The 276,434-nt window shown below is 34.7% G+C and overlaps 22 protein-coding genes, 4 long non-coding RNA genes and 1 pseudogene across 50 annotated transcripts; 14 read left to right on the top strand and 13 right to left on the bottom strand.

Annotated features, from left to right (window-relative positions):
• Window positions 1-2,994: 2,994 nt before the first annotated feature.
• Window positions 2,995-7,363, bottom strand: LOC147395493 (L10-interacting MYB domain-containing protein-like). The gene is made up of 3 exons (XM_086452614.1): window positions 6,739-7,363; window positions 3,723-4,070; window positions 2,995-3,642 (listed from the first exon to the last, which is right to left on the bottom strand). The coding sequence occupies exons 2-3, from the start codon at window positions 4,068-4,070 to the stop codon at window positions 2,995-2,997; spliced, it is 996 nt and encodes a 331-aa protein (XP_086308740.1). The 5' UTR covers window positions 6,739-7,363.
• Window positions 7,364-15,303: 7,940 nt separating this feature from the next.
• Window positions 15,304-17,096, top strand: LOC147395492 (uncharacterized). The gene is made up of 3 exons (XR_015180722.1): window positions 15,304-15,601; window positions 16,384-16,494; window positions 16,824-17,096. It is a non-coding gene; the product is annotated as an uncharacterized LOC147395492 (long non-coding RNA).
• Window positions 17,097-20,563: 3,467 nt separating this feature from the next.
• Window positions 20,564-23,841, top strand: LOC147395491 (uncharacterized). The gene is made up of 2 exons (XM_086452456.1): window positions 20,564-20,750; window positions 23,467-23,841. The coding sequence occupies exons 1-2, from the start codon at window positions 20,619-20,621 to the stop codon at window positions 23,617-23,619; spliced, it is 285 nt and encodes a 94-aa protein (XP_086308582.1). The 5' UTR covers window positions 20,564-20,618; the 3' UTR covers window positions 23,620-23,841.
• A 1,626-nt stretch (window positions 23,842-25,467) lies between these two features.
• Window positions 25,468-35,849, top strand: LOC147395490 (small ribosomal subunit protein eS25w-like). The gene is made up of 4 exons (XM_086452455.1): window positions 25,468-25,624; window positions 25,710-25,784; window positions 25,965-26,099; window positions 35,537-35,849. The coding sequence occupies exons 1-4, from the start codon at window positions 25,622-25,624 to the stop codon at window positions 35,648-35,650; spliced, it is 327 nt and encodes a 108-aa protein (XP_086308581.1). The 5' UTR covers window positions 25,468-25,621; the 3' UTR covers window positions 35,651-35,849.
• Window positions 35,850-36,955: 1,106 nt separating this feature from the next.
• Window positions 36,956-39,210, bottom strand: LOC147395489 (uncharacterized). The gene is made up of 3 exons (XR_015181143.1): window positions 39,008-39,210; window positions 38,807-38,862; window positions 36,956-37,273 (listed from the first exon to the last, which is right to left on the bottom strand). It is a non-coding gene; the product is annotated as an uncharacterized LOC147395489 (long non-coding RNA).
• A 1,660-nt stretch (window positions 39,211-40,870) lies between these two features.
• LOC147395488 (uncharacterized) lies at window positions 40,871-44,608 on the top strand. The gene is made up of 2 exons (XR_015180276.1): window positions 40,871-41,574; window positions 42,823-44,608. It is a non-coding gene; the product is annotated as an uncharacterized LOC147395488 (long non-coding RNA).
• A 1,135-nt stretch (window positions 44,609-45,743) lies between these two features.
• On the top strand, window positions 45,744-47,815 carry LOC147395487 (uncharacterized). Of its 5 annotated transcripts, XM_086449854.1 has the most exons (4): window positions 45,744-45,881; window positions 46,740-46,826; window positions 46,900-47,002; window positions 47,258-47,815. In XM_086449854.1, exons 2-4 carry the CDS (start codon window positions 46,821-46,823, stop codon window positions 47,644-47,646), a joined length of 498 nt encoding a protein of 165 aa, XP_086305980.1. In that variant the 5' UTR covers window positions 45,744-45,881; window positions 46,740-46,820; the 3' UTR covers window positions 47,647-47,815. The 5 variants fall into 5 exon arrangements, with proteins under 5 accessions (XP_086305980.1, XP_086305982.1, XP_086305983.1 ...); XM_086449856.1 differs by having other exon boundaries at window positions 45,748-45,881; window positions 46,740-47,002; window positions 47,278-47,815; XM_086449853.1 differs by lacking the exon at window positions 45,744-45,881 and having other exon boundaries at window positions 46,428-46,826.
• Window positions 47,816-53,233: 5,418 nt separating this feature from the next.
• LOC147395486 (Calcium-binding EF-hand family protein) lies at window positions 53,234-58,799 on the top strand. Its single transcript, XM_086449852.1, has 5 exons — window positions 53,234-53,911; window positions 54,779-54,825; window positions 55,967-56,142; window positions 56,235-56,253; window positions 58,530-58,799. The coding sequence occupies exons 1-5, from the start codon at window positions 53,512-53,514 to the stop codon at window positions 58,632-58,634; spliced, it is 747 nt and encodes a 248-aa protein (XP_086305978.1). The 5' UTR covers window positions 53,234-53,511; the 3' UTR covers window positions 58,635-58,799.
• A 1,382-nt stretch (window positions 58,800-60,181) lies between these two features.
• Window positions 60,182-70,018, top strand: LOC147395485 (Iron-sulfur cluster biosynthesis family protein). Its single transcript, XM_086450402.1, has 13 exons — window positions 60,182-60,701; window positions 61,689-61,796; window positions 61,899-61,999; window positions 62,198-62,281; window positions 64,568-64,640; window positions 64,718-64,783; window positions 66,239-66,328; window positions 67,300-67,365; window positions 67,542-67,684; window positions 67,776-67,862; window positions 67,949-68,012; window positions 68,913-69,056; window positions 69,638-70,018. Exons 1-13 carry the CDS (start codon window positions 60,309-60,311, stop codon window positions 69,779-69,781), a joined length of 1,563 nt encoding a protein of 520 aa, XP_086306528.1. The 5' UTR covers window positions 60,182-60,308; the 3' UTR covers window positions 69,782-70,018.
• Window positions 70,019-70,684: 666 nt separating this feature from the next.
• On the bottom strand, window positions 70,685-164,651 carry LOC147395479 (ferredoxin, root R-B2-like). 3 transcript variants are annotated; one of them, XM_086450411.1, is made up of 3 exons: window positions 164,641-164,651; window positions 73,380-73,417; window positions 70,685-71,317 (listed from the first exon to the last, which is right to left on the bottom strand). In XM_086450411.1, the coding sequence occupies exon 3, from the start codon at window positions 71,307-71,309 to the stop codon at window positions 70,857-70,859; it is 453 nt and encodes a 150-aa protein (XP_086306537.1). In that variant the 5' UTR covers window positions 71,310-71,317; window positions 73,380-73,417; window positions 164,641-164,651; the 3' UTR covers window positions 70,685-70,856. The 3 variants fall into 3 exon arrangements, with proteins under 3 accessions (XP_086306537.1, XP_086306538.1, XP_086306536.1); XM_086450412.1 differs by lacking the exon at window positions 164,641-164,651 and adding an exon at window positions 73,216-73,251 and having other exon boundaries at window positions 73,380-73,420; XM_086450410.1 differs by lacking the exons at window positions 73,380-73,417; window positions 164,641-164,651 and adding an exon at window positions 72,995-73,134.
• On the bottom strand, window positions 77,937-81,746 carry LOC147395484 (large ribosomal subunit protein uL1). Of its 2 annotated transcripts, none has more exons than XM_086449834.1 (6): window positions 81,632-81,746; window positions 81,339-81,380; window positions 79,904-80,123; window positions 79,442-79,607; window positions 78,665-78,870; window positions 77,937-78,161 (listed from the first exon to the last, which is right to left on the bottom strand). In XM_086449834.1, the coding sequence occupies exons 2-6, from the start codon at window positions 81,341-81,343 to the stop codon at window positions 78,108-78,110; spliced, it is 651 nt and encodes a 216-aa protein (XP_086305960.1). In that variant the 5' UTR covers window positions 81,344-81,380; window positions 81,632-81,746; the 3' UTR covers window positions 77,937-78,107. The 2 variants fall into 2 exon arrangements, with proteins under 2 accessions (XP_086305960.1, XP_086305959.1); XM_086449833.1 differs by having other exon boundaries at window positions 81,339-81,384; window positions 81,632-81,737.
• Window positions 98,457-103,331, bottom strand: LOC147395483 (transmembrane 9 superfamily member 4-like). 2 transcript variants are annotated; one of them, XM_086451460.1, is made up of 7 exons: window positions 103,097-103,331; window positions 101,946-101,986; window positions 101,262-101,850; window positions 101,024-101,158; window positions 99,633-99,792; window positions 99,068-99,552; window positions 98,457-98,965 (listed from the first exon to the last, which is right to left on the bottom strand). In XM_086451460.1, exons 1-7 carry the CDS (start codon window positions 103,249-103,251, stop codon window positions 98,749-98,751), a joined length of 1,782 nt encoding a protein of 593 aa, XP_086307586.1. In that variant the 5' UTR covers window positions 103,252-103,331; the 3' UTR covers window positions 98,457-98,748. The 2 variants fall into 2 exon arrangements, with proteins under 2 accessions (XP_086307586.1, XP_086307587.1); XM_086451461.1 differs by having other exon boundaries at window positions 103,120-103,306.
• LOC147395482 (iron-sulfur assembly protein IscA-like 1, mitochondrial) lies at window positions 105,871-115,215 on the top strand. Its single transcript, XM_086451160.1, has 3 exons — window positions 105,871-106,104; window positions 114,082-114,199; window positions 114,815-115,215. Exons 1-3 carry the CDS (start codon window positions 105,915-105,917, stop codon window positions 114,918-114,920), a joined length of 414 nt encoding a protein of 137 aa, XP_086307286.1. The 5' UTR covers window positions 105,871-105,914; the 3' UTR covers window positions 114,921-115,215.
• Window positions 121,143-128,830, top strand: LOC147395481 (transcription factor TGA9-like). 6 transcript variants are annotated; one of them, XM_086450756.1, is made up of 12 exons: window positions 121,154-121,299; window positions 121,994-122,085; window positions 122,424-122,500; window positions 123,096-123,320; window positions 124,040-124,084; window positions 124,203-124,262; window positions 124,428-124,505; window positions 124,655-124,703; window positions 125,937-126,208; window positions 126,468-126,710; window positions 128,284-128,426; window positions 128,628-128,830. In XM_086450756.1, the coding sequence occupies exons 3-12, from the start codon at window positions 122,459-122,461 to the stop codon at window positions 128,713-128,715; spliced, it is 1,245 nt and encodes a 414-aa protein (XP_086306882.1). In that variant the 5' UTR covers window positions 121,154-121,299; window positions 121,994-122,085; window positions 122,424-122,458; the 3' UTR covers window positions 128,716-128,830. The 6 variants fall into 6 exon arrangements, with proteins under 6 accessions (XP_086306884.1, XP_086306882.1, XP_086306881.1 ...); XM_086450755.1 differs by lacking the exon at window positions 121,154-121,299 and adding an exon at window positions 121,319-121,837 and having other exon boundaries at window positions 128,344-128,426; XM_086450754.1 differs by lacking the exon at window positions 121,154-121,299 and adding an exon at window positions 121,323-121,837.
• Window positions 145,846-151,337, bottom strand: LOC147395480 (uncharacterized). Of its 2 annotated transcripts, XR_015180856.1 has the most exons (3): window positions 151,021-151,294; window positions 150,203-150,892; window positions 145,846-146,268 (listed from the first exon to the last, which is right to left on the bottom strand). It is a non-coding gene; the product is annotated as an uncharacterized LOC147395480 (long non-coding RNA). The 2 variants fall into 2 exon arrangements; XR_015180855.1 differs by having other exon boundaries at window positions 150,203-151,337.
• LOC147395478 (diphosphomevalonate decarboxylase MVD2, peroxisomal-like) lies at window positions 156,288-169,215 on the top strand. The gene is made up of 10 exons (XM_086450404.1): window positions 156,288-156,967; window positions 157,103-157,301; window positions 159,143-159,206; window positions 159,625-159,688; window positions 159,810-159,890; window positions 162,141-162,227; window positions 167,729-167,886; window positions 168,041-168,089; window positions 168,442-168,566; window positions 168,739-169,215. Exons 1-10 carry the CDS (start codon window positions 156,752-156,754, stop codon window positions 168,959-168,961), a joined length of 1,266 nt encoding a protein of 421 aa, XP_086306530.1. The 5' UTR covers window positions 156,288-156,751; the 3' UTR covers window positions 168,962-169,215.
• Window positions 169,216-170,371: 1,156 nt separating this feature from the next.
• Window positions 170,372-173,193, bottom strand: LOC147395477 (uncharacterized). Of its 3 annotated transcripts, none has more exons than XM_086450407.1 (5): window positions 172,933-173,193; window positions 172,436-172,701; window positions 172,137-172,348; window positions 170,989-171,256; window positions 170,372-170,835 (listed from the first exon to the last, which is right to left on the bottom strand). In XM_086450407.1, exons 2-5 carry the CDS (start codon window positions 172,685-172,687, stop codon window positions 170,527-170,529), a joined length of 1,041 nt encoding a protein of 346 aa, XP_086306533.1. In that variant the 5' UTR covers window positions 172,688-172,701; window positions 172,933-173,193; the 3' UTR covers window positions 170,372-170,526. The 3 variants fall into 3 exon arrangements, with proteins under 3 accessions (XP_086306533.1, XP_086306532.1, XP_086306534.1); XM_086450406.1 differs by having other exon boundaries at window positions 172,436-172,689; window positions 172,933-173,186; XM_086450408.1 differs by lacking the exon at window positions 172,933-173,193 and having other exon boundaries at window positions 172,137-172,355; window positions 172,436-172,683.
• A 2,321-nt stretch (window positions 173,194-175,514) lies between these two features.
• Window positions 175,515-185,197, bottom strand: LOC147395476 (Sodium Bile acid symporter family). The gene is made up of 14 exons (XM_086450403.1): window positions 184,415-185,197; window positions 184,157-184,262; window positions 183,005-183,112; window positions 182,843-182,910; window positions 182,270-182,348; window positions 182,088-182,146; window positions 181,934-182,002; window positions 181,582-181,695; window positions 178,276-178,297; window positions 178,060-178,127; window positions 177,557-177,642; window positions 176,637-176,766; window positions 175,827-175,928; window positions 175,515-175,733 (listed from the first exon to the last, which is right to left on the bottom strand). Exons 1-14 carry the CDS (start codon window positions 184,610-184,612, stop codon window positions 175,659-175,661), a joined length of 1,284 nt encoding a protein of 427 aa, XP_086306529.1. The 5' UTR covers window positions 184,613-185,197; the 3' UTR covers window positions 175,515-175,658.
• A 6,417-nt stretch (window positions 185,198-191,614) lies between these two features.
• Window positions 191,615-192,821, bottom strand: LOC147395475 (uncharacterized). Its single transcript, XM_086450409.1, has one exon. It carries the CDS (start codon window positions 192,520-192,522, stop codon window positions 191,767-191,769), a length of 756 nt encoding a protein of 251 aa, XP_086306535.1. The 5' UTR covers window positions 192,523-192,821; the 3' UTR covers window positions 191,615-191,766.
• An 8,930-nt stretch (window positions 192,822-201,751) lies between these two features.
• Window positions 201,752-208,584, top strand: LOC147395474 (purple acid phosphatase 22-like). Its single transcript, XM_086450291.1, has 5 exons — window positions 201,752-202,105; window positions 203,743-204,034; window positions 206,512-207,080; window positions 207,168-207,256; window positions 208,198-208,584. The coding sequence occupies exons 1-5, from the start codon at window positions 201,836-201,838 to the stop codon at window positions 208,418-208,420; spliced, it is 1,443 nt and encodes a 480-aa protein (XP_086306417.1). The 5' UTR covers window positions 201,752-201,835; the 3' UTR covers window positions 208,421-208,584.
• Window positions 208,585-210,051: 1,467 nt separating this feature from the next.
• NFU4 (NFU domain protein 4) lies at window positions 210,052-215,245 on the top strand. Its single transcript, XM_086450292.1, has 7 exons — window positions 210,052-210,381; window positions 212,649-212,810; window positions 213,005-213,180; window positions 213,308-213,411; window positions 213,534-213,645; window positions 214,040-214,122; window positions 215,010-215,245. Exons 1-6 carry the CDS (start codon window positions 210,171-210,173, stop codon window positions 214,106-214,108), a joined length of 834 nt encoding a protein of 277 aa, XP_086306418.1. The 5' UTR covers window positions 210,052-210,170; the 3' UTR covers window positions 214,109-214,122; window positions 215,010-215,245.
• Window positions 215,246-219,913: 4,668 nt separating this feature from the next.
• On the bottom strand, window positions 219,914-221,522 carry LOC147395472 (zinc finger A20 and AN1 domain-containing stress-associated protein 4 pseudogene; annotated as a pseudogene). 2 transcript variants are annotated; one of them, XR_015180742.1, is made up of 3 exons: window positions 221,371-221,519; window positions 221,155-221,276; window positions 219,914-220,725 (listed from the first exon to the last, which is right to left on the bottom strand). The product of XR_015180742.1 is annotated as a zinc finger A20 and AN1 domain-containing stress-associated protein 4 pseudogene, transcript variant X1 (transcript). The 2 variants fall into 2 exon arrangements; XR_015180743.1 differs by lacking the exon at window positions 221,155-221,276 and having other exon boundaries at window positions 221,371-221,522.
• A 10,858-nt stretch (window positions 221,523-232,380) lies between these two features.
• LOC147395471 (RNA-binding (RRM/RBD/RNP motifs) family protein) lies at window positions 232,381-237,434 on the top strand. Its single transcript, XM_086451463.1, has 9 exons — window positions 232,381-232,854; window positions 232,940-233,037; window positions 234,206-234,446; window positions 234,537-234,634; window positions 234,721-234,786; window positions 235,640-235,711; window positions 236,519-236,587; window positions 236,687-236,793; window positions 237,029-237,434. Exons 1-9 carry the CDS (start codon window positions 232,478-232,480, stop codon window positions 237,113-237,115), a joined length of 1,215 nt encoding a protein of 404 aa, XP_086307589.1. The 5' UTR covers window positions 232,381-232,477; the 3' UTR covers window positions 237,116-237,434.
• Window positions 237,435-239,929: 2,495 nt separating this feature from the next.
• On the bottom strand, window positions 239,930-243,609 carry LOC147395470 (S-adenosyl-L-methionine-dependent methyltransferases superfamily protein). Its single transcript, XM_086452460.1, has 5 exons — window positions 243,320-243,609; window positions 243,109-243,215; window positions 241,723-242,218; window positions 240,612-240,730; window positions 239,930-240,394 (listed from the first exon to the last, which is right to left on the bottom strand). Exons 1-5 carry the CDS (start codon window positions 243,572-243,574, stop codon window positions 240,193-240,195), a joined length of 1,179 nt encoding a protein of 392 aa, XP_086308586.1. The 5' UTR covers window positions 243,575-243,609; the 3' UTR covers window positions 239,930-240,192.
• Window positions 243,610-244,666: 1,057 nt separating this feature from the next.
• Window positions 244,667-258,992, bottom strand: LOC147395469 (protein SUPPRESSOR OF K(+) TRANSPORT GROWTH DEFECT 1-like). Of its 3 annotated transcripts, none has more exons than XM_086450637.1 (9): window positions 258,746-258,992; window positions 258,036-258,664; window positions 255,498-255,603; window positions 253,808-254,006; window positions 246,193-246,261; window positions 246,008-246,082; window positions 245,780-245,878; window positions 245,506-245,661; window positions 244,667-245,041 (listed from the first exon to the last, which is right to left on the bottom strand). In XM_086450637.1, the coding sequence occupies exons 2-9, from the start codon at window positions 258,505-258,507 to the stop codon at window positions 244,916-244,918; spliced, it is 1,302 nt and encodes a 433-aa protein (XP_086306763.1). In that variant the 5' UTR covers window positions 258,508-258,664; window positions 258,746-258,992; the 3' UTR covers window positions 244,667-244,915. The 3 variants fall into 3 exon arrangements, with proteins under 3 accessions (XP_086306763.1, XP_086306764.1, XP_086306762.1); XM_086450638.1 differs by having other exon boundaries at window positions 258,036-258,507; XM_086450636.1 differs by having other exon boundaries at window positions 258,036-258,992.
• Window positions 258,993-259,129: 137 nt separating this feature from the next.
• On the top strand, window positions 259,130-267,310 carry TAF12 (TBP-associated factor 12). Of its 4 annotated transcripts, XR_015180539.1 has the most exons (10): window positions 259,130-259,715; window positions 259,865-260,029; window positions 260,786-261,334; window positions 262,133-262,207; window positions 263,837-263,915; window positions 264,007-264,071; window positions 264,237-264,272; window positions 265,474-265,670; window positions 266,064-266,237; window positions 266,357-267,310. XR_015180539.1 is itself a non-coding variant. In XM_086450632.1 (8 exons), the coding sequence occupies exons 1-8, from the start codon at window positions 259,176-259,178 to the stop codon at window positions 265,603-265,605; spliced, it is 1,641 nt and encodes a 546-aa protein (XP_086306758.1). In that variant the 5' UTR covers window positions 259,130-259,175; the 3' UTR covers window positions 265,606-265,726. The 4 variants fall into 4 exon arrangements, 1 of the variants encoding a protein (XP_086306758.1); XR_015180538.1 differs by lacking the exon at window positions 266,064-266,237; XR_015180537.1 differs by having other exon boundaries at window positions 266,064-267,310.
• Window positions 267,311-268,239: 929 nt separating this feature from the next.
• On the bottom strand, window positions 268,240-276,100 carry LOC147395467 (fatty acyl-CoA reductase 3-like). Of its 2 annotated transcripts, none has more exons than XM_086450635.1 (10): window positions 275,989-276,100; window positions 275,769-275,872; window positions 275,327-275,529; window positions 274,069-274,169; window positions 273,775-273,967; window positions 272,009-272,170; window positions 270,703-270,784; window positions 270,269-270,535; window positions 268,867-268,994; window positions 268,240-268,695 (listed from the first exon to the last, which is right to left on the bottom strand). In XM_086450635.1, exons 1-10 carry the CDS (start codon window positions 276,065-276,067, stop codon window positions 268,665-268,667), a joined length of 1,350 nt encoding a protein of 449 aa, XP_086306761.1. In that variant the 5' UTR covers window positions 276,068-276,100; the 3' UTR covers window positions 268,240-268,664. The 2 variants fall into 2 exon arrangements, with proteins under 2 accessions (XP_086306761.1, XP_086306760.1); XM_086450634.1 differs by having other exon boundaries at window positions 268,244-268,715.
• Between the last annotated feature and the right edge of the window lie 334 nt (window positions 276,101-276,434).

Genomic DNA, 276,434 nt, shown 5'->3' with positions numbered 1-276,434 from the left:
TCCAAATTATTTTTCCAAAAAACCTAGAAAATGTTCATATAAGGAAATTGTTGAGTTTAGTCTTACATCGGATATTTATTGCCTTGTCTCTCTCCTTATAAGTTTCTGATTCTCTCCACTCATTGCCAATTGATTTTGAGTTGGACCCTCCAAGTTTATCATGATATTAGAGTGGTTCTTTCTCTCCTCCACATCATTCAGTTCATATCTCCATGTGCTTTGGTCCAATCCGGCCCACACGTGTAGAGGCGTGTTGAATTTAGTCCCACATTGGACACTCATTGCCTTGTCTCTCTCATTATAAATTTCTGGGCCTCTTCACTCATTATCAATTGGTTTTAAGTTGGACTCCCAAATTTATCAGAAATTGACTATCCCAGAATAGTGTGCCAAAGTAGATTTTGCAAACATTTAAGCATAGAGAGAGCTCTTACAATCTGCTTAGACTGGCAAACTTTTATAAATCAGATACAATCTAAGCAATATACGTACTTGTGTGTGTGAGAGAGAGAGAGGCCAGTTGAAAATTTGGAAATTGCCAATTCCAACAAAGATGAAATTGTTATGTTAGAAAATCTTTGATAATGTTTGCTTGGTGTCTGAAGTTTGTATGAGAAGGAACTCCCCAGCGGCTTCTCAATGCTCCTTGGAATGAATTAGGCACTAAGGGTCTGTTCTTTACAGAAGCCAGCTTCAGCTCCAGAAGCTGGCTTCTGGAAGAAGCAGAAGCCCAGAGCCTGAAAAGCCATATTCGGCAGAAGCTTGTTCGTTATAGAAGCACAGAAACTAGAAAAGCCTATTCGTTTTATAGCTTTTTATTGCTGGATTATGGTAAAATGACCAGAATACCCTTAATATTGATAATGCACAAAATTTAACCAGAATACAATAAATATATAATTATACTAATATATATAATCAATTTATATTAAAAAATAATTAAAATAATTATTTTCAACTTAAATAAATGTATAAATTTTATGATTTTATCGAAATTTCGGCAGCACCTCCTCTTAAAAATGGACATATGAAATTTTCCTGATAAAGAAAATACCTGCATAATACACAATTTAATATCCACATAACATCCCATATATAATCTGACATTCACATAACATCCAATGTACAATCCGACATCCACATAACATCCCATGCACAATCCGACATCCACATAATATCCCATACACATTAACATTCAAACACATACATATTATACGAAAATCAAAAGTGTTGCAATGTCATACAAAGAGAGAATTATAATTTTCATTAATAACAAATTTAAAATAGATCAAAGTTCTTAAGCTCTATCATAAGCAGCATATAATGCATTAGTTATTCCACTCCTTGTCCTCTCCATGGTAACACGAGATCGACGATCTACAGGCTCATTATTATTATCATGTTCAGATGCACCCCCTTCATCTTCCACAATTTGTTCTTCCTCGTAACATAAAAATTCTTCATCTGCAATTGCATGCTTCCTGATGAAGTTATGGAGTGCCATACAAGCCAATGTAATATCTCGTTGTGTTTCAAATTTGTAACGTGGCATTTGCTTCAAAATTGTCCATTTGACTTTTAAAACTCCAAAACATCGCTCAATGACATTCCTAAGTGAAGAATGCATATAGTTAAATAATTCTTTATCTGTTCTTGGCATTGACTCTCTTCTAAAATCTTGTAAATGATATGTTGTACCCCGGTAAGGTGCGAGGTAGCCTTCCATCAACGGATATCCAGAGTCGACTAAATAATATTTGCCTTGAAAAAAAAAAGACAACCTATTAATAATGACATTTTCAATATTGTATTTTATCTTTATTTAAAAAAAACTAACCTGGAGGAGGATGTGGAAATTGTAATGATGGCTTCGTAATAGTATCGAAGAACACGCGAGAATCATTAGCTGATCCTTCCCATCCAGCTACGACATGTGTAAATGTCATATCAAAAGCACAAGTGGCCATAACATTTTGTGTTATGCCTTTGTGTCCTCGAAATCTATTTTGATGCATGAATGGGATATGTGCACTGATGTGAGTCCCATCGATCGCCCAAACACAGTCCTTATATTTACATAATTCAAATATAAATAATTATATTTGACGTTATTATAAATAATGATAAATGAAAGAAATCATTGAGAAAATACCTTAAAATATGGCCAATATCTTTCATTGGTTCGTATATGCATAGGGACTTCGTTGAGATTAGGAGGAACGATCAAAAATTTTGAAATTTCAATTAAGGCTTTAAGAACTACATGAAAATATTTGTTAATAGTATCCAATGAATGCTTAAAAGTAGCCCTCAGTACCCTATGCCTTTCATTGTGACCCACGGTATAGACAAACATTGCAACTTGTTCTTGGATCGAGATCATCTTTTCGTCTTTTATCAAACCCCTCCCTTCTAATATGTCACACAAATTTAGGAAAACATGTCGTTCCATCCTAAATAAATCATTGCATGTGTTATCAAGTCCATCAATGATGTCACGCACATAATCTGCTCCAGTATAACAAGAATTCCTATGTGGTTCTCTATAAATAAAGGTGTCAACATATTGATGTATCGCAACAGTGGCACATGTTACCAAAATATCTAATGACAAATCATCATCTACGACATTCACGTCATTAACTTCATCATTATTGGACATATCATCGTCGGTTGACGTATCATCATGGGTGGAAATATCATCATCGGAATCCATAAGTCTGTATAAGTACATAAACACAAATTATTCATTTAAAACTATAACATTCAAATAATATAGATAATAAAATAAGCATATTTAACATTTACTACATAATGGACATTGTCAATAGCATTCACCACCTAATGAACATATTACATAATCCAAAAAAAACATAAAAAAATAGACAACCATTGTCATACCACCATAGGGGTGGCATATAGTCATAACCACCAATGAAAGATGGCAATACAAAAAACATATTAAAACCACAAAAAACACATTAAAATCACACACTATCTAGAATGATGAACTCGAGCATCCTCTATTTCGCCATCCAACCACCCGACACGGAGTTCATTTGTTTTCAGCGTGCACCAAATTTGCCTGTACTCCTTCTTCATACTGAATAATTTTAGTGCAAACCGATAACGATCACTATTAGGAATGATTTCTGTTGTTGCATCCAACAAATCAATGCACTCCTTAATGCTACCAGATTGTGTAGGTGGTGGGGGTGTTGCACTACTCGCACTCGTCCTAGATGAAACTGCTTCAACCAAACGCTCAATTTGTCGTCCCAACATAACTGCATTCGTCATTTTCTGTCGTTTGGAATGTTGGAAATCTATGTTACTTTTAGATTTCATACGCGATGGTGCAATAAATGGAGGGATACCATCACTATCAACATCAGGAATAATATCGACAGGTGGTTGGGACTCTGGTGGTTGCATTTCTTGAGCAAATGCATCATCATCATCATCGTCATCATCCTGAAGCTCGTGCTCAACTGCTCTAGATGACTCAGTAGATGGACGCACACCAGGATTACAAGAGCTCGCAACATACTCTCCAGTAGCATAAGTCCCTCCAAATAGTATATCCAACTCTTCAACATGTTCTAGTCCATCATAACGCCATTGTGCATCAGTTTTATTTTTCTACAAAATAAATAAACTTGTTTTATAAAATTGAATTGGTAAACGTGATATTCCTATTTGATAATCTAATCGAAAATTACCTCCAACCAAGAGTTCCACCATTCATCGCTCGCCAATACCTTATTGTTAACAGCATCATAACCCACTCCAGAACATGCTTTTAATTTAATCCATCTAGCCCAAGTACCTTTTGTTTTATCCCAATGATTCTTATGTTGCTTCTTAGTGTAACTAAGCCCCGTCGTTGTTTGAAATTGCTTCATTAGAGATGAATACCCTGATACATTCAATGAAGTACCGGGTCTTTTTCCCTTCTTAACTAATTCCACACAGATATCAACCCAAATCTTATGAAGATAGGGTGTCCATCTTGCAGAATCAATTTTTGACTCTGTTTCTTTTGGTTCTGTTACTTTTTGTCTTGGCATCTGATAATTTGATTATTCATTTAAAAAAATGAAAAGTAATGGATAAGAATAAAGAATGAAAAACGTAATAAAATATGAGTAACAACAATAAGAATCATAAGCAAACAAATAATTATCATAAACAAATAATTAAGTTTGGTAATTTTACAAACACCTAACATACAATTTATCAAACCATTCACTCAATCCTAAATCAAAATCAACTTATAATTTAACAATCAAATAAAATATCAACCAATGTCACCAAAATTCAACTTACAAAATAAACTCAATCACAAATTTTAAAATTTGGCATAAGTTATTTGGAAATAATTTCCTAACAATGTCACCAAGGCAAATGATATATGGTTCTGTGATTGGGATGTGTGTGAACGTGTGGCATCAGAAAATCATTACACTTTACAAATTGTGTTGATAATATCCCTTCTTGAAAGAATAATGATGAATGCACACAGTCTTCCTACACGTCTTGACATGGTAAAGTTATAAACTGTTTTTGCCACAATAGATTTAAGTTTATGAATTGTGAGTATCCCACATGGCACACCCAATCGACTCTCTTGACGTGATAAATTCGACAGTCGCAGATCTGTATGCCTCGGCATACACAACTGCACCTCCCCATAAAAAAGTGTATCCTGAGGGAACCGTGGATCCAGAGGCATACAGATTTGCGGCTCTTGAACTTGTCACGTCAGTAGAGTTGATTGAGTATGCCACATGGGGTAGTCAGATTATCACTACTATTAGTTTATTTATATAGTTTCTTTATTCTCCCATCAAGTAAAAGAAAATTGCTCATGCGTAAGCCATAAGGTCTTTATATAAAAATCAGCAACAACAACAACAAAGAGATTGAGATTCATGGGTAATTGTAAATTATGGAAATCTTTCATCATGTTTTGGGTCTTAACAGACCTGTTGTTGGTGACTGGGGAGAACATCCCAACAACACTAGAAGGCCCATTTGTACCCAAGACTCAGTCGTTTCAATCCATCATTCGAGGTAGTGATGACTTACCTATAGATGATCCAAGGGTTACCAAGAAATCTACTTCCAATTTCCCTAAACAGATTTCTCTAGCCATCTCTTCCCCTAATTCCATGTGGGTCTCTTGGGTCACTGGTATATATATCCTACCATTATATTATATATCAACTCATTCATTTAGTTAAATTAGTAGATAAATTTGTTGAATTGGGTGTGAGTTGTTTGTGTAGGAGAAGCTCAGATTGGTCCCATGATCGCTCATTTTGATCCTTCTACTCATTATCGACTATTATTGGAACCTGTCTTAATGGGTTGATTACCTATTTCCTTAACTAAAGTTTTACTTTGACTTATAAATTTAATACATTTTAGTGACTATCGAAACATAAAAGAATGAATTGTGTTCTACTTTGTCTTCTTTTTCAATTATTTAATAAAACAAGATAGTGAAAACTTGTTAGGTCTGATATAATGCATCAAATTCGATGCACATTCATATAAAATTTAATATGTCCACAATACCCCAGAATTGAATCAAACCAAACTAAGAGTGATTTGGATTTGTTCGGTTCTAAGCTATATTCAGTTTGGTTTTGGTTCAAGACTTATAGTACCCATCAAGTTCGTTTCAGTTCTAATATATCCCCCAACCCGAACCGTGTGCACCCCTAATAACAGTGGTAGTTTTGTAACTGACAAGGATAGTTTTGTAAATTGGAGATATCATTCAATAAACCACGAATACAAGTGGGTTGTATTGTTATATTCCTTCAACGTGGTGTTCAATGGACTTGGGTGTATGCGATAGGCGGCATGTGCTAGAGATCTACAACCACTGTGACGATAAATTTTGTGAGCAAAACATCACTTAAAAGTCTGTGATAAATAACCAAAGAGTCTGCCACAATGTAATATTTGTATTTGGCATTACAAAATCATGTAATATATATATATATATATATATATATTTTGATGTATACACACATACAAAATCTTGATGAAAAGGACCACTCTTTCATATTAAACGAGACAGACGGCAAAATTTGGATTCTAGAGAGTGTTCAATGTCCAACACGGACACGTCAAATCAAATAGAATCTTACACAGACTAGGAATCCGTCAATGATTGGCCCTAGATTTCTTAATCTATAAATACCGCCTGTATCCCTAGATTTCTTTCCAATTCAAGAAACAAGAAATAAGAAATTTTCCCTCGAAGAGATCACAACAGTGTTTGTGAACCGTTAAACTACTCGAAAATTTCTAACAGATAAAATTGAATGGAGGAACAGATTCATGCAGCCAATCCCAAATAATGATGATGATGATATTTTATATGAGTTTGGGATCTTTAAGTAGTATTGATTACCTCACATTTTTATATGGTTTCCAAAATCAGAACTCATCCGAAATAAAAATAACTCATCAAGTCGATTTACAGTAAAATCAGAACTCATCCAAAATAAACAAATTAAACAAATTATCAAAAAAAAACAAATAAACAAATTAAAAAAAAAATAAATTAAGCATTGAATTAGGAGGAATCGGTAACAATCCGAAATAAAAAAACTCATCAAGTCGATTTACAGCAAAATCAGAACTCATCCGAAGTCAGCTCCATTGAACAAATTATCAAAAAATAAAAATAAATAAACAAATTAAAATTTGATACCTTACCTGGTCGTTAATGGCGGAAAGCAAAGGACTCGATTTGCCGTTACCGAAGAGGTGGTTAATCGCGGTCTGTAATGAGACGAGATTTGTGCTCTACTGTTAGGGCTTTCGTTTGTGAGGAAAAGATGAGAGAAAGAGGGAAGAGACCTCTGCGATAATGAAAGTTGAGGGAGTCGATCGTCGACAGTCGATCTTGCTGGAGAAGATGAGAAACGAAAAATGTTTCTCGATTCTTGTAGCGTGAGAGACAGATGAGATAAGGGAGAAGGATTGACAGTTGATCGGGTTGAAGAAGCGAGAGAAACGAGAAGGGTTACAGTCGGTGGGTTGAAGGAGACGAAAGTTGAGAGAGAATGGTTCGATTCTCTTTCGACTTTAGGTTAAAAATGGCTTGGAAATTTAACTAAAGATGAGGGCATTTCGGTAATTGCACATCTACCGTTTTTCGGTAACGAGCTTCGCGCAAAAGCCGAACGAAGAAGTCGGCACGGAGAGACTCTAAAAAAGAGCCATTTTTAAGCTTTTTTTTTAATTTATCGAAGCTACAAAAGCCGAAACGAACATACATCAATCGGCTTTTTAGGCTTAAAAGCTCAAAAAGCTGGCTTTGAAAGCCCAAACGAACAGGCCCTAATTGTTCTCTGAGTGTCACTTTGCTATCCCAATGTGGGCTGAAATTTTATTCTTATTGTTTGATTGCTCTCTCTCTCTCTCCACAAGGCATCATAATCTAAAGTCCTTATTACTCCATTGGAGTCGATGTGTAGGGCTATGATATCAAGCCGACATTCTTATTGAATCTATGCCTTGGGTTTCTATGTGGGTCATATGGATCATCAGAAACAAAACCATTTTTGAAAACTTTAAGCCTAACGATTGGGGGCGCACGATATTCAGTCTATTATGGAACAAATTTGATAGCATTAGAAATTATTACAAGATGAAGTGAAGTTCAATCAATTGCTTGGGCTCGGTCTAGGGATGGTTGAATTCAAATGTTCTAAAATTGGGAATCCTAATGGAATGGCAGGGGAGCATGGTTGCATAGAAATGAAAAAATGTGTTATTACTTGGGCTTGTAATTTGAATTTGATTCATTGCGTGGTGAATATATGTTTAATTGGATTAAATGCATTCTTGATACTCTAAAAGATACTATACTTGGATGATTCATTGAATTTGTAGGGAGGGAAACTTAGTTTCTGATGTTCTAGCCAAGCTTGTGTCTTGAATCCAAGCTGCGATTGTTATTTTTAGGAAAAATTACGAAAACGTGATCAACTTTTGATAAATTTACAATTCTGGCTCACTATTCATTCTAATTATCAAAATGTGAATAATAACCAATTTGCATGTTTAAAGTGATAATTTCCCAAGTTTCACAATTTTTAGTGAGATAGTCACGTTAAACTCGCGGAATAGTCATTTTAAAACCTCTGAATTTGTTACTATTCAGTTTTTGGTAATTAAAATAAACAGTTTGTCGGAATCATAAATTCATCAAAGTCAGCTCATGAAATGATAATTCACCCTACTTTTTTTCCCAAGAGATGCCTTTTGTGTGTAAAATATCCTTATTTTCGAGATTCGTTAGGTCTTGGGATCTGAATTTTATGTAAATTTAGGGGCATCCTCTTTTCCTATACAAAATCATTCTCATCCCATATAAATTCATATATATATATATGAATTTTGGCCAACATTTTAGCCAACCATTTTTATCCTACATGGGTTAAAAGTTTTGGAATGGGCTGATTTTTTGGTGATGATGATCTCCTCACCGTAGAGATCATCCTCACCAAAAATCAGCCCATTCTAAAACTTTTAATCCATGTTTTGAAAAATGTTTTGCCAAAATGTTTGGTGCTGAACATTTCCCTATATATATATATATATATATGGGTAGCGTTCAATGGCTAACTTTTTGGCAAAACATGAGTTAGAAGTTTTGGAATGGGCTGATTTTTAGTGAGGATGATCTTCTCACCGAGGAGATCATCCTCACCAAAAATCAGCCCATTCCAAAACCTCTAACTCATGTTTTGAAAAATATTTTACCAAAAAGTTAGCCATTGAACGGGACCCTATATATATATATATATGGGGGGCGTTCAATGGCCAACTTTTTAGCAAACTTTTTGGCAAAACATTTTTCAAAACATGAGTTAGAGGTTTTGGAATGGGCTGATTTTTGGTGAGGGTGATCTCTACGGTGAGGAGATCATCCTCACAAAAAATCAGCTCATTCCAAAACTTCTAACCCCATCAAAAACAGTTTACAAAAAATGGACGGTCCACGATTTTTCAACTTGTAAACATGGGTTAGAAGTTTTGGAATGGGATGATTTTTGGTGAGGATGATCTCCTCACTGTAGAGATCATCCTCACAAAAAATCAACCCATTCCAAAACCTCTAACCAATGTTTTGAAAAATGTTTTGCCAAAAAGTTTGCCCTTGAACACTACCCTCTATATATATATATATATATATATATATATATATGGGAGCGGTTCGGCGGCCCTAAACAAAAACAAGTTTTGTGCCAAGTTTTGGAGGCCCTTAGATATGGACACATCGGACGGACTGCAAACGTCTCCGGTTTAAAAGTAAAAACTGTAAGTAATTATATATTCCCCCCTGTTCAATTTTTTTATTCTTTAAAAAATCCCTCACAAAAACTCTCTTCTTACTTTCTCTCCCTCTCTCTCTCAACCAAGTTACAGAACCTGTAACTAAACTCTCTCTCTCTCTCTCTCAAGTTACAGACACTCTCTTCAAAACTTTCTCTCTCTCTCTCTCTCTCAAGTTAAGTTCGAACGACCCGACGCATCGCCGTCTCTCTCTCGTTACAGACGTCTGTTCGAACGGTTCTTGCCATTGTCATCTTCACAAATCCCGTCTTCTTCACGCGAACGACACTCGAGAGAGATCTTCCTATTTGTTTAATTCGAGCTCTGTCACCAAGCCAAGATCTCTTAGGTATTTCTTTCACTCTCGGTCTCTCTCTCTCTCTTTGAAATTAGTCATCTTCATCCATCCATTCTTACAGGTTTTTAACAAACCCTAATTTAATTTTAAAACATATATCTACAATAATGAGATTAGGGATCTCCTAATATGTAGTAAAATCAAAATTCCTACTTTTTAGGGTTTCAGCAACATCAATTTCACTATAAGTTTTAATTTTTCGTGTAAGATTAAGCATTCTTTTTGTTCTAAATTTAGATGTTTCGGCGTGGATCATATATAAGATTATACTCTTTGTGATTTTTAACTTAAACAAGTGCTTAAATTGATTTTGTTTTTTGTTTGATTATCTCAAGTATTTTGGGCCTCTTTGATGTTTGTTGGATCATTTGACATGAAAATTTGGTGTGTTTTTGGGAGTAAGTCATTGGATGAGAAGATGGAATGAACTTAGATGATGATGCCAAAAATTATATCACAGGTCGAAATGATGGTCTGTCATACTTATAAAAAATGATATGCTCATATGCATGCAAGTATTTATACAATGAAAGGACATGGATTATGTTAGGAGAAATGAAATTTGTTAAAGGTACATCACATGAAGTTGGTTGAGTAGTGGCTAATGTTGCATTACTGAGAAGCTTTATGTTTCAAGCACATGAGATTTTCTCTAAGTTTTTAGTAGCATGCCTCGGAAAATAGGTGAAGGTGGAAAAACTGAAGTTTTAGAAAAAATTCAGATATAACTATGGTTGTCAATTTATTTGGTAAAGATGTGATTTTTATTGGGAGAGGTGGAACTCCTGAAGACAATGAAACTTGGTAAGATTTTTGGATGACTGTGACTTCACCTCTTACAATTGCAAAGTGAAGCAATAAATGTAAATTTACATAGAAGAATTTGTGATGGGTTACTGTGATGTTATACTTGGAGACAAGCATGATAGATGATTGCTCATGCAAGAATCTTGTGTTATAATCACTAATGATTTATGCCATCATTTTAGATAGGTCCTTATGTTACTGGTTACAACTTGTTCGATGTACTTTATAATAGCCACCTTATAGTTTGTGAGTTCAGTGTTATCCGCTTGTAGTATGCTTAGTTTTTCTTTATACATTTTTCGTTTATGAAATGAAAATTGAAGTATGAATATGGGGAGTGATTGGAAATGATATTTTCTATTGATTATCTTACTCTTACCTAGTTACCTTGAATCCTAAAGGGTGATACGTTGGATTGTTATCTTGTTCTGGTGTTCTTTATCTTATTATATTTTGTGACCTACAAATGGAAAGTTCACCATCCCCCCTACTTGCACAATATGTCCTCAATGTGCAACTAACCTCTTCCTCTTAACTTCCACAACCGTTTCCCTATGATGGCCACATTCATAACTTTTGTGATTCATGATCCCCAACCAACCCCTTTTACAGGACCTCACACGACTTTCTCTTTTTTAATAAGTTGAACATGACTTGTGCTCTAGTTAACTTCTTTATTATTGTTCCATAAGATTTGAAATTGTTTTTAAATAAAAAAAAGGATGACAGATAAATCTAGACCTTTTAGATTGCTTTACTCATATTAGATTATTATCTTGGGTATGTTGGGAAAGAAACCACAAAAACAAGCAACATTGTTTTTTTCTTTGTTTTTGGAAAGTTTCAGTGTCAATTGAGGCATTAGCCTTATTGTAGAGTGCTGAGGATGTATCCTTGTTTCCCCCTCCTTGATGTGTACACCTTAATGACCTTGATTCTTACGTTATTAAAACTTTGTTGGAGGGGATAATTCTGAAGTATTGAATGGAGATTGCACGAGGAGTTCAAATTATGAAACGCACTCTAATATGCACACTTAACTAAGTGTTCCTGGTTCCCACTTATAAAATAGTTTTAAATCTACATTGTGAAGGTGAACGCCATTAGTATAGAGGAATTATTGGCCAGTGAAAAATGAAGTTTTTATGTGCATTCCTTATTTCTGAAGAGTAGTGATATAGTTCACTAGTACTTGTGTCTAGATTGTGATTGGATTTGCTCAATGTTATAATAACCGAATATCACATGTAATTGGAATTTCTATTTTCTATGCACAGGTGTGGCATGGATGGCACTTTCTCGACCCTTCACGTACTATGCAAACTTCATATCCTCTCCCGAAGGTTACTTCCACACTGTCATCTGCAACGCTCAGGAGTTCCGCAGCACCACTGTCAACAATGACCTGCATTTCATAATGTGGGATAACCCCCCGAAGTAGAGCATCCGCACCACCTCAACCTGAATGACATGTCAAAGATGGTCGACAGCAATGCTCCATTTGCGAGGAAGTTCCACAGAGATGATCTAGTACTCGACTAGAGTTTGATGGTATCCATTACGAGGTTCAGGCCACTGATCCCACTGATCTTGAAGTTCTTAGAGACTGCGCAAACTGAACATTTTCCATCATTGATTGAAGAAGAAAGTGGAAATGAAGTTTTGTTTCATGTGGCTGACATCATATTAAGATGTGGTCAAGTGTTGTTTCAACGTTCTAGTTTGCCTCCACTTGTTATTCTTTGTTCACTTTTCCTTTTTCTCTTTTACATTTTTCTGTTTGAAAAAGAGAAACTGTATACATTTAAATTGTTACTATCATCAAATTTAACATAGTTTCTCATCCTTTATGAGGGAGGTGTAAATCTCCTATAAAGTACTCGGATTTATCGCTTGAAATTGCATCAGAGTCTATTTTCTACATCTATAAGGTAAATAGCCCTTATGAAAATCTCAAGGAATCATTTTTTTTTTTCATTGACAGTGGTCTAATAACTTAATTGTGACTAAGAAAATGTTTTGTCAATTGGCTTGCTTTCTGACATGCAGTGTGTCAATTGTGGGACCCAAATCTTTGCCAATCAAATGGATAGATCATCTAGTCCTACAATACACCCATTAGATGATACTGACCAATGAAATGTCACTATCTCTTTGTCCCATTTGTAGTGCCAATAAGCTATTCATTATAGCTAGTTTTGGCCAAGGTGTTCGCTAGGCGAAGCCCAAAGAATATTAGATGTGTTCCATCCTTTTACGTGCGCCACATCGCAGTGTCTGGAACCCTCTATTCTTTAGCCTTAGTGATGGTTTTACTCCTTCAAAGTGGCAGCTTTTTAAGTTTTTGAAGTCTATGATTATGATATACAACCTGGCAATTTGTATTTAATTTGCACTCAAACACAGGTAAATTCAAGTTTTCCATGGCAAACTATTTTCCTTAAAGTTTAACAAATACTTGCTGTATATTGGGCATGGTATCTTTGCCTGCTATTTCAATTTCCGACAAATGTACAATTCTCTTTCAATATCTTCAATACTCTCTTCTTTCACAACTTTAACAAATACTTGCCGTATATTGGGCATTGTTTCTTTTGCATAGTAACCAACCACTGATATATTTACAAGAACAAGCCTCCATCCAAGAACCTCAAGACCTTCTTGTCTAAAAGTATTTACAACAACTGCAAAAATAAAAAACATTTGCTCTTAGAAATAGATTACACCGAAAAACAGAATGATGACAGGCATACTAGAACTTGCTGCAATAATTACAAAAAGCATAGAACCAAGCACAGAAATATGTGAAAGTTGGATGGTTAAAGTGAAGTCACTATAATTTCCACATTAAGAAAAGAAAAACAAACACAAAAATATTTTTCACCAATACATAAAAGAATCCTTTTACTGGGCAGACTCCAAACCCACAAACTATTTGCATATTCTCCCATAGTTGAGATAATTCTTAATAAACCATACTTCTTCAACTTCGTTAATTTCTCCCTTCACAAAACCATTTATTATTAGATAGAATGTTTCAAATAAATGACTAATCAAATAAATAAAATTAAAACTTAAATAAACAAAATCTAGCAAAATCCCTACACACATGATATAATAAAAGTGCTTCAAATGGAGCATAAATGATAATACCTATAATTTACTACACGATATGATTTGCTACATGATATTACCTAATAACAGGTGTGTATGTGGCTATGCTGTTGAAACCCACCACTGTTAACCTAGACAGAGTGAGTTTTTATGATAATACCTTTAATATACCAAGTTAAGAATAAAAACCCAAAATGGTTCTTGGGTTTTAAATTCACAATCAAAATGTTTAATATTTTAAGTCATCCACATTGCAAATAAGAATTTCAAAATTTCATCATATATATACAAGATCGTATATATATGATGAAACTTGAGAAGTTGGGTTTGCAAGAAAAAGAGTGTACCGTAGGCAACCATAAGGATAAATGTGAGCGATTAGGACAGATAGGTTGATGGGTTAAACTAAAGGAATCAATTTATTTGCTCGATTTCTAAGAAACAGAAGAATTTTATAGAAAAGAAATTAATCTCAATTTTTTTTTTCATTCTTCCATGAAATCTGACTCACTCACCTCTTCGATTACAATTCATCGAAGGGCCCTGAAAAGAAGTGGTTTCGACATTGATGGGCACAAATTAGCAGAGGAGTTGAAGGAATTGTGAGAACACACAGGAGACAGTGTATATTTGGGTCTCTAAATCTTCATAGTTAAGCACTTATTTAAGTCAAAAATCACAAAAAGTATAATATTATATATGATCCATGTCGAAACATCTAAATTTAGAACAAACAAATGCTTAATCTTACACGAAAAATTAAACTTATAGTGAAATTGATGTGGTTGAAACCCTAAAAAGTAGGAATTTTGATTTTGCTACATATTAGGAGATCCCTAATCTCATTATTGTAGATATATGTTTTAAAATTAAATTAGGGTTTGTTAAAAACCTATAAGAATGGATGGATGAAGATGACTACTATCAAAGAGAGAGAGAGAGACCGAGAGTGAAAGAAATACCTAAGAGATCTTGGCTTGGTGACAGAGCTTGAATCAAACAAATAGGAAGATCTCTTTCGAGTGTCGTTCGCATGAAAAAGACGAGATTTGTGAAGACGACAATGGCGAGAACCGTTCGAACAGACGTCTGTAACGAGAGAGAGACGACGATGACGTCGGGTCGTTCGAACTTAACTTGAGAGAGAGAGAGAGAGAGAGAGTTTCGAAGAGAGTATCTGTAACTTGAGAGAGAGAGAGAGAGTTTAGTCAGGTTCTGTAACTTGGTTTATAGAGAGAGAGGGAGAGAAAGTAAGAAGAGAGTTTTTGTGAGGGATTTTTTAAAGAATAAAAAAATTGAACAGGGGGGAATTTATAATTACTTACAGTTTTTACTTTTAAACCAGAAGATGTTTGCAGTCCGTCCGATGTGTCCATATCTAAGGGCCTCCAAAACTTGGCGCAAAACTTGTTTTTGTTTAGGGCTGCCGAACCGCTCCCTCTATATATATATAGGGAGCGGTTCGGCGGCCCTAAAGTCTAACAACTTTGTTGCCAAGTTTTTTTGGGCGTTAGATCGAGTGGCGTCCGACGGTTCGGATGGAAAACACGGTTTTAAAATTAAAAATTACGTTTTTACAAATTGCCCCCTATAAAAATATTTTATTCTATTTTAAGTCCCTAAGCTTCTCTCATTCTCTTCTTCGAATGTCTCTCCCTCACAAAACCCAACTGAAACCCATCTCTCTCTCTCTCGCTCGAAAACCCATCTCTCTCTCAAGTTTCACTTTGACGCCATCTCTCTCTCTCTCTCTCTCTCTTTCTCTCGCTCACTCGCTCTCTCTCTCTCAAAAGTTTCAGTTCGAACGACCCGAAGCCATCGCCAACGAATGTGACTCGATCTCTCTAGTTTCAGTTCGAACTTACTTGAGATCTCATCGTCTTCGGAGCTCTCTCAACCCTCTCTCGCCGTCGCCGTCGCCATCGCCGTCAATCTCTTTTTATTTCGATCGAACGGGTATTTATTTAACTCTTTATTTTTTAGGAAAATCGATTGGGTATTTAATTTTTTTTATTGTAGTTCTTGAATTTGAAAGATAATGTGGATGGGTTTTTTTTTTTTTTTTTTTACTTAGACAATTTTAAAGAAATCAGGTTTTTTTTTTTTTGGGTTGTAATTGTTACCCTTGTAAATTTTGTAATTTTTACCATATGAAGAAGAGGGTTCTTCTCGCTTTTTCTTCCTGTTTTTTTTTTTATCTTAAGAACAAGATATGATTTTTAAGAAGGTTAAATATGATGGGTTTTGAAGATGATGTTTTATCCCAAAAAAAAAAATTATGAAGTCTGATTTCGACTAATCTGAACTGAAACCCTACCAAATAATGGTCGAACCCGAACTTGTTTACCATTGTTCACTAAGAAATCTTTTAAAAGTAGGAAAATTTTTAAAAGACATGTGCACTTCTAATGCTAATTTTTCATAATTTACAAGTGCCTATATCGAGATCATTTCCCACGACAGCAATGAAGAATCTAGTGTACAGATCTGTTCAAAAAGCTCTTATTATAGTGCTGTTAGATTCAGCTTTGCTCTCATAAAACTTACACAGGTCCTTTAACTTTTCTTTGCTAATTATAGTTCTCACCTGGTACTGTAAACACCATGTTTCCATGTATTACTGTTCTAAAAAATTCACATATGTATTCTTGTGTACATACAAGGTGGTGCTTGCTTGGCTCCATTTTGGTCAGTCACTAATTTTTTCCCACCAAACAATGTTCTCCCAAACAATGCAGGTGCAGGGGGGCTGGTGTAACTCTCCTCAGCACCATTTTGATCTCTCTCAACCTGTCTTCCAATACATTGCTCAATACAGAGTTGGGAGTTGTACCTGTTGCGTACAGAAGGTATGTTATGTGCTATTGTGTTGTCCATCAGTCCATGTCTTATAACACCAATTTTTTTTACTTATAACACCAATCCTTTCTTCCCAAATCATATCAAATAGCAATCCCCTAACTTAATAAATGAATTGCTGCGAAATTAAAACTTTAGTTACATTCAATCAGGTTAAAACCCATCCTGATTTTATGCAATCAGTACCTGCATCAACCCTTCTCTTTTGAAGTTTCTGCAATGTGGGGAGCTTATAAATTTTGAACATGGTGGTCACTTGCTTATAACTTAATCTGCATATTCAATGTTCAAGCTTATAACTTTTGAATGATTTGTGCAGATGAGTTTATACGAGGACTTGGTAGCAACTCGGGTACCAGCAAAACATAAATGGTTGAAACTTCGATGTTTCCAAGTGGGGATGCTGATGGCTAATGCCATACCCTAATCATAATTGTAAACAACAATTGGAATTGATTGTACGAGTGTGTTTGTTATAATGCTTTGTAATGTTGAGATTATAATATGAGCCAAACCTTTGTAATGCTTGAAGAGTGTAATAATCTTTAATTGGGATGTGATAAAATTTTTTTTTTAACAAATTGGGGTATAAAAGTTGGGTTGCAAATAGAAGCTCTAATTAAAATAGTCCACAGCTTTAATCTGCTATTATTGATTTTTTTAGTTTTGAAATTTTAATAAGAAAGTTATTATTGCAGTTGGAATGTCAATAGAATTACCAAGTGGGGATGCTGATGGCTAATGCCAGACCCGTTATTACTCTTCTTTTTGTATTATGTTTGACAATGACCTTCACACATTGAGGGGTATATTACCCTTTATTCAAAGTAAACTATCTAAAAGATTGGCGCCATTGCTTTGCTTGGGTAGATCTATAATCATCTCAAAGATTTGTTACAGCAACCATCATTGGTCTAAATTTATCAGTTTTATTCTTCAATTTTTTTTTTTTTTTTTTGAACTAAGCTGACCGAAAGGTAAGAATAACAGAGCTAAGATGACACAACAGAGTCATCTGTCCTTGAAGTTGTGAATTTTGTGTCACCAACTCTTAAAGCTATGAACTTATTAGATGAAAATGAATCTAGCTCTAAGCAACAAAAAAAATTCAACAATGGATCTTTATTTGGAGTCTATGATTCTCTTTAAGATAGCAACTTTGGAAACCTCATCAGCTGTTGGTGTAATACTGTGACTTTTTTATGAATACATTTTGAAAAGGGTATATTCCCAAATAATTACCGAAGTTTTTCTGTATTTCCAACATGTGGTCTTGAGCTCATGTCCTCCACTCTCCCAAGCCCATCTCTTCGACCCTTTCATAATCTCTGTCCGCAAACATCATTTGATGCAACCTTCTCTCTGATGGGTGCCTCCCGGAGGTGAAACCATCATTTTTGGTGTCCTCCAATCATTGTTGCCTTTGAGGACATTGATTGCACCAGCAAGTGATGCCATTCCCTCGGTCCCAACATGCCAAAGACCTTTGATAGAAAACAATAAAGAGTCTGTTGTGATTGCACGTGTTGCTGCACTAGCAGCCTGAGACACTCATGTTGGAAGCTCAACGTCTTTCTTCTTCAAGCTATTTGTTGTACCAAGCTTCAATGGAATATGCTGGAAGAGACAATCTAATATTCTTGAATTGGCAAAGTCTTGTATACATTGAATCAGTCTCTACCTTGTTGGTGATGATGACAACAACAAAGCCCAGGTAATGAAGACATGAACCTAAAGATTAGAAAAAAAGAATATCACAATCAACAAACTCCCAACATGTGGAAAAAAATGGTTAGATGGTCCTCAAGATTTGTGTGGCATTCACAAGTGTTTTGGTTTATGAAAATTGGTCTTAGTATAAGAACTCAAATCATTGGTGGTGGTGTGTACAGGCCTCTGTAGGATTTGCTGATAAAAAATTATTGGTTCCTTGGAAAAAAAAATAGAAGAGGAAATTGCTTATGATATTTACAATTGTATGGACTCTGTAGGTTTTGCTTATGAAATATTATTTGGTTCCTTGGAAAAAAGAAAGAAAAGGCAATTGCTTCTGATAGTGAAGGCCATAGCTAAATTGCATGTTTGAGGGTTGAACCCTTCTCTACCACTCCAATCTTTTGTGATAGTGAAGGATTTTTTACCAAATTGAAAGTAAAACTCTTAATCTTAAACTTACAAGTTTTGAAGCATGCTTCTTGGTTGACATTCAGAATTGTTAACCAAATCGTAACTACCTAAATTCGACACCTATGGGACCATATATGAGTTGACCCATACATGTTGGTACCTATGTACCAACATGTGATAGCTTCATTTGGTGGACATGAAATCCTAACCCAACTGGCCATTTATTGCAACATAAACATATTGGGAACTATTTCTACATTTTTTCCGTAGACATTCATTTATAATTTTTTCAGCCCAACATAAACATACACCATTTCATAAATTCAGAGTACAATTCAAGAAGAAAAAAACTATAACAGTTCCATTTTGTTTTCCTAACATACACCATTTCATATACGAATCAATGTCAATTATAATATGAGTAATTCAACTAAAACTCAGTACCAGAACCTCTTGAGCAATGTCCACGCGACAGCAATGGCGAGAACTGTTGTTTGGGTGCCAAAATCCGATGGAGAACCATTGGGTTCTCTTGAGAGAGAGAGAGATAGAGAGAGAGAGAGAGAGGGATTTTAGAGGGTGAGAGAGTTTCAGTTCTGAGATGGAGTGAGAGTTTCAGTTGGCGTCGAAGTTCCCTTTTGGAGAGAGAGTTCGAAGAAGAAGAGGGTTTTTACAATCGGTTCTGTGTAAGAAGAGGGAGAGAGAGATAGTGCGAAGATGGAGTGAGAGTTACAGTTGGCGTCGAAGTTCCGGTGAGAGAGTTCGAAGAAGAAGAGGGTTTTGCCGAATCGGTTCTTATGTAAGAACAGGGAGAGAGTGCGAAGAGAGAGGTTCGTGTATGAAGAAGAGGAGGGATTTAATAAAGAATTAATTGATTGATTAGGGGGCAACTTGTAAAAACGTGGTTTTTAACTTTAAAGCCGTGATTTCTATCCGAACCGTTCGATGCCACTCGATCTAACGCCCAAAAAAACTTGGCAACAAAGTTGTTAGACTTTAGGGCCGCCGAACCGCTCCCATATATATATATATATATATATATATATAGCATATTCTAATGACATAGATTTGTCGTGTTTAATCTAATTCGATTCATTTTCAAGTCTATTCAATTGCATTTCCAATATAACTCAGGCTTGAACAAGTTCTAGTTTTGAATCAATCAAGTCAATTTGAATTCAATCGAGTTTCAATTCGATTCAACGAGCTTTAAAACATAGGTGCATATGCTAGTTAAACTTGAACTTTACATCTCGGTCTCATCCATTTGTTGAAGAGTCGTGATAATCTAACTCCCTCACATGGCATACTCAAAATACTTTTCTGATGTGGCATGTGCTAGAACCATAGACTTTATGCATTGGGATACACAACCGCACAGATTTGTGTGAATCTGTGCAGTTGTGCATCTCATGAAAGAAAATCTATGGTTATGGGACATCCCACGGCAGGTGAGTATTTTCAATATACCACATGAGGTGTCAGATTATCATTACTCTTTGTCGAACACTAAGAGTCCAACGTCATTGCACCGTAGAAAAATGCTTCATTTCACGGGCTTCAGGAGTTGGTTAAAAGTCCGTTTCCACGGACGGTTCGAGAACAAAGAAAGAAAGTCCTTATGCTTCCCTGTGAAATAGGGACCTATTAATCAAACCATATAAAGTAGACACGTGTTTCAAAACTGCCACGTGGAATTTACATATCTGAGAAATTTGTAGATGGGCGACGTGGCTCTCCCTCAACCGTTGAGTACCACTACATGAAAAACTACAGAGAAAACCCACTACAGAGGATCCGCTCCCTTTCAACCTCAACTCAACAACATTGAAATATTCCCAAACCATATACAACGGACACGTGTTCCCAAGCTGACACGTGGAATCCAAATATCTGAGCACCATTTCAACCTCAGCGATTGAAATATTATCCTTTTAGGGTTTGTAAATCCATCTCTCTCTCTCTGTTTCAACACAAAGCCAAAAGAATGGCAAGCCCAAAAGCAGTAGATCAGACATTTCCGGCTGTGAGCGTAGGCGAAGAATTACATCCCGGTACAAACACTACCTTTAAGGTGGATTCCGTATCGGCTGAAGTGGCCAAGTGCAAGGAACACAAGGTATCTCTCATTACTCTCGGATCCATATATAATTTAATGTTTCGTACCGTTTTGGAATGTTTTAATCGATAAAAAACAGAGCATGAAAGATTAATCCCGAAACATTCAATGTTTTCAAGAATGTCTTGTGTCGGGTTTTATTTTTTCAACAAGAACATTCTTTAGATTTTAAATCTTGCATCGATGTATCTAATTTTGTGTGTTTTAATGCCTTGTTATCAAATCATATATGCGTTATGATTGTGAACCGATTGGATAATTGAATTGCTCAAATCATGGTAGGATCCCAATTCAATTTGGTGAACTTTGTTTTAATTTTATTGGTCTTGTTAACGTGTGCCCCTAGGGCACAAGTTAAAGTGCAATAAATACACCTTTGGAATAAGCATCTACGATATTTTGGTAAAGAAGTATTTTTTTTAAGGGTATTTTCGTTACAAATTTCAATTTTCCAAGTGTATTTATTGCATTTTATTTTTATTTTTAAATTAAGAGGGGTTAGGTAGACCCCCAACTAGAAAACAGAAGGCCCTTGCATTCTTTGATAGACGTGCCCGCAGGCATCATTACATATGATGTTCTTGAGACTATTAGGGAGGCTTAGAGGATCCGACCTAACGCTACCAGGGGCAATAAGGTAATCAGCTAGGAAATCTGCAATTCGATTTGTCTCTCTAAAGCAGAAGGAGAAGTTAATCTTGTGGAACAATGAGGCTTTAGCTATGATGGTTTTGACCAACCTCTCTTCTTTCCAAGGGGTCTTGTTGAGGCCATTGATGCAGTCGATAGCTGTTTTTGAGTTCGCTCTAACATTTAGGGATCTAATGTGAAAGGTATCTGCCATGGCCAAATCTTTTAGGGTCGCTTGAAGCTCATGTAATAGAACTGATTCCCCATGGGTGGTTCCACCAAGGCTCCTATTGCACTTTAACGTGCCCTTAAGACACACGTTAATAAGACCCTTTATTTATTAAAAAGGGATCTAGTCTGGTGTCCTGTTCCTAACCAAGGTCAGGTGGCATTTTTTGGTGAACCTAGGTATTGAAAATTATAGTTTTTGATAACTTGTATCCACTAGATCTAATCTCTTGAAAATTATTTAAGTCCAACGATTAGAAATCATTCTTAAGACAATGTTATTATCAATGGATGCACATCACCAATCAACTAATTTTGTGTGTAAATTCACCAAAGGATGGACCACATATCCATACAGTTAGTGGGTCACCAAAAAGGCCACGTGGCATAAAATGGGATGCCACTTGACCTTGGTTAGGATCGTGGCACCTGACCGGATCCTACTCTATTTATTAATAGTTTAAATAAAGAGTAAATTACCATTTCATGAGCTGAATATGGGAAAATCCCCATTCCAGTACATTGTTCATTTTAATTCCCAAAACATTCTCATGCTTTTGAATTTTATTTGTTTTTCAATGAGATCGTCACTTTTAGAGCAAATACTAGTGATCTCGCCATTAAATATCAAACAATATTTGACTTTAAACTGCCTGATTTATTAAGTAATGATATTGCTACCTCGTGTTTTAGTGTTTTATCAGCAAGATCGTCACTTTTAGAATAAATACCTGTGATCTCACTACCTTATGTTCATGCATGTTTTGGGAATTAAAATGAATAATGTACTGAAATGGGAGTTTTAACAAAAGTTGTTCACGTTTTGGGAATTTTCTCCTAAATAAATCAGGTTGGACTTGACCAAACCACCTATTCAGACCAATTTTTAAAATACAGATTTAGAATAGTAACTATTTATAAAACATGATTGTAGGCCCCGCGGTTGCTACGATTTTAGGGGGGAGGGAGGGGGATAAACTTCCCATCCAATTATAGTTTTGTGCGGATAAATATCCCATCAAGCTGTAGTTTTAGTGGGATCCACTTTATTTTCTCTACTCTTCACCCCTTCAAATTTTACTGTTTTTATTCTTTTATCCTCTTTATTGTTTTTCATCTTTTACCCATTTGACCTAATTTGTTTTAATAATAATACCCTTCTAATTTTTTTTTCCGCTTTTACCCCCTTAACCCCCAAAGATGATGATATGGCACAGGCAAACTCTGGTCTTCATACAAGCTGTATCTTTTCTAATCTCGTAAAATATTTGTTCAAGCACATCATTCCATAAGATAAACCTAAAATAGTTTCAAAAACAAAGGAAATTTCATACAAAACTAGGCATGAAACAAGACAAAATTATTGCACCATATAGGTTTTAAAAATATTTAGAAGGTATGATAATGAATTTTTTATTTATTTATCAAATAAGGTTTATATTGAACTTGCATTTACTTTTATACCATTTTTGTCAACTTCAAAGCAAATACCCATACTAAGGGTATAGAAAGTAATTTGACTAAATGCAATTACAAGCACAATAGATACTTGCCAAAAATAATTACTAAATAGGGATACCCCACCTACATGCTAAATATATTTTTTGATGGGTAAGCCTTTTTTTATTGAGTTAAATAACTCTGCGTTGGTGGAAATTGAACCTAGGTCTCTAGTATCATAACCCAAAGACTTTACCATATCTAGAATAATAATAATATGACTTGTATTGTTGATCCCAAGCCCAAAAAACGAGGATTTTATCATGTTGATTCGATGTAAAATATTACCAATATCACATGGACACTTATATTTTTTTCTTCTATTGTTTCTAACTTTGTTGGAGTATTATGGTTGAAGGAGCAAGTTGAGGAAGAGAAAAAGGAAAAGGCAAAGGCAAAGGAAAGGAAAGATGCAACGGAATCTCTCAAATCTACCGTCATAATTTCTGGGGTGATTGTAGCTGTGATCGGAGCTATCTTTGCGATAACCAAGAAGTTTAGAGAGCCATAAACCTTAATCACCTTAAATTGGTGGACCCGTGAAATTTTATCTATTTTTCTATTTGTTTTCTTTAATTTGTTTTTTTTTTTCAAAAATCTAGTATCGATAAATATTTGGATGTGATATGATAAAGCTTTGAATTATCGATGAAAAATGAGAGGATGAAAATCCTAATGCAAAACCTTATCTTAAAATATTTGCCAAGTAATGAAAGAAGTACTTCATATCGAAGCGAAGGGACTTGAAGGTTTTGAGAGATTGTTAGTAAAATTTAGAGGAGATTTTGGCTTTCTTAACAAGTGAAGAAATTGATTCCTTTGCTCAAGGTTGTTTTTGAGGTTTGGATTATTATTATTATTTTTAGGGCTAAATGAGCAAAGGTGTTCTAATATAAGCAAAATAGTACAGTGGGGAATGCCCTAATGTTCAATCCTAATCTGGGATAATTCTAAGCTCTATCCCATAAAATAATTCTTTGTAATTAAAGAGAGGCTATGGTAGTCAGACAGCAGTGGAGAAGACGAACTTCTAATGGCAAAATTTTCCAAAGAGTTCGAGATGGAATTGCCTTCTCTTCAAGTATGTTGTAGCCTCTAAGTGATATTTGATATTTCCAAAGAGTTTCGAATTCTTTGTAACCAAATCTCAAGATTACATGGAATAACACCCCTTTGATGCCATTAATCAACAAGAGAGTCGAGTTCAATAATGATGTTTGCTGCCCCAAGTTGGAAAATTTCCCAAGTGTGCATTATAGCTCTGCATGCAGCCTCATTCACTTTACAAGCTCCATCCACGTTTAGGTTACTCTATCTAATTGGGGGATGAATCCAATAAATGCTCATTAGCCTTTCAGATTTGACTTCCTTAGGATTGAAGCTGAAAAACGCCAACTTGCCCTTATCTTCATTGTCCAATCGAATTTTATAGCAATGCACACTGTCCAAGTTGTGGAGCCATCTTAAGCATCTTTGAATTGTCTCTTTCAGAGTTCTCGAGATAACTTCGAAGATAATCTTGCTCTTTGCAAACCAAAAGCACCATATTATCATCCGAAGAGATCATACTTCTCAATGATTGTAAATTGGGAATCACTTGAATGATCCCAAACACAAGCTCTCCTAACATTGGGTTTTTACATCTATGATTCCGAATAGCAATGCTGAAAATTCCAAAATTTCTCAACCTCTCATAATTTGGATCACATTTTATGTGTCAAGTTCACCACTTTTTATTGAAAAGTTCAACATTTTTATTGTCAAGTTCATTATTTTATTGTTGAGTTCAACAATTTGTAAAAAAATACAGATTCAAGATATTGTGGTGGATATATCCATTGCTGTAGTATCTACGGCAATATCTTGAATTTAGATGTTTTTTTAAACTGTCGAACTCGACAATACAAAGTAATGAACTCAACAATAAAAATGTTGAACTTGACAATAAAAAGTGGTGAACTTGACATTGTAAATGTGGTCCATGTATATATTTCATTGTTTGAATGTAATCCTTAAGAATTTTAAAATCCCAAATTCTCAATTTTATTCTTCATTTTATTTATAAATCGTTAAAATAAATTACATCTAAATATTCAAAATTAGGTGTATATCATTCTCAAATTGTCATTCTTGATAAAAAAAATTGTTGAAAATGATCACAATTATTAGAATACGTAAATATGTGAAGAAGGCGAGAGAAATGATAATTTGAGTATTTTAAAAACAATACAAGGAGAGATGAGGTTGAGGGCAAGAAAAAGGTTTTAGGTGGAATACAGCCCAAAATTTAGGATTATAAAGGGAAAAAAACACGTCCCGCAGGGTCTATTACGTAATTTTTCCTACTGTATAACTAAAGGTGCACTGTCGTCCACGGTTCACGCTAGTCAGAGCACTATCCACTACAAAACCCTAGCAATTCTGCAGCTCTATTTCTTCCATTCTTCCCATTGAAAGATATCTCCTACTCGGCGGAATTTGGATCCGAAATCCTTTGAAAACGACTAAGCGATATGGTAATTTGACGTTTCCGCAACTTAAAATCCATTTTTTCTGCAAAATCACTGTTTTAATGGCGTTTCTTAACTAATTCCTTCACAGGCGCCGAAGAAGGATAAGGCTCCACCTCCATCCTCCAAACCCGCTAAATCTGGTGGAGGGAAGCAGAAGAAGAAGGTAAGAGTTAGGGTTCTGCTTCAGATCTTTGGTTGGTTTCGGATACTGAGAGGTGGTTTTTGTTGAAATTATAGGGATTTGTTTGCGGGATTGAGTTTTGATATGAATTAGGTTTCTTTAAATAGATGTGTTTGGGGGTTATTGGATAGTTTCTCTGAAGATTTAGGTTTTGATTTGCAGAAATGGAGCAAGGGAAAGCAAAAGGAGAAGGTGAACAACATGGTTTTGTTTGATCAGGCGAGCTACGACAAGCTTCTTTTGGAAGTTCCCAAGTACAAGCTCATTACGCCTTCGATATTGTCTGACAGATTGAGGGTATAATTTCTCTTTCAATTTCCGTTCATCGTCAACTATTTTTCTTGATTTTGTGAGAAATATGGTAATCTTTTGTGTTGATTCTCATGGATTCATTGTTGGTACAAAGAGAAGATGTGATTGGTTATGGTTACCTATTTTAATATGGACCTTGGGTTATGCACAAGTAGAAGCAATGTAATTGAATAGGGGATTAACATCTTGAATTCAGATTGCTATATCTTGTTTTGCGACTTTCTATGCAATTAGGGGCGGAGCTACATAGGGGTACCACTGAAATTTTGAAAAATAAAATAAAAATCAAACTAGGTCTATATCAACGGATATATCCTCCGCCACACCTTTGAAAGTTTCATGCCATCATTTTTTTCACACTTCTCATGAATGGAAATGCATCAAAGCACCTCTTTAAATTACAAGAACATATATAATACAAGATAAGATTTCCCCTTTAACCATCTTTTAGTAAAATAAAATTTATTATGAAACCATATTTTATTACAAATATTTTAATTAGTACAATAACTCTATCAATGTTAACATGTAGATATGGTCATGCACTCACGAGAAGCTCATTGAATCAACCGAGAATCACAAACTACAACTAAATACAACCATCATCCTATAATTTGATTTAGAAATAGCTCAACAACTTTTTTAAGGAAATAGTTCTAGAACATAAGCAAAACTTTAAAACTCTATTATAAGAAAGACTTGAGAGATTAATCTCTTCAAGATGTATACAAACTCTATGCGTTATCACATACAAGTATGTTAGTCTTAATCCTTTCTATCCTAGTTATGTTTGTTGATTGTTTAAATTAGTAATCCTTGTGTCAAAAAAGATTAATTGTATGAATTTCTTCTATCATCTTGTACCCCACACTTTTGATAATAACATAATCTTTGAAAAAAAAAAAAGAAGATATACATACACATTGCTCACGTGTTGTCTGACTTATATAAACGCCATGTCACATTACATAATAATCATAGTCCTCCTGCATATTGTGGTTTGCTAGATATAACTACAACCAATTTAAAGCAATCAAAAAGGGTAAATAAGTTAGAAATTATATAAAATAATGCCCTATATATAAAGTACTCTTAAAATAGACTTGAGAAATAGAAAGTATGTTTCAACATCAATAGGAGAAAAAAAAACTTTGCAAAAACTCAATTAATTTAACAAAAAAAATTAATTTTTACAAATGTCTCCATCTTACATACATGTGAATATTTTTTAAGATAGTTGGAGCCTCCCACCAATTCAAGTAGCAGAAAGAATTTAGATATGAAATCGAATTTCAATTGTAAACATGATTCAAACCAATTCAATTTTTATTGTTTTGATTGGTAGAGAAGGCTCATTAATTGAAACTAACTAAATTAACTCGAAGAGAGGGTTGAGAAAGCATCACAAATTGGATTTGAAGCATTGAAAATATATTTATATAATCAAGGCAAAAGGTACAATGCCTACATATGTATGAAAGGTTATTAATTTAATGTGTTCGAGGTCCGAAACAATAGTAGAAGCTTCTATTTATATTAAAAAGTAAGTAATCTCAATTTAGAATTTAGTAGCAAATCAAAAATCTAGGAAGGCTTTTCCCATCAAATTTGAGAGTTGCAAGGATGGCCAATTGATAGATACATTGACCAATGATATTCCTCAACATTTTCTTGGTGATAAAATTCACACCCCTAATTCGATGTCTTTTAATCATTAGGAGATTGCATTTTCTTGGGAAGGACATGAACTTTTTTTTATTTGAACTCAAACCAAACTTAGACTACGAAAAATAGTCTAACTTAAAAGAGGTTCAACAAAAAAGGGAAAGTATACTATATATTTATGGTTTGCAGTATAGCCCACGTTGAGTCCAAATTCAACATCAAGATCTCATACAACAATTTCCGTAGACTAATTTGAATGTGCATTAAATATGCTAAATCTAAAATGTGAAACGCTTCAATCATGAATGTAATCTTCAACTCTTGCTCTATAAGTTTAGCAAAGGGTCTATGAAATTTGAGCAAAAGCTTCAATAATAAGCTATTTATGATAAATAATCAAACTCATAAAAAGTAGGAATCATTGCATTTTGGAAACATATCTTTATGTGAAGGATCCATGTAATTATAAGTCATCATGTTCAAATTTAGCCTCCACTGAAAAAAATCCTGGCTTCGCCCTATGCAATTCGTAATAATCTGGGATCCATTATGTTGTTATATTGCACGAATGAGAAATTTTCCTAGTTTGAGGGAGCAAAGCTTTTTTTCATCACATCAAATGTGAAAGATGGAAAATCGATCTAGAGATGCAGTTATTGGATGTGATAATGGGGGTTCAAACAGTTTTGGGAGCCTTCGACTTTTGTCATTGCATACTTCATATGTTGTTTGTAGTTGATGAAGGCTTAAAGACTAAATTGGAGGGGTCATCGTCTTGTTTTTTTCCACGATGGTGTTTGTGTCAATGCTGGCATTGCTAGGCCTTTTTTATTGGTAGTGTTACGTTGGCTGAAGGATGAGATATGAGATCATCCCACTGGGCTGTGCCAAAAAATTGTAGGCATCAAAATTTCCCTCCAAACCTTAAGATTCGTGAAACACATTGGTGAATGATTTTATTTGAAGAAGGCCCATTGCGAATTAACCTTAGTGCTTCCAATCTAATCCCCAACTAAGCTTGTTCAATGGGACACATACCTCATCAGGTAAGGGAGAGGCTCATTTTATTGAATATTAAAGGGGAAGAAGGTCGAGGAGAATGTTTATTGATTGACATTTGATGGTCGAAGACAAGTCTTCTTGGCTAGTAGGTATAATGTTAGTGGTTCAAATTGCAGTTATATTTGTTCTCAAGAGCGTTCTACTGTAATTAATAGTCAAAACAATGGGAAAATGATAGATATTGGTCCAATGGACTATGGTTTATATTTATCCAAAAAAGGCAAGGGAAAAGTTAATTGATCACTTTATTGTCACAAGAATAGGGTAAATGATTCCTTATCTTTGGGTTTTGTGCTTAATTGATTGAGAAGGCGTGCAACTTTTCTTATAGAGAAAGTTTGTACAATTTATTCTTTAGAGGTTGGTGTGACTTTTCTTCTTTTTGTGCTTCATATTTTATTAATTGAGAATGAGGTTTTACTATTTTTAGAGAAGGGCTTGTAGTGCTTGATATTTTGTATGGTTTTATATGATTTTTTCTCTCCAAATTTCGCACTTGATCGTCTGAGAAGAATACTGGGAAATGCTTGCGAGCTTGATTTTCTTTAGAGATTGGAGTTTAAATCTTTATTTGAATACAACGATTCAAAACCTCTTAATGGCCTTTTGTTTTATATTTACATATTTAAAGGTAGGAGTGACTTTCCAATTATGCTTTTAACTTGATGGATTTTTGTTAATTGTTCCAAAGCTCAAATTGGTTCCATTCTAGTTTAGGTGATTTTAGAGATTGTTGTTGGGTCCTACCTTCTTCTTGGATGCAGGGTCTAAGATCATGTTATTTAGTTCTTGGGTCAATCTGTTTCAAATGATTTGTTGACCTAATCATTGGTCTATTCACTATTATTGAATTTTAGCCTTGAATACCATGTATTTACTTTATTGAGTATGGTCGCACATTGCATGGTATGGATCACTTGGACATATTTGGACCATGTGTCTTATTTGTAGAAATCAAAGCTATGATAGTCCCATCCCCAATCAGTGCGTGCAAGTTAGATGTGTAGAGGACTTTATGGCTTTTAAGACTTATGGTTTTTGAAGGATGTATGGACATTTTTATAATTTTAGTGTTTACAAATGCCCCCCTTAAGAATGTTGTCGGAAGCATAGTTGACAGTGGTACATCCTTAATTATGTTGACAGGTGCTTGGTTGAAGAGTTCAAAATAAGCTCTTTTAAAAAAAAATGAGGATATAGTGATAAATGAGAGGAAATACATTCTTGTAGAGTTGTTATGTGAATAAAAAGAGAATTGGTCCCCAAGTTTTAGTCTTGAAAAAGATAATTTCAATGCAAGACAAAAAAAAGGAATCATAGGATTGAATCAAGTGGAACTAATAGTGGCACAGGAAATTGTTACTTTTCAACCAAGTACTTGTTTTACCCATTAATATAGTGAAAGGCACATTATTGCTAGTTTTGTTTTCGACAAAAAATCTTTGAAAGAGGTATTTGTAGACATCAAAATTTCATGAAAGTTTCTCATCCCTAGAAAATCATAAGGATATTTCTAGAAGTAATAAACGAGTCTCCATCAATTGCAAATGGACCTCTTATAGTATGTGCTTGGGTTTTTGTGGATAAAATTTACAGTTTGAGTTTGTCCAAATGATCCATACTAGGCATTGGGCCTATTCATCCAATAAGGCAGATAGACCTCTGATCCAACCTAACAAAGTAAACAAGACCATGATTGGACCATCAAAATGAGTAGGCACAAGATAATAATCTAGTTGTCGACAACAGTCCCTAGGAAATGAGTGGGTCCAGTAAAGTCTCCATAATTGTGAAATTTGAAATGGTAACAATTTGACTTTTTGATCAATTAAAAAAAATCGATCAAGTCAATAGCATAATTGGAAAGTTACTTCTATTATAAGTCTATAAATAGTGAATTTAAGGTCCTTAGGAGGTATCTTGAATCACTTTTTACAAGAAGATTCAGACTTCAGCCTCTAGAGAAGATCAAGTTCACAAGTTTTTCTTGCAATATAGAATATCCTTCTCGGTTAACTAATTGCAAATTTTAAAAAATAAAAAAGAATCATGCGCCTTTATAAAAAATAAGCACTGCGAGCCGTTATTTAGAAAAATAAAGTCTTATTCTCAATCGATTAAGTGCGAAATGTAAAAAGAAGAAAAATCACATTAACTTCTAAAGAAATTTATGTCTTGTCTATAAATAAAGATAAATATCCTTATCAACCAATCAAGCATGAAGTTTGTAATGAATAAATCTCCCATAATGTTCTTATGTAGGTAAATGGATCTACTAACTTGACCCTCATCTTTTCTTGGATAATCGCCCACACTATCCATGCAATGAAAGATTCTATTGAATTAATTTGGCGGTGGAAGGATTTCTTCAATTGGACTCTGCCATTTTTCTCAAGATTTGATTATTAATTAGAGGAGAATACTCTTGAAAGCGAGTTTAATTGAGATTTGTATCATTGTTACTATTCACATTAAGTTAAACCATTTGTCATTTGTTTTAGGTTAAATTCCCAAATAATTACCCAAGTTTTCAAAAATACCGAAAGTGTTACATATGTTGACAAAGTCATCTTGTAATGTTGACAAAATGTTATGAAATTGTCAACATTATGTAATGATTTTGTCAACATTAGCAACATTTCGGAAATACCGAGAACTTTTGTAATGATTTGGGAATGTACCCTTTGTTTTATGTATTTCGAGGTTTGGATGTAAAATTTGCTGCCAACAGTTATGTTTAGAAGATATGGAGCACGAAGCCATCTTATTTCTTAGAAATTGGGAACTCCCACTAGTTTACGACAAACAATAGACTAGATAAGATGATACCAAGCCGATATAATTGTTTTCTAATTGGTGAAGTTCATTTTTAATTCGATTCATTGTTGTGTGGAACATGGATGAAGAATATGTTGATTGGTATAAGCGTTAAAATAAACTTCCTAAACTAGGGTGTCGAATGTGGCATTGTTAGGAAAGTGGCTTTGGAGGTTTGGTGCGGAAACATCAATGTTATGGAGAAAGATCATAAAGTTCAACTATGGGAAAAATGGTTTGGTTGGGAGAGTAAGAAGATCAGATCATCGTATGACTGTAGTATTTTGGAAAGGGATCTTAAAGGTTGGGGATGACTTACGAAAATGGATTTGGTTCAGGGTGGGTAAAGGGGACCAAGTGCGATTTTGGGAGGACTGGAGGTGTGGTGCTTTTGTCTTGTGCCATCAATTCCCAAGGCTTTATGAGCTCTCCATCAAAAAAGAAATGTTGTGTTCTACTTTTTTAAACTTTGAGGGACTCGAGCTAATGTGGGATCTTGGATTTAGGAGGGATTTCAATGATTGAGAATTTCAAGATCTGACAGACTTGACGACTTGTCTTGATCAGGCTCAATGGACTCTCACGGATGGCGACAAAGGGGAGTGGACTCACAATAGAAGCAATAGTCATTATTAAATCTTTTGCTTCTGTGTTGAGCACGACCAATTTTTTTCTTGATTAGTTTCCTTCAAAATGCATTTGGGGTTCGAAGGTCCCCACCAAGGTTCGTGTTTTTGCTTGGTTAGCCGTGCTCCATAAATTACCCCCTCTCGACTTCCTAATTCATAATAGTTTTTTGATTCCAAACTTTTGTTTCCTTTGTAACTCAAATGGTGAATTGGAGGATCACATTTTACTTCATTGTAAGGTTTCCTCTCTTATGTGGTCTCATTTCCTTAGTCTTTTCTAGACTTTTTGGGTAACTCCTAGCTCTACTTTATGTTCTAGAGTTTGGATTTGTCCTGTTCACGGAAGGGAAAATCCTTTGGAGACTTCTACCGTTATTACTTTCGGGTTATGGCTAGAGAGAAACAAGAGGATCTTCAAAGGCTTGGAACGACATTGGAGCTCATTCAAACATCTTAGGTCTCCTTTTCTTTTCGTGTTTTTTAAAAAGTTTGTTTTTAGATGGAACTCATTGTGCAATAGTTAGTACTTGCTTTCTATGTGGTTGGTTAGCTCGACCGCCTTCGCTTTCGTTTGTATTTCCCCTTTTTATTAATAAATTTATACTTATTAAAAAAATTATTAACTTTTAATTTAAAAATATAGATAAATTTTAATCTAGGTTTTTTTGTTCTTCATGGGCATTTTGGTGATTTTGGCCAATAAGTTGGATTTTGCTAAAAACTCAACTTTTGATTGAAAAGAGTTCTAATTTGAAGAAATTTGGGTGTTGTAGACGAAAACATTCCATTGACTTTCCTATTTGTCATAGAATTCTTGTGTAACTTAAGATACACAATCCTTCATCTTCAAAGAAGGGTGTACATGGTGGTCAATCATTGGAGAATACATGACCTTGGGAGTGACCAATTGTTAGGTTAGGCTGATACAAAATGGGGTGTATATGGATTAGGGCTTAGTGATCGGAATCCAATTTTAATGGAGTTGGTTACTTCAAGTATATCTGAATAAAAATATGGGTTGGTGTCCCTTGACCCAAGTCGAATATGGGTTGGATACTGTTCCATCAATATATCCGAATGATAGGGTTTAAAATGGGTTGAGTTTGGGCTGGATATGCGTATATCCATATCTAGAATTTTTTATTCAGGTCCAGATCCGAATCCGACTCGGATCTTACTAGCTCAAACCTTGTTTGAACCTTTTTTTTTTTGCTTTCATCAAATTCATATTTGGATCGGATCCGACCGAATTAATTGATTTGGGTCAGATAATTTCAAACAATTTCAAGGAAAATTGCTCAAGATGTGGTCAAAAGGTGATTTGAACTCAAGATCTCTTCTTTTTTTAAGAGGTCTTGATTACTACGTCCATCACTTGTTGATTGATGAAAGATAGTTTGAAAATATAAAAATATAACATACAAAGTAATATATTATGTGGATGTAGGCGGATATAGGGATGGATCAATATCTGATCTGGATCTAACTCGGGTCAAGGGACATCAATCCATATCCGACCCATATTTTAATTCGGATATACTTGAAGGAACCAAACTCGTTAAAATCGGATTTGGATCACTTAGATTTCAAATAAAATTCGACTTATTATAAGCCCCATCGAATGATATATTACTTTGTATGTTGTATTTTTTAAGTTATCTTTCATCAACCAACAAATGTTGGGTGTAGTGATGAAGGCCTCTCTTAAAAAAGGAAGAGGTCTAGAGTTCAAGTCACCTTTTAATCACATATTTACCAATTTTCCTTGAAATGATTTTAAATTATCCGACTTGAATCAATTAATTCGGTCGGATCCGGATATGGGTTTAATGAAGGCGAAAATATTCGGATATGATTTGTGCTTGTGGGATCCGAGTCAGATATGGATATATGCATATCCGGTCGGACCTGATCCGTTTTAAGCCCTAATATGGATGCTCCTCTTTGACAAAGGATTCATGCAGTCAAATGTCAAGTCAAGGTGGCGGGTCATTTGTTTGTTGATTGCCGGTTAAGTTGATCCATGAGAGTGCCTTTCTCTGAACCAAAAGGGTTCAGGTTCTAGTGAATATTCTTGTTGACATTGACAAAAAAAATGTGAAAATCAAATAAAATACTAAACTTCGACATTAGTATGTAATATCCTTGGGTCTCCAAAAGTCAATAATTGGACCATATTTTGAATGAAGGCTAAATAACTATTTAGTGAGGGGATACAAAACTTTGACTTTAGTATGGAATATCTTTGGGTCTCCAAGAGTCAAGGATTGGACCATATTTTGAATGAAGGCTAAATAGCTAAATAACTATCTAGTGAGGGGTGTTAGGGGATTGATTACCGTGAGTGGATTACAACTACTCGTGCTTTGCAATTGAGATGTTGAAGTTTGTTTGGACCAGTTTCCAAGGATTTGACTCATCCTAATAAGATCGGATTGACCAAGTCAATCTGGAATCCGAGGGTACTGGTCCGATAAGGAACTCCGGGTTTTAGAACCATGTCTCCCTCACCTCTCCTTAAATTATTAAAAGAGGGAGGAAGCTGGTCTTCTTCTGATCCTTGTGAAAATCGGGTTTTGGTGGGAGACAAGGTAGGTAGTTAATTCATTGACAGAACAATTTTGGTAGTTGAATTTGAGAGGTGAACAAAACCCATTTCAGAAGAAAGTTAATTTTAGAAATTGTACCCTTTCTAGAACAAGCAATTACTAAGTAGCCAAACATTTTTTTTCCAGTTAAACTCGGAAATCGAAACGGTGCATTTGACAATAAGCAAGTCAAATGTATTTTGTGTAGTTTTCTTCCTTTTGCGGTTTGTTGGAGTATTTAGAAATTGTTCTTTTGGTCCCAAGTTGTTTAAGAATTTCGGGCCATCTTTTTTGAGGATCTTGTTGCAAGGTGGGATAGGGGTTGTAAATTGTAATCTACTTTTGGAGTTTGTGGGTTGTTCCTTATGATAGGTTTTCTTTCCTGAACTCCTGTTGGTTGATTTGGGGGATCATCTATACTTCCAAATTCGTAACTGCGAAAAAGGAGATAAAATAATGAAACAGTCAAATAAATTGATCTGATTCAAATTCTCTGTTTTTTCTTTTATGTTTTCAAGCATTTGAAATCTGCATGCTCGATCATGGCTATGGAGTCTCTTTTTATAATTTTTATTTATTTATTTAGAAGGATTCCATTTTCTTGCTACCATATATGGTCACCAGGGTTTGGATATGGGTGATTGATGAACTTTTGTTTCAGATTAATGGATCGCTGGCACGTAAGGCTATCAAGGATTTGATGGCAAAAGGTTCAATCAGGATGATATCTGCTCACTCAAGCCAGCAGATTTTCACTAGAGCCACCAATACCTAGTAAAAGAATCCTTAAGAGCTTTTTAGTTTCTGTTTCTTACAATGGATTGAGTAAACTATCTACAATTTTCTTGATTCCCTATGAAGTTTGGCCTTTTCATCTTTGCAGACTGAATGATTTAGTTTGTTATATCTCAAGCCTTCTGGATAATGTACTTTCATTGATGCTGAAAATTTCGTGGCCTTTTGCATTGCTATCATCCATCCTATTTTCCAAATGCAGGATAAATTTTATGGAAATCATACTTATTTATCATTATTGAGAGCAATATGTATTATCGCAACTACTGCAATTGGAATTTCCTAACGTGTGTCATCTCTTTTTATTCCTCTATTTTTTTTTTACCATATGTCTGAAGTTTGGTTTTCTTTTTTGTTATTGAGGGTAAGTTCATATTTTCTTTTACGCTGTGTTTGGATTGAGGGAAGGGAAGGGAAAAGAAACTCATTAAGGGAAGGGAAGAGAAGACTAGTTTCTCTTCACCTTGTTTGGATTCAAAGAGAAGAGAAGAGAAAAAATTAATTTTTCCTGTTTGGTTATGATTCATAAAAGAAGAGAAGAGAAATTATTCCTGTCAAATGACTATTACACCCTTCATAGTCTAAAGAATAAAATTCTACTTGTACAATTATACAAAATATAAACAATTAAACTCATTTGACCTTCTTTGTTCTAAGGAATGTTATAAAAATCGAATCGATCGGGTTAAATTGTTCGGATCCAAAAATGTAATATTAAGTAGATATTTTTTATATTTTTCCAAAATAATGTAACTTCACTTCAAAAATGCCATTGGATATAATTTACAAGATTTTAATAAACTTAAAAAAAAAAATAAAAATAAATAAATCACTTGCAATGTTTTGAGGTCAATGTTTCATATCGCTTTTAATAAACTTAAAAAAAATACTTTTGGTGCTCCCTTGACATTTAAACCATGGTATCAATTATGAAGATACCTTTCTTATTGTTCATAAGATCATTGAAATTCAATCTCCCTATATTAGAACACCACGTGTCTAATCTTTCCATTGTCTGCTTCAATGGCAAATTTTGCAAACCCCTTTATTGTTTTCAAACTGATTATGTAACCCTTTGACTAGAGACTAACGATTTATTCAAAATCATTAAAAATACCATCAGCCTGATTATTTTTTTTTAATTGGTACCACACCAATTAATATAAATAAACCCAAAAAGGTGTTTTGTTATTTAAATCTATAATAAAAATCTCATACATGTTCTCCTTTAGTTCTTCGCTGCACTACTTGAAACTCCTCATCAAACACCCCCATTGATATTGTCGATAATTCACAAGGGACTTATCTTTTTCTCTACACACAATGGCTAAATCATTTTTTGGTTGTAACCAAAGCAACAACAACAATCTCAGAGTATAAATCAAAGCATTAAAGGTATAGATCTGTGGGTTATCGATTTGTACTTGCCAAACATATACATTCAAATGAAGAAAGAACGCTACATGGTTTTCTGTCCAATTTAAAATAGAAAAAAGCTTCATAATTTGGTCTGGTGCCCATCGGAATCTTCTTCAGACTAAAACACAAACAATAGAGATGCGTAGGTTCTGTTCTGACGGAAAGCATGACCAACCATGCAGCTCTGAAACATATGAACAGATGGTTAGGTGTACTTTTGCCAATGGTTAAATATATCTTTATGCAAGTAGTTTCCATAGAACAAGAGAGGTAATCTCATTATCGGTGAAAAAATAAGAACATGCTTAGCACATGCCAATTTACAAATATATGCCCATGCATACATTACCGGGAGCAGTTAAGTGAGAGTCTTACTATCAATGTGATGGTCAAAGCCAGAACTATTATATGCTTCGGCTCATTAGTTTCTCTAAATAATATCCATTAAATAAAAAATCATAAACTAAAAATATAAAAGAACACTGAATAACATAGTTAAAAGTTATAGATTACTCATCAAGGCAGCATACACTTTTTGATGTCTAACCAATACTAAGTGTTAGATACACCCCATCAAACCAAAATCACATTCATAAAGTTTACTCCATATTTTAGGAGTTGTATATTTTAAATATACAACATAGAAAGAATGCATTTAGTTAATGTTGAGAAAAACAGTTTTATCGAATTGGATGTGTTACAAAGAGACGTAAGCTCCTTTATATAAATGAAAAACTAGGTACAAAAGTAACTTGTAGGCAATGTGGGACTAAACCCACAACATATTAAACCTACCTTACTTAACATAAACAAATAACTAAACATGATTCTAACAATTATCTTCAACAGATTGGAGCTGAAATGACGATGATGTCTAACTTGCCCATAGTTGCTTGTAACAGCTTTTCATCCGACAGTCTTGTACATTCAACGCTTTTGTATACTTCAACACACTCAGTTGAAATTCACAAGGGTCACTTTATCTTGGTGAAAACAAATGGACTTGATGATCACAACTAAATATTCTTTTCAACAATTAGAGGAAACATAAGCCAACAAACACAACGTGCTACTCACATTAGAGATCAACCAGTCTTGTTACATGCAAATATATGTTCATCAACCAAACACTTAGCCAAGAGAATTGGGAACACATTGCACATGGTAATGATGGTAGATCTAAACACATCGCATAAAAGTGACCATACCACGAGACAATCACCCTAGATCAGACAAAGTGATTCACCAATTATGGTCCAACCATGAGGATCAAATACAATCTCAATATAGAGTAGAAAGGAAGCATGTATTCTTTCACCAAATAAACTCATGTTTCTATGTCAATAGTACCGTGTAAAGTATTGTGAATAACACCTAGAGGCAGTGCTTGAAGCAGAACCAATAATACTACCGATTGGCAGTTTTTGAAACAGAATTTCATTCATGACAAGTGGCAACGCTTTGTTCATGGGGCAAGTGAATGAAGGATCAAGCATACTATGGAAAGGACCAATGATGACAAGACAAATTAGCTGTGTAACATAGAAAATTCAATATGGGAACATATCCATACAGTTAACTCCATATATTGATAGTAAAATAGTTCAGTTCATCCAAAGCAAAATTAGATGTTTCAACTAAAAGGTTAGTCACAGAACCTGAAAAGAAAGGATAAGTAGTGACTGATGTGAAATATGATGAATTTTTAAAGACAAACCTTGGAGGAAAACAAGGAGCCACATAGTCATAAATATCACCAAGCTCTTCTCCAATCTAGATCTCAGCAAAAAAATTTTGCAATCATGAACAAATGCATAAAGCTCATTTATATAAAATAAGAAATTCAATTAAATTTTTCGGGTTAGCAAGCTAGAAATTCGAATTTTATAAACTTTGTTTTAGAGTGAATGAAATTTACAGTATCTGTAATTATTATCTTCGACACCATTATCGAACTCCATCAATCCACCGAACATAGAACTAGGGTTTCGAAGCCATGTTGAGGAGTTTCTGGTCTCCAGTTCTCCGCTTGCGTTTCCAAACAAATCGATGCATCTCGTCTGAATCTCAGCCATTTGATCCACCTCCCTTCATTCCTCAACGAAGAGCAGTCGTTACTGATTATTTTCTATTTTTGTTTGGTTGAAATCAGTCTAAATTTGTTTGTTTAGTTGTTGTGTAAGTAGCAATAGTTGGCCTGTCGATATTACTTATCTGTGGAAATTTTGAGAATGAGGAGGATAAAATTGGAATGAAAAGGTCCATCTCTTCTCTTCCCTCCTCGTCTCTCCATTTTTGGAGGGAACAAAATTTTTACTTTTTTCCCTTCCCTTCCCTCCATTTTTCTTCTCTTCCCTCCCCACTTAACAATCCAAACAGGAGAAAATGGCATATTTTCTCTTCCCTTCCCTTCCCTTCTCTCAATCCAAACACAGCGTTAATGTCTCCATCCAATTTCTTATTAGAATCAGTTTTACTCTTTAATTGGTGATGCCTACCCTCTTGACCCACCCACATGAATGGATTGAGTATCAAATACTCGGAGAAGTCGATGGATTGTGCCACATGTGAATTTCAATATGATAGCTCTGGGTTTGGATCAAAGGTTATGGTTCTGATAAAAACAATTGATAATTTATCTAATAATTAGAATTTTAATCAACCATGTGATGTGATAGCGTTTGAAAATATATCAAATAGAAATGTTAATATTATTAAGTTATTGAGATATGATGTGTGTAATATTTTATAAATACAATCCAAAATATTTTTTGCCTAATATTTTATAAATACAATGTCGTCTTAGCAACAAATCCCATCGGTAATCTCCCTCTTTATCTTTGGCCAATTATTAAGCTCTATCATATAGTTTAAGATTCGGGGAATGTAGGGGTGTGTTGTGCTTCTTACTTCAAATAATGTCTAATAAATTTTTTCTAAAAAAAATGTAGAAAATTAATTAAAAAGATTAAGTTAGTAAGTAAAATAATTATAACAGTTTAGTATATATTATTGTTGGTATTACAAAATTAAGTTGTTAAGGATATTATAAAAAGAATTTTATGTTTTAATTAAAATATTTGTGGTTGAGTATCATTGTTAAGAGAAGAGTGTTTTCCATTGATATTATTTTTATTACAAACAAATTTGTAAATTTGAATTTATTCTATTTTGAAAATTTCGAACGAAAAAAAGAAAAAAAAGTTACCTTTTAAGAGAGGCAAAAGAATTTTTTTCAGCTTTTTTTTCGTTTGGGTTTTCAAAATGTTGCATTGTTTGATGCGCAAGTTCTGTTCTTTTCTTTTCTTTAGTTATAAAATAATATATTAGAACTTCTCTTCTCTCTCTCTCTCTCTCTCTCTTTAAAATGATCTTCATTATTAAAGATTTTATTTAAATGTAAAATTCTATTATAAATTTTTATAATACCTTTAAAAACTTGGTTTTTTATTTATTAATCATGATGTATACAAAAGCAGTATAATTATTTTACCACTCATTTACCTTATTCATAAGTTCTCTATATCTTTTTATAAGAATTCTGTTAGGCGGAAAAAAAAAAAAGAGAAATAAATTCATTGAGCGCAATTTCGGAGACTCATAATTTTATTAATCCATAATCTCTCTACATCATCTCTCATGTTCGGCTTCTTTGTTCCAAAAATAAAATAAAATAACTATATGCTAATTAAGAAAAAATAAAAAACTTCTTAATTATTTCCATGGTTTAAAATGTGTTTTGATTCAATATTTCAATTTTTGAAAAAATCGAAACGATACCGAATCGTTCGAAATATTAAATTGTTGTTAAAAAAAAATTCTTTCATAGAAGACTGTGGTCAAGGAGAATATCATTAATTTGAAACATAGGGTTTCTCAAATATTTACAACGGTATAGGGTTTTTAATCTAAGGGGGGCGTTCGCTGGCTAACGGTTTGGCAAACTGTTTGTCAAACTTATGTGACCCGTTCGATATTACGCGAATAGACGGACGAGATTCAATCTCGCAGCGATATAACGTTTGTTATAAACTATGCAATATTTATAGCGCCATTCTTACACTTTCAATTATTTAGTTCTACCTCCTTGTCTCTTTAAACCAAAACAAAACAGAGAGTTCTGTTCTTTCGACAGAACTCTCTCTCCCTTTTCTCTATCGTTGAAACCGATCGAAAAACTCTCTCATTCGCCCTCACTCTCGCTCTCTCATTCTTTCTCGAAACATTCTGGTCTCTCATTCTCTCTCGAAACACTCTGGCGGAAACCTTTTCTCTCACTCTCGCTCTCGCTCTTGCCTGAAACAGTCTCGCTAAAACCCTCTCTCACTCTCTCATTCACTCTCGCCTGTTGCATTTCACTTTACATTTCAGATCGACTTGTTGCTCATACTAAAGCTGGAAGCTGTAATTTTTCTATTCAACCAAGATGGATCCATCAAGACAAAGGCTCGTTCTTCTTCTTTTCTTTGTCTTACTAGTTTATTTGTAAGTAATCAAACCTTTAATCCTTTTGATTTAGTACATACTTTGTACATAACCACAACCTTTTAAGAATATTATAACAATCTTCAGATTTCCTTATTAAATAAAAGTGCATAGACGTCTATGTTAACACATGGCCATTGGGCTCACATGGGGATGATTCAGTAACTGTTTTTTTTTTTTTTTGGGCGAGGATGATGTCCCCATAGCTTAAGTTTTTATTCTACCCTCCTGGTTCTCCAATATTTCTATTGATATATGAATCTGATTAGCCTTACTAAGTAAGGATTTCACCCTTACTAAGAGTCCTTCCTTGGGCTCACCTTGTGGCATCCAAGGTTGTTCATAAACAGTAAGGAAAGTGTCTCACGTTTTGCAAGGTTGTTCATAAACAGTAATTTCCAAAGCTCGGAGTTCATGGAAAGCTGATGCAGTTATCTTGTACTGTTTGGGCTTTAATGAGTCAATGTAACCAAATTTTCTAGAATCAACTGTGAGTGTTTAAGCAAAACGTTAAAACTAAGTGCGTAAATATATCACAGATTCATAGATCTATCATAGTTAAACATTTTGCATCTACTGCATTAACATATTTGTTGTACTAATCTCACTTATACATACAAAAAATTATAGTGGAAAATATTTTTTACCTAAGAACAACATCAAAATACACAATATAATGGGCATTTGATCTTGATTTTAATCTCTACAAGTTATTAATTACTGGATAACTCTTGATAAATTGATTGTTTTTCAGTAAACAACCTCCCAAAAGAAAAAAAAAATTGCGAAAATTTGGGGATAGAAAAGCTTTTGAACACCTTTAATCAATTTATTTACTGTAATAACTGTAAAACTTAGACTTATTAAAGGTAAACCTCGCTTTGCCATGTTAAGAACCGACAATAATTTGTTGAATTCAACAAAGTTCTTCAAATTTTAATACCAATAGATATACCACAGGCTAAGATGTGTGCAATTTCATTTCTGTTTTATAGAAATATCAATTGTTACACGCTCCTTTTTAGGTACATTTTGGTATGGAAAGACCGTTAAGAATGTGTACTTTTACATGTTCTATTCCCACCCCCTATCATCTTCATGGTGATTTATTTGCTTTAATTTCCCTAGCCATAACTTACTCTTGGACATAATTTCACTTTTGTTATGTTGTATGTGGTATCTTTTAAGTTTTTAGCTATAGTAACAAATAACTAGATGTGACATCCTTGTTTCTTTCCAGTATGACAGGTTTACAAAACTCTGATTTGATGAGGCAGAGAAGGGGAGAGATCGACGATTTTGTCCCTTTTCTTCGGAAAAGGGTCTCTTTTTGGTTGCAAGCAACTTCTTTGACCGGGTATTTGATTTTTTCGGAATCTGGAAAAGATTCAGGTTCAACCCATCCAGAATATTTATCCTGCAGAAAGGTAATATAACCTTTCAACAATGTGGCAAAAAAGTTCCAATTGTCCAATACTACAAAGATCTGAAAAATGCAAGCTGTAGAGGAGGAGAAAATTGAAAAAGGTTTTCTAGCTGGAGGATTCGCCTGGAGATCAACATCGTGGGACATTATAGGGGAGACTAAAGTGGTTTGAGTTTGGGATCCTTCTCATTTATGTTGTAACTAGGGGTGCAACTTAATTCGGTTCAAACCGAGAACCGAACAAATCCATGAGTTTTGGATTGGGTTGGTTCGGTTTTAAGTAAATACGGTTCGGTTTCGGATTAAAAAAAATAAAAACCGATGGGTTCGGTTTCGGTTTCGGTTCAGAATTTATAAATAACCGAACCGAACCGAAAACCGAATCAAGATATTTTATTTTAAAATAAAATGTTTTTTTTTTTCAAAACCCTCTCCTTCACTCTTTCTCTCTTTCTCGTCTCTCTCGTTGAGCTGCGGCTGCGACCCGCAACCTGCAGTCTCTCTCTCTTTGCAGCTGACCTGCGACCTTCAACCTCCGACTGTGACTGAGCCTGGAACCTCCGGCCCTTCGATTGCGCCTGTGACTTCCGACTGCCCCTGCAGCGTTCGAGTGCGACTGCGCCTGAGCCTGCAACCTCTGACTGCGCCTGCGCCTGCACCTGCAACCTCCGACCTGCGGCTGTAACCTGCGACAGGTTCGTTCATCTCCCTCTCTCTTTCTCTCTCTCTCTCTCTACTTGTGTCATGTGCTCCTCAAATGGTTAATCCATAAATTGGACGATTGGATTTCGATTGAAACAAGGGAAATTTTGCTCTTCGATCAGAAATGAGAAAATTTCTCAGCAACCCATGAAACCGAACCGAACCGAACCGAATTAAGGTCGGTTTGGATTGGTTTGGTTCTAAACTAATTCGGTTCGGTTCTGGTTCCCATATAATAGAACCGATCTTGATCGGTTCGGTTCTAATTTTACTCTAAACCGAACCAACCCGAACCGAGTTGCACCCCTAGTTGTAACCCTATCGATGTTTCTAGGATATATTACCGAGGATGTCCACTCTCAGATCCTCAATGATTGGTACCCGATCCTTCTCATTACGTGTTACAATGTGTTCGACTCGGTTGGTAAGTGTCTGACTGCACTCTATCTCCTTGAGAATTCAAAGATTGCTATTGGTGCAAGTGTCGTGAGGCTGTTGTTTTGTTCTCTCTTTTTGGGTTGCTTACATGGTCCCGAATTCTTTCGAACTGAGATCCTAGTTTCAATACTGACGGGTCTTCTCGGTCTTGCTAATGGCTATTTTACAAGTGTGTTGATGATTATGGCTCCAAAAATAGTCCGATACAACATACCGAAACAACAGGAATTGTGATTGTATTGTTCTTAGTTGTTGGCTTGGCAGCTGGTTCGTTTGTAGCTTGGTTTTGGGTCATCTAATAGTTAACCGCACTCTTCATCTCGTAGCAATTGTTTATATTCTCGAACTTTAATGTTAGTCTTTTCAATATGTAAGGCTTGTACACAACTGTTATTAATCGCGCTGTTGTAGCACATAATTGTTTTATTTTGTGAAAGACTGCAAAAGAGACGATGATGATTATGTAAACCTGACTTTCAAAAATATGTGTTAATCAATTATAAAATTCCTCTATTGCATCTTGATGCCCTTACTGATCAGGAAGGTCTTCAGTTTTAGGTCAAGCGTTCAGCCAAGCTAGAGGGGATGACTTCTTATCCCAAGGAAGCTGAGATGGGAAGGTACCTGCCACCTTGGAGTTCTTTTGGAGAAGATAGTGGAAATGGGATCAGGATCTGATGCTCTGATAAAATTAATCCTATTTCACCACTTAATTCTATCTTAAACTACTCTTTCGATTAATTTTAGGAATAATAATATACATTATTTTACCAGGTTTAGAAATTTGCAAATTATTCAAATATATATAAGACTTTTTTTTTTTTAATTCACATATAATGAAGAAATAATTAGCCACCTTACGAAGAAAATTATTGAACCAACCAGACCTAGTCAAATTATTTGCAGACTGATCGAAATCTTACTCTATCATATTTTACACTAAAGAAATATTTTCTCACAATCACCAATAACAAATGAATAAGTGACAACATTGGATTGGAAATATTTGTTGTGATAAACAATCTCCTTCACTGTCTTGATGTCCCACCAAATTCTTCCAAGAGCCGTTCGATGGTCTTCCTTGATGTGATAAGAGCAAGAGTTGATAACCATAAATTGGTTGTTCAACAACTAACCCAAACCAAGATGGACTATTGGTAAGCCCCCAAATTCCCCAATATGCATTCCCCATGGTGAACATGGAGGTGGCTTCTTCTTGTCCTAGTTGCCTAAAGCCAGATATCGATTCAGAAATGTCACACTCACGCTGGAAGAGCACTATATCTTGTGGGGCTGAATTCCCATGAGTGAGTAGTTGCCCGACTAAAATCCCGATAGAAATCATCCCGATATGTGAAACCACCAATCTAAAATATGTGTTAATGCCTTTACTGATGTCTCGCAAAGCAACTCACTATTATCTTGCATATATGGTTATTGAGTACCAGAACCTTTTTTGGCAAAGAGCTTGTCACCTTTAAACTGTCTGGGTAATTTTACCCAGACACGCACCATTCAAATGTATGTCCTTTAGTACAAATTATATGGGCCATTCAAAATTTGGAAAGTAAGAGAGAAGTGGGAGAAAACTTTCATCTTTGTAGCAGCTGCAGCCTTTTATTTCAGAAAAGAGGAGAAAAAAAAAAAAAACCTTGAAGAAGATTAAGTAGAAGACGAGTGGGGATTTGGTAATAAATCCGAGACGTAAGTGTTACTTCGACGAATCGGCCACTTCATCCAGGTTCCTCTCTCTTTCTCCTTATTCCTTCTTCTTCTTCTCTCCCCCTTTCCCTTTCTTCTCTGTTTTTCCAGAAAACCATCGAAACTATGATTGTTTTCGGTTTCCATCACGTTTCATCTCGGAATTTTAAAAACTTGAAATGTTTCGTACGAAACAAATCGAAATTTTGAACCATGGTTGCAGATGCTCTAATCCACCATATTTTGTTAAAAAATTATAATTTTTAATGTAAAATATCTAAGATTACGATCCCATTCGATAATTAGAAAGCCAATGTCTTCGTCCTATACTAATTAGAAGTTTCGTGATGGATTGATTTTTTGTGACCATAAAATTCATCCTCACAAAAAATTGAGAAACTTCTAACCCCATCAATAGTGATTTAGAATTGTGGACTATCGCTTTGATGGGGTTATAAGTTTCTGATTTTTTTTTTGTGAGGATCATCTCCTCACCATAATTTATCTCATGAGACGAGATGACTTGTCGAGACAACTCATTCTCTCGCTTGATGACTTGTCAAATCGAGATTTGGAAGCATGTCCCGTGCCTAAGGGTGTCAATGGATATCCGAAATTCGAATCCGAATTTGAAAAATCGGATATTATCCGAAAATTTCGGATATCGGATTCGGATTCGAATGTTATTTTAAAATTCGAATCAATTTTGGATACGAATTCGGATATTACGATATCCGATTCGATAATATCCGCTCCGATATACATATGTATTTTGTATTCATGTCTTACAACAAAACATTTATATATGTATACATATCCTGTGTATTCGTGTTTTACAACAAAATTTTTATTTCTTTTTATCTTCTCTCACCGACTCACCCTCAACCACACAAACCAGTCGAAACCCTCAACCACATGAACCAGTCGGAACGAGGGTGGGGACCGTGTGGGGTTGCGACTCCTTCTCCAGCCGGCGAGCATGCAGGTACGTACTCTCTCTCTCTCTTCCTCTTTCTCAGTAAAATCGACGGTGCGAACTTCATAACCATCGTCTTCAGCCCTCATCCCTCATCCCTCGTCGTTTTCCACGATCTCAACCCCTCGCGATCACTGTCGGAATCTTTCTCAACGGCTCACCTCGGCATCGGCGTCCATTGACAGGTAGAATCATTCGAAATCTCTCTCTCAAAACCCATTTGATTTTCTTTGGTTTTTTCAGATAAATTTCGGATAATTTTCGAATTGTAGATTTCGTATTCGAATCGGATTATATCGGATATCCGATAATTTATTCGGATACGAATTCAAATATTCGTTAGTGATATCCGATCGGATTCGAATTCGGATATAACACTATCCGATCGGATATGTATCCGTTGACAGCCCTACGCGTGCCCTAAAATGTCGTCTTCACAGTTCCCCCCTCACCCTTTCAGGCTTTGAGCTTCTTTTCTTCTTCAACCATAAAAATGGCGAGCGAAGAACAGCTGAAAGGAGAAGAGCAACAAGGGACGACGAAGCCACCACCAACAAATTGGAAAGAAAAGGTAGAAGACCAGTATCTGAAGATCAGAGAACACGCAGAGACGTATCCGTACGTATGGGCATCGTATATCGTAGTATACGGTGGTCTCGGCCTATGGACTGCCTACAGATGGAGAAAGCTCCGTAAAACTGAAGACAGGGTTCGAGCCCTTCAAGCAAGACTTCGAAAGCTTGTCGAGGCTGAGGAGTCTGCTTCTGCTTCTTCTAGCTCAACTGCAACATCAATCAATAAATCGCAGATCGATAAACCCAATAAATAGTAAGGTTTTTTAGTTTGATTTCTGGGTTTTTTTTGTTGTTGGAATTATTGCTTGTATTCTTGGAGGAGAATTTGGGTTTTTGTTGAAACAGATTTTTTATGTTTCGAGGGGATGAGGAAATGAAGGATTTTGGAATTTGAGAAGATTTAATGAAATGGGTAGGAATCAATTGCGGCTTTGGTTGAGATTTTTTGAAATTGTGAGTCTGATTAGGGTTTGTGAAGTTGCAAAATCTCGACATATAGGGAATGTGATAAATCTGGTAATTTGTAGATAAACGCAAATTTTTCTGGAGATTTGAAACTGTGTAATTGATTGAATTTGGTTGTATTGGCATTTTTCTCCCGATGATAACAAATCTGAATTTATTTTTGAAATTGTGAGTCTCATTTGGGTTCATGAAGTTGTGAAATCTTGATGTATGGTTAGTTTCTTTTGTAGTATGCGTCTTTTATAGGAAAGGTGACACATTTGGTAGTTCATCGTTAAATGCAAATTTTTGTGGAGCTTTGAAAGTGTGTACTTGATTAAATTTTTGTAATTTGTTAGACATGTTTTCTCTTGATAACTACAAATCTGAATTTGTTTATGTTGTTTTTATCTTTTTATAGTTGTTAAGATGGAATTATAAGAAATGTGAAGTAAAGATGCATTTGTACAAGATGTAGTTTAGGAAACCAAAACTTTTTACTTGAGGATATGCTGCAAATTGTTTCAATTGCTACAATATCTTTTCAACCATGGTTCTATGAGAGACTTTATGTTATTATGGCTATGATAAGGATCCATGATTCTTGTTGAGAAGAATCATATTACATAAAGGTACCTGCTTGGAAAGTTAGTTTGAGAGAAACCCACATTCACCTACTAACTACTAACCACAAACCCATTTAGAAAAGAAGAAAGAGCATCATTGTTGGCTTCCATTTGCAGTTTGTTTGAGGATCTAGAAAGAAAGAAACAGGAGTCTTCCAAGGAGAGAAAAAAAATGCCTCCATAAGGGTATGTTTGATTGCACATGGAAAATCAGAAAACCATTTTTCATGTGTTTGATTGCATTTTTACATGGAAAACAATTTTCCACCCACCTTGAAAAGTCCCACAAAACATGAATTTCATTTTCCCACCTATTCCCATGGGAAAATCAGGTGGAAAAATGAAATCTACCCCTATTTTCTATCCCCAAATCAAAACCCTGACTTCATCTCTTTTTCTTCCCCACCACCACCTCCATAGCCACTCACCCTCTTTGTTGCCAACTTGCCGTTGCCACTAACTCTATCGTCGGCCACCTCTCACCCTCTCCTCCTCTTCTTCTTCCTCAGTTTTAATTTTTCCCACATTCCATGCAATCAACATAACCTAAGTGATCTTGGAGATATTGGGGTTGTTATTTTATTGGTGTAAATTATGCAAAGATTTTGACGGGTTCTTCTTTGAGGACTTTTTCTTCAAGTGGGAGGAGTTATGCTTCTTGTAATTTTGTAAGGTTTTGTTTAGCCTTGTGGTAGGCTTCCCTTGTTTTGGTTCTTTTTTTATTCTTTCTTTCTTTTCCTCTGTAAGGGGCCATCTACTCCTCCTGTCTCTCTCATTTTTTGCTTTTAATAAAATTATACTTATAAAAAAAAGAAAAAAGAGCATCATTGTTGGATGTTAAATCCCTCTTGATTTGGTCAGTTTTTATCGGGGGAGATTTTTTTTTATTTTTATACTTCCTGTTGGCAATTCTGTTTTATTTTATTTGTTAGTAATTCCTAAATGAGGTGTTTGAAGAAATGAGATTCTAGACTGTGTATTGTCATGTCATTAGGGGGAAAAAAAAGGAATTGTGAAAGGAAAAGGAGAAATCTTTTTTTTTGTTTTTCGAATTTTTTGTGAATTATTTGCTGTCTCACATCTGAACTCTACTATAGAAAATTTTCTTCTAGGCTTGATGAATCCAAATGCATGATCGTGCAGGTGGAAACTATTTTGCTTTCGGTTTTTTGTGGCTTATAAAATGAAATACATATGCTAGTTTGATGCTTATCAAAACTACAATAGCCAATACAAATATGATTTTTGTGCCTTTAAACTGAGATTTAGATAAGCGAGGATAAGTCCCTTTGATGAGAGTAGTGGATTAGCTGGTAAATGATTTGGAATGTGTTGAACATCTTGTTGAAGGGAAAGATTGATTGAATAAGCCAAATTAGGATCCAAATCAATCATTCTTGAAGTGAGTCATGGGGTTAATATCGATGAGATGTTTGAATGTTATTAATAAGTATGTCTTGTGTAGGATGAGATACTTACATTTCATTCCATAGAAAACCCAGCAAGTTTTCTTATGGACGGACTCCCTAGCCCTGCTGAAGATTCTGGTGTTCCATGTTTCCATCTGATTGTGCTCATTGCAATCTGAAGATGAACATCCGGTGTTGCATGTTTCCTTGTTTTGAAATTTTGTCTCACATATCAATCTCTTGTACAAGCTGCCAACCTTCGATAGAGAGTGCCAATCCACAGATCACTCACTATGCTACCAGTTATCTTGAATATGCTTAAGTTGTTGTTTACTTTTGGATTATTTAGTTCTAGCAATTTCTTTTGCTCACCTAATTTTAATTTCTAAGGTTGTGTCCTATTAAGGGCAAGGTCTTGCATAGGTCACTTAATACTTGAATATGGATATGAACCCAGCGTACGGCTATTAGTTTAATACTGGACAGAGTGACAACAATGGGATTTTTTTGTGAAACATTTGGACTTTTCATATAGAATCCTACTTTAGTGTATCTTTTCTTGTTATTTTATGAATTCACCATTGATTTGGATATGGGTAAGCATGTATTTTTATTTTTTTGCTTCTGTTACGATTAATGGATGGCAATCAAGGATTTGATGGCAAGTGGTTCAATCAACACGATATCTGTTTGCATGATCCAACAGATTTACATCAGAGCCACCAATATCTATAAGATACCTTAAGTTAGTTTCTGTTCTTGGAATGAATTGATTAGGTTGCTACCATTTCATTATTCCCTTAGATATCTAGCCTTTTATCATTACTGATTGAATGACTTCAGTTTCTACTCAGCGTTATGGATAACTTGCATCTAATGATGATGAGAATTTTCACTCTCAACAACAGCAATAATAAAAGACTTGGATTTGGACAGATTCAAATGGAGGAACATGTTTTGTTTAGCTAACCCTAAATCTTTGGGATAAGGCTTTGTTGTTGATGATGATGATGAGAATTTTGTTTGCATGGAGTCGGAGTCTCTCGAATCTTCATATTTCTTTGAGTTTGAACTGATGTCAACATCTCAACAAAGTAGAAGGGTCTCTTTGCATAATATTTCATTATGCCATTATGCCATGCAGTGAAATCATTATTATCTATTTGGTCGGTTTCACTTTTAATTTTTGGAGATCACAGTATCAGCTATTTTACTGTTGGAAGAGGCGGAGTGATTATAGCTAAAGAATCTTACTCAGATCAGTGATTCCTTTAGCAAAAGACTAAAAGAGAGCTAGAGAGTTTGTGTTGGCTTTGGATGTGCAAACTGTCTTTTGGCGTGTTGTTCATTGCTCCACGGGAAACTTGATTTCTAGGTGAAATGTTATTTTCATACATCTTAAAAATGTCTTTTTTATGTGGTTGGTGACTTCGAATAAGCTGCCAACGATCCATTAGACGAAAGGGTCTCGCCTTGATTGATTTTTGTTGCTTGTGCAAGTTTAGTAGAGAGTCGGTGGATCATATTCTTATTTATTGTGAGGTGCCCCACGACATTTGGCCTTTTTTTCTCTTTTGAGGTTTCATTTTGTCATTTGAGTTTGGTTGTGCCTCTTCTTTTTAGTTGGAAAGTCTATTCTTTTTCTAGTAGGTGGAAGATTTTGTGGAAGATCATCTCCTTTGCAATTTATTGGGACTTGTGGAAAAAGAGGAATTTACGTACATTTGAGGGGAAGGAAAGTATCATGCAAAAATTTATTTTTAGTATTTTTGATTTGTTGTTCTAAGCAATGTAAGGAGTTTAGGCAATTTAAGGAGTTTAGGGTATCTTTTTTAAAGATTTTATGTTTAGGTGGTATAATATAATCAAGGAGATCGCTTTGTTTTTATTTTCCTCCCTTATGTTATTTTCTACTCGAGGATTTCTTGTCCTCTTTTTAATAAATTTAACTTATTAAAAAAGAAAATATATATTTTTTATCATTTGATAGAAAGTTAATTTTCTAGAAAATGTTGTTTGTGAAGGCATATCATTTTCTTATCTTTTGGGAAAATGATTGTTCGACTGCACTAGAAAAACTTTAGGTGGATCCTATTCCTACCCAACTTTTATCGTGCAATTAAGTCGAGGGTGTGCATGATGTATGGAAAAATGCTTTTTTTAGAAAGATTTATTTCTTGACAAAATTGCCGTATGAATTTGTTTTTCCTAAATAGAGGTGCCCAGTCCTCTTACAACATCTAACTAATCCTCGAGTCCCCTCTCCTCAGATGTAATTTCTAAGATAAATTCTGAGTGTGGCCTCTTAAGGGGAGATTCGAACTCAAGGAAATTTCTAAGAATGATTTTATATAAATAAATAATAATAAAAAAAATGTTTGCTTGTGTTTGATTGCAAGCAAAGAAAATGTCAAAGAATCTTTAATTTGTGGTGGGGTGATAATCCGAGATTTCCCCACCAAACAAAAAATCTGGGATTTTTTCTTGTTTTTTTTCTTTTCCGAAGAAAATGGTTTTTCTGCTTGTGCGACTTAATTTAGTTGGTTAAGTCTTTGTGTGATAATATCAGAGACCTAGATTCAAATCCTGCGAGCACCGAGTTACTGAATCCATTAATTAAAAACATGCTTACGAATAAAAAATATAAAAATGATTTTCTTAAAATGTGTCATCACCCGTGAATAATCTCATGCAATCATTCAATGTGTTGTACGGTTAATTATTTGGTTGGATTATATCACCATCTACTACATCAACATTCACTTATCAAAGGCCCCAGCGATCCTTGTAAAACTCGTAGGGTGATTACATACCCTTTCAAGAATTAAAAACCTCTCGTGAATATTTTGAGGGGAAGCAGCGATCCTTGTAAAACTTGTAGGGTGATTACATACCCTTTCAAAAATTAAAAACCTCTCGTGAATATTTTGAGGGGAAGCATTCAGATGCTATAAAAAGACTCCAATATTGTGTCAAACATTTTTTGATATATGGGTTATAAGTTTTAAAATGAGTTGATTTTTCTGATCCCATTAAAAGTGATTTATAAATAATTGACGGTCCACAATTTTTTCAATTTGTAAATATGGTTAGAAGTTCTAGAATTGATTATTTTTTTAGAGGATAATCTTCTCACCATGGAAATCATCCTAACAAAAAAATTAACCCATTCCGAAACTTCAAACTTATATATTGAAAATATTTGGCACAATGTTTGGCCCTAAAGAAGGCTCCCTTATTTGAAAATAGCGAAGTGTTCTTAAACTAAAGACGTTCTTCTGGATTTGTTAACAGTAAAGCTCGCGCGGGCGTCTGCCAAAGTGCGGCTATACGTAAGCCTTTTCAACGGATGAGATATGTTGACTTTCCAACACGTGTTGAACAATGGTCAACCTTTCGACGCTTAACATGGACAACTTTCGCTATCTCATTCTCACCTTCGAATTTCAAAAACCTCCGAAACTCAACAAAAATACAAACAGATAGATCGACCGACAAACAAATTCCACACAGCCCACAAGCCTAAACGATAACTACACAGTTCTAACGCTCAAAAACCCTAACCCTAGATTTCATTCCCCCTCTTTGATCTCCACATCTTCTTGTCTTAATTACTTTCTGTAACAAATCTTCACCATTAATGGCGTCTTTCAACAGTTACTCGTCTCAAAACTACGCTCCCTCTGCACCTTCCCTGCCTGAAAATTACGGGCAGAAGCCACCCTCTCCTACAAGGTACACCGAGCAGATACCCTCCTCTTCACATAGGCCCTACGGACAGCCTAATTACGGGCAGCCCAATTATGGGCAGTCTTCCTCTTATGGGCATCCTTCGGTTCCCAGTTATGGTGGATATTTTCCACCAGGGACGCATCCAGAGATCATTCGAAGCTTTCAGATGGTCGATAAAGATCGAAGTGGGTTTATAGATGAGAAGGAGTTACAGGAGGCTCTTTCTGTGGGTTATCAGAAGTTTAATATTCGAACGGTTCGATTGCTTATGTTCCTCTTCAAGAATCCGAATGATTCACTGAAGATTGGTGAGACAAAGATTGCCCATCTTTTTGTTTTTCTGAATTTCAATCTTGTCTAATTGGCTTTGAAATTCAAGATATTATAGTTAATTTGATGTGGGTTTTTTTATTTTTGAAACCAGTGAGATTTTCTTTTTTATTTTTCTTCTTTGGTACTTGTACCTGAATTTCTGTGTCTTTATTAAGTAATTGAATTTGGGTTTTCATCTAGAGCAAGTTTAAAAGGAACCCCATGTCAGCCTTTATGGAATTTCACGTGTTGTAGGATAATATATGGAGTTTCATTCTAGATCTTATCTGCGTTTTTTAATGTAATTTTATGGGCTCTATTCTGTTTTTGGTATTTCTTCTTGAATTTCTGTGTATTTTTTAAGTAATTTGGTTTGGGTTTTCATCTTGGAACAAATTTAGTAGGAACCCCATATCAACTAATGTAATTTTAGGCGTTTTGGGATGATATGGACTTGCCCTCTTGCAAATACCCATGATTTAGAACGTGTATTTTATGATCATTCAAATTCGATTTCATTTTTTTTTTTTTTTTTAAATTCTGTTGGAAATTTTTTTTTGGTGTTTTATATGATTTGATTTCTATTTTTACTGAAACCAGGGAGTTTTACTTTTTCTTCTTTGGGATTTCTGCTTATATTTTAAGTAATTGGATTTGGGTTTTCATCTTAGAAAAAATTTAGAAGGAACCCCATATCAACTTTAATGTAATTTTACATGTTTTGGGATGATATGGATTGCCCTCTTTAAAATACACATGATTCATAACTTACATTCGTTCAACTTCAATTTCATTTTCTTCATTCATTGGAAAAAAACTTCTAAGTTTTTTATTTTTTTATTTCTGTTCTTTTTCTGCAACAGGACCTAATGAGTTTTCTGCACTGTGGAATTGTCTTGGACAATGGCGTGTAAGTAAATTTTATTTGGTTTTCTTTTCTCCCTCTTTATGCTTTAGTCTCTTAAAGACCCTGCTTGGTGTGCCCCCTTCTTTATGCTTTATCTCTTACAGGCCCTGCTTGTATGCTGTCTATCCTTATGCTTTATCTCTTATAGGCCCTGCTTGTATGCTTTTTAAAGTTGGAAATTATTAGATCTATGTTTTAAATTCAAATTTTAGCACCTTCAAACTTTTCGATATTTTGCAGTACTTTTTGGGGATGAAAAAGTTTTGACCCATTTATTAAGGAATCATGAGATATTCTAACGTTAACGATAATTATCAGTTGTGGAGGGCAATCAAGCACCTCATCAGCACATATTTACGTTTCAAGCCAATTTACGTTGATTTGTGGTTGTACTAAACAGGTCCATAGATAGGAAACCAGAGTATATGGTCAATAGGAATTAATTATGATGAGCTTATAATTTTTCTATCAGTGTGATAATAACATTTAATTTCAATTTGAACATGTGTGGTCAAAATTTGTGTGGTCAAAATGGTTTATCTATTCGTATCAATGTATTAAGAAGCAAGCTTAGTTGGATATAATTTGTGTGGTCAAAATGGTTTATCTATTTGTATAACACATTACTTTCTTTTTTATGGGCCCAACGTAGGAGATCTCTTGGGCCAAAAATTGATATAGAATCATGATTAAAATTGTTAGGAGGGTATCTGTTGAATAGTCTACACTCTACATCAAACAATATAGAATGGATGTTTACTATTATTCGATTGGTCCAATCTTTTATGTAGGACTTGCCCTTGGTTGGATCAATCGATTAGTAGGCCCAAATGCTTATCTATGCATGCAAAAAGCAACATCAGTACTTCAACTTCATCCAAACACTAGCATTCATACTATATAATGGATGCTTGGTCGACTTATTAGGTATTTTACCTTTGCAAATAGGAAGGATTCCTCATTTCTTTAGAGAAATACCCTCATTTAAAATAAGTGTTTACGTCTAATGTATTGGCATCAATTGAGCAAACAAACTTCTCCCACATGCCCACCATACTCTGGTACCAAATTTGGGTTTTAAAATATAGCTTCAAAAGATGTGTGAGGGTTTATGAAATTAACTTTTTTTTACTTGTGTTTGTAGGCTATCTTTGACAGATTCGATAGAGACCGGAGTGGTAAAATTGACTCAATGGAATTAAGGGATGCTCTCTACAGTCTTGGGTATGCAGTCCCACCTTCAGTTCTTCAAGTTCTGATCTCCAGATATGATGATGGAAGTGGCAGGAGGGGTGAACTTAATTTTGACAGCTTTGTCGAGTAAGACTTTCCTTCTTAAGAACACCGTTAAATCTTTAGACATTTGGGGTGTAGCTTTATCTCTTATATGTCTTTTGGTTGGATATGTGCAGGTGTGGGATGATTGTGAAGGTGAGCCACATATATCTACTACTTATGAACTATTGAATGAATCTAAAAGTCGTTTAACGCATAGTTTGAAATACTTTATAGGGTTGGGATCCGTTGGCTCATCAAGAATTACTCATGGAAAAAACACATGGTCTCTTCCGTTTGAACACAAAATTCAATGGTTGAGATTTATACTCGGGATGAGTATACCCGAGATATGCGTTATCAAGATACACATAAATCTCAACTGTTGGATTTTGTATCTCAACAGTTGGCATCATGTGTTTTCTCATGAGTCACTGGAACTGAACCCTAATTCTTATTTAGTAATGATAACTATCATCGTATGATGTTTTTTCTTACCATGAGTGCTTGGTACTGATCAACTGCAATGCAAATTTTCAAACTAGTAACAGTTCTACATATTCTGAAGACAGAAAATGAAATTTGGAAGAAAAATATAAACCAGGTCAAATGGTCGGAACTGGCATAAATTACTTTGTAAAAAACATTTTGTAAGCACACCAAGTGGCCAACTATGACAATACACCTCCACGAAGTTTCAGATATGCTCCCCTTGAAACCCGATGCACTGCAATTTTGTATAGTTCATTCCATATGTCGAAAAATTATTTTAAAATACTTTAGTTCATATCATGCATGCAACATAGAAAGATTATATTTAAATATGCTGATATGCTTTAAAATTATATAACCAATTCAAGAACAATAAAATGTTTGAATAAATTAAGATTTGTTTGAAGAAGTGTGCGAACATGTACCCAACGTATTGATGTGACATGGTGTACGACGACAAATTCCTTGAAAATGGAGTGCCCTTGTCAGATAAGCACCCAGATATGTAGTTGCCTCCTACAACTCCTACAAGGATCAGTGTTTCTTGGGTAACGGGTGCAATATAGTTTCCCCAAATTTGGGGAAATGTTGGGAACACTAATTGAAACATCTGGGAAACATATAAACAATTGCAATGGAAATAACATTTGAATTAATCTAGGGTTCTATAAACACCTTCTTTTTGGTTTTTTTTAATTTATTTTTATATTTCTCTTTTTAGCGGTTTATTTTCTTTTTATGTATTGCAAACTCATGAAACATTGCATAAATGACCAAATATTAATAGTGTTTGTCGTTGGGCTGAATATGGTAGATATTTGTTTTTTTTTTTTTTTTGATCGATTAGGATTCTTCACCATCATTAGGTTGTGACATACTATCAAAAGTACCCTAATTTGGAAACAAATATATTGGCCTTGAGGGCCAAATGTTTTTTCCTTTTAGAAAGGAATGTATTGAAGGCTTAGTTACTTGGGGAAATGTAGGAGATTGATGATTCTTGTCAATTTAGACTGTTCAATCAGTCAACACATAAAGTATTTTCAAAACCAAATTAAGACTGCTCAGTCCAGTCATATCTTATGAATTTCCCACCCATTTTTTTTTCTTTTTCCTCATCCCATCCCATTTCTCCTAGCATTACTCGTTCATTCTCCATTTCCTGCACTCATTTCCATCTTTTGCAACTATGCCCAAAGACATTACTGAAATGGAAAGAAAATGTGATCATCTACTGGAAACTTATGTTGCCGACATATAAAGCATTTTTAAAAACAAATTAAGACCATCCATTTTGCATTTCCCACCCATCTCTCTTTCCGCATCCCATTACATTTCTCCTCGCATTGCTAGTTCATTCTCCATTCCCTGCACTTATCTCCATCTTTGGCAACTATGCCCATAGAATTTGCTGAAATGGAAGAAAATGGGATCATTTACTGGGCACCATCTTATGGTGTGATATTGATTTAAAGTCAACTAAAATATTGTATTACATTTAGCACATAATATATGTTCTTGAGAACATTGTAACAAAGTTTGGATTCGGTAATTATTTGGTGAGGGGATTCAAATTGGTTAATTCAGGAAAGTTTTGGAAAAAATGGGCAAAATTTCTGTGATTATACAAAATATGTTTTTTGGATTTCTTACCAAACCTCCTCATCATTGAAACCTCTCTAAAAGCACTATCTTCTTCTTGATATCTGAAGGTTTGAAAAAATAAAATTTTGAAAATGGGGTGGGGGGTAAAAATGTTACCATTTTCCATGATTGATCAAGGAATCGTTGGTTAATTCGTCAATTAGTTGATTTAATTGCCTAGCCCCTAATTCGGAGAATTTTAAGAATTTCTTGAAGAATAGGAGAATTTTGTGACTGCTTGAGAATGCCTCCTTAATTATGCATCCTCACTTCTCCCTCTCTTTTTTTCCTTGCAGGGTTTAACTGAAAAGTTCAAGGAAAAGGATCAACGATACACTGGATCAGCTACGCTCACTTATGAGGCATTCATGACAATGATCATTCCCTTCATCATATCATGAATCAGTCGTGACACTATCTTGATTTGTTGTGTATTTTCTTTTCCTTATATTTGGAACAACATGTGAGCCACTGTATTTTAGAATTGAGTATGTTTTCTTGTGTACAGTAATGAGAACAATTCTTTGTTGGAAGAAATGTAAATTTGATCAATCGTTTATGATTTATACATCTTACATTATGTTCCATGTTCTGAAGATGGTATGGTTCAGAAAATTTAGGCAGGTTTGCTTGTCACAATGCGAGCTCATCTTCTTTGGTTTGGTACCAACCCATATTGGTGTTGGCCAATCCTTGGTGCCCCTATGAACATTTTATTAAAGTCTCAAAATGCAAGAGAAGATCGATGTGGGCAGATCCCATGTTGAAGGTGGGGTGTTCAAGGGTGACTGCGTATCGTTAAAGTTGGTGAGCATGAATCTTGAGTTACGATAGTTAACGATGTATCGTGGTACATTTCTAATACTTGACGATGTGCTTAGGAGTAAATGGTTAGATCTCTTTGGATTAGAGATGGGACTCAAAGCCGATGTAGCCATGGTAGATGTGGCAAGACATTTTTCGGTTTACTTCTGGAAAAGGAAGCTTATATGTTTGGACCTTTTTGGTAAAATAATTTATTTTTTAAAATGCTTAATTTCCATTTTCAAAATTAAGATGACTGGTGCACTGATAAATTTTCAAATTTTTGTGCTCGTTTTGGTAAATTACCTTCAAAGTATCATTCTTAATGCCAATCATTAAGTCTCATACATTGCAACTTTCCATTATTGATCATTGAGAGTCCATGGGTTGTGTGTTCAATAACCAGAATGAGTAATGGCTCCTTGCCTTGCAACTTTCCATTATTGATGAGAGTCCATAGATTGTGTGTTTGATAACCAGTATGAGTAATGGCTCCTAGCAGGGGCGGAGCTAGTAAGGAGCGGGGGCAATTATCCTCATAGAACTTTGAGACAGTCTTGTATTTTCAACTAAATACATGCCTCATTTGCCTTCATTCACTCATCTCCCTCTTTATTTGCCCCCACCCAGTCACTTCTCTCTAATTTTTTCTCTCAGCCCCGTACAATTTTTGAAGATGAAATTGTCCTTGGTGTTTTCTCATAGATTAATTGGAAAAGACCTAAATAACCTTTTCTTCAACTTCCAATCAAATTTTTTTGAATTTCTCTCCAAAATTATTCATATCCAAGTTATTCAACTGTACCATTAATTATAGTTTGCCCCTTTTACAATAAAATCCTGGCTCCTCGAGGCCACCGGTGAGGGTGTACCCTAACTTACTTGGTGTGTGTGATGTACGGCGTTGCATGTGCCCAAGGAGGACTCATGTATGTAACTCAGCATTTTCGATCCAACTCGGAATCCTGACCCAAAACTGGTTATTAAATAAATATCTGTACCGACTCAACATTTCCTGATTCCTTATCCTTGAAATGGGTAAGAAATCGGTCAATTCACAAATCCAATAAGGGTAAATTGGTAAATTCATTTAATACAGCCTGATTCCCTACTACATGTAGATTTTTAAGTTTTAAGAAAGATTTTTGGGACAGAGACAGATAAAGATCTAAAACTGAAATTTTGAACCACTCAGAAAAATCTTTTAAAGATAAAAAAAAATCGACCATTTCTCTCTCATGGAGAAAACCTAGAAATTCTCCTCTTCGATCATGGCCTCCATCGCCACCTGTTTCGCTGTAACATCGAAGCCTCGCCATCATCTGTACGACTCTTTCTCCTTGAAACCCCCAACCTTCTGTGAATTTCCGTACTTTAATTGTTCGAATTTTCAACCTTCAATTCTCCGTCGAAATGCCCCAAAATTTCGATACAATCTTCCAGTTATTAGATCGGGTATCGATATTCCAGCAGGAATTAAGCCTGGAAATCGAATTGAAACAGATAAGTTGCCAACTGACGTTAGGAAACGAGCGATGGATGCTGTTGATTCGTGTGGAGGGAGAGTTACTATTGGGGATGTTGCCAGTAAAGCAGGATTGAAGTTGAATGAAGCTTCGAGAGCATTACAAGCGCTTGCTTCTGATACTGGTGGATTTTTGGAGGTAATTGTTGTGAACTTTGGTTTTTGAATCGATTTTTTGAGGTTTTGAAATAGAATTAGCTTTGAATTTGTTGTTTTGAATTTGAATGGTGAAAATTGTGGTTTTAAATTAAATTTATTTAAGTGATAAGCTGTCGTTTTGATTTACTGTTGAATTTTGCGTAGATTTTTTTTAAGAATAAAAATAAAATAATTGCAATTTATTGTTAATTTAAGGGTACCCTTAGTAGCATTGCGAACCAACAGTAATGTAAATTTTTGAAAAAATATTAAAATATTGGAGTAAAAAATGAAATAACAAATAATGAAAGCTTAGCCATTAGCCTAATGCCTTGACAACTTATGAATGAAGGCCACTGAATTTATTATAGAAGCTTGACTGGACCCTTTTTCGAATTAACATCCACAGCAAAGCCTATACTGAAAGTAAGAAGGAACTTTTCTATGAAAAATCAATAAATAGTCAGTGAAAGTGGGTGCCAGTTAGCCAGTGTTTTGAGGGAAGGGTGTGGATACTCCTTCTATGTCTTTTTCCATCCTCGCTTGTATTTTCTTCTGGCGTAAGGCTTTCCATGAGTTTAGGGGTGTGTTTTTCGATGATCTTGTTACTAGGTGGGATTGGATTTGTACCATCGGCATTCCTTAGTTGTGCTTTGTATCTTTAGTTGGTCATCTCAACCACATTTTTAATAAATTCTTGTTGCATATATAAAGAAAGGTGAAGGTGGGTTTTGGACCTAAGTCATGTATAAACACTCGCAAACTTTAACCAACTTAGCAAATTTACACCTTCTATCATTTACATTATTTTATGACACTTGAAAACTGAATCATTTGTATTTCATATGTTATCAATTCTTAGCCATGCAGAATTTGCAATAATAGACAAGAAGTAGTGCTTTAAGATATATATATATATATATATTTTGGTAGCTTCTCTGAAGTTCTTGATTTAATGAGGGCAATCTTTTCAAGATGGTGTTGACAGGTCTCGGATGAAGGCGATGTTCTTTATGTTTTTCCAAGGGATTACCGCTCAAAGCTTGCAGCCAAATCATTTAGATTGAAAATTGAGCCATTGTTTGAGAAGACGAAGGTATTAATACTTGCTTATATGTTTTCAAGCTTGTTTTCCACTTAGAAAATCAAATTTTACTCTTGAGCAAATAATGCATAGAGGCTAATCTGCCCTTTACAGTCTGCAGGTGAATATTTAATAAGGGTTTCATTTGGGACAGCACTTATTGCTTCAATCGTTATCGTTTACACTACAATTATTGCTCTTCTTTCAAGTAGAAGGTATTTTATTTCAACCTTGACTCTTCAATTCCTTGCCACATAAGCAGCTTATGTTGATCCTTCCTTTCCCATTGTTTGTCTTGTTTCTGTAGTTCGTGTTGTTTCCCTTTTACAAATGTTCTGCTATTTCAGTTCCAATTCTTTGTTACAGGAAAATAGCGACTATATGAAATTGCTTATATCTTTTTCTGGTAACAGTGACGAAGACAATCGTGGAAGACGTGGAGGCAGATCATATGATTCGGGCTTCACCTTTTTCTTTCGTCCAACTGATCTGTTTTGGTAATATTCTTCAGATCTGACAGACTCTTACCAGTAAAAAGAACAGAAGAATCTTGTTTTCTAATGTTTTCAACTGATAGTTGTCCTCAGCTTTAATGCTACCTTTTTTCCCTATAGAAAGGCAACCATAAAGTAGTGTTCTGTATATTTGTAGAAAATAATATATATTGACTCCCGTTTGCCATTTCCTGCAGTCCTGAAATGCTGTTCATTTCTGGTCCACTTTGTTTTCTAGAATGACCTTGTGCCAAAAAAAAGAAGTCCTCATTCTAACCTTTTAAAGCTCCGTCCTTAGATTGATGTATTGTTGTGTGTACTCAATTCTCTTCATTTCAATACTTTATTGCATGATGTTGTATCTTTTCTTTTGTTCTTTCTTTTTGTTGGCTTTGTGTGATGGTTAGCACTTTCTTGTTATGATATTTTTTATGATAAATCTTCTAATTCTCTTTTAATGTTTTTGAGAATTTTTTTTTATTATAAATATTTACGTCACTTCCTGGAGCATTTCCAAAAAGACAAAGAAAATGAATTACTTATCATTTTTTACTTTTTGATCACCAAGTTTCTAGTTATATATTCTACAGTCTACATAAGAAGGGAAAATAAGTAAAAAATGAGAGAATTTTCAAGCCTTCCTTATTTGATGCATGAGATCTTGAACATTGAACATGATGTCATCCTCCAAATGAGGTCTATGTACACTCTAAGCATATTCTAAAAGTTGTTTTAAAATCATGCCTCTTGGCTTCCCTTGAGGGAGGAGGTGGATAAAATGTCTTGTGTCATTAAAGAAGTGTAAAAGCTTGTGAGGTGTACAAGGCTTTGGAAAAGGTAAATTCCCTCCACTTTCTACACCTTTATAGTGTATCATGTCGAAGGTGTGCATTGTACATGCATATGTTGGTGGAGACTATTTAGGTTGTAGTAGCTCTAAAAGTGCAATTTTATGTATTCTTTTTTTGTTCAAGACTCATGCAATCATCTATGCCCTCTCCCCTATATTGGGTTAGGAATGAAAGAAGTTTGTTGGGAACAAAAATCTAGAGAGAAGTGGCTAAAAGAATGTGATAATAATACCAAATTCTTTCATCGTATTAAAAATAACAACATAAAGTCCAATCATATTTCCAAGTTGAAAGTTAAGGGGGATATTTTAAAAGGGGAGGAGTAGATCCAGGATGGAGTGGTGCAATTCTATAAGAAATTGTATGCACAGGCTTGTTTGAAAAATAACAAGATAAAATCCAATCATATTTCCAAGTTGAAAGTTAATGGGGATATTTTAAAAGGGGAGGAGTGGATCCAGGATGGAGTGGTGGAATTCTATAAAAATTGTATGCACAGGCTCATATATAGATCGAGCTGGTCTGGATAATTTGGGAATATCTTCAGATCATAAAACTTGGCTAGAAATGCCTATAGAAATACTTGCAATTCCCAATCTTAACATTTTAGCAGGGTCCTTTGGATGTTAAGTGGGATCCTTTCCATTATCCTACTTGGGTCTTCCTCTTGGTTCGTCATACAAAAGCAAAAGCATATGGAATCTAGTTATTGAAAGAATAGGGAAGAGGGGGAAATTGATTTTAGTCAAATGTACTCTCACAAGTATTCTGGTTTACTTCTCATCCCCATTCTTGGAGTGCTGAGGTGAGGCTTGAGAAGTTGATTAGAGAGAGCTTTTCTATGGAATGATGGGGAAGGAAAATAGAAGTTTCATCCTCTGAAATGAAAATCAATGTGTTCTGCAAAGAGTTAGTCCACCTAAATAAAATAATTGACTTATCTGCTGTGCGATATCCTCAGTTTCATTATGTACACACGACACAAGAAATGGACATGAAATTATGAAGTTCAATGGGTTCTGAAAGAGATGTCAATATTGGAGGCTGCGTGGCAGCGACAAGATTGTCATCTAGTTGGGACAAGACGATGAAGACCATGGGAATGGGAATCTGTTGTCTAACGAATTTCAAGGTTGAATATGCTTACATTTTTTGAAGGTTCTCATCTTATAACCTTATAAAATATTTCACATTTTTTGGAGACAATAATAACTTGACAAACAATGGTTGCTTTGATCATCTGAAAGGCCTTTTGGTCCTATTGATAAGTTGATTCCTAAACAAACAAGCTCGGGTTTCTATAACCATTTTGTTACACAAAATCCTCTTCTATTCTGTATCGCCTTACATCTTCTCTCACACTGTACAAACAACTTGGAATGTGTAAATGATTATAATTTTTGAAATTTTTTATATCTCACAGAAATGTATCTGGTAGGTATTGGGATCCATACTACTACAGAAGACGGCAGACGAAAACAGATGATGATGGGATGAACTTCATTGAATCTGTAATGTGGAAGGGTCGATTCATTTGTTACCTTTTTTAGCTTGTGTTTCCAACTTCTAAAATGACTATTATGTGCAGGTTTTCTCATTTGTATTTGGTGATGGGGATCCAAATCAAGGAATTGAAGAAGAGAGGTGGAAGTTGGTAATACTTGAGCACTGAGTTCACTGATCCATTGCTTTCAGTGTTGCATACTTTGGCCTATTGGTATACTGTTGTAAATGTTCTTTCCTTTTAGCTTCCATAGTATTTGAAGTACACGATTCTTATAATCATATTTACTTGCATAATGCTCAAAGGTTGGGGAGATGGTGGTAATCTATGCGTGTCTGACAAAGATATTCAGGGACATGATGCTTAGCATCTTAGACAGTGCAGACAAAACAACATAAATTAATTGTCTATTTTGTAGTGTCCTTCATTTGTAATGCATTTTTAAAATTATGTGCAAATATACTTGGTTAATGAAGAATGCAGTGTGTACAGTCTTTATCAACAGTGCCAAAACAAATATTGGTCTAGAGTGTTGGGAGATAAATTGATATTACATAAGAGAAACTAGTTGAATATGCTGTCACTGTTTCAAGGAGTGATGCCTAAGCATTCCATGAATATTGATGGGGCTTTTAGGGCAAGCTTGCTTCTAGTGAGTCTAGATTGTCAAATTTTATGACTGTCTTAGTTCATAGAGTTTAACATGAAACATCCACAGAGTTGAACTAACCAGCGTTAAAGATGTTCCACGCTTCAGGTTTCTAAATTAGTGATGCAAACAACTCACTTTCCCCGTTTATAAAGGCAAAACTTTTATCTACTTAAAAGCTGTTAGGAGGATCCTTATCCATGATTGCTATAATGATAGAAAACTGTTCTAACTTGATTCCAATGCTTTTCTTTATGAGATCTTGTGTTAAGTACATGTGAACACACCTAGTATGGATAATCCCAGTGGGCATGACAACTTCTATCGGTAAGAAGGTTAAGTTTGTCCCAATCTCCGTGTAATTTGAGTGATGGGGAGCTCTCTTTCATGTGGGAAAGATCAAATATTGATGGTAACACCTAGTAAGTTATAACAGATTTTGGTATTCGATGATCCAATCATACCTATTTTAATAAAGAAGTAAGAAACATAAAGAAACTGTTGAACACGTTCTAATCTTTTATTTTATTTTATTTTATTTTCTTTTTAATTTGATAAGTATATTTCTGTCTTTTCCATTTCTGTTTATATTTGCATGGATAAAAAAAAATCATGGCGAGTCAGAACTGAGACAAAGAATGGTATCACCTGGACTCTTGGAGTGCTGGTTAGAACTGGACCTTATACTCTCACAGAGCCTGGATGTTGGGATTTCTTTTTATTCTTCTTGATCCAGTCTCATCTTAGACCTAAAACCATGGTTGGCTACATTTGCCCATTTTATTTCATTGAAATATGCTTCTTGCCTAATTGATAGAATTCTTTTTTCATTTAGAGGTTGGTATCTTGATTCATTTTGCATCTTTTCTTTTTTAAGTAAATCATTTTGTGTCTTCTAATGATAAACATTTTAAAAAATAATAATATTAGTTATTTTCTTTCAAATTTGTTTGCAGATTGGACAATACATAGCTTCTAATGGGGGTGTTGTCACAGCAGAAGAACTTGCACCTTATCTTGATGTACCGCCAATGTCGGAAACTGTGGTATGTGGTCATGCTTAATGTTTTAAAACACTGTTTGATGTTTTACACCTTTTGAATTATCTTTCAAAATAATAACACACCATGTAAGATAAACAATGGGTATCATCAAGCTCCTCCCAAAACTGCTGACAAAGATCTTTACCTGTATGTACTGTTAAAACCCCAATATTCCAGTGTTTATTACTAATTCCAAGCTCTTTTGTTTCTCAAGTTTCACCATACATTGTATTCCTGCATTCTTGAGCCCTGGATATTTTAGTTTTTCTGAAGTCCCTCGATTAATTCTGTGTTATTTCTTTCCAGGTTTATTTTCTTGAACATTCAAATTGACTTTATATAGCTTCTTAAACGTGGTTTCATTTTCAATGTCTCCTTTGGTTGACTACTGATCTTCATACCTGCAACACACTATTGATCTGTAGGACTCTTCTATTGGCTACGTAACCTCTTTCTTGTAATTCAGTTTGTTGCCAATGTTTAATATCTGCCTCATTCTGTATTGACAAAGCAAGACATCTCGACCAAATGGAATGATATGGAACAATACATTGGAAAAAAAGTCTTGGTTTGTGACGATATGTAAACATATGAAGACTAGATAAACTAAACAATTTATAATACTTAATTTAAGCTATAAATATGTTGTTCATCATTTACAATTTATAAAAACATATATGATAAATTCAAGTTTTAATTACTTTAGTTATATTTTTTATGCAAGGCAGTATGGTACTTTGATTTGAAACATATTTGCTGCTTGTATTTGGGTTTTATCTTTTTAATTATTTCAGTTTATAAATTTAAGAAAGGTATACTTCATGAAACTATTCTCTGAGCTTGGTCTTCCATCATTAAAATTATTTAAAGCAATTAAATGTTTTTCCCATTTATGCTTGTATTGCCAAAGCATTTCATTTCATTAGATTATTGTCTTGCAACTTTTACATTATTTCATTTGTTGGTGGCTACAGAATGATGAATCATACATTTTACCTGTGCTGTTGCGATTTGAAGGTCAGCCAGAAGTAGATGAAGAGGTGTGTTTGAATAAATATTTATGTTCCAAAAATGTTGGTACTTCTTAGTTCATGTCTGTTTCCACTTCAACTATTAGGACCATGACTAGCTAATAATATTTCTGTTTTTTGGATCATGGTGCATGGCACTGTAGGAACAGTTCTCTTCTTAATTGCCTAAACTGCTTTTTGTGCAGGGTAATATTCTCTATCGGTTTCCGTCTCTACAGCGAACAGCTTCTTCTCAGAGGAGTGGAAGAAAGGAATATGTTGGGAAACGATGGGCTGATTGGGTTGGCGGGCTTGAGAAATTTTTCAAGGAGAAGAAATGGCAATTCAGGTTTGTTCGCTCATTAATTTATAACTTGATAAAAAAAAAAATTGAGCTAATTTTTGCCTTCCCTATAATTCGGTTCTTGATGAATTTGCAGTAAAGCAAAGAACTCAGAGAGGGCAATGGTTGTAGGTTTGGGAGGACTTAATCTTTTTGGGGTTATTATTCTTGGAACCATGTTAAAGTATGGTTCTTCTAACACGAAATTTTACTACCTGGTTCTTCTCTCTGTTACCATTCTAACATCTTCACTTTTGTTTCTATGTCAAGGAATACTTCAATTGCACCAAGTGGATTTATTTCATTTGTTGCTGATATATTTCCTGTACTTCAGGTGTGATCTAATGTTTCAATTTATAATTAAATAAGTTGTTTTATGATGGGTAATGATTTGTATGTTGAAAAGGGGATAACTTTGGAAAAGTTTTACAAATATTAGATAAGGAAAAAGAAACATGGAGAACCTCCCCAATTGAAATAAAGCCCAAGCTTTACGTCTCATCCCATTGAACTATCGCCATGTATACAAAAAACTTTCATAATTTATCCTATCACTTTTACTGTCTTATAATTCTATGGTTCTCGGTTTAAGTTTGTGTTTGTGCATCAGTTCTAGTAGTTGTTGATAGGGGAAACCTGGGTAGTTGGTCAAGACGCTATGACCTGTCTGATCATGACTACTGCACCATCAGTTCCAAAGATCAGAAAATGTTGGATTAGCAGCTGTCAAGGGGAAATCAGCGTTTTAGAAAATCTTATGTAAGCGGCATTAATGTAGTCAGATACCTTATCTTTGAGGTTCACTAGGCTAGAATATGGAGAGAAACTTCCTTTGCAGAATACTAGTAAAATATAAGAACAAGTGGAAACTCCTCTTTACCTTTTGAGTACTTCAGAGTTCAGACATTGTTATGGTTCTTATGAATGATCAATTACGCATGCTGATACCAAGTGTTTAAAACTCCCAATCGATGCATAGAATTTTTTTTAAATAGGCAATGGATGCATAGAAATTTGCTGATTAAATTGGTTTCACTAGGGACTGATTTTCTAGTACTCAAAGAAATCAACTAAATCTGTTGACCATTTTGTTTAGATTTTGGTTTCTTGAGTTTTATTTTGTACTCCTCACAAGGGTGAGGTGGAAGTCTCTAATTATGCTCTCTGCTTGTATTTGTAGCTTCTATCAATTTGTTTTCTTTCCCTTTAATTAATTAATAAAAAATTACTGCAGATTTATGCTGGCTCCTTCTTTGCAATTCCTCTATTCCGGTGGTTCTTCCTTCGCAAGACAAATGCTGATATAGAGAAAAGGAACCGGGCAAGAGAACAGCGAGCTCGGGTACTTGAATTGCCAGATCTATCTCTAAAACGAAAGGTAATGTTATACAAAGAAGGGTTCTTCTTTCTCTTTATAAGGCTCTATCATGTCTGCATTGTATTGCTAACAATCCAGCATTCCAGCTTTACCTGTTAAACGAATTTTTTGTGTTTTGTTTAAAAACTAGGTGGATTTTATTTACCTTTCTTCTTTTCTGCCTAAAAAGAACTATTAGTATTATGCTTTTGTTCTGTGGTCTCCTTTTGTTGGGGTGGGGTTCTATTATCGGTATCATTGTTTTCATGGTATTCATGTCCTCGTCTTAGGATGAAAACCACAATTCATGATAAGGATGATGTCAACTTCCTTGGGCATCCCTTGGAGATTGAGTTACTCCCTTGGAAGGATACATAAGATCCTTGTAAATCATAGGTTGTGACCTCATACTTACGAAGCACACCTTATCTTTCTTCTATTTATTTATTTTTTTTTTTCAATTGTATGCAGCCATCTTCTATTATAGTTTTTCACCATTTACTTTTGAAATCTTGGGTTTAATTTCTTTTGTTCGGATGTGAGTTTTAGTTTTCACAACTGAGCATGCAAATTGATATGCCACCCCTTATAATTCTTTTCAGCTTGTAAGTGCTCGGGACATGGCCCAACGAACTGTAATTGGGCAGGACCGTATCGTGTACAGTACTGACAAGGACTTGTATGAACAAGACTATGATGCCCGAGAATGGGATCAGAGATTTCGGGAGATTGAGAAGTCAGATTGAGTAGAAGTGAAAATGAAAAATACCCATTACATCTCACGGTTGCCTGATAGAGAGAAATAGTTTACATATGAAGGGACAATTAGGGTTTCACATCATTGGAATGTAATTTCTTCACAATAGGGTTTATTGTATTGCTACCATTCTTATTATGTCAGGGTTTCTATCACACTATTTCATCTTCATCTTTGGGTAACCAAATTTGTATTCAGCCAAATGAATCATGTTCCTTCAATTCAATTCTGTCTAAAAGCTGAGTGAAAGAAAGGATTTGGATTTTTGTTGGGAGATCAGTAAATTCTTACACAGGACATCAACCTCACATAATCTCCTTTTCTGGCTACGAACGACATTAGTGTAAATAAAAGCAGCATTAATAATTTTCAATCTCAAATTTAAAGAATGAAAAATAATCTTGAGAGGCTAGAGCATTACCAAATGAGTTTCAAGAACACTTTGTACAGAAAATAAAAGTTGGGGCCTCATTTTGAAGCCGGTGAAGAGAAAAATCAGAGAATTTCTCAGCTGACATGTGAGCATTATTATCAAAAAATATAATCTGAGATCAGTAGAAAGAAATAATGTCCTCCAATTCATATCATATTTTCTTTTGGTCTTTAGAAACTTCAACTTGTATAGAACAATGCTCAAATTTTCTCAATCATACTTTCAGATTTTGATGAATGCTTTCACTTCACATTTAATGTCTGCCCACTTATTCATCTTAAAATGCTCATCTCTATTACACTCTGCAAATTATTATGATCTTGAAGACTCCATCATCTGATATTATAACATGACCAATATCCATAGTAATTTGATGGGATAGCCCATACAGAAATTAGGGTTCCAATCTGGACCCTTAACTACATAACAAGCAATTGATGTCATGAGGAAGGCCGCATGAATGATAATAGAATTATTTTTAATCGCATACCAAATGAGAGAGTAGTAAATATTATAGGAAAAGACATACAAACTAAACTTGAGTCCAGATATAATCTGGGATAGATCTTCTCTACAGCAATATCTGTAAAACCAACCACCTAATCAAAACCATCTTCTACAGGAACATAACTCAGTAGAGATCACCTTCCTTGTGTGTGTGAATCACGCAGTCTGACATTGGATATGCGATGCATGTCAGCACATACCCTTGCTCCATCTGTTTCTCATCGAGGAACGATCCATCCGACTGGTCAACGGAACCCGATACTATCTGCCCTGCACAAGTAGAGCATGCACCAGCCCTGCACGAGTAGGGATGTTCCAACCCTGCATTCTCAGCTGCGTCTAGTATGTAGGTGTCATCGGGTGCATCAAACTCAGTCTCTTCACCCTCAGGTCCAATAAGCTTGACCTTGTACACTGCCATTGATGATACCCTGAAGGAGGAAGATTTCAAGCCAAATGCCTTTGAAACGCCCTTTATAGAACCCAATGAAGATGGAATGTTGATTAAGGCACCAACATTTCTTCTCTGAGTTCCACTTTTGATCATGCTAGCTGAGGGGAGTCTCAAGGTCAACATGGTTACACCTGGATCCAAACAGAAAGCTCGATTCATCACTGAATATGTTGCAGACATTTCCTAGAAGGGTGTTCTATATAGTAGGATAAAAAATTATGTAATTGGATACAATTTTAAAATATTTATGTATATCCATGTGTTAAAAAGAACGAATATTTTAAATAAAAATAGGTATAAAGGTAAATTCAGTACACACTTTTATTTTTTACATAAACATTTTAAAATCGGATCTGATTAAGTAATTTGACCCAAAGTTCTATCCATTTCCGTATTTTTACATTCTAAACAATCCAAAGTCCGCAAGAAAGCAATTGGTATGATCATACAATTGAAAAGAAAATTGGATGAAGCCATCCATTTCTCTCAATAAAAAACACAACATTTGATGTCTAGAACTCTATGAGAAGAATCAACTCCTCTAACTCCTTGCTCAAGGCTCCATCTTCTAAAAAATTGTTGGAAATGATGATCTTATGAAACCATATTTTTCCAGCTGAACATGTATATATAGTCCAGAATAACGCCATTAAACCCCACACGTAGGTCACCGTAACTTACCCTACCAACCAACTTTATCATCCTTCGTTTAGAGTTAGGCACAAAAAGCTACATGGGAAGATGAAAAGCTAAAATTGACTGATAAACAGGTAACATCTTTGGCAAGTTAATTAAAACAGAAAAAAATAAAAACTCAACAGGAAGAGATATAAATGGAAGTTCACAAACATTCTCTATCACACAATATTATTTACATCTCATGCCATAGATTTTTCAAAATATTCGGTGTCAACATCAGATTCTGATGTCCAAAGGCCCTTTCTTTTCTTTTTCTCCAAAGAATTTGAATGGACATTTTAAGATCCCCCCTGCCCTTCTTGGAGAAGGATTTCTAACTTTCTTTTATGTTACAAGTAACAACAGTATTCCAGTCCCACTCCCACCTAATCATAGAAGAGTATTTATATAGAGGAAAAACAATACAGTATAAATATGTATTCTAATTACTATGTCATACTACATAATTCAAACATAACTCTTTGTATCTGTTTTTTTTATTTTTTGTATCTTTCAATTAAGCTGGACTTGAACCCATGACCTCAAAGTTGCATTGCAATATATCAACCAACTGGCTGAGTCAAAACCCCAAAATTTTGGTGGTACCACCAGATAACCAACCCTCCATTCCCTGTTTTTGATGAGATCAACAACTTGGTTGAGGGCAGGTTTTGAACTACAAACTTTGTCAACTAAGCTAGTTGGTACCTTCCTCTGTTAGTGCTTAGATTAAACAAAATCTTATAGATTACATAAGTCGTAGAAGAAATTAATAATAAAGTAATTCGCCAGAAAATTTAGTCCCACTGCCCAAAGTCCCAAACCATTGTCAAGAAAAAGGTAAGAATTGCACTTACCAGTTACAACAAAAAATATATGATGAAAAAGCATCTAAAGAGAGCTTTACATGAACAAATTCAATTCTAGGATAAAGATATTTGGGAATTAATGCTGTCTCCTATTTTCTATTACATAAAGATAAAAGGACTGAAACAAGGAGAGAGAAACAATAATTCAACCATAATTGCCCTAGTAACATATCTTAATATATAAAAAAGGATTTTTAAATGCGCATGTTAGGGTTTAGGTTCTACAATTCACAACACAGGGGTTTAGTTCATACAAATTACCAAATGTTATAAAACATTTCGCACTCGTGATTGGCATTTTCGATGTCATCAATATAAAAAATAACTCATGAAGAAACATAAATACCATCAAACTGAAAACGAATCGCACAAAACCTCATAAAAAAAACCTAATTAAACACAATTTCTCGACCTAAAAGAGCTAATCGAACTCATCACAGAGCGATCAACCAAGAAATGAACATAAATGAAGGAATTTTCACCTTTCTTGAACTTTAAACAGATTCCAACCTACAAACCTAACAAAGACCAAACATCACAAACAATACTAATAAACACAAACGAAACAAGAAACTGAAACCTAACAACAGATCAAGATGAGAAGCTCGCATTAAAATGGATTCAATATCAGCGAAGAAGATCTTACCGATCGCAGAAATTTGGTTTTCTCTCTCTCTCTCTCTCAATCTCTATCAGATTATAGAATCGAGAGATTCAATTTGGTTGAAATATATAAAGAAAGTTAGAGATGCGTTTCAACGCCTCTTCAGAAATCATTGCTAAAACGACCCAATAAAAGAAATGCCTTTTCGTTATCATCGAAGATCGATTTGGCTACGTAAGGAAAACTATAGTATCTAACGTCGTTGGACACCGAGGGTCCAACTAATGGCTGAAATGGAAACAAATTCTCTAGGGATTCCCATGGGTTACTTACTAACCTTTTAATCTTCGTTTGATCTCTAGGAAAGAAAACCTATAGAAAAGACGTATCAAAGTTGGGTCCCGTTCGGCACCCTAAGTTTTACCACACACTTTAACAAATGCGTTTTGTCCTACATGGGTTAGAAGTTTCGGAATGAGTTGATTTTTGGTGAGGATGATCTCTATGGTGAGGAGATCATCCTCACCAAAAATCAGCTCATTCCAAAACTTCTAACCCCATTAAAAATGATTTACAAAAAATGGACGGTCCACGATTTTTCAACTTGTTAACATAGGGCTAAACATTTCGGAATGGGCTGATTTTTGGGGAGAATGATATTCTAATCATAGAGATCATCCTCACCAAAAATCAGCCCATTCCAAAACTTCTAACCCATGTAGGACAAAAAACGTTTGTTAAAGTGTGTGGTAAAACTTAGTGTGCTGAACATTTCCCATCAAAGTTAGGGTTGCCAATCCGATTAGGATTCAATCAGACCTGGAATTGATCCAATAAGTATGGATCGGATTCTTATCAAATTGAGTTTTTATCAGATTTTAATATTAAGATCCAAATCAATAATTGAATCGAGCAAAATCCAATTTGATTTAGAAAATTCAAATCAACTTCAAAATATAACATAATATATATACCTTCTATTTTAATATATTCTTGGATTGGGACATAGTTTATCTAGATCTGACCCAATCAAAATTATCGATCTAGACTTGAAGTAATCAGGTCGAATTTCAGGTCTAATTCATAACTTCCGATGTAGATCAAAGATGATTTGAGTTCCAATACTAGTCTAAACTCTGAAGGGAAAAAGGATTGGAGTGGAAAGCAATCAAATTGGTTTGGATCAACCATGGCCCAACTCGAGACCCAAATCGACACCATGATCCATTGAAAGCCCCATATAACATACATAAATCAACTATAGCGCTATGATGTGGATGAATCATTGTTTTTTTTAGTCGTGATAATCGACTCCCCCACATGGCATACTCACTTGACATGGGGTGTGCCAGAACCATAGACTTTATGCCTTATGATACAACCGCACTTCCCCATAAGTTTGTGCAGTTGTGTATTCCGATGAAAGAAAATTTATGATTTTGGCACACCCCCATGTCAGGTGAGTATTTTGAGTATATCACGTTGGGGTGTCAAATTATCATTACTCTTGTTTTTTTTTTTTTATGATCACACCCACCTTCCCTTTCTTTTTTTTCTTTGATAACCAAGTATCCCTGTAAACATTGAATTGTGCCAGTATTTGAGTTTTATCTAGTCCATAGACTATGGTCGTGTCCAAGGACCAGTCCCAGGGCAAATACAACGCCCGCATATCACACATACTAGGTAAGTGGGTGTGCCCTCGTGGGTGGCCCAGGAGGAATTAATGCTTATACTAGGTATCAAACTCATGACCTACAAACATTAATCACTTATCGGTCTAAAATTGGCATTGAGCCAAAGAAACTTTTTGAATTGGATTTCCGCTAAAGTGAGACAAGCTTTCAGGGAACTACAAATGGCAGTGGATTTGTCTAATTGTTGTGACAATTGTTGTCTTCTTCATCATTTTCCATTTCAATCTTTTATTTTAGAAACTCTTTTTGGTGTGTCTATATCATAATTAAGTGTATCATTATGTATAACCTCATTGATTAACATATATCAAAACAAAACAAAAAAAAGTTGATGTGGCAATATAATCTCGGGCTGAATTCCTTAACAATGAAGGTAATTGATGGAACATATCATAGTATATATCATACACATTCAATAAAGCTATTAATTAAGTCAAGCATATGTACATGCACAGTTGTATCCTCCAAAACTTCAATAAATGCATCATCATAGCACGTGAAAAGCATATATACAGTATTAATTGTACCATCACAACGTGATCAACATGTTTGTAGTTCCTTTGATTTTGGTTGGGGGTCTGCCTAACTAACCCCAACCCCCTAACCCCCTAATCTTCACGGTTTAGTTGTGTTTTGGGAAGGCAAGCGTGAAGTTGGGTCAAAAGAGTTGAACCTAAACTAGCTAAGTTGGCATAAAAAATTAAAAAACAAAAAAAAACTCCCATATTCTATTCTTTAGTATATAAGGAATTAACATTTGCATCACGAGTTATGACTGCTACTCTGTTCTATGGAACTTTTATTAATGTCCACACATAATTCTGGCCATGTTAATGTGAAATCCACATCATTCCAGCTGTGTAAATGCAAAATCCAACGGTCGGGATAAAAGATGTAATTTGAGATTTAGAATGAAAATCCATAGACTAATGAAAAAAAGAAATCATATATTCACATGACATCCCGACCGTGTAAATGTGAAATCCAACGATAAGTAAATGGTTTCGATGACAAGACCACAAGCCTTAAGAAGCAGAGGACTTAAGTATGAACCCCCACCTTAGGGGACCGCCTTCCTTCAAAGGTTTTATTTCAGAAATTATTTGGTGCGTGTTGTGAAGAGGATTGTATCTGTTCCGAGGATTAGTCAAATGCTCTAAAAGGTCTGATACCTCAATTCCTAAAAGAAAATTAGGGATTTTAAGAAATTGTATAAAGTGGTTTAGGTTTTTGGATTTTGAAGGTTTTAAAGACTGACTATATAGCATCCATCATCCAGTGTGTATTAAGGTACTAAGTGGAAATTTAACATTAAAAACAGAAGTTAGAACTTATGTTTAGATGTGCTAGAATTTATATACTGAAATTAAAATAGAAACAATATGTAATGAAAGTTTCTATTTGTATGTTTACTTCTACCAATCCGATTAATGCAATTATGCAATGTATGCCCAATGAGATTAAAAGACACCAAAATCTTCCAGGATTTGTTGGATTGCATTGCAAAATCAAATTCCTGAACTTAAACCGAGGTAATTTAGATATGCCCCCCACATTTTGTTAAATATTGGAGATACCCCTGTGTTTTGAAATTGGTGTCATCTCTTCCTTGACCTCAGTCCTCCAAGTATACTGACATGAAAAGACTCAGATGCCCTCATCTTCAAAATCTAGCCAATACATAGACCCTAGATTTTAAATCCATCTTTCTTTCTATTTCCCCAAAAACCCTATTTGTTTACCAGGCATCTTCATCCATCATTTTCTACCTTGGTATCTTGAATCTATTCAACCTCATCTTCATTTTCTACCTTGCCTTGCCTTGCCTCTTTACGTAGATTTTTCTACTAAAAATTTCATCATTTTATACTTCTTCCAAAATTATATATTGCATTGACATTTGAAGTAAAAAAAAAAATTTAGGATAGATGATGAGGGTAAAAAATTTTGTCCATAAGAGGTTGTTGATGACTGGTTTTGAGATGAAAAATCTGGATTTTTAATTATAGGCTGAAGACTTGAACATTTGAGCCTTTTTCCCATTAGTCTATTTAAAAGACTCAGGTCAAGGGATGAATATCATCTGTTTCAAAACACAAGGGATATTTTTAATATTCAATAAAATATGGGGGGCATGTTTAAATCACCCAAAAAATAACAAGAAAAAGTTGAGAGTGAGAGACCAATACTGGATTTCTTTCTCTCACGAGGTTGGGTGGAAAAATAAAATCCACCCAACACTAGTTCATAGATTAACGAAGGCAAAAATTCATTTTCATGGAAAATGAACAATCAAACCACCACGAAATCTATTATCAATTATATGAAAAATGCCTTTCCCTTCCGACTTCCATGCCTAATCAAACATATAAGAAACCCTGTAAAGAAAAAACAGGGAACAACAAGAGGTAGATAGAATTTTATCTCAAAAATCTTATTAGAATCCCAAGATATCCAACATCTTTACTCTTTAATATATCATTTTTTTTCTTTTCAAACCCAAAAGGTACTTGGTACAAATTCTAAATTCAAAAAAACCTTTCATAAATGAAACTTCCCAGAGGAGAAAAAATGGATTCGGTCTCTCTTGGAAGAAAAGAAATGAATTCAATGGTGTCTTACACATCCAGGCAACTCATTTAATTTTGAGTCGTGGTAACCTGACGGCCCCTCTCTGACATCCACCCCATAAATAAAAATAAATAAATAAATAAAAACAGTAGATCCTTTGCCTCGGGATACATAATAAAAAGATTTATAATTCTGTGTATCCCAAGGCAAATGATCTACGGCTCTGTGAGAAGGGCAGGAGGGGTTGTCAGAAAATCATTAGTCTTTAATTTCAGTCAAAGATCACTCATAGAATCCACTATGTTATAGTTTGGGAAATTAAAACCCGGTAGAATTAGAAACAACCACTTAAATTAAGTTCAATCAACATCACATTAAAACTAACAATTTATGATTGAAATATTCATAAACAATCAACTTAAAGGAAATTTTAAGCATTTCGACAAAACATTCACCAGTCTTTCTCACACTACCTCTTCTCATGACAAGTAAAACAAACTCCTCAGAAGATGCGAACAGGCTTTCCCATGGAACTCTTCAGGTACAAGCACCTCACCTGATTTCCAAGCACACCCAGAATCATCAAATCAATTATTGATAGATGTTTATTGAGACTTCTATAAATAAAATTATCAATTGAATCTGAATCTCTTGCAATAAGAAAATAATGCAAGGTGAAAATTGCCACACAAAAAAATACAAGAAAACAATGTCAAAAATTCAAATGTTATGTAAGAAAAACACAAATTATGATCCACATAAATATGCAAGCAGAGAGATTAGAGACTGAAAATGAGACACGTTCAGGTGCATAAGTCATTGAAACTGTCCAACTCTCAGTAAAATAATTAATCATTGAAACCGAGCAAACAAATCCGTGGGGATAGCGGATCAAGCATAAATACAAATGTTAAAGAAATGGGTACAAATAAAAATAATGGTATAGTCAGAGGAAATTAAGAAGAAGTTTAGTTTGTTTTCCTCCAAACGAAACACAAAATTCAAATTTCACGCAATTTCATTTCATGGCTGTGGCTTAAAGGAAAGGGTGAAACTCACATTTTGCCAATTCTTCTTGAGCAATGATACAAGAAAATTGACAGAGAGTTGCACATTCTGGAAGATCTGCTTATCCTCCATTCCACAGTTGCCAACAGCAACTCCCATGCAAAGAACCTTCTTCAGTTGAAACTTAACCATAGCCTTGGTTTCATTAACTTTTGACTCCAAGGACTCCTGGTGGGTGACAAGTGTTGGAAACTTTCCTGCATATAGGCAAAAAAAAATGCGTTAGTTGACTGCAATTTAAAAAAGCTTGAGTGCCATAATCATTCTCTAACAGAATCAAACCAACTGAATGATCCTAAGCATCCAATAAAAAGATAAATTGGCCACAAGCATTAATCCCATCCAGAACAATGACATTGATTGGGTGGTTATGATTACCCAAAGATCGGGACAGGATCAATCTTTCATTGGTCGGATCGATTTATCAATACCGCAAGTCAACCTTCAAGCACTTCATTTTCAACAATTTTCAATTATTTATACCCAAAAAAATTGGAAGATTAAAAGTATAATATACTAATTTTAATTAAATTTAAAAGATAAGTTATTAACACAAATAACCATAATGTAACATTGAAGATTGATACATTGCATATAGTTTACTCACCACCATAAAGAAAGCAATGAGCATTTAGTCAAGATGAACTGATTGAGACTTAGGGATTACTTTGAAGCTAATTATTGTTCATGAAAACCAAAGTACAAAGAACAATGAACATTGACTACTCTTATAATAACAATAGAACCTACGATCAATAAAGTACTTGCCTGCTTTGTTGAGACCAGGGCCAAGAAGACGAGGAATCTGCTTAATGACAGCTTCTGATGCCAGAAAAGCATGGTATTTCTTAGCAAGTTTCTTGACCAATTTCTTATTTTTATTAAGCTTCTTCAGCCCTTCCACGTCCATGTAGTCCAATCCTATCTTCTCTGCCTGTAATTAAAATTAACAAAACATTACTTCAAGATAACCACTGAGCAAAACATAGTTCCAATGTATAGAATTCCTGAATTGGACCTAAGTTATAGTACTATCCATTACAAAAGAAAGCTTCAAAGATGGAAAAGCCTACATACTAAGTTGAATAGAAAAATTAAAAAAAGTCAATATTTAGCATTGTATAATAAGAATTCAAGATTCAAACTATAAAAAAAGGTGTAATCACGCATATTGCATGACATGTCCAAAATTCTCTTGTCTCATGAGCTGTACAAGTCAAATAAAATTACCTCTTCCACATGTTGAGCATCACCGAGCATGCAAACTTTCATCTTTGGGCGAGGGATATGCGGAAGCTTCACGGAACCACTGAAACGCTTGTCCTTCTGAGGGTCATAGTTCTTCAACCCAATCTGGAGCTCAAGTGTCTCCACAAAGTTACGTTTTTTCTCACGGGCATCACCAGTGACCTGGGTGATGGCTTCTCTCAACACATCGCTCTGAAGCTTACTACAAAGGAAGAAAAAATGCAATGGAGTGAGTCGTGAATCAATAACTTGATTAGTAAGGAAATATAATAGATTTTGGGGAAAACAAAAATGTTTTAAATAAATATATATATTTGAGCAGTTCGGAGCCCCATCAAGGTGCATGAGCTGTAACCAAAAATCATGTAGAAAAGCCTACCAACTCATTAATCCCCAGAAGACCACTTCTTGGATGGGCATTCCACATACCTAACAACTATTGAGAAAACTTAACTTTTTTTGTAAGTATAAATTTCATTAAAACAAAACAGAAAGGCGGTTGAGGAAACCAGCCCAAGTACAAAGGACTGCAAAGAAGAATACAAAGGAATTAGATTACAAACCCAACCCAATATACATGAAAGTCCTCAAAGAAGAATCCTCTAAAAATTGGACAGAAAGAAAATTTGGGCAAGTGGCCCACGAAACAGATTACCCTTATCTGAACACTTATGATATTAGAGATACGCTCCCTCGTGACCCAATAACAGAGAGCTCTGATCATCATACTAACATATAAGGTTTAGGCAACACAATTTTTTTATAGCACAGGAACCCATTTCTAATTTCACATACAAAGTAGATAACAATATAGTTGCTGATAGCCGATAGTGCATAACAGGAACAAGGAGTGTCTCTCTCAATTTTCCTATTGAGTTCTCAATAAAATGCCATGACACTCATGGAGCAATTCAACTCAAGAATCCCCTTGATCTACAAAGGTTTTGAGCAAATGCGGATTCACCACTATGTCACTAAACAATAAACACAATTAAGGTTTTTTTCCTTCCCAATCTATGACAGTAAAGAAAACATAAGCGACTCCCCAACATTACTAAAACACTTATTTCCAATTACAAATAGATCAACCTTGATCTTCACCTCTTTGAGATTTAAATATAACTACCTTCAAACTTAACCAAATGATTCAATCCACTCATGATACAATCTTCGGTTTCCATATCAAATATAACCCAATTAGTCTAACTTAGAAATTTAAAACAAACATAAGCTACAGAATCACTTAAGAAAACCATTTCACACTACGCAAGAAAACACCCCAAAACCTTGGAACATGAAAAAAATTGTCTAGTTTTAAAACCATTGAGAACTTTAAAAAATGCATCTCAGACTAAAACATCACAGAGAACTAACATCAAGATAACGAATCAATATAAAAATTTGAAGGAATTAGTACCTCATCGTTACAAATTCTGCGGTTCCTCTACAGATCAATCTCCTGTCTCCGAAATCAAACAATCAAGAATCAGCAAACCTCAGATGAAGATAACAGAATGAGAAAAACCAGATTTTCTATCTGCGTGGAACTTATTCACAGAAATCGTTTCAAAACTTGCTTTGCTGCGAAATCCAGGCTTTCTATGATAAATTTTAATAGATCTGATGTTCCAGTTAAGAGATCTAAATCGAAAACCCTTGAAATTTCTAGGGTTTCTATGTTAAATGGACGACAAGAGAAGGGGAACTCACCAGAGAAAACGAAAAGAAAACCCTACACTAGGGTTTCTCAGTGCGGCCTCCTTTTCTCTCGTGGGAGTTTTTCATAAGCTTTAAATACCTGTATTCTATCCAGGGTTTTGAAACTCGGTATTGCGTCTCCTCTCGTCTCGGTTCGGACACCACCGATACCGAGTTAACTCGATTTACAGTTATTTAGTAATACTTATTTATAAATAAGTGATTATAATTTTTGATAAAATAAGGTGATAATCATCTATTATTTTCTCTCTTTTTTTAATTATATATTTTTAAATTTTACATAGATTTAAATTGATTTACACATTTTTGTGTCGTCCAAAAAGGGACAGGTCTTGAGTTCAAGTCCCCCTCATTGGCCACTAATGGGGATTTGTCCCGACTTATATTTTTTATTTTATTTTTTGCTTATTGTAAGTATCCTGACCTTTTGGATGAGACTAATCACACACAACACCCCCTTCAAAAATTCCTACATGCAACTGGTTGAGACAAGGGTCAACTGGATCTTGGAGAGTGGCCCCAAGGAATTCATTGATGGTTTCTAACACTTGACCTACCCTTCTTGAGGAGCTTATCAAGGTTATGCTTGCCACTAGGCCAATCATTTGGGGTTATTATTTCCAACTTACTTGGTATGTGTGATTTATGGGGGTATTGCATGAATCCGAGGGATTTGAGCGAGATATGATGTTCTAAAAGACAAGTTGTCTTACCCCTTGATTGGCAAATGGATCTGAAAATCCCCGTCATAAAAAAAAAAGAAGATAACTCAGGATGAGTAAACTCGATATACATGGAGACAGACAAAATGAGAAGGTACCTAGTTTTAAAATCATGATTATCATCTTGTTATATTGTTTTTGTTGATTGATAAAATATTCACTTGTAAAATTGTTTTGGTCAGGGATTGAAACTTGGATTCTAGTATTAAAAAACTACGTGAATTTGATGGTATCAACCTTAGTAACCAAAGCGTGGAGCCAAAATCGAACTATTAAATTAAAGTAAGGATCGGTGACCATCAACGGACCTTTCTAATCATATAAAACCCTTACTAAAATCAATAATTTGCACAGATCTGCTGAAAATAAGGCCTATATTCGCATTTGAATTGACCTAAACTTATGTGATGGCTTGAACCGAGCTTTCTACTAAATCAAAGAAGCAATAGAGAAGAACTAATGGACAGACTAGACCACATAATACTTTTTACTAGAATGAAAAGAAAGATAAGGGATTCACAGGCAGAGGATAAAAGATACTATTTAAAGAAGCGATTCGTTAAACAAGGGATGAGCGTTGCCCAAGCAGTTTAAACCGATTATTGTACAGTTGACCTCAAACCTATTCCGAATTGCAAAAGCAGAAGGGTGCACTAAGGCTTTGAATCTTCTGGTTTCTCCTCCGCTTGCAAGGATGTGGTTTGCTACCACCCCTTCTTGAATTCAACTTACAAAAAGAACAAACAAAACCCAAAAACTGAATTCAATGAGAATTTTGTATGATAAGATCCAGTGAAACGATTGTACGAATCGATAAAGTGGGTAAAAGTGGTTCTTAAACCCCTTTGGGGTGCACCCCAAACCGAGAAAAGAAATGACTATGCTAATCAGATGCAATTATCATTGACATCAAACATTTCTTTTAAATATATAAAGAATCCATTAATGTTTAAGACAAAAATAAACAAACATTTTTTTTACCGATAAAAATAAACAAACTTAATGCGGTCGATGGAGTAAACTTCCTCATGGAGAGTGGGTTTCTAACATTTCAAGAGAGAGTTATAATATTTTGGGATTGGAGATTGGAGAAGGATTCGCTTCCCAAAATTCAACTTTTTTTTAGTTTGTTACATATTGGGACTACTACATTTTCACAAAATGCATTTTTATGACTTTATCTTTTCTCTACTACACTCAATTTGCAATCATGTTATCCCTTGGCTCTCCAAAATTCTTCTCCTTAACGTATAGTTGGTACTACCATTTCTCCTAAACGAACTAAACATTTGGATTATTGATCCAAAATTGTACAAAATGGATGGCTACCAATAATTATTCTAGCATACATGTCAATTAACTCTATTTAAAGTCGTCAAATATGCCTTTTCTTTCATTTTTTTTCAGTGGTTTAGTTTTTCCCTTTTTTGAGTGTTAAACCAAGATGAAGTAGATATATAAATTGTGAAGGAAAAATCTCCCTCTAATACTTCGACAAGAAACCTCCAATTCCACTCTGATACTCAAGTCAAGGCAAAGTTCAATAGTGAAAAAGACTTAGGTTAGAGAAAATTGAGTGTCGACATTGAACTTAGTTTCATCATCAATTACTAATAAGAATTCCCTAAAAGAGGTCCATTTTTTTAAAATTATCTTTTTCCACATAGACATTGCTTCCCGCAATCCAACACTCAATAAATCTTCTTTCTTATGTTATAGGACTAGAATTTGCTCGGGCCTATGGCACTAACATCTTCTTTGGGGTTAAAGGGGAAAAAGAGAAAATATAGTAAAGTTAGAAGGTATAAAGTTAAAAGAATATTATTGAAAAAAATGAGGAGAAGAAAAACAATAAAGATGAAAGTGGGGAGGAGAGGCAATAAAGTATGGGTTGTACAGACTCCACTCATTTATCTCAAACTTCATACCCACAAAACTATAATTTAATGGAATCCACACATGTGTTTTATTATATAGATTGTGCATAGATAATTACACATTTTTACTCGCCGCTAATATCTGTTGCAATATCTCATTAATCTGAAGACTTTGAAAATTCTTGTGGAGGCAAGTGCCCCCCCCCCCCCTATAAATCCGCCCTTGATCAGAATATCAAGGAATTGAGACACTTTTTTTGACAATATCGATGCTGATTCACCTGATAGAAATTCATTTTGTCTGCTCATGCATTGCTAGGATTTCGTTGTCGTAAAAGTGGTCCAACATTCAAACCATACCCATTTAGGGGATCCTTAGAACGACATCCAACTTTCGTTATCAGGAATCAAGCATATTGATGATGATATGAATTTGTTTATACCCTTAACGCGTAACTTAAATTCCTATTTTATTATTTTGCAAATTTTGAATAGGATTTACATATTCTGAAAATGCAAGTAAAGGGAATCCTACCTACAACCAAGTGTTCCTAAACCCCAATACATCTCTCTCACAATGGGATCCAAATATTCTTGTTCAGGCAAATAATTTCAAAGAGTTCAGTCCCACATTGAGACTTGGAAGAATGTTTAAGATCTAATGTATGAACCGATTAAAAAAATAAACTAGAAGAAAAGAATGTGGGATTCAACTGGTTTGATTCTCACAAACCAAAACTGAACCATATCATGTTCTGGTACAAATCATGACCACCATATTGTTCAAGAGAGCGTTATTATAATTCGAACAAAACCATAATCCAGCCATCCCGGAAATTCGGATAAAGTATTTTCTTTCTTCCAAGAATGACAAAAAAAATATTCACTTATTATAAATGATCAAAATGAGATGTTTCCGTGACAATAAGAATTGTTGGTACCTTTGATATACCACCAAGAAGTCCAAGTTCCAAAATCTGGATCTCAGAGAGAAGAGAGTTGATTATTTTATTATTCAGATTGCCTTGTTCCCAATCCTGGAATATCCTCAAACCTCTTCTGCATTACAATAAAAGGAGAGATTCAGTCAAAAATAAAAAAGGAAAAAAAAAAGTGTGGCTTAAGAAACAACTTCTTTACTGTATTAGGTGTTTAGCAATCACATTCTGCTAAGGTAAACCTTCAGAAACTTGGGGTGATCACTTACCATCTAAAAATGTCACGATAAAACATATAAACCCAAAAGTGATTCGAGGACTCTCCATTGCTTTTATTTTCATCGAATAAGGCCTTTCCAATGGAGTATTATGAGCTATATATCCTCATCATGGGATTTCGGTTTGGAAAGAAGTCTGAATGATTGGGAGCCTCATTCAGCATCTCATCGACTATCAATGGGTCTCCCATTAATTCTCTTAACGAGGATAGAAGATTTTGGCTAGGAATAAGGATAGAAAATTTTCTCGGAAAGGTTCTATAATACACTAATCAATTATTTTGAGTCTGACTTCCCAGCCCCATAAGTGTGAGACTAGAATTCCATCCAAAATTGCTTTCTTCGTGTTGACTACTTCCTTAAATAATTTTTTTTTTTTTTTTGATAAGTTGAAATTTTATTTGAAAAGGGGACGAGTAGTCCCAGAAGTACAAAGCTAAACCAAAAGAAAAACAATAGAAAAAAACCACAAAAGAGAAAACTAATCTCCCAAATTACAAACAAAATCCCATCAAACAACAAAATCTTCATAGAAAATGCCAAAAGAAGAGTAACCCCAACACAATAAAATTAAGCTCTTCAAACGGTATCTCCTTTCCTTCAAAAGTCCAATATTTAATGTCTAAATATCTCATCAAATTGTAAGCAGGGTATCATTTATTCCTGTTCTACATGTAAATCTAGTGAGAAGACTGTGGACAAACTTTCACAATATTGCAATGTGGTGTTAGTCATTTAGCATACATTTATTTCTCGCTTTGCACTCAGCTGAATCATGACTAAAACTGCGTTAAGGACTCTATGTGAGGGAATTGGAAGGAAAGGAATCGTAGTGTTTCGATGATAAAGTGGATATTGTTTATATGGCCATGATGAATATTAAATCTCAAACATTTAGATGGTCTAAGATGTATCCATAATGTAGGGGATTTTTCTTTGAAGATTTTGTTTTTAGATGGGACATGGTGAATGAAAAAGGGTAAGGAATTTCTTTTGAGACATTGCCCTTTTTAGGAGCATTGGGTGGTCATCTGGACCTCTCTTTTTTTCTTTCTAATTCTCTTGCAGCCTTTTCTCCCTTCAATACAATTTATACACATGAAGCTCCCACTTTGATAAGGTGGCAAAGTCTATGTGAGGTAATACCACAGACCTAGGATCAAGAGTGGTGTTTATGGGTACCCAATTACCTGATGTATCCGAAACCAATCAGTCAGTAATTGGTATAACATCATGGACTTGATTAGTTTTTAGTTCGGTCTGGGTAGCCATCTTAGGGACCCGTTAAGAATTGGGTACTCGAAGGAGACTCGATAGTGGATTTGTTTTACTTGTAACTTATTTTGAACATTAAGAAGTTTAATTAAAATTTAATGATTGATATAATTAGAAGTAAATGTACTTTAGCTAAAATTATAATCTAAATAAATCATGGAGTCTTTTGTTTTCTTTTTTACTTTCTCTTAACTCAAATATCTGTTTATATTTCCTATTCCTCCTCAATCCAAACTACAAACAAATACTCCATATTCCATTTTTCTGAGGTTTATTTTCAGAAGTTCGATTGCTCGAAGAATTCATTGACAATATCAACTATCAAGTAAGAAAATACATGTTAGTTTTCTTTTTCTATTTTTTTCTTCTTTCATTAAAAAAAAAAAAAACCTATCTTATCGAGTACTCGTACCGAAGACTTCATACCCAGAACTAAAATTGATAAGAACCAGAACTGATGTTTTATTCAAGTTTCGGTCGTGGGCATATGTGGAATCAAACATAAATTGACCTGTAGAAACCTCTAATCAAAACACCGCCTTCATGCTTACACCAATAAAATACATTGTACTTACAAAAATAAACCTAGACAATGTCGTGGCATGCTCAATTATCACTAAATGTAGTTGTATTAGGCTCTTTAACCATTGTTGTACATCACTGTATGTATTCCGTGCCCCTTATCCATATCTGACTACTGACTATGGTACACAACTTTTGTTGTACACACCACATGTGGATCAAACACCCAAAAATTTCTATTAAATACAAGAGAATGCATGCAACATGTAGAAAACAATCTTAGTTATAGGCCTCATACCCCAACATTGTTATACTCCCACAACTTATGAACTCCATAATCCACAACCTGTGCCAAAGAAACCACTCCATCAGTTTCACCAAACAAACAATGAAAGAAAAAAAATCAAATTTTTCATCGCGAATCAACATGACAATTAGCATAAGAACATGGTGATTCAATGCAAGTCAAGTAGGATCATAATGATACTTAAACACTATATTAGAGTTCTGTCATTATATGAAAGACATGTGGGTCCAACCCACATGTGTAAATGAGAGACACCACTACCTATAACATGTATAGACATGTGTATGTGGGAGACATGTGGGCCTAGCCCACTACTTATATCCTATGTTTAGGTACGTATGTGGGAGACATGAGGACCTAGCCCACTACTTATATCTTATGTTTAAATGGGTTATAAATAAAACCTGATAGTAGGGGCTGATTAAACCAAGTCTTTAACCCTCTTTCTTTTCTCATCTTCTTCTTTTCTATTCTATGTGATTTTCTTTAATTAAACTTTTACTTTTTTTTTTTTTTTTAAAGAGATGGTCAGAGACTTGGTTAATCAGCCCCTTCTCTCAAGTTTTATTTATAGCCCATTTAAACATAAGATATAAGTAGTGGGCTAGGCCCACATGTCTCCCACATACATATCTAAACATAAGATATAAATGGTGGGTTAGTGTAACGGCCACATCATCTGTCACCTAGAGTTAGGTGTAAGCTCGCCCCGGAGCTACCCGGGAGCACTCATGTAACAGTATGTAAAGCTCGTTATGAAGCCATGTCAACCCCCGTACCAGGGCATATCTGTTAGCTTAGGGTACGTGTCAGCCCCGTGCCAGGGCACACTTGTTAGCTTAATGGCATTTTAGTAATAAAGGAGTATGACCGGCCTCTACTTTTGATGTTCCCTTCTGGAAATCTAATAAAGACTTAGCATACACTTTGTAGGAAGGGTGTCAGTGCTATCCCAATCCCCGGCCTACACCCACGTTGTTGAAGCCCAGCTCCGTGGAAGTCCCGCGTGTCATAGGATCATCATTTGCTTGTAACGCATCTATTGCTTTTATATTGCGTTACCCCATGTAATTACTATTATATCAACAAAGTTGCCTCCGGGCTTTACCTCGTGTTGCCTCGTTTACTTGTTTGCTAGATACGTGTGTGTGGTGTACGATCATTTTACAGGCTTGCAAGTGGATTTGACCCCTTGCGCCGCACGACCTCGCTTCGAAAGAATAGGGCCGTGACAGTTGGTATCAGAGCAGCAGTTGTTTGAGCACAGTTGGTATTCCCCCTAGCTATTCCCCCAAGATTCCATTTAGTTCACGCGAACGATGGTAAGAGGAACTACTAGTACCGCGGATCTACCCGCTCCAAACACACCAGCACCACGTACAAACAAGGAACGCATCGAGTTATTGGAGGAAAAGATAGGTATGCTATCCGGTATTGTTGATGGTATTGCACAAATAGATGATCGCCAGAGCACGCTGGAGGAAAGATCCGAGACATTCAGAGCTAGAGTGACAGCCCTCGAGGAAGATACCCGAGACAACCTAGCCGTCTTACAGGAACAGATTACGTAACTCACTACGAAAGTAGGTCTCCTGGTCCGCGCCGTCGGTAACGAACGGCCTACCAGTAGTGATGCTTCTCCCTCGCGCTTGCGAGTACCCGAGCCACGTACCTTCGATGGTGTTCGCGATGCGAAAGAGCTCGAGAATTTCCTGTTCGACATGTAGCAGTACTTCCGTGCAGCTCGTCCGGATTCCGAAGAGGTAAAAGTAACAACTGCTTCTATGTATCTTGCAGGTGACGCCAAGCTATGGTGGCGGATAAAGTACACCGAGATGGAAAGTGGCCAATGTTCCATCGATACATGGGAGGACCTCAAGAAAGAATTGAAGCACCAGTTCTTACCAGAGAACGTGGAGTTCATTGCCCGCAGAAAGTTGAGGCAACTCCAACATACAGGTACAGTTCACGAGTACGTCAAGCAGTTTTCCGCCTTGATGCTTGATATCCGTGACATGTCAGAGAAAGACAAGTTGTTCTCATTCCAAGAAGGACTCAAGCCTTGGGTTCAGACAGAACTCCAACGGCAACGTGTGGAAGATCTTGCGTCTGAAATTGCAGCAGCCGAGCGGTTGACTGATTATACTCCCGCGGGAAGGAGCCAACAGTATGTACATCCTCAATCGAAGGGTTACTACCAGCAACCTGAGTACACAAAGAAATCTTCGAATGGCAAGAATGGAAGGCATAGAAAGAGTTCCAGTCCGGGATCATCACGGAACTCCTCTCCTTCACAGAGCAGAAGTACCTCGCCAGTCAAGCGTCGTCACAAGCATGGATGTGTTTTGTGTGGTGGGCCTCACAAGACATTTAAGTGCCCACAGCGAACCAAACTGACTGCACTATTAGCTTCCCAGAGTGACCCTAGTCACGAGGGTACGAGTGGGCGAGATTATGAAGATTCTCCTCACATGGGAGCCTTGCATCTTTTGAATGCAATGAAGCAGACATCTGAGACTCAGAATAGCCAGAAACGGAAGGGTCTTATGTATGTCGATATTGAAGTTGGTGGGAAGACCACCCAGGCAATGGTTGATACAGGAGCTACTCACAGTTTCATTACCCCTACAGAGGCGAAGCGTCTCAATATCCGGCTCGATAAGGGTTCAAGCCGTATGAAAGCTGTAAACTCCCAAGCCACTCCTATCCAAGGTTCGGCCAAGTCAGTGTCCGTCAAGATAGGCACATGGAAGGGTAAGCTTGATTTACTCGCAGTTCCGCTCGATGAGTTCAAAGTTGTCATTGGGATGGATTTCATGCGACAGAACAGGGTTGTACCAATGCCATTTGCCAACACCTTGGGCATGCTAGGTGAATGTCCAAGCTTTGTTCCCGTCTCCACAAGCAAGGAAGAGGGAAATTTGATTTCAGCCATTCAAGTGAAGAAAGGGTTGAAGAAAGGTAAGCAACCGTACATTGCTTCCTTGAGAGTTGAAGCCGAAGAAAAGGACCATAGTTCAACTCCCACACAAGCCACACAGGTTTTAGCAGAAGTTGATGATGAGATAGCGAATTTGCTTCCGAAGACACTACAGCCACGTAGGTCGAATGATCATCAGAATGAATTGCTACCTGTTGCCACACCTCTTATAGAGAGGCCTTACAGGATGAATCATCCAAGACTAGCTGAGTTGAGCAAGCAGCAGTATGGGTCTTCGAGACGTTGTATCGATTATCGAGTAGTGAAGAAGATCACCATCAAGAACAAGTATCCTATCCAGCAGAGTGCCGACTTGTTTGATAAGCTTGGGACAGCCAAGTGTTTTTCAGAGTTAGGTCAGAGATCAGGTTACTGTAAGATTCAAGTTGCAGAAGAAGCCCCTCAGCCACTTGGTCAGAATGTCAGCAAGAATTGTGATGTACCTCAGAGTGTTGTCAGCGTCAGAGATTCAAGAGTCACAGGGAAGTTATGGAACGAACCATGCAGACTACTTAGATTCCAGCTTGATTTTCCGAGCAATGTACATCATCAATCAGTTTGGCCAACAGAGAGATTCAGTTCTGCGTTGGAGTATTTTAGGCATCTTGCTAATGCCGATCATCCGAATTGGGCGAATTTGTTCAATTCCACCACTCAGAAGAACTCTTCCTCCAACAAGAGTACTTTTGAACTTATATCAGGCCAACAGTGTTTAACTTCTCACACTATTGTTTCAGGCTACAGGAGACACAGTCCAAGGACGTACAGGTTTGCTAAACTCTGGTTACCGTACAGGTTACACAGCATCTACTCTGTCATCCATACAAGAAGTCTCAAGCCGTACCAAGCAGATCAAGGAGATCCCGCGCGCAGTATTCCAACACGTACCACTTCTCATTCAGCTTTTCAGCCAGAGCGTGTTGTCGACAAAGTTCTCGAAGACGTCATTTCAGCAGCAGTTCCATTCAGCAACAGCAGCAGCAGCAGCACGTGAAGTACTTCGTCACACAGGACATGCCAGAATTTAAAGCAACACAGGAGAGTGCAGAGAACCTACAACCTTTCAAGCAGCCGATTGAAGAGTTTGCCAGGTCAATGCGACGAGGACGTTTGCAGAATAAGTGGGGGAGACTGTAACGGCCACATCATCTGTCACCTAGAGTTAGGTGTAAGCTCGCCCCGGAGCTACCCGGGAGCACTCATGTAACAGTATGTAAAGCTCGTTATGAAGCCATGTCAGCCCCCGTACCAGGGCATATCTGTTAGCTTAGGGTACGTGTCAGCCCCGTGCCAGGGCACACTTGTTAGCTTAATGGCATTTTAGTAATAAAGGAGTATGACCGGCCTCTACTTTTGATGTTCCCTTCTGGAAATCTAATAAAGACTTAGCATACACTTTGTAGGAAGGGTGTCAGTGCTATCCCAATCCCCGGCCTACACCCACGTTGTTGAAACCCTTGAAGCCCAGCTCCGTGGAAGTCCCGCGTGTCATAGGATCATCATTTGCTTGTAACGCATCTATTGCTTTTATATTGCGTTACCCCGTGTAATTACTATTATATCAACAAAGTTGCCTCCGGACTTTACCTCGTGTTGCCTCGTTTACTTGTTTGCTAGATACGTGTGTGTGGTGTACGATCATTTTACAGGCTTGCAAGTGGATTTGACCCCCTTGCGCCGCACGACCTCGCTTCGAAAGAATAGGGCCGTGACAGTTAGGCCCACATGTCTCCCACATATATATGTCTATACATGATATATGTAGAGGTGTCTCTCACATACACATGTTTATACATGTTATAGGTAGTGGTGTCTCCCACCTACACATGTCTTTCATACAATAATAGAACTATAACACACTCTAAAGAGCAACCACAAGATCTAGAGATTGAAAGACGCTGGATTGTTTTATCAGAAATGGGTTTACCCCACAAATTGGATTTTTAATAAAAAGATAAAACTCTCTTTTGGTCCTACAATTATATTCTTTTGCAAATGGATGAGTTGTAATTATTTAAGACAATAATTGGGTATAAATAATAAAAAGCAATCTAATTATTACTTAGTGGGATGTGGTATCCCCAATTATGGAAGTGATATTGCCTTCTCCACTATCTTCTATGATGGGTTGAATAGTGGAGAAATTGACTATAAATGTAGTCGTCCCTTACCCATGTATAATAATCTCATCCCCATTTAAGAGAGTGCAAGAGGGTTTTGGGTAGAGCTATCTCTAATTGATTATTATTATTGAAGATCGGTGCTTCGATCTTTGAGGATTTCATTCTATAATACTCTTCGGGTTTTCTATCGGCAACTATCGGGATTGAAGAAGTGAATCTTCTAAGCATCATGACTATTATTGTCACTCTCTTCTACAGACGGGTAAGTGAATCAATGTTTATTTAGTTCATTAAAGAATATTAAGACATTTAAAAACTTACCTTTCAATAAATCTCTAGATCGTGTGGTTGCTTTTTAGAGTGTTTAAGGATCATTATGATCCTACAATTGGTATCAAGCCAAGATTGAGCTCTCGATTTCAATTGAAATCGATCGTTAAGATTTAATTACATAAGTTGCAAAGCTTTATTAGTGGGTTTTGATGAAACCCCCCCTCCCTTTGATCTTCACATTTGTTGTCGGTTTGACCACAAGGTCACAGGATTCAGAGTCATTGGCGTTCGGCCAAGCATCTTTGTCAATCGCCGCTAGCCAGTGCCTAATGTTTCAACCTCCCTGGTCATATATCCGATCTATTGTAAGAGTTTGTAAAACTCTCCAACTGACCGAACATTGGAGAAGATGCACTTGGTGAACTTTTGTTTATTGTTTAAAGTATATCACAACTCATTCATATGACCATGATGATTATTTGGACTTCCATTAGTGAGTCTTTACGATGAAGTATTGAGATTACAAGTACATCTAAGGAATTTCTTACAGTCATCAAGAAGCTATTTGTGGGTAATAAAATGGTTTAGCAATGAGATTATTTAGCTAATCTGATGACCCTTAAGTATGATGGAAATGATAGTATTCGATAACATCTTTTGAAGATGTCAAAATTGATAATTAATTTGTGAGAGAAAATGATTATCTTTAAAGATGAACATCTAGTTCATATGAGAATTATCTCCTGCGCACTAGGGGTTAGCTAAGATGGCAAGACTGACTGAGTTTGTTCCCCAGGTCATGACTTCGAATCTCTATATGCCCCTCCACCAAAAAGGTGACTATTTAACTGCTATGCATGTACCGAGTGGGATGGTACGTGCGACCTTTCAAAGCAAAAAATAAATAAATAAAATATGAGAATTCTCTCTTTACCAAATGATTTTGACACTTTCAAAGTGAATTACAATGCTTAAGAGATTGAATAGGGTCTCTATTAATAACAATGCACTTTGTGTGGTTGAGGAAACAAGTCTTAATGGCTTGATTGTTGGGTCAACGTACTTAATAGTTGACAACTAAAAGAAGTATTGATCCTCAAATTTTAAAGTGTCACATTTGCAATTTAAAATGGGATCATTTCAAGTATGGCAATTTAGGGTGATTACCAGCATTTGAACCCTAATTTTTTTTTGGACATGCCCTTTCTCGAGATAGTTTGTTGCTTATTCCATGACATTATAATGTCTTATTGATAAGATGGTATTTTCAAATATTTATAACCTCAACGGATCATCTTCTTTCTTATGTCTATTCATAGACACGTTTTATGGTTCCAAACATCATCCTTATTAAAGCAAAAGATCTTCTTATAGTTAGATCATATTCCTTAAAGATAAGATTCGAGAATCTTTAGAATTTATCCATTTGTGTTGAAGATATATGAGTAAATTTTAAGATTTATCAATCTTCAAACTTATTTGGATAAATCCATTTAGATAAGTGGTCATTTACGTCCCCTTTATAGTATCAAGTATTATTTCACGAATATCAAATTCAGTGGGAGTAACCTTGATTCCCTCTTTACGTGATTAACTAAAGATCAATAGAAAGTAATGAATCTTAATACTGATAGAAAGTCATGAGATAGGAATTGCGATCTATAGAATTGTCAAGCTCTTAAGCATTGTAATTCACTTTAAAAGTGTCAAATGAATTTGGTAAAGAAAGAATTCTCATATTTTATTTTTATTTTTTTTACTTTGACGGACCGCACGTACCATCCTACTCGGCATGTGTACAACAGTTAAATAACCACCTTTCCAGTGAAAGAGCATATAGAGATTCGAAGTCATGAACTAGGAAGCAAACCTAGCCAATCTTGCCATCTTAGCTAATCTCTAGTAGATAGGAGAAAATTCTCATATGAACTAGAAATTTATCTTCAAAGATAATCTTATTCTCTCACAAACCAATTACCAATTTCAATATCTTCTAAAGATATAGTCAAATACTACTATTTCCATCATACTTAAGTATCATCAGATTAACTAAATAACCGTATTGCTAAATCCTTTTAGTACTCACAAATCGCTTCTTAATGACCTCAAGAAATTCCTTAAATGTAATTGTAACCTCAATACCCCCTCGTAAAGACTCACTAATGGAACCTCGAATAATCATCATGTTTATACGATTTGACTTTTCTCATTTGATGTAATAAACTTTCACAGATTCCTTAGACTCTATAACAAGAATCTCAGGCAAATCATATTCCATATATCCTAAAGTTATATCAATATCCATCCGCCAATAGGAATAATTAGTTCCATTAAGTGACTTTATCCCTATTAACAACCTACAAAAAATCATTAATAACTGTTTTGACAAGGAAACATGACTGATGTCACAAACCTTAACTTCAGGAGTTTTATTGTTTCAATTCGTGCTAGGGGTTTAGCCGAATTGGTCAGGGTATATTTTACCATGTACTGAAACTTTTCACCCTGCGAGAATGGACAAGGTGCATCATCTAATATGACCTTTAGGCAAAAAAATTATATACTATATACCCCCCAAAATCACATTGGTTAAACGTGCATAGACCTAGACAGTATGACTCGGACAATTTGACTACCTTTTGGCAAGAGGGTTATCTTTATCTCCCTAAAGAGAGTTTTATTTTTTAATTAAAAATCCTATTTGTGGGGTTTTCCCACTTTTGATAAAACAATCCAACATCTCTCAATCTCTAGATCTTGTAGTTGATCTTTAGAGTGTGTTTCTATCATTATATGAAATCTCACATGTGTAGACCACTACCTATAACATGTAGACATGTGTACATGGGAGACACCACTACATATATCATGTATAGACATATATGTATGTGAGATACATGTGGGCTTAGTCCACTACTTATATCTTAGGTTTAAATGGGGGTATAAATAAAACTTGATCTTAAGTTTGATTAACTAAGCTCTAATATTTTATTAAGTGGTACGTGGCTGACGTGGCAAGAACCATAGATCTGTTTCTTCGGGATACACAAGAAAAGATCTGCGGTTCTGTGCCTTGCCACATCAGCCGCGTACCCAAAACCGCTTGCATTCATCATCATTCTATTTTATTTGGATAGAATCAAAATGTATTTCTTTTAATGATCTTCTTCATTCCAAATAACAAAAATTAGTATATATATAAAATAAAAAAAAGAATAGCATTTCGAAAATTTGTTAAGAAAATCGTGTTCAGATCGAGAAAAAGAGGATCGATTCGGACAGAATCTCGCAAATAGAGATTCAGGTTTTAATGGATCTTCTTCGTTCCAGATAACAAAATTTAGTGAAAACGATAGAATCTTGCAAATTTGGTCAAAAAATCATGTTTAAATGGAGAAAAAGATTAACCCATTCGGACATATTATCAGAAACAGAGATTTAGGTCAGGAAACAGAAATCGAAGAGCATGGATGGATCGAAAACCCTACCCGTTCTCCGGCGAAAGCGCCGGCTAAGACGAACGTAACGTAGACGGAGTTCCGGCGCATCAAGACTCTGTAGAGACCTTCGAGAAGACCTCCTCCACTTCTCCGAGCCGTCGAATCCATGGCTTTGTTCTTGGTTTGGTTGTTTCTTCTCTGTTCCTCCTTTGAAGCAGAGTCGAACGAGACTATGAGAGAAATTTTTTAAGAAGAAAAAAAAGAACCTTTTCAAGTAGGTATGTATGGCAAAAATGGATCGGATTTAATCCGAAATCCAAGTGATCCGAATTAGTTGGGTTTGGTTCCTTCGAGTATATCCGAATAAAAATGGGTCGGATATGGGTAGCCATTGATCCTAGTCTGGTCCAGGTGGAATACTGATCAATCCTTATATCCACCTAGATCTGAATGAAATATTACTTTAAAAATTATACTGTTATATTTTCTAAGAAATCTTTCTTGAATAAAGAGATTTTGAATTCAAACCTCCTTTCAGGCACCTTGGTATGCGTGGGAGGAGGGGAGTTGAACAGTTTGAAATTATTTGACTTGATCGACCGAAATCAATTAATTTGATTGGGTCGGATTTGGATATGGATTTAGTGGAAGTAAAATGATTCGAATATGATTTTAGCAAATATGAGTCGAGTAAGATTCAAATCTAGACCCAGATAAAAATATATGGATATACTCATATCCTACCTAAAACTTGACCCATTTTAAGTCCTACAGGTACGGCAATTCTTAAAATCAACTGCAAACATGACTTGAAAACGACATGAAAGTAACATAAAACCCAACCCTATATAAGCCCTTTAAATCTTGAAATATAAGTTAAACAATTTATAATCATGTTTACCTGCGTACAATCCAATCCAATCCTATTTAAAAATTTACAAATAAATTATAATAATGTGCTCATGGGTTATGAGTGCCAACTTGATCATGAAACAACCCAACTTATTTATTAAACGAATCACATAGCTCATGTTGTGTAGTTTATTTAGAAATTGAATATAATGGGTTTGAATCTAAGATTTTGACATAATTTTAAGTGGATTAGGTAAATTTTCCATCACTTTTAAAGTCAAGAGGCATGCCACCAACTTGAAAATATAGAAATGTCTCAAATATTCACCACAAACATGCCATAAATAGGAGGGTTCCTCTAAGATTTTGATCAATATATAAAAATGGAAAATACTAATACATCTTATTGATATGACCACTCAGTGTGATTGATCTACCACATCTTGCCTATTTGAGGGGACAAAACTTCCTTGTAGACTTCTCTTTGATATTTATTTTCATAACCTAAATTCCTAAACACCTTATTCATAATAGAGTCATGCTGGGATGACCTCAAGATTGTACCTCATATCGCACATCCTGACGTGAAAGTGTGTAAGAACCATAAATGTTTTTTTCCTCTTATATTGATGAAAAGCATCCATGGTTCGTTCCTAAACACTTTCACGTCAGGATGTGCAATATAAGGTACATTCTTGAGGTCACTTCAGCATTATTCTTTACAATTTGATAAGATAGGAAAGCAAAGGTATCCTAAGTCAATTCAACTAGAATCCTCACACAGTCAAATTGTTACTTGAATAATGATTTTCTGATGCCCCCACTTACATACACCCCCTTGATGTGGCATGTGCCAAAACCATAGATTCTTTTCATCGGGATACATAACTGCACATATTTATGGGGATGTACGGTTGTGTATCCCAAGAGTAAAAAATCTATGGTTCTAACCCATGCCATGTCAAGGGCGTGTGTTAGATGGGGTGTCAGAAAATCAGGACACCTGTTCTAATAGCACCTGTTTCTCATCCTGGAAATGGCACTTTTCATGTATAGGGTCACGAAAATGAAGTAACTTTCTTTTCATCTCGTTTAAATCCATGACATATAGTCAACTTTAAAACCACTCTAAGGAGTAAGGACGATACAAACAGACTGAAACTCTGCAGATTCCCATCTTTATGAAACTGTAAGATTTTTGTTTTGTTCTTGTCAAATAAGATTCAAACTGAATCAAGAATCATATATCACAGGGTTTTATTGATGTCTCATCTATATATGCATCTGTGTGGTTGCAAACAAGCTATTATGAATAAACCTGCACAAATTCGTAACATCCCCATGAAACATTTACAGAAATACAAAGACCAACTGTGTCATTGATGACCATGCCTTCCCTAATTCATCCAAATGAAAGAAAAAAAATTCAGGCACTATGAGCTTGGATGATTAGAAAATCTCGAAAATGGGTCAGCAGATGGAGCGTCACTCGGTGGAACGTATAAGCTCACAATAGAAGGATCACTCCAACTTGGCAGTTCGGTAAATGTGGCGAACAAATATCAAGGAAGAACAAAAACCAATGGTCCCTAGCATCAGAAAGAAAGCATAGCATATGCATGCATTATAGCCGATAAAGAATGATAGCTGCATGAATCCACTCATGTTTGATTTGGAGTAGAAGTAGATACAATAGGCAAACATGAAAATCGAAGTTGAGCCTCCACATAGTACAGATCTGCATCAAACAGTCAAAAGAAACAAGTAACCAAAATAGTAACATGGGAATGCAACATAAATGACTTTATGAACTAAGAAGGATGGCATCAAGGATTCATACCTCCACCACCATTTGTGGTCTTCTCCAGAAAGCTGAAGATAGGTCAACCCAATACTCAAGATTGCAGTGAGAATGATAAGAATGACAAAAACGATAAATATAACGCCACACACAGCATAGATCTTATAGCCCCACATGCTTCTACATACGTAGTGTAACTCGATCAAGATTATGCTGAACGGTAGAAGACCTCCTATAAACATCTGAGGAGGTGTCCTCCTGTACCAAGCTAACCGTGGAATCTCCAATGGTAATCTCCTGGTAGAGAAAGATGCTTGAAAATTGGACCTAAAAGCATGCCCAATTACGCCGCCTGCGATGAGCAATGGAATGATAACGAATATCGATATTAGTTGAATTACGACTACGAAACCAAATGGAACCGCAGCCGTGGCACCATAAGATGTGGCGACTGTATTCAGGATAGAGAATGTTAGGTACAATGGACCGGGGTAGAGAATGCCTGACAGTATAACACTTCTTATCTGCAAAAAACATGGGGCACATGATTTGATAAGGCGAAGAATTATAAAAGACACGCAAGGACAAAGTTAAGTCCACGTACTACGGATCCTGATCCTGCCAACTGAATGTGAAATGATGCAGCAGTATACCCAGCAACGATTGATGTAAGAGCATAAATCGCAAGAATAGTAGTAGACAGTGTACCACGATTGTAGGGATAAAGAACACCCAGAAATATCAGACCAAATACTAAGAAGAACCTGAAGACAGTGCACATCCGATGAAATGTTAGATCTTTTTGTAAAATCCGATCAAATCAGTTCATCAACATCTAATGTATCACAATCTTTTGAAAGGCTATTAGAAATATGCCCAAAGGTTTAGAGAGAAAAAAAAAGCTATACATTGAACAATTAAATTATGTATTGAGTCAATATTGGTCTTAATGGATCTCTTAGATTGGTCCATCAGAAGGTAGAGAAGATCGGTTTGTATGTATGCCAAGTACACCTTATACTGATTTTACTGACTATTGCACATCCCTTGACCAAATGTACCCCATAAAGTATCCTTTGAAATAAGGGGCTGGATGGTTAAAATGGGTGTGTGCTTTTGGAGTGCTATGTCACCGATACATCTCAATCAAATTAAAAGGAAAATTTCATAAGATAACAGTAAGACTGACTGTGCTTTGTGGAGCTGAATGTTGGGCAATCAAGACATGTCAGAGATGAGCATAGTCACCAAGTTGGCATACGGGTTTAAAACCACAGGGAAAAAATTCAAGCAAAAAAAAAAAAAAAAGAAGAAGAAGAAAGAGGCAACAAAAAAAAAAAACAGGAAAATTGATAAGTATAAAAAACAGAGACATTTATTCCCAGTTTCCAATACATTTTCTAAGCAAAATGACAGACTATTGAAAAATTAAAAAATCAAAACATCAAGACATTATCATCAAATCCCACACTAAACAACAATCATAGCCCTACAAAAAAATGGGTTATTATTTTTATTTTTATTTTAAAAAACATGGTTAAAACGTAAATAAAAAATGTGTTTAAAACATGCTTAAAATGTAAAAACGTTCTCTATTTTTTTTTTTGGAAAGAATTGAGTTTATCATTTTAATTGTTAGAGGTAAAAAAATGCATTTTAAATGAGAGTTTTCTAAAAGAATGAAGTTTTTTGTGACTGTGGAAACAAGCCTAGCAAATATGAGGATGTTGAGATGAATAAGTGGAAAAATTATATGAATGCATATGGGAAAATTTAGGATTAGCCTCATAGGTGATTAACCAAAGAAAAGAAAGATTGGGCTAGTCTAGTCAAGTGCAACAAACTGATAACAGCCCCAACATATATGCAAGATGAATTTAGATGATCTATGAACCCCATCATTTAAAATTAAGACCCAAATTTCTAGCATGCTAAAGTTATGCAATAAATAAGCATAAGCTTTGAGGAAGAAATTTTTTTTTGGGAATAGCTTACATGGCCAAAAGCTGAGTACCAATCCCTAGAATGGCAAATAATAAGGATGAGTAAGGAGGACATCTGAATACATCACCACGAAGACGCTTCCAACCAACCTCTTCCTTGTCTACTTCTTCATTTTCAGTACAATTCCTGCAGTAAAGGTTGGTAAACATTAAGCAGACAAAATAATACCAATAGCCTACTTCGTAGCCATGCTAACAAACAATTTGGCATAAAAAAGACGGCATAATACTTGCTGAGATCATTCTTGAGTGTTCTCATAAACAGTGTGCTTAGCAACCCTGCCAAGAAGATTACAATGACAATGGCATTAATGACTGAGAACAACTGAATTTGTAGGTGATCTGGCAGTGAAGAATGTCTTGAATACTTGTCCATTCTGTTCTCAAACTTAGTCGAGGTTGCATTCCAGAATACCGAATAAGCAAACTCAACATTAGTTTCAATATCTTCAGTAATATCCACGGCATAATTTGGGTTGCAAAAAGCACGTACTTCTATGATCTGGTTCTTGTTGTAAAGGACATCAAACCTAACATGTTTGAAGAGAGAATACCGAGGCCATGCCTCGTGAGGGGTAAATGTTTCCTTCTCTACTTTCCCAATAAACCCCCATAAGGTAAGATCATCATAGGTCATCTGGAAATAAAATTCATTCTTGATAGCATTTCTGAACTTCGCAACTTCCTCTCGAGTTAGAGTCTTCTTGCAAAGGTCTTCTACAATTTTTTCCTCCCTGAATTTCAACTTGTACAGAGTATTGGTCAAGCGATCACCATTTAAAACTTCCCTAAGGGATTCCTCCTTTTCAATCACCTGAACTGCAATCCAAGAAATGGAAAGTTCATACTTGATTTTTTTTTTCTTTAGTCTTTTATTTTATAGAAACATTGTCATAGTGAACTTAAAGGCTAACCTGGGCGGCAGAATGGCAAGTCGTAGTATTGGTATGTCTCACTGAAAGAGAATAACAATTAAGATATCGTAAAAAATAAAAGGAAATCAAATGACTCTACAACTAAAAAAGGAATGCAAAATATTTAAAATAAGCCCAAACCTTGGTTAGCAATCATTAAATCTGGACAAGCATTGTAGTTTTAGTTGCCATTACTTACAAATAACAACAATATGATACATGAAAATGAAAAATAAAGAATTAGATTATTCCTTTTCATGTTCCATAGCATGATTGCTAATGGCCTTATGGAAGAAAGTTATACTGGTCAATAACACTTCAGTGGTTTAATTCACTCGGAAACAGAGGAAAAAAGAAAAGGAGAACAACAAAAATCAACGCATATGCTTATATAAATGAATGACAATAACAAATAATTATCTGACTACTGATATATCACTAATGTCTTTTTGCTAGCCAAGCGAAATTAGTGGTCAGTAATTAGCAGGTGAAGGCGGGTTTTGAATCCAGACTTCAACCAACTTAGCAAACTGGCACCTTCATATCGTTAACTTTAAAATAAATAAATAAAAATATTATTAATAGTTCTATTTTATTTTTATTTTTTTTAAATCATCCTTTAAATCTTTCTATTTTAAACCACCTTTTATATTCTCATCCATAGACTTTGAAATCTTGTGTTGCAGAGTTGAGAAAGTATGGGGCTTTAAGAAATGCCACCTATCCAGATTACAAAACTTGATTTTTTTATCTTTTATTTTTATAACATAATACCCAGATAATCAACATCTTAATTGAAAAAAAAAATACTTACACAATTAGATTAAGAGAAAAAATTCATATAAGAGAATTAGTCAAGAAACCATAAGAAAGAACTGCACATTTCAGATCCAATTAGCTTTTAAAATTGAAATGGAAGACCACTGAATGGAAAAAAAGAAAAAAAGAAAATCAATGTGCAAGAATTCAAAATTTCAATAAACCCTAAAATTCTTGCTACGTTGAACTACACTAGCTAGCTCTACAAATGTTTCAGGAGCAACAGATTCAAAGATCTATCAAGAATTCAATTTTTAGTGGGGAATTTGAAGATAATTGAGATCAAGAAATGAGAAATTAGTCAAGATTCTAGGGCCGATTGAAGGGAGTACCTCGGATTATTTAAGGGACCAACCTTGTTGGCGAAGAGAGGTACATCATCTCCAATGGCGTAGATGTGATCGCCTGGAGGAGTTCTTGCAGATCGAACTGAGATCAAAAGAGAAAGTAATACGATAAAGAGACAACTTCGATTCCCTTCCGCCATGAATGTTGCAGAAGAGAGAACGAGAGAGTTGAAGATCTTGAAATGGAGGGAAATGGAGACTGGAGTGGACTCTCGAGAGAAAAAAGTAACGAGTGGAAATTTTATTTTAGTCTTTTTTTTATTTGGAAGATTTCGAAATAACCCCTCCATCTTTTGGTGAATACTTAAGATACCCTTGTGTTATCAAACCGATGTACACTCCTGACCTTGGTCATCTCTGAAAGTCTAATAGCAAATGACCTAAATATCCTTATTTTAAACCTCTAGCAGAAGAAGACTTCTTCTTTCTCTAAAAACCCAATATCTTGATCGTCCAGGATAATATTTCCTTTTTAACCTCATATTCTACCTTAATATTAATATCTTTTAACCGTCAAACTCAAATAGCAATATAGGATTATGGGGAAGTAGAAGATGGATTTTTGGATATAAAAAAAAATGGATTAAGGACGAGATTGAATTAGTTAAGAATAATTACCCGTGATGTTGAATAACTTGAAGAATACTGATTTTTGATAGAAAAATCAAGGATTTTTAATCCTTTTTTTTTATTAATTTTTTTGAATCACATGAGGTTAATGGGTATGTCAATTTAAAACGTCGAGGGGTAAGTCCAGATCATGGTTTTGATTACATATCGAACAAAAAATCTTCATTTTTTTAAAGTGGGTGTAGATAGTTTTTTGTTATAGTCAATTTGATTATGCTGCCATTTTTAATTTGACACTTTTAAGTGACGCTAGAGCACAAATGGTGAGTGCAAGTAGAAATGCCCCAAAATTGAAGTCCAAAACTCTAAAATCACCATTTTTGTATCCTCTTTGGGATTTTTATCTCGCATCTTAAGAGAATATGTTAGGGTAATTTATCATTTTGTGTGTCGAATTTGACGAAATTACAGTTCCAACTAATTGTGTATTTTAATTCTCAAAATGTGAACATGTGAAATCGCAGGTTTTTCAAATGACGAAAGCACAAGTTTAAAGTAACAAATTTGTTGGTTTTTTCCCCCCCAAAGTAACAATCTCGCTGGTTTGTATAGTGACGATCTTGCTAAAAGTAGTGAAACCTACTAGATAGTCACTTTAAACTTGCGAAATTGCCACTTTGAAACCTCTGATATTATTGTCGTTCATGTTTTGGTAATTAAAATGAACAATTAGATGGAATCGTAAATTCGTCAAAAGTTGGTAATGTTTATGTAAATATCTCATATGTTAAATTAGTTAAACACGCAATAATTATTTTGATTTATTTGCATCCACATTAGTGGCTGAAGACAACTTCATTGACATAAATACCCCAATTTTCCTTTATTAGATATGTATAAATAGAAAAAAAAAAAAAAAAAAAACCAATTAATATATCTTATGTTTGAACCATCAAGACTCGTAGAGACTTGAGATCGAAAACATGCACAAAATCTAGGGTTCCTATTTAAGTGAGCTCTTAGACATTAGGGCTAGAAATGGGTCAGGTTCGGATCGAATATGTGTCTACCCATATCCATAACCAAACTCAAATCCTACTAACTCAACCCATATCTAGATCTGATCTAATCGAGTTAATTGATTCAAGTCGGTCGGGTCGGATAATTCCAAACTATTACAAAATAATTTTATTAAAAAACGTGGTTTAAATGAAATTTAAACTCAAGACCTCTCCCCTTTTGAAAATAAACTTTGACCACTACACTTAATACTCATTTGCTGATGAATGATAGACTAAAAAAATATATAAAAATATAATATATAATATATAAAAATATAATATATAATATATAATATCATTCAGATATAGGCAGATATAGGGATGGGTCCATATTTGACTCGGGTCAACGAACATCAACCTATATCTGACCTATATTTTAATTCGGATATGCTTAAAGAAATCAAATCCGCTAAAAATCAAATTCAGTTCACTAGGATTTCGGATAAAATCCGACTCATTTTAAGACCTATTAGCATGCACTAGTCAAAGGGGGAGATACAAATATATCAAAATATTTTTTAGATATTTTACTAATTTTCTTATTAAGCTAAGGAGTTAAGTTTTTCTCTTTTTAAAACAAAAAAAAAAGTGTTTGGTATCTTTATGTGGTCCATTAGCTGCACATTACTTTCTATCAGATGCACCCCATCATTAAAAAAAAACACACTTGCACTCCACTAATACAATTGCACTCTAAAATAAAAAAGTTGCGCTACTTTACTTAATTCTTCTTCTTGAAAATTAGCGAGGAATCACGAAACCAAAGCGTTATTAATTCTAAATTCAGCTTTCGAGACTTCATTGATCGACAAGTAGGGTAATAATCTGCAGAAATTCCAATTAATGATAAGTAGTGTAAAATGTACAAGATCTCATTCTAATGATGAGTTTTATATCTTTAGTATCAATGTAAAATTCTGTCGTAGGCCCGTAACAAGTAGGGATAGGATGGGAATTAAAAAAAATGAACATTGTTAGTTTGGAGTGCAATCGGTACCAAGTGATGATGTGCAACTAGTATGTCCATATCATTAATGTTAGAAAATTTGGTGAGACCATGATGAGGTCACTGCTGACATAGAATTACGAAAACACCCCTACGAGTTACTATAAAAGTTGAAGTCGTGTGGCGGTTTCTGTTGTTGGTTGTGTCATATTTCCGGTGAAGAGGAATGGCTTCTTCGTTCCTCGCTGCAGTGGCAGAGAAGACAGGATCTGCTCTAAGAAAGCAAGCCTTGACCTTAACGGACGCGGCTGCTGCTAGAATACGCCATCTGTTACAGCAGCGCCAACGCCAGTTTCTTAGCCTCGGCGTTAAGTCTCGTGGCTGCAACGGCTTATCCTACACCCTTAATTACGCAGGTTCGAATCTTCATCACTTGGATTCTAGTTTTATTTTCCATCAGACATGTTTTGTTTATTGAGATTTAAATTGATAATCAACCACAATATTCGATCATCAAATCTGCAGAACATCGAAAAGGTGGGAGAAACCTAATTTAGTTTCTTGTTTGGGCGTTTTTTTGTTTCATTTTGAAATAAATGCCCTATTTTCTTAGATTTTATGTTATTTTTTTGTTTTTCTTTTTGAAATAAACTTAATACCACATGCCTGGATTTGAAATCAAAATGGGAATTATATATATATATATATATATATATATATATATATATATATATATATATATATATATATATATTTCGTTTGTCTAAATTTTGGATTATTGCTTGAAGATTGGTTTTTTCTGTGAAATATTGAAGTTTAAGTGATAAAGATTGTGAGGTGCATGTGATACCGCATGTAACAAGTTGAGAGATGAGAGGATTATATTATATTCGAGAAAGATTACATCCCTGATATATAAAACCGTAGGTTTCCCAATTCTCCCCCTCCCCTCCTAAATCAAATATTCCTATTAGAGTTTCTAGCTTGGGTATTTGATGAACAGTACCCATTAGGACAATTCAAGAATCAAGACATTTAACACAACAAAGCTATTGTAAGAGTAATTTCTATTCTTTGTCGTCAGTTTGTGTGCTAAAGATATTACTAAATAAAAAGAAACAAATACCCAGATTTTTGGGGATCAATCTTTCTAATTCTTTAATATTAGTTATTAAAGATATGAGAGCATTTCCAAGCTAGCAGGGTGGCCCACGAGGTGGGACTTTGTTATAAAGGTGGTCCACGAGGTGGGGCCTATTAAGGGGGAGGGCTTGATTGGGTACTTTGGGTTATGGGATAATGAAATGTATATCAGGCTCCTCATCACTCGTGGTGTTTGTGGAGTGTTAGTTAATTCTTGCGTCAATTTGGGATCATAGTAGGTCTCATGTTCGAGTCTTCTCAATGTGTGAGTAATGACATGGGAACATCTCCATGTTGGGCAGGTAGCCCATGAGGTGGGGCCTGTTGATGGGGTGGTCCATGAGATGGGATCAACTAAGGGAGAGGGCTAAACCTAGTAGTTTGGGTTATGGGATAAAGGTATTAATCTCCACTCCTCATCAATCACAGCTTTTGTGGAGTATTGGTTAATGTCTCTGTGTCAATTAGATGGTATTAGAGGATATTGGAAGTACAGAAACACATTGAACTGCATGAATTGTACACAACTATACCAAATGAAAGAAAACATAGGAATTGATATATGTTATCTTACTCAATTCCCATGTTGGTGTTCGAGGGTTACATTGTTGGGGGGGTGGCTCAGCCAACATGTTATATTACTATTGGAGAACCTTATTGGGGTTGATGAAAAAATAATATCGATGGTGCTCAAACTATCTGGTAAAAGTGGTAATCGAGGAACAATTATAGTTGTTGACTGGCTAGGTTTTATCATTTGGTGTGTGTGATCAAATACTTCTAATTCATTCTCTAAATATTCCACCATATGTTCAACTCAATGCTTATGTCCAGATCATCTACGCTTTTTCTCTATTATTCTTGTGTTGGTTTTGACGCCAACACATAGTAAGCAAGTGAAAAAGATATTACTTAAGCTTACACAAGTTTCAGAAAGTAAAAGTACGGAGTACTGGCTTTATAATGTTGTATGCATTAAAGGCGATGATTAAAGAGCTTTGGTGAAAAATGAAGAGGTTAAGCAAATATGGAGGATTTTTTAGTATCTATTTAATGAGTACTACATAGGGCTCTCATGACTAAGAAAAGATGCACAGAGGAATTAGGAATATACAATCTCATACAATTATGATATTAGATGTGAAAACAACTTTTTTGGTCTAGTTTTCATGTTCTTCATCGCTCCTGTTTTTTTATGTAACTATAGGAACATGAAATTTTTCGAATCCAAGAACTATAATAATCAATTAATCATCAAAAAAGTTGAAACCTATCACCCTAAATTAGGGAAGTGAAATCCACAACCCTCGAGCCAGGAAGGTGAATCTACGACCTTTAGAGGCAGAAAAGTGTAATCATGACCTTCCTAGGACTCTCTTGATAAGTTGTTGTGTCGAGATCCAAAGCTTAGAACGACTCGGTGCACATTCTATATACTTATTAAAGAATGATGAAACTAAGTAACACGTGGTCTGACAGTTAGATGAATTGTAACGCCATAGTCGAATACCAATATGTGGCCATTATGTATAAAAAATATTTTCATTAAGCTTTAAAGAGACCATATGGTATAGAATCTAAATATGTTATCAACAAGAAGTATAATGCAACCAAAAGTTTTCAACAACTTTATAAACATAACGGATTAAGGTAAATGTACGCAATTTTATTCGAAGTAACTCGGTTACTTCGCCAAAATTTTTATTGGCTTGATCGTTAAAGTGAAATTGCAAGGACAAAAGAGTTGAAACTTGATGATTTGAATCCATCTATGACTAACGACAAAAGGATTGAAATTAGAAAATATTTGGTTCTAGCAATTCTTGGTGTCGTTCATAGAAGAATTCTCTCAATTTTTTTTTTATTCTTCTTTTTCACCTTTATCCTCAACGTCTTTTGCAATGTGGGTGGATAGATCATAGGACTTCATATGACTTGTTTCTTAAGTGACCAGTAGCAAGGATTGATTGATCAGACTAAGATCTTCTAGGTTGAGATCATGCCAACCTTTTTCACTTATGAGATTTGTGGGTATTAGATATTTTCTAACTTCAGTCTTCTTATCTTCAATCCCTTGATTGACTCCTTCCACCTAGTCTCAATTTCGTTATACCTGCAATTACATTCTTACGATTAAATCAATAAAAATTTTGTAGAGTAACAAGATTATTTTAAGTAAAATTGCGTACATTTGCCTTTATCCATTTTGTTTATATAGTTTTTGAAAATCTATTGTTGTATCATATTTTTTCATTCATATATCATATTCAGATATTATAACATGTGGTCCCTTCGAAGCTTTGTGGAAATTTTTTTACACATGGTATCCATATGTCAGTATTCGGATAGGGCATCATAATTCATCTATCTGTTAGATTTTGTGTTGTTTAGTTTTATCTTTCTTTGCTTATTGCAAAGGATGTACTCCACTGTCATTCTTAGCTTTGGATCTTGACACAACTTATCGGGATAATCCAAAGAAGGTCATAATTATACTTTCTCGACTCTAGGTTTATTGATTCACTTTCCTAATTCTGGGATCATGGATTTTGATTTTTTTCCAATGTTTGAACTGGTTATTATGATTTTTAGATTCGAGAAATTTTCATGTTCTTATAGTTATGTTTCATGACACTAGTCATGACTATTACTGTGGAGGCAAAAACCTTCTTGGTGGGGGAAAAGATGGCAATAAGATATTTTGTTGTCTTTGAAGGAATAGTAAGGTTATAAGAAACTCTGCCTTTGTAGTGTTTCTTTTGCACCTTATTTCCAATCCTTAGCTTGTATAAAGGAGGAGGGCTTTGGCAGCCTAATTTTTTTTCCTTTTGTTAACATAAATTTGTATCATTCATTTCATTTAAGTCATATGGAGAAGTGAGGCTCTTGCATCGGTAAGTCTTGGTAAATGAAGAAAAGATTAAGGAAAGGCGGTTGGATTCTTTTTAAATAATTTTAGGAGATTACACATGGAGCTCAGGATTAGGAAGAGGCACTTGGGAGATCATGAGACCACTTAGGAATTAGGATTACATACTAAAGTAAAATTTGGGTCTTAGAAATATAAGAATCTCTAAAAAGTATAAAAACAGGTAGGTCCCAATTGTATTCCGATTGAAGTATAAAAATGTATGTGAAGCATTGGATTTCCCTGACTAACTATGTTGTTCAATTATATATTGAAGTCAAAGGCGTGGATTAAGGTATTGCGAGCATATATGACGACTATTGAATTGTCAAAAGACCTGGCTTTAAATAGGACCAAGTGGAAACATGATTCCTTTTAGGCAACCCTACTAGTTGGGATAAGAATCAATGATTCGATAATGATATTTTGTCACGCCCTAAAATCCTAACACGAATCCCAATGATTAAGTATTAGAATCTTAAGATGTTAGATATTTCGCATACAGTGATAAACACATATAACTCAACAATTTCAGACAATGATACCATATATTGCAATAAAAACATAACTAAATATGATACATAAATAAAGACATTAGTCCTATCTCACAAATCCCTTTATTTATATTTAACATAAAGAAATATTGGCATGTGTGCCGAGAATATACTAACCTACTCTCTCAACGTAAACCAATTACTTTATCTAATAACGCTCACAACACACAAACCTATTGATCTTGAAACTGTAATAATCCTACATCTGATCATCAATCACTAGAACTTCTTGAAATTGAGATGATTAATAGGGTGAGTAACAAGGGAGTTACCCAGTAGGAAACATATATTTCTAAATCATAATCCTAATATGCAAATTAATCACACATTCATTTGTAAAAAATGCAGGTTTATTAAAACATTATTTTGTCTAGAAGATCTTAATAACTATGAAATAAAACAAAATAAAATACTGCCATAAGCCTCAAATACCAAACATACAACATCCACCTATAAATACAACATTCAATGACAGAGTACTATAATAGAGTGTTGGGAGTCGCGACTAATGTGAGCATCTCAGTCAAGATATGATTGACCCAATATTTCACCTGTGTGGAATCCCATTATTAGTTCCCGATTCTATGATCAATTACTGTCATACTTGGGTGATTGATTTTTCGACTTAGGTTGGCCGTTGACCAAGGTCTTAAAAAACGACCAATTAAGTGGGTCATTGTTTCCTGCTAATGTGACGTGTCATCTTTGTCGATGCCAATGTGACGTGCATGCGATCCTTAGTAAAACTCTATCATTTATACAATTATTTTTACATCTTGTTCTGTATTAAAGATAGAAAAGGATTTTCCGGATTCCTGTTGTAATGTTAAGTTCTTATGCATCCCATATTACATAAGAAATCAGACATTGCAAATATTATCCTAGAATAATGTGTTGCTCTGGAAATGACTCAACATGTTGTTCTTTGTAGGCTTTCACAATCTCTTTAATAGATTACTAAAATAACATATAAGTAAAAATTTTCCTCTTTTTTTTTTTCTTCAAAACATGAAACTTTTTTCTAATAAAAAAACATGAAACTTTCTCTTTTTAAAAAACAATAAATTTTTTCTTTTTTTCAAAAACATGAAACGAAAAATAACAGTTATGTAAGTTGAATACCCAGTCTATCATTCAACACAGATACATTTTTTTTTCCCATTGTCTTACATGACAACCAGCCAAAGCATTTTCTCTCATTCCCTCTTCGTGTCTTACACGATCCTCAAATCGAAGTAACTCACATATCTCTCTTTCGTGACTTACATGGCATACGCCGAAGCATCTCACTACTGGGTATTCACTCCACATACACACTTAACTGAGAATCACGTTCTCGGTACAATTAAACAAGTGATCACATCTTGAGTGTGACTTTAATATCAAAGAGCTATAATCTCTTTTAAAATCATTTTTTCCCATCAATCCAAAACTTAAGTATACCTTTTCAAAATGAATGAAACTATTTTTGAGATCACAATGAAATACTTGAACATGAAATATCAATTTTTTCATAAGATAATTATCTTGCTCAGTTAATGGAAATCATAGAAGAACTTGTTTTAATTTTCAATATTTTTCATTCTAAAATTCTTCAAAAAATGCCTTCTTTTTTTTTCCACAATAATATTTCTACTTCTAAACAAAATGGTTTATCAAAATGGGTTTTTGATTAATCATAGACTATGCTTGATTTGCTCAAAACCATGTTCTATCATTTCAATTAGTTTAATAATAAGAAACATTATTGGTTTTACTTAAAATCATTTTAAATTAAAAACTTTTAGAATTAAAACATTTTAATGGATTTTTTTGGTCTCATCAACAAAATCTCCAATTACATAAATACAACGACGATATATAATAATTCTAATGTAACATGCATGAATTTTTTTGCCAAAATTTCTTTTCAATAAATTCATCTTTACTGATCAAATTTTTTTTTTTGCCAAAATACATTCATTGAACATAAATTTCAAAATGACTCATTTACTTTGAAACAAATTTTTAAACAAATCCATGACTACAATTAAGGAATTGGAAGTTCTCTACCTCATTGTATTTAATTCTTAGCTTCCAAACTCAACATCTTGAATCTTTATTCAACTAACTTGGCTTTTTATTCACTTTCTAATGAGGTCAAGGCCTAAATCAAAAGTCAATGAACGATAGTTTTTAGATTCGATTTCTCTCAATAGCTTTAACAAAAATGAATATGAATTAGCTCTTTATATACATATATATTCTTCTAAAATATCTTTTTGAGTCAACTAACTTAAACCATCAAATCAGGCTCATGCAAAATCATGTTTTTCGACAGTTCTAAATCTACTAACAATACCTGTTTGACTCAAAAACTCTTCCATCAGAACTTTGATTAATAAATCAACGAATGACTCAGAAACTCTCCCATCACAACTTCGATTAATAATCAACAAATTTCATAAAATTTATTCCTCGAGATAAGTAATGAAAATTTCAGGGCATTACATGTTTTTGATGGCTTCGAATCCAATCTAAGCTTCCATCTGTGATTTATTAATGTTCTGGATTTTCCATTTTTCTTTGATGGGAACCTTGGGAAATCACATTTGGGTAAGAGTTTTTGTGTGTGGGGAGGGGGATAGGAAACAATGTATTAAGCTCGAACCTGGCATTTTTTCTGTACTCATTTTCTCAATCATAAGGTTCTAGGCAAGGCTTTGAGAACCATAGGAAAAAGGGGGTTGCAGTGTTGTTGGACATGATCAGTTAATACTTAATAATTTTTAGAGTTTGTGTATTATTTTATCGGTTTTGAAATACATGAGGTTTGAGTGAGAGATCGATTAAGACTGAACTATCAAGTGAGCATAACTACTGATGTCTACGTTAATTACATTTTACTGGAGACATTTGGGCAACCAACAAGATAGCAAATTTGCCAAGTGTTTAGCGCCAATCTTCTGGAATTATGGGTAATAAATTCATTTAGTAATTCACATATATTTAAGGCATGATTATCTATTCCTTCTTTTTTTCTGACAATTAATCCTTTTTATTTCTTACTTGAAAATATACACGATTTGATAAAAGTAAGTGCATTTCATGAAGAAAATAGTAGGAAACAAAGATAAAATGAAAATTTTACCTGGTCTGTGGTCCTATAGAATTTATTAATACGATTAACTTTGTAGTTAGCTAATTTGTCGGCCTTTGGGTTCTCTTAATGGAGAATGTGGACGTAGTGTTGTTTAAGGCCAAGGCGCTTGTGTACAAATGGACCTCCATATTGGGTGAATTCAAGGGTGTTCGGTTTGATTGTTTTGTATTTTAGTTGGGAAGACCTTGTTCGAAGGGTGGTCCAAGCACCTACATTCCTTGTATCCTTTGTTTAGGTTCGTGTACACTAGGACCCTACATTTCATGGGCCTTAGTGAGTCCCTCTCTACTAGTCCCTCACTTGTTAATATCCTTCAGCCGTTTCTTGCCTCTTCAATAAATCTGTCATTTACCAATTAAAAAAAGAAAAACACATTCAAACATAATTTATTTGACTCCCAATCTATTTGTTTGGACCCTATTAATAGCAGATTGGCATCTGAACCAGAGCCATTATCAGCCGTATTTGATTTTTTCAAAAATGTCCTAATAATCGATCTGTATCTTTACGAATGACCAGCCACCATACCAAAGAGCAAGATTGAACCAGGATACAAATACAATAGCTTTGTGAACATTAGCATCTCATCACATTGGCATTTCAGTCTTAGCATCTTTAATGACACAATGCTTTAAAAATTTTGCAGATGAGAAAGGAAAATTTGACGAGTTGGTAGAGGATAAGGGTGTCAAGATACTGATTGATCCAAAGGCACTCATGCATGTTATAGGAACAAAGATGGATTTTGTGGATGACACGCTCAGGTAGGCAATCTCCTTCATGTGCTCTAATTTGGCCAGTTCAAATGTTAGGCCATCTTTGGATTGTCTAATGGTTGTAACTCTAATCTCTAGATGATCCCAATTGTCCAATTATATAGCGAGTTTATATTGATGCACCAACTTTTTTATAGCACACCAATTAATAAAACTATGTATGACACACCAAATGAGGATATAGACACAAAAATATTGTTATGAAACAAAAGGGAAAAAAATTTGGGTGAAGGGAGCAGCTGCGACAACAGTCAATGTTTGATTTCTTATTTCTACATCATCCCAAACACCGTGTTTACTTTTAATGTTTTGGTGTGCTTTAAAAAAGTTGGTGGGTGTGGTAATATAAGCTCTCCATATATCTGTCAAATGAACGTTAATGACCACATAAATGCCTGAATTTTGGAATCTGGAATATGAATTTCTGGGGTGTTAGCATTTCGGTGCTCTAATTTGATTTGTGCCCCATTTGTATGTATTCCACATGAATATATTTGTTTTTTTATTTTTCTCTTTCTGATTTTGGTCTAGATCCCTTGTTTCCCGAAACATTTCTTAAACCGTCACTTCTTAATTATCCTCTAATAACTACTTTACGTTCAGATCTGAGTTCGTCTTTATCAATCCAAACTCCAAAGGTCAGTGTGGTTGTGGAGAATCCTTTATGACAAGAAGCAGCGCTGGAGCTACTAAACCAAGTGGTAGTTAAACACGATAGCAAATTGAATAAAACTGAAATCGAGCTCTTGGGTATTCTATATTTGCCCAATCTAAACACTGCGAGCTTCCGACTAAAAGCTCAAACTCTGAGATTGACCAAGATTGAAGGGCGTGGCTCTACTCAGCGAGTCCACATTAACACATCTACTTTAGAATCAATTCTTTCTAGAAGTTGTTTTTAACATTACTTGTATAAACATTATATATATTTTAATGCTATTTGTTGTATTTGATCGCGATATTCATCCCAAATCTTTTTAATTGGAATTTTTTGCTGTCCACAATGGGAAGAATTGTTAATGAGAAATCTATTTCGCTAGGAATATATTTTTCAAAAAAAAAATCTTACAACTTAACAAATCACAACCGGTGATAAACACATATTACCACAGCAGATGTGCCAAAGTTGTAGATAAACCTGTGTATATTACTACCTTTGTATCTTTTATTTAGGTGGTTTTTCCCAGATTTCTGTCGCTTAGGGTGGGTTTGATTGTTGGTAAAACTGATTTTCTGTGAAAATTTGATTTGCTAGAGTTTGTTTCTATCATTTGGTGAGAATTTGGGTGTTTTTTTTTTAAATCATAGAAAAATCAATTTTGGAAAATGGTATTCCAACAAGAAAATTTAAGGCGGAGTCTTTCAAATTGATCCTCGTCCCATTTATGAATTAATGTTCTCATTCTGATTTCCAAAGTTTTGCTTAGAGGGCTGTCGATGGAATGGATCAGACCTGAATTCCAATCCAATTAGGTAAGTTTGTTCATATGGATTAAGGTTTTGGGACCCAACTTGATAAAACATGATCAATTATGTGTTAGAACTCTATAACGTGCGACCTATTGTCCTCACCGTTTTTGCTTGCTTAATTGCAATAGAATTCTATACATAAAAGATATTAATATTTAAGAAATCTCAATATCAGTAGAATTATAGATATTCTTTAAAGTTAATAAGAAACCTTGATGGATAGGAATCTTATTAAAATAATAATTCTAAACTCTCAATCTTAATTTATAAAAGGGATTGGCGACCCCATATTGAAATATACGAATAGAAAGAACTAAGTGTGAAAAACGTATAAAGTAGAGAGTTTTAAAATAATGATATCTATCAATTACTAAAACCCTAGCCGATCCACATAAAGAGAAGGGAGAAGGTGAGTCTAGAAGAAATGACCAATTTGATTGAGATTTTAAAAACTTCGAGGAACATGTGAATTGCAAGGTACATCTCTAATGATTTTGAATCAACGATTTTATGATGACACAAGGTAAATACCATCAAATCGTTTTAATAATTGAATGAATAATATACATGAGGTATGCAACATATTAGATCCTATTAGAAAATCATAGTTTATTAAAGTTTTATTTAAGATTTTGAATGTATTAAAATTTAACACTGTTCTAATCTGAGAGAAAAGAATCCTTCAATTAATATTAGAGAACTTCTATTAACACACTGAATTTTACTTATAACACGCCAATTCATTATGTAAGACATCAGTTTAATTTCATAAGGATTGGTTGGGGTGTGTGTGAGTGAGAGAGAGAGAGAGATGTAGGGGTGTCAATGGGTACCCATTTAAACGAAATCGAATCGGAATTGAAATTGAAAACCCTGGTTCCGATTCTCTTTCTATTGGAACCGATTAGAGTTGGGTCTAACATGGAATCAAATCCCATTAATTTGTATTTTCAATATAACAAATTATAACTAAATTAATAATTTTGTTGATAATATGTTAATTTTTCAAAAGGAAAAAAGATTTATAATGATTTAAAATACTTCTTTTCTCAATTGATTTTTGAGAATCGAAACCAATGGTTACCCATGATTTTTGGAGTTCTGATTCCGATTTCATTTATTTTGGAACCAGACCCAGAACCAACAAGAACTGAAACCGAAATAAATATAATGGTTATGATTCTAAGTTCCTTAGGAACCAAACCGGAATTGACCCATTGACACCCCTATGTGATGTACATCAATATTTTTTAGAGCTGATATTACCACACCAAGTGTGCAATTTGTCAATTATTTACATAGGAATTGGTGTGGCAATAGCATCTCTCGATTTTTTTTTTAAATCCTTTACATTTGAATTTGATCTGATCCAAACTTGATTTGGTGGTTCTAAGGGTGGGATACTAATCATACTTGGTTACAGAGTTACTAATCTTGAAATTGACTGGTCGAGATCGTTTGATCAAATTGAATTTTGGCTACTCTGGTGCATGTTAGCAATGTCCAAGCTTCTAAAGGTCAAGAACTGCTGCTAGTCTATTTTCCATGGCGTCTCGCACGTGCAACTCAGCTTGCAATGTCCAACTTTTACTATACTAGAAAATTAACCTCGATAAGTTTTGGGTCGGATCTTGACAGATCATTACTCACCAATAGGGCCGTCAATGGATCGGATAAGACCAGAAATCCTATCTGATCCAATCTGATAATTTCGGGTCTGGATTGATTATTTGGATTCTTATAAAGTTATGATCTAATAAATTATTGGATCTAGATCAACACTGTCTTGATAGGATAAATTGTTATAAAGTATATAAATCATATTGTATATTTGTTTAAATATATAAAATTCATTTAGATTTTTGTATATTAAATCCGGTTTGAATCCTAATATTGAGATCTGATAAGAGTCCGATCCTTATCAGATCAGTTCCGGATCAGATTTTATCCTTTATCAAATTGGTACCAAATCGACCACAATCCAATCCAGACCCAAACCATTGACAGCCCTACTCACCAAAAGCAAACATCACCTTTCTTGAACCGATCCATAAATCCAAAACCAAACATAAGTGGCCTGATCCGATCTATAAGTAAACCAATGATTCAAGCCCAACTAGCAAATATTTGGGAAAAAGGCTTTAATGATGATGGTAACGTGGTTAATAAACGGGCCGGATTTTAAGTTATGGTCAATTGTGATGTACTTTGGTATGGTCAAGATCCTGATTTGACCCGAAAGGCTCATCAGTCATGACTGATAGATTTGGTGGTGGGATCCACATGTCCGGAATCCAAACCCAAATTCAACATCAATTCTTTCAAACAACTTCCCATCAAAGTCGACTCAATGCTTCCCCTAAGAAACCCAAACTTATAGGAATCATAAATGGTGGAAACACATAACCGCTCGATTAGTTGCATTGGTGGATTTTGGTTATAGAAAATTCACATAGTTTTACAAAATAAATTTATAAAATTTGATGGTTTTGATCATCCAATGGGGTGGACCGATATCGAAGATGGAAAAAGTAAATTAAAAAAATGATTTTTTTTTTGTTTGTTTGGTAAAATACAATTTCACCGCACTGTTTGTTTGAATAATTTCGTGGAAGAATATAGTCTTATAGCCACAACTTTCTCGTCAAGGTGGGGAATTATTTGTCGAACCGATCATCTGAGAAAATGATTTTCTCCATAATTCGATTTCCTGCCGAATCATTTTCTTGAAAGTCATACACACCCCTAAGAGAAAAAAAAATATAGAATAAAATTAGTTTATTAAACAAATTCAATTATAGGTGTTTGACAATTAACTAATAGAGAACCCAAGGATAGGATGCATGAACCAAATTATGTAGAAGTTTTTTATTTATTTAAGGCTAAATGTCTACAAGACATTAAAATAGTCAATTTGAGCACACTATTAAAAATGTTTGTACCTACTTTCTTGTATGTAGATAGGAAGTCTATTATTAAGAGATTTGAGATCAATCAAACATTTTTACGGTACCCATTTTAAGATAGATTGAGTTGTTTTAAGATTTGAATCGTTTTAAGATTTATGTATTTAATTTACTAGCGTCGATGTCTTTCTTGTTGTCTGAGTCAAAGGGCAATCAATTTTCCTTGTCATTAGTGAAAGGTCAAGGGTAGGGATTCTCCATCTTCAATGACTTATATTTTTGTGCTCATAATTTAAAATCCTTTCTTAATGCATTGTCTTAAAACAAAATTGAGAATTAATCTTTCAGACCTTCATCTGGTTTCACCTAATCTTCATTGTGAGCACGAATAGGTCATATTTGAACAAATTTCCCAGCAGTCGTTGTATCCCTACCTTATTATCACTGAGCGGTCGTTTAAGGGCCTTAGCTAGTGATCCACGTCTCTCTCTCTCTCTCTTTCTCTTTTAATGAAGTTTATGTTCCATCATCTCATTGATCGACTATACTAGATCTAACCAATTGCCCATCCCATCTCTTCTACGTTCTTGACATTCCATCTTTCTTTTGATAGAATTTTTAGTGGCATGTTTAAATCAATTGACCATTTCAAGTACAAAATATTTTTTTATGGCAACCATTGAAATTGAGACATTCCAGCCAAAAGCATTCCAAGACGATATCAAATTTCAAATGATAATTAGAAAATCCCAATTTTTCGTTGGAGTTGGTCATGACTTTACAATTCCTAATGAAAACTATAATGAAAAGCAAATTGGTAAACTTTAACCAATATAATACATCTATGTTTCAATTCGTGCTTTTTCTAAACAGATCAACAATGGGTTAATCTAAGTTTAAGCATAAATAATACTAGATATGATCTTGACCAAAAGTAACTAGAGATTGAAGGAGTTGAAGATCCATGGATATTAGTATCTTTGAACCCTACCATATTTAGAAAAATATTCTAAAAATTATATTATGTACACAAGTAATTAGCAAAAATATAGGTCTACCTAATCCATAAACCATTCTATATGGGAACAAAAAAACCCTATTTTGGCCAATCATATAGACATCAAAAGGAATAATGGGTGGAAGGCATATAAACTAATAAGGTAGTAGATGAATACAAACCCCTATTTTGACCAATCATAAATGCCTACAAATTTTAAAAAAAAGAAAAAAAATACAATATAAAATATTAGAATCTACTTTTGAGAGAGACATCTTGGGTCCATGCCCTCTTCTCTCTCTCTCTCTAAAGTACAAGTGTCATCTTTTGATTAATTAGAAAGGGCTTTCTCCTAAAATAACATGGGTTGTATATCCACATCTCATACCCTATACTTGGTGAGGGAATAACTACCCAAGGCAAGGATATGGCTGTCCATGTTGTTATGGGCCTACACTAAACAAAATTCTATTTATAGCAAGGAATCTTGGTGTGCCATGTGTTTATTTTTTATTTTTTATTTTTAAATTTCTTTCTTTCTTTTTATTTCTTAGGGCTAAGAGATGTGGCATGGTTTTAGATTTTTAGGTATTGACAAGGAGTTGATGTTGACTCATTAATAAAAGGATAATACCAAACAAACCCATCTAAAGGGCAGGATTAAAAATGCAAGTGGGCTTACTTGTGGATGATTAGGATCAAATAATATATTTTTTAAAGACCTTGAATTGTTAAATTGAAAGTAAACTCACCTCCTCTCCCTCTCTCAAAATCCCTTTTTTCCTTCTTTCTTTGAGAGTTTATATTATCAAACCACCTTTGTTCTTTTAACGCTAATGATTTTCTGACTCGAAATTTTTTCCTAAGTCTGCACTCAGTTGATGTGGCAAGGGGCACATAGTTCTGTGGTTTTGTGCCCTTATCATGTATAGACCGAGTGAATATTTTTGAATAAAAAAATCACGACTTTTTTTAATAATACACCAAATAATAAAATTGTATACAACATATCAAATAAGGGGTACATGCATACCCCAAAAAAAAAAAAAGGGTTCTTAAACAAATGAAAAGAAGTACAAGAATAATGGAACAACTCACAATCCAACAACAATCAAGCAACTTTAATTTCTTCCTCAATCACTAACTCTCATAACTAATCCCTTAAGAGTTTGAAGTATTGTCATGAAATTTGACAATTTTTTCCGAAAATTCAGAATGTTTCGTCAAAGTGGATAGGTGTTGTTGATTCACCAATTAATCGGCGAATCATAGATTGTTTTGTTTTTCTTATTCAGAATCTAGTTCCCTAGTTCCAAATTTCTTTTGAATCTATCTGAAATGAGTAAAATTTGCTCCCATCAAATAATTTCCAAATGAAGAGCCTTATTATCATCTAAATAGAAACCTAAAATGAAAAAGCTTTATTAGAAGAATAAAATATGATCATTAAAAAAAAAAAAAAGAATGGTTACTATCACTACCCAAACTCTACATTTAATTTATTATTTATTGTGTTATAAAAAGGGTTGGTGTGGCATAATAAACCCTCTCAATTTTTTTTTTTCCAAATTGTCTCTATCTCCTCTTATTCAATGTTGAATTTATTTACATTTAATTTCTTCTCTTTGAGTACTTAAATTTCTGAAGAGATCATAGAAGAACCAATAAGAGAGCTCAGTCGGTTGAAGAGGGTGGAGAAGGAGTCAGTAATTCTAGTGGGTTCCTGCCAAAGACCTCACCTTTTTTTTAATTTTTAATTTTCTATATATATTTTTTAAAATCTTTTCAAACCCCACACCTTTGAGACATTTTCACAAGGACAAGATCTTCTGACCACTGTACAATATATGAGAAGATTCAAATCTCACAATGTTTACTAGAATCACCCTTTTTTTCTAGAGAAGAGAGAGGAAGAGAGGGACAATCTTTTGCTTCTCCGTGTCTCTCTTTCTGTTGGGTTTTAAAGCTTTTTCATTAAAGGAGGCCTTGTTCTTATTAGACTTCAAAAAAAAATATAAAAAAATTGGTCTCTGTTTCATTTTTAAATTTCTTTCTTCTATATCTGTATAAGAGATTTAGTAGAAAACCCAGAGAAAATTAGGAAAGAAATAAAGATGGTTTGAGGTGAAGTTCATGCATGGAGGGTCATAGAGTTGGAGAGACTAATCTTACAGATTCTGGTCCATCAAGCCAATATCTACCACCATATACTCTTCTACATGGTTTCAACACATCTCCTGTAACTGATTTCATGTACTTTTCTTCAATTCTCTTCATTGGGGTTTCTCTCTCTCTCTCTCTCTCTCTTCAAAATCAATACTTTTAGAATCAAATACTTCATGGGTTTTCTTCTTTTCCATGTTATTTATAGTTTTTTAGTAATGGTTTATGGTTTCTCTTAATGTTTAGAAATCAACATGGATCTGCTTTTGATTTTGGGGAGTTAGAAGAAGCAATTGTGCTTGAAGGAGTTAACATTAGAAATGAAGAAGCCAAGAAAAGTAAGCCCTCTCTATACTTTCTCCTTTGAAATTTATTGAGAGAGAGAGAGAGAGAGAGGTTTGAAATAGTCTACACAAGACTCAAGATGGGCTTGCCTTTTCCAACACAGTAATCATTCTCATACAGAGAAGCTTGAATGGTGTGAGGCATCAAACAAGGAAAGCTGACCTCTGAGGATCTCTCACAGCATTACTTACTGACTTGAGTCTTAACTGCAGAAAAGGGAATAAATTCCTTCTGTTAATATTTGAAAAAAAAATTTAAAAAAAAAATGAAAAATCTTGGAGTCTTTAATTTTTTCTGATTCTCTGAGATTTTTCTTTTGTGATTCTTGCAGCTTTTTTCAATAACAAGCCAGCTGCTACTCTGGAAATGTTCCCTTCATGGCCAATGAGATTCCAACCAACTCCAAGAGTAGTTTCTTCTCTCTTTGACCATATATTCTGACATGAGATTTTGCTTTGCAAAAACAAAGCATAAAAACTAGAAGAAAGCACTCTTACTTTCTTATTTCCAATGTGTTTTTTACATGCTTTGAGTTGATTCTTCAAAACCCATTTAAATTTCATATCTTGTTTTTTTATGAAGAATTATAAAAAGTAAGATTTTTTTAGTTTCTTTTATTCTTTGGAATGATTCTTCAATATCTCATACCCTTTTCTTGTTAACAAACAAGAAAAAAAGTTTTGAATTTTTTTAGGGGCTTTTGATGTTCTTTGGGGGTGATTCTTTAAAATCCCTTTTGAATTTTTTTTCTTTCTTTCAATATTGCTTTCTTCATAAGCAGACAAGTGAGATTTTAGCCATTTTTTTTTTTGTGATGATTCATGAATACCCATTTGAATATCTCATCCTTTTTTATTTTTTTGTAAACAAACAAGAAAAAAAGTTATTTTGGGGGGACTTTTGATGTACTTCGGGGTGATTCTTGAATCCAATTTGATTTTTATTTTTTTTTGATTATTCATGAAAACCCATTTTAGATTTTGGTGTGATTTTGTTTCTATAGGGAAGTTCACAGTCAGGAGGAGAGAGTACTGATTCAGGGTCTGCCCATAATACTCTCTCATTTAAAGCTGATTCTAAGTTGGACCCAGAATCTCCTATCAGCAAAAAGGCATTAAAACAGACTTTTGATCAGAAGCAACAGCAGCAACAACTAGTAGACATGGCTAGTGATAACTCAAGATCAGGCCCACTACAGAATCAACAACAGCCCAAAACACTAGATAAGGTTTCTCTATTCCTCTCTCAACAAATCCCAAAATCTCAGAAAAAAAAAGTTGGTTTGATGGTGTCTTATCTTTTGTAAACTTAAGTTATATATTTATTACTATTTTGAAGTTTGAACTCCAAATCTCTTCTTCAACTGAGAGATATAAAAAAGCTGAGTTTTTTCAGCTTTATTAATAAATTTCTGATCAAAATTCTGAGTGCTTCTGACATATTGGGAGATTTTTCAATCAAATCCCAATAAAAAGAGAGAATCTTTATAAAGTAATTATTATAACTAATAATTAAATAATTATCACAATTAGTCTCCTTCACTCAAGTCCCAAAACTTAAAAAAGAAGGCCTCATGTACAATTTTCTCTGTATTTAACCTCACATGATTTTTTTAGCTTTCTAATCATTAACAGTGATGAAAGTTATAGACTCTTAAATGGTTGCTTAACGACCCCTCAAAGCTCAAATCCCAAGACTCTAATTTTATTTTTAATTTTTAAATTTCTATTAACTCCCACTACTTTTTAATCCATTTTATCAGATTTTCAGACCCATCATCACCATGTCAAGCTTTAATTTCTGAAACTTTGAACCCAAAATCTAAAACAGTTTTTTAATGTAATTCTCTTTGTCAGTCAAATTTCAAAACATAGACCAAGACTCAACAAGAAGAGCTCTTTTGACTATCTCTCAATAAAACCATTTTTTTCTTCTTAAATGTTGCAGAGAAAGGGTGCTGGTTCAACTTCAGATAAACCACTTGATTCAAAGGTCTCTCTCTCTCTAATTATTTTATGTTGTTTCAAAGAACCCTTTTTTAAATTCAAAGTTCAGACTTTTAAGCCGAAAGACTCTTCTTTTGTTTGGATTTGAATTATTCTTGCTACAGACATTAAGAAGGTTAGCTCAGAACAGAGAGGCAGCAAAGAAAAGCCGACTGAGAAAAAAGGTGGGTCAGATTCTGACCACAATTTCTCGCCTGAAAATCTTATTTTCAAGCCAAATCTCAAATACCCATTTGTTTTCTTGGTTTGTATTTTTTTTAATATTTTATGTTTAATATATTTAATATTTAATTTAATTTAATTTTTTTTTTTTTTTTTTTGCTTTGCAGGCTTATGTTCAACAGCTAGAATCAAGTAGGATAAAGCTTACTCAGCTAGAACAAGATCTTCAAAGAGCAAGATCTCAGGTTCTAAAAATTTTACATTAAAAAACATTAAATAAAAATAAATAAATAATATATGATTTATATGTTTTTAAATTTATTTAGTGATTTTTTATTTTTCATAAATAAACATGAAAATAAATATTTTTAAATTTATTTGGTGTTTTTTTTAGGGACTATTCCTAACAGCAGGAGGTGGTGCAGGTGGAAATCTCAGTTCTGGTGAGTTTCTGTAGTTTTTGACTTTTTCTCCTTAATGAATTTACCATTATAACCTTTGTTTATGAATTCTCAGTTATTATGATCCTGTACTTCAGAGACTTGGATAACTATCCAACTCCAAGTATATCTTAAAAAATCAGCCTGATCAACGATTGGCATATTTAATACTATCTCTTCTAAGTTCTAAATGGTTATAAAACACCAATTAGGCTAATGTACTACATGGAGTATGGGTTTTTGGGTAGTTAACCAACTCCCTAGAGTACAGAATCCAGAAGCTTAGTTAATTGGTTCTGTTTCATATTTAATACTATCTGTACTGTAGACGACAAGAATCATCTATCAATATTAGTCAAACAATGGCCCACTTGGGAAACATACTGGACCATAATCAACTCTAGCCGTTGATTCCTCTTTGCATTCCTTTTCATCATAAAAACTGCCACAGTCAATAAGAGAAAATCAATTTAGTATGATTTTGATTGATATGGCTAGAAAGATATTTGTAGTGATGCCCATGATTCAAAGTATCGGAATTTATCAGTTGAGTATCTTTCGATCGATGCAATATGGATTATTCTCTTTATCGGACCATTTTATCGAGATGAGAGTTTTAAACCTTGATGATGCCTACCCTTATGTGGGGCTTGTCTATAAATGGTATATGGGTTTTATCCTGCACTGACCCAACACTAGGATCCACTTGATCCAGATCCAATCCATGCGAGTACCTTATCGAAAACCCACCATTGAGTCAATATAAATCTGTTAAATTTATGATTCAGTAGAGATGGGTAAGAAAATATTTGCAATGATGCCCACATGTATGTGGGGCTTTGCTATGCATGGGTTTATGGGTCGATCCAGATCCAATTCATGATCAACCCAAATACTATATTATATCTTATTGAAAACCCACCTTTTGAATTTGATGAGTAAATAAAAGGTTCCATTTGACCCAATGCCTTGATCCAGACCTGGTTTATTTTATCGAGTCGGTTTGTACAATTGGGTTGACCTGATCCAGTAGTAAACTTAATACATTGGTCTTGAAGTTCTTTTTGGGGACAATTGCACCAAAACCATCTTCATGGAAAAATGAGAAGCCAAAAGTGCTTTTCATCAGCATTGGTTTCTGGATTTTGCGGGAATCTTATAGTTCAGTGTTCACTATAAACATGCTTTTGACTTCTAAAAGTGCTTTTAAATTAATACTTCATTATTTTCTTACAGATGCCGCGATATTTGACTTGGAGTATTCAAGATGGCTAGAAGATGATCAGAGGCACATGTCGGAGCTTCGGACTGGGTTGCAAGCACATCTATCTGATGGCGATCTCAGGATAATATTGGACGGATACCTCGCACACTATGACGAGATATTCCGTCTTAAAGGAATCGCAGCTAAGTCCGACGTCTTTCACCTCATCACTGGAATGTGGATAACTCCAGCGGAACGCTGTTTCCTATGGATGGGTGGTTTTCGACCCTCGGAACTCCTCAAGGTTTGAAACATATTTTCTTTACACATAAGAGGGTACTTTAGTCATTAAAAAAAGTTATTGGACCTTGGAAACAATTGATAGCTAGAGTGATTGGTGAAATTTAATGACTAATAATCATCCCTAACTATTAAAAATGACAAAAATAACCTCAATATAGTCTTATTAGTAGTTTCTTCTATATATGTTAGTTAATTTGTTTGTAGTTCCAATTTTTTTTTCTTGTTTGATTGATTGCGTGAGTTGTGAGTTTGATATTCAGATATTACTGCCACAATTAGACCCATTAACAGAGCAGCAGTTGATGGGAATCTATAACCTGCAACAGTCCTCACAACAGGCAGAGGAGGCTCTATCTCAGGGTCTTGAACAGCTCCATCAATCTTTAGCTGACACCATTGCTAGTGGGTCCCTCAATGATGGGAACACCAACGTTGGAGATTACATGGGACAGATGGCCCATGCTTTGGGCAAGCTCTCCAATCTTGAAGGCTTTGTTCACCAGGTAAGCCCCTCACCACCACCACCCACATTATCTATTTCACTGGTTGATGGCATTATTGTAATTTCATGATCATGTTTTATTTTTTTATTTTTAAAGTAAAATAATTAAACACCTTAAATATGGTAATATTATTCTATCATTTAATTAAAAAAAAAAAAAAAAATTTATTACCATTGTGTAATAAATTTTGAGAAAATTGTCTTAGCACACCAACTTTTACTCATAACACACCAATCCTTCTGAAATTAAGCATGTGTACGTAATAGTTGGTGTGTCACTCAACTTTTGCTAACACCACCTCAAATGTGTACTAATTTTTAGGTGATTTACATATGAATTGAGGTGGCATTAGCAAAAGTTTGTGTGGCAATAGAATCTCTCTTAATTTATTGCCCTTTCAGTATAGAGCCCTTACTTTTTTGTTATTAAAATATAAAATAGAACCTTTTTTTAGTACCTAAAAAACTACAGAAAATCAGGGCTAGCGATGTCTTGATTTAGTTAGTCTGGCTGTTTATTTGGTGTGTAAGATACCCCAGAGTGCCACGTATTACTCTGGGTTTCTCTATGAAGCTGGGGCATTATAGTAATTTGCACTTGTTTCATGAAGCCTATCTTAGGGTTTGAGGTAAATTTTAATTAAAGTTCAAGAGATAAAAAATAAAAAATAAAAAAGATTTTAAAAGCTCAAAAGGGTTCCAATCAAAAGATGGTAAGAAAGTGACACAACTAACATCACATTGCCACCTTTTGAAATAAAAACTCTAGCTTGACCTATAAACAAAATAAAAAATTGAGAAAAATAAATGATTTTTTAATTAAATAATAAACAAAAACATGTCTATTTTTCTTGATCTATATATGATTGGAAGAATCCAAACCCATTTGTTTTATTTATTAATTCTGCTCATTTCTCCTTCCATTAAGGATCCATTCCAACATTTCTTTTGTCTTTGTGCCTCTAGGCCTCTTTTAAAATAATTACATTAGTTTAGGGCTCGTAATATTCATCTTTATTGATCGAGATTACTTATTCGAGTCATCTTGGTATCATTTGTGAATAAGACGAGATGTCAAAATCAAGATGTGTTTTCTTCTTCTTCTTCTTCTTCAGATTTTTTTCGAGATAATTTTGAGGTACTTTTCTAGATTTTGGTTAAAATTAGAGACACCTCCCTATGACGAGGACACTTCGAATTTTTTTTCCCCCAAAACTAGTTAACTTCAACATCTAAGACAATTCTTTTTAAAATAAACCCTAATCTTCAAACTTTAGGTTAAAATAATCCAAAATTTCTCCTCAATAACCTATCATCTTCAACGATAATTAACTTTCGGCAAAGGATGAAGACAAAGGGTATGTCATCAGTTTGAAAACACGGGTATATCAAATTTACGTAAAACCTACCCAATTAATAAAGATTTTTGTTATATAACAATTAAAAATAATAATTTTACTTACGATGTGGTATTATAATAGGATGATGATGAAGTATATTCATTAGAATTTAAGTTTGGGGTATAATATTTTCATGTAATTTCTCTTTTTTTTTTTTTTTTTCCCGAATTCTAGGCCGATAATATGAGACAGCAAACCCTTCATCAGATGTGTCGGATTTTGACTGTTCGACAGGCAGCACGATGTTTTTTAGCCATCGGGGAGTACTATAACCGACTACGAGCTCTTAGTTCTCTTTGGGCGTCTCGACCACGAGAGTAAGATCTATCATCATTCACGACATTAGTGTTTATATATATATTTTTTAATTTAAGTTTTAAAATTTTAATTTCTTCATTATTGGTATAAATATATTTTTTGATGTATTATGTCATGAGGTTGAATTGATATTTCAATTTAATTTATCTAAATATTAATAGATTAATGATAAATAATATTGAATTTGATATTCCTTGCAGGAACTTGATTAGTGATGAAAGCTCATGCCAGACAACCACAGAATTACAAATGGTTCAACCTCCTCAAAACCATTTTTCAAACTTCTGATCGAGATCGAATAATAGAGTTTTTGAGATAAAATACAATGTAATAAGGTGTATATATGTTTTTATTTTTATGAATATTATTATTAATGTATTGATATACATCTTATTACAATGCATCTTATCTCTAATACTCTATTACAACATGTTATAGTGCATGAAAGAGAATATATATTTTTGTAAATATGAGGATATTTCATGTGCTTTTAAGAAGTGTTTATTTAATTCCAAAAAGAAAAAAAAAATTACACTAATAAAGAAGTTTTCTTGGATTTCTTATGGAAATCACTTTCAGTAAAAATTCAAACAATTTATCGGATCCAAACATGATTACTTATGTTAGAGAATAAAGCTAAGTTTCATAACACTTCTGAAGTCTAAAGTTTGAAAACGCCTGTAAAAGTTTGGAAATTAGAAATCAAACTTTAGAAGTTTCATCCAGCAGTCCTTGTCGTTGGTTCAAAACTTTTGAATTTTAAAGGTGGATCAAAGGTATTGCAAGACTTAGTCATATTAAATTGGGTCAAAATCTCAACTAAGTCTTGTAGCAATATTTAATATTTTTTGTGAAGAATTTTGAAAGTAATTTTAAAAATCATTTATAAATCTAATATATATATATTTTTTTCTTGTTGGATTCTAATTTATTTAATAAGATAATTATTTAAGTCAAGTTGAGTTTTTGAATTTTAAAATTAGGATTAAAATATCAAATCTATTGTTTCGTTAGATTCTAAAGTATTCTATTGATATAAATGTAATTGGGTTCCACTTCCTTAACCTTTCTTATTTAACAAAATGGACTACACGTAATATATTTGGATTAACAATATGGCAAGAACTAGGTGGTTGGTGAAGGAGAATTCAGCTGTAATTAAGGGTCTGTTTGTTTGTTGAGAAAGTCATTTTCTTACCCACTACCGTTGGAGTTTTCCTACAACCATGAATTTTTTTATTTTTTATTTTTTATTTCAAAAGTATCCCTAAGAGACCACAACAAAAAAATAAAATAAAATAAAGATGCTATATCCCCATGGGGTTGGCTTCTTAGTAAAACTAAAGACAAAAGTTTGCTTCCTTACGTCGTGTGTTCAAAATTTGGTGATCTCCTAACTTATTCTGTTGCAAGTTGGGAAGTTTTCGGGTGGTTGGTACGTGCGACTATAAGGACTAATCCTATCTCCAAAGAGTGAGGGAACCTTACGATATATGGATTTTTTATGAAGAATTCAAGATTGGTCCTACCATCTAAAATTTAGGCATTGTCGGTGACTTTAGGCTTCTGCTCCCATGAAATGGTCTTTGTGCCCTTTGTTGATTTATTGAAATGCCACGAACGACGATCAAGATCTCCATTGACAAGTATAAAGAGATCATGAATATAAATAATAAGAAATAAAAAAATGAATCAAATCTTAATACAAAATGTTACATTCTACATAGGGTGAAGGCATGGTGGGATTTATATTAAGGGTGCAACTTGGTTCGGTTTGAGTTCAAATTGGAACTGAACCGACATATAGGTCGGTTCCACTAAATAAGAATCAGAACTGAACCAAATAAACCCGAACCAAACTAAAGTCAATTCGATTCTATGGGTTGCCAATATTCTATAAATTGTAAGTAACATTTTTTAATGAAAAAATAAATTTATAATAAACATAAAATTTCATACAATAAATCACTAATCTATCCATAAAAAATTATTAGTTTATCTATAAAATATCATTAATCTATATCCAAGCTCCTAAAATAATTCATAATAATTATTATATACATATATATTTATTTATTTTATTTGGGTTCAATTCTATACAAGCTTGATCCGATAATCGAACCAAATTGATCAGTTCTCCATTTTCGTAATTCAGAAATGAACCGCAATTTATTCTAAACTGAATCAAACCACCTCAAAACTATCGGCTTGGCTAGATTCTCGGTTTGAGCAGGACCAAGTTGCATCCGTAGTTTATATAGAAAATATTGTAATAAAATTTGGAGGTGACAAAGGTGTGGTATTTAAATCCAAAAGATTTGGATACTTGTAAGCATTCAATAGTGTTGGATACAAAAAGCATCCAACATCAATAAGCGTATGCCATCTGTCTCAGAATAAACCTTATCAAGTGATTTCCATTCAATGTATCTTTTACCCTTGCCCTCCAAGGAAAGGAATTGATCCCTGGAGTAACTGGAAATTATCTTACTTTCTGTCACATCGTCATTATCCTATTGGTGTTGGACGTTTTTAGTGTCCAAAGATTTTACAATCCCTCAAATCTTTCTCTCTTAATAGTATTTTTGTTTTAAGTTGTAATATACATTGAACCAAACTTGGACATTAATGGATTTTTTGGCATTTTAGTTACATTGAACAAAATTTGGGCATTAATAAATTTCCTTTTTTGCAATATTATCAAAATTGTGTCAAACATGAGGATTGAGGGACAATTAGTGAGCATATCCACCAATTTTAACCTTCACATAGTGATAATGTATTTCAAATACAAGAATGAGAGTGATTATGTTTTAAACTCATACTCTCGATTACATAACAAATGCATATTTTCCACGTGATATTTGCAGCACCATCTTTTACTTTATCCCAATGTTCATGACTGCTCTAGAAAATTAGCTTCGATTCTCATAGATTAGTCTCACCTCAACATTTATTTACGTAGGTTTATCAAGAAGTGAGCCTCTCGAGACTATTCTTACAAATATATATATAGAAAGTAATTCTTACGTGTTCAGGGGACATTTAAAATTGAGAACTATTTTTATATAATAACTCAGATGCTGTCCATTTTTCCAATGTTTTCTATAAAACAATCAGATGCCATTGGATCTTGTAAAATGGATGTCATTCGAGAGATGTAAAAATAATTGTCACTTGTAGATATCCCCCGAACGAAACCCAAAGTTCAAATACCCAATCTTATTGTCCTTATAAGATATCTTTTGCGAGACTATTACGAGTGCCATTGCAACTATATGTCCCACTTGAAAGATGAAGCACAATCCTCATTAAAAAATTAAATGTCGTTAACACTACAAGATAACATACAAAGGCATCATAGTGATGCACAAAGAAAAGAAAACTCATGAAAGTTCAGGATAAACTTGGTTCTTCTGCAAATCTGAAGATCTTGATTGGTAAAGAAATCAAAATAGGGTCCTCTTTTGAAGATCTTGATTGGTTCTTTTGGGTAAAAAAACCTAAAAAAGTGACACAGTTGCATAAATATTTCTTTTACAAGTTGGATAAATATATATTATCAATCAATTATATTTGGTGTAGTTAGTAATGGAGTTAAAGCTTCTCAACATATAGTAGTACCACGTACACCTTTATGTCCTACATATATATTAAACAAGACAAGAAGGAATATCTCCCATGATGGCTCCCAACTGCAACGCTTGGCATTTTCCCTCCAAACAAATGGTACATTCTTATTGATGCAGACTCTTGTTGTCTGGAAGTGGAAGGAAGGACTACTGTAAATGGTTCGGGTTGACCCGTTAAACTGTAGGATCATATTGACCCAAATGGGTCCTGATTGGACAAGCAGTGTGGGTATGCATTTTGGATCAGGTTGGTTCTTGTGGATATTTTAATAAAAGTCCATGGGGCGTTTTGTTAAGATGTGAAGCAAAGTTTTTTGTTTTATTAAAATACCCTTGTGGTTTATCTGGATCGGTTAATTTACTTAATAGTTATGAGGGTATAATTGGAATCCTAAATATGCAATATAAGAAAGGTTTCTAAATTCTAATTATGTGATGGGAAGAATCTTCTGACATCAAATTTTCCTATTAAACCATCCCACTCTCACGTACAAAGAAATATTTTAGAGTGACCTCAGTGGAGGACAACTTGATGTGATGGCGTGTGCATGTCTGTGGATGCATTTTACTCGTATCTTAAAAAAAATGCATCTAAGGGCATGTGTGCGCCACCATGTCAAGATGTCTCCCGTGTGTCTCCTACTAAGATCACTCGAGTATTAATCAACATTTTAGCTCTCATTGTAACAATCTATAGTCTTTCTCTACCTATTTGTCAAGAATAATGATATTCTGACTCACCCCTCTGACATACTCCCCCTCTACTTTCCCGACATGGCATGTGATAGAACCATGCTTTTTCCTCAGGATGCATAACTGCACATGTTTATGTGGATGTATAATTGTGCATCTTGAGAAAATAAAATCTACGATTCTATCACATGCCACGTCGGGAGTAGAAGGGGAGTCAGAAAATCACAACTCATTTGCCAACCTTGTGTTTCATACCTATATACTTTAAAGTTGATTTTCATTTTATTCGTGATGTATATTTTAACCAAAAGCATGCCAACTAATTAATTTGTGTATCTTCGGGACCATCTCAACATCCTTCCCCAATATTAAGTTTGAGGGGACATGTAAAATATATTGTATTTTTGAGTAGGGTTTCTTTTTTGTTTTTTGCTTCTTATCGATTGTGGACAAAGAGTCTATAATCTTTATCGTTAATAGTGGATTTTTTCTCCCTCTCCTCCGTAGACATAGGTAATCTATTGAACCAAGTAAATCTTGTATATTTGTTTGTTATTTTTTCTTTACTCTTATTATATTTCCGCACAACACTTTTCTTTTTTTTCCCTTTCCTTCCAAATTCTCCAACACATTGAAAATCGAAGGAGGCTACAAAGTTTTTTTTTTTTTTTTTTTGTTGCAATGTAAAGACATCTTAATTCCAACTTGGGGACATAGGGTACACGAAGGAAGAAAATAGACTAGTTCAAATTGAAGCACATGAGGATTGAGAAATTGTAAAAAACGAATTTAGAGAAACTACGACGAATGAGAGTTTGGTCAATATATTTGTCGTTGGCTTTGTTAAGATGGGTGATTGCAATTGGTGTGAAGTAGATTCAAGTGAAATTGAATCTAGGTTTCTGCTTTCGTCGAATTCCTAATCGTATTTTGTTGGTATACTGAAATGTCAGGAACAACAATCTAGATTTTCATTGACAAGTATATATAAATCATGTGTGTTACGTGCTACAATTGGCGAGGGGGGTTGGGCCGGGTTTATATATAAAAAAAAATTGTCATTAAATTTTGTGGCAACAAAGATATGGTAATTAACTCCATTAGATTTTGACACTTGTAGTGTCCAATAGGGTTGGACGTAAAAAAGCATCCAACACCAGTAAGTTTATGCCACGTGTATTTAAGTAAGACCTATAAACCTATTCAACTGGTTTCCATTCATTCTTTTCCAGAAAAATCCCAAGGCAATTGATACTTCTCTTCCCTTGTGTCTCCTTATCGTATTGGTGATGGATGTTTTGTGTCCAACAAGTAGTGACTTTAGAGAAGTTCAAAAGATTTACAAACTATCAAATCTTTTGCTTTTAATAACTCTCTTATTTTCTAATTAACATGCATTGTACCTAGGCGTGTCAATGGATAGCCGAAATTCGAATTCGAAAAATCGGATATTATCCGAAATTTTTGGATATCAAATTCGGATTCGGATAGTTTTCAATATTCGATAGCGTTTCGGATACGAATTTGGATATAGGTGAATTCGAATCCGATAATATCCGATTCGAAAATAAGAATTTATTTGATTTTTTTTTTTAAGTATAAAACAATTACGAGTTAAAACTTCGGTTATGTCAAAGTCGAATAGAACTCAACCCTCTGCCCTCTGCCCTCATCCTCACCTCATCGTCTTCAACCCTCATCGACAGCCCTCATGTCGTCTTCAACCCTCATCGTGCTCAACCCTCAACAAGACATCATCGTCTTCAACCCTCAACGAGACATCGACAGCCCTCATCATCATCAACGGTTCAACCCTCATCGTCTTCAGTCGAAAACACTTGTCACCTTTCTCAACGGCTCACCTTCGGTATCGACGTCCATTGATAGGCTGAATCGACGTCGAAGTCTCTCTGTCTCTGTCTCTCCCTCCCTCTCTCTCAAAAGCTTTTTACAGATCTCATCGTCTTCCACAATCTCAACCCCTCGCGGTCACCGTCGGAATCTCTCTCGGCGGCTCACCTGGGGCATCGGCGTCCATGGATAAGCCGATCGGAATCTCTCTCTCGTCAGGTTAGGGTTTTTTTTTCCAATAAATTTCGGATAATAAATAATTTTGGATAATTTCGAATAATTTTCGGATAGTAAATTTCGGATTCAAATCGGATATCCGATAATTTATTCGGATACGAATTCGAATATTCGTTAGTGGTATCCGATCGGATTCGAATTCGAATACACCACTATCCGATCGGATATCTATTCGTTGACAGGCCTAATTGTACCAGACATGAACGTTAATAAATTACCTTTCCTAGTATTTTTATGAATTTTGTTAACGTGTGCCCTTAGGACGCACATTAAAGTGTATTAAATACACATTGGGATCTAATTTTTGTACCCAAATTACCCTCAATTTTTTTATTTTTTTGATGAGAAATACACACAACTGCTTGTTCCCAAAGTCTATTTTTATTAAGAAAAAGAGTCAGTGATACTCTGACACCCCACGTGGTACACTCATTCGAGTCTCGTGACGTGACAAGTTTGGGAATTTTAGATATGTATGTCTCAGGATACACTTTTTTCTGAGGAAGTGCAATTTTGTATCCGGAGACGTGCATATCTACAATTCCTGAACTTGTCAGATCAGGAGAGTCGATTGAGTGTGCCACGTGGGGTAGTCACATTATCATGATTCTTAAGGAAAATGTTGGATTAACTTCGTTTGACACTGCAAGTCAGTGCATAAAGAACCAAAGATTTTTTTCCTTGTATCTCGAGGAAAGAGGTGTATGGTTCTCTATGAACTGCCATGTCTGTAATGTTGAATGAAGTCAGTGTAACAGATCTCTTTTATTGACATTGATCCAAACCCACCACAATAAAGTCAGATTAGTAAGATATATGGTTTCTTTTCCTTCTGTGGCCCATACAGATTTCTTGTTGAACTATCCCAATTCCCACCACAATAAATTCTACATATTCTAACAAAAATAGTATGTTATTATAAAACACACCCCCACAAATTAATAAGGGCATCTAATCCCGTCAAAACTTATTTTTTAAAAAAATGGACAATTTACATGTCTTGAACTTGTTTTAATGGCGTTAGAAATTTCAACTCATTCTGAAACTTTTAACTCATACAAGACAAAACAATTGGCTATGGTGTGGATTGTCCTTATTAATTCGTGGATGCTTTTAAAATTACCCAAATAATATTTCATTCTAACAATTTTTAAAAAAAAATTTATAATCAAGTATCCTTGTAGATAGCAAACCAGTATCGTATCTGCGCTTTGTCCAGTCCATAAACCATGGTCTTCTCCAAGGACAAGTCCTGAGGCACGCGCAACGTTTGCACATCACATGCACCAGGTAAGTGAGTGTGCGCCTTCGCGGGTGGCCCGTGAGGAATTAATGCTCATATTGAGTATCGAACTCACAACCTACATGCATTAACAACTTATTAGTCAAGAATTATTATTGAGCCAATCCCTTGATATTCATTCTAACATTCTTAACCAAATGAAAAATTGATACGAAGTTTAATACTCTTGATTGTTCATTTATTCTATGCACATTAAGACTCATTTTTCAACTAACTTTGAGCAATTAGTTAGTAGGGTTAGAAGTTTTAAAATGACTTCATTTTGGTGATATCATCCACACCACACACAACACGTGGTGGGTGCACATATGAGCGCATGTACTCATGTTTATGATACGAGTTGCGATTTTTTGACACTCCCTGTAGATGTGGCATGAGCTAGAATCATATATTTTTTCCACAAGATACACAACTTGACATCTCCATAAATATGCGCAGTTGTGTATGCCCAGGGAAGAAATCTATGATTCTAGCACATGCCACGTCAAGGGGAGCGGATCCTCTATAGTGCGTCTTCCCTGTAGTGCCTTTTAATTAGTAGATATTGAAATCTTGGTGTAGATCACATTTGAACATTTTTTTTTTTGTGAAAAAAATATAGAATTCTTTGGGTTCGATGAAGGCTTTGAAGATTGACGGTCCATGACCTCCAATTTTTTAACGAAACAGATTTTGTGGCTATGTGACATGGTTGTCCTTCAATCATCTAATACCACTATGGGGTAACCTCACTCAGAAGATTTGCTCCCCACGCCAGGGAGAGTATGTCAGAGGGGGGCGTCAGAAAATCATTATTCTTATGCTATCATCTCACCCATGCCCACACCCATGACCCTGGAAGCTAGTTCTAACTCTAATTAGGGCTACTCATGATCGAAAAAATCCTGACACATGTGATAACATAAGGTTCTAGAAATCCACAATGAGGGGTGTCTTCTCCAAAATTTGTCAATGAGGGTCCTTTGGTCCGAGCATATGATGCGGGTGGATTTCCTTTTTCTTTTTTTTTCTCCCTATATCTCTTACTCATTTTATTTTTTCAATATTAAGCCCAGTCTTCCTTGGTATCCAAGCCTTAATGTAGCATATGGCCTTGTAACAACAATATAGCTATGATTCCCGGTTGTTGATGTCTAAAGAAATGCTTATCACAAAACTTGACAGTCATGCATCAATTTTTAATGGGTATTTTACAAGGATGGACAAAAGTTCTTTGAAACTAAAGGTGTATAAAGGTAAATTCATTGTAAAACTTTTTACATAGATGCATAATTTTATATGCGTGGGTATATAAATATTTTAAAATTTATATGATGGAGCCATGGCCTATCCAAAAGTGAGAGAGAAAGAGAGAAGAAATCCCTGCATTAGTGCATGCGTTTCTATGAAGTAAGTAAATTTTGATCCATTAAGAGTAACTCCAAGGGGGATATCCAAAATGACTAGTCATTCCATTATAGGAAGTCATTTTGAACATTTAAGGGGTATGCACACCAACCGTGCTATACAAATGATTATCCATAAATTTTTAGATTGATAAGGAGATGGCTAGTGTGTTAGATAACCCTAAAATCCAAAATAACTCTCCACAATAACAGTTGAGGGGATGGAGAGTCTAAACTTGCTGGTGAAAATGGATAGTGAAAATCTTAACTTCCATTTTGGGGACACATTTTGGATTTGATTCTCTAAAATGACAGTTGAAAGGGGATGGCAAGTGTGATGAAGAGTGTGTTGGAATTGCTCTAATGATCATTGAGTAGGCATTGCATATAAATCCTCAAATCAACCCAATCCATTTTTCTAAGAGCAACTCCATCGCACTCGCCATCCCATCTCAGTTGGCGTTTCGGATAATCATCAAATCCAAAATGTGTCTCTAATGCACTATCTATTCCATTCTTCAAAATAGAGAGTGAGATTTTCACTATCCATTTCGACTAGCAAGTTTGGACTCTCCATCTCTCCAACTACTATTGTGGAACGTCATTTTGGATTTTAGGGATTTCAACGCACTAGCCATCCCATATCAATTAAAAAATATTAAAATATTTATGGATAGTCATTTGGATAGCACCGTTGGAGTGCATAATCCTTGAATATCCAAAATGGCTATCCATGATCGAACGGGTAGTCATTTTAGATATTCTCCTTGGACTTGCTCTAAGAAGCGAAATCATTCTAGAAATTTGAATAGTAGGTTCCATTCAATTAATCCGATCATATAATTTAGACATATATATGTTCACCTTGTTACCTTTCCATGCTGATTATTGCACTAAGTAAATTGATTTTTTGGAAAGCCAAAATCGACAAGTCAAAATTAAACCCATTCAGAAACTCACCACCATGGATTTATCAAAATGAAAAAGCTCCTCTGACAATACAAATCATCCTCGTCGAAGCTTATATCTGTTTCAAATAGAACGAACGACTGACTACTCTATACAATGGCAATTTTCAAAGAGTAGCCCTATCAAAATACCCAAATTGATCTCCAATCCACTCTCGAAGGAAGCAACAGTACCACTTAGATATCTACTAATTTTTTCAAAACCCTTTTTTCAGTCTTGCCATTGGAGTTCGAGGATTGAAATAAATGTCGATTTTAAATCACTCAACTTCCTAACTTTTGTTTCAGACGAGGTTTTAGAAAATGTCCATAAAACATAAAAGAGATCTTATTTTATTTTTAAGTTATAAAAGTCAGAATTTTATTGTCATTGTAAAGTGGTATTTTCTTTATAGATATAAAGTTTTGTTATAGAAGTGGGAACAAAAATGATAATTGCAGTTGAGAAAACCTACCTATAATATAGTTCATAATAAATAAAGAGAGCTGCTATTGGAACCCTGACTTTTACTTATAACACACTAATTTCTTAAATTATTTATCCCCCCCCCCCCCCCCCCCCCCAATTAAAGATGAAAACACACTATACAAACGTTACAAAGGTTTGGCTCAAATTATTATCTCAACATTACAAAACAATATAGCACTTTCAGAAGTTGTTTACAATTAATAAATTGTGCCAAACATGAACAATATACTTATGGGTCAAGATCGGGGGACAATTAGTAAACGTGTCTACTGATTTAAACTTCACATAATGATAATGTATTTCAAATACAAGAATGAAAGTGGTTATATTTTAAACTCATATTCTTGAATCTTGATTACGTAACAAATGCATATTTTCCAAGTGTGATATTTGTAATACATTCATTTTATCCCAATTTTCTTGATTGCTCTACGAAATTAACTTTCATTCTTATGGATAGGTCTCATTTCAAAATTTATTTAGGTAGGTCTATCAAGAAGTGAGACTCTAAAGAGTATTCTTACAACTATATATAGAGTACCTCTCATTAAAAGTTAAAGGGACGTGTTCGGGCAGTGGCGGAGCTAGGATTTTCTTGTAGTGGGGGTAAACTATGGTTAGTTGTATAGTTGAAGAACTTGAATGATGGGAAAATTATTTGTGCTGGAAAATACGATTGGAGGGTGTGGGGGTAAAAATTAGGGCAAATGGGGCATGTAATTAGTTGAAAATATAATGGATGTCTCAAAGTTCTGTGGGGGCACCAACTCCTTACTCGCTTCGACCCTATGTTCGAGTGACATATAAAACTGACGATTGTTTTTACACAATTACCCGGATGTCGTTCATTTTTTCAATGTTTTCTACAACACTGCTAGATGTTATTGAGTTATGTCTTCTAGACTTCGAATTGTTGTGGACAAACACGGGTGTCAAGCTACCCAGTCAGCTTGCGGGGGTGCAGGGGATAGCGTCCCACGTTGGGTGTGTGGGGGGAACGCCCTCAAGTAAAAAATATAATAGGTAGTTTTCTATTAGAGGTTGTTGCCAATTTTACCCCTAGGAGACATATATATATATATATATATATATATATATATATATATCGTGAACCGTCCATTTTTTGTAAACCATTTTTGATGGGGTTAGAAGTTTTGGAATGGGCTGATTTTTGATGATGATGATCTCCTCACCGTATATATATATATCGTGAACCGTCCATTTTTTGTAAACCATTTTTGATGGGGTTAGAAGTTTTGGAATGGGCTGATTTTTGATGATGATGATCTCCTCACCGTATATATATATATATCTTGAACCGTCCATTTTTTGTAAACCAATTTTGATGGGGTTAGAAGTTTTGGAATGGGCTGATTTTTGGTGATGATGATCTCCTCACCGTAGAGATCATCCTCACCAAAAATCAGCCCATTCCAAAACCTCTAACCCATGTTTTGAAAAATGTTTTGCCAATGTTCAGCACCCTACTATTTGCCCTACGTTTTGCTCAACGTGTTTTGTCCTACATGGGTTATAAGTTTTGGAATGGGCTGATTTTTGGTGAGCATGATCTCTAATGTTGGAAGATCCTCCTCACAAAAAATCAGTCAATTCTAAAATTTCTAACCCCCCATATGTACAAGTTGAAAAATTGTGGACCATCCATTTTTTGTAAACCATTTTTGATGGGGTTAGAAGTGTTGGAATTAACTGATTTTTGGTGATGATGATCTCCTCACCATAGGGATCATCCTCACCAAAAATTAGCCTATTCCAAAACTTTTAACCCATGTAGGACAAAACATGTTAGGCAAAATGTAGGGTAAATGGTAGGGTGCTGAACAAGACCCTATATATATATATACTTTTTCCTGTTGTCATTTCACCCTAGAGAAAGAGAGAGTAACTGCAACGTTGGAGAGATATAGGAGGCAAAGGAAGATTGTAACTTTGTTCTTCGATAGCTTAATATAGTCAAACTATCGCTTTCACCCGTGGATATAGGTCAATTCTGATCAAACCACTTACATCTTATGTCTTGTATGATTGCTTTATGAGATCTTGTTGGTTTTATATTTCAATCTATAGTTTTGCTCTTGCAGATGCCATTGGATCTTGTAAAATGGATGACATCCGCAGCATTAAAAATAATTGACACTTGTAGATGTCCCCTCAACGTGACCCAAAGTTAAAACACCCAATCTTGTTGTCCTTACAAGAAATATATCTTTTTGTAAGATTATTAAGAGTGCTATTGCAACTTTACTTCCCAATCGAAAGATGAGGTACAATTCTCATTAAAAAATTAAATCTCATTAACACTACAAGATAACACACAAAGGCATCTTAGTGAGTGATGCACAAAGAAAAGAAAACTCATGAAAAGTGCATGATACACCACCAATCACTCAATAACCTTTTTTCCTATAAACTTGGTTCTTTTGCAATTCTGACTTTTTTTGGAGTCTTTTCAGGAGAATGATTGTTCTTCCTTTTTCCAACTGTGTGAGGTAAACCATTAACCTGTAGTATCATATTGGCCCAAATGGGCCTGAGTTTTGCATTTTGGATCAGATCGGTCCAGTTAGATATTTTAATAAATGAAAACCTAAATACCATCTAGGAACGTTTCCAAGTATTTGAGATTATGATTTCCTAGAAGAGGGAGTTGATATTCATTACTTCATCTCCTATAGTTTTTATGATGGGTAGAATCTTAGGAGATCAAAACTTTAAAGTAAGCCAACCCCCTCTATGGTTTTAAAACTCCTTTCGACATCTTGTCTTGTCCATGAACGAGTCCTAGTCATATCAGACGAGGTATCCAATTTATCTGAGTCGTCTTAGACAAATTTTTTTTAAAAAAAAATCCTTATAATTAGAACAACCCATGCCTTTGAGACAACTTGTCAACTCGTCTCGTTGGTACTGGACGATATCGAGACAACTTGGATAAGTCGTCTCGCTCTCGGATGAGATTTAAGACCATGTCCCCTTTCATGTACCTAGAAATATTTAGGCTCCCATTGTGACAATCTATAGTCTTTCTCTACATATTTTCCAACTTAGATATGGTAAGTGATTTGATCTAATCCATTCCCTTAATCAAATCATCTAAGAAAGGAAAGTCTCACACTCCCATTTTAGGGGTTGTATATTTTGTAATTTTTGTACAATAACACCTCAACTAAAATACAAGAGTGGGACAACTTATTATATCAAAGTCGCAACAATGACGTATTCGACGTCAAGTTCTTTTCCTCTGAAGACTTCTTTTTCCCTATCCTTCCAACTTCTCCAACATATTGCAAATCGAATGAGATCACGAAGTTTTTTTCTTTTTTCTTCAATTTGAAGACATCGTAGCCCCAACTTTGGAACGTAGGGTAGACGACAGAAGGAAATAGACCGGTCAAAGAACGTGAGATGTAAGAAATTGAAATAAATGGATTTCGATAAATTACAACAAATAAAAGTCCAGCCGACATATTTGTTGTTGGGTTTGCTAAGATCATAGAAAATTTTACAACATTAAAACCCTAAACACAAATAGAAATTCGCGATTCAAATATCAATATATTTCCCAATTAAAGAAAGTCATCTTTGATGGGAATCCCAACAACAATCAAGATCTTCATCGACAGGTACAAATATATAAATAAAAAATGAAATATAAAATATGGAAAAAAACAATAGAGCTCATATCACACAATGTTCCATGATACAATGGGATATGGGTTAGGCTCGGTTTATATAGAAAAATTTGCCATAAAGTTTGGTGGCAACATGGATATGGTACTTAACTCCATTAGATTTTGACACTTTTAGTGTCCAGTAGCGTTGGACTTAAAAACATCCAACACCAGTAAGCTTATGCCATGTGTATCTAAATAAGTCCTAGAGACCTATAAAGCTATAAAGAAATCCTGAGGCAAGTCATACTTCTCTTCCCTTGTGGCTCCTTGTCATACTGGTGTTGGATGCTTTATGTCCAACAAGTACTGACCTTAGAAAAGTTCAAAAGATTTGGGTAAGATTTACAGACTAAAAAATCTTTTGCTTTTAATAACTCTTTTATTTTCTATATAACATGCATTGGACCAGACATTAACATTGATAAGTAGTTATCTTTTTTAGCAATTTTTAGGGACAATGCCGACAAAGACCATATTTTTGAGATTATGTACCAAAAAGTCCCATTTAAAATAAAAAAAAACAAATCTTAATAAATGCACGCGGTGTGTACACGGTCGATGTGACAAGGACACATAACCATAGATCTTTTTCTTCGGGATACCCAAGGAAAAAGATTTGTAATTCTATGCCCTTGCCACATTAGCCGAATACAAACCGCCACATGAACATTAATAAATTACCACATTAGCTTTGAAGAAACGTGGCATGAATAACCATTGAATCAACTCGAAAAATCGTGTGTCAATTAAAATTATATTATTTTAATGAATATTTTAAAATAATAAAATATTTAATTTTGTTCTCCATAAATATCATATACAACCTAAGTCGATGCGTTTTTTAGTTAGAGTTAGCACGAGCAAGTTGGTTATAGGGCCGCTGTGCTCAATCTGATTGATGGGCGAGATTGGGTCGAGTTATGTGAAAGATGAGTTGAACCTGGGTTAGAATATCTCAATCCAATTTCAATTCGGGTTGAGAGTACGAGCAAGCCGACTCAACCTGAATTTGATGCTATATTAGTATATATATAAATATTTTTATATTAATTATAGATTTTTTTTTATTTAATTTTTTTTATTCCATCTTATTATTACAACTTGAGGACAATTAGTTAATATTAGTGTGAACTGTGATTTAGTATGGTTTGTCTAAATATTCTCTCAAGGATTGGATGATTGTATATGATTTTTTTTTAAAATTTTTTTATGTATTATATCTTTCTTTTTTTAAATATAAAATTATTTGCTATCAAAATGAAATTAGGGTTATTCTACGAACCCAACCCGACCAAACTGCCCAAAATTACCTAACTTGAGCTAACCCAAACCCATTTTAGAAGATCAAGCTCGTTTTGCTACTAGGGTTGAGCCTAGGTTTAGCCTCCAACCCGCCCAAGTTGTAGTCCTAATTGATTCATCAAGTTTGGGGCCAAATCACCACAAAATCCAATCCAAATGATTGCAATGCAAAAAAAAATTAATTTTTTGAGTTAACTTAATTGGATTTGAAGATGACTTAGCCCAAACTCTGTGGAACAAACTTCTTGAGTCAACTTGGCTAAGTAAGATAAAAAAAAAATACACTGAGTTAGGCCAAAATTTTGAGCCAGTTATTCGGTCATTATTATTTATATGGAAAAAAAATATTTCTTTTATTTATTTATTAAAAAACTAAGTTTGAAATATTCCTAAATTTAATATAATTGTATTTGATTCATTTAAGTCGATCTGCAAGTTTATGAGTTGATTTGATTCACCGGCCATTCAACTTGAGTTTTAAAATCATATTTTAAATATCTTATTATTATATATTTTAATAATTTTTTTATTTATATATGCACATCAAATTTAATTGATGATTATGACCATCATCATCATTGTCGTAGTCATTGTAAGTGTATTGAAGATGTATGATTTTAGGAGGAGAAAACAAGGGTTTTTTATTTTTATTTTTATTTATAACGAAGGGTATCCAGGCCAGCTTGCGCGCACCAAACTAGTCCCTACGCCCCGCACTCAGGCTATACCCCATTACGTGGAGCAGTGCGTAGCCACCAAGGTTTTTTATGGGTAGTGGGATTTGAACTTGAGACCATAGAAAGAGCAGATTCCTTGGCCCCAAGTTGCTACAATGTGGAGGGGTAAGCTCTCAAACAAACACGTTTTTTAAAATCTCATTAAAAAGGTAATTCCGGTATTTTAACTTCTGAAGTCTTTGGGTAGCCTAACATTTCACAAATTAAGTATTTAAGAGTCCCTATTTTTAAGGGGACTTTTTGATACATAATTTCAAAAATCTGGTCTTTGCCATCATTGTCATTATTTTTAATTAGGAAAATGCTCAAAGGACTATGGTTTTATGGGCACCTCCACGTCGGCACAGTGTCTAATGCAGTGTTCTGTGTGGTCATTCCACCTGACTCTTTTTTATTGACACTGTAAGGCCCATACGGATTTCTTAGTGATCCATCCCATTATAATGAATCATACACATTGTAACAAAAATAACATACATTCTAACATCCTTAACCTATTAAAAAGTTGGCCGAAAAAACAAAGGCTAGGGCCTTCATATCTAACCCGCAAAGGTAGGGCTGAGCTTAATAAATTTTAGCACATTAAGTTCGGGTTGCGCTAAGGTCTTATAATGCCCAACCTGGCCCAACCCACTACTTAATCTTATAGAAATATTTATAATATATTTAAAATTATGAAAAATATTTTTCTAATAAGAGTGAAATATATTGTCGGGTTACCATAAACTCTCATTTTTAACCTTTATACGTTACTAAGATATTAATTTCAACTTCGATTGGATAGTCTTCAAACATGCACACAAAAATTTATTTCAAAAATACATTTTTTTCATAAAAAATAATAATTTTATTTGGCCCAAACCTAGCCCGAGCTCATTATGGCCACAGCTTAGTCAACTTAGGCCCGATACTAGTATAGGGCTAGTCTATGTAAAATCTGCCTCTTTAGGGCGGGGATTAGGGCTCAACCAAGCCCGTCCAAACCCGTCCGTTGGCACCCCAACCTGGATGGTACCTAAAAAGTACCCAATAAATAAAGCAAGAAAAGGAGAGAACTAAACACCATGTTGTGTGCAATGGTTTTAGTTGTCAACTTTATAATTGCACAGGAATTTCAGTCCTAATATATCAAACCTACCCGCGGCGGAAACAAGTGGGATTAGGACCCATAATCCATTACATTATATTAAGCATACACATTAACATAGTTGAATGTGAGAACTAGAAAAAAACAATAGAGATCCGAAAATTAGTGAAGATACCTGATCAAGTAACGTTGAAATTTTGATCATTGTGTCATAAGATAATGTTACCTTCCTTTGTTTTTCGACCATTTTGAACGCGAGCTTTCAGAAGAATTTGACCGAATAACAGAACTCACATCCACCCCTTCATTCTTTTTGGAAGATAGACGATTTTTTGACCATTCTTCCAAGTTCTTGCGATGGAGAGAATTCATTCGAATACAAGGCCGCCGTTCTCGAATTATATTCTCGGCATCTTTCCAGTCTTTGGCTAAATCCAGTGCGACTAAGAGAGCACACGTCACTGAAACACTTCTTCCATGACCTACATGACAATGTGGCTCAACCCATTAGCCCACCCGATGAGATGAAATGTGAGAATTTGGCACACTATAACATTATACACGAACAAAACAAGCACACACAAACACGCACAATTGTCTCGGGCTCCCAAAGCTATAAAAGAAATGACAACTGCATGCATTAACTAGTCAATAACGGCACAGCCAAGAATGTGTGCAAAGATCCATCTCTTCCATGTCTCCTCAAACTTACTCTAGAGTAAATAGTAAAGAAACATCTAAGAAATATGGCTATACGTCTTACATAGACTTTTGTTGAGTTTAGTCTCACATCGGATACTTATTGCCTTGTCTCTCTCCTTATAAGCTCATGGGCCTCTCCACTCACTCATAGCCAATTGGTTTTGAGTTGGACCCCCAAATTATCATGGTATCAGAGCGGGACTTTCTCTCCTCCACATCACCTAGTTCATATCTCCACGTGTTTCATCCTATTCCGGCCCACACATGTGGGAGCGTGTTGAGTTTAGTCCCACATCAGACACTCATTGCCAATTGGTTATGAGTGGGACCCCAAAATTTATCAACTTTAATCAAACGAAAAAAAAAGGGGGGGGGGGGTCCACACCCCATTGACAAGCCTAAACACTCCTTAGCAATCAGAATCACAAAAATCGAAGTGTGGTAATGAGCCCAGTGAGATCCAACACATTTAACCCTTTGAACCCACCTTCACCTCTGCAAACCACTAACACTTGCTTACTTGCCCAGAAAAATAATAGTAATAATACTTTGGCAATTATCTTATACACTATATAAAGCATACAACCTACATAAAGCATAAGACAACATAAATGTGATATTGAAACCTTAATTGAACCAAACCCTAGAATGGAACATATTAGGTACCTCCACAAGCCCTCTCTGAGTATCCTGAAAATTCTAGAAGAATGTCCAAAACAACCTTGTGGGACAGGGCTATGATAGAGGAGACTCTAGGATTAATTGTGGTGAATAAGAAGGATATTGGGTCGAATAAAAAAGGTCTAGGATGCTGGATTTTAAAGTTCAATGGGCTGGAAAAGAAGGTTTCAGGTTAGGGAATATGTTGGGGTGATTTTTAATAAGGTAGAGACTCGAAGGTTAAAAATTGAAGTTATGGGGTGGTTTTGGGAGGCTGAAAGTATTTGTAGAATTAGATGTAGTCTTTGAGGCTGCAACAAAGGCCAATTACAAATCAGTTACAAGGAATATGCAAGTTGAAGGTTATAAAAGAGAGAAAGGAAGCACAAAATAAAAGGTGACTTGAGGTAGTGAGGGTGGATATGAACACCCATTGGATTCACAGAATTGAATGGAGAAACAAGTGATTCATAAAGCCAAACTCCAACTTTTTGGGATAAGGCTTTGATGATTAACTAGCAAAAGCCAAGCATTTAATCCGTCATTGAATAATTCCTTAAAAAAAGACGGGTAGGAAGATCAGAAGATGGGACATCTCCAATTGTTCTCCTCAACTTTCTAATGAAAATACAAAAACAAAATCCTAAATTCTAGAATCTAATTAATCATATATTTACTCTCTTTAAGACAGAAACCAACTCTAATAGGACTCTAAAATACAAATTATATGATGAAATATGGACCCACAAAGCGAGGTTAACCTAGCTCTTAACTCCTTTTAAGGCTGTAATGGAAACCACTTTAGAGCTGTCGACTGGTATAAAAATAACCTTCCCTTAAGCGTCTCCAGCCCAAAAAGATCTAACTTTCAGATTTGAATGGACCCATTAATGAGTTTTTCAAACGGTACAAAAACCCTCTAATTCTAGAATTTGGCAAGCACAAATAAGCATCGTCCCCCTTAAGAGTAACGCTTAACTGGACCGGATCAGACCCCAAAATCCTATTTGGTAAGGATCTGATCTAATATCTTATTGGATCGGTTCTGGATCAATCATGTTCCTATCCAATAAGAACTTGATCTGATAATATATGAGAAACCATATAAAATATATTATGTATTTTATTTAAAAACATTGTGTACATAAATTGTTTATTAATCGGGTTTTGATTGGACCTAGACGTGATCCAACTGTTATTGGATCGCATTTGGACCCAAATGTTGATATATGTTAAGGACCTGATCCAACTCTTATGGATCTTAGATCGATCATGCTCCTGTTTGAATCTGGCCCATTGACAGTGTACTCATGAATCTACCACATCAGAGTGAACAGCATATGATATAAGCAAATTCTTAGATAATGAAGTGTCCTTGTTATATATGCTCGTCATAACAAAGAAGACAACCTAACAAACTGAGCAAAGATTAATCCACAAATGAAATCCTAAAGGGTGTTTGGATGGTTATGATATGAAGCTGTAGAGTCTATAAGAGTGCAATTGGAGGCCAGTTTCACGCCATTAAACCTTTGATGTGTGTGCAAACGGAAGCTAGACTAGGCAACACAACACGCCCTGGACAACACTAGGTTGAACACATGATTGTGTCAATCCATTGAGCAGCACTAAAGATATGGACTTTGTCGGGAAATAAAAAGTAGACCATAAATTTAATAAAGGGAAACGTAATGAAATTCTAACATGCAAAACATTAAACAGAGTTGCTAGGCAGAGAGATGACCTATGAAACCGTAGATCACATAATGAACAAAACAGAATTAAATCTTATACTGTAAATAATTCAAAGCAAACCCATGAACACAACAACAAACAAATAGTTTTTATGTCAAAAGGGACATTAGGGCATCAACCAACTTAAATCTCCCAGGTGCACAACACACTACATCCTCATTAATCTTTAGTAAACAGGGATCACAATGCCCCTTTAAACATAAGGAAAGTGGAAGTGGAACCACAATAGCTTAGAATAACACCAAAAAAAGAAAACAAAAAATGTTGAGTTGAATTTGGAAATGTTGGAACTTGGTCATACTCATAGTCACAAAATTCAGTGATTTTTTCTCCAAAAATTAGGAAAAATGATCGAAACAAGAGATCAGTTAATTAAATTGGTAAATTGCCAATTAATGCCCCCCTCCCCCCTCCCCCCTCCCCAACCAGGTCTTCTCAATCTCAACATTCTATCTTTTTCAACCTTCAAAATCTCAAGAACAAGATAAGCATTTTAGGGAGATTGCAGTTCATGGATTTTTTGGAAGAAATCAAAAAACATCCTTTGTATAATCCCTAGATTTTTACTGGGTTTTTTTTTTCTTTTTTTTCTTTCTGAAACTTCCCCAAATTTATCCGAATTAAACAAAACTGAATTGCCATCCACCCATAGCAATTAATTGTCGAATCTCAACTTGGTCACTATGGTCATATGCAAAAAAATTTAGATAAAACAGAATTTTTTTTCTTCTTTGCTAGTATGTTTTTTAAGTAGTTAGTAATTACTAGGTGAACGTGGGTTTCGAGCCTAGGTCGTGGTATCAGCACTCGAGACTTTAACCAACTTATTAAGCTGGCACATTGGGGAGAAACAAATATATAATCTCCACAGAGCTTAATCAATAATAGTATTTGCTTTAAGTCAAGCTTAGCATTCAACCATTTGTAATATTTGCTAAATATAGCCGGAAAAAAAAAAATCAGAAGCTAAATAGTGTACATGTGTCTAAAGATTAACCATTTAAAGCTGTCCAATAACAAAGGCACAAAAATTTCCAACGATCAACTTAGAAAACAAGGAGACTTGTAATTCATAAAAAATATAAAAATAAATAAAAAAATAAAGAAGAGGGATTCAAACTTCAGAGCTTTCGAAAACTATCAGACATTACCTACAAAGGATTTTGAGTAATTCACACAAGATTAACCATCTAAAGCCGTCCTATAACAAAGGCACAAAAGTTTCTAACGATCACATTAGAAAACAATTAGACTTGTAATTCATGAAATAAATAGATGAATGCAAACTACAGAACTTACCGAAAGCACAATGAATGAAAACTGGCCTTTTCTGAGCTCTTTTTCTACAAGCCCAACGAACCGCAGATTCAATTTCCGCCGGCTGAGGTGCCCTTGTATCCCATGTTTGAACACATAAATAAGCATTCTTCGCGGTGGCCGAAGTTCTAGGAAGTTCACAAGTGCAATCAATAATAGCGGGGTCACCGGGAGGCAATTTATCTAACGAAGAAGGCCATCCTCCGACATAAATACCCTCACAAACTTCACTATAAGGTGGTTCTCTACTATTCAATCTTCGCAATGTCGCAAATAATTGAACAAAATACAAGAATGGGCCAAACAGAATTCTCGACCAAAGTGGGAAACTACCGTCGGAATTCTTACCCAATAGCATTGGAAGATTGATTAATGGATGAGAGGCAATGGAGACCAAGCAATTGACTAAAGAAGTGTATAAGAAGGGAATTGAGGCCAAGGGCAAGCCCAAAGCTCTGAGGAAATTAAATGTCAAGAACAGAATGGCTGACTTCAATCCAATTAGAATTGAAATTCCCATTTTCTTGGGGTGATGTTTGTGTTCTTGATTGAATTGGGTTTTTGATTTAAGTAATACTTGCCTTCCTATTTTGTACTAAGGATTCCAAGTAAGTGTAATATAGAAGAAATATCTTTAAAAAAAAAAATTTCAGAAATCTCTTCTCTGGGTTTCTGTTACATAGAAATCAGAAGATAAGACCAGAAAATTGTATCAGCTTTATCATAAGAAACCCACCAAAATGTTTAGAAAAAACAAATTTTAAGACAAACAAAACCCAGTTGACTAAATTGATTAATACCTCAGAATCACCAACTTTGCAGTAAAATCTCCACTAGATTCTGAATTGGGTCTTTGAAGATTTATTCTCTTCTCCCCAACAAGATAATATAAGTGAAAATTTGACAAATCCAACTGAAATCTCAGACACCCATTGCAAAGTAAATCATCAATTCAGGATGTGTGATGCAAAGAGTGGAACCATAGAAGGTCTATGTCAACAAAATTGTGGATATGGCCTTTTAAAACCCTAGGACCTATTCTTTTTTGGTTAAATGGCCATGTTCTACAGTGCTACGGATGGTTTAGAGTTTGGGAAAATTACTTAAAGGACACAAGAAAAAGGGTTTCTTTATAAATAATCCCTAAATTTTGGGCAGGATCTTAATAATCCATTTAGTATACTTTTTCTTTCCTAGTGGTCTCTCGACCTCACTCCTTCTTTTTCACTCCATTTAAATTCCAAAAGTGCCCCACTCTCGAACTGGCTGCCAACTCGCCATCTTGGAGGGCAGCGAGTTCGGATTCCGACAACTTAGAAAAGTTTTCGATCATCTATTGCACCGAGGAAGATGAAGGAAGAATGAAAAATCCGATTTTCAACAATATCAGTTTTATTATTGAGATCTTTAATAATTATTAACGAACTCAACAATAATTTATTTTTATAATCAATATTATCGAGTTCGACAATATTAATGTTCTGAGCTCAACATTAATCACTGATGAACTCGACAACATTGATTTATAAAATAAGCCAAGTTTAATTACTATCAAGTTCTATAATATTTTTATAAACTCGACACTACTAAACCTTATAAGAATAGCCCATGTTTAGTTCTCTCAACATTGTCACATCATCGTCATGTTAAAGGAAGTCAATTTAGAACTACTCAAAAGTAAGATACATTATAATGGTACATGCCTTAATAGAATACATAGTTCAACAAAAATTGAAAAAGGAATCATGATGACAACCCCAATAATTGAGAAAATATATATACGACGATGATGATAACGATACAAGGTAAAATAAGTGAGATTGTATAAAATCATACATATAAATATATAATCATATCAAATGAATGTTTTCTTATTTTATTTAGATTTTAGTAGTTAATCATAATCAAAGAATTATTTGCATGATTAAATCAATTAATTGTTGACTCTTTTTTTTTTTTGGCTTGGGTAGTCAACTAACACAACATAGATCTAATTAAGTCCTATGTGAGATTTGGCCTAAGTAAATGACAATTAAATTGGCTTCACTTTTTATATAAGATTTTCAATCAACATACATAGAGAGAGAACAATCTCAATAGAAACTAAAATTAAGTCAATTTTTTTTTTTTTTGTTTATCGTGGGTATCCTCACCTTTTGATGAGACTAATCCCACGGTCACATGCCGCCTCCTTAAAAAGTCTTACGTGCAACTGATTGAGTCGAGAGTCAACTGAACCTTATAGGGTGGCCCAAGGAATTCATTGCTTTGTGGGGGAAAATTAAGTCAATTTAGATGGCAGTCAAATGTATAATAAAGTCAATGAGAATGATCACCTTAATGCAAATTGCACTCTATATAATAAAAAATGTATGACGACACATGTTTTGTCGAAAAATATAACTCTAGATAGAGTTTGAATGATTAAAAAAATTCATTTTGTATACTTCAAAATTTGAGAAAAATATGGTGATAATCTATGTTAAATAGGTGAGAAACTGCACAAAATATTACATAATTGGATTTTGTTAACGTCCGTAAGGACACATGTTAAGATGCATTTAAAACACCTTGAAAGTAAGTATTTGAGGATGTTTTTGATAGAAATATGTATATGTGGGGATAGATAATGGGACATATGTAAAAACAATGTAATAATAATAATTTTATTATTAACATATTGTTTGCCCTTGTCAACAGTCCTACTTTATAAAAAAATTGGTCAAGATGATTGACTCAAAAGCTAATTAATACCAATAGTTCGTCATTACTTCAAGTAAATGATGACAATGACAATGGAGAAAATAGTGACCAAACAACAAAATAGAAGAAAAATTGAGGTGGTGAGAGTGGAAAATTGAAGTTTGAATTGAAAAAAATAAAAAAAATTCTCATATATTATTTATATTCTATAATGGAGTGTTGACTAAATTATTCACTAAAATAACTTAATTCAGTCAAACCAACCAAATGTAATTGAAAGGGTTTTATTATTTTGGTGTGTGAATAGTGATGACACAACAAGTTAATCAAAATGCAATCAATAATTACCAAGTTGAAAATATAGGCCAATGGGCATATATCATTGGTCGAAATACTACGATACCTTAAATATTCACCAAAATGTGGAAAAGTATTTGATAGTGTACAAAAAGGCTGATGGCCCTACCAGATTAAGTTCGATCGACGTTGTAATGTTTTTGAAATGCCCAAACTATCCTTTATTATCATTTTCTTGCATAGTTAGGTCTTTCAATAGTGATTGTAATCATGTCTGGCGATTTTTTTTTTATAGTGAATGAGGCATGGAGAATGATATACTCTTATTTTTGAATATTTAGATGTATATTTTTATTTTTTTAGTAATTTATTAAAAAAAATGAATAACAAAGTTGAGACTATAATTTTTTTTATGATTACGTCGTAACTTTTGATTTGAGTGTTATTTCGCAATGATGATATACACAAATTTGACAATTTTGATGAGATTTACTTAGTATCGAAGTTGAAAAAAATGGAAAAAATAATAATAATAAATTTAGATCATATATGCAGTGTCGAGTTTATCACTTTTTATTGTCTACTTCAACTTTTTATTGTCGAGTTTGACGAATTTTTTTTAATGAAAATATTGTTGAATTCAACGGTAATTAAACATGACTTAAAAGCGTCGAGTTCATCGATAATATAACTACTATCGTCGAGTTTGATAATATTAATATTTTGAGTTATATGGTAATTATTAATGAACTTGACGCTTTTAACTCAAGTTTGATTACTATCAAATTCATCAAATTTTCATAAAAAATCGTTGAACTCGACAATAAAAAATGGTGAAATTGACACTAAGTGGTTAGTTTGGCAATAAAAACGTTGAACCAGACAATAGGAAGTGGTGAACTCGAAACTCTAAATGTAATCCAATTTTATTTTTTTTCAAATTTTTATGACTTCGATACTAAGCAAATCTTCTTGAAATACCCAAAAAGCATATAAGATAACAAAAGTTACAACATAATCATCAAAATGCTTAAAATCTCAACTTCATTCTTTTTTATAAACTGTTGAAAAATAAATAAACAAATTTATCTAAATTTTCAAAATAAAGAGTATATCATTTTCCATTGAATCGTGCGATGAATGCACATGGATTTTGGTACATGGCAAGAGCACAGAACCATAGATCTTTTTCTTCGGGATACATAGGAAACATATCTACGGTTCTGTACCTTTACCACATCAGCTACGTACCAACTACGTACAAAAAACCACATGCATTCATCATTATTCTTTTCCATTAGTCATTCACGATAAAATGTCGTCGGGAATGATTGTAACTCCATTGAAAAATCTAACTATACGGAAAAAAAAAATTTGAAAAAAATGATAATTTGGATATTTCAAAAACAATACAACAAGAGTTGAAGCTCAAGGTTTGTTAAGAAAAGAAAATTTTAGTGAACTAACTCTCTTATCATGCATCTAACACCTAAGTGGTCTCCCCCTTCCCTTAAAAAAGAAAAAAAAAAAAAAAAAAAGTCAAATATATAAACCTCACAAAGACTGTACTCTCATTAAGTTGCTGTGCCAATTGGCAGATCACAACAACCACAGGGATCCCACCATGGCCCACACTTCATATTACCATTATTTTATTTTATTTAAGTTATTTTAATAAACAAAATTGGGTCAAAATTAAACAACTCCCACCAACCACCTTTATAATATATTTTGTTTTTTAATGAAACACCATACCTACCACCAAGTATGTTTCACATGTCACTTTTTAATATATCAAACTAAAGGTTAGAAAAAAGTATCACGTGTTTTTCGTACTATCTTATGTAATTTATTAAAAAAGCAACGTACACGATCTATCTCCCAATCAATTCGTTGGAGTGTGGGCCACCGAAGATTTGATAAATAATTTGTCCAGTTGTTGTAAAGGAGAGGGATAATATTCATTATTATTTGTATGAGGTTACATCTTAGAAAAACTATGTGAAGAATATGCTGCAGTGGGATATGTGTCCAACATCTGCGTCACTTTCTAGTTATGGTCCCAGTGGTAAGTTAGCTAATTCTACCACGGCTCAAGCTATCATCCACGTGACAGGGTTGTCAATGGATCGGATCAGACCCGAAATCCAATCCATTGTGATCAGATAACTTTGGATTTGGACCGTGGTTTGAGTTCCGATAAGGATCCTTTCAGATGAACCATGTCATGATCTGATAAATCCCCCATAAAATGGACGAAAATATGTAAATTATATTATTATATATATTTTGTTTAAGCATATGACATAGATTTATACATCAAATCGAATTTGATTTGTTCAGATCTGATCCAATTATCATCTTATTTGGATTTGGATCTTGAGATTGACATTCAATAGAAATCTCAATGCCACAAAGATCCAATCATATTGATTTTAGATCAATTCTTATCAGATCAATCCAAGACTAACTCTCATTTGATTCAAACTTAATCCATTGATTCAGAGATGGTTAAAATCACCTCAGGAAGTGAAGTTCTTAAGTTCGAATTCTCCCTTACAAGTCAAGTCACCCTCAGGAATTTGTTTAAAAAATTACCTAGAGTATGCGAGTGAGGGGGGCGGGGGGGGAAGGGATTGCACGAGCCTTAAGGACCAGTCCAGTGTTCTAAGAGGTGAGGATACTTTATTTTCGAAAAAAAAATCATTATTTTAAAATCGACTAGATTACGATCAGGTGATGTTTTTATTAACTTACTATCAACTCGAAGAATCGTGCCCTTCTCTCATGACATTCATTTAAAGGTAAAAAATAAATAAATAGGATAGTTGGTATGATCATCAGGTTTGTTTCTATAGGTGGGACCCTCCCAATGGTAGGTTTAAATACAATATAGATGGCCTTACTTTATCATCAAATTTGATGTGTGGCTTACGCAGCTTATTATTTCCTTTAACACATAAATCTCCAAATGGGCCAACCCAAACCCATTTAGAAAAGAGGTACCTTTTAAACCAAAAGTATCCCCTCGCCTTCAAACGTGGAGGACGTTCTTCTGAGGCGGACGACAACACTTACTATATAAACCTGTTGAAGGCGAAAGCTGTTCGAAGGACTTATCTGCTCGCCGAGTTCGATCGAAATCGAAATCTAGATTTGATGTATTTCTGCAACTTCATCTCAAAATCCGATTAGTTCAAGAAATCAGTAATCGTGGTCGATTTCTTTTCCTTTTTTCTCTGCATCTGGTCGAAGTTCTTCAAAATTTTCTATCCAATTCGAAACCTTCAAATCAGTTAAAAAAAAAAAAAAAAAAAAATTCAAAACTTTCCGTGTTAGATAGTCTCAGATCGAAGGCGGATCAAAACCGATCTTCTATTTTTAGATTCGCTGAACTTATCGCCAGAAAATCTAAAAATTTCAGCTTTAATCGGTGTTCTTTGCAGTAAATTTGTCTTGTTACACCATTTGGAAGCAAATCAGATCAAAGTTTCATTTTTTTAGGGTTAACGTTTGTTGCACACTCTGAAAATGGCTGGAGAATCAAAGAACTGGGTTCTAATGGCGACCGCGCAGACTCCAACGAACATTGCTGTCATCAAGTACTGGGGGAAGAGAGATGAAACCTTAATTCTCCCTATTAACGACAGTATCAGTGTCACGCTAGATCCAGAACATCTCTGCACGACGACGACTGTGGCTGTTAGTCCCAGCTTTGAGAAGGATCGAATGTGGCTTAATGGAAAGGTAAATTTCATGTATATTTTCGATTTTTGGTTCCATGTTTCCTAATTGATTCCAGCAGAGTAGATCAAAATTGGGAAAAAAGAAAGAAAGAAGAATTAATGCTGTAGTTTGTTATCCGTTTTTGTTTTAGTATAGGAGATTTCTCTATCTGGAGGTAGATACCAAAGATGCTTGAAGGAGATCCGTAGCCGTGGGAACGATATCGTGGATGAGGAGAAGGGAATTTGCATCCAGAAGAAAGATTGGGAAAATTTTCATGTGCACATTGCGTCATATAACAACTTCCCAACTGCTGCGGGGTTGGCTTCTTCTGCAGCTGGTTTTGCTTGTCTTGGTAAAGACTGGGTTCTCTCTATTTACTGATTTTTTTTTTTTAGATGATTTAATTGTATGCATCTGTTGATCTTTTGCCAGATAAGTAGGAGTTAATAAGTTTAGTGTAAAGTACTAGAAAATTTATGCTAACTTGAGTAGTTTTGTGTTTTTTTAAAAGGAATTTAAGTGACGAGCAGTGTCGATGAGGTTGGGTTTTCTCATGTGTGGTAATAGCTTCTTAGTTTATTATGATTTAGGAAATCTGGGGTTGGTGTGTGTTTGTTAGGTATAGCTGGCTGGATTTGTTAGTTTTTTACAGTTAAAATCTTGGGTAAAGATGTAGTCCAATAGAAGTTGGTTGTGTAGTGGGTGTCTAGAGCTTACCCATTGTAACCATAGTGACAAAGTCGGGATTCAGTAAAATTTGGCAAGGAAAAAATTCAGAAAAAAACCTGGCAAAATTGAGAAAAAAAATAAAAATACAGGGTTATTTAGCATAATATGAAACAAAATTCTAAAATTTCATATTAAAATATAATATAAAATGTCTTTTTCTAAATTTGATGAATAAATCGGGATTAAATAACCAATTGAAAGAACTGTGAATTAATTGTGACTTTTTAAAAATCAGTGAATTTTGTCACTATGATTGTAACAAGAGGATCTCCCTGAGATAAACCATTGATTCTACTAGAAAATTCTACCTCTGTGGTTCTTTATAGTTTCTAAATGAGCTACCTATAACTTCGCTTGATAGTATTGTATTTGTCTATCATCATGGCTAATTAATCTTTTCAACATGCTTTAGGAGACCCATGGTTTTTCCATTATTTATTGTCCCCATCAAGTTGTGTTGCTCTCAATCTACCATTGATCAAGAAAAATCGGCAAAATTGGGAAAAAAAATGGGGAAAAAATAAAAATACAGGGTTATTTAGATAATATAAAACAAAATTCCAAAATTTCATATTAAAATATAATATAAAATGTATTTTTCAACATTTGGTGAATAAATTGGGATTAAATCACCGATTGAAAGAACCATGAATTAATTGCGACTTTTTAAAAATCGGAGAATTTTGTCACTATGATTGTAACAAGAGGATCTCCCTTAGATAAACCATTGATTCTATTAGAAAATTCTACCTCTGCAGTTCTTTATAGTTTCTAAACGAGCTGCCTTTAACTTTGCTTGATAGTATTGTATTTGTCTGTCATCATGGCTAATTAATCTTTGCGATATACTTTAGGAGACCCATGGTTTTTCCATTATTTATTGTCTCCATCAAGTCGTGTTGCTCTCAATCTAAGTGATGCTATTATACCTATCTACTTGTATTATGCCCACACGTCTATGTAGATATTGTTTGATACCAATTCGAGTTTTGGCTCGTATAAAAAAACTTCTTTGACTTTTGCCAACCTCTGTTTTCACGTTTTCGGAATTTGCAAAGCTTGGATATTTATTTAGGCATATGGACAACATTGAGTCATAATTCAGTGCCAGTTTTCTGGTTATGGTCACATGTTTATCAGATATTTTTGTCTTGCTATGTGCTGCTTTGTTCTAATGATAATTTTCTTTCCCTGACATTAAATCATTAACTTTTGCCAGACCCTGTTTTCATGTTTTCAGAATTTGCAAACCCTGCATCTTTTTTTGGGTATATTTGTGGAGGAAAAAAAATATGGTCAACATTTAGTCATATTTCGGTACTAGTTTTCTGAGTATGGTCACATGTTATCAGTTTTTTTTTCTTGCTCTGTGCAGTTTGGTTCTTGTGATAGTTTTCTTTCCCCGAATATCAAATCAAATACTATTCTATGTAACTATAACTTGCCACAACCTTATATTTGCAGTTTTTGCCCTTGCAAAATTAATGAACGTGAAAGAGGATCATGGAAGTCTTTCGGCAATTGCAAGGTGAATCTCTCATGTATTCTTATTTTAATTGAAGTTCATCCCATCTATTTTTCAGTCTGCGTGGCAATGTGTCTATGCTTGCATGTTTCCCACATTAACTATTCCTATGCATGCTTATTTGTTTATGAACAGCCATGTATTCTTATGCAAGATGCCCGTCTGCATATCAGTCTGTCTGCATGGGTGTATGTACACTTGAATGTGTCTCACAACTTAAAAATGCGTACTTATTCATGGATCATACATATTGCTATATGCTTTTATAAATTGTATTTGTCAGACAAGAATCAATTATAAGCCTTTCAATAAGTTTCTCTTATTGTTGAGCTGTCAATAGAGTTATTTCGCTCTGTATCAGGACGTGTACAAGTAAACATTAGCAGTAATACTTAATAAACTCCTGTTTATACATATACAGGCAGGGATCAGGAAGTGCTTGCCGTAGTCTCTATGGTGGATTTGTCAAGTGGGTCATGGGAAATGTAAGGTTGATTTCTGAGGTTTCTCTTTGGTACCTCATATTAACAATGGATAACTGATTTGTTTTTTAAGCCTTTCACTCATTTCAGTCCAATTCTAATGTTTATATTTAAATTTGTCAAGGACGCAAGTGGAAATGACAGCATGGCAGTTCAACTTGCAAATGAAACACATTGGGATGATCTTGTTATCATTGTTGCAGTGGTACGTGTTTATTCTTTGATGTGGGCCCTCTTTTTATTTAGATATGTTAATGGTTGTTATTTTGCAGTATACTATTATTTGAGTCTTAGAAATGCTATACCGGATGTGTTTAGAATACCTTTTTTTTATTATCATTCTTTGTCCCATCTTCTTCAATTCTCATGTGGTAAATCAATTGGATCTAGGGACACTAGGATCATGGATATCTAAGCTATTTTAATCCATGAAAAATATTTTTGTTATTTTAAATGTTGACTTTTTTGTTGACCTTGATGATTAGTTTTCACACCCATTTGTTTCCTATTTAACACCGATACTTGACTCTCTGAAATATTGTTGTGATTGACACCCATATCTGACACATTCAGATGCACATCTCAGCAAAATCTTAATTTATGTATCTTGTTTTCAGTCATCGCTTTTATGCTGTTTCTTTATCTAATATCATCTTACCTAAAAACAATTTCTTTTAAGTATTAAAAACATTTTACTTCTACCATGTATGCATATCAACTAAAATTGTTCAAATATATATCTTAATGTTTGCATTGACCGTTTTTGTGTGTGGGCATGCGGTTTATTTGTGCAGCATTTATATTATTTTCTTTGAGACTAAGACCTAATACCATGGTTTAAAATCTCGTTTCGGTCCAATGTTTTAGTTTCTTCAAAAACCAAAACATTCCGAAACGTTCACTGCAAATAAAAAAATTATTTTTTTCACAAATAAATGTATATAATGATATTCGAAGTGCTAAAATTATAATTTAAAATTAAAAATAATTTTTTTTTTCAAATTTACACTTTCAAAACATTCTAAAATGAATTTATATATATCTTAAAACATTTCATTTTTACATAATTATTAGTAATATTATTTTCCATGCAAATCTGTCTTTTTTACATGAAAGTTGCATTTTTTTATTTTTTATTTAGGTTCTCAGGTTTGTAAAGGTTTGTATCGGACGAAACATACCGATACAAATGATACATATCGAAACATTGACTGATCTATATATTCTTACATGTTTCGTCTATAGGTAATCTGAAATTCCAAAATATTTATTACGAAACGATACGAAATTTTAAATCAGGCCTAATACTATTACCAAAGTCCAATGTTCTTAGATGAATTTTTTTTAGTAAAAATAAATTTAAAGATGCTCTCATCTTCACGTTGAATTTGGCTGTCACTATTCAATGGGTACTCATCATCCTCCTCCAAGCCTCATCCCAAAAATCTGGGGCCAGCGAAACAACTCTTGTTCCTCCACCCCACTCTGTTCAAAACCATTTATGTTGCTATTGAAATAGTGTTCATATTTGCTTTCACCATCTCCGTCCATTCTTTAGGGTCTTCCTCTTACTTTTTAATAACCTTCTATTTGAATATTTCTTGTAACTAGGGCTGTAATCGCCCTTTGTTGAACATGCTCAAACCATCTCAGTTGACATTCTCTTAACTTATCCCCTATTGGAGCTACTACTTTTCCCGAATGAGTTCATTTTTAATTTTATCGATTGGTACTATGAATGTTTAGACCTGACTTTGGACAGTGGAATGATTTTAACTATAACCTGATTATTCATTTGGGAACTTGTCATTTAATTCATCTTTTGACCTTTTCTTCTCTCACTTCTAAAATCTTCTCTCTTCACTCTATTTGGTATTTAATATTTATATTAGGTTATGATTGTTAACCAACCAACTACTCCAAAAGACCGATCTATCGGAGCGGGGGAGAACTATGAATATAAGAGGGTCACGGGACTTAACTGGGGTTTGACACACCCGAGAGTGGAGGGAAATATACCTCAACACTCCCCCTCACCCATAAGGGTGTAAAGAATTGAACCCGTGACCTATACGAACCTAGCTCTCTGATACCATGTTAACCAACCAACTACTCCAAAAGACAGTCCTATTGAAGAGGGGGAGAACTATGAATATAAGCCGGTCATGGGGTTTAACTGGGGTATGACACACCCGAGAATGGAGGAAAATATACACTCAACAATGATTATTTATTTATTTATTTATTATAAGTATAAACAATTTCTGTATTGTTTTAAGCTCATTAGATCTCATGGGCTTTATTGTTGTAGCATTAATAACAAGAACAACTATTTAGTCTTCTTAGAGAATGCTTTCATGTATTGTGGCCTTGGATATGCATTTCTTATGTTATGATTCATATTGTTGCCAGTTCATTGCTTTGTATATCCACACCTCATTTTTGTCAATTCCAGGTAAGCTCACGACAGAAGGAAACAAGTAGCACTACAGGAATGCGTGATAGTGTTGAGACGAGCCCTCTTTTACTTCATAGGGCAAAGGTATTTTCTCAACCACTATATTTCAAATACTTGTATAATTTTCTCATTCAAATAGAAATACTATAGATCTGTCTTCCTATATCATTTGAGAGTCCTTTCAATAGTCTGAGGGTTCTGTTTATACTGCTCTGAAAATTTCCATGGCCTGTTTTCTTTGTTTGGGTTGCCTTTACAATATGATCTTTATTGAACTTGTGCCTGGTTTAAGTTTAAATAATTTAGTTTGTAACTATAATACGAATTTATTCTTATTTTGGACCGATATTGTTAGAATCCTAAATTTCGAATCTTAATCCAATCGATTTGATCTTATGCTTGAATCCTTCTAGATAAAAATCTTGCATTTTCTTTATGAATCTTACGATTTGAGTATAATTTCAAGATTCAAATCCTACAATCAAGGACAGACGGTTTCACTATGGAGTTTTTCAAGTCTTTAAATCAGTTCTTTTCTCTATGAGTGGGGACAAGGCCCCGGGGCCAGACAGTTTCACTATGGAGTTTTTCAAACATTGCTGAGATGTCGTTGCTAAAGACTTCATGAAAGTGATCAAAGAATTACAAGACAAGAATTGCATGGATTACAATCTTAATAGTACCTTCGTGGCCTTGATTCCCAAGAAAGTCGGTTCGGATAAGTTGAGTGATTTCAGACCTATTAGTTTGGTGGGCTCGGTGTATAAGATTATATCTAAAGTGTTAGCCTCGAGGTTGAAAATAGTCCTCCCCAACATTATCGAGGATGAATAAGGGGCCTTCATAAGGGGAAGACAAATCTTGGATGGAGTTTTGATGGCTAACGAATGTCTTGACTCGAGGATCAAGGAAAAGAAAGAGGGGATGATTGGAAAAATAGATTTACAAAAGGCATACGATCATGTGAGTTGGGACTTTTTGGAATATATGATGGGGAGAATGGGGTTTGGGGCAAAATGGATTAGTTGGATTATGAAATGTGTTACTACGGTGTCCTATTCGATTCTTGTCAATGGGAGCCCAGCTGGTTTTTTTAGGGGATCGAGAGGTTTGAGGCAAGGAGACCCGCTGTTTCCGTTCTTGTTCCTTATTGTTGCAGAAGCTCTGGGTAGATTGTTTAGGAGAGCAGTGGAACTAGGAAGGCTTTCGGGGTTTAGGGTGAACGATGGACCGTTGATTTCTCACTTACAATTTGCGGACGATACCTTGGTTTTCCTGAATCATTCGAGAGATCAGGTGAGGGTATTACGGGTCCTCTTGTGCTGCTTCGAGGCCATTTCTGGTTTACATATCAATTTGCATAAGAGCAAGCTCTTTGGAGTGGGAAACGTGAATGATATGCATTTGATGGCTGCAACCTTAGGCTGTGGGCATGATGTTTTACCTACGTCTTATCTGGGATTACCGCTGGGAGCACCCTACAATAGCATCAAAATTTGGGAAGGGGTGTTGGAGAGAATGGAGAAAAGATTGAGTACATGGAAGGCCAAGTACCTATCCAAAGGAGGGAAAGTTACCTTGATTAAAAGCACATTGACGAGTATCCCGGTTTACTTCCTATCCCTGTTCACGCTCCCTAAGTCGGTTGAAATCAGATTGGAAAGGCTTATGAGGAACTTTTAATGGAATGACAAGAGTGGTAAGAGGAAGTATCACCTAGTTAGATGGAAGGTTATTTGTAAGCCCAAGAAGGATGGGGGGTTAGGGATTAGAGCTCTTAGACTTGCTAATAGAGCACTTCTAGGGAAATGGCTTTGGAGGTTTGGGGAGGAAAGGGGTAGATTGTGGAGGAGGGTCATTGTAGCAAAGTACGGGGAAAAGAGGTTGGGTTGGTATAGCGGTGAGTAGGGGTGTCAATGGATAGTCGAAATCCGAATCCGAATTCGAATTCGAATTCGAAAAATCGGATATTATCCGAAATTTTCGGATATCGAATTCGGATTCGGATGTTATTATAACATTCGAATGAGTTTCGGATACGAATTCGGATGTTACGAAATCCGATTTGATAATATCCGCTCCGATTTATATACGTACGTTATATATTCATGTTATATAACAAAACTCATCTCTATATATATATATATATATATATATATATATATATAGTCTTATGTATTCGTGTTATACAACGAAGTTTTACTTTTCACCCTTATCTTCTCTAAACTTAAACGCAAGAACCAGACCTCCGTTCTGGTTTTCGTGGTTTTGACCGGATGATCTCCATCACCATTGTCTTCTCCGGCCGGTTAGCACGTACAGGTGATAGTTCCTCTCTCTCTCTCTCTCTCTTACAGCCAAACCCATTTTTTTTTCACTATCCGAACTCCATGACCACCATCTTCTCCGGCCGATGAACTCCATGACCACCATCTTCTCCGTCTACCGAGCGTCTATGATTCCAGGTACATACTTCATCTCCCTCTCTCTCTCTCTCTCTCTCTCTCTCTCAATAAGGGTTTGTATGCGACTCGACGATGTTTTGGATTTCAAAAAGGGTTTTTTTTACAGACTGAAGAGATTGGTAGAGACTGAATCTAAATTTCGCAGGATTTTTATCGGATATTCGAATATTCGATATGCTTTTCGAATTCGAATTCGAATATTGGTCAGTGATATCCGATCGGATTCGAATTCGAATTCGGATATCATTAAATATTTTCGGATTCGAATTCGGATATGGCATTATCCGATCGGATACCTATCCGTTGACAGCCCTAGCGGTGAGGCTAAAGGCTCGTACGGGTGTAGTGTTTGGAAGGGTATTTTGAAAATGAGCGAGGAATTTGAAAAAGGGATTAGATTCAAAGCGGGTACGGGGAATAAGATCAGATTTTGGGAGGACAGTTGGTGCGGCACATCGCCTCTAGCAGTTCAATTCCCGTCCTTGTATGCCTGTTCTACAAAAAAGAACTGCTCGATTCAGCAGTGTTTGATTCGCAACGATAGCAACTCCACTTGGGATTTGGGGTTTAGGGTTTAGGAGAAGCTTTAATGATTGGGAGCTAACAGATGTGATATCTTTCCTTAACCTTTTGCACTCGTGTCCTCTCAATGATAGTGAACAAGATAGATGGGAGTGGATGAAGGTTAAAGACTTGAGATTTTCTGTTAGCTCGTTTTTTAAGTGCCTCAACCCTTTTGCCGAGCAATCCCCCTTGAGATCTATCATTTGGTCAAAATTCGTTCCAACTAAAATATCCTTTTTTGTTTGGTTGGCTTCCCTTGGGAAGATTCTTACATTGGACAATTTGATTGCTCGAGGGTGGATCACTCCAAATTGTTGTCTTCTTTGCATGAGAGATGGGGAGTCTGTCGACCATCTTTTAATTCATTGCACATTCTCTTACTAAATTTGGTCAATATTCCTTGGTCTTTTCTGTATTCATTGGGTCCTTCCTTGTAAGTATTCCCTGTTGTTAGAAGGGTGGGCCAGTAATGTCTTCTCTTCCAGGAAAAGATTTCTGTGGGCTATTCTTCCCTCGGCTATAGCTTGGGGGGTGTGGAACGAGAGAAATAACAGGGTGTTTAACAATAGAATGAGAAGCTCTCACGGCATATTCTTGGAGATCTTGGGCTTATTATATCTTTGGGCGAAACAGAACATCGATTTCAAGGGGATCACTTTTGATGATTTCGTTTTTAGATGGAATTCTTTATGTAGTCTTTGATGCTTTGTTCTCTTTTTAGCTTGTTGCTCTCTTAGAGGCTTCCTCGGCCTCTTTGTACTTTTTTCCTTCATTTAATATATTACACTTATAAAAAAAAAACAATCAAGGACAGAGCTAGAGGATTCAAGGGAATCACCCATACCCCTCCAGTGGATATTTGAGATACACCCATGTTTTCAAACTGATGACATGCCCCCTCCCCACAAGTGACCTGAGTTTTCTCTAGTAGAAAATGACCCAAATTCCCTCACCTTTAAACAATATCCAAAAACCCTTGATTTATCTTCCCCAAGACCAGTCATCTTCAATCTCTATGGTATATTATTTTTAGTCTATTCAACCTTATCTTCAATTCATTGCTTACAACATAGACTAGCGTTAACCTTGGTAGAACACCCTAGATTTCTCTACCCCAAAGGTTTATCATCGTTTACTTTCCAACATCCTTCCATCTTTTTATCTTTTCCCCAAAAATCCCATCTTGCCTTGAGGTTTGAAGGTTGGGTTAAATAGAATACTAAGATCGAGGGTGAGGCAATTTTTGGTTTTTTCGTTTTATAGGAGGTTGAAGATGACTGGTTTTGAGAAGAAAAATCAAGGGTTTTAGTTGGAGATTGAAGACGACATATGGGTCCTTGTTAATCTATTAAAGAAGACTATAGTCAAGGAGGGCATGTCATCAGCTTGAAAACAAAGGGTATCTCACGTAGTTATCAAAAGTCAAAACGTGGAGGGGGTCATCTAAATCACCTCACCTTTTTGAGAACCTGTATTGGCATCCCAACTTTTACTTATTGCACCCCATTAAAAAGAAAAAAAAAAGGTGTTTTAGACATACCCCTCCACATCTTGGATAATTTTTTAGATACCCCCAATGTTTTGAAAATGTTGACATACTTCCCTTGAACTATGTCTTCGTAGACTGATGTCAAGTGATCTGATTGCCCTTGTCTTCAACATGACTAAAATCCCTTATACCAGTCATCTCCAGTCCTTGATTTTTGTTATTCAAAGTCACTCATCAACGTTAGGATACTGTTTACTTCAGCCTTCACACCTCAAAGGAAGGTAGGATTTTAGGGAGGTAGAAAATGATAGATTATTGAGTAGAAAATTATGGTTTTCTTCAAAGGATTAAGGCAAAGTTGAAAATAATAAAATGGAGATGAGCTTAAATAGATTAAAAGGAATTTACCATAGAGGTTAAAGAGCTTGAAGATGACGGATTTGGGAAGAAAAATCAAGGGTTTATTGGCTAAAGGTTTAAGATGAGGTCATTTAGAATTAGTTTATAGGAAAAGTCCAAGGTCGGGGCGGGGGGGAGGGGATGGATTTAATCAAAATCATGAGACACATTTTTAGGTGCAAACATTGATTCCTACACATTTGTTTTTTTTTGTTCTTCCTAAGCCTTAAAAGAAAAATAGGGGGTGATTTTACTAGTTACCTGAAATCACCAAATGTGAACGACTGACTAGTTAACTAGTTTTAGATTTCCATCCCCGTTGAGAATTAAGAGTATTGATGAGAAATTGAAGATAGTTTAATTTGATGATGATGCAATGCAGTAGAGGGTGACGATCGTCGTAGTTTTCTTCTTTCTCCTTCCTAAATTGCTCAAGTGATGAATAATACATATATTTTGCTTGTGAAAATATGAGTTTAGAACAATATCTTCTTGGGGATTACTAGTTAGATATCTTGTTATTATTTATAATTATGACATCTTTTTAATACAAAGAAGTTCTTTATGAATCTCACAAACCAACGGTTTGAATCCCGACTAGAATAGGATTCTACTTATGATTTTACATTCTGATTCCATTCTGACAACATTGTTTTGGATTATGATAGGAGGTGGTACCAAAACGCATATTGCAAATGGAAGAAGCCATTAGGACTCGTGATTTTGCATCATTTTCAAAGTTAGCTTGTGCTGACAGTAATCAGTTTCACGCGACTTGCTTGGATACATCCCCCCCAATATTCTACATGAATGACACATCCCACAGGCAAGTCTTGTTATCTGCTGGCCTTCCTCATTCTGCAATGTGATGAACATCATTCCTTTTGCTTGCATATAGATAGTCAGTAATTGCTGTTAGGAATGGTTAGATTTTGTTTGTATTTGAGATTTCTAATCTTAATAAATCAACGATATTTCAGGATAATCAGCTACATGGAAAAGTGGAATAAATTTGAAGGAACGCCACAGGTATGACTTTTATGAATCTTATTCAAGAATGGTTCCGCATGTTTATTTTTTGAGTCGTGATAATCTGGCACCCCTCTGACATATGCCCCCATCACCGAACCATAGATCATTTACCTCGGGATACACAAGAAAAAGATTTATGATTATATGTATCCCGAGGCAAATGATCTATGGTTCTATGATGGGGGTGTATGTCAGAGGGGGGTGTCAGAAAATCATTATTCTTTTTTTTTTTTTACCCTTATAAGTCACGGCCAAACATGAAACAAGAACTCCTAGCTGCAATAATTGAAAATGTTCTGCCTTATGAACAGTCAAAATTAAAATTCTAACCTTGGATGATCATTTACAGGTGGCATACACTTTTGATGCGGGGCCGAATGCAGTTCTAATTGCACCTAATAGAAAAGTTGCTACCCTTCTGATTCAGAAACTGTTGTTCTACTTTCCTCCAGCTTCAGATGCTGACTTGACTAGGTATGTCACGGTCAGATTTCAGGCTTATTTCTGTAGATATTACTAGATAATGTTCCTTTTCCTTCTTTACTTCTAAGCTGCCAAGTAACTTTACTAAAAAAAGATAGTGCTACAACACTTGGTAAGAGAGTTTCCGTCACCGTAAAACATTCTGTTTTTTAATTTTTTGCAGTTATGTTATTGGAGACAAATCCATACTTAAAGATGCTGGAATTCATTCAATAAAAGATTTGGAGAATTTGCCGACGCCTTTGGAAGTCAAAGATAGCGTCGCACCCCCAAAACAAAAGGGCGATGTCAGTTATTTCATCTGCACTAAACCTGGAAAAGGTCCAGTTTTGCTTGCTGATGAAAGTCAAGCTCTTCTCCATCCTGAGACCGGGCTGCCGAAGTAAAGTTATGTCGGGAGATTTATTCTGTTTGGAGAATTCGCTTCATGAGCCCAAACTAGTCCAATCAGGTGTTCTTGTTATGATCCAGAGAACCTATCTTTTCAGATTTGCAGTTAGTGTCATTTTGTACTCGTATTGTCTGTAATATTAGCTTTGTTTATTGTTTCCTTGTTTCTCTTATTTGGGTTTATGTACTCGTTCTCTTGAACATGAGCAGTCGGGGTAATAAAAGTTTTTCTCTTGAACTATTAATTTCATTTTGAAGATTTGAGTATCTCTGTCCATTTCTTTTTTAATACACGTTGGCCAATCAGTGTGTGAACAACATATAGCTAAGTTTAGCATGTTTGTTGATCTCTTCATATTTCAGAGAATTAGGAAATATGATCTCCTAACCTTCTTTTCTCTGTGACCTTGCCAGACCCAAGCCCAAATAAAGGAGGGTTACTCAGGTTCGTGTAAAAGGTTTAAAGAATTTAGGGGAATTTTCTTTGAAGACTGACTTGCGAGATGGGAGAAGATTTGTAATATAGAAATGGGGTCAATCAATTTTTTGTGGTTTTTTTTTTTTTTTGGGAGGGTTCAGCGTTTTGGCTAGCCCTTTTGATAGGTTTGTATTTTCTTTCCGTCCGTTGGTCCCCTTGACCTCTAAAACTAGGGTTTTAGGGTTTGGGATTATGGTGTAATTTCTTTCTAAAAAATAATGAATCACTCTCATCTCATCCATAAATGTAGACACGGTCGGACCATCCTTATCTTTAAAACAGATCATATGCAATGAAAATGATTACTATAGGGTGTATTTAACTGACCATCAATTTTACAGTAGCTTTCATACCCTCAAATCTCTGTCTTTTTAATTATTCCCAAGTCTTTCAGGCTCCAAAACAGATTTCCTGGTGAAGTAACAGGAGAACCATCTAGGGACACATCTTTGAAGGAAAAAAAATCATAGGACCATCGAGGGACACATCTTTGACGGAAAGAGTGAACAATTCTTAGACGACTATTATTCGTAACCCACCCACCCACATACTTGCAAAGCGCACCCCACTTAAAAAATAAAAAAATACCAAATATGTCCATTTAGTGACCTCTTAATCGACCCATTCATAACAAATCAACAATTTGTTACTGATTATTACAAGTGGGTTTTGATAAGAGGTCAGTATTTTCGACCTTTTTAAAAAAAAAGAGGTTTTTAGAGGGTGTGGGCAAACAGGTGTCACTCTTACAAGCAAGGGTTAGTGGCCAACAGAAGCGAATGGTTATTGTTTATGAAAAAAAAAATTGAGGAATTATCAATGGCTGTTGTTCAAAAATAAAAAATTTCAATAGAAACCAAAGATATAAACCAAGAACTTCCCTTGAGGAGTCTCCAAGTACCTAGTAATCAAACACGCAAAAGCAATGTTTAGTGATCAAAATTCCATTTATAACAAACTTGGTAATCAAACATGCAAAAGCAATGTTTGCTGTTTAGCTATCAAAATTCCATTTGTAACAAACTTAGGATTATAGAACATCGTCGTGCACAAATACAAGTTTATACCAAATACAAACATGGATTATATCACAGAAGGAACTTCTCCAAGCAAAAGTTCCTTTAAGATGGCATCGGCGTAAAGAGTATCGTGGACGAACAAATGCCCACCATTGGGAACCTCATGATACTGAATCCATGGTAGCCTTTCTGAAAGATGGTGTTGTAGGAGAACTGGGACCAACTTATCTTCACAACCTTGCCAGATATGAACACGACTCTCGTTTTGAGGGAATGGATTTTTCAGATCCATAGGATCAAATTCCCATTTTCCAAAACCGATCATTAAGTCTCGATGCAAACATTCGTAAGCACCCTGTTGTCGCGTCTTTTCCTGAAAATTAAGAAAATTGAATTTGAATGGACACATGGTGGACATTTTTTAGCATTTATAGACCCCAAGACATTAGGTTCATGTCAAGGTCTAATATACATTGAGATTAAGAAAATTTAATTAAGTTGTGGTACATGAGAAAAAAAAAATAACCTGAACAGGTTGTGGGGTTCCTTGCATTTTAGTTATGAGCTCCTTGTCATGGTTGCTGAAAATTGCTAGGTTACCCTCCAAGGCAGAGAGCGAAGGGAACCATTTCTGAGTTAACCACCAGTATAGCATTTGAGGGGCGTAGTGTGCAATCCTAAATGCCCATTGATCTTGCAAAAGTTGCCTCTTAAAGGCCAAGTCGGATAGATTGGAAGGAAAAGATGGCCACCAGTAGTTGACAACAGGAGCTACAAGCGTCACACCTGCTAACCTGCAATTATAAAATTGGAGGTGAAAACAAGATTAAAAAATGGGCTAGAAATCATGAAACTCAGGGCGTTTGGTTCAGATTGTTAGATTATGATTTTGGATTGTCGGAATATGGAACCAGAATCCAAATCTAGAATCACATACTCCCTTTGCTTAACCTTATTTCTATAATTGTGTAACAAAATATTATACATGTAAGGGCAAAAATGTCACTTTCTCGAATTTTTAGCATTCTCTTATTTATCACCTATGTCTACTATTTTAGCTCCCCCGGTGCACACTTGTAGGATATTGTTCGTTTTGGGCCAAAGCACCGCATGGCTTTAAAATATGTTATATAGGATAGGGTCAAGTTTTCCCTTATAGCCTAGGCTCTGAACGTGTACCCTGCCGATGTGGGACTAAACTCCCCCTACCATTCCATCCAGTGCATAGGATGGCTCCACTTCAACCCCTCGGTTTTAACAGTCTTTTACCTGTCCTAGATAGGTGCACCGGTAGGATCCTGACAACTATTTAAGTAGAATACCGTCGCCTATTGTGACTAAGAAATTAAAATAAACCTCAGAAACGGAAGAAATGAGGGAAAGTGAGGAAAATAAATAGCTATAGAAATAGAAACAAGTTCCAAAACGAAGGGGACTAAACAAGAACAAGAAGGATCCACCGAAAAAGACCCTAAAGCAGAAGCACAAGAAAACAGATTTTCAAAAATTCAAGAAACGGGTCCTCTTGCCTCATTTTTTAATTCTAGTCCTGAAAGAGTCATCTTTATATTTCAAACAAAACGTAACATCTGATTCTAGAATCAGATTATGGGTAAGAATCGGATTCTAGACTCTGAACCAAACACCCCAAAGAATTCAAAGTTGGTATCATGCCTATGTGGTAGGTATTTGATGCAACCCCAAACAGGGAAACCTCCCATTGAGACACCAATTATGTAAAATTTTGATCCAAGTTCCAACTGATCAGCGAGTTCTTGAATGTCGAATGCTTCACTCTTCACTGAACGCTTTGGGTTCGGATCACTCTCTCCATACCCAGCTCTATCATAAAACACGAAATATATCCCCAACTCCTCTACAAGTTCCTGCATACTATAGCACAATTATAATTTATTTTTTTTTATAAATAAAATAAAATTAACATGAACACAAGATTTCTCTGATTTGTTTACTTGAGATGCTGGTAGATTGAAGTCTTTGGAGCTGTCAAAGCCATGAACGACGATGATCTTATACTTGGCTTTCTCCTTTGGAACACCTCCCTCTTTGTAAGCCAAATGCCTTCCATCACTTAATCTAATTCTAGGTGAAGTAATAGGAGGACCATTTGAAGACCCACATAGCTTTGGCGGGGGAGGCTTTATAGCCTTATATGCCCATCCAAGAATTCCCACTAGAAACGCCACTCCTATCTTTCCAAACATTCCTGTAAATTACTCTATATCAAGATCACATCTTTAACAGGACATCAAAAATATATATATAAATAAAAAACATGCCTGAGTATAATAATTAATTAAGTTTCAAGAACAATATGGGGAGTAGAAAAGAAAAAAAAAACAGAAAAATAAGATTAAAAAGAGAAAAATATAGAAATCATGCTTGAGTATAATAATTAAATAAGTTTCAACAACAATGGGGAGAAAGAAAAGAGAATGAGGAAGCTTACTTGAAGGATCTCCTTGGAAGAATTAAGCTTTTCACACTCTGTTTTTGGTAAAGTGGGAAGGACTTTGGTTGATGGTGATGGGTTTAATGGTTGTCTTGTTTGATCTTAAGGTAGATGTGGGGTTTCACCTTTGTGTGACTGTCATTATCTACTTGTTCCAGACATGAGGTAGAAACCCAACGAGGCTTAAAAATATCAGATGCACTGTACTTGTGCTTAGAAAAAATTTGGGTTGTTCTATTTGGACCCACCTTTTACACTCAGTGCACCCATTTGAACAAATTTTTAGGGTAAGTGGGTGTCATATTTTCAAGATAGTTTTTCCACCAAAAAGTCCTATAGTTTTCCGCATCAAACAATAGAGAATGATTTTTTGTTGAAAATTTTCTAGACATGATGAATGTTTCCATTGGGTACAGAGACAATCAACTTTGAATATCTATAGCTTTTTTTTTTTACTCATATTTGATTGAGAAGTGAGATCTGTGATAGATATTTTTAGAGAAAATTACTTAATAGACCGTGCGGTAGAGCCATTTTTTTAAATGAACCTTGAGATCAACTATTCAATTCGTCGAGATCAAGATCATGATTTAAATTTTCGAGATCAATGATTTGAGTGGTTGATCTCAATGATTCATAGCGATTTACAATTATTGATCTCGACAGCTGTAAAAATACGATCTAGACGGATTGAATAAAAGGTTGATTTTAATGAATTGAAGTATCAATCATGACTTGACCATTTGGATCTTCAAGAGGTATTGGCATTAAGAAAGAAAAAGTTTACTAAATGGACCATTAAGTTATCGTGGAAATGAGGCTCAGTTGGTTTGACACTTTGCAAAGTAATTTTGAGGTCGTACATTTAAATCCAGTTCACCCATAAAATAAAATAAAATGAATAATGTTGAAGTGACCTCAAGATTAGACCTCACATCCCACACCCTTGATGTTTTCCTTGACATACAAGATGTGAAAGTAAGGGAACCATAGATGTTTTCCTTGACATACAAGTGAAAAAACATCTATGATTCTTATCCGATTTCACCATTAAAGTGTGTGATATGAGATCCAATCGTGAGGTCACACTATAAAAAATAAATAAATAAATAAATAAATAAAAATCTGAAGTTACCCTAGAAAAATTGGGGTTTTCTACAACATGCCTATTAAAGAAGGAAGTCGACCTCTCACCAACCCAATCTGTGGTTGGAAAGGGTGAGAGAGTTGTAAGCGTTAAGACCGCCCGACTGTCTAAACATTCACCCAATAATGGTATTCTATGCGTGATATTTTTGGAGGAATTAGTGAATCCCAGATCCTTTTAAGGGTGATTTAAACATGCCCCCCTACATTTTGTTGAATATTAGAAATACCCTTATGTTTTGAAACAGATGACATGCATCCCTTGACCTCCTCCTTCAAAATAGACAATTAAGGGAAGAAGACTCAAAAGACCTTATCTTCAACCTCTAGCCCAAAACCAAGATTTTTCTCCTCAACCATTCATCTCCAACATAAAAACTTTTACTCTCATCATCTCTCTTAAGATTTTAACTACTCCAAGTATTCAATCTTCAAATCTTAAGGCAACATTCAATTTTTGAGAAAATATCAAATGATAAAATTTTAGGCAGAAAAATCTAAAATTTTCTACAAATGAGGCAAGATAGAAAATGATGGCTGAAAATAAGGTTGAATGAATTAAAATTACTCTAGAGGTTGAAGAGTTTGAAGACGCACAAGATTTTTGACGAAATTTAAAAATGATGGAATTTAAATAGAAAAATCTAGGGTTTTATGTAAATGGTTAATTTTAGATTGAAAACAATGAATTGAAGATAAAGTCAAGTAACCTATTAAAAAAGAAGATAAAGTTGAGTAATTATACCATGGAAGTTGGAGTCAAGACCTTCCTATCAGTTTTAGTGGGTTTTTGTTCTTCACAAATGTAGGTGACTTTTTTAAGTAATTAAATGTTTATGATTGATGTAAAATGAGACCATATGATTGTGGGCTGTGGCATCTATTAATTCACTATAAAACACAAACAACAATTAGTTTTGTATTTTTTTTTTATGGGTTGAAAAATATCTTTTATTTATCTGTTAAATCGGTTTGGAAGGGTTTGGTTAACCAAAGATTTGCAACCAGAGCCACTTAAGACTTTCATCTCCTCTCCTGTTAGTCTCTTTCAGATCCTTCACCTCGGAAACTCATTGTATTAAACAGCTTCTCATGTCGCATTTATTTTGAAGTTCCACAGTGTTGTATGTGGATCTCTAACAAAGGAACCTTAACTATGTCATTGGATCGATTCAACTCGAGGCCAAGAACGGGCCAAACTGTCATTCCATGATTTGCAGTCCAATATTCTGTTGTGAAAATGTGTTCGTATCTTCTTTCACCATCTCATGATCATAGATTGCTCTGTCAGCATTTATAAAGTACCCAACTGATGAGATCATAATCAAACGTGCCCTACCGTTTCAATGGTCTAGATCAAGTTAGGTATATGGTGTGGCAGTAAAACTCAGGCCCATCATTTGCTTTTCTATTGGAAATGTCAACCTGCTATATGCATTCAAAAGAAAATAACAGGTGATGATATATGAGAAGAACCTTATGTAATCAACCAAATGTTGATGTTCCAACAACATTGAAGACGACGAGGAGCTGTTTCGCCAATCATCAAATTATCTTTAACATACTTTTATCATTCTTCATGCTTCCTTGATACTGTTGAATGACCGATCCTTCTTAAGCCAGAAGTTCACCAGAAACGAATCGAAAATGATCTACACCACCAACTCAATGTAAGCTAATATAGTCAATTTGCAGTTTTAAGTTGAAACAAGTTAATGAGGAAATTTACAAATACTATAACAAACCTGGTTAATATGTGCAGCTACGCAAGGAAGAACTAGCAACCCGGATTCACCCAAAGCACCATGGAGCTGTTCTACAACTGCTGCCATTACAGGCAGCGTTTTCTACAAAGGGATGATCATATATCAAGATTTAAAGTCAGTTGTGTGGAAAGAATAGTGAGGCCCACCAAATAGATCTAAGAAAAAAAATGATAAAATTGGATGACTATGACCATACAATTAATACGATTTTTTTTGGCCTACTAGTGGATGTTTGTAAGACTGATTTCTAATTTTAGACGCACTCAGAGATGGAACCCAACCTCCTAATTTGCATCAAATATCCTGATATAAGGTTTATGCTTTATATTATGAGATCTGCAATTGGCACCCCAACTTTTACTTATTACGCCCCAATTAAAAATAAAGAAAATAAGTGGAAGGTTGAGAATAATTAAAAATTGGGGTGCCAATAGAAGCTCTTGTTTGTTTTGCTAGATTTCTAGTTTTTTTGGCTTAGGTTTTTATATGAGGCTAATCATAATTGTAAACAACTACTGACATTGTTTGAACAAGTGTTATAACGCTTTGTAATGTTGAAATAATAACTTGAACCAAATTTTTGTAATGTATTAATGGTGCGTTTTAACCTTTAATCGGGTGTGATAAATAATTTAAGAATTTGGGATGTGAAGTAAAATTTGGGGTGCCAATAGCAGCTCTCTATATAGTCTATAGTCTATATTATAATTGGACTAGATTTAACCAGATGCGCTTATTTTGTTAGCAAGGGTACTGAAACTATGGACGATATCAAATGTATGCACGGACCTGGCTGGCAACAATTACTAGAGCACGGAAATTCTCTTTCTCGGCAAAAGCAGATTTCCTACCACCAGAGACGACTGAGAGGCTTTGTGCTGCAAGTATGTTAAAAGCTAATAGGATGATATGCAGGAGTCTGCAACAGCATAATCATTTGTTGTCAGTTTACAAGATTCCTATGTAAGTCCAGAAAAATTATGCGTGCAAAAACTGTTTTTGACAGAAGGGACAATAAAAAATGGTGGTGCTGGAAGCAAGAGTTGTGGGTGTCGGTTCCCTCACCAAACACTCTTATCTGTGCATAATTATGGAGTGTTTTGGAAATCTATTGTTTGATATCTTAACCTCCAGTTTAAAAGAATGTAGAGTTAAATTTGGAGAAAGATAGCCAACAGCTGAGAGGAAATATTATAATAAATTGGGCAGGTAAAATAACTTGATTTGTATGTTTTTTGAAGCTACAACTCACTCTTTAAGCTTCCAAGTGAAGCACAAGTGTGTGCACATCCTCTTGAGTATGCGTGCAAGTGCCAAAGTGAGTTGAGACTTGGGAGTATAGAACACACTGGGGTAAGATTGACTAGTGCTAGGTCGCAAGGATTAGCTTGAGTGCTGCAGGGGCACAACATGACAAGGGTTAGGTCCGTAACATACAAGCTCGGGTTGAGTTGAGGGTTTTGTTACTTGGGTTGAGGCTGGGTTTGCCCTTCAACCCGCCCAGGTTTCAGCCCTAAGGTTGGAAAGATGAAGTATTTAGGAATAAGTAAATGCCAGTGATGATGATCCCTTAAAAAAAAACGTTAAACTTGCTAAGCCACATAAGTTAGAAGAACCTATGTTTAAAATAATTCCCAACATAAAACAACAATATTCAGAAATAATAAGAGCAGAGTTATAGTCAAGTAACTGCAAATGAATGAACATACATTCCCATCCCAATAGCCGCAAGGAATACTACTGGCTTCACCATCAACAGCAGAGACCTTGATCTGCTCACTTGCATCCACGGAACCTGAAATATCAGAACCAAAACGATTTAGAATGGACTAAAAAGAATGATCCCTAAACCAAATACAAATGTTATCCCCAGATTAAAGACTAAAATCGCTGACAATAGTTTAATAGTTTATAATTCAAATTAATAATAAAGAAAACAATAAGTGAGATTTATCAAGGTAAGGCAAAACTCTGCACACTCAAGCTTTATAGTGGACTACAAGCTTGCAATTTTAAGGTGCTTCTCAAATACCAACATAAGATCAGAAAGGTTTCCATCTTATAGTTCATGCAAACATAACCAATGCTGGGTGTTTTTCTTAAACATATATTAAAAGTAACAACTTTTATATCATACTTTGAATGCAGTGCCTCTGATTCGTATTATCAAATAACCTGAAACTGAAAAGAGGGGACCAGGTTCAACTCTTACAAGACTAAGGAGAATTGCACTACTCATTGATAAAAACTCGCCATTCCGATCAACATACTCTCTAATGCCTACATTGCAGGAATAATCAGATCAATAATCAGTAGTGTATGCAAAGACATGTAGTATCCATCAACTTATGCATTTGTAGTTCTTCTTTATGCCACAATGAGAACCAAGAAGCTACGAGAAGAAAATTGGCAAGAACGAAAAACTCACCATTGAAGCATTCTCGAAAGACCTGTACATAAGAGAGGAGGTAAGTCCTGCAAACTGTGCAATATAAGTGTTTTTTTTTTCAACTTACAATATATGAGTTTTTCATATGTAAACAGATGAAAGAGGTGTCTTTATCCCAGGTTTGTGGTATTACCACTCACCAGACAATAAATATCAACAAAACACGTAAATCTCATAGAATATTTATATACTAGTGGAAAGCCATGCACTGGGTTGGACATCACAATCAGAAAAGCCTCTCTACAAAAAACACATTTAATTTTTGACCAAAAAAAACAAACAAACTTTGAGTTTGTGCATATACTAATAACTATTTAAACTTGTATATCAAAACAATAAATCTTACTACCCATCGTTTGGATCACGCATAACTGTTGGAGCTATCAAGAACACATGCTTAGAATAATTATGCTCATATTTCATAGGTGAGAGAGCTGTGGGAAAAGTCTTGGTTGCATTAATTTTATTATGTGGGGTTGCTTTTCCTCTAGGTTTATGGGCTGGATAATATACGCCATGTGGCATACTCTTTTGGGCCTACTAAACTATTGATGTTTCACCCAGAGATTGATGGACATCCATACCCAAAGGCAACCTGATTGTTGATTCCTAATCGTCGAATTTGATTATGTTTTTTGTAGGTATAGATCCATTGGAATCAAGTGTTTTTTGTCGTGCTCTTATTCAATGGCTATAAATCACTAACCAAGTTGACTTTAGGACTGTAAAACCATCAAAGCTCAAGCCAAACATTCATGACTCAGTGGCTGATAAGAGTGTGCCACATGGCATGTTCACGAAAAAATGACTCGCAAAAAAATCTAGAGTAGGAGCATTTTTTTATAAGGAAAATTTTTATTACAAAGAGGACAGGATGTCCTCAAGAGAACAGAACAAGCGAACGAACAAACAAAGGTCTGGTACTTCCCAGATATGTGCATTGATAGGAGTTTATGGAAGGAGCGGAATTAGAGTAGGAGCATTGATATGTGCTTCTCAGACTTAGCTAGCTTTCAAAAGGTCTGCTACTTCACTTTTTTTCTCTTCTTTTTTCATATTTTTAAGATCTTTAAGAAGGAGAGAGAAAAGAAACAATAATTCATGATATCTAATCTTATTAAGAATTGCAAATGGTATACTTTATCCTTTTAGTGTATTATCATACACATGGTAATATACACTGATATACGCATACCCAGAGATGCATGAATGGTTATGCACCCAAGCACACATGTTAGTATTTTATTTGATGTTTTCAGCGCTGAAGCATGAGGCAAGGCACTCAACTGAACAGCACCTCAAGGCGTAAAAATCACATGTATGATAGTTTTTAATAAATAACTTAACTTATGAAATAATTAATATTAAAAAATTAGGATAGCCACCTCGTATTCCCAAATTTCAAATCCACATAATCTTATACTAACTTTAAATCCATCATGATAAATAATAATATAAAATATTTATATTTTATATTTAACAAAAAAATATTCTATGTTTAAATAGTAAGTAACAAAAATATAAGTAAATATTATTTTTTCAATAACTTCCTCAATATAACACTAAGTAGTAATACTACTAAAAATTATTTATAAATTAAATCAACTAAACGATTTCGTTGAAGAAATTTATAAAATCTTACTTGGTAAAACAAAGAAGAAGATATGAAAAATATATTATTTAAATAAATAAAAAAACTAACGTGAGGTGTAAACCTCAGTCAAAAGGCATATGCCTCAGTCACACCTCACACCAGGCATATGCCTTTTGTGAGCCTCTTCGTCTGAGGCATAAGCCTTACTGCTTTTAGGTTTCAACCTAACGCCTCACAACATTTTTAATGAGCCTCACTCTGAGGTGTGCCTCGAGGCATAAGCCTCACATGCCTCTAAAAACAATACCTCCTTAGATGCTCTACACATTAGGGTTCACACAGGGTTTTGATCCCAGGTCTGTTGTATTACCACACAAACTTTACCACCTCGTTGAGGTGACACAATCAAGATTTCGGATTAATACTCCTAAGTACACATGAGCACTAGTTATTCAAATTCCTCTCAAGGCTTTAATATTTTTTGAACTTGGTTAAGAAATTTGGTATACTATCATGGAAAAATGATTAGTTTGGCTGTTTTAAGAATTCAATTTTCACATGGAACCTATGTGCTCCCACCATAGTTTGCATCATATAACCAACCTTAAAACTACTAGCTACAAGTGCTTTGAAATTTCCCTTGAGTGTCTGAAAACTATGTCAGGAATCAAGATAAGCTTTTATATCCAAACTATATGGCAAAACATCACATAACCTTCCCCGCCGACAATATTTCCCAACTTAAAGAGCATCCAAATGCAAGGCTCTCATGACCAAGATCCAAATATCCCAAAGATTTGGAGTTGGCTAAACGAATAATGTTCCTCCATTCCACTTTGCCCAAAGCCAAGTCTTTTATTTTTGAGAGTGAGTCCATCCACGTTATTTTGGGTCTTCTTCTCGCTATTTTAGGACCTTTAACTTCTTCTAGTTGGGACTGTAATTAGCATTCGTTGAATATGCCCAAACCATCTTAGTTTATCAACTATTGGAGCTACTACTACATTTTCCCGAATGCATTCATTTCTAATTGTATCATTCGAAGTCTTTTCACTCATCCATCTTAGCATCATCATCTCTTTTATGCTCAATTTATTAACATGATGTTTCTCAACTGCCCAACATTCAGCTCTATAAAGCATAGCTGGTCTTACCAGAGTTTTATAAAAAAATTCTTTTGGTATGATAGGTATGCATCTATCACATAGCACTCTAGAAGCGCACCTCCACTTTAACCACCCAACTCTGATTCTATGGGCAACATCTTCCTCAATATCTCCACCCTCGGTCTTAGATGACTCTTAACATCTCTCTTCATAATTTAGTTTTGTGCCGATTCCCATTTTAGTCTTATCAACAAATACTAAATCATCCGCAAATAACATAGACAAAGGTACATGCTCTTGAATATGAGCACTTACTTCATATGTATAATTAGAACAAACAAATATGGACTCAAAGCCAATCCCTAATGCAGACCACCTGTATTTGAGAACTCATTTTTCACCTCTCTATTCGCAAAAATAACTTTCAATGTATGAAATGAGAGTTTTCAATCAAAGAGTAACATCTATAAAACAGAAAACTACTTTTATTCAAATGATTGTCAGCATAACAAGTTTTCGGAAAATCTAAAAACATTGATATTAGTTTTGTTGATAAATGAAGAAGATGAGAATTAGTAAGAATACCTTCCCCAAAATCAACGGGACCAAAAGTGTGATAACAAGGCTTCTAAACAGTTTCCCAGTTGGGACAGATACACCAACTCCATCCGCTATGAACTTCGAGACAGAGAAAGGCACCTAAAATGTAACATCTTTAGCATACTTTTTCTTTATGCGACTCCACAGGAAAGCAACTTGGAAATTGTAAAGACAAACGTAAATATACTTCATCAATGCCTTATCCCAAATATTATGGCCAGCAACACAAATCCTAACACTCTTAACATGCTTCTAATCAAAATTTGATTGAGTTTTCAAGGAAAAAGAAAACAGAATTTTTCTACGAAATCCGAACAAAGTGTTTCTAGACACTTACAATCAAAATGCCTAACAGATTAGATATCACTGTCATTGCTAGCGCCAGAGCAGTGTTTCCCCCAACAAGCTGCAATTGTGCAATATGTACCATTTGTTACACTCACAACAAATAAATGAACTAGATTAGAAAGAATATAGTATGATCAGCATACCTGCGTCAAAGCAATTCCACTTGACAATGTTGTTGGCATGCAGCTAAAAATAGCTAATCCTGCATGAGGTAGGAGAAGCTACTAAACCACTTGTAAACAATCCAGTACAAGTAAACTCAAGAAAGATTTCATCTCTCACTGAAGCTACATAATGCTATAGCATTAAAGTTTAGTCAGCATGCCTGTGACTAATTCTTGGGGTGCTAGCTGAAGTTGCAAAATAAGCCTTGAAAAGAATGGACTCAAAAACAGAATAGAAACCTGCAAAGAAAGGCCAGCAAATGCTTAGAAGTCTAGACACTAGCAGCGATAGAATATAGAAAAAAAGAACAAAACTGAATTACTCCTATTTAGGGTTAGTGGTTAGCAAATAAAGTTGGTTTCAAGGGGGTTTGAACCTAAGACATGGGAACAACACTCCACACCTCCGGCCACTTAGCTAAGTTGGCACTTCAATAGACAAGATACCAATTAACAATAAGAAGTGTAGCATAATTTTTCAGTAATTCCATTTATGTCATAACTCCCAATTCAAATGACTAAAATATCCTTATCCTTTCACCCCAAAAACCATTTTTCTACCAAATCGAAGTAATTAAACTACTACATGCAGAATGAAATAAGTATTTCACTCTTTACACAAAAATTTTGAAGTTAAAAGAGTTTCAATGGTAAAAATGTAGATATGAACAACGTAAAAGATTGGGAGAAAAAACCTTTAAAATACAGAAGGCATATAAGAATTGAGATCATACTAGCCCAAACATTCCCACATGCCATGATTTCGTAGCAGCTCCAATTTCCTCACTCCGCAACTTTAGCCCTATATCAAGAGAAGAGGAAAGCATTACAAAAAGTAAGCCTAAAAAAGAATAGGACAAATAAAGCATGAATCAATTTAGAAAAAAAAATCTTACCCGAGATAAGAAATATTCCAAAAGTGCTAAATTTTGACACAGAATATCTATGGGCAAGACAACCAAGACTAGGATTTGCAAGTCCTAGTGCTACTCCACTAACAAGAGCTGCAAAATATTTTTTGACAAAAGAGCAACTATTAAGGAAACTAAAAAGAAAGATTTAAAATTATAAACACATATCAAATCAAATTTAACTGGTTCCTATAGAAAAATGTTCTTAGAGAAAATAATTGGACCAATCTTGATCTATCATGCTTTAGGACACAATAACCAAAAAAGCAGAAATACAAAAATTATATGATGTTCAGGTAAGTGATCAAATTAATGTAACAACAACACTTAACATCAACATCATCATCTATGTAATATCTTTGGCAAGGTAAATGTCTTCCGATTTTTTTTTTCTTATAACATTATTCCATGTTATTTTTTCTTTTCGCTCAGCTTTTATAGCCTTCAACTTGCACTGAAGCATTCTTTATTCTCTACTCTTTATCATCCGGATTCAGTGTACATGCCCAATGCATCATATGACAGATGAGAATGTTGAGATGAACGAATGGAAAACTAAGAAATAAAATGCACATATGAAGGCAAATTTCTAGTGCTGTCAATTCCTCGAGATTTACCCCTAACAAACATCTTTTTTTTTTCTTGATGCACTCATACGATCAAACTAGACAAAAAAAAACTCACAAAGAAAAGAGAAAAAGTGAGAGAAGACAGTAAAAATGATACATTCAAGGTGATATCGCAATTTCACAACAAATGTGAAATTGAAGCTTTAACAAATCCATCCCACATTTTTTGATAAATCATAAAATTAAAATTCTAACTGCACAATAGATAGCCATGGTTTTAAAACTCATTTTGACGTCTCGTCTTGTCCATGAACGAGACCAAGTCGTCTCGGACAAGTTTTCCAAGACATTTGAGTTGTTTTGTTCAACAATGAGAAAAATGAACAAGGGTTTTAAATCTCATCCGATACGTTTGACTTGTCTATCTGTCCCGTTGGTGGATGATACCAACATGTATTGTACGAGTCGTCTCGGTCTCGGACGAGAGTTAAAACCATGTAGATAGCAGAAGCCAATAGGAATTCTCGAAAGTAACGATGGATTAATCCCAGCAGAAGAGCAATGTTACCTAATGGAAGGAAATTAATGACTGCGAAATTCAATAAGGGTTTTGCCCAAGTTATCACTTTTGCTGAATCTGAAATCCTAATGTGCTGATTTTCATCGCCACCAACCTGAGATTCAACCAATGCGTAAACTATAAATCAAAAGTATATATATATTATATGTATACTAAATAACGATTTTAACCATTAAAATAACAAAAAATGAAAAAAATACACAAAATTAAAAACGTTGGATTGATGGATAAATTACGAAGCCAAACCTGATTGTATCCTTCGGTGGCTCTGATAGTTCGTGAAATCGAGCGGAATTTTCGGGGCAGCAATAAATTAGGGCTAGAAACAATGGAACGGTGAGAGAACTGGAGATGATTCACCCAAAAAAATGGTTTCCGTCGCGAGAAAGCTTCATGGCGAGACAATGGAGGTCTAAAATTGAGGGTTTGAAGGCTTCCCGCCATTTTCAATCGCGATGAAGCAGAAGACTAGCTTAGCTGGCTAACAGTCGAGGAGAAACATGGCCTATAGAGGAACTTAGCCGTTTGGGGCACCTTATATATCTTAAAGGTCTGATTGGATGCAGATTTTCATTTTGCCATGACCAGTATAAATCTGGTACAAGGTCAGTGTTACATCCTGTTTTTTTTTTTTTTTCAAAACTCGGATTGATCCTATTATTAATGAGTCCGGCTAGCGTTACAAAGGATTTTACCCTTACTAGGTCCTTGGACTCACCTTGTGGCATCTAAAAGCATGATTTGATGCTTCAAGACGGATCAAAGGTCATATGTAAAAACAATGTAACATTAATAAATTTTCAAAATATGAGTTAGAAATTTCAGATTGAGTTGATTTTTTGTGAGGATGATCTCTATAATGAGAAGATCATTCAAAAAAAAAAAAAATCAGTCCAATCTGAAACTTCTAACCCCATTAAAAGTGATTTAGAATGTGGACCGTCGATTTTTGTCAAATTTTACTAATAATTAAAAATCACTTTTGATGAATTTAGAAGTTTCAGATTGAACTGATTTTTTGTGAGGATGATCTTCTCATCATAGTAACTATCCTCGCAAAAAAATCAACTCAATCCAAAACCTCTAACCCATAATTTGAAAAACCATTGTTTTTACATATGACCCATGATCTGCCCCCATACATATATATATATATATATTATTTTCACAATTGAATTTTAAATTTGGGAGTTAGGTTGATAGCCATCCATTTTCAAAATATTGGATTAAAGTCGAGAAAAAAAAAATGGATTTAGATTTTTCAATGAAACTTGGAGGGCTGTGGTGTAGGATTGCTGATGTAGTAATCCACTTGTGCAAAACGACCCTTATTAAGGCTTAAAATATTACCATATTAGTAAGGAAAGTGTAACCCTGGATTTTCAAAAATGATGAGCAATACTTGACTTTAGTGTTCCATGTGAGATAGATGAAAAATGATCAAAATTATCTGGATCATTCAACCTATGGCAAAAACAATTGTTTTCTTCCCCCAAAAATTTGTTATAGATGATGCAAAATAAATCATTATATTTACATGTTGTAGGATAGATCATGAGTAGGGTAGCGAAAGTCGACTCAACATAAATGGACAAAGGGAGTGTAGGTTTGGAGTCCATTGCACTTTTGATGCCTTTTTATCTAAGAATTTATCACATTATGGTCCTTGGATGAGAAATTGGGCACTTTCATGCCCAAGAGAGAAATTGGGCTCACTTTGAAATTTTAAAATGACTTAAAAGCGATCTAGGGCCAGGATTTCTATTCATTTCTTTTCATTCTTGGAAAGAGAATACTTATCATTTTTCTCTTCTCTTCTCACTTAACAATCCAAACAAGAGAAATGGAGAGAAAGTCGTTTCTCTCAATCCAAACATGCAAGGCAAAAGAGCAAGTGGAGCTTATTCCAAACCTAGTCCTTGATTCCCTTGTATATTCTCGACCATCTCCTCTTACTCCCTAAAAATTACCCTTATCTAATTAATTTGAATTGAGCAGTTTTGAGAAATTTTTGGATTAGAGAACTACAAATCATCTATGATCAAGTCATTTGTTGGGATTAGGCAGACTAAACTAAAGGCCAAAATGTGATTTTATGGTTATAACATCTATTAATCAAGTCTTTGATTAAATATATATATATATATATATATATCATTTATTACAATTAAAATCAATATCAATACACATCAAATGGGTTTGGGAGTGATTGGGTCGACCTTAACAGAAAGACCCAATGTGCAAGCAGATCAATTTTCAAATTCTTCTGAGTCCATTTTGAACATTAAAAAACAAAATCTTTAAATTAATGACGAAAATGTAAGATTTTCTTCGAACACACCCACAAATCCTAAAAGCACTTCTAGACCCTTAAAAACACTTCCCAAGACCTAAGTAACCATAACGCAAGGCGCATAGAAGCACAAAAGTGAGAACAAAGGAGCATCATATTCAAAAATATTATAAGGTTGATTGGTTTCGCAGTGTTATAATCATATTTCTGTTGGCCCCAATAAAACTATGCAGAAAATGGAATTGACACCAGAATGCAACAGAAGAAGCTAGACCACAAGAAAAAAGTAACTATTAGAAGTAGAGATGGGATGGAAACCCATATATGCAGAAAAGTTTCTGAGGAAGAAATCCAAAAACTCCCATGTGCAGTGAAAACACAATGTTATAAGATATGAATCTCTAACATGATGCTTACAATAGGGTGGTTTATTCCTGAAACCTGTAATATTACCTCCAACAATAATACAAGCTAAATACGGAGAGTAAATGAGAGTTTCTTTGCCATGCCAACTTTTACTAATGCCACCCCAAGATGTGTGTCAAGTCTCCAGTGGGATGGCATTAGCAAAAGTTTGTGTGGCAATAGAATCTCTCTAGTAAAAACCACAAACAAAAAATCTGTAAAAAATAACGAGAGAAACGCAAACCCCTACTTTCAGCTCCGCTCTCCTTCAGCCTCTGCCCAAAGAACACATGCACCTTCCAATTGAGCACACACAAAAAAAATATATATATATAGACAATTAAAGGGACCATATTTACCCCTCTACCTAAAGAACATATGCAATTATGCATCTTTTGGTCCGAAGAACAATTTAATTGCAGGACAAGCTAACCACATTCGAGAACACAAAACCAGGTCTGTCTCCAACTCTACGTAACATGGTACCTTCTTATTTCAAGAACCAAAACAAAACCTCATCCTCCCCAAGACTGTAGTTAACTTAGAAGCTGGAACAGAGCAAGAGCATGGAAAACAGACCACCGAGAAGAAGTTTCATATCAATGTACATTCAAATGCACACAAATAAACAATTACTTGGAATATTTCTACTACAAGTCTTTTTAAATATCATGCCATAATAAATTGATTAAAGAATTGAACAATCAAAGACCTCTTTTTCCCCTCCTTTAATAGGTAAGGGGCTGAAGGACTGGTTTTGATCCCAGTTCAGTGGTATTCTCATGGTTCAAAATTTTGTTTCAAAGAGAATGTTCTGATCGAGGAAAAAACAAAACATTCCCTGAGATGGAACGAAACATTCAGGATGTTTAAGTTTCAATAAGCTATCTAACGGTTACACGCAAATTGTACAAAGAAATTGGAAAAAACTTATCAGTTGTATGAGCCAAGATTCAAATGTTTGTCAAGGTAGTGTTTCTATCAAGGAAGACTTGGGCATAGCCTGGTCAACCTAATACAACCCGAGCTAGGATTGGGTATGGCTTGGTCGGCCTAGTCTCTTGCTGGGCTAGCCTAAACATGAACTTGGCTGGATCGGTCCCATCTCTATTGGTTTATTAGGTTTGTCATGAAAGGCTATGATGGAAATCATCTATATTCAACGGTTAGAAATTGCATATCACCATGAACCGAAACAATTCAAAACATTCCTTTGAATCATTCATTCCATGAATATTTCTTTTCGGAATATTCTGGTTCCAGATAAGACAAGAAGTCCCTTGCCAGACATATCTTCCTCAAGAATTCTAGATTTCCCAAAAAGAAAAGAAACCCATTGCTAGAGATGTCGTCTTTGAGAAAGACAACAAATCCATTACCTTTGACAAATAATCGATATGTCAAATTTATCATAACAATTGATTCGTACACGTAAATAATGTTGAAAGATGATAATTTTTTTCCAATGGACAAATGTATATGATGCAAAATGCATAGGTCTACGTGCATTCCACACAACACATACATAGGCATATCCACACATGTATTTTACACCATCTCCCACTTACCGTTTTAGGAAAAACATTGTTCATATAGATATAAATCAAATGGTATGATAATTTTGACATCCATTATCCCAAAAGAAGACATAGCGGGAGAAATAACACCAGTATAAAACTAAACCTTCCTCTACATTTGATAAAGACATTGGACAATAATGGCAATGATCTTCACCACATGGATCCCAACTTCACTCTCCATCCAAAATATTAATAGCCTAGGGTATTTGGAGATTACACCCCTTCACCAATATCTTTGTTACTCTTTGATCAAAAAACTTTTAGAGTGTTGACATCGACTGCAGCTAGTAACACAAGGATATCTCCCATTGCCTCACAAATAGTTGGTTCCCATAACAACAACAAAGCCTTATCCCAAATATTTGGCGTCGATTAAACAAATAATGTTTCTCCATTCTATTCTGTCCAGAGTCAAATCTTCTTTACTTCATATTTGCTTTCACTATCTCCATCTGCGTTCTTTTAGGCCTTCTTCATACTTTTTTAGGACCTGCTTGAATCTTTCTTCTAATTGGGACTGTAAATTGGCCTTATTTGATCACGTCAAAACCATCTCAGTCGACTCTCTTAGTTTTTTTTTTTTTTGGGTGGGGGGGCAAGTGACTTTCTCTTAGTTTATTGCCTATTGGAGCTACTTTTACATTTTCCTGAATACATTCATTTCTAATGTTATCTTTCCTATGGTTGGTTCCCATAGTGCCATGTTAAACCTCTTAATATGATCCAAGTAGGAAACCAAACCAAAGTGATGATGAGTTGTTTGCTACCTAACACCATGCCATGGAGACTGTATCTTAATGAATCCTAATGTATCCTAAACTGTAGTAGTGGAAGTCAAAGTCATTTTTAGACACAAATACCCTCCACTAATGGTTTACACAAAATTGCTACCAGTTCCTCACTTCTCCAACTCCTTCAACTCACTTACAAAGGTCTTCCATCCTTGTGTATCGACAACTCCCTTGATATCATCAGGGTCTACTCCAACCCCCCTTGGTATATTCAAAGATACTCAAGTACCTCCCCTTCCCACTATGACAATTTTCGGCCACTTTGGCCTTCCCAGAGATCTCTTATCGCTCCATACATGTTTGTCTTGCTCCGTACATGTTTGTTTTACTGGCCTCTAATAGTGTTTCATTGCTTATAAAAAAATATAGTGTTTTCACACCCCATGAACTCTTTTTGGGAAGGACTAAGCAAACTATAGAACCAGTACATTTATTTCCAGAATCAATCTGACTCGTATGACTTGAAATCAAAATTGATCTTCATTTTCCTCTTGTCTAGAACCATTATCTTCAACGAGCAATCCAACAAATTAGAGGGATCTCTCTGAATACCTAAACTTCAACTCTCGATTTCCACGATCAGATTTCTCAAATATGGGTCCAAAGAAGTAAAAGGACTTGAGAAATCCAACTTTGACAGAAAATCTAGACTCTAGTGGGATTCAAGGGATCTCTCTGAATACCACAAGTGCAGATGTGCACTCTCGACCTCCACTGCCAATTTCTCGAATTTGGCTCTAAGGAAGTACAACTTGGAAGGGAATTGAGATACTTGATTACTACCAAACAAATAGGAGTGTAAATTATTATTTTTTTTTTTTTTATCGATAAAGATAACTTTATTAAGGAAAAAGAAGCAAGGGGGGTCGAGCGGACCAACCCAAAACAAAGATAAGGAAACAAGAAAAGAAAAGTAAATAACTATGAAAAGGAAAATAAAAGACAGTCACGACAATGAACAAACCCTTTCCCATCTCACAACAAAATCTTCAAAGAAAAACCCCTTAAATTCCTCATAAAGTTTACTCCAAGAAAACAAGATCTCCAAAATAGAGAGAACTAATCCTTCCATCGAGGTTTCTTTCCCTCAAAAATGCGACGATTGCGATGTTTCCAAATTCCCCAACAAACTGCGAAATAAACCAAGAACCAAAGAATCCGTTTAGAAGACGAGAACGATTCTCCCCACGACATCCAAGAATCCATTTGGCAGCTAATATTCAGGAATTTTTCTCTATTGGTCTTGGAAATTGTTTCTCTAGGCGGAATTGCTTTTAATGAAGATTTTCCCAAGGGGCATTTTGTTTAGCTAATTCTTTTAATTATAAGTTATTAGGTTCAACAAGAGGTACAGTCAAAGCCTTGGGTCGTTCATTTATTAATGAAAGCTCCAAAGAAAGGCATTTAGGCAATGGACAACATTATTGGACCAGCAACTACAGATCAGACAGCCCAATGGACCAAAGTCCCTAGCATACATGAAAGAAAAGTTAGAAGGAAAAATAAATAAAAATTGGCCTACTCAACCTTTCTACTGTCCAGTGGGTATACGATGAAGACATGGTTCCTTTTGTATAGAAGAGATCATCAAATGGGAAATATAGAAAACATTAAGATCACAGGAGCTACACACAACCACAGGTGTGGTAATAGGATCAAATTGGTTTGCGAAAAAAACAAAACCAAGCAATCAATCAAGCTAGCTAGCTTAATATACAAGTTAAATATCTTTACTTATACCAAGTTCAAGCAGTTGAACTTTACATCATTCTCTATGCTGGCTAAATCACAACCTTCTGCAGGCTTTTTCAGCTTGTACAACCACTAGAAGACGCAAAGACACACTAAAGAGAAACACAAGCTCCACATACACAGTTTTCAATATGTTTGCATGGAACCTAAAATAGATTTTCATTGTAGGAAATAACTAAAAAAACAAATAAGAAATCACTTACAATTAACATCCATCTCTACCTTGGTGACAAAAATCGCCGATTATTTTTAAAATATCTGATTTTTCAAAAAAATACGAGTAATCTTGATTTAAGTCTTCTTTTTTTAAATCACAAATTACTTTTATTTTTAACATTTTTAAGCGTTATTTTATCATTTAATATATGAAATACATTTTTTTTTTATACATTTTTATAATTAAAAAATATTTTTATCTTTAAATTATCCGATGTTTTTCCAACTTTATTGACTTTTTCCGAAGCTTTCACTTGCCGAATTATTCCCAAACCCCAATTTTGTCACTATGATCTCTATTAGTTACCAAACATTGCATTGTGTGGTCACCTCCCAAACATCCAATGCATGAACTTGGCAATAAAAACATTCAAACAAGCATTAAATCTTTAAGATTATGGAAAGAACATTGGTAGTAACAATCCATTTCATTTAATAAAACATAAATCCAAATACAACAACAGATATAATTAAACAATTTCTAAGCCACCCAAAAATATAATGAAAACAAGTTGCATTTCCATGTAATGAACTGAATTTTAATCCGAAACAGAGCAGTAATCAAAATATAACTAAGAGAGAAAACAACACGTAAATCAAAAAGCACGCGTACGCTATCAACCCACGATGCTCATCCCCACAAGAAGCAAGCTCAACCAGAAGACGAGTACAAACCCTTGTTGACCAAAGCACGAAAACTCCCGCCAACACAAAAACAACCACCCCGCCTTGCGGAATGAACAACGAAACCGCCGAAAGGATCACCATGGGCAGCATACAATATCCAAGAAGACTCAAACAACGATAAAGATCCAAATTTCCATTACGACCAGCCAACATATTAAACACAGTGTAGAGGAAAAGTGCACAAACTGTGACCCAACCCAGTATGATTCCGAAATGAAGCTTTCCAGCAAGTAATTGAAACAAACCAAAAGCCATTAAGAAGAGAAACGGACCTGATAGATCTGCATCTTCATGGAGATTAGGGTTTACTCTGAAAGGGTTCAAGATCGAGATGGTTTTTCTCCAGATTTGGCGAGTATTAATTCCAAGTTCTTCGAGTAAAGGAAGTTCGTCTTCAAATCCAACACCACTACCAACACCAATTCCCATATTGTTTGAGCCAAATACTGGAGCAGAGAAGGATGTCGATGGAGCTGCAGATCCAACATCGAAAGACATAAATGGAAGATTAGGGTTTGCAGGTCGTGGTGGTTGAAATGGCGCTGCAGGTTGTCGTCTTTGTTGGGGAGCACCGATTGGGTTTCCTCCAGAAGGGAAAATCACAGGCCGAACATTGAATTCTTTTGCCATGGATGAAATTAGCTCTGCTTCGAATCGATCGGACAATTAGGGTTTCGAGACTTGAGATCGAGCACTCAACGACAAAATCTTCAATCGTGGATTGGAGGGAAAATTAGGGTTCGGAGATTGGGTTTAGAATCGATTTTTTGCAGAGATGGCCGGTTTTAATTGATCTCGAAAGTCGAAATTGTGCGCTTTAGGGGTGCGTTCGTTTTAAAATCGAGCGAGTCTGATCCAACTCGGGAAATCCAATACCGACTCGGAGGGCCCAGTATGAGCTTTAATTCCCCGTAGGCCACCAGCGAGAGTGCACCCTCACTTACCTTGTGCGGGTGTTGCTCGTGGTCCATGGATAAGACCATGGTCCATGGACTGGGCAAAGTTCAGTTCCAGCCTTGGTTCTCTGTCCATAGGGATACCTAGTTATTAATAAAAAACTTTGTTGAAGTCTATTGCTGGGAGTAAGAGCATAGATTCAAGTCATGATAATGTAACGCTCCCCTCTGGCCTACACCCCCTACTCCCCCATCACAGAATCGTAGATCATTTGTCTTGGGATGTACAAGAAAAAGATTTGATTGTACATATCCCTAGGCAAATGATATATGATTTTGTGATAAGCGTGTAGGGGGCATGTGTCAGAGGGGGTGTTAGAAAATCATTACACCATAGATTATTATTTGTCAGAAACATATTCTACCCACATATATCAATGGGTACCCATTTAACGAACTGAAATAGTAGTGGGATCTAAAAAGAACTTAACTTCCAGGGATCGAAAATCAATTTGATTTTATCAAACGGGTACTTGCAAAACCACGTGTTTGTATAAATGCAAGATTGTTGTCTTCTCCTTGTGGGATCCATGTTTAGGTGAAAATTAAACTCATGTAGGCATTAGCCTAATGAGTCAACCAATTCCTTTATTCGCTCCCCGCATGGTCTTTCACCTCTGAAAGCGTCATTCATTCTCAATGCCCAGGCATCCATCCAATGCATGATTTTCGATACATTAAGATACACTAACACACCAACCCAATCTTGATGAAGAAGAGAAAACCCAAAACAACAACATCAACAACCTCTATTCCTAGTATGAATAGACGTTTTCTTGGATCTAAAAAGAAGGGGGGGGGGGGTCAACAACATCCTTAGATCATAAACTAAACTAAATCCCAAACCTACAATAATAAGAGAAAGAATGAGGCTTAGGTTTCGATTGTCTAAAGTCTCATTGTGAGTGCAATAAACAATTGGTCACTCTAAACATAAATCCCAAACCTAACTGGGCTTTAAAACTAGCTTCTCAAGATTGGATGCCATAGTTTAACCCAAGTATGCCACAAATAATTGTAAAATTATCATAATTTGCCGTCATCGAAGTTCACAATGACAATTATTTATAAGGTTGGGAAACTTAAATACAAAAAAGGGAAAAGTTGAGTCATACGAGAGAAATTGCAAATTAAAGCAAGAAGGGTTTTTAGTTTATGTTCCATTGAAGAATAGAAGCTTTAGTTGGAACTTAAGTCTTATTTGATAGTATTTCTAACAATGCAAATTGTAGAGGCAGAATCATGTTTTACCTTGATCAACCCTGCCCTACTAATCCGAAGTAGCTCCTCAGTCCTTCATGTAAGTACTGATGTGGTATCTACCAATGATCCTCTGACGCCCAAGTTAAAGTTACAAAGAAAACAATATTCTAGAATGACAATAGTTTCAGTCATTTATCTCTTAACAAAAAAAATCCCTTCGTCTCTGTTAATTCTTCTATTTATAGGTTCTTCTCTCAAATCAAGGTTTCCTCCTTAATTAAGATGTGATCACGGTGAATCCCCTGATTGCAAAGATCTTAAACAAAATTGAAATCTTTAAGATTGAGTCTAGGATTCCTGGAATATCTCAGGTTCGATACGTGCAATCCAAAATCACACAGATATCCGGACTAGGCCTGCCCTGCCAAGCAGACCTAATCTCGCCTAACGATGTCCTGCCTCATTAGTTAGACCAAGCGTTATTAACTTTGTCTGCCCTGCTGCTTAGCATGATTAACTCACTCTAAGTACCACTTAATCTGTTAGGACACGTGTGCAATCTAAATAACATACCAATGTTATCCTCTACACAAATCAAGTCAGTAGATATGATCGCTTTCATTACATTATACATATATCGACAATTCACTTTGTAATTAATCATGAAGCGACTAGGTTTGCTCCTCAAGTTGTGACTTCGAATCTCTATATACCCTTTCACATAAATGTGGCTACTTAAATTTCGTAACATGTGACAAAGTGTTAGATGGTGCGTGCTGCCCCATGTAGATTAATCTCACCAAAGGTGGGAATACTTCCTACGATAAATAATAAAAAAATACCTAGAAACTATCAAGAGAGAGAGGTGTGTGCAAAGTACATAATGTCACGCAAAGCATTAGATTGGCCACTCATAAGTGCATACATATGTTTTGTGATAATCAAGGCAAAGTTATAGATTTGAAATTGCAAGTACTCATGATTCTTGTGGACTCTAATTTCACTTATTTAAGAACTAGAATCAAAATTGAAAAAAATATGATGGTTTATGGATCTAGATACAGTAGAAACTAACCCGTTGGCACCCTTACTTCTAGTTGATGGATTTTACTAAAATGACCAAAGGGATCATATATACAACATAAAGCATAATTTGAGTTTCTTTTTTTCTTTTTTCCCCTAAGGTAAATACTATATTTTGAGTATTTATATGGGTTCCATTAATAATATGATGTTAAAAGTATAGTTTTATTTTAAAACTAGAGTTTGTCCATCCCTACGGGACAATATCCTTTATGGGTATAACGATGAAAAAGAGGAAATTAAGACAATAAAGTTTGGGGTATTATCCTTTCTTGGGAAGGAAAATAGTAAAGTTAAAAGTTGTCCTTAGGATTCGTAGCAAGACTAAATCCCTACCCTTTTTTATGTGAGGGATGAAGGGAGTAGGGTTCACTGTTGTGTTTTATTATATAGATTAAGAAAAATGTAATGAAAAATTTATCTTAATATAAAATTAATTAGAATAACTATAAGTAAGTATGATAAATAAAAATTAGTGTAGCTAATCTTAAACTCCATATGATTAAAGTTGAAGATCCTAATGCTCCAAGTCTTTGAAGTTGGTACGTCGAATAATTATTTAAGAATGCTCTTTATTTATTCCCAACCAAGTCTTAGCATGCCTCCTAAAGCAAGAAAATAAGCATTCTTAGGTTACAAACTAAAAAGTAATTGTAAAAGAAAGTAATTTTGAGAGAAAATAATTATTAGAAAATAAAAAGTAGTTTTCTTTTGCTGTTTAAAAGGTTAAGGTTTTTTACTTTACTATTTGAAAGTAGTTTTTTGAAACTAATCCAAACAATTTTTTTTAACTTTTTAACTTGAAAAAATAAAAATAAAAAATATATTTTTTTAAATGTATCCAAACGGGCTCTTAGTCAGGCCTCGATATTTTGCCAACGATCTTTTAACTTTCAACGAGAATGCCAACTTGACAATAAAAGAAACTAAATAACAATGATATGTAACATTTCAATGGGGATACAATAAAAATGAATAAATTCACAAATGAATCAAGAACGAGGCATTAAACAACATAATTTATTGGCAAATTTCTCAAGTAGGAATGGTAAAACAAAGATAAAGAATTTATTTGCAAACAAAGTATTAAATAATTGGAGTGCAATGTTTTTTTTTTTTCACAACTTCGAAGAAATAATTGAAACCCATTCCAATTTGTAAGCATCGAGAGGTATACATAAACATAAACATAAACCATAGTTTTGTAGTTGTATAACCCCTCAAAATGAAAAAAAAAAATCTTGTATTTATAAAAAAGAATTTTAGTCATTGTTCTTTGTCATCGTTCTTTGCTCTAATTTTCCTCCTCCAAATGAAAAAAAAAAAAAAATCTTGTATTTTTAAAAAAGAATTTTAGTCATCGTTCTTTTCTCTAATTTTCCTGAGCATGGATGTCAACGACAATATTTAGCCTAAACAGTAAGTCAAAGCAAATGAATACTGCCTCAGAACATTGTTGATGATAATCAAACAATCAAAACTGGATATTAATTTTGTTTTAGTAATATGTTTCGTCAATTTCACTGATAAGAAAGCAAAATTAGTATCACCGTATATGTAAAAATAAGAATTAGTGTGTCTGGTAACACTCTAAAGTCTGAATGGAAGTGGCCCATCTTTACAATTCAAACTTCAGAAGTTTTATTTCGTTTCAAATTTCAAATATTAGAATCGAATTTCAGAAGTTTTAAACTAACGATGGGGGTATGTTCGATGAAACTTTTGAAGTCTGATTTATAATTTTTAGATTTTAGAAGTGTTATCAAACATAACCTTAGTATCACTCCCCCTCCCCCTTCATAATTGAAAATCATAACCTTTATTTTCTTATGTTTTTTAGTGTAGTAACTCAACAGAAGTTTTCACAATGGCATACATAACGATAGATTGATAGTTTTTAAGCTCAATTTCAGATTATTACTTCAAGATAGCAATAAATAACTTTTAACGGTTGAAATGCGAAAAAGAATAGTCAAATAAAAATCACATTTCCTGAAATAGGTGCAATGGTACTTTAGTTATTTCTTATTTCAATCTTCAAAAGGCACTTTCGGCAATTTATTAAATAAAGGATTTTGTTAACGTGTGCCCTAAGAGCACACGTTAAAGTGCAATAAATACACTTTAGAAATTGGATTTTATACCAAAATTCCCCTTAAAAATTTATTTTTTACCAAAACATCCTCATGTTCCAATTTCCAAAGTGTACTTATTGCTTTTTAACATGTGCCCTTAGGGCACACGTTAAGACCCTTAAATAAAGGATCAAACTCGCCATTACCTTGTAATTTCCTATACTCAATTTACATGTCCATGTGGTTTAGAACGGCATCTATAGATCAACCCTATTTGTTCCCAAGACGAATTCGATCGGATTCATTTTCTTAATAAATAAATAAAGAGTCTTGTTAAGGTGCGTCGTAAGGGCAAGCATTAAAGTGCAATAAATACACTTTGAAAATTGGATTTTGTACCAAAAATATCTGTAAACAAATTGATTTTTACCAAAATACCATCAGATTCCAATCTCCAAAGTCTAGTTATTGCCCTTTAACGTAACAAAACCCATAAACAGAAAAATCTTTGTGAAGTTGAAAGAAAATATAAAAAAATTCATAGAGCACAAAAGTGGACCATTTTTGTACGTAATGTCATGTTGGGATAGATAGAGTTTGATACGATTGTATTGGGCACATTCCCTCGAATATGCTTAGATTTCTATTAGTTTCGTATTAAAATAGCTAGTTTACATTGAAGGAGAAAGAAAATTAAACTAAACTTGCTAAGTTCAAGACCATTAAAGGCACGACAGTGAAATATTTATTATCTGAAATAGTCTTAATGACCTTTGAAGTAGCAATTCTCTTAACTAAAATATTAAACTAAAAGTTAGACTAAGTATTAATTTAGATTAATCTAATAACCATGGTTTACAAAGTGCTAATATACATTCAAATGTTAATTATTTTATAGGATGTGCGTTCTTCGTATCAACTTTACGGGTCAACAAATCATGAGCATATTCATAAAATTCTTGGCATCTTTTCAAAAATCTGTAAAATTCTTTGAATAAGGGATTAACAGATAAAATCGTTGATATATCAATTAATAGTAGAATATGGTGACTTTCATGTATCTATATACAAACATTCAACTTTAACAATGATTTAATAATTTTCCAGGATTGATTTTTAGTCGCTTATATAATTAAATAAAATAATTTTTCTTTTGTTTATAACTCTAAAACGTGGTTACATGAATATTAAAGGATTATTGGATTTGATTGATTCTTCCACAATACGTATTTAGAGGGTTTGTGTCATTTTTTCAAACATGACTAGCAAATTATGTTTTATATGTTCGAAACCCCACAAAATAATGAATTCCTTGGGGCCACCCCCTCAACATAACTAATTGCACGTCAGACTTTTTGAGGGGGCGTTTTGTGTGACCTTGGGATTACGAACGTTGAGCATACCCAAAAATTTATGTTACATATAATGAAATTTTTATAGGTATGTAGTGATGCAACAAACTCTTTACATTTGATGAAAATGAGGGAGTATTTTGTAAAAATTATTGAACCGAACATATTTTTTAAAATATTTAAGAAAATGGTCATAAAAGCGGCTTTGTAATTATTCTTTTCACCGAAACAATGATATATTGGTTTTGGATCCGTGGACACATGAAAAGTGAACACATATGTTCACACACAATCCCAATTATGTATGTGTGAAATCCAACGATTCAGATAAAAGAAGTATCCCGAGAATATTTTTTAAATTTCTAAGATAAATCTTAACCATTGGATCTCGCACATACACGGTTAGGATTGTGTGTGAACATATGAGTTCGCCTTCATGAGTCTACAGATCCCAACCCATATGTATTATCCTTAAAAATGTATAAATTAAAATTTATAATTATTTTCTATTATCAAAATATATATATATATATATATATATATATATATATATATATATATATATATATATATATATATATATATATACTATAGCTTAGGATGGGGCTTTAACTGAACTCAATAAAGTTGGTTCGAACGAGTTTTAGTATCGAGTTGACTCAACAGTTTGTGCTTGAGTTGGTTCGAACAAGTTTTAGTATCAAGTTTTTGTACTTTGGTTGTTTGAAGAAATGAAATCAATTTTAGCAACAAAACTTGTATGATTGAGTTATGTTTTAGTGTTTTAAAATGAATATATTTTTCTATTTTTCTCCACCAAACATATTAATCAGAGTCGACATATATCAATAGTTTCGTGAAAATACAACTCCTAAAGAAACACGCACACTCCTATGGTTTAAACACGAAATCCAACATTGGGACAAAGGATTCATATTTGCATGTTTCGTGTTCAAATCATCAAGAGTGCATGTTTCTTTGCGAGTTATGTATCCTTACAATACATTTTTGTCCCTATGGCCCCTACCATTTTAATTTTGTGTTTAACACAACTCAGTGATTTTTTTGTTTGATTCGATTATTTTGTTTGGTTGACATTAAGTTTCGATAATCAGTCATCACAAATTTTAAAGGAGACAAATTGACTCAGTTGAGTTGATTCAACTGAGTTTCAAATTGACTTGATGAGTTTTAAACAATGATGTCATGTGTGTCACCCTCTCCATCACAAGTCAAACTTATGAACTCAGAGTTACGGTCAACCTATTATTATTGCTTCGTTAAATCTAAACTCAAAAGTTTTCCAACCGGAAAGCCGTATCCCACTCTCCATTCTCCAAGCCAAACCTTGAGAACTTTTATTGCCACACCAATGTTTATCTATAATACATCAATTATTTTAAAATTATATAATTTGTACCACTAGTACGATTAGTACCCATTTTTGGTCTTCCTATTCTCTCTCTCAATTGTTCTAATCAAAATGAGGTCAAACCATTTCTTATCCTCAAAATGTTTTTTTTAATACAAGTCGAAAGCGTTTTCTTACAAATAGGGTTTTTTTTTAATTAAAATCTCAAATTTCTTATAGGAATTTTGAAATTAAATTCATTATACTTCTCTTCCTCTCTTTTTCTCCCACCAAATAGTTATTACCCTTTCTTTTGTTCCCTTTCGATACAAATACTGAAGTGTTAGTGGCGTTGAAAGTTAAACTCATATTTCTCTAGGATTGTAATGTAGAACAACAATCCGCAGTCCATGACAACACTCTGTCATGACTTTCACTCTAATAACCTTTTCTTCGAGTCCTCATGTTATTTTTGATACCGGTTTTGTGGTGACTTTCACTCTAGTTAGTACCCTTCTTTTAGGCCCTTAATTTGTCCCTTCCACTAATTTTCATGGTGCCTACTTATTTTGTGGCGACTTTCACTTTGGTACCATTAATATTTTGGACTCTCGAATAATTATTTTCTTGGATCACTCCTTCTATTAATATTCTTGGTTCCCACTTTGTGACGGCTTTCACTTTGATTCTATTATTTTTGAACCCCTGGATAGTCTTTTTTCCAAGTCTCTCTTTCCGAGATTTAAAGTTGAGAGATGGTCTTCGACACCAAATAATACAAACCCTATATGTATTAGTGGTGCAGAAATTTTACACTTCCATCTCTATTAATGATTTCTTCTCTTAAAACTTCTCTGAAAAAAAAAAAAAAAGAGTCACGAATTGGCAAGGCAGAGTTAATAAGGAGTTGGTGGGGGCAATTGCCCGCACAGAACATTAAGACTCCCTTATATTTTTAACTAATTACATGCCCCATTTGTCCCCACTCCCTCACCTCTCTCCTCATTTTCCCCCACACCCTCACCTCCCTCCCCCTCCTCCTCCTCTTTCAATCTTTTGTTGATGACATTGCCACTTGACCAGGCCTTCTCATATACTAATTGGAAATAACCTAAGTATCCTTTTCTTCAACCTTCAATTAAAAATCTCGAAATTTCTCCTTAAAACCATTCATCTTCAAGTTACTCAACTATACAACTAAGCATAGTTTGCCCTCACTACAAGAAAATCCTAGCTTTTCTCCTGCAATACCATAGAGAATAACTTGTTAGCACTATACAACAATAACCCATAAATTAAAAAAAGAAGTCGACATCAACGATGATCATCTACTCTGACTTGTTGATCTCGTGTTCTTCACTCTTCGATATCTCTCCATCAAAGCGAAGAAAATGTTCTCATCCTATTATTATTATTTATTTATTTTTTAAATTTAGTTATGGTGTAATATGTAAAAATTGGGGTGCCAATAGAGTGTCACAAATAAAAGTTAGTGGGTGAATAAAAACTCCTTTAATCTTTCAACAATCATTAAAATATAACTAAATACTCTATAATAAAAAAAAAAATCCAAAAAACTGATCTAAGCAGTACGGAATACTGATCCGAGTTTAACGGAAGCTCCCCCAATCCCACCATTGTCACGTGAAACAAGCGATAAACCAACACATCATTAATAAGATTAAATTTGCCGTTTTCTCTGAACACACATATTCGTTGATGTCCACTTCTGAAAACGCCGTGTGAGGTATTTAATTGTGCCCCCTAACTGACACCCTTAGTACATGAACTCGTCAAAGCTTAGCCTGTTCGCCAAGCTAAAGCTGAGCTGACTAATAATGGGTAGAAATTTTTGGAGTTGGAGTTGCTGAAAGCATCTCCAATATTCTTTCTTGACGCCATTGATTTCTTTCTATTATATTCATGCCAACAGTAAGGATTTCTTTTTATAAGCTCCATATATGCATCCTCAACTTTATAATTAATGCACCCCAACCCTCTTCTTCTTCTTCTTCTTCTTCCTCATCTTTCTCAACAAAGATGAAGATTCAGTCGTCACATGTACTACTTACCTTCTTATTTCTCTACTTATCTCAACATATTGTAAGTTCGGAGGAGAATGAATATGCTCGACCACCTCCTCGAAAGATTATATCAACCAACCATGATCTCCACGAATCTCATCCACAACAGGTCCTCTCTCTCTCTCTCTTTCAAATTAAACCATGATTTAATAACTCATCCAAATTATCTTGGTCTCGAAGGTTTTTGGACGAGATACTCAATGTGAATCATCCATCACGTTAATTAGCTCTTCTATGATCCAGGATAACTCGTCTGATAAACCCCGGAGGAGTGATTTCCCAAAATAAAAAACAAGATAACTTGTCGGATATTTTGAAAGGATAATTATAAAAGCACCTCACGAATTAATAAGGACAACTTACACCATAGCTGAATTGTTTTGTCTTATATGAATTAAAAGTTTCAGAATAAGCTGATGATTTTTTGTGAGGATCATTCCGAAACTTCTAACCCCATTAAAATAAGTTTAAGAATCGTAAATCGTCCAAAAATTTTTTTGTAAAGCTATTTTGATGGGGGGAAGTGGACATCAATGAATATGTGTTCAAAGAAACCAGCAACTAATGAGTATAACTATTTTTTTTAACATTAGTTATACTTATCATCAACAAATGTAAAAATCAAATAAAACCTAAACCAAGTGATTTTATAGAATTACTTCTCTTCGAATCTTTTCTATAAGAATTTTGATTGTTTAGTCACTAGTGGCAAACTTACAATATTCAAAATCTACTTTTTAGGATCTAAAAGTGCTTTTAGAAATTTTGTGATTCTTGTGAAAAACAACTTCCATTGATATTTTAGTTACTAGCGAGCTTAATAACTCTAGAAAATATTTGAGAGTTTTTATTATTAAGTTAAATATTATGGATTATTTTCTTCTAAGATTCATCTTTTAGTCTTGATAAAGTCTAAATCTAATAGCTGGCCCAAGATTAGTTGGGCTAGAAATAGTTTTGAAGTTGTGTGTGTTTGCGTGTGTGTTTCTGTTATTTTATTTTTTTGGGTATGTCTAACCATAGTCACAAAGTCGGAGTACAGGTTTTAAATGACAAGGGAAAACTTTAGAAAAAACGTTGAAAATGAGAAAAAAATCTGTCTATATATATATATATATAAAATAAAAATTCATAAAATCAAGTTATTATCATCAAATCCCATATTTTTTACATTTATGAGTCAACAAATTTTATTATATATCAAATTCCACATTGAAAAAATAAGAAATTGTTTAATTTTTTTTATCTTATGAAAAAAAACCCGAAAAAATGGGATTAAAATGATGTTCTTTTATCACAAATGAAAAAATCATGTTTTTTAATCATCAAAGATGCAAGACATTTTTTTTAACCAAAAAAAAAAAAAAGCCTTTTTTTTATATACCATGCGTCTAACTAGCTTAATTGGTAAAGTCGTGATGATACCATAGACCAGGGTTCAATTCCCACCAACACCAAGCTGAGTTACTAATCCTATTAAGAGCAGACTTAACGATCTAAAAAAAAAAAAATTATGGGATTTTCGTAGATTTAAAAAAAAAAACCTTTTGGGATATTTGGTCACGCAGAAAAGTCGACATGTTTTTTTTCACGATAACTTCGACTTCTAACCCACTTTTGGATTCTGGCCTTGGGGAATTTGGAAGTTAACAATTCCAATTGTTCCTTCAAAAAAACATTTTTTGGGGACTACAAAATAAAATACCCATGTGAAGTTACTAACCGTACTCCTCTTCGTCTTTTTAGGTTCACATTTCATTAGTAGGAAAAGATTATATGAGAATTTCATGGATTACAAATGATAAAAGAGTGCCATCAATGGTTGAATATGGTAAAATACCATCAAATTACGATGCATCGGCGGTCGGAGAACATACATCATACCAGTACTTCTTGTATAGCTCAGACAAGATCCATCACGTTAAGATCGGACCGTTGGATCCTGATACAACATATTACTATCGATGTGGTGGTGTCGGGGATGAATTCAGCTTCAAGACACCTCCATCCAAGTTGCCCATTGAATTTGCCGTAGCAGGTGTATATCTTACACCCCATGTGCACTCTGACATACACCCCCTTACGCTCCCTGATGTGGCATGTACTAAAATCATAGATTTCTTCGGGATACACAACTGTACTTTCTCTTAAATATGTGGAGTTGTGTATCCCGAGAAAAAATCTTTATTTCTAACATGTGCCACATCAAGGTTCATATGTCAGAGGGTCTAGGTCTAATCTATTTATTATTGAATCAGTACTAATTTTATATCAATCCGACCTAAATTCGATCCATTAATGACCTTGAGTGGACCTACACAAATTATATTTCATGATTGATGATTTTCATCCACTAAATTTGAAAAATTATTCCTCGAAGTATGCATGGTATTGGATAGTTCCTCCAAGTATAGGATCATAATCCTTTAGCCTATAGTCATGCTGAGTGATCTCAATAGTGTACCTCACATGGTACTTCCTGACTTAAAAGCATGGTTTTAAAATTAGTTCGAAACCGAGATGTGTTGCCCAAGTTAACTTGGTATCAAAATTGAATTAGACCATTTCATAAGTCACTTTTTTTTATCGAGATTTAATACCCACGTTCAATTTTTTTATTTTTTAAACAAGACATCTTAAACGTATTGGGAAACTCATTCGAGATGACTCGGTATTAAGCTTGGACAAGACAAGGTGCGAAACCAAGTTTTAAAACCATGCTAAAAGTGTATAGGAACTAGGTGTGTCAATGGGTACCCATTTAACTGAAACGAAATCAGATCTGGAACCAAAAACCCTGATTCTGGATTCATTTTTATTGGAACCAATTAGAACTGAGTCTAAAATGGAATCAAACCTATAAGAACCAGAATCGTTAGGTTCTATCCAACCCGAAATCAATTTATTTTGTCATATCTTTTTATACTATAGATGATTTAAGGTATTTTTTATTTCAAGATGATTGCATCTTATATAAAATTCTTCAATTTTTCATATAAATTGTCTCGATTGGATCTTAAAATGAGTTATTCTTCTATTTTTTTTTTTTAAATTTTAACAAAGATAAAATTTTATTTTTGAAAAAATCATTAATTTGTATCTTTAATATGACAAATTATAACTTTTTTTTTTTTTTTTAAATTCTATTGATAATATGCTAACTTTTTTAAAGGATTTTTTTATTATAATGATTTGAAATACTTTTTTTCTCATTCGATTTTAGAGAATCAAAATCGATGGATACCAGTGATTTTTGATTACTTGATTTCATGTATATTAGAATCGAACCCAAAATCGACAAGATCCCAAATTGAACTAAATATCATGATTATAGTTATAAGTTCCTTAGTAAGAGACGCTTTTCAACGAATCTATCTTTAGCTCACTTCAGCATCATTTATGGCGTAATTTCCACGCCTACTTTTCTTGTTACAAAAGTGAAAACTTTCTTGCGACGGCTATGATATTTGAACTCTTTTTATGAGAGATTGTTGCGAGGGTATTTTTGGTATTCACCTGTTCCACATTTCACATTTTCGGTTCAACCAAATTATAATGTTAAATATATTGATCATTGATATGTTTCCTCGAGATACATAACTGCAAATTCTCATAAAAGATGTGAAATTATGTATCCCAAGAAAATATATATATGATTCCGTGTTCATATCTTGTTAACCGAGTATTAATCCAGTGAAGACTTTCTAATTCGAATATCATTACTCCCAAAAGATAATCTAACTATCCCACGTGGCACACTCAATCGACTCCTCTCCTAACGTGACAAATTCAAGAAAGGATATATATGTTTTGGGATACAAAACTGCACTTTCTCATAAAAATGTGTATCCTGATGGAATTATGTATCTCTAGACATATAGATTCATAGTTCTCAAACTTGTCACATCAGGAGAGTTGAATGAGTGTGCCACATGGGATAATCAAATTATCATGACTATAAAAAATAAAAAATAAAAACACTGAATAAACGATTACAAAATCCCAAAATTATATATATGAAAATTCAGTTTGAAAGCACTTTATATTTATAAAGTTTTAAAAATATATCAAGACGGTTGGACTTATAAAATCTTGGTCAAGACTAGGTTCACGATTTTGGGTTATCGAATAATTATTAGTCAGATTTTGGTTTGGTTCGGTTGGATTCGATTTTAGGCACTGTAACCCAAGACCAAATCAATGCTCATTGGTTTGGTGTCGATTCAGGTAAGTTATCAGTTCTGATCGAGTTTTCGAGTAAAAAAATTGATTTGATCTAGTCGGATTTTCTAGTTCAGGATTTTTTGAACACCCCTAGATAAAACCCAATTTGTTAAGGATCCTATCCGACTCTTCTAGGATCGATTCCACGTCTGATCCAATTGAATCTAGGTATGCCCTACCCACCATTGATTAAAGTCCATATCTATGACCTCAAGGAAAAATCTTAACCGTTAGATCTCATCCCAAGTAGGACCAATACTTTGTGTGACTCAGATGTAATCTTTATTACAGGTGATCTAGGGCAGACCGAGTGGACGGCATCAACACTGCTGCACATTAACAAAACCAACTACGATGTACTTTTGCTACCTGGTGACCTATCCTATGCGGATAGCCATCAACCTCTATGGGACACGTTTGGACGGTTAGTCGAGCCATATGCGAGCCGCCGACCATGGATGGTGACTCAAGGCAACCATGAAGTCGAAGGCTTCCCCATCATCCACTCTCACCCATTCGTAGCTTACAACTCGAGGTGGCCAATGCCGTTTGATGAGAGTGGGTCCCACTCCAATCTTTATTACTCGTTCGATGTTGCTGGTGTCCACATCATCATGTTAGGATCTTATGCTGATTATGATGTTGGCTCGGCTCAGTACAAATGGCTTGAAGCTGACTTAGCTAAGATTGATAGAAATAAGACGCCATGGCTACTCGCGCTGATTCATGCGCCATGGTACAATACCAATACTGCCCATCAAGGGGAAGGAGAGAGTATGAGAAAAGCAATGGAGGACTTGTTGTATAAGGCACGCGTTGATGTGGTTTTTGCCGGACATGTTCATGCTTACGAACGCTTTGTAAGTCATTTTTTCTGTTTCTCATGGGTACTTTCGTCATTTTATGTCATTTATATGGTGTACTAACAAGGGCTTTTCCGTGTGCAGACTAGGGTGTACAACAAGGAGGCTGACACATGCGGCCCAATACACGTGACAATAGGAGACGGAGGAAATAGAGAAGGGCTTGCCATGGCGTAAGTACTTCAAACTTAGTTTGTTTGGAAACATTTCTGAAGTTTTATTTTCGTTTGTTTCGTTTCAGATTTTAGATTTTAGAATCGAAATTTAAAAATTTTAAACTAATGAAAGAAGAGGGGGGGGGGGGGGGGGGCGGAAGAAATTTATGAAGTTTGATTTCTAATTTCCAAACTTTAAACATCAGAAGTGTTATCAAAAATAACCTTAAAGTTATGTTTTAAAACTCGACTAGGTATCCAAGTCAAATCAATTAGAGACGCACTGAGTTGACTCAGTCAAGTAATTAATCATATATTAAATCATTAATATTTATAATATATATATAAATTGAAGTTTTAAATTTTATATTTTGAGAAAAAACGATTAGTAAGGCTGTTGACTAAATTGTGCTTCAAAGCTCAAAGAAAAAGCTGCCAATGGGCCGGGATGGGTATTAAATGACCCGAAGCTAACTCGCCTGCTGTCTATGACCTAGCTCCAAGTCTGAGCCCACCTCTAAACTTGAATTTGACCTAGCCTGGCCCAATAACTAAATCGGCATAGTAACACTACCCAGATTGGGTTTGTGTTAGTAGACAGGCCCTCCAAGCCCAATTAATTAGGGCAGTGCTTGGGCTTAAGAGGTAGGCCATTCAGGCGGCCCCACTCGATAGGGTCCAACCCAACCTGTGAATTAGCTTGAATACTTGCAGGCTAGACCAAGCCTGGAGATAGTTGTTTGCAATTGTCTTTGATCTGGCCTGGCCATTACACCGTTCATCTTGGGGCTTGGACTTTTAGGCCCAATTGAAGTTGTCCATTTATGGCCCGACCCAGTTTCAGCCTTAACTAATAAACCATGTTCAAGGTCCAAAATCAAAGCCCCTAACTAATGAACCCTTGTGACAAAACCATTAAATGTTAATTAACATTGTTTCGTGGTCTCATATGGTTGAAGGTTTAAGACCCCTACTTCACCACTCTCATTGTTCCGGGAAGCAAGTTTTGGACATGGTCGATTGAGGATACAAAACCAAACTCACGCCCACTGGTCTTGGCACCGCAACGATGATTCCGATTCAACAGTGCGTGACAGTGTGTGGCTTAAAACCTTAAGCGCGTCTTCAGCATGCAGTGTTCAAGGTCAAGAACAATATCTACCTCATCATGAAGAACTTTAAATTAAACGTTAGGGAATCAAATAATAATCCCTATGGTTTGTACTTAGTATGTTGTACTTAAAGCTCTTCAAACCCATATGTTGCACTCGTAATTACTGACTTTTCCTTATGTAGAGCGCTTCCTAGTGGTTTTATGGTTTGATAGAGGGGGAAACTTGGACCAAGAGTTTTGTTTTGTGTGTGAGTGTGTGTGTGTGTGGATGCATATGTTGTCGAGTTTTTGACTGAGTGGAATGGAGGAATATGATTCGTTTAGCCAACCTCGAATCTTTGGGTCCGATAAACTTAACTTGGTCCTCCATTCTAGTGTCCCGAGACACATCTTTTGTTAATGAAAGAGTTTATATTCTCTTACCTTATGACTTTTAGGGTGGCGATAATTGTGCTATTTTTGAAGGACGACATGTATCCATGTTTTTCTCTTCTCCGAAGACGCCCTTTGAGTTGGACTTTTTTACTATCCAAATGTGATTGAGAGAGTGATCACGACACAACAACTCTTCTCCAAACCCGAGCTGCTCAATAATTGTGTTCCAAGTCTTTAGACTTGAATCCAACCCGTTTATTAAGCAGGTAACACCACATGACCGGTGTAACCCATTTAATAAACATGTTGAATTGTGTCCTATTCATGTTGGCATACATAACCCATGAACAAGACACAATTACAACCTAGAAACGACCATGGTTTCATTCCAATACATGAACTCAGACACGTTTAACATGATTATAAACCATGCCAACCAACCTACCTTCAACTAATAAATTAAGTGTCATGAAACATAAATCAAATTCTACAACAAAAATAAAGTTCTAAAACAAATTAATTAAGGGTTTTGTTAAGATGTGTCCTAAGGGCACACATTAAACTGCATTAAAAACACCTTGTAAGTGAGCATGAGTTAGGATCCAAAACGGTGTCCAATTCCTACAAGAGTCATGCTGGAGTGAACTCAAGATTGGACTTCATATTGCACATCTTGACGTGAAAGTAGATAAGAACCATAGATGCTTTTTCACTTGTATCTTGAGGAAAAAGCATCTATGATTCCCATACACTTTCACGTCAACGTGTGCAATGTGAGGTCAAATCTTGAGGTCACTTCAGCATTGTTCTTCCTATAATAAAGGTATGGAGTTCAAAATACCTATGGCCCTTAATCAAGTCTTGCACGGAGCATGATGTGTTTGAACTCCAATAATAAAATACCATGTAGACACCGTATGTTGTTGTAGGAAGGGGATATTGTTTTGGATGGTGCCTCAATAACCATTCAAAAGTTTTTTTTTTTTTTTGATAAATTTAGTTTTTGAGGGCATTTTTAGCAGAATTAAATTTTCATGGTGTATTCAATGGACTTTAACGTGTGCCCTAAGGACACAGGTTAACAAAAGGCCAATCTATATACACTCAAAATATTTACTCAGTGCACCCACTTCCTTCTATAAATCTCAGCCAAAATAGGTTTTAGGTGGGTGCAAATGCAAATAGCCCGACCCTAATAAAACGGATTAAATGGGTTGATCTCACCAATCCGAACACGACTCGTTTGATCGGTTAGTTGGGTTGCCCTTGACACGATTATGGATCCAACTTTATTTGGGTCAATCCATATTCCATATCGACCATCTTCGTGTTCTGTAGTTTTCCAGTCGCTTAATCGCTTTAGGAATTGCAGAGAAAGAGAGATCTCTCCGTTCGTTTCTGTAATTCGCAAAAACATTTAGAAGGAAAAAAAAAAAAACGTTGATGAGGAGGTTTGTAAGATTGGTTACGCGGGTTCTTCCTCGAAGAAGACTTGAACCTTACAGGGAAGAAAAATCTCTGCTTCACCCGATTCGTCTATTTAGTTCTTCTTCTTTAACAACAAAAACCACATCAGCATCAGCAGGAACAAGAACCATCTTTTCTCTGCAAAATCAGTGCATCTTTAATTCAACGATATGGAGTGGTTTGGGAGGTTAGTTTGCTTTCTTTTTCTTTTTCTTTTTTTGGTTTTGGATTCTGGGTTCACTCAATTTTGATTGTTATTGTTGTTTATGTGATTGGGTTTTATTGGTTTGGACATTTTTCAAGAGTTTTTCTTTGTGGGTTTCTTCTTATATAGTTCAAATTTTGTTTTGGGGTTCTTCGATTCCATCAAAATCGTGGATTTCTGCAGTGATTGATGTGTGGGTTCTGTTTTTTTGGTTGCTTTTGAAGGTTCTGTAATTGTAAATTTACTTCTACTTGTTACTGATTATGAAAAGTTTCGTGCTTTACAAAAATTTGGGCAATTTCTAAAATTTTATTGATTATGGAGTTGCAAATGCTTTGTGAAAAAGCTTGGAAATTTTGGTTGGATTTAGAGACGTACAAAGAAAGTGAGATAAATAGAAAAACTTTTATCTGCTTCAAACAATTGCCTGAAATGAAGAAAAAGAATATCTATTTGATAATTTGATCACACACTACATTGGGTTGGGTTAATTTGAACAACAATATTGTAATTTAATAAATGGGGCATGTACAAAAGTTGAATACTTCATCACAACTTGGTGTCTCCATTGAAGTACTGAGTGTAACCACCTTGGCATCCTTTGAGTCAACACTCGGGATGTACAGCTTGAAAGTCTTGTGTAATATCCGACAAAGAGATTTTCTAGCTCCTTGGCAACACTGGCACCTCCATATGAAATTGATTTAAGGGTACTGGTACCCAACCATGTTGTTCCTCTTGACCCTCACCCATGGCTCCCACAGCCCGTATTAGGATGGCCGTCCTTGGTAAGGTCTTCAATTTGGGCTTGGAGGGCCTTGAATTTGGTTATAGGGGCAAGATTTTCAAAAATTTCAAAGGTTTTTATTTTAGGACTCCGTTGTCCCGTGGGATAGCATTTGTACCATTTCAGTTTCCTAAGTAGTTGTTTTTTCCTTTTTCTTATTTTCTTTTCTTTCTTGGGTGGGTCATCTCGACTTTGCCCGATTGTTGTTACTGTTTTTTCTTTCCTTATCAATCAAAAATAAAAATCTGGCTATAGTATCTTCTGTGAGGGTCTTGTGACTGTCTTCAAGCAATTTGATTCACTCATCCTGTAGTATCATATTCACAACCATACTATCGAACTGATCCACTCTAGTCTCAAGGTTATCTAGGCATTCTTTTTCTGCTCACCTGCTTTGGTCTACTTTGGCCGCCACATCTAGTATATGGAATTGAGTATTTTCTTTACTGGTTTGACCCCTATCCCAAAATCATTATTGTGGAGGTCATTTTTGTGATTGACCTCAAGATTTAATCTTTGACAAGATCATTCACCAATAAATCATAGAAATAATAATATAAAAAAATAAAGAAAAAGAGAAAGAACACAAAAGGTTTTTTACGTGGTTCGGCAAACGTGCCTACTCCACGGGCTCGGAGAGCCATTTCACTATAGATCTCCAGTTATATAGCCTCCTCTCTCTTTTTCTCCCTTCCCTCTTTTTTCCCCCTTTCATCTTTTTTTCTCCTCTTTACAATAGCCTCTCACCCTTTAAATAGAGAAACCCTAATTAGAGTCTTAACCCTAATTAATTACAATTTACCACCTTGTCCCTTATCTAAAATATCAATTCATAAAAAGGAGAATAATCCTTTTAAATATGGAATATTCCCTAATAAGATAGAATTCTCTTTATATGATGCCACGTGTCCACCCCGAGATGCGCATTGATGGTGCGAATAGACGATCCGAATATAAGACGATTTTAGCCCTCCACAATTATCATTAACAATGACTTATCTCAACCCCCCCCCCCCCCCCCCCCCCCCTCAACACACACACACACACACAAAATTTTACAATATCTAGCTATTATCTCAATCCATAAGTATTGTTGTTGTTTGACTTGTTTCCTTGTAAAAATTCCCTTTAGTTTGACCACTGAACCTGAAATAGGAAAAATTCAACAAATCTGCCATCCTCTTCATGGTTTACTAATTCAACAATCGGAGATAAAATGGAAAACATGTAGTTTTTATTAGAGAACTAGTGATGTCATTTAGTCTCCCCCCCCCCCCCCCCCTCTTTTTTTTTTCCTTTGTAAAGTCATCTACTTAGTATTAATGACATTTGTCTTCGATTGGTAGGTAATGTGGATTTTTTTTCATGGAATTGAATCATGTCTTATAAAGTTAAAACGTTTTGATTTTACTTAAAGAAGTGTACTTAATGGCAATTCTCAAATTGATGCTAATTTGGCCAGGACAAAGGAGGAACATGTTTATCCAAACCCAGTCAACACCCAACCCTTCTTCTCTCATGTTCTACCCAGGAAAGCCGGTAATGGATGTTGGGAGTGCAGACTTTCCGAATGCTCGTTCGGCCATGAATTCACCATTAGCAAAAGCCCTTTATGGCATTGATGGTATTCTTGCCTTATTTTTACTTATTCTTTTTCTGTCTCTATAAACTAGCACAAAACTGTTATGTTTTTGTTTTTATTTTTATATCATGCTTTCGTAAGTGAAACTTTGGTTTTGCTTCCTTTTTTTCATTAGAGATGGTAAGAGAAATGGGTTAATAAATTTGGACTAACCACATTTCATACTGTGAATACAGGAATTACTCGAGTGTTCTTTGGATCAGATTTTGTAACTGTTACCAAGTCAGAAGAAGCTTCTTGGGACTTTCTAAAACCCGAAATTTTCGCAGCAATCATGGATTTCTATACTTCTGGGCAGCCACTGTTTTTGGACTCCAATGTTGCATCTTCTATGGACACAGCTATCCATGAGGTATGCTTTTAAAATTCTTTCGAACTTTAGTTAAATGGTTGCATTGAACTAGGGCTTCTATTTCTCATAATATGTAACTTCATATGTTATGCACAGCAAGAATCGTAACTTACCCTAGCTTGTTCAGGATGATTCAGAAACTGTTGCAATGATCAAAGAATTGCTGGAGACTCGTATTCGACCTGCAGTACAAGATGATGGTGGGGACATCGAGTACCGAGGATTTGATCCGTGGGTTTCTTCTCTATCTTAATGTTTTTGTTGAATGTTGAGGTCTGAGATTATAGTTGAATTGGTTTTTGAAATAGTATCCCATCTGACCCTTAATGTCTTTGCTTTTTGCTTTTTCTCAGAGAATCGGGAATAGTAAAGCTGAAGATGCAAGGAGCCTGTAGTGGCTGCCCTAGCTCATCTGTCACTCTGAAATCTGGCATTGAAAACATGCTCATGCATTATGTACCTGAGGTAACAACTATTGTGTTAGATTTACAAACTCACATATCAATCATCATAATCTGAAACACCTATGTCATAAAGATTAATCTTAGTTCCTGACGAAGAGAAATAAGGAAATCTAAAGAAAAATTTAAGGCATTTTTCATGTACACTGCTCCTGAAACATTTGATCTGCTATGTACACATCTTACTCTTGTTGTCTCGGGAATATATTTGTGTCCAAACAGCTCTTTAGACTTGTGGTACCTTTACTTGGTTGAGTTGTCACCCTGATCAAATTGATTCGTTTAGGAATCCAACATAATATATGTGAACTCAAATGTGATATTTTGAAGAATCCACCCACTGTCTTCTTGTCCCTTTTTTTATTCTATCTCATCTTCTGGAAACCTTACATTTGCAGGTAAAAAGTGTAGAACAAGAGCTCGATGATGAAGAAGAGGATGCAACCTTAAGCGGCCAAATGGATTGACACTCATGAAAGGGGTATTTTTCTATTTCAGCTTTCTCCATCTAGCATCAGTGCATAATGTCACAAATGTTCAACAAAAGTAGAATCACTGGATTTGTAACGATTTGGTCAAGTTCAATTTAAGCTTATATGCACAAGTTAGGTTTCCCACTTGACGTTCTATTATTCTTTTGTATCGATGCATGCATCTTCGATGAAGAATGTTATTTTGTTTTAAGTTTATATTTGATTAAAAAAAAGCAAAGAGCAAGAAGGAGGCCAAGATGGCCCCGAAAACAGAAATACAAAGCAACAAAAAGAAAACAAGCCAAAACCCTAAAGAACTACGCTTCACATAATGCATCCCATCAAAAAACAAAATCCTCAAACGAAACCCCAGCGAAATCTCCATTTAACATTCTTTGTTGAATAATATGTTATTGACATTCATTTTCTTATTTCAAATGATTGCTTATGGTAGTTTGATCATTTGTCGTTGTGTTTTCACATCTGTTTTTAGAGAGCTGCTTTTGGCACCCCAACTTTTACGTATTACACTCCTATTTCTTAAATTATTTATCACCCCAATTAAAGATTAAAACACTTTCTTCAAAGATTACTACCAAGGTTTGGCTCAATTTATAATCTCAACATTACAAAACATTATGTCACTTGTTCAAGCAATTTCAGTAGTTGTTTACAATTATGATTAGGCTTATAGAAAATCCTAAACTCAAAAAAATAGAAATCTCGCAAAATTATATGTATTTTAACAATTATCAAAATATTTTCATTTCCAGACTCATGTCACCCTATATACTATAGGTTGGGGTTTCTTATATGTGCTGGTCGAGGTGGCAAACATAGGGCTTGTTTGTTTATTTGTTTTCGCATTTTTTTTAATAATGGTTTAAATTGCCAGTTGTAGGGGAAGAAGCTCAATACTTGGTATGACATGGCAACATGAACAAGGGCATTGCCACATGGCAAATGCAGAGATTGGGTTTGTTTGCATTAGCCACGTCAACCCTCCTCCAAGTGGCTAGAAAAACAACCCCTCCTACAATTTTGTTGTTCTAAACATTTGATGTTAAGCTGTTTATCTAATAAGTGACAACTGGTGTAATTAGTGGAGGAAGAGAGATGTTTATTTATGTCTTTTTCTTTTTTTTCTTTTTAAATTTGCTTGACAGCCTGAGAGAGAAGTTATGTTTTAATTTAAAACAATATCCAAATTATCTCCAAATTCAGATTATGAGAGAAAATTTTAAAGAGATGGGTGGATTCAATGAGTGGTTTCAAAAGTTGAGCAATAAAAAATGTTTCCAAGGTTCTAAGAGAGGGAGGGAGGGTAGGTGCTTTGCCACTCTTCTCTTATATATCTTCTTTCATGAAAATGGAGTTTTCTTCTTCTAGGGTTTTCATTTCATCTACCTCTCTCTTTTCTTTTACATTTCTTTGTTTCTTTTGGTAGAGTTCTCTTATCCTAGAGATTAAAGTGTGTGTTTATCCCTCCATGGTCTTACATATTTAATTTTATTAGTTGGGGTGTTGTCAGAAAAAGTTGGTAAGACAGTAGAATTTCTCTATGGGAAATGTTCGACACCCTAAGCTTTACCCTACACTTTAACAAACGTGTTTTGTCCTACATGTGTTAGAAGTTTTGGAATGAGCTGATTTTTTGTGAGGATGATCTCTATGATTAGAAGATCATCCTCACCAAAAATCAGCCCATTCCGAAATTTTTAGCCCCATGTTTACAAGTTGAAAAATCGTGGACCGTCCATTTTTTGTAAACCATTTTTGATGGGGTTAGAAGTTTTGGAATGACCTGATTTTTGATGAGGATGATCGTCTCACCATAAAGATCATCCTCACCAAAAATCAGCCTATTCCAAAACTTCTAACCCATGTAGGACAAAACACGTTTGTTAAAGTGTAGGGTAAAGCTTAGGGTGGGGAACGGGACCCTTTCTCTATAAGGGTGTATTTGATTGGACATGAAAATTGGGTGGGAAATTGTTTGATTTCCCATTAGCCACCCTTACCCAAAAATTTGCTATAGGCTGGATTTCATTTTCTCACCCCAATATCATTGGAAAATGAAATCCATCTCTCTCTCTTCTCTTCTAGTAATCCAGTTGAGGAATCTTTTTACCATGGTGACCGATTCCGCACTTCAAAATTTCAAGGATTTTGATTTTCCATGTAATTGAAGAAATTTCATTCTCATTTTTGTCTTTAGAGAAATAAACAGGCTAGTTGATTTTCTTACAAAACTCCTCTCTTCTGAGTAGAGCTCTACTTTATATCCCATGAATTTTCCTCCTCAAACATAATTGTAAAGTCGTGATAAAGGGACATGTTGAAGCGTACACGATATATACACGACTGACGTGGTAAGGGCACAGAATCATAGATCTTTTTCTTCAGGATACATAAGGAAATAGATCTATAATTTTGTGCCCTTGCCACTTCTGCCGCATATGTGTTAGTGTGTCGTTTTATCATTTGGCTTAATTGTATTGTTAAAGTGAATGCAAAGGGACAAACCCTTTATCGAAGGTGCCACTTAACTAAGTGGTAAAGGTTTGAGGAAAGTTGAACTCATGACTTAGGTTCAAATCCTGTTGAACCCATCTTCAGATTCATTATCCACTAATCCCTTGCTTGCTTAGCAACAAAATAGACAATTACAGGACAATCCTCTATGAGGTTGTAATTCTTTTTTCACGATTGAGAATCCACTTAATTCCCCCAATTACTTTCTAAAAAGAAAACCCTAAGATAAATGTGAATTGTGTTTTATTTAGAAATAGGTGAATTTATTATCTAAATTGTTCGATTGATACATCTCTTGTAAGCCAAGGTGCTTCAAGTGTAATGGTAAAGTTATTATCAAATGATATTAGAATTAACATCACTTGTCGGATTTAACTCCTGAAAACGATGACTCGGGGAATAATTTAGCACTCGAGAAAGTAATCTTCTTTTCAAATTGATCTTTCGAGACATCTTGATAGCTCATGACCGATATTGGGATAAATCATTCGAGTCATCTCGGTCGATCTCGATCAAGTTTCTAAACCATGATTAAAATTGAAAACCAGATTTTCATTTCTATGGATCAAACCAAACCTAACATCCATGTGAAATGGTAATGAGTTTGAAACCTCTCTTCATTGTCCATTATCATTTCTCTCCAAATCTTTTGCTTTTGCCGTAACTTTTTCATCATTTAAATGAAAAGTCATAAAAGATACCGAGTCACCATCACATAAAATAAATGTCAAAAATGGCTCCACGCAAGGTTAAAAAGAAAAGACTAACAGATGGACAACACATATGTCATAGGGAAAGTAAATCGCCATTTACGAAGACTACATGCTTCTATCACTTAAAAGTTACTTTTTTTGTCGGTGAATTCTAGAAAGGAAAAAAAAAAAAAGTATTTATCATACCCACTCATTATTCTTCTTTCTTTTTTTTTATTATTATTTATTATAAATTATTATTTAATTTAAGTTATTGGACATACCCCCTCCATGTTTTGGTCAAATTTTAAAGAGACACTTTCTGAATTTCCATGCCCTCTTCAGTCTTGACATATAAGTGCTCTTTTATATATTATTAAGAGAGCTACTATTAGCACCCCAACTTTTACTTATTACACCCCTAATTGAAATTGAGTCGCTAACCTACGTTGGGTTCTTTTCTTTAGAATAGTACGCTTTGAAATTCTAAAGGGAAATTTTTTTTACCCACATCTCCAACCTTGAATTCAGTCCCTTGAACTTCAAATCTTCACGTAGAAGTAAGAGTTTTTGGTTGGTTTAAATCTATCAAAGTGTAATTTCTTTCAAAGAATTTTGTCACCCCTTCGAGCATGAACCACATGCGTGCACGATTCGATTGCAAACCTAATCACACCTACTAGAAAACAAAAAAGTGAGAATAGTCAATCATATTAGAATTAAACTTTGTTTTTTTCCCTAGTCTCTTGAATGGCAATTTTTAATCCTATGAGAGCAACTCCAACAAATCTCTAAATCTTTAAATTTTGAGAGAGAATAGTCAATCATATTAGAATTACACTTCTTTTTTCCTAACTCTCTCTAATGGCAATTTTTAATCCTCGATAGCAACTCCAACAAGTCTCTAAATCTTTATATTGAGAGAGAGAGAGAGAGAGAGAGAGACTTTCCAACCTAGCTCCAACCAGTCTCTAAATCTCTGACAATCCCTCTAATCACTATCCATAACTCTAAATCTAGAGATATCAATAAATTTTAAAATTTATCTCTAAATCACTATTCATTATTTTAAATACCCATTTTATTCTCACTTTTTTACATAAAAGTCATTTTTTCATTTATGTTTTTTATAAAATATAATTTTTACTCATTATTTATTTTTATTTAATCTCTAATTTAAAGAATGAATAGTGATTTAGAAGGATGATCGATTAGAGTACAAATTGGTTCAGAGGAGAATATCTTCTCTAAATTCAAAGAAAATGCCAATTTAGAGCCTAGGGTTGGAGTTGCTCTGAGGCCATATGATATGCTAAAAGGTCTCAATGTACACATTCATACCCATTTCAAATTCAATTATTCCAAACTGATGTAACCCTTCAACCATACCACCACAACCAACTCTAGTTGGATCATATTCATTCGCATAACGAATTATTTAATTCAAATCACCACATCATTTCCAAACAGAATCACTAGAGATGCAGGAATGGACGAACGAAATGAAATGTGCAAATCACTACAAACAAAGTAATGCATCCCACCCATTCCAATTACTGGCAATCAACAATTAATAGAAAAAATGCTCAAGTCATACTGCCCATGTGGATGTGTACAGAACCATAGATGCTGATCATCAAGATACAAATGAGAAGCATCTATGATTCCATGCACACCACATGTAAAACGATGTCAATTTCAATACAAACCCAACACGACTCTAATTAATAAATCATCCATTAATGTGACAGGTGACCATAAAAATGTCACTCACTTCCTTGAACCAATGTCGTTGTGCAAAGTGCGCCTCAAATGCGTCCAAACACATAAAAGTGTAGCCAAACAACATACGCTCCCCACACCACAACGGTGACTTTACCACTACTTAACATATTTCTAATCTAATCATCTCTCTTAAAGAACCAAAAATATAAAATAAAACAAGTTCGTTCAATAGATCTTTTTAATAATTTTAAAAAATAAAAATAAAAAATTTACTCCTAAAGAAATCAAAATAAAAGGTGTGAACAATTTCTTTTCAAAAGCAAAAAAAACAAAACCAGCCCATCATTGATTATTTGAAAAGGAGATGATCATGACTATGGCCTGAAGACAAGTACAAGAGTATCTGGAAAATTGGGTGTATCTCTAATTTCAAAAAATTCCGGAGCGGTACCTTAAAGATTTTATTATTATTTATTACCCCAAGAGCCAAAAAGAAATGGACATAAAAAGAATATCAAAGTTATCGACGACAGCTGTCGCACCGCACCAACCCCCAATTACGTACGGACCAAAACCACGCCGACGTAGTTACGCCCCCACCACGCCAGCCATATTTTATTTTATTTTATTTTATTTGACAAATTAAAAAATATTTATCAATTTAAAAAAAGAGTTGCTATTAACACACCAACTTTTACTTACGTAAACAACTACTAAATGTTGGTGTGGCAATAGAATTTCTCTTTAAAAAAATAAAGAAAATTAGTGGAATATTAGGCAAGATAATTAAAAATAATGGAAACTAAAACGAAATTTCACACACACGAGAAAGTTTCCACAAGCCACATAAAAATAAATAAAAATAAAAATTAAAAAAGAGAAATTAAAAATAAGATAAAAAAGAGAGTTTTACAAGCACAACCAGGACACGTCAGCCACCGACGGCGTTTATAACCACCGCCAGCCGGCTATAATGACAGATCACAGATCCTTATCCAGTATTGAAATTACCAATCTAACCTTCTGATAGATCAAATCAACGGTCAAGATTGGATTGGATTGGATCAGATCAGATCAGATCTTGTCGAGCTTCTCAGCTATAACGACTGGATTAGCCTTGGCGATCGCTTCTCTCCCAACCGCCTTAAAATCATACTCGCATCCATGCTTTTCTGGGTACCGATGAGACGCGCAGAAAGTGATTCCGCAACGGCACCGGAATCCGGTAAGTCCGACACGTTTCCGACAAGTAGAGCACCGATTCGGCTGGGATGATGCTGGTGGAGGGAGATCAGACGGAGATGAGTCTCCGATAAGAGTTGCCGGAGTCCGGTTATCTTCGGCAGATCCGGGGAGAGTTATGGCGGGAGGAGATAGAGGAGTGATGGATGGTGAAGGTAAGGGTGAGGAAGATGAGGGGGCAGAGAGAGATTTCTCGACTGCGTATTTTGCAGAGGAAGCTTGTTCTTCTTTGAGACAGTGATCTCTGTAACATTTGGAGCAAAGATTTAGGGTTGCAGGACTTCCGAAGAATCCACAGTTGTTGGCGCAAAGACGATGGCCTTCAGGAGGAGCTTGGCATCTCTGTTCTTCCGCCATTTTCTTGATTGATCTTCTTCAATTCTTCCTTCGCGGTTGATCTATAATAATAAAGAAAATCTGCACACACAAAAAAATGATTAAAAATGATTTTTTTCTTTAAATTGGAGGTTTTGTTTAAGAAAATCAGTTATTTTAAAGAAAAAAAAAATGAATATCTAAGATATTAATAGAACAGAAACATAAAAAAGAAAAAAAACATTATTTGAAGATCGAGATTGGAACATGAAGAAACCAGAAGATTCAAAGATTTGCACCTGAGATCTCGAGGAATCCTTTAATATTAGGGTTAGTAAAAAAATTACAAAGAAAAAATAAAAATTATGGAAAACTGGTTCGGAGAACACATCTACCTATCACGAGATCGGATTTAAAATCAAATAAAAACAATCACAAATTTCTTGGTTTCTAAAACATCGACCAAACGAAGAAAATCTGGAAGAATAGACAATAAACTCAAACAATATCAGATCGAAGAAGAGATTTTACCTTTTTAAAAGCTTTGAAAATCTCACCGATTCGAACGACGAAACGAAATGGAAGAAAAAAAAAAAACTCGGTTCTGTTGTTCTTGGTTTCTCTGTTCCTTGTATATATTTTCTACAACCAATCTAATAAAATAAAAATAAAAAGTTAAAAAATAATAATTTAGAGAGAAAGAAAAAAAGGAAATTTGATGAGGCGGACAAGCTTAGGGAGGCGAACCTCTCAAGTCCCTATCTTTTCCTCTAAGCAAAACCACCGATTTCCCTACCAATAACACAACGAGCGGTTTTTTAATTCTTGGTTTCCACTAGATTCCATCTTCTCGCGAAAGTTTAAAACATCCACCTTTTTCTAAATTACCCTTATTTTTCGAATTATTTTCAACTCCACCATCTATCCTTTGGAGCGTTGTTAATTAAAGCTAAAAAGAAAATCACGGATCATGTTAACATGTGCCCTAAGGGCACACGTTGAGATGCATTAAATACACCGTACAACAAATTTTACTACCTCAAATAACTTTTTTTACCAAAATACCCCCAAATGCTTATTTTCAATGTGTATTTAATGCATCTTAGGGCACACGTTAACAAAACTTATAAAACACGACGGTATTCTTTTTAATGTTTATCGTTGATGTCATATGGTTGGGATTTAATTTTCCTCTACATAATAATTTTAACTTCATTCTTTTTTGAATTATGATGATCAGATGCTCTTTTTTGTACGATTTTTGACCTAGTAATTTAGGGAATCATAAATCTTTGTCCTTGTATATCCCAATGCAAAGGATTTATGATCTTGTGAAGGGAGTGTTCAAAAAGAGCGTTGGAGTATCACTTGTTCTTCCTTTTTCTCTTATCCTCTCTCGTCCTTTTTCAGTAAAACTATTTCATTTTTATTGTCTTTTCTCTTCTACTATTTTCTAATAATACCCCTTCAACTTTATTTTCTTTCTTTTTCTGTCATTCTTTAATTATACTCCTACCACATTATTGTCTTTTTCTTTTTTTACCTCCTTAATCCTAAAGAGGATCATCATGTTGTAAGCACATCAAACTCTAGTATATATATAATAAAACACAACGGCTCGTTTTCTAATATTTATGTTTTACATACGCAAGGGTTGGAATTTAATTTCCCCATGAATCTTGAGAAATAGTTTTATTGTTTATTTTCTCTTCTCTCTTTCAATAAAACTAATGATAAAACGACACGATGACACATACGTGATTTGTATGTGACTAACGTGGCAAGGGTGTTCACAAAATCGTAGATCTTTGCATTTTATATCTCGAAGAAAAAGATTTATGGATCTTTACTTTTGCCACCTTAGTTGTGTACAGATCACGTGTGTTTATCACAATTATTTCAATAATACATTTTTAACTCTATTGTCTTTTTTCTTTTACCCAATTTTCAATAATACCCCTTCAATCTATTTTTTTTCTAACCTCTTTCCAATAATAAGCCTCCACTTTTATCACCTTACCTTTACAACTTTGTCGTTTTTCCTCTTTTAACCTAATAACCCTAAAGAGGATGACCATGTCATGGGAACGAGCAAAGTCTAGTACATACATATAATAAAATACAAAGGTTATCATCCCATTGTTTATCCCTTACATAAGTAAGTGTTGAGATTTAATCCCATCACGAATATCGATAAATAATTTCAATTTTATTCACTTTTCTTTGCACCATTCTCAGGAATATCTCTTCCAATTTTTTGCATTTACCTTCCTACCCCATTTTAAAAATACCCCTACAAGTTTATTATCTTTCTTTTTTTTCTATTTTTCAATAAAACCCTTCTAACTTTATTTTTTTTACTCTTCTAACATCGTCGTTTCACCCTTCTATCCCTTCCCCAATAATACCCTTACAACTTTGTTTTTTCTTGTTTTACTCCATTCACCCTAAAGAGGATAATCGTGAGTTTGTGACATAGGCATGGATAAACTCTAGTATTATTATAGAGTTTAAATGGTTGTAATAATGTAGGAATTATTTTGGGTAAATTACCACTTCGTGAGCTGAATATAAAAAAAAATGATTTATGTTCACTGTTCATTTTAATTCCCAAACACATGAAAATCCAAATCATATGTTTTGCAATGTAACGATCTCACTGGTTTAAGGTAGTGCGGTCGATACGAATCGACAAAATTGTCACTTTTACGACTATTGAGATTATCATTTTGAAAAAAAAATTTGTGATCTTGTTACTATCACTTTGAAAAACCTACAAGCTCGTTCTTCATGTTATGAGAATTAAAATGAACAAGTTGTTGAAATGGGAATTTCATCAAAAGGTGATCACGTTTTGGATTTATTTCAAATCCTTACTCTTTTATAAATATTTTAGATACCTCCTTGGAAACACCACATGTGTTGGTGAAAGGAGTGTTTCTTCAAAATTTTGAAATGGTCTAGTTGCTTCAAAGTTTTTTCCTCTTCCTAATGGTTATCCTAACATAAGTTGGGGTTGAGATTTAATTTGACCATGAATCTCGATGAATAATTTCAATTTCATTCCCTATTTTATAATTTAGTTCTAAAAATACCATTTTGTCCTTTCTACCCCTTCTTCAATAATATTCCTCCAAATTTATATTGTAAATGTCAACCAGCTTAGTTGGTAAAGTCTTTAGGTGATGATACTAGTAACTTGAGTTTAAATCTTATCAGTATTGAAAAAAAAATATCCCTCCAATTTTATTGTCTTTACCATTCTACCCATTTTTCAATATAATTTTATTATCTTTACTCTATTACCCCCCATTAAGTGTGGGTTGTTGAATTCCAACCCATCAACCCAATACCAACAAATAGATAAAGGACTTGACCTAGAATACGTCCAATGGTATGTCCTACATTAACAAATGAGAGTCACACCACCTCCGATTCTTATTTGACCCTTTCTATGGTCATCAAATGATATTTCATTTTTGAATAGTGATAGTTTGACTTACCCATGTGGCATACTTAACCATACCCAAGACGTGATCTATTCGGAATCATAGATTTGCTCTCCTCGGGATACATAATTGCATTCCCTCATTAAAAAAGTGCAGTTCTGTATCTCAAGGAGAGCAGATATTCTCTTCCGAACAGGTCAATCAAAGGATTCGATTGAGTATGCCATGTGGGTAAGTCAAATTATCACGACTCTTTATTTTTAAAATTTTCAAAAGCGCTTCTAGGCTTATTGTCATCTCTGCCGCTCGTTTGACACGCCGTGTACAACGACAATAACTAAATGACTGGTCATTTTGACCGATAAAAGAATGTATTAATTGAATCCAACGGTTTAAATTTGAGAAAACTTCAACGGTTGACGTGTTAGTCAACTTTTGCTGCTTGAAAATGAATTATTTGCATGAAAGCGCCATTGCCGACCAGGACTGGCAATTCTGTAATTAGGCTAAAAACTAAGGACATTTGTAAAACATTACCCTCCAACCAACGCATAAAATAATAAAAATGAAGAATTCTTTAATGATCCTTCGGTCTTTCAAAATTCAACATCGTTAAACCTGAAAATAACACGTGGCACAATCTTTTAGGCCCACAGACTTGCGAATATCTGGCCCTACCTTATTTAACCTACACAATAAAAGTCAAGCTGATCCACGGTCTAAGAATTCTTTAATGATCCTTCGGTTCTTCAAAATTCAACATCGTTAAACCTGAAAATGACACGTGGTACAATCTTTAGGTCCACAGACTCACAAATATCTGGCCCTACCTTGTTTAACGTACGCAATAAAAGTCAAACTAATCCACGGTCGAAATGAACCACATCTGCGATATTTGATGTGTTGAGCAATAATTAAGTGGGCCCGTGATTTCATGCTTCACGTCATTATTACGTAATCCAGACTCTATACCAGGTAAGTTCCACGTGGCATAGAATTCCCCACGGATTTGAGACTCTTGTTCCTGCTAAATTAATTTATTTTAAGAGTAAATTATGTATTTATTTGGATTAGTTTTTTAAAATTTAAAAGAAGAAGAAATGTGACAGCTTCTCGAAGACCTGAGGCGGTGGTCGACACGTCAGCAATGTTGGAAATTTGGCCTTATTAGTTATTCCTACGTACACAATTGAGGATGTTTACATAAAACGATAAATTTGATTGGTGATTTCTAATCAATAGATATGATAATGTTTTAATTATTAATCATAAATGTGATATATTAATTATGGATATCATCGTAGATATATTATTTTTTTATAATTTTTATACATTAATGTTATTTTAAATATTTAGATAATCATCTATCTTCTCTCCTTGAAAAAAAAATTTATTTTTCTTTTCTTATAAAAAAATTAATTTTTATTTTTATTAAAATATAAAAAAGAAAATTAATTTAGACCTCCACTCCATATTATTTAACTTCTTGCAGTTATATTAAAAAAAGAAAAAAAAAAAAACCTCCCTTATAGTTTTGATAACTCTAAGGAATCTTACTTTATGAAGTTTGTTACCCACTAAACCTTGGAGTGAGATTCCACATCTTGAAGTTCAAGTTGATGGTGATCCTAACTGCAATAAGTTATCGCATTCAAAAACATTATCTGATGCCATAGGATTATCAAGGACAAAGTTTAAGGTACTTTGAAAAAATAGAAAAGAAGAAGAAGTTAATTTTCACTGTTGAATTTTTATTTTAAATATGGGAGTTCGATATCCGTCAATTTTCAACACCTTCGATCAAGTTCAAAAAGTTTTTATTTTTTATTTTTTATAATTTGAATTTGAATATAGGTTTAATTGCGAAGCCTAGAAAGTTGTGGTGCTGGATTTTCAATTTGATAATCCATATGGGCCCAACAACCCGTAATAAGATTTGAACTCTTAGTCAGTCATGTTGGTCTGATTCAAAAAGTCTAAAGTCAAGTCTGTTTTGTAACAAACTTGATAAAAGCAAGGGACTAAAATTTCATTAGGTAGGTCAATCTGATAAATCTCTTTGTTTTTTTTTTATTTTTTATGAATATATTAGAGCATTTTATTGATTTATTTTATAGTATAACTAGAGTTTGCCTGAACATCCCTTTTGGGGGTTAAGGGAGTAAAAGATGAAATATGATAAGATTTAATGAGTATTATTAAAAAAAATCTTTGTGATAAAAAAAGGTCAAAAAAAATGGGGAGGGGATAGTAGTTAGAGGGGGTATCATTTAAAAGAAAGAAGAAACTAGGGAAGGTGAGAGAAAAGACAATAAAATTGAAGGGGTGAAGAGGGAAGATAATAATACTTGCCTAGAGAAACTCATATTAAGAAAATTTTAATTTTTTTGAGATTAATCCAAGGTGTTACACTGGACAACTACCAAATTCTCAAAACTTGGAATTAAAATAAAACAACGAAAAAATATATTTTTTAAAATTTATTTATTTAATTAGTTTTGTGATTGTAAGATCATGTTTTCAGATGCCCAAATGTGAGCTTGCGACCATAAGTAAACTTTGAAAGCTTACTAATTTAGTCATATTATATTAACTCACTAAATAAAAATAAAATATTTTTAATATAATATTTTTACACAAACGTCCCAACTCTCCATTCTTAAGTTTTACGACTTATGAAATATCTCAATGTTTAGTCAATATTTAAAATACCTCCATATTTTCAAAGTAATGACACCCCTTTAACTCTTATAGACCAATGAAAAACTGTTTTTAATTAATATTATATTTTTTCCATGCCACTTTCTCTGAAATATAACAACCCAAGTGGCCGGATCAGTCTCCCTCTTATAAACCAATGAAAAAATGACTTTAATATATATTCTTAGAGTTGGCATGAAAAAGTAATCAACTATCTTTGATTTTTCTATTATTTTTAGTTTATTGAACATAAACTTAATTTGGAAAAACTTCACCATAAGTAATATAATTGAATTTTCATGTAAGAAAAAAATGACGCTTATTTAAAAATCAATATGTGTTGCACGTGCATAAAAACTAGTATTAATTAATGTGGGTTTGCGACATTAAAGATATAAAAAACAAAGGGCACCAAGGTCCTCATTCGGTTCATGCAGATTACCATTCTCTATAGTTTGCTGTTTGGACTAGATTTAGAAAAAAAAAAATAACATCAATCAAAGGCTTTGAAAATAAACGACCACTAAATTCCCACTTTGTCTAAATGCAACAATGAAAATGTCTTTTCTTTATCTTTTGAATTCTTAAAATTTTGTGTTGTAAGGATTCAAACGGTTCTAAAAAACTCACATATATTTTTAGAATCCCAATTCATGGATCTCTCAGTTTGAGAAATAAAATGATCGGACTATTGCTTTTGACTTTTTTTCATTTTTGATAAATGTTAGGTTCACGTGGTACTCTTATCATCTTCTTAGTTGTCACATAGACATGAAGCCTATATGGATAGGTGGTCCTTCCCTTACATATGGTCTTCTTTGATACACTAAGAAAAATGCCCTTGCTCAAACATACCAATTTTTATATTCGTAATATTTAATCTCCAAAAGTGTGTACACATAACAATTATATTCCCTTAAGAATGTTGATTTTGTAACTCAACCTAGTAAGGTAAGTCAAAAACTCACTAACGTGGTAGGTGCAATAATCGTAGATTTTTTCCCTCAGGATACATAATTGTACATGTTTTTATGGGATGTGCAGTTGAGTATCCGGAGGGAAAAATTTATGATTCTTATAGGGTACATGTCAGTTGAATTTTTAAGTTACCCTGTCAAGTTGAGTTACAAAATCATCACACTTCCCTTAAACCTTCACACCTCAAGAACAAGAGACGATTTATTACCAAGTTGAAGAAAATGAAACATTTGTAGAAAAAACCAAGAGTTTTTTCACAAGAGGTTGAAGACAATAGACGGAAAATGTCTGATAGTGTAGGGTGTAGAGGTTATAATAGGTGAACGAGTTAGCGAAGAGGCTTAGGCCAATCGATAAGAGAGCGCCAGTGTGTAGCTTTCATTCTTCTACGTTACACAAAGGTTACAAAGTCACTTAGCCCAATGTCAAGAGAGTAAAAGGTTTCAAAAAATACTCTAAAAATTTAAGATATTGAAGGAAGGGTGATATTTTCGGGATAGGTAAAAATGATGGATTTCTAGAAGAAAAAAAATAGATAAGGATTTTTGACAATAAGTTGAAGACAATGTGCAGTGAAAAAAACACTCTAAAGGTTAAAGAGGTCAAAGACTACTAGGGGCGGAGCCAGGTTATTGTTCTCGTGGGGGCAAATTACAAATAGAAAAATTTTCTGATTTTCTCTGGGGCAAAGCAGTAGTATGTTAAAAATTTTTGTGGGGGCAAATTACAAATAGAAAATTTTTCAAAACTTTTGTGGGGGCAAAGTAGTAGAATGGTAATTTTTTTTTTAAAAAATTATTAGAACCTCCCTACTGATTTTAGAAATTCTTGTGGGAGCAATTGCCCCCACTGCCCCTACTGTAAATCCGCCCCTGAAGACTACAATTTTTTGAAGAAAAATAAAGGGAATTTTGCTAATGGTCATAGCAAAGCAGTTTGATCATTTTATGCCAACTATTAAGAAAGAAATTGATCTCAATTTTTTACCAAAACCCATAAGGTTATATTTAAATATATTTTATCACTATATAATTGCAAAATAAATCTATTCTAAACTCACTATTTCTTGAACTTTCTATTTTTTATTTTCAATGTGAGATTAAAATTGTAGCACACTAGTAAAGAAAACTTTGGAAATTGTAACATATAGGTGTATGACTTTGGATACCAATTTCTTATTTCACCGATAGTTCTTACTATTATCTTATTATATTAAATATACAAAATAACAAAAACTATAATATTTGTGATTAAAATTAATAAAAAGGGAGAAACATCAAAACAGTTATATATTAGGCAAAAATTACTAACCAACAATATTTCTTAGATACTTGTCAAAAGAATCACGTCACGTTGTTGTTGTTGTTTTGATTATTATTATTATTTTTTAATTGAGGAATCTGAACTTTTTAGAGCACCTAATTAATCCTTAGAGCACGTGCAATCCTCCCCCTCGCATGCACTAGATAATATTTGAGATAAATCCTTGAGATTGACCTCTAAGGTGGGATTCGAACTCTAACCTTCACACATACTGGATAATGTTCGAGGTAAATCCCCGAGGCTTGCCCTTAAGGTGAGATTCAACTTGAAGAAATATGCTTTTTGAGACTTGGTCTTGGCCATCTCACTAACCCTCGGGGGTTAGTCATATCACATCTTATTATTATTATATTTATATTTGGATTTTATCTTTTAGCGAGAAACTCTATTAAAAATCATTTCTTTTCTCCAAAATTATGGGAAAGCCATAACTATATATTAAGAATTTATTATAGTTTGAAATTAAGGATATAAATATAATTTCAATAAAATGGATATCTTTTGGCAAAAATTTAATTTGTTTTCAAGAATAAAAAAAAAAAAATGGTTTCAAGGTAAATTCAATTTAATAATTATACATCAAATATCCATTGTGGTAAAAATAAATAAACACCAAAACGGATATTTTGATAAAGATTTCAAAATAGATCCTAGGCCAGTAATTTTGGCAAAATATTTGGTTAAAAAACCCATTTAACCCTTTTGGGATATTTCACGGCAGATGCTGCCTTAGCTGGACACTACTCCAAGATACAAATTAAAAGCTCCTCTTCTGTCTCTCTCATTTAGGACACTTGTCGACTAGAGATACGGTCCCTACATTTGTTTCATATTGACACGAGTCTTACTATAACCCGTCGTTGCCAATTTTGAACAAAACTCTGTTTCTATGAAAATTAAAAGAATCTCATAAACGTGATTGATGGAAATCTCTACTCACACTCCTCGTCACCATCACCTCTTAATACAAGCAATTTTAGAAAAACACATGTAATATCACAATGACTAATGATAACCTGACTTGAAAATTTTCACTCCATCTATACTCGATCCATGTGATAAGTACACAGAATCCTAGATCTTTTTTATGTATATCTCGAAAAAAAGATCTATAATTCTGTGCACTTGTCACATTGATTGAGTGAAAATTTTCAAGTTAGAATATCACGATTCTATCTCAATTATATTCATTTTCAAAATTAATCTCTTCTTATTAAATCAGAAGTTCAGAGACGAAATTAAGATTTAACAACTTTTCAGTGTGGGTGCAACTTGTTTTGATTTATGACCAAATTGAATTTGATTTCACTAAATAAGAACTAAAATAAATCGAGTTATACATAAAACCAAACTAAGGTCGATTGGATTGTCAGTGTCCTATAAAATTATTTGGAAGCAATATATTTTTAATGAAAATAAATAAATAATTAATAAACATGTCCTTGAGGATTTAACTCATTAAAAGGCTAAGAGTGTCCGTTTACACACCTAATGGGGCTATAATAGTATAATAAATTAAAGAGAAAATTATTAAAATTATTATTATTTTGTCAAAATTATTGAATCTGTTATATTTTTAAATATTACATAAATGGTCATGTACTCGACTTCGTAACTATATTTTGTTTAGGAAAACAATTATCTAACTTTAGATTGTGAATGATTTGATGAATGTACCTTTATGCCCTTAAGTTGAATGTGGATTCAATGGAATGCCAAAAAAAAAAAGTAGCAAATGTCATCCCACGATACAAAACCAATTTGATAAAATAAATAATTATAAAAGATATATGACTATTTTCATAAATAAAATTAATAGTTCAATAATTTTTTTTTCAAAAATATTTGACCATTTTTGTATGAAGTGTAGAATGATTTTTTTTTTTTGGATCAATCATAACTTTCGACTAAAAACAGGGCATAACTTTCTTTGAAGAGTAGTCGACAATTCTACTATTGTCGTTGGGCATTGGTGTGGTGCGTATGAAATAGACTTCCTTGCTTAAGTTAGAATTTCAATAAACTCAATCCTTTAAATTAACAATTTTCTAACTATTTATAGAATGTATAGAATTTACTTTTATTTTAAACTTTGATTTGACAATTTTCATTGTTCCATGATCACAAGGATTCACTATTATCCATTCCATGGATTTGGAATGAATTTTCACAAGGGGAGGGGCTAGTAAGGAGACATTGGGGGCAATTGTCCCCACTCAACTTTTTTAGATACCCTTAAATTTATGGTTAAATTTGATATACCCCTACATTTAGAATTACTAACAAGCCCCGTTCGACCCTCTTATCCCCACTCCCTCATCTTCCTCCAATTTTTGCCCCTTCCTTCTCCTCCTCCAATTAACTATAAGTTTGCCCTCCATTAAAAGAAAATCTTGGCTTCGCCCTTGATTTTCATTGTTATCTATTCCTTCGAATGACCATGATGGTTACTTCTCCAGGGATATCAGAGTTGTTGCAAACATTCGCGTATGCTCTCGATAGAAAAAAAGAAAAAAAAAATATTAATTCAAAACTATGTGTGATGGTCAAGAAAAAAATGTATGAGAGTGAATTATTAATTACAATCAAAAGTTAGGTACCCGTAGATAATTCCCCAACCACACTTCTCGCTCTTTCCATTATGTATATAGGGTTGGGTCTCGTAGACAACATTATAGACAACATATTTTTCCTATATAGGCAAAATTTTTTGGATTAGGCTGATTTATTCTTAAAAAAAACTCTTAATTTTCTCTCTCAAAATCCATCGTCTTCAAAAATTAAAATTTCATTTGTTCTCTTCTCATCGATTTAAAATGTAAAATAATATTGAAAAATTATTAATTAATTAAATTGTGTGAGGAAGAATACCCATTCTTGTTTTTTTTTTTTTTTTTTAATTTTATTTATTTAAAAGTTGAATAATACATAGATATTTTGATCATTTCTAGTTACCCATTAATACGAAAATGGAGGGGATATCTCAAATATGCATCAAAACGGATGTGTCTATATTACCCAAAATTAAATCAATCACATGAAACACAAGAAGGTCTGTTTTCAACTAGAGTTGAGATGTATATCGGAGATCATCCCAAGGACCCTTAGTAAGGGTGAAATCCTTACTAACTTAGTAAGGCTAGGGAGACCCTTTTTATAACGGGCTTTGGCCATGGAACATTAGAAAGTCACAATCATAGTGGCTTTGGTGCCAAGCAGAGAGCCAATCTTTATAAGTTTCGGTGGACCTAAAATATTATACCAATTGATTTCAAAAAAGATCGTGGGAGTAGAATTGTAATTCAACTCCGGAGGTTACAAGATTTAAACCCATGTTGCAGTGCAGAGTAGATTAGGCTCACTGGATTTTGGACCAAAGGCAGAGTAAAATCTTGGCGGGAGCCATGAAGTGTCTCTCTCCCAACACCATCACCACCACCACCACCATCACCACCAAGAACACCAACATAATTACTATTCTGCCACTCAAAACCCAACTCCAAGTTTCCATTCTCTGCTTCCCCATAAAACTCAAATTACCCAACTCCAACAACCCAAATGCCTTCAGAATCTGCTCTTCTTGGAACCCTAATCTCTCCTCTATCTCCTCCTCTTCTTCAACAACAACAACAACAACTTCAGATTTCCTTTCTTCATCAAATTCTTCTACTAGTAAACAACGTCACTGGATAGTGGTCATGGAGAAACCTATAGAAATTCTTCGCTCTAAATCCGATATTATCGATTATTATGTCAAAACCCTAGCTAGGGTTTTAGGAAGGTAAGTTTGATAACCCCATCTTTGTATTTTTGGGTTCATCGATCAGAATTTGATATCTTTTGTTATTGCTTTTGTGGGTTTATAGTGAGAAGGAAGCTCAGATGTGTATTTATGATGCTTCCTGCAATACCCATTTCGGGTTTTGCGTCGACATTGACGAAGAGACTTCTCGCCAGCTTGCTCGTAAGTTCTTTGTTTCCCCTTTTAGTTACTTGTTATTATCTCATTAAAAACAGGGTTTTTGAGGTGGAAACGCCCAACATTTGGCGTGTTTGATCCCAACATTTGGCTTGTTATTATCTCATTAAAAACATGGTTTTTGAGGTGGAAACACCCAACATTTGGTGTGTTTGATCCCATTTTACCACAAAAAGAAAATTTTTTAACAACAATTTGAGAGCTACATGAGGATATATTGCAAATTGCATTCTGTATTAGGATTAGGCTTTAATGTTAATGAGACTATCACAACGAGAAAACGCTTTTTTGTTTTTCTTATTTGATTTTTGAATGTTATGGGTTTGCCAGCTTGTTGGTGGATTTGGAGGGAAAAAAATTTGAATGCCGTTGATCTCCGGATTCCTTCAACAATCACATAGCTTTAGATTGATGTTCGTTCAATCAATCAATCACATCAAAACATCAAATGCATAAAGAGAACACAAGAGATTTGTTTACGGGGTTTATTGCAAATCCAATAACTTCATAGATATAAAAAAAATCCTAAAATCCAACCTAAATTGTCCATCTATTAATTAGGATACCTTACATAATAGATAAGATTAAATCTCAATCATGTCACATGGAATGATAGATGAGAGGCATTTTGGATTTTAGGACGCACACTTCTATTGTCTTCAGAAGTCATAATAACCAATGCCTTGAGATCTATATTGGTCCGTCATCCTTCGAGATACGTACCTACTGCACAGTCCAAAGTACTATTTTCCTCTCACATGAATTATCACGTTTTTGAAGGTCAAGAACATCTTCTTCATGAGATCATTATCTCGATCTCGGGATTTCTATTCTTTTGGTGTAAAATCTTCAAGGAATTTTTTGGGTGTTTTTTTCGAGGATGTCTTGGATAGGTGGAGTTGGGTTTATAGAATTTCAATTAATTAGTGGGTCTGTTTGGTGCAGTTAGTTCTCTATTGTCGTGGGTTGGTCATCTCAACCTCTGTTATTTATTTATTAATGATATTTTACTTATCAAAAAGAAAAAAAGAAAAAAGAAAAAAGAAAAAAGAAAAATGAAAAAAAGAGATAGGTGCTTCAAATTTTATGCTTAAAGAAGACCTGATATTGCTGTAATAAACATAAAAAAATCTTCTGTGATCTTTCATTGTAGGTTTACCGGAGGTTTTATCTGTTAAGCCTGACCCAAATGTTGATTCTACGGAGAAGGACTATAGTTTGCCAAATGTTCAATTGGGTCGTCTATCGAATCTTAATGGTGGAAATTTTCGATTGTTTTCTGAGGGGACTTCGAAATACTGGCTTGTTCGAATGGAGAAACCGTCTGTTGAAGTCGTCACAAAGGCACAAATGGTGGACCATTATTCTAAAATACTAACAAAGGTTTTGGGGAAGTAAGTTTTGTTTTTGAACATCTCTGTTTATATATTTATTTCTCTTCTTTTCTTTCTTCACCCTGAAAGTCGGTGAGCAATTTTTTGCAGTGAGAAGGATGCACAGATGTGTATATATCACATTTCCTGGCAAAACAATTTTGGGTTTTGTTGTGAACTTGACGAGGAAAGCGCAAGGGAATTGCTGGGTGAGTATCTGCGACAAATGCTGTATTTAATTTTTTGTGATATTTATGTTGAACAGTCTGAGGATAACAACTTTGGTGTGGTGCAGATGTACCTGGTGTTCTATCTGTTAAGCCTGATGAAAATTTTGGGTCGGTGAATAAGGATTATGCAGGTATGTTACTTTGTTGAGCTTCGAGGGATTTTATTCCACACCTCGATAGTTCTTCACAATTAATGATAACAGTTGCAATCGTTGAGGTAGTAATGTTGTTTTTCATTTTACCAATCTTTTTAATCAATTTTGAGAGTTTACTTTGCTGTTTATGAAATTAATGTATTTGGGCTCAATTTACTTTGCTCTCCCAATTAAAAAACTCATTCTCAAGTTCTAAGTAGATGACATAGGAGTGGTATGCCATTGAAATCACCAATAGTCTAACTACCGTTTAACAAAATCGGGTGATAAATATTTTAAATTTCTTTTACAAAGGGGTCTGAATATGTATATATAGGTAAGAAAATTGATGTCTTCTCAATCTCAATTCAAAAGCCATATACCTGATTGTGCCATTGATTCACCAAATTTATATCTTTTGGGAACTTTTGATTCACCAACTCTATCTTTCCCTAGTGAACCAACCTTATCTCGTGAAACACATCAGACCCCTTTTGTCAGAGACACATGCAGAAAACAGTTTGAGGGCATGCAACTATTGCGGTATCTCTAGCCTTTGTTGGTGTGGGTCGAATGGCGTACTAACGTTCACCTAACAAAAATTTGCCTCATTTTTCTGTTTAAGATTCCTACTTGATAAGGAAACGAGTCTCTTGATAATATATGAAGGTAGTGATTTTTTCTAGCTAGTGATTTGTAATTGATGATTTAAGGATTTAAAGGGATCTCTTCAAAAGACACCATTTCCAGTTTAATGCTTCCCGATGCATTTCATTTCCAACTTAAATTAAATGATTTCTAGGTGATGGAAAAGTTACCAATCTATCTTAATGGTTTATGTTCTTTCCAGGTGGCAATGTACATGATTCTTCAGATACGACTCAAACACCCAACATCAAAACAAAGAGGCTCTTTGTAACAGGTACATTACTTGCTAAATTGGTTTTCATCTCGAGAAATGTTCCACAACATAGGTATTTCGGTTTGTTACCTGGCATTTTATTGCCCTAGATGATGATAATGCATGCAAATATCACTATATCTTAAGTATATAAATTTCATGATCTGTACCTCCAGAGTCCATGTCTTATCTTGGTAAAATTTTATGAAGAGTAGAATATGATTTGGTCTACCTGAAAAGAATAGCTTATGAGTGCAGATCAAAGAAAAGGATGAAAAAGAGATGTTATATTGCACATCGATTGTTTTTTATAACACGTCAAACATTGAAATTAAATATGGCGTTGTGAGTGTAGATCTCCTCACAAAAAATCAGCCTATTCTAAAACTTCTAACCCCATCAAAAGTGGTTTACAAGACAGTCCATTCTTCAACTTGTAAATTGGGGTTGAAAGCTTCAGAATGGGCTGATTTTTTGTGAGGATGATCTCCTCACCATAGAGAGAATCCCCATTCCGAAATTTCTAACCCATATAGGACAAACACGTCATTTAGTTGGCTCTTGATCCTGATTCGTGTGTACATATATAATTTCAGTATTTGGTGTGGTATACAAAAGTTGGTGACAAAAAGATGAATAACCCTTTTAGGGCAGCGAAGAAAAGAGAGTAAGCTTATCAGCCCTTTCAATCTAGGGTTAAAAGGGTTATTCTTCTTTTTGTCACCAACTTTTGTATACCACACCAAATACTTGATTGAAAGTAATGCATCAAGTGTACTTTCCAAATCTCCTGAGAACTATAAAGCCATGCTTCTTATGGGTGGGCAGGTCTTTCATTCTACACATCAGAGAAAACCTTACGAGCAGCATTTGAAGGATTCGGTGAACTCGTGGAAGGTATTTTTGTTTATTGTCTCTTCCAGTAATTTGTACGAGTTTCATAAAAAACACTATTTTTTTTCTTACCCATGTCTCCATATCTACTTCTGTTCACAGTTAAGATTATTATGGACAAGATATCTAAAAGATCCAAGGGTTATGCGTTCATCGAATACACCACAGAGGAAGCTGCAGGTGCTGCTCTGAAAGAAATGAATGGAAAGGTAGATAAATTCCCTGCTTCGACACTGTTTTGTGAATAGAGAGATTCTAATATTCTATTGCCACATGAACTTTTGCTTATGCCACCCCAAGAGTGTACTGAATCTTTGGCGTTTTACATATAAATTGGGGTGGCGTTAGCAAAAGTTGGTGTGCCAATAGAATCTCTCTATATTTGAATAATGAGTTTCAACTCTCTTAGACCGATCCCCTGATTTTTCTTAACTATGCTTGCAGATCATTAATGGTTGGATGATAGTTGTCGATGTTGCCAAGATAAACCCACCAAGATACAGCAGAGGTCAACCAAGGCCAACTGTCTGATACTGTCTGTCGAGCTGCGATATTCGCCAAAGCTCTACTTGATGGAGAATGGGTGAATGTTAAGATTGCCTGGTCCGAGTGAGAGAATGTGTATTGAGCATTGTATTTCCATGTGTCGATACATTTGTTGTATTTTGATGGAGCCATCGTATACTCCTTGTCAAAAGAGTGGTTCCGCCTGGGCTTCGTTTGTTTCCAATCAGTCTATTGTGACAAATGGATGCCGAGGTAAGCACGGGGGGTGATGGTGGTGGGAAACTGTTTTGTTTTTGTTTTTTGTTGTTGCAAAAGCTTTATTGATTAATGGGGTTTAAATGAATATTTTGATTTACATAAATTGGCTTTCAATGGAAGTAGTGTTACGGAATGGGTTTGATATCTTGGAGGCATTGTTCAGGAAATATATTTGGGGGTCTGAGCGCACTTTAGGACCATGGTTTTAAAACTTGGTTTCACGTTTCGTCTTGTCCATGTCTGATACCGAGTTATCTCAGATGAATTTTCTTATATGTCTGAGATGGTTTGTCCAAAATTTTCAAAAATAAAACGTGAGGTATTAAATCTCATTTTAAAAATTGATATGTGTATTGATCTTGTTCATACCTGATGAGTTTTGAAATCATGTTTGGGACATAATGAGATGATCACGCAACACTCCCAAATAAAATAAATTATAAAAAAAAAAAGTTTTCAAAAGGTTATCTGAGCTGCTCTTGCTTGTGGTCTCATTTTTTTCTTACTTTTGTGAGATGTCAGAAGTCAAAGTACACCCATTAAATATGTCGACTCTGGAAAGTTGTTTTTCTTTTCTAAAGTGTTGTCTTATGTATTTTTTTTTTTTTTTAGAATTACTTAAAAAGATCCTAATTAAAGAATTTATTATTAAATAATCTCTAAGTTTTGTGTGATAGTTAGGGGTGTTAATGGATTGATTCCTAAGAAATTAAAACGATAACCATTATATTTAATTCGATTCCAATTCTTATCGGTTCTTGGTCTCATTCCAAAGTAAATGGAATCGAAGCCGTACAAAATCACGGGTACTCATCGATTCCAATTCTCAAGAATCTAATTGGAAAAAAGTATTTTAAATCATTGTAAAAAAAATTTCCTTCCATAAAATTAACATATTATCAACAAAATCATTATTTATTATATTAAAGATACAAATTATGATTTTTTTCAAACATAAAAATTTATCTTAGTTAAAAATAATAAATTTTCATAAGAGTAACTCATTTTAAATTTTAATTGGATAATTTATATGAAAAATAGAAGAATTTTATATAACATGTATTTATTTTAAAATAAAAAAATACCTTAAATCATCTATAGTATGTAAAGAAATGACAAAATAAATCAGTTCCAGGCACCCACAAGTTTCATTTTAGACTCTACTCTAATCAATTCCAATAAAAAGGATCCCAGAACCAAGATTTTTGATTCGATTAAATGGGTACCCATTGAAACCCCTAGTGGTAGTTTGATTGGACATTTTGTAAATTTTTTATTTCTTAATGGTCCTTTATTAAAAATATTAAGGGTATTTTCATTACAAAATCTAATTTTCAAAGTGTAACATGGGCCGTTAGAAAAAAGTCTCTCCAACAGGGTCTTTTAAGTAGTTATGCCTTTTTAAATTTTTAACCAGTAGGGGCCTAAAAGGAATCCTAAAAGGTTGAACCCAACACAACCCTAAGATCTGTATAATTGCAAAGAATTGCTCATAAGAACTCCATTTCATTGCAAAACACTGGATGTGGGAAAACTACATCCACGAGTGTTCGAGTGCACCTTCGAAAATGTCAAAATGGGAGTTGGGTTTGTAGCATAAGTTTTAAAACACATTCATCGAGTCACCCCAATTTGATTGGATTTCAAGGTGGCTTCGTCCCAAAACTCGATTGAAACCATTTTGTCAAGAAAACTTGTCAAACTGACGAGTCAAGTTGTCTGTCTTGTCACTCAACTGAGTTAGTTTGAAAATATTCTCAGACAGGTCAAAAGCTCAAACAATATAAACAATAAAAAATTGCGAAATTTACGAATTATCATGACAACACTCCTAAACTATTTTAGACAGAGAAGAAAACAGGTGAAAAATAGATATCTTGCCAAATTAATATCAAGGGAATTTATTAAATATCTTCAAAAAATAACTTATTAATCAATCAAGCTTTTTTTTTTTTTTACTTTGTACTATGGAATGAGTACTGTCCCGGTAAATAAGATGATTTCATCGAAATGTCTAGGTAACTCATTATACAAAATAAACATTTTAATTAATATTAAATATTAATTTAAAAAAAATAAATTTAATATTAAGTTATTTGAGTCAACTCACAAGAAATATGAGAGAGAGCCCAGTCTGAGTTTTAAATCTGTTTTTTATGAGAGAGTTAACATTAGATGGGTAAGTGATGCACTCAAGGAAGAAAATCATTTTCGGCACAAAATTGCATTTCAGGTAGAATACATATAGAAAATCATATTTTCCGCACCAAATCATTTTCCATGTACAATCATACAAGGAAAATGCTGAACTGACTTCATTGGGCAATTCGTTCAACACTGCACAGACGTGGCAGTACACAGAGAACTACATATATTTTTTTTTTACTTGTATCTCGAGGAAATAAATCTATGGTTCTCTGTGCACTGCCATTTCAGTGCAGTGTCCAATGAAGCCAGTGTAGAACGACTCTTAAAAATGGACGGAAACAAGCGTACAAAAGGAGTGTGAAACAAAAGAGTTACGACAGTTTCTTCATGAGCATGCATTTAAACTAAAGATAGTTATGCAAAGAAACACTGTTAAGGGGCAGGCCAAAAATCAGTTTGATCATTAAATTCTTGCCATTTGATTCGAGCAATTTTTTTTGTTGCTATGAATAGCTTGAAGACGAACCCATGATTAAAAAAAAAAAGTAATGATTAGGGTTTACCGGTCAAAACCGATTTCTGGTTTGTTAGTCCATCAAAGAGAGGGTTAACAATGATTCTCGGAGAAATGGAGCCGCCCAAGACATGGAATTGAGTAACTTGCTCAATTCTAGGCCATGGAAGTAACTTCTAAATTATTTTGTGACGCCAACTATATATGCATTCCATGCATCTTGTTGTTGGAAAGTCAAGACCTCTTCATACTTAACATCTCGTCCAACACCAAAACCTTCTGAATTTCTCACTTCCGTTGTGTCTGGCATTTGTCGGATCCAAAAATGGACAGATTGGAATCCAGCTTCTTCCAAGCAGTCCTTGATTTCAGGCAATGACCACCTGCACATATATATTATCAATCATCTTTTAATAATTCAGCTTCTGTAAAACTTTGATTAAGAGGTAAGAATTCTGATACGAATGAACTCAAGTTCCATGCCACACCATCACAACGCTATATTGATTTTCTTACATGGGAGCCGGGCTCTTTAAAAATATAAAGTTTAAAGATAAAGTATTTCTTAGTAAGGGTAGAGCCTAGAGAAGCATGACTTACAGTCTCCACTTGTACGAAAATGCATGGCGAAGCTTCCGTTGCTGCTTCTGGAGATTAAAATGGAGACTAATTCTTGTTGTGCGGTTTATAATATCAAACTCAGCTTGCTCCCAAATATACTGTAGTTGTAGATCAAAATGGTTACATGGGCTTCCAATGGAAATACAAATACAGAAATCACAGCTTCAAATTTATGGTCTCATGTAAATGAAACAAAGGAAACAAATTCAGTTCTTAATATAAATATTATAATATGGTGCTTATTTCTCAAGATGGGTGGACCTAAAGGGCGCAGCTCTCCAGAACGAATTCAAGACCTTGGATTATTTGAAGGATAAGTGCCAAGTACAAAAAGGATCATGTTGGTGCTTCAGCCAACTTGGTTCAAGCAATTACAGGCTTAAAGGTACAAGAAATCCATTTAGACATTTTTTGTTAAATAAATTACTAGTGGAGGGGCATGTGATGCTCAAGTGGCATCTCTTTAATTTGCTTTTATGAATTGGTGTTCAAGCAATAGAATTGTCCTTCTCAAGAAATGTAAAATGGGTAACTTAAAATTACTTTTTCTACCATAGTGGTAGTCATAATGGAACAAGTTATTAAGGTTATTATGCGAATTTTGAATTTAAAAAAAAAAATTTAAGATTTAGATTGAGTAGTTGACAATACAAATACTTGAAAAGATCTCAACAAGAATGGTCTAATGGATTCATTTTTACTACAACTGACAACTTATGGAGTAGAAGTTATGAACTTCTACAAATCCGAGGAAAGAGAGCTTTCCTTTATTTTTTATTTTTTATGGGTAAGCTGGACTAGAACCCCACAAACTCAAAGTTGCTTTGCAAAGTGTCAAACCAACTGAGCTATGGATCTAAAGCCCAAAAGAGAACTTTCTTTTAAAGATGCTAATTTAGCTCAAAAAGGGAGTGAAAGAATCCAAAGCACTACACTCCTCTCACTTATTCTCTATGTGAAAGCAATAAATGTAGGTAAACCTCTGTGACCACTTTAAATGTATGATGGATGGCAACATTTACATTGAGGTCAATCTGCTTCGATCTGATGCAAAAATCTCTCTCATTAATATGGTTAAATAGGATCTTACCGTGAAATTTGCAAATCTCCTCTGAAGCCGCAGTTTGTGCTCCGATGACATCCCTCCATATACATCCATAACGAATATTCCACCTGTTCTAGATAAGGTACAAAGAACATGCTTGAAATACAATACCAGATCTGCTCGCCTCTGGAGGCAACAACAGCTGTAATTAAATGCACACACAATGTCTCTTGCGGGCAACGGACAGTTCTTCTTCATTGGCTCATCATCAATGGAACCCACAAGACCCACTTCTGCAGCAGATTCTGGCGAACACTCTTCACAGTCATTCAGCGTCACATTTTTCATTTGATCTAGGATTTTTCCCTTGACTTGTCTTGCCTCCATAGGTTGCAAGACATTCCCATGAAAAAGGGATATTCTAGAATACCCATCAGCCCCAATCTTATTAACGTTATTCTCCAAGCACCATGTAAGTGCCTCAAGGTCCAAATCCACTCCTACTGCCGTTCTTCTGGAGTCACCACGGATCCATTCTGTACTGGAAACATTAAGGGAAAGGGTTACATTAAATCTCTCAAATCAACTTGCAACGACCACAAGAACGGTATACCGAGTAGCATACAAGTATAGATCAGTACAATTATTCCATTGGGTTGATTTATAGGATAAAGGGGAAGCCATTAAATGGCAGATTGCCAGACTGCATTTGCATATGGGTACCTTCATTTTGAGTCAGACTATGAAAATTTTGGAGATATTTGGGATACCTCCTTGGAGATACCACGAGCAATCCAAAGGAGAGGGTTCTACTGAAATTTTGAAGCAGGATGGGTACTTCAAAGTTTTTTCCCCTTCATTTTCACCTAATTAAATCTTAAATTAATATAAACAGAAGAACGTAGAGAGAATATAGACAATCCATTCATTCCATGCCAATTTAAATTGTAAAATCCATTAATTCCAAAAGAAGCATAAATCATAAATAAAGTTATTTATTACAATGCAGTGAATCGTGAACCTTCAATCGATTCCCAAAGTCTAGTGTGTAACCTGACTATGCCACTTTGGCAACTATGATTTTGAGAAAGAATATTTAAATTCTAAAATCCATTAATTCCAAAAGGGGCATAAATCATAAACAAAGTTATTTTTATTACATTGCAGTGAATCATGAAACTTCAATCGATAGTGGGTTTCCGAAGGTCTAGTGTGCAGCCCAAGTATGCCAATTTGGCAAATATGATTTTGGAATAACTGTTCTTTAACGAAGAATTCAAAAGTAAAGAATTTGTAAAAACAAGGCAGAGAACCTGTAATCTCCACCCTATATTAATTAATCAAGCTGACATAATAAGAATATGAACCCTTCAAGAAACCAAAGAACCGAAAATAAAATCCAAGTGAAAAAGATGAAAAACAACAACGTACCTGAGAAGAGCGGTGCCGCAGAAATCTTCTTGGAGATGAAGAGGAAGTCTTCCACCAATGTACATCAAGAAGAACTTCTGCAGATAGCTAATATCTCCTTTTGGCGACTAAAAAAAATCAAATTCATCCAAAATCAAAATTGATAAATTAATGCGAAATCTTTAACATAATAAGAAGAAATTTGATAAATTAAGTTAAATTAGTTGATTACTTGAACAGATTCTTGGTAGAGTAGGAACTTGGAAGGGAAATCGATCGAGTGATTTTCATCATTTGTTGCTTCTACTTCTACTTCTGATTCTGATTCTGATTCTGATTTCTGTTCTTCATGTTCTTGTTCTTGAGAAAGAGAAGAAGAAGAAGAGGGAAGAGTGAGGTTGATTTGTTGTTGTTCTTCTTCTGAAATGTAAAACCCTCTCTGTTGATGCCTTTGAGGATACCTCTGCTTCTTCCCGCTCTTTCCCATTTCTTCTTCTCAAATCTCAACTCACCTGCCCTAACTTCTACCATTTTTATAGACAACTTTCATTGGTCCCACCCATGGTTTTAAAAGAAAGCTTTCATTGGCACACCAACTTGTACTAAGAGCACCTCAAATGCCTAGTAACAAAACTTGTTTTGACATCTCGTCCCAACGAGATCGAGTTGTCTCGAATGAGTTTTCTGATACCTTTGAGATGCCTCGATCAACAATGAGAAAAATGAATATGGGATTTTAAATCTCTTCTGATACATTGATTCGTTTGTTTGTCTTGTCCATGCTTGATATCGAGATAACTCGGGTGATTTGTCTCCGTCTCAGATGAGTTTTGAACCCATGATGCCAACCCTATGCTGAATGCTGTGCACTTAGCAAAAGTTGGTGTGGTAGCAGAATTTCTCTTTTAAAATCAATTATTCCTTTTTTAATTATTATTATTGTCTCAACCATAGTAACAAAAAATGACGATTCTTTGAAGAAAAAAAAAATGTCTTGCACCTGTGATGATTGACATGATTTTTTTTCACATGAAAAATAATTAAACACTTTGTTATGTTTTCAATGTGAGATTTGATGATTATTACTTGATTTTATGATTTTTCATTATATATATATTTTCTCTTGTTTTTATTTATTTTTCGTTTTCCACATTTTTTTTCGAAGTTTTCCCTTACCGATTTAAACTCATACTCAGACCTTTATGGCTATGACCCCAACTAGGATATAAAATCATTTAATCCATTTATTATTATATTTAAATTCAAATATAAACGTAATGAGCCAAATCTGAAAATTTAAGATTTTGTTCAATTTGAGTTTGAATATATTTAAAAAATAGTTAATTTTATAAAACGAACTTTAAAAAATCTTAAATACCCTTGACACAAATATTTTTTTCTCCCCATCAACCCCCCTTTCAAGTGGGGTTGGGGTTTGGTTCAGTTTGCCCATCAACTTGGGTAAAATAATGTTCAACTTGAGTTCCATAATACTGGAAATGATGATAGTCATCCAATCTCAATCCAAAGATGAAAAACTAAAAAAAAAAAAACCCATCACTCGGATTTGACAAACGTATGATAGCTGCAATCAGGATTCGTTCAGCTGATCCCAAATTTTTTGAGATAAAACTTGAATGTGATAAAAACAGTAAGTATTAATAACAAGTGTAAAATCTTTAACTGTGTTCCCCCTCGTATCAGTAGAGAGAAAATTTATGTCACCTTTCCACTTGAAGAAGCTACAGAGAGGAATAATAACAAAGATAGATACATATAATACCTCTTTACAAAATAGAAGTATAGGTTTCCATTTTGGTTCCTTCCATCACCCCTCTTCCCCAAATTCTTTTGTGAATCTCTCTTGTACCTCGAGGTCGGATTTGCTCACTGTTGGCCTCTGTCTTGCAAGAACTTTGTCAAAATCTGGTCTTGCGATTGGTGGCGGAAGGATCTGCATGGAGCCAATTCATTGATTCTCAAAACATAATCATTATAAATGGAGGAACATATTGAGTCTGATTAGCCTTACTAAGTTAGTATGAATTTCACCCTTACTAAGGGTTCTTGGGCTCACCTTGTGGCATCCAAAAACATGATCTAATGGTACAAGGCAAAATTCTATTAAGTTTTGTTTTTTTCTTCAAAAAACTTGAAATTTTAAGTTTTGGAGTTATGTGGAAGTTCGGTAGCCATCCATTTTCAAGACCTTGGATCAAACTCAAACAAAATGGTTTTTTTTTTTGGAAGTGAGTTTTTTGATGAAATTTAGAGGGCTGTAGTATTGGATTGCTGACGTGGTAATCAATTTGAGCAAAACGACCCCTAGTAAGGCTTAAAATCATACTATGTTAGTAAGAAAAGTGTTTCATGAACATATTCCTCTAGAATCTTTCCATTGAATCCATCTTTCAGTACCTTTGAAGCAAGGCCTTGTGCTGCAAGCTCTTGCATAGTGATCTGAACAGCTCCACGTTGATTTGGTCCACATGGCACCCATGTGTCATTAGGGGTGTTAATGAAGAACATTGCATCCTGGGTTTTGCGAACAGGTTCGAAGAGGACGTCTTTAACCTGTCAGCGAGACAAGAAGAGCAATAGCTATTTACTTTAAACCATCATAACCCAAGATAAAACAGGAAACAATATCGAAACGTTATAGTGAAAGAAAAAAAAAGGATTGCTCACTCACGGAAACAGAAATATCTGAACCAGAAAATCCCTCTGTTTTGCGAGCTAAACTCTCAAAGTCACTTTCATTCAAATTGTGAGGAGTGTCTCCCAGATGAACCTGCTCAAAACCATAAAGCCCATTGCGGGAGGTAGCCGAAGTGTGATCAAAAGCTATAGAAATATTTTTTTTCTTCAAGATAATCCATTTAACTAATGAAGAAAAAATACAAAAACATTTAATTCATACCTTGAACATGTGTTGCCTAGCCTTCAAATCAGGGAGAGGAATGTAGATCCTCTTGTCAAATCGACGCCGAATGGCCTGTAATTCACTGTCAATTAGCCACAGCAATATGAAATTCTTTGGATGATCTTAGATAAACTCAGGACCTAGAAGTTGTACTATTTAGACTATTCACGTATTTTCTTTACCTGATCCAAAGCATAGGGAGTGTTTGTGGCTGCAAGAACAAGAACTTTCTCATCATTGTGTCCTACACCCTAAAATGTAAAAAATTACACAAAAGAGAGATGTTAATTTCAATATTAGAAAGAAGAAATGAAAAAGGACTGATCATTATTCTTCAGAAGATGCGCCCAAAAATTCAAGTTATCAAATGGTTAAATACAAAACAGCTTGACCTACATGTGAGCCAACATGATAAGTTGATAGAACTATAAAACATCATGCTTGAAGATTCACAATCTCATCTAGTCCAAATAATATTACTTTACCTTGCACTTTGTGATGACTTGAGGTGTTGTAACTTTTATTTTATAGTGGAGAAAAAGGGAGCCCAGTAATGATGATGAATAAAGGAAACAAATTAAGCTATAGGTACCTGTGAATGAGATATTTAAATTCATATACATCTTTGGCTCATTAACAACATCCTTTGGATATCTGATATTGAACCGTAAATGAGGTCATCAACGGTTTAAACTGTCTAGGAGATGGTACAAAAGTTCAATGCATAGAAGAAATGGTCCTCTTCAAACCTTCCCCCAGTGGAACTATTCCACTCAAAGAGGTATCTTGTACTAGATGAAGGCATTATTAGGTATAATTTGCCGTCCATGGCTTTGAGATTCATATCAACAATCTTGATTCAAACACATAAAACAAACAAGCCTCATGAATTAAATGAATATAAAGAGAACACAGCTTTTGATGGGGTATATTGCAAATGCCGATTACATTCCCGGGGTCTTGAAACCAATTCACTAAGCAAAGTTACAATTCTGATACCATCATTCAATACCTCCCCCCTCCCAACAGAATCTCTCCCTAGAAGGTATAACCCCTCTTTATTACATAATGAGTGAGTGCAATATCATAGTGATAGGCATGCATAGGTGACAATTGTAGGACCAAATTGATAGGCAGGTGAGTTGATAGATATGCTTAGGAAAATGGGTGTAAGTGAGATGTTAAAATAATCTTGCGGTGTCATGATTTTTATCGAAAATCGCAAGGTCTCGTATATTTAGCACTTAAGATGTCTCTTGGCTCCCAATAAGGGAAAAAGGTCTCAGATATTATCATTGAACTGACTTTTGACTTCGTTTGAGAAATCACATAACTAAGACTGGGTCATTTCTTGGTTGAGGGCTGAGTTATCTTCAACAAGAAAAATAATCTATCAACTAGGGACTAAACAGCCTAAGTATTATGAATTTCAAGTACCCAACGTATAAATCTCGAGGATGATAGGTCAACTCAGATCCTCTGGTTTTGATTATGGTAGGATCATGATTACCTGCTCTCGGACCTAACTCATATCTCAAGGTACCATGTGTCTGACCCAAATTAAGTGTAATCTATTGCACTCATACAAGAGTCTAGACAATTGTCCATGCCTTGAGATTTATCACGATAACCTTGATTTAATTGCATAAAACGAACAATCACTATGAACCAAATGAAGAGAGAGAGAACACACGATTTTAAAGGGGCTCATTGCAAATGTTGCCTAAGCCATAGGGCTCTCGGAGCCAATTCACTATAGCATGTTCAAGTTACAATTTTGGTTCCCATGATCTGTCACTTCCTCCCGCAAAAGAACCTCTCCAAGTTAGAGGGTGCATTTATTTTAATAGATTAGAGTAAGTAGAATGTCAAATCAATATTCATGAACTAAGCAATAACCGAGTAAGTAAACAATCAAATCAATAGGCATGCCTAGGATAATAAGTAAAATATTCAATCGAGAAGCATGTTTGGGATAATGAGTATAGGTGAAATATCAATCTCAAGAAATCATGCACTTACCAAAAATTGTAATGGCTTATATCTTTAGTATTTGGGATGTTTCTTAACTCATAATAAGGAGACAAGCTCACAAATATATCTATGAACTAACTCCTGACTTCGTCTAAGCAATCACTTGACTAAGGGGTCAGGTTGTCTCCTGATTTGGTACTGAGTTGTATTCGGACTCGGAACCAGGTTTTAGGGACTGAACCACCTAGGCTTTATGAATTATGAGTGCTCAATGTAGCCATCATGAGGCTGGTTAAGCAAGTATTTTTGATAAAACCCTGTCAAATCTTAATATCTTTATCTCTCTAGTTGACTCATGGTGTTTGTTCGTCCTATGTGACTAAATCAAGATTGTTAGGGTGAATTGCAAGCCCATAAAATTGTTTGAATTTTTGTGTGAGAGCGATTAATAACAGTTAACCTGCACCAAACACGTGGCACTACGAAATACACATCAGAATCGAGATTAGAAATACATGATTCAACCTTAATATTAAAATAAGCCCGAGCAGACTTGATCACTTTTGAGATTTATACATTAGGCAATTGGAATTCATAAAACTTGGACAATTTAGTTTTAAGACGGGAGACCACTTGGTTCTAAGTCCGAAGCCAGCTTAGTTCCCAGCAGAGATACAACTAGACCCATAGTCGAATGATTGCCCAAATGGAGTAAAAAATCAGTTCAAAAATATTTTCGAAAGTTATCTTCCTTGCTGGAAGCCAGAAGACCTCTTATGTGGTACAAGCCATCATGATTTTGAATAAAAACTCATGATATCATGAGATGATTAATGTCTCACCTATACTCATTACTCTAAGCATGTCTATCCATTTGACATTCCACCTACTCCAATCTATTAAAAATAAGGAATCATTTTACTGTATGAGAAGATGTTCTTGGAAAGAAAGAATGAGAGTGGATGATACAAAACACAATTGTAACTTGAACTTGCTACAATGAATTGACTCTGAGAGTCCTGAGAAGCCTTGAGACGTAATCAACATTTGCAATGAACCCAATCAAAAACTTATATTCTCCATCTTTCTATTTGATTCATGGCATTTGGTTAAATTAAGATTATCAGGATGAATCTCAATGCATGAACGACTGCCTAGAGTTCTATGCATGTGTGCAATAAATTCTACTTAATCTAGGCCAAACACGTGGCACTTTGAGATACAAATTCGGACCAAGAGAAGAGACACTTGACCTTATCACAATATCAAAATTAGAAAATTCGAGCTGATTTAACTAGCCTCATATACATTGGGTGTTTGAAATTAATAAAGCCCAGGCGATTTAGTCCTTAGACAAGAGATTGTCCAATTTCAAATCCAAAGACAACTTAGTCCCCAATCAAGACACGGTCTAACTCTAAATTGGATGATTGCTAAGCCGGACTTGGAAGTAAGTTCAAAGATACATTTAAACTTGTCTCCCTAACTAAAAGCAAAAAAATAAAATAAAATAAAAACCATCCTGAGCACTAAAGGTACAAGCCGTCGTGATTTCCAATAAGGATTCGATGTCACAAAATGATTTCACATCTCACCTATACTCACTACTCCAATCATATATATTGATTCGACATCTCTCACTCATTACCCTAGGCATACCTATCGATTCAACTACTTATCTACTACACTAATTACCTGAAATATGCTTATTGATTTAACATTCTACCTACTCTAGTCTATTATAAATAGAGGTCCTACTCTATCTTCTTGAGAGTGAAGGGATGGATGATGGGAACAAGATTGTAACTTGAATGTAATATAATGAGTTGGGCCCAAGAGCCCGGGGACGTAGTCGATACTTGCGATGAATCCAATTAAAATCTTATGATTTCTTCTCTCAATTTGATTCATGGTGCATTGATAAGTGCATATAATGATGAACGATTTCCTTAATTTATGGTCATTATTTAGTATTAATTTGGTTATTTGAGATTAATTGACTAATTTTATGATTGTAGATTTAGGAGGCTTAAAGTGGGAGAAATAAGCTAGAGATGAACTTCTGGATGCAATAAAAGATCAATAGGGTGGAGGAATAATTTTAGAGAAAACAACGGACCAAAGAAATGGAGAAATTTTGATAAAGATTCTCTCTAATACATCTACAGGACTACAGCCCAACAAATTCTCTCCTCCTTTATTTTCTCATTTTTCTACAATTTTCTTTCTCATCTCCTTATTTTTCTCTCTTTTTATCTTTCCACTATATATCTCCCAAGTCTCCCACATGTCCCATCTCTCCCACACGCTTCTCGCCTCTAATCTCTTTTATTTTCTCTCACTCATCCTACTCATCCACGACTTCTCAACCTTCCCTTATTTTTCTTTTTCTTTTCTATTTAATCTCCCCAATCTCCGGACTCTAATTTCCAACCACGACCATTATCTTCAAAATTCCTCCACTTAATAACTATATTTGTCGTCATATCCAAAATTTCCATTTTCATTAGTTTTTGAATAATGCTGTGGTTGAAAATAAGGGTTTCTTGATCAGATTTACAAAAATTCAACAGCCAAGAACAAAAAAGTGGTTGGCGGCTTTGAATAAGCTTCAAACGGTCTATCATCTTATGCATAAAGATCTTACTTTGGTTGATTATTGTTGTATGTGTACAGCAAGTGGTGAGTCATAGAGTATATTCTTATTCATTGTGAGGTGGCTTATAGTGTTTAGTTTCGGTTCCTTTCTTTGTTTAAGGTTTCCTGGAGTCATCTTGTTTGGTTATTCCGCTCCTTTTCAATTGCAATTCCCTGTCCTTTTCTAACAGGTTAAAGATTTTGTGGAAGTTAATTCCCTTTGCAATTTGTTGGGACTTGCGTAAAGAGAGGAATATGTGAACGTTCTATGGGAAAAAGAGTAACATGCAAGAGCTAATTTTTAGTATCTTTGATTTGTTGTTCTATTGGGGTAAGCAATTTAAGGAGTTTAGGGGTTTGTTTTTTTTGAAGATTTTTAGTTTAGATGGGAAAATGTAATTAGGGGGTGATTGTTGTTGTTTCTTTCTTCGAGGACTCCTTGTCCTCTTATCAATAAAGTTTTACTTATCAAAAAAAAAAAAAAAACAAAACAAAAAAGTGAAGGATTGAAGAGGGACTCAAAGTGAATAAGACATCGGATTGCTTTTGCATCCTCCCAATTTTCATTTTATTTTGTTATCTGTTTTAGTCAATAACAAAAATGATATATTTTAAGATGATCGACTAAAAACATTGTTAAGGTGAGAAGGGAAGCCACAAATTGTAGTTGAATTTTTTATTGATAAATTAGTTCTTTATTGTTCTTGAATTTATTTAATAATTGTTTGATTTAATTATTGGTAAATTAATTTACTAATAAAATTTCTTGATCTAATTTATAGTCCAATTACATTAGATGCTTGGATTTACATGTAGTAAATTAAGGTGTGAAAATGGTTTAAAAATAATATTTAATAAATTCATTATTTTTATGAAAACCTAATTGGTGCGAATCTCAATTATAAATTTTTTGATTAAATCAAATCTTTATTTGAATTTAATTAAGTGATAAAAAAATTTGTAATAATTTTGTGGTGGATCTTTAATCCTTAACAATTTTTTCAAATTGAATTTTAGTTTTTTTATTTAGTTTTAATTCAAAAATAATTTCAATTTTCAAATTTAGAAATTTTATCCTCCCTTTAGTTTTCGTATCTGTTAATTTTGGTTACATTTCAATCCCTGTGGATTGACCTCAGACACTCGAGGTTTTATTACTTCGTTACATGCCCTGCACTTAGGGTAATATTTAAGTTTTTGGCATCATTGCCGAGGATTGCAATGTGTAATAAAAATAAGGGAGAGTTTAAGTAGAGAGAGAAAAATAAGGATAGGAGAGAGGAAATAATAGAAAATGAGACAAAATAAAAGAGGAGAAAGAATTTATTGGGTTGTAGATGTATTGGAGAGAATCTTTATCAAGATTTCTCCCTTTTTTTGGTCCCTTATCTTCTCTAAAATTATTCCTCCACCCTTTTGATCTTCTATTGTATTCAAAAGTCCATCTCTAATTTATTTATTTCACTTAGAGCCTTCCAAACCTACAACCATAAAATTAGTCAATAAATGCCAAATAACTACATTAATATTAAATAATGACCATAAATTAAGGGAATAGTTCATCATTATATGTACTTATCATGCATGGTCATTGTATGCACTTAAATTAAGGTTGTCTGGATGAATCTCAAGGCATGGACAGTGCTCAAATCTTATTACCTTGTGAACTATACAATCACATCCATCCATATTATCTCACATGTTCCCATGATTATTATTTTTTCCACTCAAAAGATTACATTAGCTTGGAGATATTGTCCAACCAAGATTCTACCATAAAACTAAAAACTACCTAGTAGCTTGAGAACCTGTAATATCCGCAAAATAACGTCCACAAAAGGCTCCATGGAACATAAGACACTTTAGCATCCCTATACCACATCCTCCTTAAAGCTTACCATATCTCCTGATATTTCTATGTTATCCCTTCGTAAATGGAAAGGCCCTCTGCATCTAATCATTCTCTAGAGAGGGTCATCTTTGTTGCCAAATCTCCAACTCAATTTCAATAGTAGCACCAGGATAGTTTCTCTAAGCCTCTTCCTATCTCAAGCTCTCAACAACCCCACCTTCAAAGTGCCACAAAGCAAACTCAAATTGATCAAGTTGCAATTTTCAGGTATTCCGTTGAGGTTCTAAAGGATCATTTTCTTTTCGATTGGAAAAAGGATCATAATATTTCCAACTTGATTTATACAACAAATTGACTCAAAGTCATCCTATAATATATTTGATTCCAACTGTTCCATGGGATATCTCATCAAAGGCATAGGAACGTACACACTTGTGAGAGCACTCAACAGTCCTGAATTCATACCGGCAGAATGTGAATATGCAAAGTGAGGAAGCTGATAGGGGGTAAAAGGCAGCTCCAAAAAGAAAAGCCTACTTTGAACTATGGAAAGGAAACCATTGGGCTAATGCATTTAATGAGTCTGATACGCAATAAAGAAATCCGCAGCTATTGCAGAACTGCTGAAGCAAAGTGAGGAGCTTGGTGATCTTTGGAGCTGTCAGGTTTGTCACTATTCGTCATAGTTTGCAATCAAAGCTGATTCTAGTATGCTGCCTCCAAAATATATAATACAGTCAAATGTTTCCAAATTTGATAAAAGACTAAACCTGGCTCAACTAAGCTTGATCAGACCATGCTTGTATGAAATAACAAGATACAAGACAAAATTTTCAGAAAATAACAAGTTCTGATAATGATCACTTTAAATAAGAAATGGCCGAGAATGACCACACACAAATAGCAGAAATGAGACTGAATCTAGTGAAATGCAACAGAAGTGAGTGAAAACCACAGTATTGAGCATATTTGGTAAGAATCATCTATTCCAACAAAATCTAGTTCTACATGAGCAATAGAATTGCATGGCCATGAACTGGAAGGTATCGATATTGAACTGTCTATTTTAGAGTTGGAAAAAGATCATGTACATTTTAATAGGTTTTCACCTTATATTATCATATTCTGAACTTATCTATCCATTTTAAGATCCAAGTCCTTTCTCAAATATGCTAAAAAACAACACTTTGATGCATGGTACTCGAACCATATGATATAATAAGTAGACCTTACCAATAAAAAATTAGATTGGTAGGTATTACATTAACAGTCAGAAGGCAATGAAAGCATATATGGCACTGGCTTTTCCACACTTCACATTCTACCATAAATACCTGCATCTGAACAAGAAGTTCAGTTTTGATCCGCCGAGAAGCTTCGCTTTCATTTCCTTCCCCACGCTGGCCACATAAGGAATCTATTTCATCAATAAAGATGATGGAAGGAGCACTTTCCCGTGCCATTTGGAAAAGGTTTGAAACTAGCTTCTCACTTTCACCCATCCACTTTGAAACCAGGTCTGATGAAGAAATGCTGCAAACAACAGCATTTGAAACTTGTCAATTGCTGGCATATGTCAAGTCCACCATGTCAAACCAGTCAAAATTAACAAAACAGACCAACTCCAAACAATGAAGTACAGTATAATGGAAAATGTTTCCAAGTAATAATAGACCCTCCCTCCCTCTCATGCATGCATATAAATGTATATATGAAAAATCAGGTGTCTACGGATACATTGTTCTTTAAATCCCCAATATGCAAGCTTACAAGATCACAAATTTGTCTATATATTTCAAGAACACTTTGTGCATGAGATCTATAAACATCACCAGAGCATTCATCATACTGAATGACATCACAAGATACTCAAAATATCCTAGCCTCGATTTGAAGGCTATCTTTGGAATATGAAAAAATATTAATTAATTAATTAATTTATTAAAATACTAAAATATATATTTTTATAATTATGGCTTAAGTTATAATTATTTATAAATGGGATTTCTTTGGAATTAGTAAGTTGTTAAAGAGAGGGTTAATGATTAATAAAATATAAATGTATTATATAAGATGGTTGGAGTACTACATGTCCCAACCTTTTTTCCTTTTATATAAAGAATGGGAATGTCAAGAACAGAGGAACAAAGAGTGTTTTCTTTAAATGTAAGGGTTACGTATCGATCGACTTTAGCCTCAATTTCAACACATTTAGGACGCGAATTTTGACCCCGCACTGAAGAAAAGAAAAACTCACGACGTCTAGATTTACAAAATCACTAGAGCTGTTTGTAGATTCGCCGAGGAAAGTACTTGAAAAAAGTTAGAAAACCATATAGACGCGTTTTAGAATAATGCGAGCTTTAGCCCAAAGCATACAATATCTTACAAGTGTGGGCCAGGGGTGTTACAAATGATATCAAAGCCGAGGACGATTCTTCTTATTTGGTGGGGAGATTGTCACAACCTCACCGGTGAGCCACTGGCTGGACGTGGAAAGGACTATGGAAATCGATGGGTCAAAGTGGAGCCGTCATGTTGCGGGGTGGAATGGCAGGGAGGACGGAAAGAGTATGATCAGTCCCACATTGGACAGAAAAATGTTTAGAATCTGGGCTATAAGGACAAACTAGACCTTACATGGTACAACATGTTTTAAAGTCATGCGGGCTTCAATCCAAAGTAGGTAATATTGTAGAGTTGTGGGCCTAGGGCATTACAAAATAAGTGAAGCTATTTGGACATAAAAAGATGAAATGAATCACATATGTCAATTGAGGCCAAAGTTCATGTAATTACATAACACTAAATAATAGCTAATAACTTATAATAACAAAAGCCCTGGCTCCAAGCACAATTGATTGGATGAACAAGATTTGTTCAACCAATCCCAAAATTTTGAAATAAGGCTTCAATGATGATGGTTAAATAGTAGCTAAAATTGTGTTCAAAATAAAGTTGGTTACTAGTTTTATCTATAAATTCAAGTAATAGTTGCATGATATGTGATGATTATTAAATTACCTGAAAAACGTTGAATCTGCTTCTGTTGCAACAGCCTTGGCTAAGTATGACTTCCCAGTTCCAGGTGGACCATATAAAAGGAATGCCCTCCATGGTTGTCTCTTGCCTAAAAGAAAAACCAAGTGAAAATGTTAATTGTAACTTGGCATCCTCAATTAGAAAAAAAAAAGGTTTTATAATGACGATGTTCAATAAGAAGAAAGCAAAGGTGCATGATAATAAAGCTTACTAAAGTTTTGCCGCAATACATTAACAGTATCACAATGACACATCACAGACCTAGCCTTTCCAAGTGTATCACCCATGCGGCACCAGAGTTATTACCTACTATATACGCTAAGTTAGCCTTACCCAAGAGTCTTGGGAGTCCTTTCAACTTGCCAAGGCACTCTCCCACTTAGGGACCTACAAAGAGAACACGAGGCTAGAAAAGAACCTGTATTACTCTACTCTTAAAAATGTTGGGTGATCCTACTCAAGCAACATCTGGTTGATTGCATGAGTGCCACAAACGTGTCAAGAGAGCCAAAACCAAGTTCGTGAAAGACAGCTCCTAGTTTGAACATGATTTTCTAATTCCCGACTTAACATGCCATATAGCACTTTTCAACAACTTCTTGCCAAGGCCAACTTATTCAACATTGTTTCACGTTCATAACATAGATATGCGCACACTCATTCAAGTTGATGAGAATCATGTGGTTCTCGTATGAATTAACAAGGGGAGGAATGCTTGTCATACTTGCAAGAGTAGAAAAGCATCCTACTCACCCTCTTTGTCGGACATTTGCCCATTTGAAAGTGTGATGATGATTCAAAATGATCCACATAAGCGTGTTTGGTAATTCAAATCTTTTCCTACTCATGCGAGTAGGTTAATCACTCACTAAAAAGGTATCAACCCCAGTTTCAGTAGTTTGCACAACTAATTTTCAAAAAATAAAAATAAAAATAAAATAATAAGATGATAATTTTAAAATTACACAACTTTTTTCAACAAACAGCATAGCAACCCACAACTTTCTGGTGGAACATGTATAAATTTAGATGCTCAAATATCTTCCAATGGGTTCTTTTTCTAGTAACATATAGCATGTAACTAATTTTTGAAATAATGTATGAAAAATCATTTTAATTTGATCATATACTAATTCTAAAATAAAAAATGCCGGCCATGATCCTCACTTTCTGATTTCCAATCTTAGACCTCTATCAATGAACTTTCCACTCCGAAAGGCAATGCATTTTTCTTCTACCCAATACACTTAAGGGGATTTACGGCAAGGAATAAATTTGCCAACTCTTGCACAAACCACTCAGTTTTGTAAACCCTGTTATCTAATAATATACTAAAAACACTTGTCCAACTAAGGAAATCTAACTTGTACCCAGTTATATCGATATAAAATCGAAATTTGCACTAATTATAAAATAATAAAAATTAGTAAGTAGTGGAGTCAGATCTAACAGAACCGTGACAATGATGGTGATAGAACGTAATGAGATTTCAGAACAGGAGAAGAAGGGTGAGAAATGTTATGTGACAATCATGTCATCAAAAATGATTCTAGAGTACATTTGTACAACACTTTGGATTAAAAGGGACTCTTCTGTTACACTCTAGTTAACAGTGGCAAAGTTCCTTCCACACTTTCTTATTTGAATTCCTCAAGAATGATTCCTCCTTTCTCTTTCAACATAGGTCGAATGACCTAATTCAAAGCCAACTTTGGATTAAAAGGGACTCTTCTGTTACACTCTAGTTAACAATGGCAAAGTTCCCTCCACACTTCTTATTTGAATTCCTCAAGAATGATTCCTCCTTTCTCTTTCAACATAGGTCGCACGACCTAATTCATAGCCAACTTTGGATTAAAAGGGACTCTTCTGTTACACTCTAGTTAACACTGGCAAAGTTCCCTCCACACTTCTTATTTAAATTCCTCAAGAATGATTCCTCCTTTCTCTTTCAACATAGGTCATATGACCTAATTCATAGCCAACTTTGGTGGTCTTCTTTGTAACAAAAATGGTAATCTTCGATAATATGTCCAATTCCCTTATGTAGCACAATTTGCAACTTGTTTCAACTTTAATAAATTCATTGATCAAAAGAAAGACAAAACTTCAGCATTTTGATACAAATAAGCATTTTCTTCTTCTTTTCAACAACATGAGATTTGATTCTTATGACCTTCAAATTTTATGCTAGACAACCATTCCACACACATGATTACCAATTCAAGATATCACGTAAATGACTGAAAAGAGAGCTGTTTAGTTAAGATTATACATTCAGTTGTTTTTTCTTTTTCCAACTCGGCTTTATAAAATCATTATTCACTTTCATATTGCCACTAGTATTGCCTACTATTAAATTAAGATTACTATTTTGGGAACAACAAAACCATATCCCAAATATTTGGGTCAGCTAATCGAATCATGTTCCTTCATTCCACTCTGTCCAAGGCCAAAGTCTTCTGTTATTTCTGCGTGGAGACTAAACACAAATCAAAGCGAGATTAAGAAGATACGAACCTGTAAAAAACTGCGGGAACTTGACGGGCAATATAACTGCTTCCTGTAGGGCTTGTTTGGCGCTCTCGAGTCCTGCCACATCATTCCACTTCACGTTCGGCTTCTCCCTTATTATAGCTGAGTTAAGTCCTGCTCTCAGTTTGGAACTCTCCGAATCCCCTCCTTCTCCCCCCTCCCCATCCTTTGGCTTGGTCTTCGGCCGTGTGGCGACCGCAGCATCCCCATTTGAACCTGGTCGAGCCCCTCCATTGTCAAGAGCCACACGGATCTCCTCCGCCCGTCGCAAATACTCTGTAAATTTCAGAGTTATTGCTTCTTTAATCTTAGGGTTCTTCTCGTACTTCAAATGAGTTTTGAAGTACTCCAAGGCGTTCATATAAAGGGGGAAAGCTTTGCTGTAATTCCCAGCATCGTCTTCTCGAACCGCTTGTTTCACGAATTCGATAGCTTGCTCTTTGAAATTGCTATACATCTTTCGATAACAACCAATTGTATAGAAATTAAACCCTAACCAAAGCTACAGAAACCCTAAAATTTGTCAATTTTTATGTCTTCGATCTTGTGTGATTGATGATTTATAAGTTACAGCGTGCTCGAAGCTTATAGAAAACTAAGGAATCTCTCACTTTCTGTGAAAAATACTCAAATCAGAATCCGAAAAAGTAGAGCTTTTTTCTATCTACGTAAGAACATAAATTGCATTAACGGACCTCGAATTCGCGGATTCAGTCTCGATCAATTGGAAACTGGAGTTGCAGATAAAGCCCTAATTGTTCCTGAAACCCTTTCACCCTCCATGTTTCGATCAGAGGAGACCCTAATAGAGATCGAAAGCAAGAATTTTGAGAGAAAATAAATAAATAATTGGAGAATCAAAGAAGTTAGATAGGAAGGAAGAGACGACGAAGTCTGAAACCGAGAAGAAAGATATCTCAACCAATTATCAAACGCTGGGTCCCACTCGCACCAGCGGAGACCCTAAACTCGGAGAAGAAAAGTAGAAAACTCACTCAATAATATCCGAGCTCGTTCATAATCTACCGAATCGAATCGGACTCGTCCGAGTTTCAAATACCACTATATAAACCCGAAGCGAAGAAGTGTCACCACTACAGACCACAGTCTAGACTACAGAGCTCCATGGATCCAATGGAAACAACATCAGCAACTCCACAACCAACTGAACCAACACCACAATCAACTGTTACTCCATCATCTTCAATCCCTTCTACTCCTGAAATCTCACCTTCTCCTTCTCCTTCTCCAAACCCTAACCCTAACCCTACCCAAAACCCTAACCCTCAATCCTCAACCTCACTCCAGCTGCAACAACAACAACAACAACAACAATCTCAACAACAACCCACTCTCCAACACTCTCAGACTCGTCCTCAACTCACTCGTGCTCGGCCACAAGCACCTTATTCACAATTCTCGCTCCCTTCTCAGTCTTCTTTGACTTCATTGTCGTCTTCTTTATCTTCACCCGCTTCGCCTTCTATCTCTCCATCTCCCATACAAAGAGGTGGACTCGCAATTGGGGTTCCGGCTCACCAAGCAAGGCCTCCACCCACCCCATTTTCCTCGTTTGGGCCCTCGTCTTTTAACCAGCAATACAGTGGGTTAGCTCGGAATTCTATCAATATGCCTGATTCGGTCACTAATTCTAACACTAGTCAGGTGTGATTTATATGTCTAGGGCATTCTATTAGCCCTCGTTTCAGTGATTTAATCTGGGTAATTTCAAATTTGTTGGATTAGGCTTGATAGTAATGATGTAAGTGAAGTTGGGTTCTTGAAACAAGTTGGTTTTTTGTGGTAATTTTCAGGTTAAACAACCAATTCAAGGAATTCAGAATATAGGGATGATGGGTTCGCTTAATTCGGGTTCTCAGATGCGACCCAGTGGGGTTCCTTCACACCATCAACCGAGAACTGTTCAGCCAACACTAAGATCACAATCGCCGTCTAGTAATCAGTCTCTTGGTACCCAAGTCAGTTTTAAGCTTTGTGGCCAAGGATTTATTTTCTCTTTATGGCTTTATTGTTCTTCATGGCTATTTTTCTTTTAATTGCTTTTAAGTTTGATTATATTTGAACATACAATGATTAAAAGAAAAATCTTTAGTGGCATTGACTCAAGGTTTGTGAAGGAACTTTAAATGCTGAAGAGTGATCTCAGTAGGTGTTGAGAGGTTGTATTGGAGGTCTGATTTAGCTTTCGTACTTGTACCTCCTTTTAGAGGTCATAGTAGTTGGGAGGGCGTTCATGGTCAAAACAATTGTTATATGTTGATTGATGCAGTTGATGATGAGTGGGTTAGTTTTTGAGGCCTTTAAATTAATGAATTATTCATCATGTCTATACTATTATAATGAGAGAAGGGTGAGTATTGTTAATCCAAATCCACATAAATTAAGAATTTTTAAATTAAGGAAATAACATTGGGTTTATTCATTAATGCATTCGAAATAGTCTATCTATAATGATATAAAAAGTAAACATTATTTATCTTTTAAAATTCTCTTGACAACTAACAAAATATTTAAGGGCAAAAGCCCACGGTTTTGAGGAGTCTTAACATTAGTAGCATATGCATAGCACTTACAATTTCTATATAAATTTCTGACATTTTATGTGTATTTTATTGCAAGCATTGAACTTTTTCACATAGTGCTTTTGCAACACTAAATTTTCAAGTGAAGTTAAAATTCTAAAAACTATCTATCTTTCTTCGTTCTTTCTGCAGAAATTTCCAAATCATGGTTTATTTAAAGTTCCTTCTATGGGTCCTCCTAGTTCTCCATCACCTGGTACTTCACAAGGCTTGCAATCTCATACACAACCATGGATGTCAGCCACCTCTCAAGGGAAACAAATGCATCCACCTTCTTTAGCATCCCCGTCATACAGGCAGCAAATGAGGCCACAATCCTTGCAGCAAAGATCACACCTTCCTCAGCAACACCAACCTTTATCAACAGCTTTGCATCAACAAATGCCATCTTCTCTGCAACAACAACAACAACAACAGCAGCAGCAGCAGCAATCACAGGCACACCAGTCACAAGAACATTATGGACAACAATATCCACCACCAAGGGTCCCACAATCAGTGCAAAATCAACAATTGTCTTTGCGGAGTTCGGCGCCTGGGAACCAAAAATCTCCCACACTTGTGACAACACAGCCTAGTTTGGTCCAATCGGGCTCCTCCAACACAATGGCTAGAGCGGATGCTGTCGAATCCAGTACTCAGATCCTCAGCAAGAGAAGCATCCATGATTTAGTTGCCCAAGTGAGCAGTGCTTCCTCTCTTATTGTTTTCTAGAGGTCTTTTTGAATCCATATTACCTGTATGGTAGTACTTTTGGAGATAGAGATCATCCTATTAGGGGTTCTATCAACATGCCATACCCAAACTTTCAATAGTTCATCATTTGATTTTTTTGGTCATATTGATTGTTTTTGGGTAACTTGAACAGTTATTACTAGTTTTTCTAGAAAAAAAGATTCTATTTAATTACTATGTATCTTTTGCTTGCAAGCATGGTTTAGAGTTTTGTGCCATTTCGGAATCTCTGGACAGAGACATCCTGAGATTGGAACAAAACATTGACCTCAAAATATTGAATGTTTCGGATGGTCTTGGAATGTTACATAATGCATTGGTCGAGACAGTACTAGTTTTTATCCTAACCAAGTCATTGTCTTGAGATGAGATTTTAAACCTTGCTTGCAAGTTCTTATCCCCACTATTTGTTTGAAGTCTAGCTGGAATGTGCGTGCATGTTATAATTTCTATTTATTAAGTTTATAAACTTTAAAAGAAAATTTTGACACTGTGCCACTTTTTTTCTGTGGAAGTAGAAAATATTCAATTTGTTGCAAAATAGTAATTTCTCTCATGGTATTGAAGATTTTCTTGCTCCTTTTTTCCCCTTGATAATATTGAAACATTGTTGACTCGTTGTGATAATTTCAGAATCTTGCCTTTGTTGTGATTGCTTATTATCATTTTTATCTTGTTCAAGTTTGTTTTCCTATTTAAAGTCATGGATCTCCATATAGGTCCTTTACATCTATTTTTGGACAGATTGATCCATCCGAGAAGTTGGATCCTGATGTTGAAGACATGCTTGTGGAGATTGCTGAGGATTTTGTTGAATCTGTGAGTTGTCTAACCTTCATTTTTTTTCTTTTTCCCTCACATTTCATGGATACCCTTAATGGGTATTCTAGGGTAAATTTATCACAAAAGTCTGTTTCGTCGTCATGCTTCATGATACACTTAATGGGTGCTTAAGGGTTTTTTAATCATAAAATTCTATTTCTTTTGGATTTTGGTTTATACTTGTTTATAAGACTAATAGAGTAATGCTCAATTCACTCAATTCAGACACTAGGTGGAGCATTGATTGGGTATGCAATGTAGCACTATTTTCTGTGTCCATGTCGGGGGGGGGGGGGGGGGGGAGGGAATTGGCTCAACTAATGGTCAACCTTTAACACAGTAGGACATTGTTCTACTAATGAACTACAACACTATTTGTGATATATTTGCATAGATGAATGTTAATGCTTCCAACAGTGTTGAAAGACTCACTGATTAACCTGGAACTCAATCACATTCATTTTGTTGGCCCGTCATGGAATCCTGAATTCGGACTTCTATTCTATGAAACAATGGTAAAGTCAAACATTTCATTTTCTTTTTGTCAGGCAGGACTGAGGCCGTGATCTAATTATTTGAAGTTGCAACATGTATCACTGTGCAATGTTGCCTTGGGTTTTTAACCCAAGCCAACTCAGGTTGGGATCCGCAGCCCCCTCCCCCGCCTGGGTCCGGGCTGCTAGTGTTTGTTTTGTGCTCTTTTCCATTGATTTGCCCAAGTCAAAATTAAAAATTCAAAAATTGATTTCCACAGCGACTTTGAAATTCTGAGCATTGCTTTGGAACTAAGCTAATGTTGTATTAAATCCATGATGTGCGTTGCGTGCTGGTTTTGTATTTGGTTGACAATTAGAGTATATTCCTTAAGAATAATGTTACATGAGTATACAAATTTGTATGTGCTTTGTTCATATATGTTGATTTATGTATTCAGTATAAAGACCTAATTGAGTAAACAAAAAATTGTGGTTGGATTCTATTTGATCAACATTGGGGTTGAGAAGCCAACCTCTTGAATGTACAGATTGAGTACTTGTTAAGATACTCAGAACCTGTTTGGTAATGTGTTTGGATTGCGCTCAAAAGTGCTTTTTTGGTTCAAAATATCGTTTCGTAAATCTTGAGAAGCGGTTTCCATTTCTGTGGGAAGCTGAAAATAGCCAAAAGGAAGAAGTGGCACATATAGGCTTCCTGCCTCTGGCATTTGGAGGAATTTGATGGAACTTAAAAGTTATTATATTTTTGGATGATGATGCCCAGAGAAGTTGTTTCTCAAATGCACACTGTTCCCAAACAGGCCTTATTAATTACTCGAAGACCAGACAACAACATTTGTCTTATAAATTCCCAAAACTTGATTGTTTTCTCGATTGAGTTTCAAGCTGAATTGGATGCTGACATGGACACGTGCAACCATCAAGTCTGAGTCGAGTTTTTAAATTTTGTTCTGTGCATGTTTGGTTTTCAACCTATATCCATTTTACTACTTCAGTATCTAGCTATCTACCATTCGGTTTATGTATGTGATAGCAATGGTGGACATCCCATTTCCTTTATGAGTAGTGCTGCGGTTGGGTATTTCTTTAAATTTTTGTTTGTGATCTTTTCTCATTTCTCCTTGAACAGATAACGATGATGGCTTGCTCATTGACCAAGCATCGAAAATCAACTATGTTGGAAGCAAAGGACATACTTCCACATTTAGGTCTTCTATCCGAGAGTGTTCCTTCATCTGTTTGGGATTTGGCTGAAAACTTTAATTGTTTATGTTGCTGTGATATTTTATTTTAATGCAGAGAGAAATTGGAATATGACACTACCCGGTTTTGGTGGAGATGAGATCAAGATCTACAAGAAGCCGGTAAGGGTACCACAATGGGAGTGAAGCATGGAGTAGAAACATTAACTACTGATTGTTAGGATGCAGTTTCTTATGAATGATGCTTCACATTTTTTTTAATGTGGATTTAAAGCTCTCTATCTAATTGTTTCTTTTTGATTGTGCTTTGGATGACGGATTCTGCAGTTTACAAATGATATTCACAAGGAGCGGCTTGCGGCGGTATGCTTTGATTCTATCCTAAGCTAAATTAGTTCCATGTGGCTAGTTATATCGAAAGAAAAGGAAAAAAAATCGAAATGGTTAATGTCTTCATTGTTTGCTTTCATTTTTTTATTTAAATAAATTTATAACAGATGATAATCATTATCATTTAATCCTCATCCCGAGTCTCGGGGTTCCACAAACATGGATTCCATTCACCTTGGCCTTTAAATCTATCTTGAGCAATATCATCAGTAAAAGCTACTACTCCCTCACATAATTTTTGGCCTTCCTCTTTACTTTTTTAAAATTCAAAACACATAGTTGTACAAAATCACGGGGTATATGTTGAACTTAGTAGATTTTTTGCAAATTTATGGGACTTTGTTAAAAAAGTCCCATTACAAAATATTGGTAATTTAATTGACTTAGTTATATTTTAGTTTCACTTCAATGTTGTTGTTAAGCTTTTGAAAATTAAAATGTGAGTTATTTTATGGCTTGAAACTTATATAATGGAATAAAGTAATGCTTGTTTCTTTCATGCCAAATGTCTAAGAGTGGCATTGGAAGACGGTAGGATATTGGGCTCTATTCTTCTGTCATCTTCATTTGCATTCTTATTCTCTTGATGTTTTCATTGGTAAAATATTAGAGAACTCTCCCATTTAGGAGTTCTCTATGACCAAAAAATCTGCTTCATCAAATTTAAACTATCCAAAGATCCTTTTTTGTCTGGAATGCTTCCCTTCTATTTCTGTGAATGCAACACAGAGACAACCCTATCAATTGGTTAGTGAAGATCATTTGCTGGGGCAGAGTAGGGTCTAAGGTATCTTTTAATTAAGTTGGAAAAATGGTAGGAATATGGCCCCATCACATATGGTAAAGGCTTTTAATAGTAAGTAGTGTGGTACAAGGACCATCGATTGTGCCCTCCATAAATTTTTTACAATAACAGCAAAATAGTGTATCTGTCTAATACCTTTGGTTATATTGGTCCATTTATTGGAAGTATAACAGCCCTTTCATGTATTTTGGTTGGAATGAGTTTCTTTATATGTAAGTTTTGAAGTAAATGAGTGGTAAAACAAAATCTTTAAGGGAAGGATGCTTTTACAAATGGTAGGAATGCTAGGGCGGTTTTTTATAAAAATTCCCATATATTGATGGTGATTTCTTTAATTTTTGATGCATTATTCTTCATTTAACTTGGCAGATCAAGAAGTCAGCAATAGGAACTGAAGCAGTAAATACAAAGAGCTCTGCTGGACAAGCTGCTGGAAATGCAAAAGGTCATGCAGCAAAAGCACCTGCAACTGGCTCTCCCAAGACACGTGAAATGTCGTGAGCTAAATCTGCATTTTTTTCCTAGATCACTGAATGTGAAGTTCAAAGCTTGATTGTCACTTCGAGGTTTGTTTGGAACTTTGGAAACTTTGGAAATGCACTAATGCAAATACAGTTGCACATGTGCCCCACTCTAGCATAGTACACCCACACATGCATTCATCAAAGGGAACATTTATTTCTTATTGAGAAGGTTACTCCAACAAGTCCTGAATATGTTCTAACCCCAAAAATCACCGAGTGGGTTTGATTCTCAGTTCTAGCCCAGCCTTAAGCAATAGGTCTTCTCCAGAGTAATTCAAATATGAGATTGCTTGGCCAATCACACCAACAAATATGCGATGGCATATGTTTGTTTGTGATCACGTATGTGATCGCATACTGTCCAATGGTCATAATTTTTTTCGTGTGCAGCATATCTGATGGCATACTGTCCCAATGGTCATTTTTTTTTTGCAGCATATGCCACCTCATGTGGGATGTGTGAAATCGCATATGCGAACAGCATGTGTCACACATGGTTGCATATGCTATGTGACAACATTGGTGAGGATCCACTGGCATCTATTATTGTGTCACTAGATTGCTTCTTAACTTTCATGTTTTGCTACTCTAATCTGACCTTGAGAAGTGGTAAGTCTGCATCTCTTGCGCTGCTCATCTAATTTCATCACCATGTCTGACATTCATACACGCACATGTACATGTTTGTAGTATCTCATCATCTTGTAATTCTCCTGTTTTTGTGTTAGATAAAGTTGCATGGTGTTGGCAGAGCTGCAAAAGTTGGGTATAGGTTTTCCCAACTTCCTTGATATGAAATATTTATTTGTAAATATAAAATAAGTATATTTCTGATCGTTAGTTCTTCAGCATGTGTTTTTTTATCAACAAAGAAAAAAAGTTATTGATTTAGTATATTGGGTTGGCAAACAAACAAAATGGGTATTGTTGAATGTTTGAGCTCTCATTTCTTCTTAGTTTTATAATGATGTCTCATATAAACGAGATTGCAAGTGGGGATGTTAAAATCAATTTCTCAAGTGTCGTGTGAGCAGATGCCTGTGATTTCAAGGAAACCAAAGGTATGGATTGGTAACACTTGTTCCATGTATTGCACCTTTTAACACCTATGATCTTGCTCGCAAAGTCCATGATTACTCAAAAGAATTGAACAGTTAGGAATCAATGGTTTAAGATATCCAAAATTGGGATGATTTGCCCAAATTATCTCATGTTGTTTGTGATCAAGACGATTAAAACCAGAAAGCAAGTGATTATGACATTTATGAAAGCTTTTGTAAGTGTGAAACCTGCTCATTTTTCTAATGTCCCTTTTATTGACAGGTACATAACTTCTCAATTAATCCTCCCATAAACTCACCTACCTTGGGACAAGTCAAATGTACCTAAAATCAGAGCTTTTAAGAAGCCAAAATTTGGATCAAATAACTTGAATTCTTCAACAAACTTGGCTAAAGATTTCTCAGGATCATCAATAACAACTATGGTGAGAGATATAAAAGTGGGGGTTCTGCCCTCATTACAAATCATTCCAAATGAATATTAAAATTCTTTTGAGGGCCTCAAAGAGATGAGTGAATGGTGAGAGGACATTACCAAAAAATAGTGCTAAGGCTACGTTTTCAGTTATTTTTCATGTCGAACAGGTAATTTTTAATTATTATTATTATTATTTTATTATGTACGGGCAAGGCCTCTTGGAGCATCATATCTTGCTCAAATCCTTCAGGTGCAATTCCAACGCAGTCTTTTGAAAATCAGACAGAACCAATGGTCCAACCAATTTTGACTAGATTAGCTTACAAAAGTCGGGCTGGTCCAACCAGTTTTGACTAGATTAGCACAAAAATCGGGCTGGCCAGTGAATCGTGAGCTGTTCTTTCAGCTTCTTGGCTCCAACTCTCCCCATTATAGCACTTAAATTCGTAATCATTTTTGCTCCTACATTAAACTTGTGGACATTTGTAATGGGTCTTGTCGTGGAAAGGGTATTATAAAAATTTATTAGACCTAAATCTAACTCATTTAATAATTGTGTTAAAAATTTAAATCCAAACCTGACACATTTATTAAATAAGTAACTTGACCTGACTCATGTAACCTATTTAATAAAATTCTAATACTAGTAGTTAAAAAAAATCAATTTCATTTCCACCACAAAAAAAAAAAAAATACCATTATTAAAAATAAAGTCATACAACCATGAACCAATATTTACCAACATAAATCAAGTATCTCAATATATGAATTAAGTTTTATCACCAAAAATGTATCACAACCAGTTAAAAGGATGTGAAAAGAAGCAAATGAGTAATTATTTGAAAAATATCTTAAAACACCTTTTATATTTTATAAAATTAAAAAAAAAAAAATGCACTATGAAAAAGTTATACATATTTTAGAAAAAAAAAAGAAAAAAAAAGAAGAGTAATTTAAAAAATCCTTAAATAATAGTTGATATTTGAGATACTTCATATGTTTCATGATTTAAAATGACACATTACCGACAGAATAACTAATTGTATCAAAAAAATTTGATATCCCTAACCTAGATTCAACCCCTTTGATAATTGTGTTAGATGGGTTGACACTATTATGACTCAAATCTACTAATTTTGTGTCGTGTTAAGATTGCCATTCTTAGGCCTCCCATGGCTTAGAAAGTACATCCCCCAAGAAGGGGCATGACCATGGCACACATAAAGGGGACATTCTCACATTCTCAAAATGATTCTCTCTTGAAAAATAGGAGAAAGTTGTACAAAATATAGGCAGTTATATTTGGCACTGCCTTCAATAAATAACACCATGACCTTATTAATAACCATAACATTCAATAAATGGAACTTAGTCCATTGATTAATATTAATGACAGAAATAGATATAAATAATTACGAATCCGGAACTTCTTGGGATCCTCATCTTTAAAATCATCATTTGAAAACGTATCTGACGACACCGGGCATATGAACATTCAGGAAGTAGTCGGTCCAATCGATGCATTTGGGATCGAAATAAAATGTATTTCCCTCTACTTCACTTGCTCTCATTGACTTTCGCAATTTTTCTGTGTTTGAATCATCAAAGCTACATTATAAGAAAAAGTTAAAGATTAGGAAATAATAAAACGATAATTTTCTCAAGGATATCTAACTAGACTGTCTAATTAACCAGCCAATGATACGAAAAAAAAAAAACATGAAAAAAGAATAAAAAATAGGACGAGAATCACACACACCTTCCTTCGAAGAATATGTAGGGCTTATAAAGTTCCACCAATCGCATAACAAAATTGATCTTACGATTGAGATCGCTGTGCACATCACGAAAATACTGGCAAAATGCTGCATTCATCAATTGCAAACCCTAAAAAGAAAAGTACCATTCCAAAAAAACCAATAGGCGTATTAGCAAGACACACCACCAACACAAGTAGTAGTAACAACAACAATAAATGCATGATTTTTTTAAAGAAAGTTTAAGAGATATTTACGAAAAAATGATCAACTTTTGATGAATTTACGATTTCGGCTCACTCTTCATTTTAATTACAAAAATGTGAATGATAACGAATTCAGAGGTTTTTAAAGTGACTATTTTGAACGTTTAAAGTGACAATTTCACTTTATAACTTGTGAAATTGTCACTTCGTTTTGAATTTTTTTTAATGAAAATGTGATTGTTGACGTTTTAGTAATTAAAATGAACAATGAGCCAGAATCGTAAACACTCATTTTCAACTCATGAAATAGTTATTCACCCAAATTGCTAACAATAGTAGTGGCAACAACAATATTTTGAAAGCGTAATTTTTATGGACTTAATGTTGGTTAGTCAAGAAGCATTATGTTATTTAATTAAATATAACAAAGATGAGGATGTTGAGATGGATGAATGAAAAGACTAAGAAAGATAAAATATGCAAACAAACATATTAAAAATAAAAAATGCAAGAGTAACTCCAATAAGTGATGAACTAAGAAATAGTTGTTTGAAGATGGTTTTGAGTATGTTCAATGAAGGTCGATTATAACTCCAATTAAAATAAATATTAAAGTTGAAATTGCTATACTCGTGAAAAGAAGACTCAAAAGAATGTTAATGGAGATAGTGAAAATAGATATGAACTCACTTTTAATAACAAAAGAATTGGCTTTGGACAAAGTGGAATTGAGGAATGTTTCATTTAGCTGAACCCAATTTTAATTGTTGTAACACGGGCAACAACGTAGTAACAACGACATAAGTAACAAGAACACCAACATCAACTGTCATGACGATTGAGGTGATTGATGGGCCAAACGATACTTTTATGTTATCAGGTTGCTAACCCTAATTCGTTAGGGTTGTTTATAATATGTTTTTTGTAGGGGAGAAAGGGAAACATTGTAATTTTCTATTTGGCCTTTGAGTATTGTGAAGTTGGTATGGCTCCGTGGTTTTTTCTTGTTTTAGGGTTTTCCACATAATTTCGTATGTGATTTATGTATATTTTTTTGTTTGTTTGCAAAATGATAAACTATAGATTTTTTTCTTGGTATACACAATTGCACATCCCCATAAATATGCGCATAATTTGGAAAACAACCACAAATCGAAAGAATGTAAAACTTTTTACCTCGAAAATGGTAGAAACTAACCTTCAATGGTAATCGATAGTGTATATCGATGTATCTGCAAAAACTGGGGAATGTTGTAAAGACAACTACCCTACTAACCTTGACAGGCTTTCCATTTTTGTTGATCCATGGATTCTTTGAGAAATAACTGTATCCATACTCTCTTAAAGTAACTGATTTCAAAGGATTTCTTAAAGAAGAACCCACTTGATATATAAACTCAGATGGTTGATTTGCATGAGCCACCATAGCCACAATCATACTATTCACAACCATATCTCCTGGGATCTGTAAAATAAAATATTCTTCTTAGCTTATATATAATTTTAAAACTCATACTATAGTTGAACTCGGCATTTTCAACTTGATTTGACTCAGTATAACTTGAGTAAACTCGGTTTTCAGTGAAGTATGAGAGAGAGAGAGAGAGAGAGAGAAAGAGAGAGAAGACTTACCAAATCAAGGATGCATTCAGGATGTCCAAGGAAGCATGATAATTTTCCCTTACCATAACCAACGACCAAACTATCAATGGTTCTGTGTTTATCAAAAAAAAAAAAAAACAAAAAAAAAAACGATTAAATAAAATAAAAAAAGATTTTGTTATATGAAATCATAGTTTTTAAACTCGTTGGTCAACTTAAAATTCAGCCAATTTTACATGATTTGATTGGATTTCAAGGTGACTCGGACCTGAAACTTGATGAACCAATTCTCCTAGTCAGCTTGGACGTACACTATTACGTTGGGTTAGAAACTCTATTGAGTTAAATGGCTATACTTAATTAATATTTATTTTAAAATAGTAAATTAATATTTTTCAATATTGATAAATTTAATTAATTTAAATTTAACCAATCCAAGTCAATTCACAATTTGTCAACTTGACTTGATTCAGTGGATATTTTTAAGTTTAAAACTATCTAAACATTCCATATTTGACTTGATTCAGATTGGTCGTCTCGTCCAAGTTCGTAAAATTCATTTGAGTCAACTGGGATGTTATATATTTTGATTAAAATAATTTTTTTAATAGAATTTAAATATTACCCGTTAACTCTTAAGAATGACTCATGAAAAAAAACACATGATCCCAACCCTTTAAACACAAAATCGAATGTTTGAGATTTATATATTAATATCTTAATAACATAAATCTTGGAGATACTTATCCCGAGGATAAATCTCAATCATTTGATTTTACTTTTAAAGGGTTGGGATCCTGTGTTTTTTTAATGAGTCATTCTTAGGAGTCAATGGATCTTGGCCCATTATATAAACAAAGCATGGTTTTATAATTAAACATCTTCCCATCTAACTTATTTTATAACCTTGAGGGGTTGGTTCATTGACAATTTTGGAACAATAAGTGGTTGATGACAGTAGTTATGAGATCAATACTTAGTATTAGCATTAATTCCTCAGGTACCACTTACGAGGGGGCATCCTCACTCACCTAGTGCGTGTGATGTGTGGGCATTGCACATTCCACAGGACTAATCCTTAGACAAGACCATGGTCTATAGACTTGGCAAAGCCCGAATACGGCCTAGTCCCCCGTGTACGGGGATACCGGTTATTAAAAAAAAAATGTAACTTATATATGATAAAAATACTTATAATACATGAATAAAACATTCAAAACCGAGTTTAATGGTATAGCTCATTCGAGACGAGTTGACTCGTCTTAGACAACTGGGTGTCGTCCATGGACAAAACGACCAACTGAAAGAGAGAGAGAAGTGCATTGGTTTAAATTACCTGACTCCTTCAACCCAACCAGGGAAGGGCTCGCTATAAGTGCTGGTGATGATGGTAGGGCGTAAGATAACAAGTGGTACATTTCCTCTTAGTTGCCCAATCAGCATCTCTCCCATTGCCTTTGTAAACACATAGGTGTTTGGCCATCCGTACAATCTTGCCCTGAATAAGTTCAACCATATTACTACTATAGTTGGTTAGCTTTTCTAAATCATGCATGGTCTCATGATTCGGTCAATCTTAATTTGATTGATCGAGACTTTCGATGGATTTAGTCTCCATTGGATTTCGTACCAATCTGATAAGAAATTTACTAGACCTCAATCTCTGAGAATTCGTCATTTTAAGTCTAAACCCAGTTTCATATGAATTATAAATAAAACACAAATTATAAGTTGTCTTGTTAGATTTGAGCCTTAGCGAAACCCAAATCCTTGATCGACTGGTAGTTATCAAATCGTGACAGATTCGAATTTTGATTTTGATCCAATGCATCGACAAAGGAGATCCAATTTGGCTAATTGAGATCACTTTTATTTTTTTTAAAAAACTATTTCAAATAGCTTTAATGAATTTAATGTTTTTATTTGATCTAAAACTGAGATTTTGTGATTGTACCATTTATTAATCCAGTTTTTTTTAAAAAAAATCAAACGAGCCCTTTCAAGTCCAGCCCACAATTTAAACATGAATGTGAAGAGTATTTGTTCCCTTGAATGGGAGAGGTAGGTAACCTAAAGTGTGGCATTAGAGGAGCTGTCCATGTCTCCCCGTAAAAAAATGTAAAACTGTATTGCCTTCTTTGCGTGGAATATTAGGTGGAGACTTCACCTTACAAAAGAAGCTTAAATATGGGCTCATCATTACCTAATCTCTAGGTTAAAAAAAAAGTCACAATATTCTGACTCCGAAAATTTCACTCGGTTTGTACTCCATCGACGTGGCAAGTGCATAGAATCATAGATCTTTTCTTCGGGATACACAAGGAAAAGATCTACGGTTGTGCACTGGTCATGTCGGCTGAGTGAAAATTTTCAAATCAGATTATCATTAGTATTAGTAAAAAAAAGAATTCTATTCTATCTATTTATATCTATCTAGATTTGTGTTGGAATGACCTCAAGATTGGACCTCATGTCACACATCTTGACGTGAAAGTGGATAGGAACCATAGATGTTTTTCACTCGTGTCGCAAGGAAAAGTATCTATGGTCCCCAAACGCTTTCACGTCAAGCTGTGCCACGCAAGGTCCAATCTTGAGGCCACTTTAGCATTATTCATAAATCTATCTACTTATATACCGACCCTCCAAAGTATTGTCAATATCAATTATACACCGAGTGAGGGGAGGGGATTGCAAGTGCCCGAAGGATTAATCGGGTCCTCTAAGAGGCTTGAATATCTCGGTTTCAAAAAAAAAGTTTAAGATGATTAGTTCTGGGGAGGAAATCTAGATTGAAGATGATTAGTTCAGGGGAAAAAGTTGGCCAGAGCTTAAAGATGAGGGCATTTAGGCACCAAAATGTAGAGGGGACCCATGATTTCGGTGGAGGTGTCCTGTGAAGTCACTCAAGCATTAGTCTTTTATTTTATATCTATCTTTAAAGCTGTATAATTTTCCATATATGCTCCATTAATGGTGCTTGTAATTTCATCCAATTATTAATAAAGTTTTCTTTTTTTCCATCAACATTAGTTATTTTCTTTGCCCTATTTGTGTTCTTGGTTTACGCAGTTTTACAAGTATAGTAGCAGAATTCCAAACCTCTTTAAGCCAAATTCTTTCATCTCGATTGTTTCCTCTTCTTTTGTAGCTTCTTGAGCTCGTAGTTCTTTCAATCTTTCTTCCCCCAGCTTTAGCTCTTGTTCAATGTCTAAACCTGAGGTTCCGTTGAGTGTTTCACCCATTTTGAAAGGTTTCTCTAATATAAGTCCCGAATTTTCTCCGCACACATAAGCTGAAACATCATATGAAATGTTAATACACTATAAGGCCGTTCTTACTAAGAAGACGACGGTGACAACTTCGCTTACAAACCAAAATTAAGTAACTCATCACCTGTCGAAACATGGAGAAGCATTTCTAGTTTCACACACTTTTTTGCAAAATCCAAGACACGCTTGGCACCAAAAGTATTGATACCCAATGAAACATCATATCTGCACATGATAAAAATCTTTCATTTCTTAGCTTTTAGTCCATCAAAAACACTTAATTTCCAAAGTCAAAAGCATATTTGAGATGTGAACTCTAGATTCTTACAGAATTTAAAAGCCAAAAATAACTATAAATAAAAATTGCGTGGATCCATTTTTTGGGTTCCCTCTTTTGTGGGAAAGTGATGAAAAAAAATTATGGGAATTGGGGACGAAATGTTTGTGTTTTAAATAAGAGTCAGGCTAGTTAGCTTGATTAATTTGGTAGGATTTTAAATCTTACCAAGGGTCTTTGTACCCGCATGGATTACCACACATTGGCAATCCAACACCACAAACCTCTAGATTTCAACAAAAGAAATATCCTTTTTAATATTTTTTTTCAACTAATGATAAAAGTGCCTAGACCATTTTTTAAAAACACTTTCATACTAAATATAATTACAAAGTTGGAGTATGGGTTTAAAATAACAAAGGGAAACTTCGGAAAAACGTAGCAAACGAGAAAGAAACAGGAAAAAAACAATAAAATATAAAATATAAAAAATGTATATATCTAATAATAAATAAGATATTTATTTTAATTTATTCAATATTTCCAATATAATATGTTTTCAAACATAATTATACATGTTATCATGCCAAAAAAAGATTACTCATCAACATATCTTTTATTCAAAATAATAAACTATTGAAAATAAATGAAAAATCATAAGATCAAAGTATTATCATCAAATCCCATACTTCTACGTTTGTGAATCATAAAATTTTATTATGTATCAAATCCCACATTTTAAAAAAGAATGTTTTTTTTTTTAACGTGGAATTCAAATGTAAAAAAAAATAAAAAGGCGACTTTTTGAAATTTTTTGGATGCCACAAGTTGAGCCAAGGACCCATAGTATGGGTGAAATCCTTATAGTCAGATCCACTCGACCAGTTTTAGGGACATCTCTCGTCATAACTTGATTCAAACATCCTTCCCCATCATCATCAGTTCATTTGATTCCACCAAATGCTGTATAGCATCTAGAAGTCCTTCTAAACCCTAGAAAGCACTTTCTAAACACTATCACAAGCAATATAGATGGTGCAATCGTAGTTCTTATATATAGAAGTGATTACATTAGAAACACTTCAGTTCCAAGAAGCATGATTACCTATCTTCAAAGTTGGTGGTTGCAGCTAAGTTGACGACAATTTCGACTTCTCTCCACATCTCTTCTCTCAAATCGGAGTCTTTTATTCCCAAGTCCTCGCAAGAACTGTCCCCAGCAACAGGTGTCAGCTTGTTCGACATAAAGGAATCGAAACCAATGCCACATTTCTCCCTCATAACCCTGAATACCTCCTTCCCAATAACCTAAAATTAAAACAAGTTACAGCACTACATATCAAATGTAATTGGACTCATACCCACTTAATAAATCGAACAGAACCGGCAGGTAAAATGAAGCTTAGAAACTTAATCAAGGACACCCATGAGCATTAAGTAAGATTGTTCGGCCGAATTTGAAACTTTTTAACTTCAAATCAACTTGACAAATTAATGAGATCTTCTTATATCTCAAAAAGAAAAGAAAAAAATATATAACTGCGAACCTCGTTATGCAGGCGATGTGTAGCAGACTTTGAATCTGGTGCTCTTAAAAGAAGAAAGAGCTTCTTCACATTGGGCTGAATTCTAAGTATTTTCTCTACAAAAACTGCATGAAAAGAAACCAAAAAATCATAATTTGGACTTTCGTTTTACAGGTTTTATTCTATAAGGTAAGAAGATTGTTGCATTTATATGAAAGAGGGAAAGGAAGATCAATAGTACTCTTTGCTAGAAATCCAGTAGAACCAGTAACTAGGATGCTCTTGTTCTCAAGAGACTCCACAATACCATTCAATTCCATTTGAAAAGAAATTGAAAGAAAGAGAAAATATGAGGAAACCCTTGAGACAAGGTTTGATCAATGGATGTGTTTATATATATGTATAAATTCAAATAATAGAGTACACGAAAATGGTCATTCATGTTTTTGGGTCAATTAATAGTAGGTTGGATTGCAATTATTTTAAAATTTAATAGTTTACCACCACCCACTTGCTTGTGATTTTACATTTGCGTGGGATCATTGACCTCCTTGATCACTGATCAAAATCTAATAGTTTATTAGGAAACGATAAGAGATCTATATTATATTATCACACTAAGTTTTTATAATATTGATATTACACACCATAATTTAAAAAAAAAAGAAAATTAAAAGAATAAATAAA

The sequence above is a fragment of the Akebia trifoliata genome, chromosome 8 (genome assembly GCF_017979445.1).
Source record: "Akebia trifoliata isolate Shusen 1 chromosome 8, ASM1797944v1, whole genome shotgun sequence".
Taxonomy (NCBI): Eukaryota; Viridiplantae; Streptophyta; class Magnoliopsida; order Ranunculales; family Lardizabalaceae; genus Akebia; species Akebia trifoliata.
This window is presented reverse-complemented; position numbering and strand designations above follow the sequence as displayed.

Bases quoted from the DNA above. Each gene is read 5' to 3' on its own strand.
- LOC147395493 (XM_086452614.1), bottom strand. From the start codon at position 4,070: ATGCCAAGACAAAAAGTAACAGAACCAAAAGAAACAGAGTCAAAAATT. The intron at 3,643-3,722 runs GTAATTTTCGAT...TTTATTTTGTAG, and splicing joins GGTGGAACTCTTGGTTGGAG to AAAAATAAAACTGATGCACA.
- LOC147395491 (XM_086452456.1), top strand. From the start codon at position 20,619: ATGGCAAGCCCAAAAGCAGTAGATCAGACATTTCCGGCTGTGAGCGTA. The intron at 20,751-23,466 runs GTATCTCTCATT...TTATGGTTGAAG, and splicing joins CCAAGTGCAAGGAACACAAG to GAGCAAGTTGAGGAAGAGAA.
- LOC147395490 (XM_086452455.1), top strand. The intron at 25,785-25,964 runs GTAAGAGTTAGG...TTTGATTTGCAG, and splicing joins GAGGGAAGCAGAAGAAGAAG to AAATGGAGCAAGGGAAAGCA. The intron at 26,100-35,536 runs GTATAATTTCTC...CTTTTGTTTCAG, and splicing joins TATTGTCTGACAGATTGAGG to ATTAATGGATCGCTGGCACG.
- LOC147395487 (XM_086449854.1), top strand. The intron at 47,003-47,257 runs GTAGAATCATTC...TCGTCTTCACAG, and splicing joins GCATCGGCGTCCATTGACAG to TTCCCCCCTCACCCTTTCAG.
- LOC147395486 (XM_086449852.1), top strand. From the start codon at position 53,512: ATGGCGTCTTTCAACAGTTACTCGTCTCAAAACTACGCTCCCTCTGCA. The intron at 53,912-54,778 runs GTGAGACAAAGA...TTTCTGCAACAG, and splicing joins GAATGATTCACTGAAGATTG to GACCTAATGAGTTTTCTGCA. The intron at 54,826-55,966 runs GTAAGTAAATTT...TTGTGTTTGTAG, and splicing joins ATTGTCTTGGACAATGGCGT to GCTATCTTTGACAGATTCGA.
- LOC147395485 (XM_086450402.1), top strand. From the start codon at position 60,309: ATGGCCTCCATCGCCACCTGTTTCGCTGTAACATCGAAGCCTCGCCAT. The intron at 64,784-66,238 runs GTAATACTTGAG...ATTTGTTTGCAG, and splicing joins AAGAAGAGAGGTGGAAGTTG to ATTGGACAATACATAGCTTC. The intron at 66,329-67,299 runs GTATGTGGTCAT...TGGTGGCTACAG, and splicing joins CGCCAATGTCGGAAACTGTG to AATGATGAATCATACATTTT.
- LOC147395479 (XM_086450410.1), bottom strand. From the start codon at position 73,082: ATGGTATTTATGTTTCTTCATGAGTTATTTTTTATATTGATGACATCG. The intron at 71,318-72,994 runs GTAATTTGTATG...GTTTGGATCCAG, and splicing joins GAAATGTTTTATAACATTTG to GTGTAACCATGTTGACCTTG.
- LOC147395484 (XM_086449834.1), bottom strand. The intron at 78,871-79,441 runs GCAAGTACTTTA...GCCTATATGCAG, and splicing joins CCCTGGTCTCAACAAAGCAG to GAAAGTTTCCAACACTTGTC. The intron at 78,162-78,664 runs GTGAGTTTCACC...CTTGGAAATCAG, and splicing joins TCAAGAAGAATTGGCAAAAT to GTGAGGTGCTTGTACCTGAA.
- LOC147395483 (XM_086451460.1), bottom strand. From the start codon at position 103,251: ATGGCGGAAGGGAATCGAAGTTGTCTCTTTATCGTATTACTTTCTCTT. The intron at 101,851-101,945 runs GTTAGCCTTTAA...CTTGGATTGCAG, and splicing joins CTTGCCATTCTGCCGCCCAG to TTCAGGTGATTGAAAAGGAG. The intron at 99,793-101,023 runs GTAAGCTATTCC...CACTGTCTTCAG, and splicing joins GGTACTCAGCTTTTGGCCAT to GTTCTTCTTAGTATTTGGTC.
- LOC147395482 (XM_086451160.1), top strand. From the start codon at position 105,915: ATGGCTTCTTCGTTCCTCGCTGCAGTGGCAGAGAAGACAGGATCTGCT. The intron at 106,105-114,081 runs GTTCGAATCTTC...AAAATTTTGCAG, and splicing joins CTACACCCTTAATTACGCAG to ATGAGAAAGGAAAATTTGAC. The intron at 114,200-114,814 runs GTAGGCAATCTC...CTTTACGTTCAG, and splicing joins TTTGTGGATGACACGCTCAG to ATCTGAGTTCGTCTTTATCA.
- LOC147395481 (XM_086450754.1), top strand. From the start codon at position 121,722: ATGGAGGGTCATAGAGTTGGAGAGACTAATCTTACAGATTCTGGTCCA. The intron at 124,263-124,427 runs GTGGGTCAGATT...TTTGCTTTGCAG, and splicing joins AAAGCCGACTGAGAAAAAAG to GCTTATGTTCAACAGCTAGA. The intron at 126,209-126,467 runs GTTTGAAACATA...TTTGATATTCAG, and splicing joins GACCCTCGGAACTCCTCAAG to ATATTACTGCCACAATTAGA.
- LOC147395478 (XM_086450404.1), top strand. From the start codon at position 156,752: ATGGCTGGAGAATCAAAGAACTGGGTTCTAATGGCGACCGCGCAGACT. The intron at 159,689-159,809 runs GTAAGGTTGATT...AAATTTGTCAAG, and splicing joins TCAAGTGGGTCATGGGAAAT to GACGCAAGTGGAAATGACAG. The intron at 168,090-168,441 runs GTATGACTTTTA...GATCATTTACAG, and splicing joins AATTTGAAGGAACGCCACAG to GTGGCATACACTTTTGATGC.
- LOC147395477 (XM_086450407.1), bottom strand. From the start codon at position 172,687: ATGTTTGGAAAGATAGGAGTGGCGTTTCTAGTGGGAATTCTTGGATGG. The intron at 172,349-172,435 runs GTAAACAAATCA...TATAGTATGCAG, and splicing joins TCAATCTACCAGCATCTCAA to GAACTTGTAGAGGAGTTGGG. The intron at 170,836-170,988 runs GTTATTTTTTTT...CTTAATTTTCAG, and splicing joins GAACCCCACAACCTGTTCAG to GAAAAGACGCGACAACAGGG.
- LOC147395476 (XM_086450403.1), bottom strand. From the start codon at position 184,612: ATGGCGGGAAGCCTTCAAACCCTCAATTTTAGACCTCCATTGTCTCGC. The intron at 178,128-178,275 runs GTGAGTTTTTCG...CCTGCAATGTAG, and splicing joins CTTTCGAGAATGCTTCAATG to GCATTAGAGAGTATGTTGAT. The intron at 176,767-177,556 runs GTATGTTCATTC...ATGCTGTTGCAG, and splicing joins GCGGCTATTGGGATGGGAAT to ACTCCTGCATATCATCCTAT.
- LOC147395475 (XM_086450409.1), bottom strand. From the start codon at position 192,522: ATGGCAAAAGAATTCAATGTTCGGCCTGTGATTTTCCCTTCTGGAGGA.
- LOC147395474 (XM_086450291.1), top strand. From the start codon at position 201,836: ATGCCAACAGTAAGGATTTCTTTTTATAAGCTCCATATATGCATCCTC. The intron at 202,106-203,742 runs GTCCTCTCTCTC...TCGTCTTTTTAG, and splicing joins ACGAATCTCATCCACAACAG to GTTCACATTTCATTAGTAGG. The intron at 207,257-208,197 runs GTAAGTACTTCA...ATATGGTTGAAG, and splicing joins AGAGAAGGGCTTGCCATGGC to GTTTAAGACCCCTACTTCAC.
- NFU4 (XM_086450292.1), top strand. From the start codon at position 210,171: ATGAGGAGGTTTGTAAGATTGGTTACGCGGGTTCTTCCTCGAAGAAGA. The intron at 212,811-213,004 runs GTATTCTTGCCT...CTGTGAATACAG, and splicing joins AGCCCTTTATGGCATTGATG to GAATTACTCGAGTGTTCTTT. The intron at 213,646-214,039 runs GTAACAACTATT...TTACATTTGCAG, and splicing joins TCATGCATTATGTACCTGAG to GTAAAAAGTGTAGAACAAGA.
- LOC147395471 (XM_086451463.1), top strand. From the start codon at position 232,478: ATGAAGTGTCTCTCTCCCAACACCATCACCACCACCACCACCATCACC. The intron at 234,447-234,536 runs GTAAGTTTTGTT...AATTTTTTGCAG, and splicing joins CTAACAAAGGTTTTGGGGAA to TGAGAAGGATGCACAGATGT. The intron at 235,712-236,518 runs GTACATTACTTG...ATGGGTGGGCAG, and splicing joins AAAGAGGCTCTTTGTAACAG to GTCTTTCATTCTACACATCA.
- LOC147395470 (XM_086452460.1), bottom strand. From the start codon at position 243,574: ATGGGAAAGAGCGGGAAGAAGCAGAGGTATCCTCAAAGGCATCAACAG. The intron at 240,731-241,722 runs GTAAGATCCTAT...CTACAACTACAG, and splicing joins GGAGATTTGCAAATTTCACG to TATATTTGGGAGCAAGCTGA. The intron at 240,395-240,611 runs GTAAGTCATGCT...ATATATGTGCAG, and splicing joins TTTTCGTACAAGTGGAGACT to GTGGTCATTGCCTGAAATCA.
- LOC147395469 (XM_086450636.1), bottom strand. From the start codon at position 258,507: ATGTATAGCAATTTCAAAGAGCAAGCTATCGAATTCGTGAAACAAGCG. The intron at 246,262-253,807 runs GTATTTATGGTA...TTTACATTTTAG, and splicing joins AACTTCTTGTTCAGATGCAG to GGTGTAGGACACAATGATGA. The intron at 245,662-245,779 runs GTGAGTGAGCAA...TCTCGCTGACAG, and splicing joins GTTCAGATATTTCTGTTTCC to GTTAAAGACGTCCTCTTCGA.
- TAF12 (XM_086450632.1), top strand. From the start codon at position 259,176: ATGGATCCAATGGAAACAACATCAGCAACTCCACAACCAACTGAACCA. The intron at 259,716-259,864 runs GTGTGATTTATA...GGTAATTTTCAG, and splicing joins CTAATTCTAACACTAGTCAG to GTTAAACAACCAATTCAAGG. The intron at 264,273-265,473 runs GTATGCTTTGAT...TTAACTTGGCAG, and splicing joins ACAAGGAGCGGCTTGCGGCG to ATCAAGAAGTCAGCAATAGG.
- LOC147395467 (XM_086450634.1), bottom strand. From the start codon at position 276,067: ATGGAATTGAATGGTATTGTGGAGTCTCTTGAGAACAAGAGCATCCTA. The intron at 274,170-275,326 runs GTAATCATGCTT...TATCATGTGCAG, and splicing joins ACCACCAACTTTGAAGATAG to ATATGATGTTTCATTGGGTA. The intron at 270,785-272,008 runs GTAATTTAAACC...TGATAAACACAG, and splicing joins GGTTGGGTTGAAGGAGTCAG to AACCATTGATAGTTTGGTCG.